This window comes from Canis lupus, chromosome 4, assembly GCF_011100685.1.
Source record: "Canis lupus familiaris isolate Mischka breed German Shepherd chromosome 4, alternate assembly UU_Cfam_GSD_1.0, whole genome shotgun sequence".
Classification (NCBI taxonomy): domain Eukaryota; kingdom Metazoa; phylum Chordata; class Mammalia; order Carnivora; family Canidae; genus Canis; species Canis lupus.
In genome coordinates, this window is record NC_049225.1 from 40,194,165 (window position 1) to 40,482,522 (window position 288,358).

Below are 288,358 nucleotides of genomic sequence, written 5' to 3' on the forward strand. Positions count from 1 at the left end.
TCCACAGTATCAGGCTCCCTGCTCAGTTGGGGAGTCTGCTTCTCCCTCTCCCTTTGCCCCTCCCCCTGCTCATACTTGCTCTCTCACTCTCAAATAAATAAGGCCTTTAAAAAAAAAAGACTCTGGGCACACCTGGGTAGCTCAGCAGTTGGGCATCTGCCTTTGGCTCAGGGCGTGATCCTGGGGTCCTTGATCGAGTCTCACATAGGCTCCCTGCAAGGAGCCTGCTTCTCCCTCTGCCTACATCTCTGCCTCTCTGCGTCTCTCATGAATAAATAAAATCTTTAAAAAATATAAATAATAAATAAATAAATAAATAAATAAATAATAAAATAAATCTCTGTGTATATGCCCAGACTATCTCCTAGCTTACTTTGAATTAATAAATATATACAAGTGTTTAAAGTCAAGAGAGACTCAAAACAGTTTCCCTTGCCTGCCCAAAGAATCAAAGGAAAAAATACTTGTAAACGAAACTGTGCTCCAAACTATGAAGAATGCAAATGTTTTCACCAACAAATAATTCTCCATAACAGCTACATTTCACCAGAGTACTGAAAATCAGCCCCAAATGTCCAAAATTTTAGCTCTTTGTGCCCTACACCAAGAAAGAGGCAGCACAACCCACAGTTCACTGTTGTTTTTAGTCTGGAATTTCTTTGCAGTGGGTTATCTTGCAGAGGAGCAGATGGTTACCCTTGGAAGTGATAGAAAAGCAACAGAGAAAGGAAGGGCGAAAACATGAGACAAACAATTCAAAACCTTTTCATATTTTTTTTTATTTTAAATTACAAAGGATGTTGCATACACTGATGAATCTGTATCTGACTAGAAGTGCTGAGGGGTTGGAAGGTGACAGAAAACAAAGGCAACATTTGAATTGCCTTTTCTTCTGAAAAGAAAAACTGCACAACTATTAACCAACATTTAATAGAATAATTTTTAAACAGCTCATGCGTCAACAAGATAAAATTCTCTCTAGACAAAAGACAAGACTGAATCCAATAAAAAGTTTCATAGCTCCAGTTGGGGGAATGGGGAAACAAAACTACAGAATATTTATGATAGCATTACAAACAGGATCCTACGCCACTATGCAAAAGAGGTTGCCACATTGTATGAACAAATGCTCTGAATTCTTGCCCTTCCACTCTTCTCTTGTGACTTCTTATGTGCGGTCAGCCCTAATATCACTGTTAATCACAAATGCTAATTATTGGACAAATCCTAGGGAAAGAAAGTAAAAAAAAAAAAAGCAGGCAGTGGAATACAGTGTCATAAAAATGTGGTGGAAAGGCAGATACAGTACACACATACACATTTCTGTTATTTGGTTCTGAAAAAAACAAAGGGTGAAGGGCAAGACACAGTAATCAGTCCCGCTCCCATCCACCCAGAATTTAATTAACTACACCATTGTGTTTACATTGTTATGAAAGAGGCAAACCTAGTTCACCCAAACTTGGCACACTGAAATACCCAACTCTGATGTTCTTCACTAGTTACCAAGTCTTCAATTCCAAAGTACTATTTGGAAGTAGTTTTAAGGTTCTACTCCCTACTACACTCTAACCTCTCTTTTCTAAAGAAAATGGCAATTTGGCATAATTCAGTTCCTAGGTGTAATTTCTACAATTTTCGGTCAGTTTACTAAGCATGAGGATTATGCTTCAACACATAATCCCGCTTGCCTATGGAAGTGTAAAACTGTCAGTAGTACATTTTCATCATCTTTCCCCAACATGCTTATTCCTTAAAACGAAACAACCATTCCTACAGTTGACATTCATTGTTACATCCCAATGTGTTTGAAATATTAAAAAAACATGGAGTCATCTTCTCATAATGCCCTTATTAAGATTACAAAGATTACAAAAGAATCCACAAGTATTACGGCACTGTGTGAGACTTATTTATCATGATCCAAGGGAAGAACAAGACTGCAATTCTTTGCAAAGTTGTGGAAATGGCCTCAGTTCCATGGGAAATGGTATTCCACAATAGACTTCACTAGAAGGATAATTGAAACCTTTTACTTTAACACTGAAAGCATAATTCAATGCATTCTCAAAATTCAAGTTTCAAGATTTGGAGAGATGCTAACATTCTCTTACATAATTAATTAGAAAATACTTGAACAGAATTGTAGGAAGACTATATAAAGAAAGGGAACATAAGTTTTTGTTAATTCCTGCTGAAGGCAACTTGAATTTGTTTCTTAGAAAGTTAACTAAATCTTAGCAGCTAAAATATTTTTAAATGTATGGAATAAAGAAAAGCACATCCATTCTTGACATTTTGGTGAATAAACTAACAGCTTTATTAATGAAGGCAAACATCAGATAATTGTATGAATATTATATATAAAAAAAGAAATCCAAACTAACAGCATTGTATTTCAAAAGTACTGTACTTCTGTTTCTTTTAAAGAGACTTGTCATCTGTTTTATAAAACAAACAAAACGGGTATTCTTCTCCTAAAAAATTCTGGAAAGATGAAATAGTCAATTTCAAGCTGATGAACTGAACACACCTTTCTTTAAATGCAGACTATTGCTAAGGAGCAAATCAAGTCAAGCATCAGAAAGAAGATGTAGGACAAATTCATGAAAGTCAGAAACAAGGGATGTAGTGAAATTACTGCTAGTCTTTCCCTCTCATATTTAAAGACCATTCAAAACTGGTCTTTCATACAAATATAAAATAACTATAAAGAGAGGGAATTGGAAACCATACCCATCTGAAATCCTTCATGATGTTTTTATAATTGCTCTGATTCTCTTACCAAAAAGGTCAAAGTGAAAGATTTAGGAAGTGGAAGGGAATGAAGACGTTAAGTTTAAATGTACAAGTAAGGCACAATATAAAGCCACATCATAATCTGTCATGAAGGATATAGGAAAGGACAAGAATCATACATGGTACAGTAGAACAAGCAATCATATTGACTGAAAAAGTGTGGCACCCAATTCAAAACTCAGACAAGATCTTAACAAGAACAACTGGACAGCATGCTTTCATATGGAGACAAACTCTATAAAGAATCCAGTGTATCTGAAATGAGGAAGAACGTTTTTTTGTTTTGTTTTGTTTTGTTTTTAAATCATAGTAGTACTAGAGTCAAAGTTTATAATTGTTTTTGGAACAATGGGTTTATTTGAGGTGAATTCACAATGCCTTTACTTAAAGTAAGATTCTGGACTTCATTATGAGCTATCTGTATACCATGTATGAACACAGAAAACCTTTAGAGAGCTCTTCTCTAATGATCTTCACCCAAAAATACATGCCACAATTTTCAAAAACAGAACATGTACAATTGTTGGGGTTTTTATGTTACCCTTATAAGATCTGTTTGTGTGATACACTAAACGAGTATATTTTAATGACAATAGAGGAAGCAGATTATTACTGGCATTAAAGTACAACCATTTCTAGACGGTTTTAAATGCCACAGAGTCCCCTGGTTAAAATGTAAAGCTGCACAGCTTGCCTATGTCATCTTTATGATAAAGTTAAAACAGCAAGAGGATTTAACTTTCACTCTACATTTTACTGCCAGGTTTTTATTTAGATCAAGTATCGCTGCAGCATTCTGACCAGCCCAGATTTAGCAGCAAATGGCAGGAATCATATAAAATGCAATTTTTTTTTTAACAAAGTGCTTTTCTAAGATATACATACATATATAAATAGGTACAAAATAAAGTGTCAACATTAAAAAGCTCAACTATTTAAAAGCTTTTAACTATTTAACTTAAGTAGTACATATAAAACACTGAAATGCAAGGATATGGAATCTACTAAACAGATTCAAAGTCTTTTTTTTTTTTTTTTTTTTTGAAATGCAAGACCAAAAAATCAAATTCTGGTTTGCAGACAGGAAAAAAGTATCAAAAACCAGAATTCCTAACACAGCAGCTAGAAAGGGGCAATTTTATAAACCTCATCAGCTGAATCTCTATCATGAAGTGATTTTCACCTGATTGCAAAACTGCCACATTTTGGAACATGTTTCATTTTACTAAACACACTCTGTCAAAACTTCATATACTTCCAAGTTATAAGCCTGTGCTTTGACTCCTCCCATCTAAAAAAGAAAAACTTTAAACAATGAGCTTACATTCTTTTAAACCACTAGCTCTGAGCTTATCATCTGTTTAGCATAAATGCACTAACCAGGTACATTTCCATCAAGCACAAGAAAATCTTGTGCATCACAGTTTAGCTAAGGTGTTAAGACAATCCTTGGAGTTTCCTTTTCATGATGTCAAAGAAGCATATAAGCAAACATTGTTCAGTTGTTACTGTGTGTTTTAGAATCAAACTTTATAAGCAATAGCTTCATATGCTATGGCTTACAAATGGGGGTTGGGGGAGAGGGGATAAAGTAGAAGAAAAGGAAACACACTATAAAGACAAAATATAATTAAGGAATAAATTCTCCAGGGGGTAATGGAGAAACAGTTGGAGAAATAGATACTTTCCCAGCAGCTGAAATTTTTGGTATTTTTTTCTGGCTAGATAGGATCTTTTTTAAAGTATAGTTTTTAAGCCACCAGTTTTCAGAGTTCAAAACACAAGATTTGAGAATCTAACAGTAAGAGAGACAGAATGGAAAGACCTGTGGGGAAGGTTTATAATGCTGCCTTGACACAAGAAATTTCTCATCAAGAGGTAAAGCTGTAACACAGTTAAAACACTGACTAATGAAGCTGTTTTATGTGAGCAAAAAAGAGCACCTAAAAACTAAATGTGTTAATATTTCTCAGTTCTAGAAATTATAGAAGAAGAATAAGTCACATGTAAGTTTGAAGAAGCTAATTTGAAAATACCTGTACAAAAATATAAAAATCTATAAATTGTTTTTGTTTTAAGCTTGTGTTCATCTTTGAAAATATTACATGCACAATAATACATCAATTGGAAAAGTGGCAACTAAAGAATTAGATATTTTTAGCTTTTTTCTTTCTTTACATATATATATATACATAATACAATAAAAATAATCTGTATTTTGGTTGTTTGGTGGAAGTATACTACAATAAGCTAAATAAACTTTTTTAATTTTCAAGGTCAAAATCTATTTCACCAATAGCTTACTAAAATGAAATATATTAAAATTTCCTACAATAAGTGCAGAAATAAAAAGACTTACAGACATCTAAATGGCCACCAACTTATCTACTATGGAAGCGAACTAGAGGAACAGCAAAATAATATTTGTGTGTGTGGATGCTCCTTCTGTAGATAATTGGACCCAAACAGAAATAAAATTCACAGTTCAGTAAGATCCCTAACCCTGACCTTTTCATTTTTCTTTTTTTTCTCCTTTTTTTTTTCATACATTCATACAGTATCATGTAAGCTGTGCAAAACTTTACTTAGACTGGCAGTTTGCCATATCAGTTGCATTTGTCTTTGGTACAAAAAATAAAACAATCGCAATAATGTGCAAGTATTTGTCTTCTTCCGGTCAAGTACCGAAATAGGAGTTTTCTAGAGCCATCTTTTTTTTGTTTGTTTTTTGTTTTGTTTTTTATACAATACACAGACTCTGTGGCATATATCTACATTTCAACATAGTCCTATATACATTCAAAAATTTTGAAAAAGAGTTGGAACAAAAAAACATTTAAACCCCATAATTTTTCCATCTATATATCCTGTGTTTCCTCATTAGGGTTTTCATCATACAAAATATTACCAGTTTTATAGTTTCCCCAAAATACAAGGCACAAAGAATATGCTTTTTTTCTTACTTGCACAGACATTATATATATATATATATTTATATATATACTTATATATACCATATTGAGCTCGGAAAATGAACTTCTAATATGGCACATGGGTGTGAATGCTGGGTTGTGCCATGTACAAGTGAGATTAATGGTTGTGGAAAATCAGAACAAAAGTAGTAACTCTAAAAACAATCTAAACTGACTGTTTAAAAAAATGCTTCCTCAATTTTTTTGTGTGGTTCAGAGCATAAACCTGCCACAATTTGGCATTTATTAATATCTTCGCTCCTCCCAAATGTTTTACTTTAACAGATTTTTGCAATCTGTATCTAAACATTTACTTAAATGTGAGTTTCAATTCTGATGCCAGTAGCAGTTTTAACTATGGTTTATGCTCTGAAAATGCAATAATCAAGTATTTTGGATCATGCTTCACTTATGCTACTTAGTTCTTAAAACAATGTAACCTAATTGTAAATGTTTACATAATGCTAAACTGACATGCAAAACAGAATGAAAATTTACAATGAATAACGTGACAAACACAGACATTTCTGACCAGTGGTCCAATGAGGCTGATTACACTTTTGATGTTGGTATCCTTAGTCCTACAAGGCCTCCAGTGGGATTGCCTTCTGCGGTCTTCTCTAACACTTGGTTAACAAATTCTGAGGTTTGCCCAGCAACTGGGAGACCTGAAGAAAAAGAAATAAGGCACACTTAGGCACAGAAATGGAGAGGGCTTAAAGAGAAGGTGAGGAGTAGGCAGATCTGGGAGCGGGGGGTGCGGGGGATGGACGGACAGACCCCAGCTTGATACTGGTCCTAGCCAAGTGCTCAGCTGCTCGCTACTGCAACCCAGAAATTCATTCTAGCCCCACTAGATTAGAAAGATCAAACCAAGAATGAAGAATGGTAAATCAATATTTTAAAAGGAGGTAGACGGTAAGTAGTAAAGTCCAAATAATAGTCCAAACCCAAACTCCACACTGTCACAACAAGCATTGTTCCCCAACTGACCATGTTTGCCCTGTTGTGTCAGTCTCTTCCAACTGCTCCAGCCTCTGTATGTCTCATGAGTGGGCTTTACCCACACAACTGAAAACACTGGCCTGAAGGATGTATTCAGTCATTAAAAAAATTTTTTTTCAGTCATTTTTATAACTACTGGAATAAATTTGTATTTCTTTTTCTTCATTTTAAAGAAAAATGAATGAATAAAGTTGGAAGAGAAGGGGGAAAAAGGTGGGAGACACTTTAAGTATGTTGAGTTTTTCATTTTTATCTTCATCTTCTACAGCTGAGGTCAAAAGATATTTTAAATCAGTATGTCAAACAGAGCTAGTATAAGCATGTTTTAAAAGTAATGACAAAAAAAATGATTAAAATGAGATAGAAATAGAAAAAGATTTAGGCATGGCTCATAGGAAGAAGTCACAAGATAGTGTAAAAAACAGAGAACTGACACTACCTCAACCATGTCATTAAATGTAGCATGACCTATAAAGAACTTATGAAACTCAACACCCAAGAAACAATCCAATCATGAAATGGGCAGAAGGCATGAACAGAAATTTCACAGAGGAAGACATAGACACAGCCAACAAGCACATAAGAAAATGCTCCGCAACACTTGTCACCAGAGAAATACAAATCAAAACCACAGTAAGATACCACCTCACACCAGTGAGAATGGCGAAAATGAACAAGACAGGAAACAACAAATGTTGGAGAGGATGTGCACTGTTGGTGGGAATGTGAACTGGTACAGCCACTCTGGAAAACTGTGTGGAGGTTCCTCAAAGAGTTAAAAATAAAGCTACCCTATGACCCAGCAATTGCACTATTGGGTATTTACCCCAAGATTCAGATGCAGTGAAATGCTGGGGCACCTGCACCCCAATGTTTATAGCAGCAATGTCCACAACAGCCAAACTGTGGAAGGAGCCTCGATGTCCTTCGACAGATAAATGGATAAAGATGTGGTCTATATATTCAATGGAATATTACTCAGCCATCAGAAAGGACGAATACCCACCATTTGCTTCGACATGGATGGAACTGGAGGGTATTATGCTGAGTGAAGTCAGTCAGTCAGAGAAGGACAATCATCATACAGTTTCACTCACATGGGGAATATAAGAAATAGTGAAAAGGATTATAGGGGAAAGGAGGAAAAATGAGTGGGAAAAACTAGAGGGTGATAAAACATGAGAGACTCCTAACTCTGGGAAACTAACAAAGGGTAATGGAAGGGGAGGCAGAAGGGGGGGATGAGGTAACTGGGTGACGGGCACAGAGGAGGGTACTTGATGGGATGAGCACTGGGTGTTATACTATATGTTAGAAAATCGAACATACATACATAAATAAATAAACATAGCATGACCAATAGTGGGACAAACTGATATATGTACCTCTTGATTGATGGAATGAGGAGGATAATCACCCATGATTCTTGGCAAGAAAATTTAACTGTATTTAGTCAGGAGGAAACAAACAACTCCAGATGTTGGGAAATTTTACAAGATCAACTACCTGAATTTTTCATGGAAAAAAATATGCTGGGAGACTGATCTAGATTAAAGGAGACAAAAAGATATAAATAATGCAATGATGCTTAACAAACAAAGGCTATAAAGGACATTACTGAGACAACTGGAGAAGTTTAAATATGGACTCAATATAGATATTATAACAGTATTGAAGTACTTGAGTGTGATACTGGTATTGTGCCTAAGAAAGAAAATGTCCTTGTTCTTGAGAAATACGTGCTGAAGTAGTTGGGGATGAAGGATTTGGTAGAAGTTACCTTCAAATAGGAATAAAAAATTTAGACAGAGACAAAAATAAAGCAAATGTAGCAAAATATTAACAACTGGGAATTTAGTTGAATCATAAACAGATGTTCATGTGCCATTTCTACTTTTCTTATAGGACTGAAATTTTTAAAAAATATTATTCATTCATTCATTCATTCATTTATTCATGAGAGACACAGAGAGAGAAAGAGACGCAGAGACACCAACTCTTCTTGTATTTGTCCAAATATGAGAAGGTAGAGGGAGAAGCAGGCTCCATGCAGGGAGCCTGATGTGGGACTCAACCCCAGGTCTCCAGGATCAAGCCCTGGGCTGAAGGCGGCGCTAAACTGCTGAGCCATCCAGGCGGCCCTAGGACTGAAATCTTAAATGAAAAGTTAAGAGGAAAAAATGAAATATACATGTTATGCTATAGTTAAAATTTCATCTCATAAGACAAAAATACAGAACTTATGAATTATCAGAGAAAACATATAAAACTGAAACTATAATGAATCATACAGTGAATGATATAAAAAGGAAAAAGCCATATGAACAAAGCCTAACAGATCTTTTGATGACAAAACTAAAATTAAATATGAATCAATAAATAAAAATGACCTAAGTTCACCTATTAAAGAAAGATTTCCAGTCTAATAAATAAAATCTAACTCTATGCTATGTACAAAAATCTCAAAGTGAATTTGATGCTATACTTATCAAAATAAATTTTAACTTAAATATTTTTAAAAGATGTATCTAATATAAAGTATTCAGAAAAACTGAAAATTAAAGGGTAGGCAAAGGTATACTAAGCAAATATAAATAATAATAAAGCTTCATTAATGATTGTAATATGAGACAGGATTGAATTCAGAGAAAAAGCTATGCTTCATTATGATAAAGATTATAATCTGTAATGAAGATCTAGCAGTAAGGAATCCTATTCAAGCAAAACCACAGAAAATATGAGAAAAAACTGATACACATTAGCGAGGACCTTTTTCAATCTTAGAGTAAATGTACACCTACAAAAATAAAAAAAGAAAACAAGACCTAATTAAGATTACCTGATGGAGCATATTATGCAGTCTTAACACAAACAGAAAATATGTCTACTTTTCAAATGCCCAGAGAACATTTAATTAGGTTGTAATAAACATAACAAATGTAAATAAATGTAATCATGTTAGATAGCTAAAAAAAACCTCTTAAATACATCACAAAAAAGAGAAATTAATAACAAAACTAGAAAAATAATAATGTCGACCTTCTGGAAAATTTTAAATATTTCTCAAGCAGTTTTTTTTTTTAAGATTTTATTTATTTATTCATAGAGACAGAGAGAGAGAGGCAGAGACACAGGCAGAGGGAGAAGCAGGCACCATACAGAGAGCCTGATGTGGGACTTGATCCCGGGTCTCCAGGATCACGCCCTGGGCTGCAGGCAGCGCTAAACCGCTGCGCCCACCAGGGCTGCCCCTTCTCAAGCAGTTTTTGCAGAGTAAATCAAACCAAAAATTCAGGGGCATCTGGGTGGCTCAGTTGGTTAAGTGTCTGCCTTTGTCTCAGGTCATGATCCCAGGGTCCTGGGATGGAGCCTTCTATTGGGCTCCCTGATCAGTGGGGTGGTCTGCTTCTCCTTTTCCCTCTGCCCCCCTGCTTGTGCTTTCTCATTCTCTCTCAAATAAATAAAATCTTACTAAAAAACACCCCAAATTTCAAAGTATTCAGAAAACAAATATGACATATCAAAATTTATGACATATAGCTCAAGCAGCTCTCAGGAGAAATTTCAAAAGTTTTTAATTATATTAATGAACAAGAAAGAATAGAAAATAAGTGAATTAAGCATCTAACTGAAGAAATAAGAAGAACTGATGAATTCAAGAGCTGGTTCTTTTTTGAGGGGAGAAGTCGAACTACCTATAACTAACCAATTCAAGAAATGAAGGCAAACACAGTACACATAAAGAAATGAAAATGAAGCATTAGCCACCAATACAGAGGCTATTAAAAAACAAGACAATTTTTATAAATTTGAGGGCATGGAGGAAGTGGATAATTTTCTAGGAATATGTAAATTATCAAAACTGACTCCAGAACAGCTTGTAATCTAACATACAGAGAAAGTTTTCAAAGAGTTAATCACAAAAACATACTAGACCAGATAGTTTCAAAGCTTGTTCTACCAAATCTTTAAGAAAAAGAAACCCCAATTTATTTAAACTGCTCCAGGGAGGAACTCTAGAAAGACTGTTGTATGGCAGCACAGATTTTTAATCTCAATTCCCATTATAAAGACAGAGATTAACTAGAAAACCCATAAACCCATGAAAAACATAACAAGTGACAATGTATCTTCAAAACCCCCAAAATTCAAAAGGGTGGAAACAAACTACCAAAAGCTACAAGACCTGTATGGTATTAACTTTACCAATACTTGTGCAGGATGAGTCAAGGGGATTAATGGGCCTGAGAACAAAAGAGTCTAAAATAGCCAACAAGTTACTCACTGGAAGCCACAGGAGACCAATATGAGAACAGATGAAGCTGTGAGAGATTTGTACAAATGAATAGGGAGTACAAAAATTGAGTACAAGGTGAGTGTGAGAAGCCCCCAGGAAAAAAAAAAAAAGGCCCACAGAAAGATGTTGAGGGGCTTGAGCAGTCTAGCTCTGTGAACTAAAAACTGACTAAATAGGACTCCCTTGTAAGACAGGAACCAGGACTGGCAAGAATCAAAATTGGGCAAGACAGGCACAATAGATATGAAAGAAAGAAATGGTCCAGATAAAAAGGAAGAGGAGCACAAAACAAGAAATTTCAGAAAACAAGCTGCCCTGTGCACCTGCCCAGCCACAAGTTGTTCTTCTTGCCCTCGCTGGACTGTGGGCTAGTGACATACAAGTGTACCAGAGAAATTCCCTCTCATCTTTTGCTTTTGAACATCTTTTGCTTTTGAACATCACTGCTACCTCCAATAAAGGCACTTGCCCACAGGTTCTTTTGGTTTTCTACCCACCTCCCCCAACCCCCCTGCCCCGTCTCCTCCCTACCTGCTTTGTTGAGCCCTCTCCCTTATTGCTCCCTCCATGTGGCTCCCCTGTGGCATGTGGTGACTTTGTTTTTCTAGGGTAAACTTTCTTCCTGATCCTCTCCTGTGTCCCCTTCTTAGGATGGACTGAATCACCATCTCATAAATGAAAGCAAAGCATAGCTTTATATTAACTAAAAACAGAGGACTCTGTAAAGTTTGAAGTTAGAAAAGCTATCCTGAAGTAAACTTTTCAAAGTTTAGAAGAAAGAGTTTTATGTGTATCAAGGTAAAAGAAATCCCAAAAAAAGTTATTGTAAGGAAAAAAAAGAAGATTCCTACAAACAATGAAAGTGTGCCTGAAAGATATATGCAAAAATGACCATATCATACGATTATTATCCCAAATAGTCACAATCCACTATTATTTCAAAATGAACTCAATGATTTTCAAAATGAACTAAAAGACATTAAAGAAAATGTTACATGAAAGAACTACAAAAATCAGAAATAGAAAAACTCAGAAAAGAATGGGAAGAAAAATTTAATTCCTGAAGTTAAGACAAAACTAAAAGAACAAGGTAGCCTACAGAACAGGAGAAGGTATTTCCAAATGTCTTATCAGATAAAGGGCTAGTCTCCAAAATCTATAAAAAACTTATCAAACTCAATACCCCCCCCCAGATAATCCAGTCAAGAAATAGGCAGAAGACATGAACAAACATTTTTCCAAGAAGATATACAAATGGCCAACAGACACATGAAAAAATGCTCAACATCAATCAGCATCAGGGAAATACAAATCAAAACCACAATGAGATATCACCTGATACTGGCCAGAATGGCTAAAATGAACAACTCAAGAAACAACAGATGTTGACGAGGATGTGCAGAAAGAGGAACCCTGCTGGTGGAAATGCAAAATGGTGCAGCCATTCTGAAAAAAAAAAAAAGATGGAGGTTCCTCAAAAAGTTAAAAATAGAGTTACACTATGACCCAGCAATTGCGCTACTAGGTATTTACCTAAAGGATATACACATAGTGATTCAAAGGAGCACACACACCCTAATGTTTACAGTATCAATGTCCACAATAGCCAAACTATAGAAAAAGCCCAAGTGTCCACCAACAGATGAATGGATAAAGAAGATGTGGTATATAAAAACAACGAAATATTACTCAGCCATCAAAAAGAAATGAAATCTTGACATTTTGCAACAATGCAGATGGAACTAGAGGGTATTATGCTAAGCGAAGTCAGTCAGTCACAGTAAGACAAATACCATATGATTTCATTCATATGTGGAATTTAAGAAACAAACGAACATAGGGGAAGGGAAGGAAAAAAGATGAAAATAGAGAGGGAGGCAAACCATTAGGGACGAACTCTAGGAAATAAACTGAGGGTTGTTGGAGAGGAAGCAGGTGAAGGGAAGGGATAATTGGACGATAGGCATTAAAGGGGGGGGGCACTTGATCCATCAGCTGCATCACTAAATTCTATCCCTGAAACTAATAATACAGTATATGTTAACTAAATACAATTTAAATAAAGCATTTTATTTATTTTTTAAGAGATTTTATTTGAGAGAAAGAAAGAGAGCATGAGCATGAACAGGAAGGGGGCAGAGAGAGAGGGAGCATCAAGCAGGGAGCCTGATGTGGTGCTTGATCCCAAGACACTGAGATCATGACCTGAGTCAAAGGCAGAGCTTAACCCACTGAACCACTCAAGTACCCAATAAATAATTTAAAAAAAGACAAAACTAAAAATACAAGAGCAGCAAATAAACACAATAATGCTTTTAAGAGAAACAGAAGTGCAAAGGAGAAAGATTTTTAAAATAAAAAAAGACAAAATAATTGATCAAAAGTGAATATACCTCAGAAAATACTAAAGATAGGCAAAAGAAGATGCAACCCACAAATATTAAGTCATCAAAAAACAAAACAAAAACACAAATCACAAAACACAAAAACAAAAACAAAGCAAGGGGGCCCTGAGTGAATCAATCAGTTAAGTGTCCAATTCTTGACTTCAGCTCACTTGACAGGCTCTGCACTGGGTACCACAACCAGCTTAAAAAAAACAACAACAAAAACCAAAGCACAGAAACAGTTCAAATACTAAAAAGGGGGGCGGGGGGATTAAAAAAAATACTAAAAAGATTTTAACTACATATTTAAAGAGCACAGTACACACACGAAAACATCAACCTAAAATGACCAATTCCAAAACAAAGTCTAGTGAAATTACTGAGAATTAAAAGAAAAAGAAAAATCCTATTGACATCTTGGAAAAAGACCAAATAAGTTATCAGGAAAAAAAGTTTCACAACTATTAGCGCCTTTTTTTTTTTTTTTTTTGCAACTATTCACTTTTTTTTTTTTTTAAGATTTTATTTATTTACTCATGAGAGACACACACAGAGAGAGAGAGAGAGGCAGAGAGACACAGGCAGAGAGAGAAGCAGGCTCCATGCAGGGAGCCCGACGTTGGACTGGACTCGATCCCAGGTCTCCAGGATTAGGCCCTGGGCTGAAGACGGTGCTAAACCGCTGAGCCACACCCCGGCTGCCCAACTATTCACTTTTAAATAGCAACATTTTATGCCAAAAGAAAAAAATAAAGAAACATATTTAAAATAAAGAAAATGTGAGTCAAGGATTTTGAGTCTGGTAAAACTGACTTTTTAGATATAAAGAGAATATTTACAAATTTATCAACATACAAAGTCTTTAAATTTAAAACTGAAAAAGTAAAAAGAATCTTTACTTGTAGTGTTAAGTTCCTCCCTCTACCTAACAAAGGAACTGAAAATGATTTCAAAGAATATGAAAGACAGAAATGTGCTGAAATAATACATAAAATATTAAAACAGCAAAAATCCATTTGAAAAAAACATCAAGCAAATTTACCAGGACTTCCTATTTGGGTACTGAATTAATTTATAATTAATTTATAATTTATAATTATATAAAGATATAAATTAACTGACTGCTTAGGAAAATATCAATATTTAGGATTTACTCTCTGCTAAGATTGTTCTTCACATAGATATAATTTTGTTCAAAACAGACTTTTGACCTTTCATAGTGTTAATGTTTTATATAAATATACTGTCCTTAATCCTGTTTCATTTTGTAATGTACTCTATTTTAATGTGTATTTAAAACTACTTTTGAAAAAGTCATTCTGTAAATATTAAAGTTGCACATTCATTTTACCATTCTATAAGCTTACCTAGTCACTGTTTGTCATTTTTCAAAGCTTGCAAAAATAATTACAGACTAGAAATAATCACTGAAATACCATATCATTTGGAATGCTGAAATGGAAAAATTAAACTTATTTTGCTAGCCAATTATATCACAAATAATTATCAGTTAATACTATGTCGTGAACATGCAACTTAAGCATCTGACTAATCTTAATTGGCTTTGTCCTGAACAAAATATTTAATTTTCTAAAATATGAATGATGGATTACAGGAACAAGGTAGAAATAAAACTCTTTTTAAAAAAATTTATTTTATTTTATTTTATTTTTTTAAAGATTTATTTATTTATTTGTTCATGATAGACAGAGAGAGAGAGAGAGAGAGAGAGAGGCAGAGACACAGGCAGAGGGAGAAGCAGGCTCCATACCAGGAGCCTGACACGGGACTCGATCCCGGGACTCCAGGATCACGCCCTGAGCCAAAGGCAGGCGCTAAACCACTGAGCCACCCAGGGATCCCCTAAAACTCTTTTTAAAAATTTTTAAATGGTTAAGATATAATATGGTAACACTGACTACTAATACTGAGTACTGAGAATTTATGTGCTCAGCAGGGTACTAAGTGCTTTATATGCACTCTTCTCATTTAATCCACCCAATTGTCCATATTTTACAGATGAATAAAAGTAGGTTGAGGGAAATGAAGTCATTTCCCTAGGGTCCTCATGCAGTATGTGGCAGGGCCAGGAGTTAAATCTAGAACTGATTTCAAATACTCTGATTTTAACCACTACAATAAACAAGCTTTTGCTTTTCGAAAACATGATTTTAATTTTTAGACCACTGCTATTGCTAAAGCCACAGAGAAATCTAGTCTTTTTTTTTTTTTTTTTGGTAAAAAGATAGGAACAAGACATGCAGATCTAAGGTCCCTTAAAATAAAGAAAATGTTTCAAAGAGGAAGATAAATGCTCAAAACTGTCAAATGTTACAAAGATGTCAAGAAAAAGAAATTCTCAAGTCAGCCTACTGGATGAAGCAAGTAGCACACCACATGTGAACTATTCAGGTCAAATACTACAGGGATGGGTGTCAGATGATAGGGCTAAGTCATGGTGTTTGGGGGTAGTGTGAGCACTGGAACTCAAAGAACTTACTTCAATATCTGGTTTGGCCATTTATTGATTGTATGACTTATGGCAGGTTACTTTAGTACCTTGCCGCGTTTTCAATTCCTCATTTGTAAAGCCAGCATAATACATACCTCCCATACAGAACTGTGAAAGTAGATGACTAACCAACCTTAACAGACAAGTCCTGGATCGTAGTTAAGTACCTGGTAAATACTAGCTGTTGTTCCCTTCCCTAACACCCAAGGAATCCTTTCTGGGCCCTTGATCTCTCGTTTGAATCTTCTCCATTAGCCTTCAAACATGAATGTTGTCAAATTCATGAAACTGTTTTGTCAGGTTCTACATGCATTGCTAATTTAATGATCCCAACTTGTCCTTCAAAAACACTAGAATACTTCACACTTAGTATGAGCACAATGCTGACAAGAGAAACTAATAATTTCAAAGACCGTGAGAAACTTAATTAAGCGCATGGAAGCATTCAATGTGTACTGATTTTTTTTTTTTAAGATTTATTTATTTATTCATTCAGAGAGAGCGAGAGAGAGGCAGAGACACAGGCAGAGGGAAAAGCAGGCCCCATGCAGGAAGCCCGATGTGGGACTCGATCCCGGGTCTCCAGGATCACACCCCAGGCTGCAGGCGGCACTAAACCGCTGCGCCACCGGGGCTGCCCCATGTACTGATTTTTAATTAAAGAAAACACAATCATTTTGGTAGCTGTGAGAGGTATTTCTGTGTAAACAGAAATGAACTATTGCTCACTTCTATCTAAACATCTTGATTTCTTCACAGCAATTGCCACAATGTTATATTTTTTCCTGTTAATTCTTTGTTTCCATTTTTAGACTACAAGCTTATTAGTAAGAGTAGTGACCAAATCTCTATTATTCATCCCTGTGTCCCCAACACTTGGCACATAGCAGGCTTTGAAGAAACTTTGATGATTGAACTTATAGTAAACTAGAAGTTAGAAAAAATATTTTAACAGAAATGTAAAAAAAAATCCAAGATATTTACAATTTTAAAAAATAGGAACAATTTATAGTGTTTGTTACTCTAAAATTCAGGTAAGTAACTAGATAATCATTAAAAAGTAAGCTCTAATTTTTTTTAAGTGACCTGATTGAATACACAGTCAGTATTCTGGGGAAAAATGAACTGGAATAAAATTCTCAAGTAAGCGGGATCCCTGGGTGGCGCAGCAGTTTAGAGCCTGCCTTTGGCCCAGGGCGCGATCCTGGAGACCCGGGATCGAATCCCACATCGGGCTCCCGGTGCATGGAGCCTGCTTCTCCCTCTGCCTATGTCTCTGCCTCTCTCTCTGTGTGTGACTATCATAAATAAATAAAAAATTAAAAAAAAAATTCTCAAGTAACCTAAGTTTGCCACTCTACACAATGACTACATAAGAACCCATTTTTTTGTTTTGTTTGTTTTGTTTTAAATATTTTATTTATTCATGACAGAGAGAGAGAGAGGCAGAGACAAAGGCAGAGAGAGAAGCAGGCTCCATGTAGGGTGCCTGAGGCAGGACTTGATCCCAGGACTCCAGGGTCACACTCTGGGCAGAAGGCAGGCGCGCTCAATCACTGAGCCACCCAGGTATCCCAAGAACCCGTTTTTAAAAGACAGTCCTAGAATAAATATTGCTAAACAAAGAATACATAAAACAGCTGAGCCAATTTTATGATGCTTCAGGGTTTTCATGGATTGCACTATGCTGCAATGTCCTTGGGATGCTACTCATCTGTAAGGTGATTTGCTTCTATGGCAGCTAAGCTCTTGCACCTCTAGAGTTCTCATGTCTATATTAGCTACCTCTCCTTTCTCTGCCAGGTATTGCTCTGCCTGACTTCTGGATGTCTGCCTCTCTGTTCCTCTTCATGGTATATAATCCATTCAGGGAAAAAAACCAGATAATTAAGTTTGCTAAAATCCCACAAAATGTATTACTGAGTAAAACATATAGGTAGGAACCTCTACCAAAGTATAAATTGCAGGCTTGAGAGCTCAGGGATCTTTATTTTTCCCATAAAAGGTTAAAGTTGCTGGAAGTTCACCTTTCCTAAGTGTTAAAATAGTTCAATGATTAAGTCTAAATAACAAATTGTGGTAACCAGCAGCACATATTTATAAATGCAAAACCTGAAAAGACAAAACAACTTGTAAAGAAGAGTAACTACAATAAGAACATTTGAATTTTTCCTTAAAAGAATGTTTAATATCTCCTTAAATCATGTATCTTATGCTACATCTTATTGTTATGAATTTAATATTATTCTTACCAAGAGTATCTTTAATGAGTATTTCAAGCTTCTGCCCCATGTTGGGTCCTCTCTCCTCTCTTGGATTCTGTACTCGGTTTACAATCTCTTGCTTGATGGAGTTGATTACAAACAATAAATTATCTGTAAGACAGAACAAGACACTTGGGACATGTCACTCTAACATGGAAGAATTTGCTTTTTATTGTGTAATTACAGTTATTCAGTTAAAAATGGTGAATTTGTAAGAAAATATTAAGTAGTGATGGTTATGTTTTTTTAATTTAAATTCAGTTAGTCAACATACAGTAGTACATCATTAGTTTCAGATGTAGAGCTCAGTTACAAGCTTTTTTATCCAAAGAAACTAATTTCAAATGATGTGCCACTTTTGATAACATATTGTAGACATGTATCAATGTCTACTATCCTGTAAGCAACTTGACTTATTTGTCTTTATGGCTTTAAGAACTATAATACCTGTATTGAATCATAGGATCTTAATAAATGTTTATTAAATAAATCAAATGAAGTCCTTCAAGTCTTCCAGAGACAAAACTTTAAAAACAAATATCCCTAAGCTTAAGAAGAGAGTTAATCAAAAGTAAACAGGAGGTAAATAATAAAAAGCAGAAAACAATAAAACACCAGAAACATACAACAGAGAAAGTTAACAATGCCAAAAGTGGTTCCTTAAAAAGGCTAACAAAATTGATAATCTACTCCCATCCCCATCCTCAGCTAAAGAGATCAGTCACCTGTATCTGGAATGAGAAAGGGGGTTATCACTTAAGAATCTAGAGCCATTGAAAGGATAATAAGAAAATGCTATGCCAACAGATTCAACCACTTGGTAAAAATGGTCATATTTCTTGAAAATGTAACTTAACAAAATTGACACTAGAAGAAATGAAAAATCTGAATAGCGTATTTGGAGTAAAGGAATTAATTTAATCAAAAATATTCCCAAAGGAAAACCCAAAAGGTTTCAATGAAAATTTTATCAAATATACAATGAAGAAATTAAAATGGATCTTATTAAACTTTTCAAAAAAGAGGAAGATAGATCATGGCCCAATTCACTCAATAAGGCCAAAATAGCCCGAATATCAAAACCTGGCAAAGATATTACAAAAAAAAAAAAAAAAAAATCACAGACCACTTTTGAATATAGACACACAAAACCTTAACAAAATATTAGCAACAGAATCCAACTTAAAGTTTTAAAACACAACCTTACAGAATATTTGTAATAGACTCTAATATAAAAAAGAAAATACATCACAACCAAGTAGAGTTTATTCCAAGAATGCAAGGTTGGCTTAAATTCAAAAGTCAATTAAAAAAAAACAAAAAACCACAAAAGTCAATTAATGTAATTCACCATATTAAGAGATAAATATGTGATATATTACCAGAATAAAGGAGAACATGATTGCTCCAAAAGGTGCAAAAAAAGACCACATGATAATATTCAACACCCATTTATAATAAATGAAACTAGGAAAAAAGAGAACTTTACTTCTATTTTATATATTAGCAGCAAAGAGTTTAAAAATAAAATTTCAAAAATGATTCCATTTTTATAGAGCACCAAAAAATATAAAATACCTAGTAATAGATCTAACAAAAGATATTAAGTATTGTATACTGAAAACTATAAAACAAGGCACAGAGAAATTAAAGGAGACCTACAAATGGAAAGAGATACCAAGTTCATGGATTAAAAGACTCCATTTTATTAAGATGGTAATTCTCTCCAAATTGATCTACAGACTAAAAGCACTGGCAATCAAAATTTCAGTAAGCTTTTAATGTAAAAAGTGATACCAAAATTTACATGGTCATGTAAATAACCTAAAATAGCCAACATAACTTTGAAAAAACAAAGTTGTAGGATTAGCAAGAACTTACACTTACCTGACTTAAGATTTACTATAAAACTACAGTAATCAAAATAATTTGTATTCACATAAAAATAGACAAATGATCAATGGGCCAGAATACAGAGTCCAGAAGCAGACTCCTACATATAGGGTCAACTGATTTGACAAAGGTGAGAAAACAACTGAACAGGAAAAGAAAAGCCTTTTTAATGAATGGTGTTTGGTCAACTGGATATTCTTATGGAAAAAAATGAACATCAACTATCACTCCACACCATAAATAAAAATTAACCTAAAATGGATCATAAACCTACATGCAAAACCTAAAACTATACAAATTCTAGGAGAAAGCATGCAGAAAAATATTTTGAAAGTGGCAAAGTTTTTCAGAACACTAAAAATATGAGATATAAAAGGAAAAACTGGCAAATTGGAGTTCATCAAAATTAAAAATTTTTGCTCTTTGGTAGCTCTTGGAGTTACTCTACTTTTCCATGACTTGGTTCATTTTCCAATTGGGGATGTCTTAGGGATGTCCCTTCTCGGTGTGGTCTATACTTATATTTATTTGGGCACTTGATCTTTAGCAGAGTTGATTATGAATTTATTAACTCCTGTGTTTACATTTTGTTAATCCTTCTCCCTCTGCCAAGTAAATTCCATTTAAACATCTTAAGTGGTATAAATTGTTTAATCCTAAAATAAAGGGGTTAAAAAGGCAGGGTATTGTACTGTGCTTAATTCTACACAGTACAAAACATATAATGCAGAATAACTAAGAACTTCAGAATATAAATAAATAAACACAAAGGATAAGAATAACAAAGTAAATTTTTTGTAAAGTTTATTTCATTCTGAGATTATTCCTGTCTCAATTTTTTAATGCCAAAATATCCTTCCTTGTATGAAATTACTGTAGTTGTAGATGATGGTTCTTTTTAATGTCTTCACCTGGCAAAACATAAAGTTGGTAACCCTATACTTTCCAAATCCCAAATTCTTTTTCAAATGTCACTGACTTGTGAATTATAAATTCCAGAAACTAATGGGTTAATAGATGGGTAGTGGATAATAAGTGTTCCACAAAACAATAACAGATTGACTGACAGATATTTCAGGCATCAAGGGCACCATTCTCTTGAGAGATGTACCAGAAACCCCAGGAAGAATTTTCAAACTACACGTGGCAAACTGCATGAGAGCATTTCCTGGGTTCTAAAATGACTTCTTTTTTTTAATTTTTATTTTTTTTTATTTATTTTTTTTTTTTAATTTTTATTTATTTATGATAGTCACAGAGAGAGAAAGAGAGAGAGGCAGAGACATAGGCAGAGGGAGAAGCAGGCTCCATGCACCGGGAGCCTGATGTGGGATTCGATCCCGGGTCTCCAGGATCGCGCCCTGGGCCAAAGGCAGGCGCCAAACCGCTGCGCCACCCAGGGATCCCATCTAAAATGACTTCTAAACCAATAGTTAAGGCTGGCTATTCCTCCCCAGAAACTGGAGAAGAGAAGCTAGTTAAGACAAAAGTGGAAGAGAAATAAATGAATGAGAAGATCCTAATTGAGAAGAAAATGGTACCTTTTAAAGATGGGCCTTTTCCTACATGAAAATGAAGAGGCTTGAAGTCAGCTTTAGAAACAAAAATTTAAGACAGCTATCAAAACTCAATTTGAGATAGAACAACACATACTCCTAACCTTTACCAAATCCCCAGGTGTTCTCTACCCCAGAATATATTTATATCATGGATCCAAAGCACGTGTGGAGGGTGTGCATTAGCATATATACAAATACCTAGCCACACAGATATACATAGTCATGGATAGATTAACTGAACAACACATAGATAGATGCCTACAAGTGTCCAAGGAAACACAGACCCAAAAGGCTCCCAATGGCCCACCACATGTCCCTGCAGCTCAAGTCATCTGGTTCTAAAATGAAATATGAATGCCTATGATATTGTAATCATTACGTGTGTGTGTGTGTGTGTGTGTGTATACACACACAGAGCTCAAGGTCAGAATGCTTCAACAGCAAGAAAGAATAATATGAAAATGGGTAGATTTTCTTTCCAACAAACCAACTATTGTTTTACCTAATTCATTTACCTGATGAGAGTTCCTGAGTGGCCATTAATATACAAAACCATCAGCTCATTTCACAAGTTGTAAACTTCACAGTAGGAAATCCTCTTTCTGCCCTCACAGATGGAAACAAGATAATCAAGATAAAGAATTAAGAAAACTGCACAAAGTTTACTGAGCACTTACGTGCCAGATGTCCTGCTAGACTTCAGAAAATCTCTGGAAACAAATAATAACTGATCATTTTGCCACTGACCCACTTTCAGATCCGACTTTAGCACGAGAGCTATACAGTGAAGAAGACAATTTTAGAGGCAAAAGAACATATGAACTCTTCCAATACTAGGCTTAAGGAATGGTAACAGAGCAAAGGAAAGGAAAGGAAAGGTGGCTCTTCTTACAGAAGATCAAAACTAGAGCTTTTCAAACCTCTAGTGTGCTGTTAAAGGGTTCCAGGCATTTGAGAGATTAATTCTCTCAGGACACAGGCCTCCTCTCCCATGAGCAGCCTGCTCTGATAAGTTCCGGGATGCCTTAGAGATGATAATTTTTTACATGTGCCATGTTGTGAAAGATTGGGAGGTACTGATCTAAACCAACAGTTCCCAAATAAGTGCTAAGATAGTTGCCTGAGAGTAATATGGGGTAGTGTTAAAAATATGGACTCTTGAGTTCTACTTGCACAGACTGCATATTCCCTCATTGGATCTGGGGAGAAGCCTAGAAATCCATACTTTAGCATATACACAGATGATTCTAACAAGCAATCAAATTTGTAAAACATATCTAAATTATCCACTCAGAGATTACAATAAACACTAGTCAATAAACTGGCTAATGCAGCAACACAACTGTAAAATGAAGTAGGAGATGACTGTGGTCACAAGTAGACAAGCTCTTTAGGGTAGAGAGGAGATTTGGCATGGGGAGCCACAGATACAGACATTCACTAAAAGGAGAACATGAATGAGTAAGAGTGAGTATGTAGCTTATTGAATAAATGAACAAAAAGGAGGCTGGCCTAAAACTTGGCAGAATACAGGGAAAGCAAATAACAGAGCCAAAGAAAAAGAGAGTGATTGGCAAAGTAATAGGAAGTTAATCAAATTCTTAAAAGTTTAGGTTTACCATATTCTGTGTTGAGGCCCCATAATTTCACTTTATTAGCTTCATACTGGGCTTTTTTCTTTAATCGACAAGCCCTGTGAAAGGAAGGAGCAATTAGTTCACTTCTTTTTTTAAGTGAACATTCAGAATATACTTCTTCTTGCTGCTGTCAAACATTTTCTTACAGTAACCAAAAATCACTGCCTATTGATGTTTATAACAAGGAACTCAATTTCCAAAAAAAAAAAAACCCACACAACATAATCATTAATCCAAACTGATTCTTAAAAATTTTATCACACATCCAAAAATAAAGTTATGATGAGTACACTAAAATAAACAAAAACTGATAATACCAAGAGAATGTAAAGTGGAACCATCATATGTTGCTAATTGGGATATAAAATACTATGTACTGCTACTTTGAAAAACAGTAATTTTTAAAAATTTACTTTATTACTTCAGAAACCACTACTTTGACAATTTCTTATAAAGTTAAACATATGCTTCTGGGTATTTACCCAAGAGAAATGCAAACTTATATTCACACAATCACCTGTAAGTGAATGCTTATGGTGGCTTTATTCATAATTGGCAAAAGTGAAAGCAATTCCAATGTCCTTCAGTTGGTGAATGGATAAACTGTAGTATATCCTAACAAAGGAATACTATTTCGCAATAAAAAGGAACAAACTATTACTCTACTCAACAATATGGATCAACATGAATCTCAAATGCATCATGTTAAATCAAAGAAGCCAAACTCAAAGGGCTACATATAATATGACTACATCTATATGACATTCTAGAAAAAGCAAAACTGTTAAACAAATCAGTGGTTGTGAGGGATTAGAGGTTCACTTTACAAGGAAGCATGAGGAAATTTTTTAATGGATGATGGAAAATATTATCCTGATTGTGGTGGTGTATGATTGGATACATTTGTCAAAACCTATAAAAGTGTAGAAGAGCCTGAGTGGCTTAGTCGGTTAAGCAAAGGACTCTTGGTTCTGGCTTACGTCATGATTTCAGGGTTGTGAGATCGGGCCCTGAATCAGGCTCCAATACTCAACCCGGAGTCCGCTTGGGATTGTCTCCCTCCCTCCCTCTTTGCCCCTCCCCTTGCTTCCACATGTGCTCTCTTTCTCTCTCTCTCTAATAAATAAACAAATCTTTTAAAAATGCATAAAGGTATACATTAAAAGGGATATACTTTATCTCAAATAAATTATACTCAAATAAACTGACTTACCACAAAACAGAAAAAATGAAACTATGATAAGATTTTTCATTGTTATAATGCACTTGAGTCCATTCACCTCCCCCTCAACTTTTTTTTTTTTTTTAATTCATGAAAGACACAGAGAGAGGCAGAGACATAAGCAGAGGGAGAAGCAGGCTCCCTGCAGGGAGACTGATACAGGACTTAATCCTAGGACCCCAAGGAACATGACCTGCGCCAAAGGCAGATGCTCAACCACTGAGCCACCCAGGCACCCCTACCTCTCTCCTTTAAAAGCATAATACCATCTTTTGGTATTATGAAGCATAAACAAAGCATAAATACTGTATTTTCAAAGGAAAAACTATAATCCTCTCATTGTAATATTTATAAAAGCATATTTCTGAATAAATGGTTGACGATCATCTATAAAAGCTCACTGAAAGTCTAACCTCACCGCCTAGACTTTATTTACACAGGTGAATGTGATTAGCATTTACCTGGAAGCCAGTTTATTTTTTTCCTTCCTTGACCTTGGCCGGGCTGTTAAGGGAAGCTCACTGACTGGAGTCAGATCGCTAATCACCTTATTCAGTTTCCGTAGTTCATTGCCTATCTGGAGTAGTTTTTTAGGATTTGGAGTCAGGTCTTCTACGTCAGTTCTCCGTGACTTCTTTACCGCATATTTTCCTAGAGATGGTTTAAAGAAGTCTGTAAGTTAGATCATTTTATTTCATGAAAGATATATTCTACAGCCATATTTTAAAACATTTCTTCCTCCCCTCTTTTTTCTTTTTTAGAAGTTTTCACATGTTTCAGAAGTCTCAGCACATTAACGGTCTATGCTAAAAGGACTAGCCTCCTCTCCTTCCCACCTTGTGAATGTAAGAAATAGGGGAAATATGGCACAGCTCTAGTCTTTGCCAAGTTCTTCTCCACCTTAAAGTTTCTAGCCCTCGTAGGACAGAATCTTAATTATATGCATGGTAGTAACAAGCATCTCAAACCTCAGGACTGGAGTGTAAGTTTGCTGCACCCAAAAATCAGGGCTAGGGTAGAATATACACCCAGAAAAGAAATAGGAGATCTTACTGGAACCAAGATGTTTTGAGGCTATGACCGAAAATTTCTCAAACATATACTCTGGTGCTGGACTCAAAAAGGCCAACAGATAAGGATTGCTTTTTTTGAAAGCTCTTCTTTGATTAGTTTGATAAATAACATTACAGAAGACTCAGGGGTCTTGCCCTATCACTGCAGGCAAGAGAGATGGCCCTGTCCTCTGAACTACAATTCACCAAACAACTTTCCTAGTACTCGTTATGTGCTACCTAAAGCTATTTGTTGGACCTGTCTTTTCATTTCTCATAGAAAACTGATCTGAAGGCAAAAACTAGGTCTATTCATTGAGAAACAGTAGAGTACAGAAAGAGTGCCAGTGGAAAGGGAAAATGAGGCATAAACATACTTCTGATATAATTCCTGTGTCAAAACAAAATTGCTTAGCAACTTACAACTGTAGCATGAGAGATTACTAAAACTGTTGAGTGCCAAGCTTACTAGCGCCCTCCCTCTTTTCAGTACAGATTTTGGATCATAAAAAAATAAAAGAAGAAATCCTATTTAATTACATCTTCCTAGGTTCATAATTGGAAACTTGGCCTAACGTTATAGGCTTCTCCTGACTCCTACCATTCAACTCTTCTCTCTCCATTTCTTTTCTCTACAATTATTCCCTTTCCTCTCTCTCCTCTTCCCATCCACCATTTGATTCCAATCTCCCTGTTTACATTTCAGCCTGGAGACAGGACAAGAATGGAAGAGAAAGATGCTGGAGTCCATTCCCTTTCTCCCCAACCCTTCTGGTTTATTGCAACTGTGGCAGGTCCAGGTATCAATCAGCAGGCTCCTGGTCATTTCCTGGGTAGGATAAGTAGAATAGGAAGTGATAGAAATCACTTCTGCACAGACCTTCCTCCCTGTTTAAGTGATGGCTCTCACCACTGGTAAAAGCTATTCGTGAGTGTCTGCAATGATAGCAAATATAGCAGCTCTACTGTTCCCCTCTCTCCATTTTGGTAGTAAAGGCTGAATACGTAACTAAGAATTTACACGGAGTAAATATTATGGTTTATGATTTCTATTTAAAGTGACACTTTAAAATTGACAATTCCCACTTACCATGATGTAAGCCATTTTTCTGATACATATTACTTGGCAAGGTGTCTCGGTTCCATTCAGATGGCCTCAGCATCCTCTCTTGCTGTGATGGGGTGAGCTGTTCACTATACTCCCAGAAGTACCTTCTTTTACCTCTCTTCCGAGAAGATATTGAAGTCATCTCCTTCAAGTCTTCCACAGAATCATTTTCATAGCCTTAAAAAAAAGAGGAGAGCCCCCCGCCCCCAATTTTTTAAGTTCCACAAATTTCAATAAAGCAATCAGGGCAAATAAAAAGGTCTCTTCTATTTGTCACCTGATATATTTCCTTTCATCTGAAAATATCATTGGCATGTCAAAGATAACAGACCAGGTCTATAGTGATTTTAAATATGGAGATCTCGAAGTCATAAAATATTCAGAGATTACTAACAGAGATAACTATATTGTTTATCCTAATATTTCTCTTTGGTTTTTGTAAGTTAGTATATGACATCTTTTTTTTGTATCTTTAGATAGGCTCTCATGAGAGAATAATGAAATATATAGCTCAGGATCCCTGGGTGGCGCAGCAGTTTGGCGTCTGCCTTTGGCCCAGGGCGCGATCCTGGAGATCCAGGATCGAATCCCACATCGGGCTCCCAGTGCATGGAGCCTGCTTCTCCCTCTGCCTATGTCTCTGCCTCTCTCTCTCTCTGTGACTATCATATAAAAAAAAAAAAAGTAAAATATATAGCTCTAGGAATGTCAAATGTACCATTAGATCGTGGTACTAAGATACTACACTATGATTTAAATGCCTTCCTCCTAAAATTTATGCATCTAAAACATTCCCAGACAGGTATGTGCATTTCTAAGATGGTATCCTACCATATAGAATTTTGTGAGGCAGTAGAGGGCTTTGCTGCCTACCTCCTAACCTACCCCTTTTGTAAAAGTATGAGAGTTCTTGCACAGGCTCTCAAATAAAAACATATATGCCTAGTCTAATATTTTACTGGAAGCAATCTGCATTTACTTCACTTTTTAAGAAGTTATTTTCCTTATTAATGGGAGTTTCAGAAAATACTTAATTCTAAGCTGCTAGAACTGCTGGTCAGACCTCACGCAGGATGACCTACAAATCTAAATATCCCCAGAGAATGCCCACCTTAGTATACTCCACACATCATTACTGCTAGGTACATGGGGGAGTGGAGATGAGCCCCATATAGGATGTATATAACCCTAAGGTGACAGGAAAAGTTAGGCAGCATTAGCCAAGCAAAATGACCACTTTTTTCTCCTAAAAACATGATTCCTCGGGAACTGACACTAAGAAAGTGATGACATCTGCACGTTTTGGAAAAAGGAATTTCAGAATTTTACCAGGTTTTCTTCAAGAGATTAAGAATCAGAAACATGGCTCCATTTATATGACATTCTGTAAAAGGCGAAACTATAGGAAAAACTAAAAAGTGATTGCCAGGAGGTGGGGGTGGAGGGAGCCATGGAGTTTAACTCCAAGGAGTTATGGAGTTCCCTGGAACACAAGGGAAATTTGAGGGGTGATCAAACTCTTCTGTTTCTCGATGCTGGTAGTGGTTACCACCACTACATGCACTTGTCAATCTCACAGAAATGTACACTTAAAGAAGGGTGAATTTTCATACTTATACTTATTATACTTCAATTAACATAACCTTTCAATTCGGAAACCAGAATGATTTCAGGGCAACAATCAAGAGAAGCTTCTGTAGCACTGCTGGTATTAACAGAATTAAAGCGCACATGTGGTAGTTTAAAACGATATGGCAAGGAGTGTGACAGTCAACTTTAGTTTCTTAAGAAATGATGCATAGGGCACCTGGGCAGCTCAGTCAGTTAAGTTTCTGCCTTTGGCTCAGGTCATGATCCCAGGGTCCCGGGATAGAGCCCCACATCAGGCTCCCTGCTCAGTGGGGAGTCTGCTTCTCTCTCTATCCCTACCCCCTGCTCATGCTCTCTCACTCTCTTCCTCAAATAAATAAAACATTTTTAAAAATTAAAAAAAAAAAAAGAAATGATGTACAAGTTGAGCCACAATTGTTTCTAGAAGTCTGATTTTTAAAAAAATCGTGTTAGATAAAGCAGTAACTTTGGCCTATTTATTTGTGCCAATGTGATACTTTAAAAGGATTTCATCTTGTTCCAGCAATCAGCCTAGCTTTGGGAAAGGTGCAAGGGCCACATTGTGCCACCAGAAATGGCTTTTTCAAAACGCCTGGCACCCCCAGGCCAAGAAAAACTTACTGGTTCGAAGAAACTATTGGCTCACACAGATTAACCAAGAATGGCTTAACACAGGCAGACAGACCAACAAAACCACTCCCAACTTCCTACCAGTGTCAAGAACTGGCATTCCACAAAAAAAAACCAAAACAAACAAACCAAAATAGACTCACAGATACAAAAAACAAACCACAGATAAGCTACAGAAGGGGAAGTGGCTGGGGGGTGGGGTGGTTGGGCAAAATAGGTAAAGGGGATTAAGACGTATAAATTTCCAGTTACAAAATAAGTAAGTCATGGGATATAAATTACAACTTAGGGAACAGTCAATAATAGTGTAATAATTTTGTATGGTGACAGATGGCAACTAGACTTAATGTAGGGATTATTTTGTAATGTATAAAAATGTTGACTCACTATACTACACACTGAAATTAACATCATATATCACCTATACTTTAATTAAAAGACAAAAATTTTAAAAATAAGTAAACAAAACAAAACAAAGAAAACAAAAAAAACCAACCCTTTGTATGGTGGCAGACCGTAACTAGACTTATCATGGGGATCATGTTGTAATGTATAAAAATATCATCATTATGATGCATACCTGAAACTAACAGGATTTTATATGTCAATTATACTTCAATAAAAAATAAAAAAAAACTAGTATTCCATATTTAAATCTACCCTAGCCCAAAGAATAAGGGAAACTTTTTTCATATACAGCTTCCTCAGGCATCCCATCCCTCTGACAATTTATTTGATGCTCTCCCCTACTTAGCAACTCCCCTCAGGTGGCTTGGATTTTTGGCAAAACTCTGTTCTTCTCATTTAATGTACTTACACATATTTCATTTAAGACTTCCAAGAGTACAGTAAAAAAAAGACGTTATTAACTCCATTTACAAAAAGAAACATGCTCATGGAGGCTTTAAGTGATTTGGCAGAGCTTGAACTGACTCAGTCCCATGCCTCAAGGAGTCTAGCTTCTATTAGGCTTCTCACTCTTCCTGTTCCCATCTAGTGAAATGGTTTAAGTGGATTTTTCTTCACATATATCCCATGTTAAATTCAAAGAATAATGAAGATTTTCATTTCTTCTGTCCCACTAAAATTAGTTATCAGTTTTATCTATGGTCAGTCTTTTCCAAAACAGCATTTAAGGGCCATCAGCTTCCTTTGACTTAACATTTTAATATTTTCTAATAACATACACCATAAATTCACCATAACACAAACGCACACAATGGGTTTCTTAAAGATGGCCACTTTTCTTTTCTTTTTTTTTTTTTTTAAGATGGCCACTTTTCAATACAGAGAGCACCATGAGCAAGTAGAATGCAGAACAATTATATTCCCAGATCATTGGTCTAGCATTTAAGGTAATTAAATATTTCTCAAAGTATGTTTTAAGGAACACTATTATCATAAGATATGCCTTCATCCCCAAGTGAGTTCCACGGTCAAATAAGGTTTAAGAAAACTCTTCATCCTGCATATCTCTCTTGCCAACTCATACTACACACAAGCAGATTAAAAGACTAAGAAATCATAACAGTAAATAAACCCACTCAACTCTAAGTTCCATTAAGACAAGGGTCATGTCTGTTTTGCTCATCTCTGGATAGGCAATACCTAATACAGTGCCTGAAAAAGAAGTAGGCACTCAAAATTTTTTTCTTTTAACCAATTACTTGTTTAATGCAAAATTTCCCATGAAGCCTTTTCTCTTTTCTTTTCATTTGCTTGAACACCATACTGATTTAACTCATTCCTTCTTGACATGATTATTAAATAGAAGTCAAAAAGGCTATATTCATTCTGTAAAATTCTAATCACACATCTCTGTTTAGTTCAGACTACTGATAAAGTCAATTGTAAAAATATTAATACAGACTACAAAATAAACTTTCATTCTGGGGGCCCAATTCCTAGTATTATACAACCATGTAATCCCAATGACCCCAAAGAGTCACAGCCTGCCCACAGAATAGGCTCTATTAAAATTTGGGAGCAAAGCCAGAGTAGGGACTGAAACTCTTTTTTTTACACCTTTCCTGGAGCTTTGTAGGCTCAGGCACTGTTGTAGCCAACTGCCAAGAAACAGCATCAAGGGAGCTAGTCAACACAAAAGGGCTTTTGTAAACTGCTGCAAATTAAACCAATCAACCTACTCTAAAACTAGCACTCTGAAGAAACTATAACTATCCCCACTTTTCTGCTTCAAAGAATTTCTTCCTGCTTCTCACGAATAATTCATTTTTGCATTCCTGAAGTCACTTGTTTAGCTCTTTCTTCCAAGAAAAAGGAAAATTTTCATTAGCCAATGTGAATAAAGCCCAAATAATACCAGAGAACTGTGTTGACATTGTGGTTAAATCATGTCACATTCATTAACATTTGTGAAAACTGGGCAGCCCGGGTGGCTCAGCGGCTTAGCACTGCCTTCAGCCCAGGGCTTGATCCTGGAGACCCAGGATCGAGTACCGCATCGGGCTCCCTGCATGGAGCCTGCTTCTCCCTCTGCCTGTGTCTCTGCCTCTCTCTCTCTCTCTCTCTCTCTCATGAATAAATAAAATATTTTAAAAAAAATTTGTGAAAACTGCCCAAGTAATACTAACCAAAGAGGCTTTACTTCAAGTCAACTGGAAGTGAGTGAATTAAATACCATCCAAACATTTAGCATTGTTAAACAGAGCCAAGAGGAGAGTTTTACCAGCCAATGCATCTGTTTCAAAGTAGTGTTGGTTAACACCAAGAAGCTCACAAATCGGGATTCTTCTACCAGAGACAAGGCAAGAGAATGTGGCATGACAGGACAACACCAACTATAACACTGGTCCCCCTTCCCTATGAGAGTCTAAAGGCTGACAAAACGGAAATGAGAGTCAACTTACTAAGTGATCTCTCTTCACAGACCTACTCATCTCTCAACACAATTTATCCAGGTAAAAACACATTAAAAGATAAAGGGTGAGTTGAAAGCCAAAGAAAAGCAAAACTACAACCAGAAGTGAGGTAGACAGTACAGTCCTTGTAGACAGTGGAATTTACTGACTCCCTCTGATTTACATGTTCCTTTGAGCACCCACAGGGAAAAACTCCTCTTTCTCCACACTTTCTATTTCCCTTAGTTATTACCCATCTCGTCTTTGTCTCACCCTTCCCCTACCTCCTACCATGATCCTAAATATGGAACTCAAAGCAACAGCACTGATTGGTGAGACCTTAAAGACCACTCATAGCACTCTGGTCTTCCCATGAGAGGGAGCTATATAACTCAGCACTAGCTATAAAGACAACCTTCCCTGAAACTTCTCAAAGCAGATTTTTAAAAGATTTTTTTTAAAAATGTATTTATGAGAGCGAGAGAGAGAGAGAGAGAGAGAGGCAGAGACGTAGGCAGAGGGAGAAGCAGGTTCCCTGTGGAGAACATGATGTGGGACTCAATCCCAGGGGCCCGGGATCACGAGCCCGGGATTGAGCTACAGGTAGATGCTCAATTACTGAGCCACCAGGTGTCCCTACAGATTTTATTTTAAGTAATCCCTACACCCAACGTGGGGCTTGAACTCACAACTCTGAGATTAAGAGTCACATGGTCAACAAACTAAGCCACCCAAAGTGCCCCTCGAAGCAGATTTTATTAATTTGTTAAGAGGAAAATTTTTCTAAGTAGAGAAAATAATTGTTCTATCTAGAGTTCTAAAGTAAACCAAAAAAAGGCATAAGCCCTTTTCCACCAGATTAAAGTACCTTTTCTGTACTTGAAACTCTACCCAAGTCAAACAACTTGATTGTGTCCAAGACACAAATCTAAGCATTTGTGTAATAGATTTCACTAAAGGAAAGTCTTTCAGCAGTAGTAGTACTTTACTGGCTACAATATAGCTACTATGCCTTAAAAACCTTTCTGAAAATTAAATACCAATCTTTACACTGCCAAAAATTCCAGTAATTATAACAAAAGGGGTCTCTGACAATTTCTAAGGTTTTAAAAATAACTTATTTTTACGTACAAGTTACAGCATCAACACTATTTTTGAAGAAAATAATTTTGAAGAAAACTTTGAATAACTTTTTTAAAAATTTGAAGATCTTCGCTTCTTTCTGCATTTTAAACTGTGTGCCACTTGGCAATACCATTTTCATAAATACTGCACAAGCCAACAGTGGCAACAGCCCAAGCATGTAAATGCTAAATGAAGTGAACCAGTTCCCACAAGTTTCATTTTCTTTTTCCCTTTTATTTATATGTACTGTATATAAATAAAGCAGAGTATCCTTCATGCTCATTAAATTACAGCATGTATTTTTCTTAAATGGAAAAATACTGTGTGAATGGAAAGATGGCAGACACGAAAAAGCTCTTTTTTTACATTATTCATTAAGTAGGCCTTGTTGGTTATAAGCATGAGTAATATAAACCATCATTACTTGGTTTACCATGTGGGCACTCCTAACCTGCCTCAATTATAATAGAGGGACATGTATATAAATAGAACATTTTTTTAATCGATCAATTCTTGGCATCTTTGCACAGCTTCTCAGAGAGTAACAAATTAAGTCCCTTAACATAAGATAAATTAAGAAGCCCTCGAAGAATCAGCCTATGAATCACTATATGAGCAAAAGTGATTATTTTAGAACTGCCTGAATAGAAAAAAAGCAATTATATATCTGAGCCAAGATATTAATTGAATATCTTGAATTGAATCCCCAAACTAAGATAAAGAAACCATCGATATCTCAATAGGAGAAAGGTCAGTTTGGTAAGCCTCCAAGCATTGCCATACCTGGCTCAGAGAAAGTGTCACTAATATCATCATCTTTGTCATCTTCATAATCCTCTTCCTCTTCTTCTTCCTCCTCATTTTCAGAAAGTTCATGCTCACTACCAAATCCTTCATCATGGTCCTCATCATCAACATCCTCCTCGTCTTCCTCATCTTCTTCAGGACTGCATTTGGTTGGCTGTTCACCCAAGTTGTCGGAGACAAAAAGGGAGTAATTGTGCTCTTCTTTTTTCTGGGATGAATCTGAGACCAATGTGCTGGCAGAAAGGCTGCTACTCTCTCCCGCTGCAATTGACCCAGGACCCTCCTGGGACAGGGGACTGAGTAATAGTTCCTGGGTTTCTTTAAAAGGCAAAGCTGGAGTGGCATGACCCTGAAGAGGCTCCATCCCTTTTTTCTCTGGTCTCTTTGCTACTGCACCACAGTAGCAGGTATTCTCCTTTGCTGCATCTGCGTGAATCTGGCTCAACAAGGGCCGGCTCTGCTGCACTGGGTTGATCTTTACCTTTGCCTTTTTTACATAGTCTTTACATTCAACATGAAAGTTCACCTTTTCGTTATGATACATGTTGGTCTTCACCATGATCTGTGTGCTTGAAGTGGGTTTACTTGCTTTTTGGACACAGTCTGACAAAGGGACCTCAGCCTGAAGAGTCTTAGAAGAACACACAGGGGCAGCTGCTCTGTTTGAGATCTTTTTACTAGGGAATGAAGAGGGCAAGGGATTCTGTTTGACACTGAAAAGTGAATCAGGGTAATAAAGGGAATCGGAAACAGACTGAGAATCCTCACTATTCAGCTGGGCCAGAGTTGGAGTTTTACTTATGACCTCTTCATCTTGGTAAGGGCTAGAAAAGTCATCAAGACCCAAGTAATCCACTTCTTTTGTTCCCCAGATGTCACAGCTAGTTAGTTTGGTGTACTTTGTTAAGTCTTCACAGTATGTATCCCACTGTTCCCAGTTTGAGGTCAAGGCACCCTCATTATCCAGGACATCTGTGAAAGACTCCAGATTTTCAATATCTTTGCAGTCCTCCAAAGAAAGGAAGTTGTCTCTAGGATTCTGTTGATAGTTCATCTCTCTATCCTGAGAAAAGTTTAAAAAAATTACACACCATATTTTAGGAAAGAAATATTCACCTCCATCCTCACACCCATGTACCAAATTGATAAATCATTACTTGACCTCTGTTCTGTTTTATTTTAAGATAAAGGCTATTTACATGTCACTTTACCAGTCCATATAATATCATTTCCTTGGGCAAGGAAAAAAAAAGGGGGGGGGGGAGAGAAATATGTCCCTTGAGAGGCTTAGGTATGGTCTAAATATCAAGGGCTCTTGAACTTTACTATAAACACTCTTCCTGAAAAAGGTTTACATTTCCTGATCTTTGACTTAGAAGGATTTGGGGATCTCCTTTGAAATAAGTTTCAATTACAAAGCAAATAATGAAGACCTTACCTTAATCACAGAAGAATCTGTCTTCTTAAGTGAGAACTGAAATATAGAGGCAAAGTGCAAACCAAAGAAGAGTTGAAACTCCATCACAGAAGGATAAGATCTTTGGTAAGCCCTTGTTAACAACGCCTGGGCATGGGAACTACAATACTCCTCAGGAGTGTGATACGCCTCATGAATAGAGATAGGATTTAAAAAATGTCAGTGAGACTGTGCAGCCATTAAAAAGAATGCAGTAAAGAATGCAGTCTAATGTACTAGCATGAGAGGCTGCTCACCATATGTCTTTACATTAAAAGGATTAAGTTACAGAATACTGTATCTATGAATGTGTCATCCAATTTAAAATACTCATATATTTATATATGAACAGAAAAACTCTGTTAGGAGTACTTATCTTTGGGGAATAGGTTTAGAAGGTGGAGGTTCAGGAAGGAAATGAGGAAATTTTCATTTTTCCAGTTTGTTTTGTCCCGCTTTGATTTTTCCATTTATTTGGGGCTATTCTTGTTTAGTTTTTGCATATGTGTGTGTGTGTGTGTGTGTGTTCTAACAGCTTTAACGAAGTACAGTTTGCAGACCACAAAATTCAATACACAAAATTGTATTAAGTGTACAATTCAATGATTCAGTTTTCATATACTTCCATGTTGCTTAAGCCATAATTAAAGTTATTTTTTAAATGTTCTTAGGAATCGCAGGTGTCTATTTTTCTTAAGAATAAGTGATAAGGGGGCAGCCCCGGTGGCGCAGCGGTTTAGCGCCGCCTGCAGCCCAGGGTGTGATCCTGGAGACCCGGGATTGAGTCCCACATCAGGCTCCCTGCGTGGTGCCTGCTTCTCCCTCTGCCTGTGTCTCTGCCTCTCTCTCTAGCTGTGTCTCTATGAATAAATAAATAAAATCTTAAAAAAAAAAAAAAGAATAAGTGATAAGTATACTACTTGGAATTGCTATTTTTACCTCACATTCTCTGTGTTATATGCTTTGCTCAGTGTTATCATTTCTAAATATCTCCGTTGAAGAGTCCTCTAGGGGTTAGGTATATCAAAAAAGACAGCTTCCCATCCTCATCAGCAAAAACTGGACTTGAAGATATTTAGATATACTTTCCTCTCACATTTTTTCTTACGTGTATGTGCACATACATGTATATAAAAATACCATATTTATTTGTATAATCATATACACATTTTTAAATTGCAGTATAAATAACATACACTGTTATATTAGTTTTAGGTGTACAATATAGTGATTCAACAATTCTATACATTACTCAGTACTCATCATAGTTAAGTATACTCTTAATCTCTTTCACCTGTTTCACCCACCCCCTCACCCACCTCCCCTCCACTCCTCTTACTATTTTCAATGCATTCATAAAGCCATCTAAAATTACTAGGCTGACAGTCACAAGAACCAAGCTTGACATTCTTTTTTCTTTTTAGGCATTCATAAATTAAAAACAAGTATATGACAACATTTTTACCCCAAATCAATTAAAGCAGAATCCAAGAAAATGCTACTTACCAGTTCATACATGAAATCTGGATCTGAACTGTTTGCTAAGAGATCTGTGCTCATTAGTGTCTGTTCTGAAAAGGTGTGGCTTCGAAAGGCATCCCCAAAAGGCGGATCCATTCCGCTTACACTAGGCTGCAACAGAATGATTTTAACTTTAGAAAGTTAAAGCCTACTCCAAGGCCAATTTATTACACATAAGCCCTGCTCCCACACCTACTAATTTATTATTTTCACAACAATTCTGTATATTTTCTACTCTTTAGCACATTTGAGATATTTAACTAGCATTAAGTTGTGAACTTAAATTAGGAAAATAATGAAGATGCATTAAAAACAGAAAAAGAAATAGTGGCAACTGTTACTAACACCTAACTTCTAAAAACTAAAACTTATTTAGCCACTAGAATCAGCGTTCAATACCGAATGAGTACTTTATTCAGCTATAGAACATTTCTTCAAATCCATCTCTAACACCACTCCTTCTTCTAACTCTTCAATGTGGAGAATTCCCTATTTCCTGGGGTCTGCAGAGATAGCAAGCTGGTCTTATTCTGTACTCCTAAGTGAGTCTAAGGTCTTATTTCCCCAAACAAGCTGGAAGACAATTTGGGCACCTCTAGTGCAAACAATGTCTCCAGGAATGTGGTGATGGAGATAGGATCAGCCAAATATCCAAAAATCTTACTGGTAAGACCAGAAACTTGGCATGAGCTCAATAGCCTTAATCTTGATCCCAGAAAAAGGTTATAATTCATTTTGTAATAAATAAGGGAAAAAAGACTTGGCACACAGAGTTGATGCCCCTTTTCTCGCCATCCCCCTTTTCCATTTCAACATCTATATAAATCACTCCAGAGGGAAAGCCAGGCCACACTCCTAAAGCAACCCAAACAAGTGAAAGGCCTCACTCTGAAATCTAACTTGGATGAAGGAAGAGGTTGCAAAGCAATAAAAAATTACCTCTTTGCCCTTTTGTTCTTATTCTGCAAGTTTTTGCTGAAACTTTAAAAAATTCTATTCGTCTATTTGCTTACATTTCCCTATTCATATACTTTCTACTTACCACAGACCGGCCTTCTTACACACTCTCCTATAATGTTTTTCCTCACTGGTACTTCCCAACCCATTCTTTTCTTTCTCTGATTTTCCCCAACCCTATCAAGCCACAAGCTCAAAATAAGAGTGTTATAGCTCTAGCTTCAAGTATTCCATAAATAGGAAATTAAGCGCTGAATGGGAAAGAGCTCTAAATCAGTATGTGTAGTCTACTTGGCCCAGGGACTGGGGTGGAGGCTAGGCCACTGGTCTTCTTAATATCAGCTAGCAAATCCCCTTTCTTTACCTCTGAGCCACTGGAAAATCCTGGCAAGTTGCTTATTTTCTGTGCTCAAGGCATAATTCTGCCTGGCTCTACATGAAGCTACCTAAGAGTTCCTGTCCTCTCCTTATTTCTAGGTTTCTCCTCAGCACTGAACCCAAAGAGGGAAGAGGGTAAGAGCTAACCACTGAAGGAAGACAGGAAGAAATCTGATGTGCAGTGGGGACAAACAGGATTTCATTTATTATTTCAATGATTGCCTCAAACCAGAACTGATCGATTCAAAGTAGTTACCATAATATAAATAGATATAATCATTCTTAGTAATCTTTTGTAGGTGTGTGTGTGTATGAATGTGTGTGTGTGTGTATATATATATATAGTATATGTATGTGTATGAAAGAGAAAGGTTGAAATCTCTATTTCCTCTTAACTACTTTTAAATTCAGTAGGCATAAATGGAAAGGTATGACTGGGAATCAGAAGTAGACAAGGAGATGGAAGTGGGCTTTCTGTGGCAAATTAATTTTCAGGGGAGTTGGGTGAGCCTCCATAAAGCCAGCAGATCCGCCCCCTTTCTAAACAACTTCGCATTCAACATGCTTCCAGCGTCAAGTTCATTAAAATAATTTCAAAGCTGTAGCAAAAGAGGAAATGAGAGCAAAGGAAGGAAGGACACATATTCAGAAATAGCTGAGATCAGAAGTAAAATGTCTTAAAAAGGGAGTTGGTCAAGTTGTGTTAAGATTCAGAGAACTTACAGAACCAGTGGTATTGACTTTCTGCAGTAGGGAAAATATAAAACTTTGCACCTACTCTGTATGATTTACCTGAGGCATTTCCAAGCCCAGATCCTGTGAGTCCGATCCCAAACTTTTTTTTTTCCTCGTTTGTAAATTCCTTTCCAGGTTTACTTTTAATTTCAAGATCAAAGACGATTTTCACAATAAATGGCAGGTTTTCCCGGAATGCCTTCAATTCAAATGCTTGGATCGCTGCTTTTGCTTTTTACTTTTTTAAAAATTTCTGTGTGAATCTGTCAAACAAGAGCACAAAGTAACTTCACTGAACACCATTAAAAAGTTGACCTTTCAAAAATGACATTAACAAAGAACACTTTAAAGGAGTCTTATCTTTGCAATCTCAAGAATTTGGTCATTTCTTAGTATCAACTATTCTGAAATTCATCATTCCTCTCTTTATTTGTTTCTTAAAATGGACAGGTCAATAATCAATTGGCAACATTAAAAAAAGAATGAAAAAAAAAAAAAAAAAAAAAAAAAAAAAAAAAAAAAAAAAAAAACAAAAAAAAAAAAAAAAGAATGAAAACACCCTGACAAAATTAACTGAGGCTTATCTTTTCTTGTGATCTGAAAGATGTATTATACCTAATGTTAGAGTAAAGCTCTTGTTCACTTTATGTTCTATATGAGAAAGTATGTCTGAACCCTTAATTCCATCTATTGTATAATCATTACTACAAAACTAATCTACATTTTGTATCTCTTATAAATCTATAAGAAGAGTAATAAACATCTAAAAGCCAACAATGGAATTTAACACATCCTCTGCATTAAATCACATTCATAATGGCATATGCAACATTATGCTTTAAGTTAGAAGTGAAAGCTGTCCTTGAAGTAAGAATTATTCCAGTAAGTTTTTAACATGTTTATGCTGTGGGGGAAAATAGGAAAATTTCCATCTGCAGAGGGTTTTAAGGGTTAGATTAAGTAATGATGGCAAATCACCTAGCACAAAGTCTTAATTGTGGCAGAAACTTAAATTTAAATGCTAATTCCCTTTTCCCTCCTCTGTGAAGGCCTTAATTAAGAGTAACTAAACAGTTTATATCCACTTCATCATCTATTCCTAGATTAGTGGTCCTCAAAGTGTGATCCCAGGACCAGCAACAACTTGGTTTTTGTTACAATTGCAAAATTTTAGGCTCCAGCCCAGACCAACTAAAGCAGAAACTCTGGGAGTGTTTCTCCCAGTTATATGTTTTAACAAGCCCTCTAGGCAATTCCGATTCTCTCTAAAATTTGAGAATCACTGTCTTACACTCAACACCTTGCTCTCATTCAGGCTAGTTGCAGTATTGTTTCTTAGATTGATGCAAAAAGCCAAGTTAAACCAAACTGCTCCATACGTATCACATCTGGACTAGAGAGGGTTAGAGCAGTACATTGCATCAATTTCAAAGGCCTCTGCAGAACAAGAGATTGTCAACAAGAGAGTCAATAATTGTTCCACTTAATTAGATTAATAAATTGACAGCCATTTCTATTTTCTGGATCTTTGCTAGGCTCACTCCTCTGGTGGGCTGTCATTCCTACCTTGCTGTTCTAGCCTAGGAAACACCATCAAGTGCCTATCCTGGGCCTAGAAACAGATTTAACTATGCATCTCAATCCAATGCCACAGTCTAGGCTCCTGCCAAAGGCCAGTTCTGGTCTGGTTCCGTCTTACGCAGTCTCATGCCTTGGTCCTACTGCTGATATATAATCTCAGTTCTGATTCTTCCCTTGATTCCTGTGAGTAACACAGTCAGTTGCCTTTTCCTTCTTTCTTATTTTTAAGGGGTGGGGGAAGGAAGAAGGAGAGAATCTTAAGTGACGTGGGGCTTGATCTCACAACCCTGAGATCATGACCTGAGCCGAAATTAGGAGTTTGATGCTTAATGGACTGAACAATCCAGGTGCTCCAGTGGGTTGCCTTTTCTAGACCTATTTCTTAGACTCCAAAAAGGTATATGACTCAAGTGATGCAATCAGTGAAGTGGGTCAATATAATCCTGGCCTATAACCTGGATCTGGGAAAAAAGTTTGATATTCTCTAAAACATGAGGTTTACCCTTACTAAGAAACAGGGCTGAAGCCTCAAGAAAAGATTAAATCCTATTCAACAAATACTTACTGCCATCAACTAAAGACACCATCTACCACAGCTTGGTTTATCAAAACACTACAAAAAAATGGCCAAGTTCTAGTTGTAGCTCTCACTTGCAAACTATATCACAGTGGGTAGGTCAATCTTTTTAAGTCTCATTTTCTCATTTCTCGAAAGAAAACACAACTATTACTAGTTTTCTAGGCACCAAATTTTTTTTAAAAGATTTTATTTATATATTCATGGGAGAGACAGAGAGAGAGGCAGAGACACAGGCAGAGGGAGAAGCAGGCTCCATGCAGGGAGCCCAACGCGGGACTTGATCCCGGTCCCCAGAATCATGCCCTGGGCTGAAGGCAGCGCCAAAAGGCTGAGCCACCCGGGCTGCCCTAGGCACCAAATATTTTAAGCCATAAAACTATAAAATAAAAATGCAAAACAGGTAACCCCACTTTTGAAGTTCATGTTACACCACTTTGCTTTAACAAAGATCTACATTGGTACCTGGTTTTGCTAACTGAAAGAAATCCAAAGAGGATTTTTATTTTTATGAAAATAGTGTTACACGTACATTGTGCATTGGACCCTTACAGAGGCAGCACAAGACCCCAAGCAGAGCAGCAGGTGCCCCATTCAACTCCTTCCCTGGGAACCACTCAGCATCTCAGTACAAATCTGCAACAGCTCTGAACTGTGTCTCTGAACATCTGGGCTTTATCTAGATTTGTTTTGTGCATACGTTAGCAAGATGTATCCTAAGGTATCATAAAATCCTATGAGAGGTTATTCTCTGGCCTGGGAATGCTCAAAACTTTTACACATAATTAATGGTAAGTGCTTCTCTGCTTTATGCCATTTCCACTTACGAAAGGTTTCATAGGAGCCCTCTGCTTTTGCATAACAGGAGAAACCTTTAAATTTTTATTTAAACGCTTAACATCAAAACTAATTTGTCAATGCAGTCAGCAAAAAGAGCACTTGTTTGTAGCACTTGACAGGAGACCTGGAATCCAGTTTTGATGCCATAATTAAAACTAAGCAGCCTTATGAATTTGAGCAAGTTATTTAAATTTATGCCTTAGCACTCAATTGAAGAATCATAATTATTCTCCTCTAACTATATTACAGGGATGTTATGAGAATTGAATGAGATATTAAATTAGGATGTACTAATAAAATAAATTTGAAAGGTTATTATCAATAGGTATATTTTGCCAATGCTTTCTTTTGATCCACAGCTAGTCCATCTCAGAAACTCAACATCCGTGACAGCTATTGGCAACAGGGTTAAGTGTTTTAAAGACACCAATTCCCAAAGAGAGGGTATCCACCACGTAAAGAGTTGAGCACATTCTTCTGGGATAGTTTTTTTGTTTTGTTTTGTTTTTGTTTTTTTTTCCTCCTGGGATAGTTAAGGGTCCTTTGTTGCTTCTTCCAGGCTTTCAGGTAGCAGCAAACAGGATGGGGGAAGGGCCAATTCTCCCCCCAACAGAAGGTCTTTTCATTTTCTAAAACTAATGAGCCAAGATCACAACCAATTATCTTTATCTCCAAGGTTTTGCACCCATTTTCCAAAATGCTTGGTATCATTCTATATGCTTATTGTGAAAAAATCAGGGGATCCCTGGGTGGCGCAGCGGTTTGGCGCCTGCCTTTGGCCCAGGGCGCGATCCTGGAGACCCGGGATCGAATCCCACGTCTGGCTCCCGGTGCATGGAGCCTGCTTCTCCCTCTGCCTGTGTCTCTGCCTCTCTCTCTCTCTCTGTGTGTGACTATCATAAATAAATAAAAATTAAAAAAAAAAAAAAGAAAAAAAAGAAAAAATCATGAACAAAATTCCCCACCCAGAAATGGAAGGGAAAGAAAAAATAAAGGTTTCTACAGCAATTACCATTTTACAGAATCTTCCATAATGATATACTGCTCCCAAACCATCTCCTATACCAGGGAAACATATACAAAGAGTACATTAATGTTTAGATGGTCAAATAACAAGTGTAACCACTTGCTTTTTATCAGGATGCCTTCACACTTCTTTGGGCTCAAGAATACCCATATGTTACTCAAAGCTTTGATACTAAAGTTATATACTTTAAAAGCAATGGTCTCATTTCCCAATCTGTAATCTAAGAAATATTTGTTTCAAGAAATGTTAAATGGCTATTCAACAAAAAGGGTTATGAAGTTTGGAAAACACATTAAAACTGATATTCTGCCTTTATGCAGGACTTCTTGCAAACCTTAAGATGCTAGAATGCTAATGTGCATTATAAATCACCAGCAGGTAGCTAGAGGAGATAGAATTTCCCAAACTTACTGGATTCTAAAATCCTCTACCCTGCCCTCAAAAGCAGGCCTCAAGACTAGTGCTATTTAAAACAATGACAACAAAATCACAACACCTTAAAGGAAAGGCTAAATTAATTCCCCTAGTTATGAATTCCTTTATAAAAAAAAAAAAAGGATTTATTTACTTAAGAGAGAGCAAAGAGGGAGAGGGAGGAGCAGATTCCCTGCTGACAGCACGCCCTGGATCACAGCCTGAGCCAAAGGGAGACACTTAATCAACTGAGCCACCTAGGTACCCCATGAATTCCTTTTATTCACAACTCTGGCTCATCAGTTCCCAATAGAGTTTTACAGGTTATTCAAGGGAGAGAAGATTGTTGTCTATCAGAATATTTGTCAACAGATTTTCTGCACGTTGGCTCATTCAAAACTATTCAACAGCAGCTCTCCTAGGCACAGGAAAATATTAACAGAAAACTAGCTCTCTCTGAAACAATGTGATGCAGTTTGGCGTAGGCCACCCCAAAATATGCCACCCTGGCATATTGTTTTTAATTGAAGTTACTGAAGAAAGAGCTAGTCCAAGAAAGACACCGACCCTCCTCTGTCCCCCTGAAAACAAGAAATAAATTTCCCCATGTGCCTTCCTCTACACCTGGGAGACGAAGGCATCCTTACCACCAGAGAGGCAATTCAGGGCCAAGAAGACTGTATAAATAAACCTTGTTATTTCTTCATTAATTTGCTACCCCAAGCCCAAACATCTTTGTCTTGTCAATTCTTTTTTTTTTTTTTTTGTCTTGTCAATCCTTAACTCTTATTGCTTCTTTGTCTAAAAGGTATAAAAGCTGCTGGCTTTGGTCATTTCTTTGAATCTCATATTTTGATGAGCTTCCATATATACGAAATTAATTTTTTTTTCTCTTGTTAATCTGTCTTGTGTTAATTTAACTATATTAGACTAGCCAAAAGAGAAAAGAGGAAGTTTTCCTCCCCTACAAATGAAATGGAGCAAATGACTGATTTATGAGCAGCAATGGTGTCACTTGAAGATGGCCACAGCTCAGTACCTTTCATAACCTTTTTTACTAGGTCCTTTCCTGTTTTTTTTGTTTGTTTGTTTGTTGTTGTTGTTGTTTTTGTTTTTTTGGTTCTCCACTTAAAAATTTGTTGAGGCTTACTATGTACATTAGGCAAGGTAAAAGGTGAAGTAAGAGGATAGATAAGGCCAAAGGACTTTTACAAAACCTCATCCATTGGACTGCTTAAACTACTAATCCAAACTTTGAAAGCCAAACCCAAGAACTAACTAGAGTGCCCCAGACAGCTTAAACACATCCAAGAGCCCCTAAATTTTGCCTCTTCTGAATCTGAGGGATTCGGCTGATTTCTGAGAGTCCACATGTTTCTAAAAGGTTGAACAATGTAAACCAATTTATAAATGAAAATGTCTTATGAAAAAGCAGATACTATATATACGATGGCCAAAATCCCTACAGCTCCACTTTTATATGGCACTGGCTTAGGGCACTGTTCCCTTTTAGTTAGCTTAAGGGAACTGGCTCCTCACAATAGTAAGCAGCACTTTTGAGTCACCCAATGTTCATCAGAATAGATGTTAAAAAAAAATTGACACACCCATTAGGATGGTTATTATCCAAAAACTGGAAAATAACACGTCGAGGATATTGAGGAGGATATGGAAAAACTGGAACCTTTGTGCAATGTTGGTAGGAATGTAAAATAAAATGGTGCAGCTGGGACGCTTTAGCAGTTTCACACAAAGCTAAACATGGAATTATCATATGATCCAGCAATTCCACATCTGGGTATATACCCAAAAGAACTGAAAGCAGGGGGATCCCTGGGTGGCTCAGCGGTTTAGCACCTGTCTTTGGCCCAGGGCGCAATCCTGGAGTCCCAGGATCGAGTCCCATATCGGGCTCCCGGCATGGAGCCTGCTTCTCCCTCTTCCTGTGTTTCTGCCTCTCTCTCTCTCCATGTCTATCATGAATAAATAAAGAAATCTTTAAAAAAAAAAAGAAGAAGAACTGAGAGCAGGGACTCAAACAGATACATGCACACCCATGTTCACAGCTACGCTATTCGCAATAATTGAAAGGTGGAAACACCCCTAGTGGCCATTAACAGATCAATGGCTAAACAAAAAATGGTAATACATACAATGGAACATTATTCAGCCATAAAAATGAATAAAATTCTGATCATGGATGAACCTTAAAAACATTATGCTGAAATAAACCAGACACAAAAGGACAAATACTACATGATTCCCTTTATATGAGGTACTAGAATAGGGAAATTCACTGAACAGAAAGTAGAACAGAGGTTACCAGAGGCTGGGAGAGTTACTGTTTAATGGGCACAGAGTTTCTGTCTAGGATGAGAAAAATGTTCTAGAAATAGTTAAACAAGATTGTCAGTGTCCTATGCCATTGAACTGGACCCTCAAAAATGGTTTCAATGGAAAAACTTTACAATGAAAAACATTAAAAAATTTTTTTGAGGTAAGAAATACCAACACATTTATACCATTATATAGTTCACATACTATGGTTTATTTTGATCTTTCATAATCTTTGTTGCTCATCATTTCTTTCATGTGTGCAGACTCCCTGGGTTCTCTCTCTGTTGTCTTTAAACTGTACCAGATCCACAGTTGTAAGATGTGCTAACTGTCCTGACCCTCAAACTTAAATAATTTTTCCTGAGGCTTAATCCCCAAGTAAAGATGAAAGAGAAGAGAGGGGAGGGAAGGGAGGAAAGACCACTGACTTGGCAATTTAAGTTTGTACGGTATGTATATATACCCCAAGAAGCTCCCCTGTTTGGCAAGAAAGACAGTTTATCAGTTTGCCCAAGTTCCTTAGCTGACCAGGACCCATTAGCCACATTCAACCCATCCTGCCATACTTCTTATATCCCACTCAACAATTCCTTTCCTTTTGAAAAGGACACAGCAAAACAGTAAACAAAATAGTTCTACTAAACAATAGTTTTTCAGATGTTTAGTGAATCAAGCCACTACCTGGTTCATAGCAGAGCAGAAATCAGAGATCCACAAATCCCTATACCACTGAGGAAGTATATGCTGCTCATGCAAGGTACACACTGGGTGAATGGTGGGTGCCACATTCTCCCTTTACTATGTGATATAAATCCTATGAACACAACTCCAAGTGAATCCCTGTTCGCTACCCTTCAACAGCAGTTCTCTGGACTCCAAAATATAGAAAATAGGTAAATACACTTCAAACTAGATGATTATGGTTTCTGTCTGGAATTATTAGCAAAAGACCCCCCATTATTTATTTTCCAAACCCTGCTACTGCAGGTCTTGAAGACAGAGGAAGGTAAAGAGAGAGAAGACATATCTTTTCCCTCAGATTAGATGAGAAAAGATGATTTTCCTAGCCAAGCAGTACTCATCATCACACTATAAGCAGATAATGATCCTTTTACCATACTGCTTTGTGGACTCTCTATCCTTGGGTCAATCCAATAGTCCCCTTTTATCTTCACACTCAAGAAAGTTTTAAAAATATGGGGGTTGAGTTAGGTTTGCCACCTTTAATTAAACAAAATAATTACATTTTACTGAGACTCCTGAAGAGCTAAGAAAAGATACTGAATCTCAAAAATATCTCTCCTTAGAATGCAATCTTGGAGGAAGACATAAGACCTCTCAGAATTTTATTTGATTCCTTTCCAAAGGCTTCTGCCCAACTTTAATCTCTTGCCTACAAAGACAACATATGGGAGCTTAGTTAAAACTCTTTGGGAACCAAAAAGAAAGAGCATTAAAACAGGAGTCCGGATCAATGTGAGTTGAACAGGAAGAGATACTTTTTATTTCTTAAACTATCAATTACACAACAGTAGGGGCTTCCTGCAGCATTGATACTTGTCAATTAAGTTGTTTGGAGCAAAGAGTAAGAGCATGGGACAGTTTAAGACAGAACCAAAGAATGCATTTCTAACCCCAGCCACACTTGGTTACCACTGGCAACAAAATATTCACAGTCTATATTTGTATCACTGTTTATAGACTACAAGGCACACTGCTATGCCCTGTCATTTGATAAAAAAAAAACTTGGGAGTAGTAGTTAGGGTACATATTAGCATCACTGCTATCTCCTACCCTCTGCCCAACCATTTTTACATTAACAAAAAAAGTTCAGCAAGGATAAGAGATTTATCTGAGACCATTCAGTAAATGCCTCTGTGCAAACCTATCATAGAGACCATCTCTACTTGCAGTGCCTCTTCTCCAGAAGACTCCCAAATCTACATCTTCAATCTAAATGCATGAATGCACAGAGCCTTGCCACCTGAGAACCAGGTATTTCCATGGTTATTCAAATAGCATGACCTCAGACACAGCATGCCACCTCTCTCTTCAAACATTTCCATTCTGTCAGTAATCACATCATGTCTCAGACATCCAGGCTTAGAACACTGATCTCAAACCTGACTCTTTTTCTTTCTCCTCCCCCAACACTTTGTTAAATCATGCCAGTTCTCTTTAACAAAGATATGCTGGCAACTTACCTTGTACTCAGCACACGTGCATGTATTTGTCTTTGCCCTTCCCACTTTCTCAACCTTTACTTTGACCTCATCATTTTATATTTACCATTCCAATAATTGCCCTACAGATGTTCCTTTCGCCAGCCCCTCTCTTTCCAGCTCTTATGTTCCATTTTCTCCCTAAACAACCACTTCGTATTAGCACTGTGCTTATAAGTTTTCAGCAACTCCCAAAGATTTCTTGGATAATGTTCAAAATACTCAGATATAATGAAACTATCTTTCCAGTCTATTTTCCACTACTGTCCTATAACTCTAATATTAGCTTGATCTTACAATCCCACCAAAATCCTTGAGGTACTTACTATCCCACTTCACTCCACTCAGAATTTCCAAAAGTGAGGCTCTAGCCTTTCATGCCTTTGCTCACAATGGTTTTTCTTTTCCTCCTCCCTAATCTCGTCTCCACTACTAACTAGACTGTAAAGTTTTTTGAGAACAACCATTACATCCCATCTCTATTTCACTACAGTGCTAAAAGCAATGCCTTGTCCAGCACAGGAATCCACACAATAGTTGACCAGTGGGAAATCCTCTAAGACCACAGGTCCTTCTGGATAAGGAGGAGTCAGAGGTGCAACTTTGTTCACATACAAAGAGGACACTGCAAAGAAGTCATTTAGTATACAGCTGACCCTTGAATAACAGGTTTGAACAGTGTGGGCCACCTGTATGTGGATTTTTTCCAGTAAGTAGAGTATAATACTGTACATGTATGCTCTCTTCCTTATGATTCTTAATATTTTTTCCAGCTTACTTTATTGTAAGAATACAGTATATAATATAAACAAAATATATGTTAGCCAAATGTTTATGGATAACATCTGGTTATCCATATCTGGTCAACAGCAGGCTATTAGTCAAGTTTTTGAAGAGTCAAAAATTATCCATGAGTTTCAACTGCATGGAGGTGGAGGGGGTCAGTGCCCCTAACCCCCATATTGTTCAAAGGTCAACTGTGTATTTATTAAGGACCTTTTATGTGCTCTGGAATTATCTAGTAGTTAGCACGTTAATTTGAGTCTCGAACCACTGTGGTATCACATGATAAAAACACTTAAAATTGTGCTCCTGAATTGTCTTTTAGACTTCCAGGAAAAGCATTATTTGAATTTCAGTCAATTCTGAAGACTCAGAATTCTCAGAGAGAATTCTTGTCTAGTGAGGAGAGAGTAGTAGAAATAGGGTTAAAATTTATTTAAACCAACTGAATCCAGGCATTGGGACTGATACATGTTACACACTGTTCCCTCTCTTCCCACCCCCATTTTTAATCAAAACAAAATATTTTATGCAGATTAAACACTAAAATTTAAAGAATCATTTAGTTTTCTGAGCTGTTCAGCAGAAATCTACAAAATGTAAAAAAAGAACAGCAGGGTTAAAGACAGCAGCATAGAAACAGACAGTGGTGCAAGCAAACACACTTGAGCCATACTGGAATATTCAAGGGGAATAGCTTTCCCAAGACACTTGGGACGTACCCTAACAACTTCAGCACTGCTGTTTAACCACTGAGCCACCCAGGCATCTTCAGCACTGCTGTTATCAGAGATCTAGGCTCTCCCTTTAACTTTATTGTCTCCTCTCTCCTTTCTCAGATTTGACTTTTCAAACCTAGCAAAAATATACACAACAGTTTTGAAATCTTCTTCAAATTCCTTCCCATTGTGTGAAATGGGCTATACCACTGGCATAGGACTACAGAACAGCTAGTACATGGGTTATGGGCATAAGGCTACAAAGTGGTTGTGAACAGTTTTGCAGTCATTTCTTTCAACACTGAGAAAGGATGGCTGCCTCTTTGGCTCTGATAATCCTAAAGGATTGCTCTGTGAGAAGCAAACTCTAGATAAAAGATAAAAGGTTCTGCATTATGAGTATTTGGAATTTTATCCTGGATTCTTACTTGCCTTCTTTTACTTGTAAATACAAGAATTCTCTGTCTTACTTTGCAGGGATTTTGTGATTCACAATAATATGTGCCCTGAAACAAAAGAGATACTGAATAAATTGTGGGCTATTTTTTATTCTAAGGTTCCTTCCTTGTTATAAACATACTCCTGGAGTGTTGCAGCGACCAAAGTGTAAGACTCAGAATCCTAGATTGTCTAAATTCCACACTCAATTATCACAAAAATTCAACTGCTTGGAACTAGGGTGGATAGGAATCTGTAGGCAACACAGGTGATTTAACATCCCAGCCCTGGCTTCACGAGGGTCAATACCAATTATGCTGGTTTAATCAGCAAAAAGAATCTTTGGATTCACAAAATAATTCATAAAGCTGCAAACTAGTCATCTCTGTACACAATAAAGAACTGGCAAGAAGAGGTACCTGGCTGGCTCAGTCTGTGGAGCATGTGACTCTTGATCTCGGGTTTGTGACTGTTCAAGCCCTACACTGGGTGCAGAAATTACTTAAAAATTTAAAAAAATTTTTTTTCTTAAAAAAAAAAAAAGACTTGGCAAATAAATTACAAGGGGGAAGGGCTTCTTCAGAGAGATTACGGCTCTAATTGTTCAAACAACTACATATAGCTTTTTTATAGTTATACTGGTTTCACGAGAGATTCTGGTAGCCTAAGGGAATGAACTTACACAAAATTTATCTTTCATATCCGTAACACGTTCCACAGTTTCTAATAAATACAAACACAAAGTTTATACTGTACTTGTCTCAACAGGATTCACAATAAACCAGAAAAAAGAGATGGACTACTACCCCAATTGTTGGGAAAACAGAACCATGAAAGGAATCAGCAGCTATTAGAGGAAAAGTACAAAAAGTAACAAGAACCTGATCCCATCCTCCCCTCAGACTTCTTATATCCTGCCTATCAGAGGAAAGAATAAAATTCATTTATGGCAATTCTTTAGTTTTTTAACTTGAGTGGCTGGACCACTAGCAACACATTATGCTAAGCCACGAATTGATGCCTACAGAAGGGGTTTGTTCCGCTCACACTGGTATTTTAAATTTTAACTTCCAGCATTTCAGTTGGAAATTTCATATAAAATTTCTGAATCCTGTTAACAAATGCCACTCTCTTGGGGAAAAAAGAAAATCACTGGGTACATATTCCCAGCAAGATCCCTTGAGCTGAAATGAGCTCTCTCTTTAAACTGGCCTGTGCTCTCCAGCTTGCTCCCATCTCCACCAGTCCCATCTTACAGTTGAGGTGCCTGTACTGACACTGTTAAAACCACAGCACCAGCAAAAAGCCTGCTAGTGAACTAGTTTAACCCCAGAACTTTCACTCTTAAGCACTCTGCAACTAGACCTCCAAATAAAAGAGAGTTAATAAGGAGAGAAGTATTTAAAAGACCTGTACGTGAATGTTTATAGTAGCTTTATTCATAACAGCCTAAAACCTGGAAGGAAACCCAAAATGGATGGACAGATTGTGGTACATCCATACAATAACAAGTACTCAACTGATACTTGAAATGGCATGAAATCGAAAAAGCATTATTAACATTAAAAGTAATCATACTCAAAAGACAACACATGTTCTATGACTGCATTTAAATGAAATTCCAGGAAAGACAAAACCATAGCAATAGGAAGTAAATCAGTGATTTGGGCAGGGGTGAAGCAGGGTCACGAGGGAACTTTTGTGGTGATGGAAGTGTTCCATATCATGACTATAGAAATACTTTAGATGACTGCCCAGGTTTGTCAAAACTAAAAATCAGGTGAACTTTATTTTATGTAAATTATTAACTACTCAGTAAAGCTGAGGTGTTTAGAAAACACTAAAACTACCGAGAAGAGTACTACCATCTCTACCTGGGTAAGCTTGGGAAAACTTCAGGTAAAGATTTGAATTGGATCTTCTCACGTAACAATTTTAAGATGCATAAGAAGTAGAAAACACAGCATACAAGTGGTTATATTCTGCACTGTAGCCTATGAGAAATGGCATCTCTGAACACAAAGTAAAATGCTTCATAAAAGGAAATTCATAGAGATGGATAATGAGTACTGGGGAAAGGTATCAAAGATAAGCTGATCTCACAAGATTTCCCAAAAAGGAATCAACTCAGACATACGTTGCTATTCAAATGTAAAGAAGCTGACAGTGTGAAACAACGTTTTTATTTTTTATTTTTTTAAAAGATTTTATTTATTTATTCATGAGAAAGAGAGACACAGAGAGACAGACAGAGGGAGAAGCAGGCTCCATGCGGGGAGCCTGATGTAGGACTCGATCCTGGGACTCCGCTCCAGGATCATGCCCCGGGCCCAAGGCAGGCACCAAACCCCTGAGCCACCCAGGGATCCCACATTTTTGTTTTTAAATAAAACAAAATGGGACGCCTGGGTGGCTCAGTGGTTGAGCATCTGCCTTTGGCCCTGGGCGTGATACCGGGGTCCTGGGATCCAGTCCCATATCAGGCTCCCTGCAGGGAGCCTGCTTCTCCCTCTACCTATGTCTCTGCCTTGCTCTGTCTCTCATGAATAAATAAATACAATCTAAATAAAAAAATAAAGCAAAATGAAGAGGAAAAGTCAGAGTCAAAAAAAGGGGAAAAGAAACCCAAAGGGAATAAAGAAAGGGATGGAAACCAGAAGGTGAGATAAAGGCAAGGGACACATTAGATCAGAATAAAAAGTACCTCCGTACTGATATATTACAGGAGAAAACAGAGGTGTGTCAGGCCTTGATGAAGGACTAAAAGAAAAAGTAAAAATGATGGGAAAAGAGACCATCTAATCAAAGTCAGAGCTACAAAGAGACCAGAGACCTGATAGTGTAGAGCAGGCCTAGGAGAAGTAGGATAAGAACACAAAAGAAAACAACAAAAAAAAGCCCTTTCCTCGGAAATCTCACCAAGGAGTCTCCTCCTCCTCCTTCACCTACCCCCTCTCCATGGCCCCGCCTTACTTACTTACGTAAGCCTTCTCAAATCCAAGCCCACCCTAAACATCAATATGTACCTTTTTATTTTTTTAAGTAGGCTCTATAACCAATGTGGGGTTCAAACTCATGACTTTGAGATCAAGAGTCGCATGCTTCACTGAGCCAGACAGGTGCCCCACATATAGCTTTTACACCTCCTTGACTGGACTAGAACTGGTCTTCAAAACCCAGTTCAAATGGACCTTTTCTGTGAAGCTTCTCCAACCTTCCCAGGCGGAGTTAGTAGTCCATCTTTCGTATTTTCAGAACGTGCTGTTCTAAAAATTATCCTACTATTGGAACTGCAAGGTCTTGTTTCCTCTATTAGTCTGCAGGCAATTCTAGTAGAGGATTCAATAGTAAGGACGAAAACCCTTACTAATAAGCATTTCAAAAAACTGTAAAGTCCTTTTATAAGTAGGAAATTTTACACATCTTATACAACACAAGTAAGCTAGAAGCCTTACTGAATTCTACAGTGAATCTTCTGAATGAGTTACACATGCCCCTACCCCTAGTTCCTCCCCATACCAAAGACTTTTCCTGAAAGTTTTATTTTTGTAATGCTTTAAATTTCTGTTGAATGGCAAAAATGTAATGGAGAAGGCAAACTGCATCAAAAATAGCATACAGCAAAGAAGAAAATTCCCCTCTAAAAACAAAAAAAAGCACCTTAAACTCTCAAAGACAGAATATTACATACTAAAGAAAATAAATGTACAAAAAGAATCTGAAGAAAACTGGAGGACACAAAATCAGCAAGTTCATAATGCTTTCATGGGAAACCGTCCACATCAACAATACGTAAAACACAACTTTGTAACAAAAGATGTAAAAAAGGGCTTGGTGTTAAAAGGACAGAATAGTAGCATGATCTGAGTAGCTGGGAATTAGTGGGGAGATGAGTGATTTAAAAAGTTGTTTGGGGAGGAGAGTTCCATTCCAATGTAGATTTTGGAAGAAAAGTCATGAACTGGTGAAAAACCATACAAGGTTTGGCTAGCAAAGCAATGGGATGGTACTGCAGTCACCATGTATCATAAGAGTCCCCTGCAACAAACTCTTTCCATGTCCTCCCCACTGGGGTAAATTAGACTTATTAACAAGAGTGATTTTACAGTGCCTCCCCCCAAGATGAGAAACACTGCTATATAGATGAAGAATTGTTCCAAACCTCTAAGAAATAAGAGGTTCCACTCACATTTGCCAAACATTCAGAGATCTAAGTGTGCCAAGAGCTAATGACGAATCCAAAGGACAAAACGCAGGTTTGTGTGTGTGTGTGTGTGTGTGTGTGTGTCTGTCTGTATGCACACGCTTAGAAGGAATATTCAACAAGTCTAATGGAATGTATCTGAAAAAAATTGACAAAATAATTCAAGGGAATTTCAGACATCATCAAAATAGCTTTTCCATAAACCTTCTCAAAAGAAAAGGGTCAATTTTTAAATGAAGGCTTTTTGTTTGAGCAGATGGTGATTAATTCCTCCCTTCTAAGCCCAACATCTCTACTAATAGTGGACTGACTTATTACCTTCCAGATAAGCAGTTTTTAACAATACATCCATTTAAGAATTTCTTACGTAAATGAAGCACTAAAAGGTGTCAGGAACATGGGGAGGCACTGGGGATATAGAAATAAAGAGGCAGAATCTGACTTCAAGTGGCTCACCAGGCAGATGACATAAATGGATAAGTATCATACTGTGGTACAAGCGCTAATAAAGATAAACTTAGGGGTGGCCTGGGTGGCTCAGTAGGTTAAGTGTCTGCCTTCGCTAAGGTCATGATGGTCCTGGGATCAAGCCCTATGTTGGGCTCTCTGCCTAGCAGGTAGTCTGCTTTCTACTCCGCTCCCCCCCCCCCACGCCCGCCCCTCCAGCTCATGCTCTTTGTCTCTGAAATAAATAAAATCTTAAAAAAAGATAAACTGAGAGACAATTAAAACAAAAGAAAGAAAACTGAATGGAGATTTGACAAGTGGTTCCAAGCAGCTGGAAGTATTAGCATATTCAAAGTACAAAACCTTGAGAATACAATAACTGACAATTTCCCAATATCCCTAAAAGATAGAAAACATCATTAATCTCTCCCATTACAAATTAATAAACTGAATTACCACAGTAATTCAGACAAATAGTAGGTGAAATAGAATTAGAAACAAGGTTAACAGGCCATATAATGCTTTTCAATCTTAAGAGGTCAATATATTCCTTCTCAACTGTCAGGCTTGGACTTAAAAGCCAGTTCAAGTCAACAAAAGTGGAGGATTAACACCTAGAAACAATGCACAAAGCTATCCATGAAAAAATTAAATATTTGCCTATGTAATATTTTAATGTTTTGGCATCTCTGCTTCAGTTGGCATTAGCACCACTTCACATTTTTCCAAGGAAGTGGACGGGTAACAACCTGTATCTTTTGGGATCTTGTTTGAAAAGGTATCCTACCCTATTTAGGTAATTCTACAAACAACTCAGGCAATGGCACCATCAGTGTGGCTTCTAAATCAACTGTATGCTATATATAAGAACTAATAGTATTAACTATTCATTTGCCTAATATCTCTTCAAACAGCTGTAAACAGTTTTGTTAGGAATGATACACTAATTGTAGTTTTAGACATCAGTAAGACCCTACCCTTGACTATATTAAGGTTCTTAGGTATCATATCTTAAAAAGCAAGATTTTCAATTGGAATGCATTGAATAAAATAAACAGGACTTAATATTCCAACATTTGCTTTAAAAGATTTTCCAGGGGCACCCAGGTAACTCAGTGGGTTAAGCGTCTGACTTTTGATTTCAGCTCAGGTCCTGATGTCAGAGTCATGTATGTGACTGGGTGTGGAGCCTACTTTTAAAAAGTAAAAAAAGTAAGCATTTTTGTAGGAAAACATCTTTTTACAAATGAAAAAAATATATATAATACAATGCTGTCATGTGCTCTTATTCTAAAAATTCTTCAAGGCAAGAGATAATATACATTCTACAAATGCTCAAATTACTACCTGAAGTGCACGTTTACATGTTCTGCAATATCTTTACATCTAAGTAATTAAAACCTAGTGGCTGATGTCTTAGTACAGGGGTTGATAAACTACAACCTTCAACCACAGCCTGTTCCTGTAAACATATTTTATTAGAATACAACCCCAAACATACTATGGTTGTTTTCATGCTATAATTTGCAGAGCTGAGTAGCTGTGACAGACTACATGACCCACAAAGCCTAAATACTTACTTTTGACCATGAATAGAAAAAAAATTTGTCAACTCCTATCTTAAAATCATCAGACTAATGACCTGACAAATTATGTCTAGCCTAAGAGTTTATCTAGCCTGGAAGATTGAACTACTGAATACAATCAAAGAGAATTCTTCCCCCAAATATCCAAGTCAAAACTCACAGGGAAACAAACCTCTGCTGATTAATTCCAAGTCATATAATTGTCAATTCTGACTACACACTACACTTTAAAAGCAAATGGTGGATTTAGTTTAAGTTATATTTAAGAACTAAAGTCTATTAAAAAACAGGGGTTATATTTTTACATATCATTCTTAATAGCACTGAGTCAAGCATGTCAAAAACAATATAGAAATCGACAAATCATTTATTTACCGATTTTTTTTTCTCCAGTTAACCTAACAGGAGAAAGTGCAAATTCTCAAATACAGTCAACTCCTGAATGCCCTCTGCACGATACCCTAAGTGCATCAACAAACAGCCTGGTACCCTTGACAATACCGGTGCAAGTCACAGGTTGCAAAGTGATGTTATCATAAAGCCACATCAAGCATTTAATGAGGCTGACAGGATGTCAAAATAATCAGGAAACAAAGTAAAATAACTGATTTTCTAAATATTCATACCATTTCCCCCTTCATCTTTGGTGTTTTCCCAGCTATTTTGGATGAAAAGAAAATGGTAAAAAAAAAAAAATATATTTAAAAGTACAACCAAGTGACAACCCGTTTACCACGGATCACCAGATTTACATAAAAGTCTTATTTTCTGCTGTTAAAAAAGCAGTCAGTCAGATTTTGATCCTATTCCTCACCTGCAGGGTAGTCACAAGACAAAGTCCTAAAAGAACCTTCAGATCTAAATAATTTTCTCAAGGCTCAGTTTTCTTACGAAGTCGATTCACATGAGCTACAAATTTACGTAGGCAGGAAGGGCAAATTACTACTAGGACCAGGACTAGAAAGTGCGGGGGCGATCTTTAGAAGGTACCCTGATGAAAAAATGGAAACCCCACCCAGCTGTTAACAACTTTCTCGGCTTTTTCTAGTCCTGGTTTTCCGTGCAAAATCCAGAGAAGCAGAACTTCCTCCTCACTGCCTGTCTTTATGTGAGGCCTTGTGCCGAAATTCAGACCGCTAGTTACCCAAGTACCTTCTTAAGGCTCAAGCCCGCTCAGAAACAGCAAAAGGGTTTGCTTTCTTGGGCTAGAGGAGAGCAATTACAGGGTTTGGCGGCCGTGTTTGTCAGGAAGGGTAGGGCCGAGAAAGAGGGAGAATCCAAAGATTGAGCTCCATCTAGTCCCAGGAACCACCCCCAGGGGCGGCTAGACTGCCCTCGGTACTTCCCTGCCTCCTCTGCTCTGGAGGGGAGAGCGGTGGGTCGGGGTCTGGCTCCCCTGAGCTACTTCCTGGTCCGATGGGACTCGCCTTCGGACACCCGAAACGCCCCCGGCCCGGCTCCCTCGCCCTTTGCCCTGTCTCCTCCCCTCCCAGTGACCCACCACCACCGGTCCCCTCCCATCTAACATGGCCGCCTCGCCCGGCCCACCCCCGGCACAGCCTAACCAATTGGGGGCCCCGCGGCACCGCCTCCCCCGCGGCCATTGGCACGGCAGCCTCGGCCCGCCTGCGCCATTGGGCGCCACGGCCTGCCACTCCGCGCTGAGGGCTCCGCCTACGAGCCGCTTCAAGCTGCTTTGAGAAGACATATAAACAAATCCCGGAGGGAGGCCCCTCTAGCCCGTCTCTGGGGCGGAGACGGGAAGGGGGAGCGGCTACCCCAGAGACACCCCTGCCTGGGTCCCCTTCCGCCCCCCGCCGGCGCTTCCTCGCCTCTCCCCTGCGCGGTTCCAACCTTCGTGGCCCCGGCCCTTCCTCACACGCCCCTCTCTCTCCTCCCCCGCCAGCCTCGCCTCCCCTCCCTTCTCCGGCCCCTCCCACCCGCTCGCTTCTCTGACAGGCCGGTTGCCGGCAGCCACGGCCCCGGGCTCCGAGGCAGCAGTGAAGGGCCGGACGGCCTGGCAGGGCAAACGCCTGGCGCTGCCCACCCCTGGCCTAGCTTGCCGCCCACCCGTGGGTCCCCTCTACCGCCGCCCCGCGCTTTTATATAACTGCCCCGGGCCGGGGCCGGAGCCGGGGCCGGGGCCGGGGGTGGGGGAGGGGACCCGGAGACCCCGTGACCGGCAGGCGGCAGCCTGAGGCCCGCGCGCCCCCAGAGTCGGCCCTGGTCCCAGCCGCCCCGCGCCGGCCCGGCTCAGAGCCCCGGCGCTGCCGCCTCGTAGGCCAGCGGCCCTCCTCCGCCCCCCGCCCGGCTCGTCCCCCAGCCCAGGATCCGGCGGGCTCCGGGCGGAGAGCAGCGGAGCTCACCTGTGGGTGCGGGGGCGGCTCAGGGGCTGGGGCGGCTTCCGCTGCAGGGGCCGCGGCCCCTCTCCATGCTGCCTCGGTTTGTTTTGTTTATGTCCTTCCTGACGGGTTCCCGGAAATCGCGTGACTCGCCCCCCTCACGTGGGCCGCGGCGAGGAGGAGGAGGGAGGCGGAGGCCCGCCGGCCTCCGGCCAATCGCGAGGCGCCCTGCGGCCCGGCCAATCAGGAGCTCGGCCCGGCCGGCCACCTCTGTCACGTGACGCCGGAGGGGCGGCTTGCCGGGAAAACCAGGAAGAGGGGGCGGAGCGGGGGCTCGGCGCCTGCCGCGGCCGCGTGGGCGTGGGCCGTCTTCGATACGGAGCCACACGCACGTTTGCAGACCAGGTTCGTTTACGAAAGCGCTCCCACCCGGCGTTTATCTGATCTCGCGGCTACACGGTGAGGCCCGCCGTGGCCGAATACCCATTTATATTTATGTTTATGCCCACTTGCATTAACATTCTAGGTCCAGTGAAACTCGAGGGGGGCTGCGGGACCGGAGGGCACTGATTTGGGAGCGGGACTGTTGCGGCTGCTTTACCGAGGTCCTCCACATCCGAACCTCTTAATTCGCTGAGACTGACCGTGCCTTCCGTCATTGGTTCGTTCAACTAGCATTTATCGCGTTTGTAAGCCCGAGATACTGGGATCAATCAGGTTGCGTGTGCACCTTTAAGAGAAAGAATACCTGTACACAACTGCACAAACAGGGTGCTACTAGAAACGCCTAGACAAACACACCTTCGAGCACATAACACACGTGCCCGAGGTTTCCTTGTGCTCCCTAATCCTACTAAATGACAACAGCGACCCTTTGCTACTACTATGTGCTGGGCTCATCGTCTCATTTAGTTAACCCTACAGGCACACGCAAGGGGTAATATACCGATTTTTGCAGACGGGAAAATTAAGGCTCAGAGGGATTACTTGCTCAAGGTCAGGCTGACCCAGAACCCAGGTCTTCTGCCACAGCCCATGCTCTCAGACTGTTCTTTATACTTTTTAAGGACACAGAATTTATTTTCTGAGCACAAAACAGAAATAGGACTTTAGTATGCATGGAGAAAGGAGGCTTAGAGAACAGAAATGCTTGGCCAGATTCCCTCAGGATGCCAGTTTTCTCTTCCGAGGAATCACCTTAGAAAAATGTGGCTCTTGGGACGCCTGGGTGGCTCAGCGGTTAAGCCTCTGCCTTTCTGCTCAGGGCATGACCCTGGAGTCCCGGGTTCGAGTCCCACATCCGGCTCCCTGCAAGGAGCCTGCTTCTCCCTCTGCCTGTGTCTCTGCCTCTCTCCGTGTCTCTCGTGAGTAAATAAAATCTTAAAATGTGGTTCTTGTTTGCACAGACTTAGGGAAGTAGTATAGTGTCAATATCTCAACCATGGACTTTGGAATCAGAAAGACTTCTAAAGCTCCTAAACTCAGGAGGGCAGAGGTTAGTCCTCCTGTTTCTCCCCTACCTTTCGTGCCTGCCATGTAGGCAGTCATTAAATACTGGTGGAATAAGAGCCTGGATTTGAATCCTTGCTCTTCCACGTGTTAACCAGCACAAATTATTTAACTTCTGTGAGGCTCCTCTGTAAGTGCCTTATGGGGTTGATGTAAGAATTGAGTGGAAAAATTCATATAAAGCACTTACCACAGTACTTCGCATATAGTAAGCATTTAATGAATGGTAGTATTATTAGATTGTTTCAAAGACCTCATTTAGAAGATGTACTGTAAGCTAAATAGAAAGTAAGGATAATTCTAGACTTTAACAGTTTAACTGCCACTAAAAAAAATACTTGTTTAAACAAGTATTAATAGGTGGGTATACACAGATACCTAAGTGGAAAGTAAAAGTAAACCTCATCTTTGTATCCTCCAAAATGCCTCAGGGTCTCAATATCCAGTGAAGGAATAAGTATTTTCCCTACTGCACAGGAGGTAGCAGGATTATCATTATTTCCTTTTTTAGGTTTAACATACCACATTCTAATTTTCCATATCAACTGGGGTTTAAAATTGAAACATCAGGGTCACCTGGGTGGCTTGAGTGTCTGCCCTTGGTTCAGGTCATGATCCTGGCCAGAGTCCTGGGATAGAGTCTCACATCTCCCTCTGCCTATATCTCTGTCTCTCTCTCTGTGTCTCTCATGAATAAATAAATAAAATCTTAAAAAAAAATGAAATGAAATTGAAACACCAATAGAAAAACTGGCTCAGGAAATTTGAGCCAGTTTCCTCTAACTTATTCATATTAGATTCATGCATTAAATCGCCATGGAATACGTTACAGACTATCCTTTCTCATAATACTATGTTTGGAAAAACTCCAGGAGATGGTTAGCTCTTCCATTGTTGTGCTGCCCTTCCAACAGTCATTTTCACATTTCAGCTGGGCAACATTTTGCTGGGGTCAAAGAGCAGCCTGATTCTTCCAGCATTCGGCTCTGCCATTGAAGGGGCTCACTAGTGAGTTACACTGGATTTCCACCTTTGCATCTTCCCTTGTCTTGGAAAGGACAGTTTTGGCTGAGAGCTCTCCATCCTGGTTTGTTAATGACCATATCCTGCACTGAAGTGAATGAAATCACTGACTGCTAATTGATCTGTGTTTCTCTGGGTTTTATCCTGCCAGATTGTGCCACAATCAACATTGGCAGGAAACTGGGACTCTGGAATAGCACTGTCTTGAGGTTCAGGAGACTCTTCTTGTTCTAGCCACAAAGTAGTAACCAACTGCCATCACCACCTCCAAAGTGCTTAATCTTGCTTCTGCAGAATCAAAAGACTGAGTCAAAAAATTATTTTACACAAACATTACACAACGGGGGAAACGAAGCAAGAGTTAGGACTCCATTGAACTCTTAAAATGAATTATTTATTTTTTGATTAGAGAACATATACACAGCACAAAATTTAGAAGGTACAAAAAGACATTCAGTGAATATTAAATTTCCCCCCACCCCGGTCTCTGGCCACTCATTTTCCCTCTTAGAAGCAACCACAAGTACCCATGCTCTGTGCACCTTCCAGTGATATTTTCTGTATATGCTGACCCACTTTAAACCTTGACGTATTGGAAACACTGTTCTTGGACCCAAAGTTCAGTTTGAGCTGTACTTACTGTGAGATCCAGGTGAGGAGTGGGACCTCTCTGGGTTTTACTTTCTTCACCTTGAGGAATGTGGACTAGAACTGGATGTTCTCTACCAACCTTCTAATTTGTAACATTGAATTCTCCTGAAAATAATGAAAAGAGTTGCCACAGGTCCTAATTTTTCCTTAACGACCTCGAGTTTACAGTTCTTCATTAGAGCACAGACTGAGAGCCCTACCTGCTGATTATGGACACATCCAAATGAGTGGTAGCCCTTTGGATCTAAGTGTTTTCTTTCCATGCCCCTCTGGACCTTGTGATACTTTAACATTTCACAGCTTCAGAAGTGAGATTCATTAACTCAAAGCTGGAAGATCTCCAGGAAAAGCTGTGTCCCTCTCACACTTTTGAAAAGTGATTTTCTTCCTGAGGAGACTGGAGCACTGCTGAAGGTGAATAGAAAAGATACTAATTGATGGTTGGCAATTGGCACCCATCCCTCATTCACCTCTCCTGAAAAATAACTCTTTTGGGGAAGAGTTCAGTTATTCCCCTTCCCTTAACCTCTCAATAGGATACAGTATTCTTTATGTGACAGCTCTGAACTTTGGTTTCTTACTTCTTCCAGAAAGCACCAAGTTCAGTTCCAAGGCTCTTCTCTAGTCTCTCCATTACTTATTTACCCTGATTCCTCACTCCCACATGCAGAACTAGGCCTGCCATGGGATAGGAACTTAATAACTGCTTGTGGTCTAAATCCTACTCATCTTCCATGACTCAAGATCCCACGCGTTTTATGAAGCCTATTTCTACCATGTCTATTACTGCCCTCATTACTATTGTTTCCTCTACCACCCAACTGAGTACTTAAAGTGCTTATTGGTTTGTACTATTCATATCATGTATGTTATTGAGTCCTCAAATCAAGTGGCGTTAACACTAAGACATCCTTGAATTATGGAGAACGCAAGGCATGTCATTAGCATAATCAAGCTTATGTTTAATGATGGGCAGGGGACGAGAAGAGAGAGAAATAAACTGACATTTGTTGAGTTTCTAATGTGTACATGGAGATAGAGTCATCGCCCTGGAGGAACTCAGAACCTGGAGGAGGGTGACATGGAAAGCTTATAATACAACAGAGTTTATAAGAGGGGAGGCCCTGTTGCAGGGATTAACAACACCATAACTGCGTGTTTCAGGGCCACTTTCTTTCTAATGTATTTGGGCAAGATACTAAGCTTACTGTTCTGGGTTTCTGTCATAACCTGCCTCACAGGTTGATTTTGAACATCAAATGCAGAACCTGATGCCTAATGGTGCTCAGTAGTGTTGGTTTTCCCTTCCCCCACCTACTAAGGAGGAATGTGACTAGAAGCTTCTTAGAAGAGAAGCCGCAAGCAGCAAAGGGAAAGTGAAATAGCAAGAGAAAGCAGCCAGCAACTCAAGACTGTTTTGAGATTCCATTATCTTCCAAGACAGCATTCCTCTCAAAATTGTTTTGTCTGTTTTGCTAAGACTGAAAACTTCTAGGACAGTTAGTAATTCCTGTGGGGTTTTGTTTTTTGGTTTGGTTTTGTTTTTTGTCAGCACTGAGCTGAACACACAGTGTTAGTATCAGCAACTCTCACTGATAGCAAGCCAGGAAGCCAGGGAATGAGAACAATCTAGCATTTGTTGTAGGAAATACCCCCAGAGGCCAGGTACAATAAGACATTCTTATTGTAGGCCGATAAAAACAGAAAGTGGAGGAACAGATCGATAAGCAGCAGGAACCAAGACCTGTAACTATGATAACAGTCTGTTGAACTACAGATGGAGGCGCGCTCTGAAAAAGTGCAAATCCAGTGTAAAACTATGAAACTGGATTTCCACATCCAGGAAGTGAACAGTCCAGAGGGGCTGCTAAAAGAAAGAAGGGACACCTGGGTGGCTCAGTGGTTGAGTGTCTATCTTTGGCTCAGGTTGTGATCCCGGAGTCCTGGGATCAAGTCCTGCATTGGGCTCCCTGAAGGGATCCTGCTTCTCCCTCTGCCCATCTCTATTTTCACACACCAGTTGCAGTGAGACAGACATGAAGCACATTAACAAACCCAGATGCCAACTGCAGATACTATTCTGTTAGGAAGGGCAGTCCCAGAAGGAAGCTGAATTCTTGGGCCTGCCTTTCCATACAGACCCCCAAGGCACCTTGTTGACCTGCGCGGCACACCTATGATGCAGGCTAAAGCCAGGATTATGGCTGCAGGAGTCCCAGTGAGCTGGCCACAGCTCTTCATGGGTGCCCCTACAACCAGTCAGCTCGACATGAGAGGGCTTCCTCCAAGTATCTCTTCCCAGCCTGGCAAAAGGGGAAGTTGCCTTTGGGAAAACTGGCAGTAGGGGTGGGAACTGAGGTGAAATTAGGACTAAGTAAGGGCAGTTCTTCTCTCCTTCTAACAAAGGAGTTAAGAACAGTTTTAGGGTCCTGTAAACACAGGAAAGAAGAGGACCAGGTTGGTGGTCTTTTCTCCTCCCTGGGGGCTCAAGGACATAGAGAAACTGGGACTATTAGAAAGGAGAGAGATGTGCAAGACTGCTCTTTGCCCTGTCCTGCCCCAATTATAGTCTGGTGAAGGGTAAAGTTCTTAGGGCCTGGCACACAGCAAGCACCAGGTTAAGGATCAGCCATTGTTGATACTATTTTTTAGGTAAACTCTATGCCAGGTGTAGGGCTCAAACCCACGACTCCGAGATCAAGAGTCACATGCTCCACTGACTGTGCCAGCTAGACACCCCTATTGTTGATATCAACAATGGTTCTGAACTTTTCTAGGGGTCTGATGAAAGCCATATACTTGCTTCCCAGGAAAACACAAGTATACATGCACCTAAATTCCCAGATGATTTCAGGGGATATCTTCTGGGTGAAATTGGCTAGGTCACATAATCTCAGCATCTCCAACTATAATATAGGACTATGTCCCACTTATTCATGCAATAATGTATGTTAAGAAGCTGCAGGTAAGGGTGGTGCTAACTGCTGTTCAAGCCGTGGCGCTTACCACGGATCTCTAGATTCCTCTTCTCTGCCCACCACTGAAAAGTGGGTGCTCCAAAGGTCTCCCGCCTAGACTAGGTCTCTTCTCACTCTACACATTCTTCCTGGCCCCTTATCCACACCCACAGGGTCAGTAATCTCCACGCTGGTTGCCCATACCCCCACTCTGCAGCCATGTCTTCCTGCCCAACTTCCAGACCCACATAACAATGGCCCACTGGGTATTTGCACATGCAGACCTCTGGCACCTGCAAATTCATATTGTCCACAACTGAACTCACTGCCCTCATCTCAGTGAAAGGCTCCAATGTCCACCTGGCGGGGAACCTGGCTGCAGTCCTTGACTCCTTCCTGTCCCTTAACAACCTCCCTCCCCCAACATCCAATCAATCATCTGTATGTGCTAGCCCCCAATACACTACTTCTCTAACTCTGTTTCTTTCCTATTACCATAATCCAGGATGCTTCTCCCTCTGGGACTTTTGCAATGGCTTCATCAATTGTTGACCTAGCTCTTAATCATTCTCTGGGTTTACCTTTAAAGATCATTTCCTCCAAGAAGCCTTCCTCCATTAGTGTTTCTAGTGCCCTTACCCAGCAACCAGTACATGCAATGCCACATCACCTGGCTCCGTGCACTCCACTCACCAGGAGCACCTGGGACCCAGTTGTCTCCCTGCTAAACCCTGAACTCCAGGAGTTCAGGACTGGGTCTCTCTTCTGCTTCCCACTGTCTCAAGCAGCTGGCATCATGACAAAGAACAGGAACTGAAAATACCTGTTGAATGTTGTTGAAAAGCTTTTGTGGCTTGCAAAGTCAGTCATACTTAGCCTCTCAACTCATGCTTCCTCAAATACATCGCCTACTTTTACAAAACATCTGCTCTGCTTGTTCTGTTTTGGAGTGGCAACCCACAGCATAGTACCACACTTTGGACAGTGTAAAGAAACTATGGAAACCATGTCAAAATCCTGACATCCACTTAAGTAGAATCCTGACCGGATTCACGTGGGTAGCAGTGCTAGTTGTTGAGCATCCTTAGCCACCAGGATACTCCTGTTTTGGAGTTGGCCTGCAAGGGGCGGGGTGGGTGGGTGGGTGGGTGAGAGTTGGGGAAAACGGCCAATGCATTTCACAAGGAGGAGGTTTTAACTGAAGCAGTGACACAGCCTGAATGAAAGACTGGCTTGGAGCAGTTGGGAGGGAAAGAACAGTGAGGCTTATTCTAACCCATGTGGGACCCCAGAACATTAATACCCCAGGCTTCCACTTTTCTCTGTGGGCAGAATCAAAATCAATGCTCCCTTTTCATTCCACCATGCCGTCACTGTGAGCACCTATACAAAAGGAGGCCAGAGTTTCATAAGCTGAATGCTCTGTACTCTGTCCTGCACAATGGAAACAGTTAATCAGAATTGCTGTGTGAACTTGCTGATTTTCATTGATTCAGAATAGCTTTAGTGTTCTAATAGATCTAGCTGACTTCATTTCCCCTGACCCTGAATTACTCTTTAAAAAAAAAAAAAGTGTGTGTGTTATATAATGTTTGAAGGAAATACTGGCACTATTCTGACAATAGTCCCCTCCAAAACACCTTTTTCGCCGATTATGATGGAATACATGCTCTCTGCGGAAAGTATACAGCGTTGCAAAAGAAATAATCATTATCAACCTTTTGGTCTATTTCTCATCAGACTTTTTGCTATGTACATAAGTTTAAAATCCTTTTTTTCTTAACATTCTTTTTTTGTTAGTAAAATAATTTTTATCGTTTCTTTTTTTGGGCTCAAGTATTACCTTTTTGTTGGAGAAAATACTAAAAACGGAAGAAAGAAAATTTGAGTCATTTGCAGTTCCCATCCAGAGGCAGTATGAGTACTTTTATCTATCTTTTCAACTTCATTTCCAGGCATATGTCACAGAAATAAAGAAACTATTAAATGTACCATGATATTCCTTCAGTTGGATGCAGTATGACTTATTTAAGCATCTCCTTATATTGTGCATTATGGTTGTTTTCCATTAATTGTGCTATGATAAATATCCTTTACGATTGTATTCTATACTGTGCTTTTTCTGTGAAAATTGCAGATTTTCTACAATTAATTCCATCCATTCAACTCTTGAGAAAAAGTTGAAATAAAGGGGCAGGGGAAAAGTAATTCATACCTCTGCCTAAGGTCCCATCTTCATTTTATATATATTTGATCTTCACACAGAAAAGAGCATTTACATAGAAGGATGGAGTGGTGACACCATTCTAACATGCCTAGATATGTATTTTAAGATGCAACTTAAATATAGTTCGTAAAAGAGCAACAGACTTCAAATTTTTGGAAGACGAAATCCAGGGCCAAATCTTCCATGAGTCCAATCAACGATTTAAATTCATTTCTTGGGGTACTTGGGTGGCTCAGTGGGTTGAGCATCCGACTTGGTTTCATCCCAGATCATGTTCTCAAGGTCCTAAAACTGAGCCCTCATGGGGTTTCACACGCACTCAGTGGGGAGTTTGCTTGAGATTCTCTCTCTACCTCCCCTGTTTGTGAACACACACAGCACACATTTCTAAAATAAAGAAAATAAATCTTTTTAAAAAAGTCATTTTTCAATTCTAACACTTACCATTGTTAAAAAATTGGCCAGCAGAAATGAGCAAAAAGACGCTACTTCTGAAGCAATGCCAAAGTAAGATATGATAAAATATTGTCAGCTCAGGGATAAGAAAACAAACAAAAACATTGTTCAAGGAAAACAATGACCCTCAGGCTACATCTTAAATCATGCCAGCAATATTGCCATTCTGGTAGAAGAGTTTGTAGGACTCACACAGAACATGGAAGGGCAGGAAAGATGTGGTCCAAACACTTATGCTAGGATTGTTTCTAAGAGATCCATCTTCCTGCTCAGAGCTCAGGCCTGGAGCCTGGTGTGTGTCTTTGATTTTTCTGTAACCCAAGTACAAGGGACTTATCAAAAGGGAAAACCTATGTAGAAAAAAATCAGTTGACTGCCCCTCTGGGGCCTGTCTTTATAGAAAAGTCATCAAGGGATCATAGCAGTTTTGTCATTTCTTTGGAAAATATTCTTCATGTACTATTAAAAGTTACAAATCAGGGATCCCTGGGTGGCTTAGCGGTTTAGTGCCTGCCTTTGGCCCAGGGCGTGATCCTGGAGACCCGGGATCGAGTCCCACATCGGGCTCCCTGCATGGAGCCTGCTTCTCCCTCTGCCTGTGTCTCTGCCTCTCTCTCTCTCTCTCTCATGAATAAATAAAATCTCAAAAAAAAAAAAAAAAAGGTTACAAATCATCTTCACCACCACCATCTCACCTGGTAACAAGCTTGTATAGCAGAAAAGGCAGGAAATAGTATCCCCATTCTGTAGATGAAAAAACTGAGGCCCAGAAATTAAAGATTTGCTCAAAGTTAATACTGCTTGCAAATGATGGAGTAAGACTGCAAACCTGGGGCCTCTCCTAGTGTAATGATCATGCCAGGAGTCCACACCACATTCATCTGGACAGGCTTTGGAGAAGGACCTTTCCAATATCCTTTTAAAGGGCTGTATGGGGCTCCTTCCAAGCTTGGGTCCTGGCACTCACTGGAGCAAGAGAACTATCAAACAAAATGTGATTTGCAGCCATCCATCCATCTCAGATGATGGGCCATGTTGTAACAAAACAGGTCAATTACTAGGAATGAGGTGAGGAGAAAGCACGTATCTGAGTGTATAAACTGGTTGTATTTAATTTTCTCAAAAATGTCATAAATGAGGAAATAGGTTCAAGGATTAAGTGACTTCCTGGACAAAGGGAACTTAGCAAGTCCCCCTCACAAAAAATGAGTTGATTTCCTCATTCCCTCATTTCAACAATAGCCATAAAGTTAGGTGGTGACAGTCATGGTACCTGGCCTTTAGGGGGTTGTGATCAATCTTTCTGGGAAGTCTTTGATCTCCAACTTGGCTAGGAAATGAGCTTTCTTCTTCATAGGCTTTACTCTGAGGCCATTAGGGCCTCATTAGCAGTAGGTCCCACTAGGTTTGAAGAGAACCCTTTAGGTTCAGGCCTAAGCTGCAATTAGGGCCTTATACTTCCCTAGAAGGCTTACTGAGCAGGACGTTCCCTTCTGAGGGGGACGACTAAAACCTCCCTGGTACAAAATCAGCTCCTTCCATGATTGCATCCTTGTGCTTCTATTATTAATGCAGCCAACACACTAATCTTCCTGTGTCCCACCAAATGGCAAGTTCAAATGCAAAAAGCGATATAATCCAGTGGACTTCCCAAAATGTCTAATTGAGAGCAACTGGGAAATACAAAAATGGATGAGTAGGAAGTGACAGTAAGGCAGAACTCAGGGACTTGGATCAACCAGGGTCAGGACCTCTGCTTTCAACTATGCCATTAAATTGGAACTGTGCCAAACAATGATCATGAACGCTGTCCTCCATCATTGGGGCAAGTATGCACAGCTAAGGGCAGTGATGCTGAAACTATGTAGGCTCCCTATCAGCTAATGCCATATGCTGAACTCCAGACAGGTGAAAGCAACACTCAAAGGAAATGTCACTACTTAGGGACATCACAAGGCTCAGCTTCAAAGCTCTGGGTGCTTTGCAAGAAAGCAGTGCAGAGTGGCAGTTGGGAAGGTTTTCAGCTGACCCCCAGTGATAATGGGATGCAGGACCTGACTTGAGGAAGCTGGGTAGACAGCTGCAATAGTCAGAACTTCCCCCACGGTTAGGGCTTAGACACTGTAGCATCCTCTTATGTACCCACAGGAGCCACCAGTATTGCATTCTGTGAGGACAAATTTTTTTTTTTTTTTTTTTTGTGAGGACAAATATTAAGGTCAAGTGAATTGCTCTGCTGGGGGAATTCTTCCTTTCTACCTGAAACCCAAAACTGGCTCCAACTCTGGGAAAGGCAGGGTAGCAAGTGAGAAGGGCTCTAGGGGGAAAATTACAAAATGTGGATCCTACTCCCTGGTCTGTCTCTGACCAGCTGAATTAAACTAGGCAAGCAATGTCCCCATCTGGGCTCAGATGCCTTATCTATAAAGCCATGGAGGTAGCTAGTGTTTGCCACTATGGTCCCTCCAGCGTCAGATCTTCAGTGTTTTAACGATTCCATGAAATTAGCTATTAAAAAAAAAAAAGAAGCCGTTTGCTAAAAATGTAAAGTATGGAGTTGCCCCTCAAAAAAAATCTGAAGTTCAAAATAAAAGAAAAAAATGGAAGAAATGAAAGCAGGACAGTCATTTCAACTTGAAACTCTTTTGTTGTAAGAACAGCAAAGCAACGAGTTCAGACAGTTTGGGAGGAATACAGAAGCACAAACTGCAAAACAGGAAATCCATTCTTGGCTTGGCTGGCTGTCAAAAAGCCATGCACTGGTGAAAATTTAGATCCATTTAAAATTTTAATTTCTTAAAACTAATAAAGTCCCCAAATTAGTGAATTATTCAGAGGCCTGCTACCAAAACAGAATTACTGTCCCATCCTAAGCTTTTCAATCCATCCTAATTTCTCCAGTCCTATTTCTGAGGGTGTGCTGGTACAAGGAATTGCCAATTGTACCTTGTGCCTGTGGTGGGTACAGAACCTCTAGTGGCTCACCATCATAACCACTTTTTTATGGGCAATGGCCAAACACAGCCTTGTATTACAGTTCTATGTAGATCGACCTTACCTCTCCAAATTGTGTTATCAGCTCTGGAATTTGCAGGGACCTCAATTACCTTTGATTCCTCCAGGCCTTGGCTACAGTAAGTACTCCAATGATTACTAATGATTAAGAAAAGTACTCACCAGTCTCTTTGGGGGGTATGTCAAACTACATGACCAGGTTTGTATTTCCAACCTCAGTTTGAACTACAAAATCATTTTTTTTAAAACGCATTATCTAGAGACAGAAAAACTTACAAAAATGAATAAACACAGAAACCAGATTTCCACAGAAAGCTGAAAAATAATTTATTCCAGTAGATGGCAGAAATAAGAAAGTCATCCTGAAAATATACTTTGGTGTAATTCTGTTGGGACAGATATTCCCTCTGAACATGCTCTCCTACTGACTGCCTTGTCTTGTGACAGTTTTTAAACACTTTGCTGATTCTCATGTTGTGACCAGGCAGGAGTCATCTTCAAATTCACAGGTTCCAAGGAGAGAGCAATGTATTTCTCAGAAGAATAGCACCCTCTATCTCAGAAGAGTGCATAAACATTTTATGGAGTCAGCACAGTTTAAGTAGGCACATAATTCATCAAAATGTAAAAAAAGGCAACAGGAAAAAATACTGCATTGTAGAATAAGATATTCAAATATGGTGTGAATGTTTAAGGCAGCTGATGGCCAAAATAGGCAAGTCAAAGAAGGCGGTCTGGGTTTGGAGTTGATTTTGCATCTAGAGGAATTCTCTTCGTGACCTGCAAAACAAAGCCATTTGGGTAACTGATCCTTACGCTATCCTTAAGAAAGGGCAAAAGGTTCATAACATCAAGAAAAGTCAATCAGGCTAATAATTTAAAATATATAGGTGCTCAATAAATACTTGAAAGAAAAGTGGGCTCAAGTTGGCAGGCTTTACAGGGCTGCGACAAGAGGTCTGATTACCAAGGACATTGCTGAAATGAGGGTCACAAGGAACAGTTTGTGTCATGGAACGCAGGAAGTTGACTCAAGCTGATCCTATTGGAACCTAATGCGTTCACACTTTAAGAATCTGTATTTGCCCCTCCCCTCTTCCAGCTAACAAACACTGAAGATTGGAATTTTCACACATCAAACTAAGAGCAGTGGTCACATAAACTCCTTTATATAAAAGCCTGTTTTAAAGGACTTTATAAACAAAGCCACATATGCAGCTTCCAAAATTAAAAACCAATAAAGAGAATATAAAAATTAAATAAATAGTGGCTTTCCAAGGCAATTTCCACACAAAGCCTGAGTTGGCAGAAAAGAAAAGCTGGTTATGGGGAGCCTGCTTCTCCCTATGTCTCCCTCTGTCTCTCATGAATGAATAAATAAAATCATAGACAGACAGACAGGAAGGAGGGAAGGAGGGGGGCAAGGGAGGGAGGGAGGGAAGAAGGAAGGAAGGAAGGCAGGCAGGCAAGCTGGTTACAACACACATTTTGCCAAAATGTTGACGGTTAGGTGCAGGTGAGCAAGGGGCTAATTAAACTAGGAAAAGACAAGGTTACAGGCAGGCATGTCTGACAAGACTGAAGGTCATATAGCATGTAGGAGATTGAATGGGCCCTTAAGGTTTTCCAAATCAGTGAGCACAACCAGGAGAATCCACAGAAGTTCAAAATAAAAGAAAAAAATGGAAAGGAAGAAATGTGGTAAAATGATAGGCTTCCCAAGGCCTTGGGGTTCATGACACCCAGAAGTAAATACAAGGCTGCTGGTCTTTCTGGGGACAGCTGGGACAGTACAACCATCCTCAATATGGAAAGGACTAGACTGCTGGACCCACTAAAGCAGGACGCTGCAAACAAAATATATTCAATTCAAGATATAATCAGAGGACTGTTTTTACAATGTACTAGGAAAATAACCACATCGGGCCAGGGAGGGGCAATTACCAGAGCTACTGGTTTCTTGTGGCCTCACGGCCTCATAAAACCTTTAATCTAATGATCATTTCCTCTTCTCCTCCTTATGCCAGCAGAACAGTCCCATCTATACAGACCCAAGTTCCAGGCAGATGATAAATTTAACTTGAGAATATTAAAGCAGTTAATACAGATGTTTTTTGTGTTAATTTTTTTTAAATTTATTTATGAAAAACACACAGAGAGAGAGAGAGAGGCAGAGACACAGGCAGAGGGAGAAGCAGGCTCCATGCAGGGAGCCCGATATGGGACTCGATCCCAGGACTCCAGGATCACGCCCTGAGCCAAAGGCAGGCAGGCGCTCAACCACTGAGCCACTTAGGCGTCCCTGTGTTAATTTTTTACAAAGCACACAGGCTAGACCTCCTTGTTGTTTAGACCTTTTTGGACATGTGAATAACAAAAGGGAAAATAAGTCTTCACCTTTGGAAAACCACACAGAAATGAAATAATTTTCACGTAAGCTCAATGATACTAGTTTGAGATAAACGTGAGTGAGAATTATGTTAAATGGCATGGACTTGTGGTTTGATTCGGGAGTGAACTGAAGCAGCACATATTCTAATCATCTCTCTGACATGAAATAGCCATTGGGGGTGGGTGGAGAGGAACTCAACCAAAGGGTCCATGTTCTCATTTTTTGTAAAATAAGGAAATCACTAAGGCTACTTTCATATAAAACTGAGAATAAAGACAACATAAAAATATTAAGGGCAGAACCAGCAAATCTGTTCAGGGGAGGGTAAGTGAATATATTTTTTTAATCAAAGAATACATTTCATTTTTATCTATATTTTTTCATTTTACATAAATTCACAAAACAATTCCTCCTTTACGATTATGTGTAAGATACATGTTTATTGTAGATTAACTACAAGAGATATTTAAGCAAGCAGAAGGTATGTGTATTTAGTAAGTCAAGACAATGCAGAATATGAATGGCAAAAACTGGAGAGCTAACTACATAAAGGGACAGATGAAATCATTTTGATACCAAGTAGCCAGAAAGAAAGTACAAGGATTTGCAAGCCAGACACTCAAAGAGAAAATATCCAAGAGAGTTGAAAGAATGGGAGAATGGAGGCAAGAGAGTAGAGAGAACTCTGCAGAATAGTGTGTTTGCTAACATGCCTCCTAAATTAATGAATGTCATAGGGCAATGAGAGACAGGAAGGGCTAAGCAAAGTCCATTTTGTCCAGAACATGGAAATGGCAGAGCTGGAACCAATAGGTCGTGGAGGAAAGCAGTGGAAGAATGGCCGCAAAAAGTGATCCGAAGGCAACTGGGAAGGCCTTGACTGCCAACTTAGGGAGCTGGACATCACCGGCAGGTTAGTCATTATTATCTTTGGTGGCTCATGGGACTCTGGTGGCCACAAGTTACACGGCATTCCAAGGGGCATGTACCCACTGAACTCAAGGCCTTCAAGTTTAAAAAAAAAAAAAAAAACACAGGGCAGCCCCAGTGGTGCAGCAGTTTAGCACCACTTGCAGCCCGGGGTGTGATCCTGGAGACCCGGGATCGAGTCCCACGTTGGGATCCCTGCATGGAGCCTACTTCTCCCTCTGCCTTTGTCTCTGCCTCTCTCTCTCTCTAATGAATAAGTAAGTAAAATTTAACAAAACAAAACAAAACAGAAAACCCTATGGAGGACTACTAAAAGCTTCTGGGACAAGCAGCACTCTCAGGAAGTGCTGCATCAGGGAGACAAACAGGGTGGTGTTTTGTAGATATAGTGACTGTCAAGCAGGGGGACCTGATGAAGAGCCACTAGTGACTGTCAAGCAGGGGGACCTGATGAAGAGCCACTGTAAAAACTCAGAGCTGCAATGATCTGGGTCAGAAATTAGGGTGCCCAAAGGAGGAAGGGGGAGGAAGGGCACACATAAGAGCCATTAGCAGGATAAACTGGATCTGAGGCAGAGGAGAAAGGTGATAGAATAGGTTCTGACTCTAAGTGACAGCGAAATCTCTAACATCAGGAATTGAAACGGAGACTTGACAGTTTCAAGTGGCAGCAGCATATCCGGTCAGAGAGCAGAGTAAAAGATACACTTTTAAACCACAAAACACCTTGCATTGTTTAACTTTTCACAACTATGACTTAATTTCAATCTCTCAACAATCACAAACCTCTTCAGAGCCCATGGCCTTCCTTGAAATCCCCACTCAGTACCATGTACCTCATGAGCACTCAAATATTTTTGGAATGCGTAGAAAAACAGCTCCCCTGAGGCAGAGGCCTAATTACACTTTATTCCTTTCCTGTCCAGACTCTGTAATAAAAAACAATGTCTGCCCTTTAGGACTGCAGTAAGACATATAAATTTGTCTAAAATATTACAGGGGTGTGGTAAACCGACTAACTTATAGGATGCCGGGGCTGAAGCCAAATCTACTCCAAGGAGATTCCACATTAGCATCACACCCCCAAGGCTGGAGGAAAATGGGCCATGACCAAAGCAGCAATCTTGATGAGACAGTTCCGGAAGCATCTTAGGAATCCAGGAGAGGCAGAAAAGGCTGGCAGGGAGCAGACGTGGAGTGAGCTCTGTTCTTAGAAGTACCAGCAAGATTTCCAGCCAATAAACATAATGTGCTGTAACCCAGTCTATCATCAACATATGAAAGCATTGTGGCAATTAAATGATTAAAGTAGCAAAAGATCAGCTAGGTGTTTAACTGTGCTGTTGAAATCAAGTCAATCCCACCTATATAAAATTATTTTAAAGCTTTCATGACTACTCCTGATTTTCCTCTGCTGAATACCATGTCTGGCTTACACCTCCTACTTTCCAAATCTGGCCTCTAATCATGTATAAAATCAAAAGCTTTTCCTTACCAGATGAAGACAGGCCTAAATCTAGTTTCTATACTCCTTTATCATCGCATGGTTGTGTAAAAGCACAAAGGTCAAAAGGGAATTTAGCTCCATCTTTTGATTTATCACAAAGAAAAGTCTTGTCACAGGGGTTCTGTTTGCTCCCATGTTAGGCAGAGATTAGATCTCTTCATGTGATAACTGAAGTCCTATAGTTATGGTACTACCATAATCACTACCTCAAACACAGGATAAATGTGACAAGACATTTATAATTAGGGTCTTTTGGTTATGCCCTCCTGCTTCTTGGCATTTGTTTGTAAAGGAACCACCTTTACTGTAAGGGTTTCAAGCAGCCCTGGTTTGTGCCGTGGACCAGAGGGCCAACATAAGGAATTTGTCAATTAGGTTTGTGTGTGTGTGTGTGTGTGTGTGTGTGTGTGTGTTGTTTTTTTCTTTTTGTCAATTAGGTTAACATGAGATTGAAAATGGGCAAATGAAACCTTCAGATCCACACACTCTTTATTCTTTGGACCCAAAGGGCCCAATTCTCTTTTATTACAGGAGAAGGAGATGAGGCTCAGAGAAGTTAAGTGAAAGGCAATGCTGGAAGGAGATCCAACTGAGGCCTGAAGGTCTCTGCTTGAAACCCCAGTCAACATCCTGACCTAATACCCACTGTAGTTATATGGAAGGGTAACAGGAGAACTTGATGAAAAAAAAAAGGTAAAAAAAAAAAGTCTTAGAAATCACATAATACACACATATATATATTTTATCCCACTTTGGGCAAAGACAGAATTCTAAGGAAAAAAAAAATCTGACTACTTACCTATCAGACTGGCAAAAAATCGAGGCTGTGAGGAAACAGGCACTCTCATATATTGTTGGTGGAAATGTAAAAATAGTATATATAATCCCTATAGAGGGAATATAGTAACAGCTAGAAAAAGCATATATACCTTTAAACCAAATCCAATTTTCATGGAATCTAACCCAAAGGTCACCAGCAAAAATATAAAATGTCTCATATATAGGATGATATTGTGCCTTTATCAATAATAGCAAAAGACTAGAAACAACCCAAAAGTGCATCAATGGCTATAAAAAGAATGGAGGAAGAAGCAATCTCTAGGATATACTGTTCAGAGAAAAAAAAAATCAAGGTATGGAATAGTATAAATAATATGATATCTCTTCTGTAATAGCTATAGGTGGGGAATATATACACATATGTATATATACATACTTATATAGATTTGTATGTATTTGCTTATCTTGGCAAAATAAACACAGGAAGAATAGACTTCTCTGAATGTATCTTGTTTATCATTTTGACTTTGGAAATATGTTTTACATATTCAAAAAACAGTGGTAAATAAAAATCACTATGACTTGAACACATAATAAAATAATCTAATTATATATCAAACTGATAATGATGAGAGAAAATAATTATTTCAAGTGATCTCAGAAAACGATTTTTTTCTTTTGTTCTAAGGACAAATAAAGCAGCAAAGAAATCCTAAACTACATGCAATAAACTGAGTAGTTATACTGGTGTTATTTTGAAACTCTATGTATTGCAGGATAATGAAAATAAGTTAATTAAATTATTGTCTATAGGAGTCAAGATTTTCAGCATATGTGAATGATATTCAGGTATAAAATGAAAAGTTAAAAACCATGTAATGTTAAATTTGAATTAAAAGTACTAACATGGGGACACTGGGGTGGCTCAGTGGTTGAGTGTCTGCCTTTCGGCTCAGGGCATGATCCCGGATCTGGGGATAGAGTCCCGCACTGGGCTCCTTACCGGGAGCCTGTTTCTCCCTCTGCCTGTGTCTCTGCCTCTCTCTCTGAGTCTCTCATGAATGAATAAATAAAATCTTAAAAAAAAAAAAAAAAAAGTACTAACATGGACTCATGATTTTTCTTCTTAGAAGAACATACTTCCTGGCTCTGTCCACTGTAAAGGCTTAGAAGCAACAACACCCCAGCAGAAATGGATGCACCCAGCAATCAGATCTTGGTTTTTAAATCCATTTCCCACTGAAAGGAACCATGGCCAGTTGGCCTTGAGGACTGACTGGTGAACCAGGGATCCTCTCAGTGGGAAATTTCAAAAGCAATCTGAGGAACAGCAGATTCCAAGTCTGGGACAGAAAAAACACACAGAGAGGTCTGGGACATCTTGATGTTGCCAGTAAGTGAGGAAACTACCAGAGAATAATATCAAAAGGACATAGAAGCCAGTCTAGACAGGCTCCCATAAACCAAAGAAAGAACATCTGATCATAAAAAGGGTAATAACATGTAATTGATTAAAATTCAAGAGAGAAGAAAAGAAAACTTCTCTGGATACCCTGGAAGTAACTCAGGCACTAATATCTTGCCCTGAAGATTAAAAGAAAAAAAATTAAATATGTACAGTGCTTTTCCTATGTGATCTATATTTCAAGGTTACTAAATAACTCTAGAGGGTAAGTTCATCTTTATAAAAACATTTCATCTCATCAAATGTAGATGTAACGATGGAACTGGAAAATCACCGTTTTGTACTTTCTACTGAAATGTTTACTTCAGGCTAAGATCATAATGGATAAAATCCCCAGATAAAAGGCTGGCAGAGAACTCTGCAACTGGAGGGACCAGGCTGCTGTTATCTGAACCCACTGGTCATCATGGCATCACGAAAGACAAAAGAGTCATATACTGTGTGTCTCTTGATATGAGTTCACAGTATCACTTAAGAGATACCCTTGCCAAAAAGGCAGAACCAGAATCTAGGCAAGCTTCGAGTACAGACTTTCATTTTTCAAAATAACGGAGAAAGAGAAATGAAGTCAGGTTTTCTGACTCTCAGCCAGTGAATAAATCTTTCCACTATAACACTCCTTACCTCTCTGATCCCTTGAACCAAACAAAACCTAAAATTTTAACTCCAGTGTTCAAAGAGCACCCGACTTTCTCTCTCTAAAGCATTCAGAAATGCCCTTAATTTAAAAACTGTCGGCAACTTTAAGAATCCTGCAATATCCAGTATAAACAGTGGCGCTCCTGTATCTGAAAGACCGCATGCAAACTTTATTTAAATGACTGGGTAACAGCAGAACTTAAAGGAATCTTATGAATAAATCCTTTGGTAAAGTGAGTGGCCTAAGTTCCAAATTTATTTCTGCTCTTCAGATGTTTACTTTCAGCAGCCTGCCCTTGCCAAGTGTTAAAATGGCTGTAGTTTTCTAAGGAAAGGTCAAGGCAACCTCTAGCTGCCAGACTGACAGACAACACCAATGTGAAAGGTTGAGGGTATAATCACCTCAATGACTGAGCGCTGGAGAGCAGGTCTTCCTCCTCAAGGCCAATGATACTTGAGGTACCAGATGGTTTCATTTTTCAACTGTGGTCCAAAGAGAGGGTTGAGTTGGGCCAGAATTGCAATCAGCCAACTAAGAGAATGAATGGGGGAGGAAAAGCAACAATACAAAGTGTGAACTCATGTTGGAACAGGACCATTTTCAATCAGGGTGAAAATGGGTGCTTTAGTAACATTTAAATCCTTCCATACCCTTAAGTTCATAAAACACACGGTGCTAATGGGAGCGTATCTTATAACCCATGTTTCACAAAGCACACCCTGCTTTCGTTTCAATTCGTAGTGACAAAACAGTGACAAAGCAGTGACACTTCATCAGTTGTCTTTACTCTCATTATCTTAATTCCAAAGTATCCAAGATTTCCTGCATTCATGTGAATCTTTATCTCAGAATATCTTTACCTAATCTCAATTTAGCATCATCACAACTTTCAAGCTCAGGAAGAATGGGTGTTACTTTATCTTCTCCAAATGCTAAGGCCCACAACTGACAGGACACACCCATTTTTAATGGCAGAGCCAAGGTTAAATTTCAGCCCATCATCTTCCAATTAGGCTGTAACAGGTGAGTTCCCCTTCTCTAATCACCATCACTGCTAAAATATGTAACATATCTTTTGGCCTCAGTGGAGCTGAACCAAACAGGTATTTAATTCCCCTAGCTTACTTGAGAATCTAAGCAACAGTGCATTCCTCTGTACTATCCCCATGCTAATTGTGGAGGAAGTACAGTGGTGTTACATACTACCTCAAGGTTAGAAGTTAAAAAGCACACGGTCGAAATTGTCTTTTAAAATTTTCTTCTACAGCTTGCAAAGTTCTGAATAAATGGCTTTGTTTCTGATACAGCGATACATATATCCAGCAAAGTCTGAGAATCACTAAGCTTAAGACCAAAGCAAAGAACAAAAAAGAAGATAATACACAAATGTCTAGGTATTCAAACTATTCCATGTTTTACTTACTAAACAAATATTTAATGAGCACCTACTAGGTTCCAGCCCCAAGGATACAGAGGAGAAAATGAAATGTCACTACCTTCACAAAGCTTACATAACATAATGTCAGGCAAGAAATAAAGTAGGATGAAGGAATAGAGAATGATGGAGGTAGCCAGGGACGGCCTCTCTAAGGAAGTAACATTTGAGAGAGACCAGAATGAAGTAGAATATACACTGCTTTTCACTTTCCTATAATACATACAAAGTGATTAGAAAATCTCTCTCTCATTTTGCAGGGATAGGATATGGTAGACAAGCCCAGCCTCCACTGACTAATCTGGGAGAATGGATTTTAGTAACATAATCTGATGCAGCTAGCCTCTCTGCATGGAATAGAGGTTACTGCTTTCCAAGGAAAAGGAGAGAGATTGCTACAGGAGACTCCTCCTAAAATTTTAGCACTTTAAATTCCCGTGAGAGGGGAACTAGCCCAACTCAACCAGCCTGCTATTTGGGTCTACCCCTTTCCTTTCAGTTGCTGTCATTTTTAAAACTCTTCCAAAGGATCAAAAAGCCAATTCTGGGCAGCCCCGGTGGCGCAGCGGTTTAGCGCTGCCTGCAGCCCAGGGTGTGATCCTGGAGACCCTGGATCGAATCCCGCGTCAGGCTCTCTGCACAAAGCCTGCTTCTCCCTCTGCCTGTGTCTCTGCCTCTCATTCTCTCTCTGTGTCTCTGCCTCTCATTCTCTGTGTCTCTATGAATGGATAAATAAAATCTTTTTTTTTTTTTTGATAAATAAAATCTTAAAAAAAAAAAAAGCCAATTCTGATCACCAACAAGACCAGACTGCTGGAGAATCTGCCAGCACTGCACCCGAAGCTCACACCTACCTACCGAAACAAATGTACCCGCCCTGCCACCCCACCCCACTGAAGGTGGTTTTGTGACAGGAAACATGATACCTGAGGAAATCAGGCCAAAACAGATACCCCAGGCTGACTCACTTTATACAAAAGCTAATTCAGATGAGATGCTCTGATCTGTCCTTAGAATGAGAGAGTATTAAACAACAAACAAAATACCAAGACTTGTAGTTGAGGTCACATCTATCTGTCGCTGCAAAACAAAGAAAGGATAGCACAGGCAGCCACACTGAAAAGCTCTGTGACTGCAGTGAACATTAATGGTGCAGAGCTAAGAGTCATGGAAAATTCCACTCAGACCCAGGACTTCCCCAAACCCAGCAGGCAATAGAGGCTGACTGTAAAAACAGTCGTTCATCCTTTCGTAAAAGACTGAAATCACTGGCCAATGCTTAGAAGGATAGATAAAAAAAATATGCTAGTACCGAAACTGGTCTGGCTCTTTTTTCATTAAAAATGTATGGAGCATAAAATAAAAGCACAATCTCCCAGCACTTTGTATGACGTTGTATCAGTGCTTCTCAATCCTGGCTGCACGTTATCATCATCTAGGGAGCTTTAAAAAATACGGATGCTCTACTTCATATACAATCGTTCTTTTAATTCTCCCACAACACAGTTAAGGAGACCGAGGCAGAGAGGCTAAATGGTTTGCCTGGGGTCCCAATACTAATGAGGTGGTAGTATTTCCTGAACCAGAAATCAGGTTAGACTAACGTCCCCCTTACAAAAGTTATCTTCTGAAATATTTTTTTAATGAACATTTCAGAAGACATCCATCTAACTAAATCTAATCTCTCTGGAAGTTAAGGAAATAAAGAATCCGTCTGGTGACTGTTAATGAAGTCCATCACAAGCCTTTGTTACCTGAGGTAAAGAAAAAATATCCTAAGTCAAGAACGAAGTCCACTTTGCTTGTTCAGATCAGGATTCAGAAACTCCCTAAAATTTAATTTTATATACTACTCTTAATGTTTCAAATCAAGTAAAACATCTCACTTAAAACAAACCAAAAAACCAAACGAAACCAACAGACTACCGTTCAAGAAATTCCTTGGGAAAAAGCCCACATCAGTTCACTTGAGATTTCATGGAGGAATTTCCCCCTCTAACCAGATGAGCTCTGCGCCTGCCCTTCTGACTACTGCCTGACTTAAAATTTCCCTTTAAAGCTGATAAACACAGTGGAAAACTGAAGGAGAAAAAAAATCCACTCAGAATTGATGGAAGTGGGTGGAGGAAGAGATCATATTCCAATGAATCTATTACTTCATGTGTCCAAGAAGAGAACTAAGGGTACCCTTTACACTTGCCCAAACTGTTCCACATGTCTCCATAACCTGAAGGCCAGCCTGATAACCATCTGAAATTATTCAAACTACTGAGGCAGCTATGGTGTGGTAATGTTTCAGAGAACTACAAGGTTGGAATGGACAAGAGATCAAGTCCATGTTCCTCACTTTAATGAAGAAGAAACTAAGTGCTAGGAAGCTTAATACCCTACAGAGAATCAGTGATAAAGTTGGAAGAGGAATCCACTGGACTCATCCAGTGGGCCTGATGAGTCCCATTACATCAGGCTGCTTCCATAGCACCTTAAGGGCAAAACAAATCAAGCAGCCCTGGAGCTCCTAATTAATTCCACAACCATTTACGAATGCCATGCTCCATGTCAGGTTCTGAGGATGCAAAGAGAAACTGGTGAAGGGGCCAACCCTTGAGGGCCTTATGAGCTTGTGAGACACCAAGCGAGGTTAGCAGCAAAGTGTGCTTTAAATAACATACGCATGGGAGCTTTCATTCTACAAACACTCCCTGCCCACTTATCATGAGCTCAGCTCTTGGTTATTTGAATCCTCCAAGCACAAAATACGCCCTCCCCACAAAAAAGGCTGTATCTAGATCTCTCAAATATTGCTTTTTTTTTTTTTTATATGAGAACAGGGAACAAAGGAATGGTTACTTCTTGGTGACGCACAGATCAAGTGGCTGTTTGGCTTCCTGTTGGAAGGGTAAGTACACCTAGGACTTCTTTTTTTATCCACTGTCCCTCCAGTGAGGGCCACAATAGGAGTGATCTCTATCAGTGGGTTCCTGAAGAAAGCAGAGATGTAGGGGAGCAACTTGGCTTATTTATACTGAGATGACCTCTGTCATATTCCCTTATCTCAATCAAATGACACAAATTCTTTCAAAGGCAGCAATGTTATTAGAACTACAAAATATGGCCTTCACCAATGGATGAATGGATGAATAAAGAGATTTTATGTATATATATCTTTATGTATATATATTCCAACAATATTGGAATAATTATTATTAATATTTAATACTAATAATTATTATTAATTCCAATAATATTGGGATATTATTCAGTCATAAAAAAGAATGAGAGCTTGCCAGTTGTGAATGGACCTCGAGTTCATTATGCTAAGTGAAATGAGTCAGGGAAAGATAAATGCTATATGATCTCTCTTATAAGTTTTATACATAAAAAAACAAGCTCATAGACAACAGAGAACAGACTGGTGGTTGCCAGAGGCAGGGTGTAGGTGATGGAAGAGATGGACAAATTGTGTGTTTTTGTTTTAGTTTAAATAATCTGAATTTTAAAAACGAAAGCTTTTATTACTGTAGAGAGGAAGTAAAAAAATATCAGATTCAGTATTAGGCAAGATTGGATTTCATATCCAGCTACACCAAGTATTAGTGGAGTGACTCCAGGAAAGTGACCCCTTACAAACTAAGGGGCAGTTTCCCCTTTTGTAAAATGAAGATAATAACCTCGGTCTTAAGAAGTTATGAATTAAACAGATAATACATGAAAGTGCTCTGTGTAGTAGCTGACAACTAGATGCTCAATAAATACTAGTTATTTCTTCTCTGTGAGACAGCCACAGAATGAAATACAACCTATTTACTTTACAAAGGAGTTTCTCATGTAACACTGGGTCATTCGCCTTTCCACCTCCTCTCCGCCCTCAGCACTCTGTGGTAGGCAGAATTCTAAGAGGTTCCCCCAAGATTCCCATCTCCTGGTGTACACACCCTGTCTAAACCCAGGATGGTGAGTATGATGGGATAGTCACTCCCGAGATTAGATTGTGTTAGGCTCTACTGTTGGCTTTAAGGGAAATTATCCTGAGTGACCTGACCTAATCAGGTGAGCTCTTAAAAGGGATGGGACTCTCCCTAATAAAAGACGTTTGGAGTGTATGTATCACATGTATTTATTGCCAATCAGCTCTGAAGACACTCTTTAATACATGCTCTCTGTAATAAGCAAATGAATTGCTTTCTCTCCTTTACAGTGAACATGACGTTCAGCTTTTTTAGTAGAGGGAGCTGGAGGGACATTGAGGGCATGGGCTGGAAGTTGGTGGAGTTAGTGTGAGAATATTCTGTGGAGCCTGTACATACTCAGGCCTGGAACACAGTCACACTTTGATCTGGTAACCTCAGCCTGGAAAAAACCTTTCTGCAGTCCTCCTGACAAGGAAACCAGAACCCTTGCAAGGCCTACATGCTCTGAAGGCCTCCCACTTGTACTGGCACAGGGAATCCTGCCACAGACTGCCCACTCTCCCACCTGTACTCTAGCGGGTAGCCCATTGCTTGCCCACCAACTCCAGACCAACTCCAGCCTGGCCAAGCCAATGAATTTCTCTCTGCTATCTGATGCGCTGAACCACATTTTCTCCAACAAAGTCTGATTGCCTTCCAACTTTTGTCTTTCCTTGGGTACTCTCCCTCAGCCCTAGGGTACCATAGTTTCCTTATATCTCATAGTCAGTCTTGTGTTGTAGTTAATAGTAATTATGTTAAACTTCCCCTGTTCAACCTACTGTGTGGTTTCTATCTCCTAACTGAACCCAGATTATTACAGGATGAGAAAGATTTGACACAAAGAGGGGATATTCTCTTTTGTTGGCTTTGAAGATGCAAGGGCCACATGGCAAAGAATGTGACCTCCAGGAGCTGAAAGCAGTCACCAACTAACAGCCAGTAAGGAAAAGGGACCTCAGTCTGACAACCAATTCAAAGGAACTGAATTCTGCCACAGTCACAGGAGCTTAGAAAAGGGCACCATGCTCCAGATGAGAAGGCACAAACTCATTTCCATTAATGTCCCAACCCTCTCTCTAGTTGGGCCCTTTCACTACCATAGGAATATGCCCTATTTTTGTCAGCTCTACACTTGAAATAAACTGAAATAAAGTTTCTTTTCTCGGGATCCCTGGGTGGCACAGCGGTTTGGCGCCTGCCTTTGGCCCAGGGCGTGATCCTGGAGACCTGGGATCAAGTCCCACGTCGGGCTCCTGGTGCATGGAGGCTGCTTCTCCCTCTGCCTGTGTCTCTGCCTCTCTCTCTCTCTCTCTCTCTCTCTCTCTCTCTCTGTGTGTGACTATCATAAATAAATTTAAATTTTTTTAAAAAAATAAATAAATAAAGTTTCTTTTCTCCATACTTTCTATACCAGGATTTCCAGTTCAAAGTCTGTAACAACTCCCTATCTCCCAAATCATAAAGGAAAATATTATAAAGTCAAAGTAAGAAAAGTTTACTTTTTCATATAGCAAATGAGAATATCCTGGGCCTACATTTCTCTCCCAATATAAACAGTCAAGATAGCCAACTATTCTAAACATATCCAAGATAGACATGTAAGCAGTTCTCAGACAAAAAACTTTGAAGTGAAGGGGAGTACCTAGAGAGGAAAATGAAGTGATTATAGGTTTGCTTTCTACATCTTGAGAGTACAGGCTAAACCAGATGAACTTTTACTTTCAGACACTCCCAGGGAATGGGAAACAGTAGACAAAGCCCAAGGCCCACTTAAGGTAGAGCATCTAATATAAATTTCATGCTCCATCTCCCGAAAGCTGAGGTGCCAAAGGGCTATGACTCAAAAAAGGATAAATCGGAACTCCTGAGAGAAGAATGATATGAAAATCTAGTTGATTTTCCTATCAATTTATATTTGAGATAGTTTCTCAAAATATAAACATCAAGAAGGAAGGAGAAAAACACTGCCACTGAAAATTAGCCTATATGAAAGTTTATAAGCATACTACATGGTTTTAAAAAAACCACATAACAAAAAATTTTACTTAATTTGACTCCACACTGGTGATGACCCCTGGCACTTGGCAGAAGCAATGTAAATCTTTTCCAGAAAAGACCACTTTCATAGTAGGCCTCAAAAAAGTCACACACATGAAATTATGAGAAAATGAATAGATGGCAATCATGCATTATTAAATGCATATGGCACCATTGAGTAAGGGGACCAAGGAGAGCAAAGAGTTGATACAGAACTGCAAGGACTTCAGATACTGGAATGACCAGATATGGACTAGAAATAAACTATCTACTATGTTTCAAGAAATAAATTTGAAACACGTACAGGGAATAATGGGAAAGGGATGGAAGGAAGGAAATCAAAACTGTAAAAGCAGCAAAAAGAAGACCTACAGAAATGAAAACTATAAACCTGAAAATAAAGTCAAGTGGTTAAGTTCTGCTCTGGTAAAGCAGAGTGGCTTATACTCATTCTATAGACAGTAATTATAAACTGAACAAAATGTGAAAAATAACTATTTGATAGTACTAAAGAATGTTCAAAAATGGTAGAAACTGGAGAGGATTCAATCCTTAAAGAAAAAAGTCACACCAGGATGCCTGGGTGGCTCAATTTGTTAAGCTTCTGACTCTTGATTTCAACTCAGGTCATGATCTCAGGGTCCTGGGATGAAGTCCTGTGTTGGGCTCTGCACTGGGTGTGGAGTCTGCTTGAGATTTTCTCCCCCTCCCCTGCACACCACTTGTGCACGCATGCATGCTCTGTCTCTGGAAGAAAGAAAAGGAAAGAAGCCACCACAATACCTTTATACAGCATTTCTCCTGAAAACACTGTTCAGTCCAGGTGTAGGGCAAGATAATTGAAGCTCCAGCAAAAAGCTGCAGCATTATTGGCTTGGGTATCAAAACATGAAGTTTAGAGCTGCCAGAGCAGCTGGAAATTAAAAGGTGAGATCTAAAAAGGGAGGTGCCACAAAGGGGAGCCCCAAAGTCTGTGTATAAATTTGCCTTCACCTTGGCTGATCCCTAAACAGTGCATGCTCCAGGAAAATGCCAAGGACTGGAAAACACCAGGAAGTCTGAAAGGATAGACGGGAAATTTCAGCTGCTGCCTACTACCAGAAGAAAGAGTATTCAGAGTCTGAAGTTAGAAGGACTTGCTAAACACCTCATATTTTCCATTGAAATACCAGAACCAGAAGGGGAACACTAAAGGAGAATTCATTCTAATCTAAACACAAAACTGACATAGATCTGCCCCAACAAAGTATAAAACCAACCCTCCCCAAGTTTAAGGTGATCAATTAATAATTTAACTGTTACAACAAAATTTGGCCCTTTCTCAGAGGAACAAAGTAGAATCCAGAGTCTGTCATCTACAATATCCAGTATTTAGTAAAAAATAGTCATCCCCCAAAAAACTAAGAAACATAATCAACAGTCAAGAACAAAGAAATCAACAGAATTCCAAACCATCCAAAATAATACAGATGTTGTCATTAAAAGATAATGACTTTACAGCAGCTATTATAAATCTATTTAAAGCCTAAAAGAAAAACTGGCTGTAAAGAATGAACAGATCGGGAATGTCAAAACATAAATTAAAACTACAAAAAAGAACCAAATGGTAATTCTAGAACTAAAAGTATAATATATGAACTAAAACTCTTTGGATGGGCTTACCAGCAGTTTGGAGATAGCAGAAAAAACAGTCAATGAACCTAAAGACAGACCAACAGAAACTATCCAATCTGAAGAAATAAGAGAAAAATATTGAGGAAAAAAATCAGTCAAACATAGGTGCAGCTGGAGTCTCAGGAGAAAAAGAATACAGCAGGAAAAAAAAAAAAAAAAAAAAAAACAAAAACCCCAGAAAACACATAGGTTGAAATTTTCTCTAATTTGATAGAAAGTATAAACTTACAGATTCAAATAGCTCAGCAAACTCCAATCAGAATAAACTCAAAGAAAATTACACCTACACACATGGTCAAACTGCTGAAAACCAAAGATAAGGAGAAAACATCCAGGGGAAAAAGAATGCGTGAGGAGGAACAATTATTCAAATTACAGCTGAGTTCTCTGCAGAAACAATGGAGGCCAGAAGACAATGGAAGTCTGTAAAGTCAGCTAAAAGAAAAAGAAATCCTGTCAACTCAGAATTCTACATCCAGAAAAACTATCCTTCAAAAAATGAGCATGAAATAAAGACATTATCAGGTAAATGAAAGATTAGTGAAAAAAGAAAAAAAAAAAAAAAAAAGATTAGTGAATTTGTTATCAGCATACCTGTCCCACAAGAAATACTACAGGAAGTTCTTCAGACTAAAGGGGTACCAGATAGAAACTCAGACTAAGGGGATTTCAGAAACTCAAATCTTCAAAAATAAGGAATTCTAGAAAGGGTAAATACGTAGGGCAGCCCGGGTGGCTCAACGGTTTAGTGCGGCCTTCAGTCCAGGGCGTGATCCTGGAGACCCAGGATCGAGGTGCCACATCGGGCTCCCTACGTGGAGCCTGCTTCTCCTTCTGCCTGTGTCTCTGCCCCTTTCTCTCTCTCTCTCTCTCTCTCTCTGTCTCTCATGAATAAATAAATAAAATCTTAAAAAAAAAAAAGGGTAAATATGTGGGCAAATATAAAAAACTTTTTTTCTTAATTTCTTTATAAGACATAGGATCCTCTAAAGTAAAAATTGTAACTCTGTGGTGTCTTGCAACATACACAGATGTAAAATATAACTATAGCACAAATGATGCAGAGTAAAAGGAATTCTATTGTTGCAAACTTGTATTTTATTTGAAGTGGTTCAGTATTAACTAGTTACTCTATGAAAAGTTAACAATGCATATTGTAATTTCTAGAGCAACACTAAAAAGAAAAATATTGAAAGTAGAGCAAAAATGCCCTTAGCAAAATTAAAACAGAATATTAAAAATATTCCATTAACATAAAGCATAAAGAGAGCACAGGACGTAATGAGCCCTGAATGTTATGTAAGACTGATGAATCACTGAACTCTACCTCTGAAAAATAATACACTATATTTTAATTAATTGAATTCATTTTTTAAAGATTTTATTTATTTATTTATTTATTTATTTATTTATTTATTTATTTATTTATTTATTCATGAAAGATACATGGAGAGAGGCAGAAACATAAGCAGAAGAAGAAGCAGGCTCCTTCAGGGAGCCCAATGCAGGACTCAATCCCAGGACCCTGGGGTCACAACCCAAGCCAAACGCAGACGCTCAACCACTGAGCCACCCAGGCATCCCTGTTAATTAACTGAATTTAAGTTAAAAAAATAAAGCATAAAAGAACAGAGGAACAACAACAACAAAAAATAAAACAGATGAAAGAAATAGAAAGCAATTAACAAAATAGTGGACCCAAATCTAGCTATGTCAATACTTACATTAATTTTATATGATATATGAAATATCCAAGTAAAAGGCAAAAGCAGGGACGCCTGGGTGGTTCAGTGGTTGAGTGTTTGCCTTTGGTGTGATCCTGGGTCCAGGGATCAAGTCCCACATCAGGCTCCCTGTGAGGAGCCTGCTGCTTCTCTCCCTATATCTCTGCCTCTCTCATGAATAAATAAGATCTTAAAAAAAAAAAAAAAAAAAAAGGCAAAAGCAGAATAGACAAAAAAAGTAAGATTGAACTATATGCTTTCTGCAAAAAGGCACTTTCTAAATATAAAGACAGATATAACAAACATAAGAAAGGTGGTATGATTCTAAATATCAGACAAAGTAAAAATCAAATCAAGGAGTATTACCAAGGATGAACAGGGATACTTTATAATGATAAAATGTCAATTCATTGGAAAGATAAAACAATCATCAACATGTACGCTCCTAGTAACAGAGCTTCAAAACTTATAAAACAAAAATGAAAAGACGTAAAAAGTAGAAAAATCCACAATAGCTGATGACTTTAACACCTTCTTTCAGTAATTACTAAAAGTGACCAAAAAACTCAATAAAGATATAAAAGATTTGAACTAGGGACACCTGGGCTCAGCGATTAAGCATTTGCCTTTGGCTCAGGGTGTGATCCTGGTCTAAGGATCAAGTCCCATATCGGGCTCCCAGTGAGGAGAAGCCTGCTTCTCCCTCTGGCTCTCTCTGTGTGTCTCTCATGAATAAATAAAATCTTAAACAACAACAAAAAAGATTTGAACTACCCTGACCTGACATTTATAAAACACACCACACTCAGGTGTGAGGTTTAAATTCAACCTCAATTTAAAACAATTGCAAAATATATACAATCTTTTGAAGTGTACATAAAACGATCATCATGATAAACCATTATGCTGGGCCATAAGACAGGCCCCAATTGCAAAACACTGAAATCTTACAGAGTATATCTTCTGATAAGATATCTAGAAAAGCACCAAATATTTAAAAATGAAAAATACAGTGTCATCAAAATTTGTAGGCTGTGGCTAAAGCAATGCTTAAAGTGAATTTTATTGCATTAACTGCTTACATCTAAAAGAGAACAAAGTTTTAAAATCATTTAAGTCTCCACTTTAAGTTAGAGAAAGAGCAAATGAAACCCAAATTCAGGAGAAGGAAGGAAATAAATTAAAAAAAAATCTAAATGAATGGAAATATATACTATGTTCAGGATCAGAAGACTCAGTATTGTTAAAATGTCAGTTCTCTCCAAATTGATATAGATTCATCACAATGCCAACTAAAATCAACAGGCTTTTTGGGGGTAGAAACTGACAAGATGATTCTAAAATGTATATGGCTATTTTAAATAGCCAAATAATCTTAAAGGACAAACATGGAAGACTTCGACTTCTTGACTTCAATATATAACTAAATATTTGAGAGAGTATGGTATTGTGATAAGACTAGATAAAGAGATTAAACAGAAGAGATTATCCAGAAACCGACTCATACATATACGGTCAAGTCATTTTGAACAAAGATGCCAAAGCAATTTAATGGAGAAAAGAAAATCTTTCCAACCAATGACGCAGCAACAAATGAATATTCATAGCATGAAAACAAATCAACAACAATAAAAAAACAAAGCTTGAACCCACCATTCTAGTGCATGTGATCTTTGGAAGCAGTCATGTCTAACTGCTAAAACATCTCTAAGTGCCAACCTAACTGTGGAAAACCTTCAGGTCCAAATCCTCACCCAACAGCAGAAACTGTAAGAACTTAGTTCAACAGATGTCATCTTTGTTTGCCTCATCCCCGCCCCCCCCCCAAAACCTCCCAGGACCATCTATTTATGACCCAATTCCATCCCCAGACTGCTCTGCTCATTTCACTACTTGACCCAACTTCTACTCTTCCCTTTCCTTCACCTTCTCACGGTGTTCTCTGTAACTTGCTCAATGATTCCCCCACTCACTTACATACTTCCTTCTATTCACACACTTCCCATTGCCTTCAGCTTCCCTCTGAGACTCTCTCAAGCAGAAGTTACTCTAATTCCAGATAGCCCAGGCTTTGGCAATGGGGTTAACTTCTTTGCTCCCCTGTGCTGCCTCTAGACAATTCTCTCTCACTCTTGTGAAAACCTGACGTCTCCTTTGGGGTGCATGACGGCAGATTTTACCACCTTCTTATCCCCTCATACACCTTGTGGGAGTTGCCTTCATTTTTTTATTTTTTTAAGATTTATTTATTTGAGGGGGAAGGGGCAGAGGAGAGAATCTCAAGCAGACTCCCTGCTAAAAGTGAAGCCTGACCCTGAGGATCATGACCTGAGTTGAAACCAAGAGTTAGGGGCAGCCTGGGTGGCTCAGCGGTTTAGTGCTGCCTTCAGCCCAGGGTGTGATCCTGGACACCCAGGATCAAGTCCCACATCAGGCTCCCTGCATGGAGCCTGCTTCTCCCTCTGCCTGTGTGTCTCTGCCTCTCTGTGTGTGTGTGTGGGTCTCACATAAATAAATACAATCTTAAAAAAAAAAAAAAAAAAAGAAAACTAGAGTTAGCTGCTCAACTGACTGAACCACCCAAATGCCCCCATCATATGGGAGTTCTAAGCTGAAAGGATTAAAAGCAGAAGGACTTTATATTTCAGGAACAAATGTAATTTGAGTTACCCACTGTTTTCCATTATTGACACCACCACTTCCTTTTATTAGCAGACATCACCAAATGAGATAGGAGACACAAAAAAAACCCCACCAATCTGTGGAGAGACAGAGACAGACACTCCATCTATAAAAATACATTTTCTGAAGGAGCTTCAAAGCTAGAGGTGAAGACAGACACTAACAGCTAACTAAGAGAAGGCCAAATAAAACACAGGCTTCCAGGCACCTGAGTGGTTCAGTCCGTTTAACATCTGCCTTCAGCTCAGGTCAGGATCTCCGGGCCCTGGGATCGAGTCTCGTATCAGGCTCCTTGCTCAGCAAGGAGTCTGCTTCTCCCTCTACTTCCCCCACCTCCCACTTGTGCTCTCTCAAATAAATAAAATCTTTAAAAAAACAAGACAAAACATATGCTTCCTCTGACCAAAGATGGAACGATCTGAACATCAACAAGGACAGGGGATCTCTGGGTGGCTCAGCGGTGTAGCGCCTGCCTTTGGCCTGGGGCGTGATCCCAGAGTTCCGGAATCGAGTTCCGCATTGGGCTCCCTGCATGGAGCCTGCTTCTCCCTCTGCCTGTGTCTCTGCCCTTCTCTCTCTCTCTCTCTCTGTCTCTCTCATAAAATCTTTTAAAAATAAATAAACAAGGACATGAATTATACTGGATTGAAATACATAAAATATGTCTAAATATATCAGATCATAATGATATCAACACAAAACAAAAAATCATTGTTTACCCTTAGAAGGTGCTATGAAACCCAATTCATTATTTTGAAAACTGGTAAGAAAAGAGAAAACCACACATAGAACCTAGCTTCCCTTTATGAACAATTTTCAGTTATCTGAAACTGTTGACAAAATAAATATTTATGTATTCTAGCTAATAAATTACAAATACAGAACATTGTCAATTATGCCACAACATAATTGAGATATTATGTACCCCTAATGAAGCATCAATACCATTTATGAAACAGACTTACCAAAAAAATTCAACCTGAATGTGATCTAACCCCTAAATGATGACCAACTTAGAAGAAACATAGAACAAAGAAGAATGTGTTAATCCCATGGGTATGCAATTAACAAGTACCTCTCTCTGAAGAACTATGGGACAAACAACCAGTTTTTTTCTATTAAAATGTGCAAGAAGAAAAAAAGAAAAATGGAAATGAAACTCATAAAGAGGGACTAGAGAGGCACAACCACCAGCTGCAATGTGTGGTCTTGATAAGCATCTTCATTCTAACTGTAAAATAAACAATGAGGCAACTAGGGGAATTTAAATATATTTGATGATATAAAGGAATTAACTTTCTGTGTGATAACAGTATTGTAGTTAGACATTGAGAAAGAAAGATCATCTTTTAGATATATGCACTGAAATACTTAGAGATAAATTCAAAATAATCTGGGGTAGAGTTGGAGTGTGTGGAGATGAAACAGGATTGGCCATGAGTTGGTTAATTCTTGAAGGTGAGTGAAAGGTAGGTGGACAAATGAAGATGTGTTGTACTATGCCCTCAATTTTATAAATAGCATATAGCAGCTTTTAAAAAGTTAAAAAACAGAAGGTTAAAAAAAACAAACAAACAGAAAATATGCTATAGTAAAGGCCATCCAGCTTGTGGCTACTTGGCTGGAAACCAAAGTGGAAAACCTTGGGAGGTGATCACATCATGTACCCAAACTGGCTCTAGAGCCAGGACCAAAGGCTGGGCTTAGCTGTGGATCTCTGCACACCCTTCTTGGACAAGTCGGGCAAAGTTCCTGTAAGCTGTGTAGGTCCTTATACGATGGGCAGTATTAGGAGGCTGGAGGGGTGGGTGATGGGTACTTGTTTAGGGTCACAGAATAGGGGCCCATGGGAACAAGTAGATAAGGGAACCACTTTGGGAAGTGACTGAGGCTTCTCTGGCTGTGTTTACTCTCTGTCTCCCTTCACTAAAGAGGGCAGGGGAATATGTCCATCTTACTTGTTCACTGCTATTTATCCAGTGTTTGGCACAAAGTAGGCTCTAAATAAATATGTTGAGGGCAGCCCCGGGTGGCTCAGTGGTTTAGCACCTGCCTTCAGCCCAGGGCCTGATCCTTGAGACCCAGGATCAAGTCCCTGCATGGAGCCTGCTTCTCCCTCTGCCTGTGTCTCTGCCTCTCTCTCATTCTGTGTCTCTCATGAATGAATAAATAAAATCTTTAATTAAATAAGTAAGTTGAGTGAATGAACTCTAATAAGAGTCAATAAAACACATGCTACAATAGCCTTGTAAGCAAACTGTGCTTGTAAGCAACTCACACTACTCTCAATTAAAATATTTTAACAGATCAACGACAGTATTACTTTACATTTTTTTGTTGTCTGTTACAAGTTCTCACACACAGCATCTCAATTAAAACCTCACAAAACCATACTACCATGTAATCAGGCCACATACTATTTAGACTAGAAGAACAAAGGACTCCTGACTTTTGGTCAATATTTCTTTTTCTGTATCACTCTGCTAGTAAGATTTACAATTAGTCAAGTGCTAAATAAAGATAAAGCATGTTTTCCAAGAAGCAATTGTATCTTCACGATACTACACTAAATTTCTAATTTAGCCTGAAAATATAAGTTTTGTAACTCTGGGTAAGCTACATTATAATTCAACATTAAAAACTAACCTAAGACCAAGAGAACAGTAAAGCTAATAGGACTCTATGCTTAAGGAACAAAAGTGACCTTGTGCTTCAAAGAGGGAACCAGATGTATAACATTCAGACATTCCTCTGCTGAACTATTAACACAAACTGGTTGTACTGGCAGAGATCCTGATTTTTCAGTGTTCAAACAAGTTACACCCCATGAATCTAACCTTAAACCAGAACAAACTGGAAAGAGAAAAAAACTGCTATAAACCAAAGGCAATTTAAAAGTCCATGAACGTATTTCAAAATGTGACTTTGCTTAGGAAATCCAGTTTGGGTGTGATTTATTTCAAGAGGCATTTTCAAAAAAATATACTTACTAATGCTAAACAGTGAAGTTTTTTTTGAACTTCAAAGTTGTCTTTGAATTTCAAATTTATTACAGAATCCCATCCCTTTGTGGAATAAAGTATTTGGAATTTGAATTCAATTCATTCACCCACATTCCAGCAGATATTTCACTAAATAGGATATATGATCAGGTTTCAAAGAAACAAAAGAAAAAAAAAGAACTTCATAAAGTCTATACTACACAGATCATCTCCCTATATGATGACTTCCAGAAACACTTAATGTTGGAACACTGTGTGTTACCTTTATTAATACACTGATGACAGTATTGATCCACTGTCAACAGAGAAGTCACCGGCATGTCTGCTACAAAGGAAAAAATCTAGACAGTGAGAGGTAAAGACTCACAGATGCTTCTCAACTAGAATCACTAAGACTCAAAGAGACAGAGTTTCCCATCATGTCCAGTTATTCATTTTATACCTGATTGGAAAGGTTTCTTGTTTGTTTTCAAGAAAATATTATGAAAATCAAGCAAATTTCAAAGACAGTGGGAGACCAGAAAGTCAAAAAACATTTCTGCCCCATCTTAATCTCAAGTCATTCTTTGGTGTAGTAATTTTCTCATTTTTAAGACCCTACCACCAACCTTGCTGCTCAGGCAGCAGAGATCTTCAAAGCAATAAAAACAAAGGCCTTTTCAATCACAAGATCACTCCTTGGCTCTTGGACTGAAAAAGAGCTCCCTTGGGATTCCTATAGGAGATTCAGTGGAATAGACTGAAGCTCAATCGCTCTTACTAAAATGAGAAATTGGGAACCCTGGGTGGTGCAACGGTTTGGCGCCTGCCTTTGGCCCAGGGCGCGATCCTGGAGACCCAGGATCGAATCCCACGTCGGGCTCCCGGTGCATGGAGCCTGCTTCTCCCTCTGCCTATGTCTCTGCCTCTCTCTCTCTCTCTGTGACTATCATAAATAAATAAAAATTAAAACAAACTAAAATGAGAAATTTTTGAGGATGTATGTACTACTTCTTTACTCTTTAAGGCCAAACACAGCTAGTATTAAGAATTCTCTCCATATGCTATGTCAGACTTCCATTCTGGAAGCCGAACTCTATCACCTGAAAAAGTTACCTTTCTAAGTAGAAAAAAACAGTAAACGAGCCAATTGTAGAACATCTAAGCCCTTGTGTTGAGGCAGTCAAACAACACCATCATCACTTAGCACTACACTGTATTCTGATTCAGTTTTAAATGCTTCAAATTGCACACAAACAAGTGACTGAAGGATTGGCCACCTACCTAAAATTCATAGTAATAACTTTTTGTCAGGGGCAGATTTTGATCTATGCCAACAACTAGAATTGGCTCATCCCCACAAACCTCTTAGAAAAACCTTAGCCAGCACCTGGCTGGCTCAGTGGTTGAGCATCTGCCTTCGGCTCAGGTCATGATCCCAGGGTCCTGGGATCGAGTTCTACATCAGGCTCCCCAGAGGGAGCCTGCTTCTCCCTCTGCCTCTGTCTCTCCGTGTCTCTCATGAATACATAAATAAAATCTTAAAAAAAAAATGGTCTCGGGAAGCTATACAGCTCTCTTTAAGAAAGGAGAACCACTGGTTCTAAACTCTAAAAAGAAATCCATAAAAGGATGAATTTTATGGTATGCAAAATAGATCTCAATAAGAAGAAAGAAAGAAAGAAAGAAAGAAAGAAAGAGAAAGAAAGAAAGAAAGAAAGAAAGAGAGAAAAAGAAAGAAAGAAAAAAAAGAAAGAAAGAAAAAAAAAAAGAAAGAAAGAAGAAGAAAGAGGGAGGGAGGGAGGGGGAGGGAGGGAGGAAGGAAGGAAGGAAGGAAGGAAGGAAAGGAAGGAAGGAAGGAAGGAGCCTTTGTATAGTTCGAAGTGGCTATCCTTTCCACAAACTGATTGACACTCAGTTTTTTTTCTGGGGCTTGACTTGTTCCATTCTTCGGGGAAGGGAAGAATGCAGACAAGAACTGGAAACCTTTACAATAGCTCAACTACAGTTCTGTCATTTCTGATACTCATGAGGATTAAGAACGGTATTCCAAAAATACATGTTGAAGAGTTAATTTACATATCTTAAAATAGTTTTCAACCAACAGTTTGCAAACTATATAACCTATTCTAATGTGTTAATTATCATATATCGATATGGCATATGACTGTTAGAGAAATTGCCTTTTTCATTACAATTCTAGCTCAACTTCTGTTCATCAGATAAATAAAGTCATAATAAAGACTAGCTTTATTAGCTTTACAGTGATATTTAAATGAAATGAGTACACCTAAATTCTTCCCAATAGTAAAATATAAAGTAGTACAAAGGCAATTTCCAGCTAATTATATAAGATTTAAATTTGTGCCAGATAACTTACACTTATATTGCCAGAAAAAGAGAGCATCTGTAGAAGTTTTTATGTAAATGTATTGAACACAAAAAAAGTGTGCTCTTTCCCATCTTAGGATACTATTTCTAGATGTTACATAAGGAATAAGCTCAAATGATACAAAACTGTAAAGTTTCACAATAATCATGTTCCACGAATTTATTCTTTAATCACGCACATTATAAATACCAAGAGTAATTTCCTATTACCTTGGGAAAAAAAAAAACAAAACTACTTTTGACATACTTACAAGAGATAGCAGCAAACTGAACAGGTTACCAACATGGTGATGATAACTCTAAAAACAAACAAACAAGCATCATTAGATAACCAGCAAACTAAGCAGACATTGTCGGATGGCTTAAGCCTCCTTCCCAAATTATCAAACTGGTAAGGTCTGTGCACCAAGAAAAGGGAACTGAATCTGCTCAAACACCAACAGACTGCACTCAGAAGTTTAAGTAATTAATATTTGTATTTAAAGGGATATGTAAAAAAAAGGGGGGGGGGGATATGTATTGAGGCCGCGGCTTAGATAACTAGTCCAAACCCCCTACAAATGAACACAAAAGGCCACACCGACAATTAGTTTTGACACCTAAGAAAACTACCAACTTGGTAGTTTTCTCTGACACTGTACTTGTAAAAATTTAACTTTCTAGGAGCACCTGGATGACTCAGTTGGTAAAGCATGCGACTCTTGATCTTGGGATCGTGAGTTCAAGTCCCACATTGGGGACAGAGATTACTAAAAATAAGCTTTAAAAAAAAGGCAGAACTGCATAGACTTACAATGAAAACGAGATGATTCCTTCAAAAAAATATATGTATATATATAACTTTCCAATGTTGACCTCTCCCCATCTCTATTCCTGTCTGAAAAAAGTTAAACGTGGATCTCTGAGCAGCTGAATCTCAATATTTAAAAAATTGAATTCATGGTATCCTCTCCCCATTTCTCTTTCCAAAGACTCCTCTTCCCAATTTCCTATTCCCCAGAGGAAACTGTCATTTTTCACCTATCTGACCCACTCCTCAAATCTCTCATCATTATGTTCACACCTCCTATGTACCTTTAGTCATCAAACGCTAGCAGATTCAAAACGTTCTTCCTTCCTTTTCATCCTATCACAATCACCTCAGAGTCATCTTTCTAAAATAAACTTTCATCACATCATACTCTGAAGTTGAACACCTTTCAATGCTCTCCATCCTCCATAGGAATAATTTCCAAAGAGGGGGTCTCCACATCCTACAGAGGAAGCAAGACTATCTCCTAGAATGCAAGTAGCAAATATCAGAATTCCTGTCTTTATTTTCAATTCATCCTTTATAAGTTATGTGTGTGCTCATGTACTTTCTGTGGTTAATACTGACACATCCGTTCACTCAGTAGATTTTCAATGAGTATCCAGTATGTACCAGACTCTGGGGAAAAAGTAAACAAAACGGATGAAAACCCCTGCCCTGGTGAAGTTCACAGGATCATAAGGGAAAACAAACGACAACAAACAAGATGAACATTAAACAAAAACTATTTACTTATGTATCATTAGTCTGGCAGGTGGTCAGTAAGTGCTAATGGAGAGGGGAAAAAAGCAAGAAAGGAGGATAAGGGTATACAGGGGTTGGAGGCTATGCTTTCAATTTTAAAGAGGGTAGTCAATTGGGGCACCTGGGTGGCTCAGTCTGTTTATATGACTGCCTTGGGCTCAGGTCATCTTGGGATCCTGGGATGGAGCCCTAAGTCAGGCCCTCTGCTCTGAGGCAAGTCTGCTTCTCCCTCTGCCTCTCCCTCTGTGATCTCTCCCACTCTCACTTTGTCAAAAAACAAAACAAACCAAAACAACCTTCAAAGACAGCAGTCAGGAAAGGACTTGCTGAGGACATGGCAAGTGAGTCCAGACCTCTGGACAGGGGAAAGAGCAAATGCAAAGGCTCTATGGTACCAGCAGTTAAGAGAGGACAGAGGCCAATGTGGCTGAGCAGAGCGAGAGGAGCCTAGTAGTAAGTGAGGTCGGGGAAGGGGAGAATACAGACAAGAATTGGAAACACCTTTAAAACAGTTCAATTGTAGTTCTGCCATTTCTGACGCTCATGAGGATGAAGTGCAATCTCTGAAAGGAAAAGAGAAGCTATTTGGAGGGATATGAGCACAGGACTGACAAAATCTGATTCAGATTCTAAGAGGACCTCTGTAGAGGAGAAACAAACTGGGGGAGGAGAGGCAGAGGGAGAAGCTGTGAAACCAGTCTGGGGGTGGAGTTGGGGGTGTGGACTGCAATACTTCATGGACCAGGCTGGTAGTATTGTAGGTAGTGAGAACTGGACAGACAGACTCTGGATATATTCTGAAGCAACATTCTTCAAAATATCTAACTTATACATTATGCTTATAATACACAAATAAGTATGCACGTGAGTTTGTGCTACAAAACTTTGACAGCTGCATAATAAAAAATGCTTGAAGAGCTACACAATCAAGTCCAGCTCCTTCCTGGTCATCAGTTCCCTCCACTCATCCTCACCACTGTCCACTTTCAAACAGCAAACTTCCACTCCCGAAAGCAGTTGGCCTCACTGTCAACCAAAACACATCAGGTTTACTCTTCTCCATTCTGAGCTTTTGCACATTTTCCTCCATTCCTCTGCCTCGACCTGGAATCCTGTCTTCTGTCTCCCCCAAGGACCACCTCAGACAGCTGAAACTGCTGAGGCTATTTTTTTGTTACCTGCTTCCCAGTTTCATATAAAAAGCCCCCTCATTAAACTATCACCACCAGTCAGGCTGGCTAAGTCGGAAGAGCTTGATCTCTGGGATCATGAGTTTGAGCCCCACACTAGGAATAGAGATTACCTAAATAAATAAATAAACTTAAACCGAAATAAAAAATAAAATATCCCCTCCAAATATGCCACTTACTATTTGGGGTGAAGTGTCATGATGAATGCAATTTACTTTCAAACGGTTTAGCAAGATTATATATGTGTATATATACACATGTACACAAACACATATTCACACATAAAAAAGCAAATATAAATGTGTTGACAATTATTATATCTAAGCAGTGGAATACACACTCTTACTATTCTTTCTGCCTTGCTGTATGTTTGAAAATATTCTGTATGCTTGAAAAAACAGGAGCTGACTCAATTCCCTGTGATCTAGCTCCATCCCATGCCCCACATCTACCCCTAAAGGAGCCACTGTGAAAAAAATCTGAAGCTTTCAGACCATCTGTGGATTCCTAAAGAGAGGGAAATCATGAAAAAAATGGTCAGGAAAGCTGATTCCAAACACAAACTGTTTTTTATCTGGCCCATTTTCAGTTATAAAAAAGAGTAAGAGTAAGGTGTTTTCTTTAGGTTACAGAGAGATTTTTCTGCACTCTGGTGTGTGTGGACCTTGCAGGGTATAGGATTTAACATCAAAATCTCTTCTTCCCTTGCCACACAGTACCTTTACTTAATCTATCTCTCTTTTTTTAAGAGTTTATTTATTTATTCATGAGTAACACAAAGAGAGGCAGAGACATAGGCAGAGGAGGGAGAAGCAGGCTCCCTGTGAGGAGCGCAATGCAGGACTCAATCCCAGGACCCTGGGATCACCACCTTGGCCACAGGCAGACACTCAACCACTGAGCCACCCAGGTGCCCCTACTTATCTCTTTAATCAAAATGTTTTTAATCCTTTAAATCAGAATTGTTCTGATTAAAAATTCACCTAGTCCTTGAAGCAATTAAGTTCCTTCATGTATTAAAAAACACTTTCAAAGCCTTTCAGGAGATAAAGAGGAACTAGTATTAATGCAGTACTAGTATTTCTTTCCACCTTACAATGAGGAAAGGGAACACTGAAAAGTTAATTGTTCAAGGTCACAGGGATCATCCAGCTTGGAGCAGTGTTTCTCAAAGTGTAATACAGTAATTCCTAGGAGACATTTTGTGTTTTAAGAACTGCTCAATCCTGCCAAGAGCAGGAAATAAAAGGATTAGGGTAGAGGCTGTGAATTAGACCCAGATAATTTATCATTGGCCCGTCAAACCTGAATCATGACACTAGAGTTGGAAACTGAGTAGTCCATGTATTACAGGAGACATTTCATTACACTGGAAAACAGCAGTGGCATCAAGTCCCAAGGCTAGGTAGGCATGGTGGGTCCCAAATCAGGGTCTTTAAGAAAGGAGTGGTCAATGTTACAAGCACATCAAAAATGCTTTCCTGAGTATTTAGAGTGGAAAAGCAGACAGTAGGGTAATGAAACAGTTGAAGATAGAAACAACAAAGTATTTTGTTGGTCTCTAACTCCAGTAGGAGAAAGATGTCTAAGAAATTCAATTTGGTTAATACAAATTGATTTAATAACCCTAGAATTGTAACACTCTGCATCATCTGTTATAGTCTAGAGAGATGACCCTCTATAACTGATGTTACTGGGAGGAGAGGAGGGGAAATCGAATGCTACCAAATGATAGAAATTCATCTACCGTTTTTCCTTTTTAAACAAGGTGTGTTTTACTTTCAAGCTAGATAGAAGTACCAAGTCTAATACAAGTGTATTCCAGACAGCAAAAGGAGTTTAGGTCACAAAATATTAAGGAAGTGATAGCATTTTATTTCCCCTAATAAAATAGAATTATCCACTCAATGGGTATTTACTGAATGAATGCCTACTATGCATCTATGCATGCTGCATAGGCCACCAATTTGTTGGTGCTTGGCGAAGCTCCAACTTAGCCTAAGTTTCACTCCACATGATCTCGGGATGAGAAAAAATGACTAAAAGGCAAAAGAGGAACCAGAAGGAGGCTGTTCCAAAGCTCCTTTGAAGACAAGGCTCTATCTCATACTACAATAGAAAAGATTTACTTAACAAAATAGAGCTCTATTTAGCCAAGAAGTCTAGGTTTTAGTCAATCATTCTAAGAACTTGGTACACTCGCATACAAGCGCAGAACCACCCTCAAAAGGTATGACGCAGGGGCTTCTAAACAATACCTCCCGCCCTTCGGTAATTAATCTCGCTTTAGATCAGGCCCCAACTACCTGGCGCCCACTAGATGCAAGGCCTGGGCTCCGCGCTGCTGCACAAGCTTGTGTCCCCTGCAACTGCGACATGTGGGGCACAGAGGGCAAGTTCTGTCTTATTTGATCCTTTCCTTTAAAGTTTAGGCGTCATTTGAGCGGAGGGCAGGGCTAAGGGGGTGAAAGCCATTTAGAAGAGACCACACTTCTCCCTGAGTCGGTATAAACCCGTTTCCCACGCACCCTCCCCAGACAGGCCCGTGGTGAGAAAAAAAAAATCCCCCTGAAACCCCTTCCCAAGGAGGGTCCGTCGGGAGTCAGCGTCCTCCCCCTCGGCCCGGGGAACAAAGAGCTGCCGCCGTAGGAAGCCGGGGGTCTGCAGGCGGTCGGGGACCACCCCGCGAGGTCTCTGACCCGGGCAGGTCGCCCCCGCCCCGGGCCGTCCTCGCCGCGCGTCCTTCCCAAGGCGGGCCCCTAGCGCACTTACCCCCGGTTGGGACCCTTAGGGATAAACCAGGGCACGCAGAAGCCGACGAAGCCCCAGAACACGCTCATCACGATGAGAGGCACCGTGAGGCCGTTGTACGCCATGGCTGCCGCGGAGGCGCGAGCCCCTGCCCAGCCGCCTCGCTTCGGTCCCACCCGGAAGTGTCAACACCGGGCCGCGTGACCAGCGCGCAGACCCGCCTCCACGCCCCACGTGACTCCGCGCCGGACTCCGCCCCCGCCCCCCCCCCCCCCCCCCATCCCGGGCCCCCTGGTCTTGGACTGTGGTTGCCGCGTGCGGTAGCCTGTTTGCTTACTTACCTCGAGTGACCACCAGCTTTCTTCATTAAGCAGAATGGACTCCGGGATGAGATGGGAAGTCGGACCTATACTCGGTAACATCTGCTCCACCTCCAAACATGATCCCAAACTTTCACCTGGCCGGTATGCGGGATATAGAGGGTCATCGTGTCCGTCTAAGCAGAAATTCTGCCGTCCTGAAGTTCCAGTCCAAGCGCTGCCTTCTCCAAAACCGGTTTCATTCTGTTGGTGCGTCCCTTGTGGCCGTGTATCGTAGCCAACCCTCTACTGGAGAGCAAACTCCCCGAGGACAGGCCCTGTTTAACGGATCCTTGCTCCTCGGGAGTACTTATACATACAATGTGTTCGATAAACACATGTACAACTGAACTGAGTGACAAGGGGTGAGGTCGGCCAGAACTAAGAGAAAAAAGTCTCCTTTCTATTTTTTTCTTAATTTATTTTTGATTGTGGTAAAATATACATAAAATTCACCATCTTCGCCACGAAGTGTAAAGTCAGAGAGTATTGACTATATGCATGTTGTTGAGTCCCCAATCTCCACAACTTTTTCATGCCCATAAAACAACTCCTCCTTGTCCCTTCCCCAAGCTCCGGCAACCCCCGTTCTACCTTCTGTTAAGTTTGACTACTCTAGATACCTGATAGAAGTGGAATCATACAATATTTTTCCTTTTGTGACCGCCTTGATTCACTTAGCATAATACTCTCAAGCTTGATTCCCGTTGCAGCCTTTTTAAGGCTGAATAACATTCTACTGTATGTTATATGCCACATTTAGTTTCTTCATTCATCTGGAGATGGACATTTGAGTCGCTTCCACTTTAGCTATTGCAGATTTGTTTCCCCTATTTCTTAAATAAAGGCAAATATTTTAAGCTGATGCCATTAACCTTCGCCTGGCCTTCCTGGCAACTTCTTTAAAAACCAGGTGTTGGGGAGCCCAGGGATGTGGCCGTTTAGACACCAGTTTTGTGTAAATCTGTTTCATCCTCTGTGAAATGAGAAAATCCCCACCTTTGCTATCATAGCTGTGGGCTAGTATTGACCAATAGCTCCCTCTATCAGTCAATCTGTCAAAAACATTTTATCACACATTCCAAGTAAGAACTGGTGTCCAAGGCCAGGGAACTAAAAGATTCAGTAGAATGAAGAAATACTCTCCCCCTTCAAGGCACTTAAAGTCTACTTCAGGAAATGTCAGTATGGCTCAAGGACCCCAGGGGAGTCCCTGGGACTCTCCCAGCAGGTCTGTAAGGGCCTCTCTGTTTTTTATTTTATTTTATTTTATTTTATTTTATTTTATTTATTTATGATAGTCACAGAGAGAGAGAGAGAGAGAGGCAGAGACATAGACAGAGGGAGAAGCAGGCTCCACGCAGGGAGCCCGACATGGGACTCGATCCCGGGTCTCCAGGATCGCGCCCTGGGCCAAAGGCAGGCGCCAAACCGCTGCACCACCCAGGGATCCGGGCCTCTCTGTTCTAACTACCAATCTGTGTGAAGCTGAATTATCCATAGTCCATATTTGCTTTACCCAAATATGTTGCAACAGATTGAATGCATAAGTATTATTTAGGATCCATTTGTCTTCTATATTGAGCCAGACATTAAGGAATTTTGCAGAAATGTAATACTATGTTGTTCTTCCCACTATATTTTTCAATTTGGAAAAAAGTTATTTCCCAATAAATGTTATTTCTGTTAATGTATTACAGGTTGATCATTGTTATTTTAAAATGAATCTAAAATGAATGTTAAATTTTTGGTCTAATTTATAATATGGTAAATTATATTATTGATAGAACCCACATAAAAGTTAGATTTTGGGGGATCCCTGGGTGGCTCAGCGGTTTAGCACCTGCCTTTGGCCCAGGGCGCGATCCTGGAGTCCCGGGATCGAGTCCTGCATCGGGCTCCTGGCGTGGAGCCTGCTTCTCCCTCCTCCTGTGTCTCTGCCTCTCTCTCTCTCTCTCTCTCTATCATAAATAAATAAATCTTTTTTTAAAAAAAGTTAGATTTTGGGTTCACAATAATTTTTAAATGTGTAAACAGGAAAAGTCTGAGATCAACTCCTAGAGGAAAAACCTCCAAGGCAACCCCAAAAGGATAAAACAAGTAAGAACTGACTGAAATGCTACAGTGTAACCCCACTAATCCCCTTTCCTAAGCTCAGGCCTATAAATAAAAACAGGCATGCAGGGATCCCTGGGTGGTGCAGCGGTTTGGCGCCTGCCTTTGGCCCAGGGCCCGATCCGGGAGACCCTGGATCGAATCCCACGTCGGGCTCCCGGTGCATGGAGCCTGTTTCTCCCTCTGCCTGTGTCTCTGCCTCTCTCTCTCTCTCTCTGTGACTATCATAAATAAATAAAAATAAATAAATAAATAAATAAAAATAAAAACAGGCATGCAGAGTCCAAGCTGATCTGGAAACCTGGAAGTTAGTGGAGAAGCTGAAAACTCCAGCATGCTTTATTTTTTATTTTTTTTTTTTTTTTTAAATTTATTTATGATAGTCATACAGAGAGAGAGAGAGAGGCAGAGACATAGGCAGAGGGAGAAGAAGCAGGCTCCATGCACCGGGAGCCTGACGTGGGATTTGATCCCGGGTCTCCAGGATCACGCCCTGGGCCAAAGGCAGGCGCCAAACCGCTGTGCCACCCAGGGATCCCTCCAGCATGCTTTAAAACTCATTTGCTCAGCACGTCTGTATGGAACATGCCCTGCAGGTGACCACCATTCATTTCTTGAGTGACAGCTATATGCCATTGAACCATGTGCTTTGAACTACCTCTCATTCAATATTCACAACACCTATCATGTTAAGATCATCTTACCTACTAGGAGAGGCTCAGATTTGTAACTTGCCCAAAGTCTGTTTTAAGTAACAGAACTGGGATCTAAATGCAGGTCTTCATAACTCGCATTCTTCCCACGAACCCATCCTGCCTATTTCAGACAGTAAGACAACCAAAAAAACCCCTAAGTTATGCACAGCTTAACAAGACAGAGACATCTGATTCATAAGGTGAGACCTGTGAAAGCCTATTCTTGAACTTGCTGCTCTCCTGCTAGGGGTAGGCTAGGATGTGGTTGACAAGTTATTTCTGAAGGCCAAAGATTATTTTATTTAATATTTGTGCATGCTTATAAATATGGTGTTCAAGCAGTAAATCAACTTTATATTATAGAGCTGTTTATACTTGGATGACCTGCCTTTCTCATGAAGACTTCTTCATGGATCAGACTTTTAGTAAGCACCAAGTCATATATGCATAGACTATTTCCGGAAAAAATACAAAAGGAACTGGAAACAGTGACTGCTTCTGGGGATAACCGAGTAACCAAGAATCACAGTGACAAGGAAACTTACTCTTCACTACGTAACTTTTATACCCTTTTATGTTGTACCCTATGTAGGTATTAATTTAAAAAACTAATTTAACAGAACAATGAACAAAGATACAAGCCACCAGATGGGAAGTGCTCAGAGTCCATAGTATCAGCAGAGTATGGTAGATTCTTGGTTAGTAGAGTTCAGCCTGGTTCTCAGTAGATTCATTTACCTGCCTGCCCAACTCACACTAAGAGCTCTGTAGCTGAATATGTCATGCCTGAGTATAATGAAAGCAGACATTCAGAAGCAGTTATCTGAAGTTTAAGTCTGGAGGCTTCCCAAAATAGCACAGGGGACTCACCCAAGTGAGTGGACATCTGCAAATTCAATGAAAAGGTTAGTAGGAAACTGCTTAATTCAAAGTTATCCCAGGAAACATGCTAACATCCTTGGGCCTGAATGTTGACAGGCAGACATACCCATCTGGCATTCTCCAGTCATTTGCTGCCCAAACAGAATACCACTGCCTTTAAATCACCCTCTTCATTCAAGGATGGCTGGCTCAGTTGGTAGAGCCTGTGACTCTTGATCTTGGGGTTGTGAGTTTGAGCCCCACATTGGGTGTGTAGAGATTACTTAAAAATAAAGTCTTAAAACACACACAACACCAAAAACTCCAAGAACCCATGTTTATTTGAACTCTGAGAAAAACTTTTCCCTCTGTTCTTGCAAACTCCCTGCCAATCTCCTCTAAAAGATAATAGCTAAAATTTGCTGAGCTCTGTATTCCACATGCTGTATCTCGAGTATTCAGTCTGACAACCGTAGGATTTCTATCTTCTAAACGACAAACTGAGGGCCAGAGGTTAAGCAATTTACCTTACCCAAGGTCACACAGCTAGCAACTGATAGAGCTGGGATTAGAACTCACATGTGATGCTGAACTGCTCTTGACCATGCACTATGGCTCATATGGCTCAGTTTAAACAGTCTGGTACCATTTGGTTGCCTGTGAGGGGCTGGTGGTGGGGATTACAGTTCTTAAAGCTCTCATCATTTGTATCGAACAAGCTATTGAAAATGAGTCAAATCTGACTCCCAGGAAACATCATAATTTAATCTTATTGATGAACATAATGGCTGGAGTCTAGGGCCCAGACCAGGTATCAGAATATATCATCCTTACTATAAATTTAACATAGTATCAAACCCAACTTTTATGTAACCTTTGGGGTGCTAAATTATGTGTGGAGAATAAAAACAAAACTCAAATTAGAAAAAACAAACTACAGACCTTACTGTTTATCTACTCACTAGACTACTAATGATAACATGCACCTACTTTATGTGCTGCATGTATATATACTCTTTTTTTTTTCTTTTTTAGAGAGAGAGAGAGAGAGAGAGAGTAGAAGCAAGTGAGGAGCAGGGAGGGGCAGAGGGAGAGGGACATACAGAACTCCAAACAGGCTCCATACCCAGTGTGGAGCCCAACACAGTGCTCCATCTCAAGACCCTGAGATCATGACCGGAGCAGAAATTAAGAGTCAGATCTTAACCAAAGAGCCACCCAGCTGCCCTTTTTACATATATCATATATACATATTTCCCAAAGTTAACTGGTTGTAAGCATCACAGAAGAGTCACGCCAGAAATATGTATGAACTCAACACCTGAAAAGGTCTCTCTCCAGACTTACTGCATCAAGGAATCTGCTGTAAGGGGGCGGAGACTAATATTAGTAAGCATCCAAGTGACTCCTAAAGTCAGGAGTCTGGTGGACCACTACTTTAATTTTCACATTTGATAAGCATTTTCAGCTTACCAAGACAGGGAAACAAGCTCATAAAAATGCCCAAAGACCAAAGCAGAATTTGAATCCAGATCCCTGTGGCTTCAGAGCCAAGACAGTATCATTCTGCCTACTTTCACATCAATGCCCCAAAGTCAGAGAATGCATGCTGAATTTTGTAGTTTGTGATTCCATCGATTTCCTTTTTTTTTTTTTTTAAGATTTTATTTATTCATGATAGAGAGAGAGAGAGGCAGAGACACAGGCAGAGGGAGAAGCAGGCTCCATGCAGGGAGCCCAACGTGGGACTAGATCCCTGGTCTCCAGGATCGCGTCCTGGGTCAAAGGCAGGTGCTAAACCGCTGCGCCACCCAGGGATCCCCCATTGATTTCCTTTGTGAAAAATTACCTTCTTCAGTGCAAAATGCATGTAAGAATTGGAAATACAAGTAAACAATAGAAATATCAACATTTGTACACTCACAGAGTCCTCAGAAAAAGCCTATTTGATCCTGCCATTTTCATTGAGACAGGAAGGCAGTGCAGGTACTAACCAAGTGCTTTACTACTGAGAGAATGGAGGCTCAGAGGTAAGTAACTTGCATAAAGGTTTACAACTATCCTATGGCAGAAATGGCAACAATGCTTTTCCCACTTGGCACTACTACTGCAAATATTTAGGTTCTTCTCCCTGTACACAGATGTCCAGTCTCTTGTGAGACTCTTGTGAGACTCTGGTACAGGACTGATGGAATGAAAAAAAGAACACCAGAGATGGATGGCTAAAGTGGGATGTGGATGGTCTTTGATGCAGTCAGGCCTGGGTTCAAATCCTGACTCTATCTCTTGTGTTCTCTAAGATCTGGACAATTAATCTAAGCTCATTTTTCTTCATCAATCAAGTTGGGAAATAACAGATGCAATCAACACTTACCGAGAAACTCCAATGTGTAAGGCCACAGGTCACTAGAGAGCCATTAAAGGCATTTTATAATTTTATGCATTATCATTTATAAGTTGTAATCAATAATTGATCATCAAAGCAAGGATTTTACTTTTTTCCTTTTTAAAGTAGGCTCCAGTGTGGAACCCAACATGGGGCTTGAACTCACAACCTTAACAATGAGACCCTGGGTAGAGATCGAGTCAGATGCTTAACCAACTGAGCCACCCAGGCACCCCAAGGGAGGATTCTGGATGTGAATCTGGAGCTAAATCATGAAGGGTAACTAGAAGTTACATAAGCAGTTAGGGGTCTCCAGAAAAACAAAGATAAGTCATTTTACATCCCAGCTATTTTCCATGATCTACGCCTAACTGGCTTTTCTTGCCCTAGCACACTTCTTGCAGAAGTCCTAAGAGGTATCAGAATTACAAAGAAATACAAAAACCTCAATAGTTAAGGATTTTAGGAAATAGTTTAAGGATTTTAAGAAAAGACATGGGCAAGTTCAGCTCCGTCATAGTGTCTACCACTGATGAGGAAGAAGAGGAAACTGAGGCTAGAGAAGCTGCTGACTCATATGCACAGAATACCAAGGTGATTGAAAAACAGCTGGAGCGCAAAGGCATGAGCAAAAGGCGGCCGCAAGAGGTAGCTGAACTGGAAGCCAAGAAAGCAAAAATCAAGAGGACCTTGACTGACAACTAGTTCAAGTGAATCAAGACCTTTCTCTCAACCCTGACCAGAGGCAAGCATTTAGATGAGGAAAAAGAACTTTGTCTGGACTCCATGGACTAGTGCCCACCTTTTTGCCCCAGCAGAAGGCTTTACATTGCTTCCCATTGATTCCTCCTACCTTTGGTGAGGTCTTCGAGTCCATCTGACCTGCTTTCTAGAGATGGGTTTTCTAAATCTTTCTGTATATGGGTCTTCGGTACTATATACAGTAAATTTCTTCAGCTGTATAGAAACTCTATGAATACATCAGTGCTCGAGTGTCTCTAGTTTTTTTTTGTTTGTTTGTTTTAAGATTTTATTTATTTATTCATGATAGACAGAGAGGCAGAGACACAGGCAGAGGGAGAAGCAGGCTCCGTGCCAGGAGCCCGACACGGGACTCGATCCCCGGACTCCAGGATCACGCCCTGGGCCAAAGGCAGGGACCAAACCGCTGAGCCACCCAGGGATCCCATGTCTCTAGTTTCTAAAGTAGCTGTTCTCCTTCCTTCTTCAAAGTTAATGAAATGTTTAAAGATGTTTGAAAAAAAAAAAAAGGATTTTTAAGGATTTTAAGGAACAAAGGCAGCCCAGTTAGAATGCAAAAACTAACAGATTTTACTAGGCCATCAAATCAGTGGTAAAACTCCTCCCCCGGGGTTGTTTCAAAAGTAAGCAAGGCCCTGTATTCCTTCCCTGAGATAAATCCAAGACCCAATCCAATTTATATTGGCTCTTGGAGCGGGCCCATAACTCCCTCCCCTTGTCCAGTAGTTACCTCTGCTTCATTATAGTGTTAAAATCCCCACCCCAGGAGAACAAATCTCATTAATATAACATACAATGCTTCAATAGGCATGTTTGTTTGTGCCCACCTCTACCCACAATGAAGAAACTTCTCTGAATATTCATCGTAATCCTAAATAAAAGAAGCCTATTCACCCCTACTTGGGGAGTCATGGATTTGGAAGCTAACCCCTATAATCTTATTTGCTGCAATAAGGTTTCCTTTGTATACCACCACCTGGTGTCGTCTCTATCTAAAACTCACTAAGGAGTGAACTTATGTTAGGGTTGATTGCAGTTAGACCTGGAGTCTAAAACTCAAGATGCTGAGGGGGGGGGGCGGGGAAGGGGGCAAGTTGGGTACATGAGTGGAGCAAACTGAATAGGGAGCAGCCAGCCCCTGAGCACCACACAACTGATGCTATGTAGGACCAGGGCCCCATGCAACCAAATGAAGCAAGATCTAGATTTCTGTTAAATCCCTCAACTTTTAAATGTTGGAAATTGACCTATTAAAATTATGAAAACAATAGCAGGACAAATGTAATCTGTGAGCCAAATCTTGCCTACAGGCTGTCATCAGTTTCCTGAGTTAGCTCCAGGTGAAAGGAAGGACATTTCTTTCATTTGGAAATGAATTTGCAAAGTCAGACCTTGGGAAGGGCAACCTGTTCAGGGAGCTGCATGCCATTTGGTTTGGTTGGAGCATGAATGGAAGAGGGCCATCAAGCTTGAGATACAGTTGTGCAAAACAGCACCAGCCACTCAGTGAGGTCTTAGATGTGCCAGTTCATATCATGACTACCACTGAGCGGGACAAATCCTTGAGTTAGGGACCAGCACCCTGTCTACCCCATCAGCATGAGGGTCCAGGCAGGAACAGAGGTAGCCTACCACTGCTATTCCACTGCTTGATACACTAAACACAGGAAAGAATGGCATCGAGGAATTGATAGTAGAATGAATGTTATCAATAAAACAATGCAAATTCCCCTTCAAATTAGGAACATTTCCACTGTTATTTATAAAATAATTAATCAAAACAGCAAAGGCAGATTTACAAAGCTACATTATCAATAACAAAACAGGAAGGAAATGAAGTGTTTGGCAGACATCTTAAGTTTCCAAGGAACACACACCAGGCTAAAAGTCTACAGTTAAACCGGGCTTGCACAACAGGTTACATTCACTCCTGCATTTTCTCAATAAGTTCTTCCTTATATTTGCCTTTCTCTTTTCCGACCTGTCGAGATTTGGCTTTGCGTTCAAGAATTTTTTTCCGATCTTTGTCCAGTTTTAGCCTGATGAGAACTACCTGTTAAGAGTGAGAAAACAGATGAAATAAATGAGAAGGATTTATAATTACAATTATTTTGTACAGAAGAGCTTTTCCCAACAATAGCAGTTTGGGTTCCTTCTGCTACCCACCTCCTACCCTTTAACTCCTGAGGATCTACGAGACCAGTTAGATAGTTTAGTGATATCAAATACAATTTGGGCTGGGAAAAATTATACTACCAACATGCTTCTGGTTTGTCTCTCATCCCCTGGCTGGCAAAATGCATTGTTTAAAAATCTTCTGTATTTTCACCAGCCAAATATGACCACAGATCATAAGGATAAGTAAAACTCACCATTTCTGCCCTTATCTGAAACTCTGGAGGAGAAAGACCCTATACTACAGAGCCAGAAATCAGAGTGCACAGTGAGTGTGAAGGCCACAGGAAGAGATGTTCTCTCTTCTCTCCCTGGACATCATCTAGTAGGAAAGTGATACTCACAATACCTGGAATCCTCTTGCAATCTGCTCAAAGTCAGAGCCTTCACCAAGGATGACAAAACAGACAAGAAAGAATTCTGGACCCTTGATATTATCACTAAGCCAGTGAATCGAGCAAGCCTGCCTGACCTCCCTCTAGAAGTCTTTGCCTGGGGCACCTGAGTAGACAGTACCAACACACGAACTCTAACAACAGCACTACACTACCCAGCTGCTACCACCACTCAGTCCCAGACCATACCTTGCTCAAGTGAATGCCCACATGGACAGTTGTACCATTAGCCTTCTCAAGCTGTACCCGCTCCGTGTAGATGACATATTTTTCTGTACACCTGGACTACCTTGCCAATTTGCTGACCTTTGCAGTGTCCTCGAACCACCTAAGAGAAAATGCAGAAGAGAATCCCCCCCCCCCCACTTTAATACATGAACATTACAGTGAGGAAACTAATTATCAGGAACACACAGACTAACATGCAACTTTTTGCACAGAAGATTAACCCTAGCAGTCAAAAGTTAGCTATTTTTTGGCTATAAATCTGCTGTGTTGTTCTAAGTCAGGTAAAATTCTTCACCTGAATTTTTTTCTTATCTTAAACAAAAAATTCCTTGAACTAGGATGGCCGTCACAGAACTAGTCCTGAGAGTAAAGAAGTATAATCATTACACACCCAAAACTAACACAGTCATATCATCAATTTTATCTCCGTTAAATAAAAGTATGTAAAATTTAAGAAAGAAAAAATATAATCGCTCCCAACTGATTAAATGGAGAAGATGGTTAAAGATATACTGAGGAACGGTTGGGTAGCTCAGTGGTGTGTGACAGTCTTTGGGCTCAGGGTGTGATCCCAGAGCCCTGGGACTGAGTCCCACATCAGCCTCCCTGCATGGTGCCTACTTCTCCTGTCTCTGCCTCTCTCTCACTGTCTCTCTTGTGAATAAGTAAATTTTAAAAATCTTAAAAAAAAAAAAAAAAAGATCTTATACTGAGACTCTCATGCAACCATTTAAAATACGTTTTCAAAAAATAACACATGACCTAGGAAAATGCTCAAGATAGAACCTTAAGAAAAAAAAGAAAACAAAGCTTTATATGAAATATAGTCTGAATCTTGTGTATACATTATATATATATATAAAACACAATGCAATAGAAATCTATCTAAATGTCAGTAATGGTTACCAGGAAACAGGATTACAAATGACTTTTTAAAAAAATGTATATTCTTCCAAATTTCAATATTTTTTTTTTTTAAAGAAAGCTCCATGCCCAGCATGGAACTCAACTGGAGTCTTGAACTCACAACCTTGCATGAGACCAAGAATCAGACACTCAATCTACTGAACCACCCCAGTGCCCCCCAAATTTCAAGATTTCTATAATTAACAAATATTTTATAGTCAGAAAAAAATTAAAATGTTAAATTAAAATCTCTTGGGCTGTTCTCACATACTAAATATCTACTTACGTGCCAATACCATTCATAACCACCTAGATTACGGTTTCCCTGAAGGCACAGCCTTTTTTTTTTTTTTTTTTAAGATTTTATTTATTCATGAGAGACACACAGAGAGAGACAGGCAGAGACTCAGGCAGAGGGAGAAGCAGGCTTGCTGCAGGGAACCTGATGTGGGACTCGATCCCAGGACCCCAGGATCACACCCTGAGACGGCCACCCAGGTGGCCCAGCACAAGCCTACTAAACAGGAGCTACAATATAACTGATGCTGATTATAATAAACTTAAAGAAAATATCACACATATAAAAAACTGGAGAATCTCAATACTCCTAAAATGTCTATTTAGATTGTTCAGCTTATGTACCAAGGTGGTCTTCACTGAAAATCCACCACACTATGTATGACCAGAGACTTTTATGTGGAAAAGTCTGTGAAAAAGCCCCTCTTAACCATCCTCAAGACTGACAAAAGACATTAATAAAATGAGTCCAAAGGACCCTGCTTAAAGAAAATTGGACAAATGCTAGCCCCAGTGAGGAAATGGACAGGACAAAACTAACCTGGCTGGCCTGGAAAGGGGAGGGAGAAAAGGCAAAGATGGCATCCAGAGTCTGGTTGGCAACTAGATGGATATGCCTTTCCCAGAAGCATGGAACATGGGATAAGAAAGATGTTAGGAAAAAACACTGTAGTTGGGAACATGCTGAATTTGAGGCATCTCATGACGTTCTAGTAGAGAATTTCATACACAGCTGGAAGATCAACTGGGTTGGCAACAAGGACCTGGGAGTCCTCCAAGGATGACAATTCGGAGCCTGATTTTGCTCAGGGAGCTGGTGGTATGAGGGAAGAATGTAGAAATCCGAGAAAAGTCAACATTTTAGAAAAGCTTGTAAGAGAGACTGGAGTGGCCATAGAGAATGGGAAATCAGGGGACTGAGGGGTTACAGCAGCCAAGGAAAGAATGTCAAACCATGGAATGGTCAACTACAGGAAGGATCAAGGAACAAATGTGACAACAAACTCGTCACTGGTGATCATGGTAAGTGTGCTTTCAGTGGAGCAGAGGGATGGAAGCCATTTATAGTAAGACAATGAGTATAGAGAAATGAGAAGGTGAAGGTAAAAAACAAAACAAAACAACACAACAGTCCCAAGGAGCCTGGCTGTGAAGAGCATGAGAGAGTACATATACTAGAGGGAGATGTGAAGTTAAGTGATAATTTCTTATTTTTAAAGAAATGAAAATATGAATGTGCTTAAATGCTATGAGAATGAGCAAGTATAAAGGAAAAGTTAAAGGAAACTACAGAGAAAAGGGGTAATGGATGGAAGGATCTCAAGAGAAGAGAATGGAAGACCACTGTATACAATGGCAGATGGATTCACTTTAGACAGAAACAGGAATATTTCTTTCATCACAATAGGAGGGAACAAAGACAACAGGGGTAGAACTGAAGGTAAGTCAGAGGGTCTGGAGCCAGGAGTTCAGAAAGGTGGGTGACAGTTTTAATTTCCTCTGTCACGCAGGATGGAGAGTCCTGACCGACGCAGTAGTGGGTGAGCTTCAGAAGATCCCAAAAGAGAAAAGGCAGTTGTAACAAACCCACTTGGGACTATTTTACTCTCCTGGTGGAGAAGTGTTTGTCCAATATAGCCTTTGGAGTCAGACCTGTATTCCTGGCCTAGATACTCATTTTCTTTATTATTGAACCTGAGTTTCAGGTTCTTCCTATCTACAAAGGAAACAATTCATACCTCAGAGGCACTGAATGCATGCCTCTTAGGCACTGAAAAAATGGCCACATCTTCTCCCTGGTCTTCCTTTTGTTTATGTCACTTAATTCTATCCACTCTATAATTTTTTCATTCATCCAACAAATAACAGCTGTGCCGCTGAGGGTGCCAGGCTCTGCTCTGAGGTCAGGCAACAAAAAAGAAAAATTCTCTGGCCTCATCTTAATGTAATGGGTAATAAGGAGTTAATGAATAAACATGCAAATATGTGATTACTAACTGGAACAGGGCACATAGGAACTTACCTGATTGTATTTCTGGTGATAGCTACATGGCTTTTCATCTGCCAAAACTCACCTGTGCATTTTACTACATATAAATTATGCCTTACTTTTACTTATTTCTCTTCCATTTGTGGAAACATTTAACAATCCATTAAAGGACGGCCGGATGGCTCAGTGTTTGAGCATCTGCCTTTGGCTCAAGGCGTGATCCCAGTTCGGGGATCAAGTCCCACATCAGGCTCCACGTGAGGAGCCTGCTTCTCACTCTGCTGGTGTCTCTGCCCCTCCCTCTCTCTGTGTTTCTCATGAATAAGTAAATAACATTAAAAAAAAAAAAACAACAATTCATTAATAGCATACAGAAGTACAATAACAAGGTTTAAACAGAATGTTGGAGTGACAGAAGTAACAGGTACAAAATCAGGATTACAGAAAGTTTCAGACTTCAGAGGGGGATGGGGCAGAGATTGCAAGAGAGAGAGGTATTCATTCATATGGTTCCCAAATGGGAAGGAGTGGCTCCAAGACAGACATACATTGTACACTGGGGACCATAAGATCTGCAAAACTGCCCTGTTGGGTAGAAATACTAGTTAATTGTCTGGGAGAGTAACCAAAAGGTTTTCATCATTTGGTAGCAACTGGAGGCTACTACAGATTTCTAAAGAGAGTAATATGTAAAAAGTAGAAAAGCTAGAGGCAGGGGACTCGAAATAATCCTGATACAGAATCACTGGAGCTACAAATGAATGTAAAGATGATAGGTCACATTTAAGAAAAAAAAAAAAAAAAGGCAGTAAATCCTGGGCACAGGAGGAGGATGAAGGAGATAGAGTAGAAGAAGTTTAAGCATACCAGCCTTGGAAGCACAAGAATGTAGCAGCTGCCAGGCACAAGGGGAAACCAGGCTAAGCCGAAGCGTTCTTGCAAAGGAGATAATGAGTTCTAAAAAGCCAGTCCAAAAAATAAGAGGCAAGAAGAAGTAGGCATGCAAACTGAATTGAACATGTGCAGATCTGGAGATGCAGGGGTCAAAACGAATGTGACTATTTTGGGTGCAGGGGCAGGGGGCAGTGTGCTACAGAGAAAGAAGAACTAGGCATGGGTAAAGGTTCACATGAGAAAGGTGAAGGAGCTTCATAGGCCGGAGAGAACTGGTAAACTCTCACTGAGGAGAACCTTGATGTGGCCTTAACACGGGCCAGAAAGCACAGTATTCTGATGTGTGTCTCCCTGGATGTCAGTCATGGTTCCTCTGAGCTTATCCTGAACTCGCCTAGAATCCTTAAGAGTTACCAAAGGCAGAAAAGAAGTGTTCCTCCCACGAGTCCAACTTTGAATCAGTGTCTTCAGAGAGAGAACAGGTTTTAAAATTCTGACCTTGGGAGTTAGGGCCAGAGATTCCCTCTCCAACCCTGCTGGGATGTGACGGGCAGTTCACATTATCTCAAGAGGCAGCTGGGACTTCAATCACTTCACTTCAGTTCCATAAGCAGAGTGGTGGAGTGAAAGCTCCGGCCTGGCTGAAGGTTGAAACGATTTCCAGCTGTGATGCCGTAACTTGGCACACCTATTCTGGAACCACCTGGATCCTGGACTCAGGGAGCAGGGTGAGTGCAGACAGGCACTGGCAGGGGTGGATATCGGGATACTCAGTGTGGAGGAAGACAAGCTCCAGCAGCTGCAGGTGGGCCCAGTATGCCTCAGTTTAAAAAGAAATAAATTCAAATTGTGTTCATCGCTATGAAACAAGTATAAATGGAGGGTGCTATGATACCATGCTGATTACTTTGTCTAGGAAGGCTTTTCTAGGGAACTGACATTTAAGAAAACACTTGAGAAATGAGGAGTCAGTCAGGCAAAGAGGAGAAGGAAGAGAACTCCAGGCAGAGGGAGGCTTCTGGGCAAAGACCTGAGGGAGCAAAGATCAAGACATACTTAAGGACCTGAAAAGGCCGGTGTGTCTGAAGTACAGAGCACATAGGGGTATAACAGGATGAGGGGAGGACTGGACAAGGAAACCAGGACAGGGGCACACAGGGCTTTGTTGTCAATGATTTTACATTCATAGTAAACAATTTAGCACCAAAGATAGGTTCTAAGCAGAACCTGATTTGCAAAAAAATGCCCCTCTGTGGAGAATGCCTGACCAGGGTAAGACTGGAAGCTGGAGATGTCTTGAACCAAACTGGAAATGTAAAGGTGTGGTCAGATTCAAGACTTATTTTAGAGATAGGATCAATAAGATTAAGTAACATGTTAGAAATGGGTAGGGATAAGAGAGATGTTAGGGAGAATTTAAAGGTTTATGGCACAGGCAGGTGAAAAGGTGTTGCTTATCAAAGTGTGAAAGATGGGAGGAAAAGCAGATTATAGGTAGTAGCAGTGTTCCGATCAAGAGTACTCCCAGATTGGAAGCTTGAGACGACTACAAGATTTTTAGGTAAAGATGTTCAGCATATAGATAGATCCACAGGTCTGTGCTCTGGAAAGTGGATTGGACTGGGATACAAAAGAGGGGGTTGTTAGCATTGGGCGGACACTGAAAGCTCTCAGAATAGATATTGTCCCCCAAGTAGGCAATGTAGGCAAGATGAGAGGTCAGATCAGGTGCAAGCCCTGACAAACCAGCATTTAGAGATCAGAGGAGAAACAGCCAGCAAAGGAGTCTGAGAAGTCAGAAGTAAAGTGAGCCGGAAGGGTCACAGAAGCCAAAAAACCAGACTATTTTAAGAAGGAAGGCAGTGCTACCTACACCAAATGCTGCTGAAAAAGTCAAGCATGATGAGACCAAGATGTGTCCACTGGATTTAGTCACAAACAGGTTATCGGTGATCTCAGCCAAAAGCAATTTCTATAAAGTAGTGAGATACAGATCAGACTGGAGAGGGTCTACATATATATGGGGAAGTGAGGAAGCGTAGACAACTCTTTGGTGGATGCTGGCTATACATGTGGAACAGAGAGTAGTAGCTGGAAGGAAAGGGGAGCCAGGAAGAAAATCTAAACCTTCCAGTTTTCTTGCAAAATCAAGAATCTGACAAGGATCCTACATTTCCCTATGGTAGCGATGGGCTGAAGGTACACCACAATCTCCTTTAAATGAGGTGTGGGCTTTCCAGTTGCTATTTTCTTGCCATCAGCCAACTTCTCTTTTTAAATTTGCCTACCTAGTCCTTATATGTATTTGTAATTCCCCCATTCTAGAACATGTCTAATGAGGAGGACCTAGAAGAGAAGTTGCAACTGTTGATCATACCTCTGAACTATTCTTTCCACTCTATTCCTGTCATTGCCTCAGGCTAAGTAATCCCCTGGTTTCAAGCTTCTCCTCAAAATGTTCCTCAAAGTTTCAAAGTATCCCAATGCCTTAGAAGACACACCAAATCCCTTTAGCCTTATCCCATTTCATTCTCCAAAACAGCGGTTCTCAATTAGGGGAAGAGGGGATGGATTTTGCCTCTCCCTCCACAGGATCATTTGACAATATCTGGAAATATTTTTGCTTGTCACAAACGTGAGGAGGTACTACTGCACCTAGTAGGGAGAGGCCAGGGATATTGCTAAACATCCCACCATGCACAGGAGAGCTCCTCACAGCAAAAAGTATCCAGTGCAAGATGTCAACAGTGCTGAGCTTGGGAATCCCTGCTCTAAAATGAGCTCCCTGCTGACAGGTGCCTTGTCAGTCCTGCTTACTGCTCATGTCTAGAACAGGGCCTGCTCCATAAATACTCCTTCAAGGAGGTAATCTAGCACCTTGTCTATTGCAATCATCCCCCACTCTCCCTTTCTTAACACGCATCCCAAGCTCTAGGAAGAACAGACAGCTTATACTTTCTAAGAAGGCTCATTCTCCCTCATAATTTCATGCTTCTGACTTGCTGCCTCTCTATTCTCTCTGCCAAATCCAGTACCACCAAATGCCCAGCCTCCAGTATACTCAGTGATACTGAAACATTACTCTTATCATAGTGCTTTCTCTGGGAGAATCTGGGTCAAAGAGCCACCCTGAACAGCGCTGGGGGAAACTTGCAGCCAACGCACTAAATCGAAAAGCCAAGTTTTGCTTGGATGCTATATTATTTTTCTTAAACAATCGTATTATTAAAGAATTGCATCTGAATGCTCTCAGTTAAGCTGGGGAGGCACACTCTCGTGGCTGTGGCCCCATCTCTGATCCAACACATCTGCAGGGTAACATTATTTGCCAGGGTCCTGAGGGCCTGGGAGTCTAAGACTCCCTCCCCCACGTCCAAGCACACGTGACATTCTGAGGTGGCAGCACAGTGACACGCAGCTGGGTAACTAGAGCCCGAGGGAGACCAACCTGGACCCCGTCGTCCTTGCGGATGGGCATGGAGAGGACGTTGCACTTCTGCCGCAGCTCCTTGGAGTGGGGGAAGACATGATGTTCCTGCGCACGTGCGAGGGGGCGTTGACGTGGCGCTTGCGGTGTGTGCTGCAGCCCCACGTCAGGAAGGGGTTGAAGTTCATGCTGAACATCTGCAGTGACAGGCGTGGGAAGGAGAGAAGGGTGCTCAGTCGGGATGACCGGGGAGAAGGGTGCCTACGAGGATGACCCGGGGAGGAGAATGGGGGAAGTGAAGGGCCTGGGTGTTACACAGTGTAAGGCCAGCCTGGGGGAACCGGCCTGACCACAGGGGGCGTGGGAAGGCGGCGGCCCTGCGGCCTCGAGGCTCCCTGCGGGAGGAAGGTTCGCGCTGGAGAAGAATGCACAGTTGGGGGTCACGCTAAGAGATCTCTGGGGAGGTGGGCGCCACCGCGGCACACGGGGCACACGGGGGAACGATCCAGTGCGGCGGAGTCCTTCGCACTCGGACAAAACACCAGCGTCTGTTCACTCACCTCGCGCCCGTTAGCCTCGGACCCCAGGCGCGCAAGGCCGGAAGTGAGGCCTTCCTTGCCGCGCGAGCGTACAAAGGAAGCCGAGCCCCATTCGCGTCGGAACGAGATTGGGTGGCGCCCCCTGCGACTTGGGGTGGGAGCGCAGCGGCTCACGCCAGCCAGCGGGGCGATGCGTCCCAGGGCTGTGCGGCCAGGAACCACCGAGAGTCGGCACCGCCGGGGAGAAAGGGCATACTTCTGTACGGCCTGCAACAAAGGCCCGCTGGTGTTTTAAAAATAGGTACACCCGGGGGAGCTCGGGGGGCTCAGCCGTTTAGCGCCGCCTTCAGCTCAGGCCTGATCCTGGAGAGCCGGGATCGAGTCCCAACGTCGGGCTCCCTGCGTGGAGCCTGCTTCTCCCTCTGCCCCCCCCCGCCCCCCCGTCTCTCTCTGTCTCTCATGAATAAATAAATAAAATCTTTAAAAAAAATAGGTACACCAGTAGCCTTTCTTATTCTAAACTCTTTCTTTGCCACTGTTACCCCTCGCAGGGGTGACCTAGACATATTGTCGGGTGCTTAAGCATTTATGATCCAAATGCAATGCGCTGACTTGCTCCTTCAAAATCACTGAGAAGCCTGTCGAAAATGCAAATCTTTGTGCTCCATCACAGTCCTATGAAACCAGGCAGTGGTAGGTCGGGGTTTTACTTTATTTTATCATTTTTTTAAAGATTTTATTTATTTATTCATAAGAGACACAGAGAAAGAGAGAGGCAGAGACACAGGCAGAGGGAGAAGCAGGCGCCATGCAGGGAGCCCGACGTGGGACTCGATCCCGGGTCTCCAGGATCACGCCCCGGGGTGAAGGCAGCTCTAAACCGCTGAGCTACCCGGGCTGCCCTATTTTATTACTTTTAATAAAGATTTTATTTATTCATGAGAGACAGAGAGGCGGAGAGGTAGGCAGAGGGAGAAGCAGGCTCCCTGCGGGGAGCCCCATGCAGGCCTTGTTCTCAGGACTGAGGGAATCACACCTGAGCCAAAAGCAGACTCAACCACTGAGCCACCCAGTCACCTCTAGATTGTCCCTAGGTCTGGGTTTTAAAGCAAGTACTCCCCACCTCCTGCCCAGCCAAAGATTTTGAGGTGCAGCAATGTTTGGAGATTGTGAGAACCAACTGCCTCGCCTGGTCTTTCAAAGCTTCCCCCTAGTTTAAAAAAAAAAAAAAAAGTTATTTCTTTTAGCCCTGCGGGGGGAGAGCTAGGGTTGTAGAGTCGGACCTGGACCCCTCATGGTGCTTGACCTTGGGGAGACGCCTCCATGTTTCTGAGCCTCAGTTTTCTTATCTGTGAAAGGGGGATGAGCTTAGTAGGTGACTCAGAGTTGTTATGAGGATTAGATGAGCCGATCCATTGGGAGTGTTTAGAACTCAATTACAGTAAGCCACTATTCCTAATGAAGCAGAAGGACTTGCTCCAGGAGAGCCCTAAAGTCGGGCCTCACATCCACGAGCCCTCAACTTTCACACTTTCGCCAGTAACTCCCAACCACGCAAACAGCGTTCTCTGCTGTAAACATGCTCAGCACACCTGGGGGGAGGGGCCCCCTGGGCCTCCGCAGCCCGAGCTCGCGGCCACCGCCCCTCCCGGCCCCGCCCACCCTGGGCCCCCCGCGCCCCCCGCGCCCCCACCTCGCTGCACCCCGCCCAGTCGCGTCCTAGCTCCGCCTCCCCTCCCGGGAAGACCGCCCGCAGGCGCGAGCGCCCCCCGACGGCGAGTCCGGCAGAGACACCCCGCGCAACCCGAGGAAAGGAAAGGCCTCGCTGTGCCGGGGACTCCCGGGGATTGATCTGCTCATTCTTTGAAAGAAGTGATTTGGGCCGCCTGGTGGCTCAGTGGTTGAGCGTCTGCCTTCCGCTCAGGTCATGATCCCGGGGTCCTGGGATCGACCTGCATCAGCCTCCCCTCGTGGAGCCTGCTTCTCCCTCTGCCTGTGTCCCTGCCTCTCTGTGTCCCTCATGAATTAAAAAAAAAAAAAAAAAATTCATTCAGTTCATATGTATTAAGCACCTACTTGGTGCCACATGTCAGAGAGAAGTCAGACTTTGTGGAGCTCAGTCTCAGTTAACAGATGGAATTCAGAGAGGGGGTTGTCTTGCTCGACTCAGGCAGGCCCCCTGCTCTCCGTTTATTAGTGTCCTCAGGCATATGCTGATGCAATGTTAAACACCAGCATTTACCCATAGTCATTTTCAACCAGGGCATCTGCCTTGATCCCTGAATCTGATGGGTTCTATTTCAGGTTTCAGCCGGTGTTGGAGACTTCTGGCCCTCAGACGCAGGGAGGATGGCCAACACCGGGGCTGTTTGTACAAGCCATGGCAGCAGGGAAAGTGGTGTGAAACATGTTGAGGCAACAGCAAAGGCCACCAGGTTCCAAGAGAAAGGCAGTTTGGAGGAGAAGCATGAGAAAGGAGGATCTTAAATGTCTTCACCACAAAAAAGAAATGGCAATTATGTGAGGTGATGGAAGTGTAAACTAAGCTACTATGGTAATCATTTTGCAATACCTGAGTGTATCAACTCAACCTGCTGTATGCCCTAAACTCAGTGTTAAAGCTCCATTATATCTCAAAGTTGGGACGGGGGAAAGAAGGAAGTCACTTTCCATGGGCAAGGCAGTAGTAGAAGCTCTTAGGACTGCTCATAGAAAGTCAGAGGGTTCTTCTCCAGCAGTCCTTACAGGGTTCATCAGACCTAAGGTCCCCTACCCCCCCCCAAGTTCATTCATTCATACATTCATTCATTCACTCACTGGCTCCTCCTCTGTGCATGCATCTCTTATCTAGCATGCTCATTCTTAACTCATTTGCCTACTCATTTACTTCAACATCTATCCATTTGCTCATCAATTTATTCACAGGTACTAGTAATTTAGCCACAGTACAGGCTTAGATCAAGGAGATCTGCGGAAGACAGAGATGTAGTCCTTGATCACAAGGAGCACACATCCTCACTGGTGGAGGGCAACCATGAAGACAGATCATTTACAACCCAGGTTAATCAAGGTATATTCATGATCAACCAGGGTGGGGAGGCATTTCTTTACACCCCTTGCCCCACAGCTCAGTAAAATTAAGACAGGTGCAATGACATCACCAGATAAGATCTTGAGAGCCTGAGGCTCGGTCACTCTAATGAGGACTTAGTGGGATCGACTACTATCTTGCCTCATGTCCACCCTTGGAAACATGCACAGGAACTAGTATAGAAGCCCAGGACCTAGGACAGTGCTAGCACAGAGGAAATACCCAGGGAATATTTTTATGTCTCTGAGGCAGAGAGTGGTATGGTGGGGAAATATGTGAGTCCTGATTCTGATTGCCTGGGTTTGGATCTCCATCACTTCTTGGCTGTGCAACTTTGGGGAAGATATTTAGCCTTTTGGTTACTCACTTTCCTCATCTGAGAAATGGGAGTAATAACAGTACTTACCTCATTGGTTTCATGCTGGGGTTAAATGAACCCTTAGCACAGTACCTGGCACAGAGTAAGCACTTAATAAACGGTAGAAATTATTATTAAATGAATAGTAATGGCTAATTTTACTTGCCTGAGCATTTAATGTCAGGTATTGTGCTAAATTTTACAAACACTGTTATTTAATCTGGTAAACAATCCTCTGAACTGTTCCTTTCACAGGTGAAAAAACAGGTTCTTTGGGGCACCTGGGTGGCTCAGTTGGTTAAGTGTGCAATTCTTGATTTTGGCTCAAGTTGTGATCTCAGGGTCATGAGTTTGTGAGATTGAGCCCTGTCTGGCTCCCTGCTCAATGGGGAGTATGCTCCTTGATTCTCTCTCTCTCCCCCTCTGCCCCTACCCCCACTCACACCTGCACTCTTGAGAGCTCTTTAAAAAAAATAAAAGGTCCTGAATGATTTTTTAAAATAGGCTCCACACCCAACATGGGGCTTGAGCTCATGACCCTGAAATCAAGAGTCACATGATCTACCGACTGAGCAAGTCAGGCACCCCAAATAGGTTCTGAATGAGATGGGAGCAGAGGATGAACATGAACCACAATTAGATACTCAATATGCATATTATTACCTTGCAGCCAATAAAGATAATGATGAGATCCATAGTCCTTAACATAGGAGGAGGTCTATTGTTGGAGGTCTATTTACTCTGAAAAGAGTAAACTACAAAATAGTATTAACAGCACGATCCCATTCTGTTTACGGAAGAATATCACTAAAATGTTAACAATGATTATCTCTGGTTAGTGGAATCAGGGCTCACTTTAATTTTTCCTTTTTTGCTCTTTTCTGATTTTTCTCCAGTGGGGTCATGAGCATGTATTATTTGCGTAATTAAAATGTTTTAAGGGCCCTAAATTTTTAAGAGGATCCCCAAGTGTTCAATTTAGCTTCCCCTGCAGATTGTTTAAAAGGAAGAAAACCAAAAGTACCCTCACTACTTTCAATTTCCTCCTTTTTGGGGGGTGGGGGCCAGTTCCCCCTTTGGACATGGATAAGATGCTCTTGGGGATTGAGGCCGAACCATACAATTCTTCATAACCCTGGAGTCAGGCGGACAGGAGTTTGAATTCTAACTTTACCACCTGCTGACTGTGTGACGGAGAAAAGTTACTGTTTTGTCCTTTGTAAAAAGGAGGTTAACACCCACTGGGTAGGATTGCTGTGAGGACTGAGAAAGACAAGGCCCAAACAATCATTCCTTGCCTGGCACGTGGAGAATGCCCAACTAGGGTAGCTGTTTCTACAAGAGGGAAGAAGTAATAACTTTATTTTGGTCAGAATAAAGTGCATGACCTCATCACTACATGACTGACCAAAGACAACAGCTGGGAACGGAAAAAAGTCTTGGGGGAATGTTCTTCGCACAGTCTCCCTCTCACATTCCTGAACACGGCAGCTATCTGCTGGAGCAGCTACTGAGCCAATTTCTTAAGAAGGGATTAGGACCACCAGTGGCCTGCCCCATTGAGAAATTGTGTATCTTTGTTTCTAGCAAGAATCAAAAAAGAATCTGTGACATAGAGTAATAAAAACGAACTACAGCTGCCACTTATAAGCTCCACTGCTACATCCCACTTCTTCCCAAGCCTCACACCCACTCTGCAATATCTGACCCCCTCAGGCAGCATGGGCTGCAGGACTTGAGCGACTCTCTTCCCTGATATACCTCTGTAACTTCACCTCTTGTGCACCTGCAACCCCTCCCCGCACCCAGGGGAAGTCATTTCTGTCTGACCTGCCACAGCCCCAGACCTATGACCACCCCTTCTGTGAGTGTGTGCCACAATCCCTGAACGAGAATTCCTCTTACACAAAAATGCTGTGATCTGTTCTGGGTTGAGATAATCGAAAGAATTGGTTTAAGAGAGAAATCATAAAAATGACACCTACCTTAAATGGTTTATGTCCACTTAAAATACATTCACCAATCTTTTGACCCTGAAGCACAGCTTTTTCATTGAGAAACTGCTGAGTTCTTCATTTTCCTTGCATGAACTGTGTACTTACATAAACCAACCCAAGAGTTCCAGTTTTGGGTTACTTTAACGCGGGGAACTTATTAGACCATTTCCACGTGATATAGAATCCTCAAGGACATCCCCCTGCACCCCTGCCCCAAGTCTTTTAGGTAAGGAGTCTTGCTCACTCTAATTCAGGAGCATTTTGAGGAAGGGGTGGCGGCTCACCTTTATCAGGTATCTGTGAAGTAGACAACTTAGTTGTACTAGATTCTTCCATTTTTCAATCTATTCTCACATCATTACAGCACAGAGCACAGCTGGCATAGACAGGTTTGGGAAACACACACTTACTACCTGTAAGCATATTACTATTGACCTTGAGCTTTGAGGGTCACAGTGACTCTAGTATCAGGAGTTAAAGAGAGAATGGAGGGAATCAGGGAAGAGTTTCTTGCAGGCTGGTTCATGCCCACATTTCATCCGTGGTGAATGATCCATGTTTGTGCTGTTCTAGGTGAAAGCCCTGAAGGACTGGATGGTAAACAGCCATGTAAATCTCAGCTGATGATGGTGCCCCCCTTTCCTGAGCTGAAGGTTGAACAAGGAATGCCAGATCCTTGGAAGTCAAGAAGAGTTTATGAAACTTTTCATTTATGCAGAGCAGCCCTTGGTTCAAAGCTGTGGGAAAATATGTTAGCCTGTTCTCAAAGAGATTATATTCTATTTTGGAATACCTATATGGAACAACTCCTATCTTTGAAATTTTACCATGTACCCCTTTTCTGCATACATGAACTCGCTCTGATCCAGGATGACTGACTTGCACATTTTATAGATTTAATTTTGATGACAGTTCCATGAGACTGTTGTATTTTACTTTCCTCATTTTCACCTGAGGAAAAAAGAGGCACAGAGTGGTAAGGACCTTGTCTGAGGCTACGCAGCTTGAAACTGGCAGATCCAGGCATATTCTGTAGGGATTCAACAAAGGAAGGGCTGGCTTCATGGGGTCCGGATTTTCTGATCATCCTGATGGATCCTCTCCCCATTTCTCAATTTTTCTCCTCTAGAATTAAATTCCATTCTGACTGTGATCCCAGCCCCCAGGCTAGCCAGCCACAGTCAAGTAGAAAGAAACACACAGCAATACTTCTGAAAATCAGCCTTTTAATCTATTTGAGCCCAATGAGTGGGGAAAGAATTAAACCATTTTTCCCCCTTGAGATTTTAAGAGTAACGGGTCAGAGGTGTCTCTTCCATAGGAAACCGACAGCCCTCATGTCCTCAAGAGTTTGTTTGTTTTTTAAAAAGCATAAAAGTGGAATTTCAACTCATGTGCATGCCACACATTTCCCCGCCCCACCCTGCCCACCCTCTCCAGGTGCAGGTATTCACATACCAAAGAGACTCCTTTCAGTAACTGTGGAACAGAAAATGGAAAAAAAAAAAAAAAAAATCCATCCAAGTGGCCACAGATAGCAGAGATAACCAAATGCAGTTTACACTCACAACATCAGTCAACTCATATGCAGAAGGGGACACTTTTCTAATTGGAATCCAAAGCCAAAAATTACAAATGGCAAAGACTTGAGCTATCCATATAGATCATTTAAAAACTTCCACTGGACACACCCCTTAATTACAAAAGTATGCAAACAATCTTGATATAAATGGAAAACAGGCAGGCAGCTCTCTCCCTGGGATACAAGGGCGTACCTAAAATTCCCTGGGTGGAATTCATGCCTGGACCATTGCCGCTCCCTTTCAGGACTAAAGGGGAAGGATGAGCATGAGTAGCAGGGTAGGGATCTACCTCAGGAGAAGTGGGAAGACAGTGGAGCTGCCCTAGGGACCAGAAACACATGTGTGGCCCGTGATGGGGGAACTCAGTGGCAAGTGGGCCACAACTGGGCTGCAGAGAAGTCCGAGTGCTGTGCACCCCTCGGGAGCCTGGAAGATAGATGTTCAAAGACAGGAGAAGGACTGGTCTGCTTTGCTTCCCCCACCTAAGGCCTTGGCCTGACAGCAACTCTGGAAGATGGTGAGACATGATTATTTTAGGGATGCAGAGAAGGATGCTTTCTGTCTGGGACAGAAGGACACAAACCATGTCTGGTGTTCAAAGGATGTCTCCCAGGTTAAAACCAGCCCTTCCACCAAGAGATGCTGTTGCCACACAGCACAGGGGCTGAGGCACATTGGCGGGGCGGGGGGGGGGGGGTGTCAGAGAAACAAGGTGAAGAGAGGAAGGGGAACTCGCCATCCACCGTTTCCAATGGGCAGACCCAAGTCACCACCACTGCTACCCAAACACTGGGCATCTGCCTCACAGAGAAAAAGAAATGGGTGGGGGTGAGGGACTCAAGGCCAGATTCCAGGATGGGCAAGAAGGGACAGAGCAAAAGAGAGGGTTCCATCTATGGCGCCACATCTCAGGGGCTTGCCTGGGACGTTCCATTCTTTGTTGAAGGCGCCGAGCGGAGGCACCTTTGGGCAGAGTGGTCCAGAGCCGAGAGCCTGGTCTGCAGGCTGGTTGCCCAGGAAAGAAACCCAGTAGATTGGTGCATCCAAATGGTGGGAGCTTCAAGATTGTCAAAGCCTGGCTGAGACCTGGTCGACGTGGATTCTGGGCTGTTCCCCTAAGAAGGAAGGAACTGTAGCCCTCCAGGGAATGGTCCCTGATATCCTCGAACCCACTATGCCTGACTCTGGTCTTGGGGCTCCCCAGGAAAAGGGGCACCACAACCACAGGCAGTGGAATTCATCTAAAATTAAAGATGGGGAAAAGAGGTAGCTGCAAAACCGTGAGCCACCCCCGACCTCCCCCAACCAGATCCTGGGCCAGATAAGAGGGCAGGAGGAGACAGGGCGCTGGAAGCAGGGCTGGCGGTCTCCCTGGGTCCTTGGCCATTGGGCCCAGTGGGTCATCAATGCATCTTGCCCAGCTGGATCTTCTTCCAAGCCTCCGAGGCTGTGAAGATACAGGAGTCTAGGATGCCAGCGACAGTGAAGGTCCCACCGATGATGGCACAGATCTGAGAGGAGGGGCAGGTCAGAGGTCAGTGCTGGATGGAGCGCCAGGCCAGACCCCTCCCAAATCATGATACCATGGAGCTATGCAAGTACAGATACTCTGCCCCATAACCAGCAGGGTCTGGAACATCGCCAGAGCTCAACAACTGCCCTCTCCATACTGGATGGCAAATTTAATAATAATAAAAGCAGTCATTATCAGCTCCTTTAAATCTCTTATTAACTTTCTGAATGCAGAAGGAGATTATTAGACCCATTTCATAGGTGAGGAAACTGAGGTTTAGTTAGGTAAGTAAGTTCACACAGTAAGTAGCAGAGCTGTGACTTGATCTCAGGTATGTCTTCACCCTGGAGCCTGTCGTCTTAACTTCCACTCTAACTTTATCAGATTTTTATGATCCCATTTACAGGTGGAGGAGTGGAGGTTCAGAAAGGCAGTGCCATTGGCCCAATGTCACACAGCCAGGAAGTGGCAATCCGAAGTGAACTCGGATCTGACAGGTCCAGGCCTAGTGCTGCCTGTTACTGTGATCTGGGAGGGGCTACACAGGCAGCAGTGGATGGACTGGAGCGAGAAATCAATCTCTCACTCTCAGAACCTTGCACTGTATTGGGGGGATGACTAGCAATCAAATAATCACACCAACAATGCAAAATCATAACCAAGCCAAGTGCTACAGAGGACAGGGGACCCCGTAGTGCTACCAGAAGGCTTACATTAGTGCAGAGCTTCTTATAGCACTATATACTTTGGGGACCAGAAAGTTCTTTGTTCTGGGAGGGCTGTCCTGTGCACTGCAGCATGTTGATTAGCAGCCTCTTGGGCCTCCACCCAGGAGATGCCCATAGTACGCTTTCCCTCCTGTTGTGACAACCAGAATGTCTCCAAACATTGTCAAATGTCCCCTGGAGGTGAAACTGCCCCTAGTCAGGAACTGCAGTAGTTGGGTGTATGACGATGATGAATGTCACCTGTATGTCTGTACTTCCTACCTTCCTGCCACATAATTAAATAGAAGTATGACAAAACAGAGCTTACACAGCACTTTCTCTGCACCAGCCAGGGCTTGAGTGCTTTGTGCCTCCCTCCTTCCTGAATCCTCAGGCCAACCCTAGGGAGTCCTACTCTTCTACCTATATTCCAGCCAAGGAAACTGAGGCACAGAGACATTGAATCACTTGTCCAATGCCACTGTGTAATTAGTGGTTGAACTAAGGTTCAAAGCTTTGGAGTCTGCACTCTTGACATGACACTCTGTTGCTTCTCAGGCATGAGACTTCTCTGCCTAAGTGAATTACTAACTTTGCTTTGAATTTGTCAGGATTCTACTTGTGATGATATCAAAACAATGCTACGTTTTACTCAAAATTTTCTGGCTTATCGGTTGCTTTCTGGTTCCATAAAAGAATCAAAGTATAGATGACAGGAGTTAAAGGAAGTTCAAAGAAGTCTTGCGAGGCAACTTTAAATGTATTTTTCCTCTTGAGCACATACTTCCTGCCATTCATAAGAACCAATACCACCCATGACCAGTATGCCACTCCTCAGTCATGCACCCATGGGGCCCACACAAGGAAATCACTTTTCTGAGGTCACACAGCAGGCGTGTGTGGCAGAGTGAAGTCTGTCTGTCTGCCTCTAGAGCTCTCACTTTTTTGCCTCTGCCACATTTAAGGAGCACTTAGATGACCACAGGACTCAGAAGAAGCCCAGTTGAGCAGTCCTCAAGGGCTCCTGAGACCACCCTGGACGTACCACTGGGTGGCTGGCCAGCTGCTGACACTCAACCAAGGGAAGGCTCTGAGAGACAGTGGAGCCTTCCTTAATGGACCCTCTGGTGCCAAGCAGAGGAGGCCAGGAGACACAGTGGAGGTGAGAGGGAAGTGAGAATCGAACCAGTGTTTATTTTTAAAATGATATTTCCATGAGATGAGCTAAGCAGAGGCCTGTGAGGCCCAAGACAGAACAGGTCTGTACAGATGGGCTGTAAGTGGAGCAGCTGGCATTCCAGTAATAACAGCCCAAGAAACCGGAGCAGCCCCCCAGGGAGTGAAGAGGGCGGGGGGCGCTGGGGGGATTATTGTGAAGTGTTTTCAGCAGGCAAGGCCTCTCCCTGCCAGCCTCAGAGCATGACGCAGGGGCACTTTTCAAGGAACATGACGGCAGGGGAGCTGGTTTATTTCGGTAGAATGGATCAGATGATAGGAGATTTTACACCGCAAAATGCTTTTAGAGCTTGGATCAGAGAAGAGGAAATTGTGACTTAAGTGCAATGGAGCTAAAAAAAAAAAAAAAAACCACCACACACACACACACACACACACACACACACGCTCTCTGGAACCCGAGCCTGCCTGTGATTCATAAACACCTGAAACCCAGCCTGAAGCCTCCTTTTCCTGGGCCAGCCAGGAGCAGGAGAAGACAACACATGCATGAGAAAATACACAACTGCAGGGGAGCCGAGGCCCTGGGGCACACAAGCCACTAAGCACCATCAGAGTGAGCGGCTGTCAGCCTAAGGTGAAGGAGGCCCTGCAGTGAGCTCCCATGTACATCTTCTGATACCACCCAGCTCTGCAGTACATCTCCCATAATCCTCCATGTCTGTGGAAGGTGCTGGTCACTGGGCAAATGAGGAGGGGGGATTTCTGGCACATTTCAGAGTGGGATAAGGCACCTAAAAAGCTGGGAGAAATCTAGCAGCCTCTCTAAGGAGGTGGTTGGTCATGGCCACCCTGTGTCCTGAGAAGGCCACAGCTCCTACGTCTCAAACACAGGGAAATCAATGAAGCCACAAGGCTGCACCCAATGGTATATCTGTCTTTGGACGTAGGCCGTACATTGGTGGTGACAAGATCACAGGCTTCACCACATTTGTAGAGCACATCTCAAAAACAGACTAAGGAAAGAGCTGCTGAGAGGGATGGTGGCCCGGCATCTCTCTCATCCACGGGGATGCGCCAAGGTGAATGAATACAAGTGAATACAAATGAAGATAAAGCCAATCAGATACCACCTTGTTGGATGTGGTACAGGGGGCTCCTGAGCAAAGTGGGGATGAGGTGAGTGCCAGGGGGCCTGCTAGGACACCCCCCTGCCACAGCAGCAGTAAGGTCTCAGCCTTGGAAAGCTGATTCGTGGTTGTCACTCACTCACTCTAGTCATGGACAGCCTTTCTGGGCCTCAGCTTTTTTTCATCCACGGCTCTGGGAAACCACCCCAAACCCTGCCAACTGTCATACTTCAGGAAGTTCCTCTGGAGCTCCCAGCACTTAGTAAGTGCTCAGTAAATGATACCTCCTCTAAGCTTGTGGTTGACCGGAGGGCTCCAACCTTGTTGCTAAAATCTGAGATTTTCCAAACCTTTCTGAGACCCACTCTAAGAAGAACAATGGGTAAAATACCACTTATTTCCCAGAGCAAGCCTCTGGGTCTCAATTTTTCTTTTTTCTACCTGGCTCTTTTAGCTGAGAACAAGCCAATTAATAGAAAAACAGGACAGCAAAGGTGTCCCAGGCACCACATGCGGATTCTTTGCAGCTGCCCAGGTCCCAAGCACTCCAAGAGCCCATTGGACAGATGGGGTAGGTGAGACCTCAACAGGATATTTCCTCAGACAAGTGCCAAGAAGTGGTTGTGATGAAGCATATCCCTCTGGGGAAGAGTGCCTAGGCCAGAGGTGGTTTCTACTCTTTGACCAGTCAGGGAGCTCTACAATCTCCGTAAGACTCTACCTCAACCCCAAACACTGAGAAGTTATGAGAAATACCTGATACAAAGAGACTTCTGGTTGGGACCCCTCTTGTCATGTGCCCTTGTGTCATCCTTACTTCTCATACCTCTGTTTCCTTACTTTACAAACTGGGAAGGCTAGGGGCTCAGTGGTTGAGCATCTGCCTTTGGCTCGGATCGTGATTCCAGGTCCTGGGATCAAGTCCTGCATCAGGTTCTCTCAGGGAGCCTGATTCTCACTCTGCCTATGTCTCTGTCTCTCTCTGTGTCTCTCACAGATAAATAAATAAAATCTTAAAAACAAAACAAAACAAAACTGGGAAGGCTAATCCTCAACCCTCAGGACTGCTGTCAGACTGAACGAGTGTTAGTGTCTCACACACACACACGCACGCACACACATGTTGCTATGAATGCCTGTCCCTTGCCCCCTCACCGCTGCCATGTTCTTGTGCCTCCTGACCAGGCCCTAAAGCAGGAGGATAACCTCAGGAGAGGGTGGTGAAGCAGGGCCACTGATCAGAAGGGGCCACCACAGCCAGCACATGCAACCCTACTCTGGTCCACAGCCCTGGCTCCAGAAATGGAAACAAGGACAATTCGATATCCAGGCCCCAGTGAGTCTGAGAGGAATGCATTTTTTTTGCTTTCATCAGAAGTCATCAATAATGCCCCTTTGTTCTTTAGCAGAGACTTCCTGCGGTTCTACCAGCTTCCCAACCTCCTACTAGGCTAGAATGAAGTCAGCTTGTCTACCATGAAAAGAAGGGGTGTGTGTGTGTTTCCCTTACATTTTAATTATGGCTCTTAATTCCTTATAATATGGAAAAGACGCGTTCAGTCGCACTGGCGGGAGAGCTGAATCCCTCTGTTGTTCCACCAACACTAATGTTTTCCCAATCCATAGCCCCTCCCCCACCATTTACTTTTCCACAGTGGGCAGTGGAGAAGCAACACACACACACACACACACACACACACACACACACACACACCAACATGGGGGCGGGGGTGGAGACTGTGGGCTCTGGAGTAAACTTTCCTGTGGTCAGATCCCAGCTCTGTCACTCTGGCCAGGAAAGCCAGGTCACCCCTCTGGGCCTCAGTTTCTCCCGTCTGTAAAATGGAGCTCCCCCCCTCCCCATGAGGACCCAGATGACCTCTGTCTGGCTGCCTGCTGTACCACAAGTGCCCGGGGAACTGTTCATTCACTGTCCCCATTCAGGCAGCATTGCTTGAAAAGCTTATGGAAAAGGCACAGTATGAGGAAATAAATAATGAATCGGTGTCGCATCAGATGCCGGTGGCGGCAGACAGACTGGAGCCGCGGATGAGAACACCGAAGCTGTGGCTTCGCAGGGGTGGGGGCTGTTGTGGAAGGAAATTGATGACTGAGCCCTGGAAAAGTGGGGGAGGACAGGGTGTGATGGTCTCCAACCAGTGGCATCACGCCTGCCAGACCCTCCACTCCCTCCTCTAGGACAGGAGCCTGGTGGGAGAACCGAGTCTTCTCCCCACCATTCTTACAATGGGGGCAAATACCCGTTTCCCTCCCCCAAAACCCACCTCGGCTGAGCACCTACTGTGTGTCAGGCCTGAGATGGCACTGTCTTCTGCCTTTTTTTTTTTAAGATTTTATTAATTTATTCATGAGACACACACACACACACACACACACACACACACACACAGAGGCAGAGACACAAGCAGAGGGAGAAGCAGAGGAGAAGCAGGCTCCATGCAGGGAGCCTGACCTGGGACTCAATCCTGCGACTCAAGGATCACACCCTGGGCCGAAGGCAGGTGCTAAACCACTGAGCCACCCAGGCGTCCCTGTCCTTTGCCTTCTTCTTCAGTCTTTCCAGGTACTACAGAAGTGGGCCGACCCCCATTTCATGGATGGGGAAGCAGAGGCTCAGAGAGGGACTGTCTTGTTCAAGGTCTCACACAGCTACCCAACAGAGGAGGGTGATGAGAATCCAGGTCTGGAAGGCTGCAAAGGGCCTGCTTATTTTCTGTTCGACCAGTCTGTTTCACCCCCAACTGGAAGGCTCCCCGTAGTCCCTGTCTTCATGAACAGATGGCTTCTTTGTATTTCCTTTCTCAGTTCTGTGAAGTTTTACATATCAAATGTCCTGAAGTAAGGGGACCCCATCAACAAAGTTTATGAAGTAAGAAGCTGTGTAGCTGTAAAAATAAGTGTAGTTTGTAAGAGAGCTCGCTCTGTTCCAATATTCCTTATGTGTCTCAGAGTCTGTCTTCAAAAAGCAAGCACCAGGAGCTTCCATTACGCTGAGAGATCTGTGCAGACCCAGTTGGAGCAATCTGTCCCTGGTACACAATTCTCTGGGAGATCTAGCTCTGCTCAAAAGTTTGGAAAGATTGGAATGAAAGTTTTTTACCCATTTCCAGCCCTGAATCACTGAGCTGCTAAGGTGGGCTCTGCGCTACAACCCCCATAATAGAAGCTGTTGTGGTGTGGGGGTGGACCAAAGTGTATACCCCTCCATTGGTCTGCTCAGTGTTTGACGCCTGCTTATCACCTGCCTGCAACGCCCCAGGTCTGGAGACCAGCGATGATGAAGACCCTGCCCTGCCTTCCTGGAGCTCCTGGTCCAGGTACAAGAGACACACCAAGGGAAGTCTGAGTAGGCGACATTTGGGTCCAGCTACAAAGCTGGTCTCCCCCCTACTAATATAGCCTTAGTGGGTAAAACCTCCCTAGTTTTAAGCCTGTCTTTTCAATTGTTTTATTTATTTATTTATTTATTTATTTATTTATTTATTTATTTATTTATTTATTTATTTATATTTATTTTAAAGATTTTATTTATTTATTCATAGAGACACAGCTAGAGAGAGAGAGGCAGAGACACAGGCAGAGGGAGAAGCAGGCACCATGCAGGGAGCCTGATGTGGGACTCGATCCCGGATCTCCAGAATCACACCCTGGGCTGCAGGCGGCACCAAACCGCTGCGCCACCGGGGCTGCCCTATTTATTTATTTTAAAGATTTTATTTATCCATTTGACACAAAAAGAGAGCACAAGCAGGGGGATGGCAGAGGAAGAAGGAGAAGCAGGCTCCCTACTGAGTGGGGAGCATGACATGGGGCTCGATCCCAGGACTCTGGGATCACAACCCGAGCTGTAGGCAGACCCTTAACTGACTGAGCCATCCAAGCACTCGTTCTCAATTGTTTTTACTGTCTCCCCTGCATCCCATCTTCCACCCGAGTACCTAATGCCTTTTGCCTATGGCAAATCCTTGCAGATGGCTAAACAGCTGAGTGAAAGGTAATCAGATTTGGGCAGGAACATTTGTGAACCACCAGCCAACCAGTCTTAGATGGATAGTTGTAGTTGATGTAGGTTGGTTTTGTTGCTGTTGTTGTTGTTTTTGTGGTGTGTGTGTGTGACAGTGATTTTATCACTCATGCTCACAATATCACTTTGTTTTCCTGCTGTAACATTTCCTCTTCATTTCCAGTAGGGAGTCACCATATCAAATCATCCTGGTATCGGGGACTCTGTTGCTGGAACATCTTTGAGGGCCTTTGTTTTGGAGGATGGAGGCTCCCAAGTTAAGTGGTGGTGGTGGTGGTGGGGTAGGGGACGTAACAGAATGAGCTCTGGGGTCAAGCCCCAGCCTTGCCATTTACTGACTATGTGACCTTGGATAAGTTTCTTTACCTCTCTGGGCCTCAGTGAATTCATACATAAAACAGGAATAATATCATCTACCTTGGAGGGTTCCTGGGAAGGTTAAAGAAGATAATTATAAGGTCACCCAGTATGTAGTAGATGCTTAATGAGTGTAGCTATACGATCACTTCTTCAAGCAGCTGTCTCTTGTACATTTCTGAGTACCTACACCCAGGCTAGGCTCTGTGCATGCTAGATGCTGCGGACACACAGGGGCATCAGGCCTGGAGCTCATCATTATCAGGCCTGGCAATTCTAAAGTGCACGCTAAAGTTTGGGGGGATTATTTTCCTGGCCAGGAGCACCTTGAGGGCAGGGATTATGTCTAATACAGCTACACCTGCTGCCCAATGAGGCACGCCACTGCCAACTGGTACTTTCTGGTAGGCAAAAACTGTCATGGCCCAACTGTCCCAATTTGGTACTTTTTCACTTCTGGCTGTTCCTGCCTAATAGAATAAAACACACAAGGAAAGTGATGTGACACTCCTGAAGTCATCCAATCTGTCACCACAACCCACTTGAAGGCAATCCCAGAAAAGGGGCTTCAGCAAGTGGCAGGGGCAGGGGACACATGTGCGTGTGTGGGAGGAGGCACCTTGAAGGGGATCACTTGCCTGTTGTTAAATACCATGTGTGTATTCCTTTAGTGGTGGAATTTTCTGGAATAGCACAAAGTGGAAGTCTGAGCAACACGCCCTGGGTGCCCAGATGGAGAAGCTCTGTACAGCCTGGTGGAGACTTCCGGGAGGAGGGATCCTCCTCTGTTCAGGCTCAGAATGGCCAGGTCCTTGGTCAACCATGAGCCCTAGAGGGGTAACCTCGAAGAAGCCAGGTACTTGATAGGCACAGATGCATCAGGGAGGCCCCACTGGCCTCTCCCCTCCACACCCCCTCAAACTATACTCCATCTCATTCCAGCCCACCCACAGCTGCTTCTGCAGCCCTGCAGCCGCCACATGACGACATCCTGGCCTCTGGCCTAAGCCCTTTCTTAAGCAGCCCCTGTGAGGAGCTATTTGCAGAGGCCCCCATTTGGGGCTTGGGGGTTTTGCACACAAGTGTTTGATTTTAAAAAGGAGAAAGAGAAGTCACAGCAGGTGCCTCCACTTCCATCCTGGCCCCACCCCAGCCTGCTACGGCTCCTGGGGGGTCTTTGTGCTGTGTGTGTCTGCATGTGAGCGTCATCCCTACATCTGCCGCCTCGTGACAAGGGCCTTTGAAGCTCCACAATGATGCCATCTGCCAGGGACAGCCGGTTGGCTCACTTGGGGCTGACCCCATGGTTGCCAAGGCAACCGTGATGGTGGCATGGGGCCTTCAGGAAAACCACCAGGCTAATGATGTCAGGAGGTTCACTCAGCATGGTCCATGCTCAAGTGAAGGTGGAGGGGGCAGAAATGGAGGTGAGGCTGATGGCCAAAGACAGGAGGAGAAGGACATGGAGGCAGGGAGGTATCTGGTCCTCTGGGTTATAAAGGATAAGCTCTTCCCTGTGACTTCTTGGGATCTCCAGCTCTTAGAAGCCCATCCCCATTAAAAGAGGCCACATGGCCTTCACAAAACATGTTATCGTTGGGCACCTCTGCACATACTATTCCCTGTGCGAAGACCCTCTCTCCTCCACTCATCAATCTAGAAAAATGTCTCCCCATCCTTCAAGACCCATCTCTGGGTTTTCTTCTCCAAATTTTCCAAACAAAAGGGAGTCTTTGCACTGTGCACAGTGCCTGGTGCACAGCTCCAATGGAACCCTTGCTGGATGGGACTTCATTTCTCTGCATGTTCACACATCTTCCCTACCAGCTGGGAGAAGTATAAGGATGGGGATAAAGTCAAATTCAGCTATCTTTGTTGCCCAGCACAGGGCCTGGCATGTAGTGAATTCTAGCAAAAGTTTAGAGAATAAATGAAGTTGCTGTCATTTCTCAGTCACTTGCTACAGGATTTTCACACTCAGAACCTCAGCTATGTGGCATATAGGAGCAAATAAGAAGGGGACATGAAGATCCTTCTCAACTCTACAATGAGACAGGGGCAAAGGGGTTTCTCTGCCATTGCCAGTGCCACAGACTCCAGGGCCTCTGAGCAGCAGACCACACCTGCACAAACATACCTACTCATATCTTAGTTTCTGTCTTACTCTGGGTATGCACTGGGGTAAAAAAACAAACAAGCAGACTTGGGGTGCTACCCTGTAGGGCCTTGGGTAAAATCACTTGCTCACAAGTTCCCTGGCTTTTGGGTTAAAGGGTTTGTACACCAGCTTTTGTGCACCAGCTGCCCCGCCACAGTGGCTGACCCAATCCACCTGGTACCAGAGAGCGTATGCAGGTCCCCTTTGCTGTGTATCCTCTCAATCTCTATTGTGGTGGATCTTTAATTTCTGCCAGTCTGATAGGACTGAATTGGGTCTTATATTTTGAATCAAATTCTTCCAATTTCTAGGGAACTCAGGTATCTTTTTTCTTTTCTTTGTTTTAAAGATTTTATTTAATTATTCATGATAGACACACACATAGAGAAATAGAGAGAGAGAGAGAGAGAGAGAGGGAGAGAGAGAGAGGCAGAGACACAGGCAGAGGGAGAAGCAGGCTCCCTGGTGTGGGACTTGATCCTAGGACCCGGGGTCATGCCCTGGGCTGAAGGCAGACGCTCAACCACTGAGCCACCCAGGCGTCCCTCGGGTATCTTTTCTTTCTTTTTTTTTTTTAATTTTTTAAAAAATTTATTTATGATAGTCAGAGAGAGAGAGAGAGAGAGAGAGGCAGAGACATAGGCAGAGGGAGAAGCAGGCTCCATGCACCGGGAGCCTGACGTGGGATTCAATCCCGGGTCTCCAGGATCGCGCCCTGGGCCAAAGGCAGGCGCTAAACCGCTGCGCCACCCAGGGATCCCCCTCAGGTATCTTTTCATGGCCAGTATGGTCTCTTCCATGAATGGTCAAGTCCTCACCCATTTTTCTTTCTGGTCACTTAACTTTTTCCTACTGGTTTGTAGGAATTCTCTCTCTGTAAATTCTGAAGATTATTCCTTTCTTGTGTGTGTGACAAATACCTTTTTCTAATCTGTGTTGGGTGTCTTAGCTTTATGTTAGGTGCCCTCTGTTGCCTAGAAGTTTCAAATTTGTATGGAGTCAGAAAGCAGCAAAAGTCTGTCATGAGGCTCATAGAAGCACGAGCGTTCTGACACCCTTTGTATCCACATGGCTTTCTATCAGGCAGAGAGCTTCCCTTTGATGGTGTCCTTTGAGTCCCATGAGGCCTGGGAGGCAGGGAGGGTAGGGACTGTTCTTGCTATGTAGTGGATCATAAGATGGAGACGTTTTGTTGCAGACATCTGACCTTTTGCCTCTTAAAATCCACCCCTCTGTTTTCTAGTAACTGACCCCTCTTTTTTCTATTGGGGAACCCCACTGCTCACAATCTTTGTCCTCATGATCTGACTGGGGCTGGCCAACTGGGTTGCTCCTTTCATTCTCTAGGTCACAAGATTGGAATGGGAGCTGAGTGAGGCCAGTGACCGTACTATCTTATCCACGACTCAGGTCAAATTACCGAGAAAGAAGCACTTTCTACTAGTAAATTCTATTTGAAAATGAAGCCAGTATAGAGAAAAACAGGAGAAAAAAAAGTCCTATTCTTGACAACATTTGTGCCTAGATCCAGCCATGCTTGAGGCTTAGATACCCCTCAAGCCAGCTGGATGTTAGGTTGTATCTTTTCTGTAACAGAGTCCTGACTAATGCAAATCTAGTGAGAGCTAGGAATGAAAGATCCAGGATTAGACCCCTGAGCTTGAATCACTATTAAAAATATGAAGAGGTACAAAAGCATAAGGGCCTGTAGGTCTCAATTTCCAAATCTGTGAGGTAGGGATAATCATCCTATCTCCTGCATCTCAGCTGACTCTGGCTTACCAAACATCTCTGGGCCTCCTGGCTGAAGCAGGGTGCCGTGAGCCTACTGTTCTGCCTCCAAGAACACTTTGAACGAAAGGCCAGGAAATAGCATCCTTGATAGAAATACTCAGCATCAAAGAAAAATGACAACAGCTCAAAGCTGCCCCACAAAAAAATCAGACTTGATGGAGACAATGGCAAAGAGAGGAAAAAAAGAGAATAAATTTAAAAATCAAAGAAAAAAAATCAGAGAACAAGCAGGCAGGAAAGAAAGTAGAAACCTGACAGCAGCAGCTATAGCTAGAAAATAGACACAGAAAAAAAAATGAGTTAAATCTTCACTGTAAAATTTCCACAGAAAAGGATAAACCCTGCTAAACCCATAAGAATAAAACCTGGAGAGAATCATGAACATCTCATCGAGCCATATAAAAATCTGCTTAACAAATTAAATTGATTCAGTGACATTTCCCTTTGGAAAATATTTTCTTGATGAAATGCCATCAATATTGACACAATTCTGATAATATTTCTAAACATCCTAGGGATCACAACCTCCTGTGTACAGCCTGAGATCCTAGCCCTGCAGGCTGCCTCCTGTACCTTTGAGAACCAGTAGGGGTGCCAGGAGAAGGAGCTCATGGCAGGTGCCTCACCTACTTACCGTGGTGATGAACCTGTACAGAGGTTGCCGTCTCTCTGTGTACTTGACCGTGATGGGGCTAAGGTCATAGCGGAACCAGATGGCAGGGATGATGCGTCCTGTATGGCTGTAGGCTACGTACTCCTAGGGTAGGGGAAGAGAGATGGGGGATGTGAGAACCAGACATACAAACCATGGCTCATGGGGGGGCGGGAGTTGGATTGCAGAGGGTCCCCTGGTGACCCACAAGAAGGGGCTTTCTTCTCTCTCTGGCCTGGAGCCAGACTCCACCGGTTCCTCTCACCCCTTCCCCTGGAGGCTCTGCTGTCAAGCATCTAGAAAGGGAAGCATTGCTGAGGATATTTTCAACCCCTTTGGCTGCTTGAAAACTGATTGTATGACCTGAAAGCAACACCAGAATTAGGTGTAAAAGGACTGGTGTGATTTGGGCTTCCCCAGAGTAAAAGCCTATTTCCCCCTCTAACTCCTGGCCGTGAATCCATTCATTCACTCATTGATTGTTTACTGTTTACACCCCTCTCCTGGGTGCTGGCCCAGTGCTGGCTGCTGGGGACCTTGAGGGCAGGAAGCTCTGCCCCATCCCCAGAGATGGGTCACAATCTGGAGAAGGGAATGGATGTAGAAGAGTATTTGCAACACTGCCACATTGTCCATGCTGTGCCATAGAGGCCTGGGGTGCTGGGGGCACCAGCAACAAATGACTGACTTTCCCCTAGGCCGGCTGGAAGGCTTAGTGGGGAGGGGGTCATTCCAGGCTACATCCTGAGGTGTATGTATGTGCGTGTGTGTGGGTGTGTGCAAGACAGATGAGTATAAAGGCCATATGGGGAGTGGGCATCTTAAAAGAAGGAGCACACAGAACTGGAAAGACAGAGGGACCCTACCACAGACTTCCTGAGATGGCACTTGGCTGGTGGGATTAAAAGGATGCTAATGAGCTGAATTAATATGGGTCCTCTCTGGTTTGGGCATTTGCTGGAAACCTCTGGGCTATTCTCATTTGTCCACAACAACTGTAGACCCGACTAAGCCACAGGTCACCCCCAATCTCAAATGCTAAGGCCCAAGCTCTGACCTACCTGGCCTGATGGCCCACCGCTGGCTCTGATGGGCACAACCCACTTTTTCCCGGGGCAGGCTGGGGCCAAGGCCACAGAGAGAGCTGAGCCGGCTATTCTGGCTGCTGGGTCTTTGCCAGAGCCTCAGGGGAAGAAGCCTTGGGCAAAACAAGATCAGCTTTCTCCAGGGAGAGCTGATGGGGCAAGGTGACTGTCTGGGTCACAGCCCAAGCTGAGGGATAGAGGAGCAGAACTAGGTACCATTTATCCCAAAGCCTCCTTTATGGAAAAAGTGTTTTTTTAAAACATTGCCTCATTTGATAGCCATCTTATGAGATGGGCACCATCCCCATTTTACAAACGTGTAAATGGAGGCACAGGACTGTTGTGCGACATGTCCCAGGCCACACAGCTAGCAAGTGACTGAGCCAGGTCTGAATAGGCATTCTGTGCCAGCCTCATCTTTTCTGCTCAAACTGCTTCCATATCCCAGCCATTAGATGCTGTGAGCACCTGACAGTTGCAATGAGATGCCCTTCAACAGACAGTGAGGAAGAGAAACAGAACTCCCTTTGGAAAGTGACACCAGAATATTAATCAGCACAGGTAGATCCAGGCAGTGGGACCTCAAGTCACTTGAGACAGACTCACCAGCCCCTGTTCAGGCTGAGTGGGTGATGTGAGCAAGAGGCCAGGCTTTGGAGCCAGAGGAGAACCCAGTTCTAACCCCCCACTTGGCTGCTCTGTAGCTCTACGACCACCTCTCAGTGCCAATGATTGTGTCATTGTCCCCAAGTCTGTAACATGGGAACAATCACAGCCCCAGTCAGAGCTGTCATGACTGAAAAAAATGGTAGAAGTAGAGAGCTTAGCATAATATCCAACCCATAGTGCTCAATAAATGGGAGCTACTATTCTATTATTATCATCACCTGTAAGTGGTTTGGGCAGCCCTAGAAGAAAAAGGATAGCCCTGGAAATAAAGGGATCCACTGGAGGAGCCTCAACTAACGTGTTCCAAGCATTCACGTCCATTGGCAGGGTCATCTCCGGGGAAGCTAGAGGCTGTCCCAGCTTGAAATGATGGTTACTCATCCCTTTCTGCTGGCTCTGACTGTGCTCTGCTTCCCATCAAGGCCTACCTACTTCTCTGTGACTTTGAGTACTGGGGTCCTAAGACATTCCTGTTAACCAATGGTCATCTGGTGATTTTGGATAAAGTGCTTGCACCCCGAGTGTGAGAGCATCTGCTGTGTGTTGACCAATCAGGGTCCTGAGTCTGCAGGACTGGGGCCAGACGCAAGGCTCTTTCTCAACCCCATCTCCTGGTTAGATTTCCTCCCCTTGACTCGGAGAATGTCCTCTCATCTTTACCCAGGGACAGAGCCTGGCCAGAGCAGCCCCACAGGAAAGGCCCCCTCAAGGTACCCAGCGGGGAATCGTGCTGAGATACTGTCCTTTCTGCTTATGGCCAGCAGGGGGCGCAATTGCACACAGCTGTGCCAACAGATTACGTACCTTGTTGGCCACCGTGTACTGGTAGGAGTACCGCTGCTTGCCACTCTTGTCCTCGTACACCGTGGGCACGATCTTCAAGATGTAGTCGTGGGAGGCGAGAGCTGCAGGAAGGACACAGCAGGATGAAGCAGGGGGAGAAGCACTGCCCAGCTGGCAAGTCTTTCTATGTCACTTCAACGCTAAACCTACTCGGTGTTGTAGGGGGGCTGTTCCAAATTTTCATCACCAAACAACCTCTCTTCATTTTCTCCCTTGGATATTAGGAATTGAGAGACTCCATCTTATCAGGATCTTTATTCCTGTACCATATGGGATAATTAAAATTCTGGAAATTACCCAAATGGCCATCAACAGGGCAAACATTGAAGAAGGGGTCCTGGGAGAAGCCATTGTCCAAGAGGTATTGTAAAGTGAAAAGAACCAAGTTACAGAACGGAGTGAATACCATGTTTCCATGTCTGGGGGCAGGGAAGACTCACTCTCTATATGCAAGAATATATAGAATTTGCTGGAAAGATACCCAAGAAACCATTAGCCGTTTTAGCCTCTGGGAAAGGAAGAGGGCAGGTTTTCATAAAGATCACATTTCACTTATACCCCAGGTCCTGTATGAAAATTGTTGCTTTTGAAGCAAGTTGGGTTTAAGTTTTCTCTAAAAGAAAGAGCCCATGATGGGGTGCCTAACTAGTTCAGTTGGTGGAGCATGTGATTCTTGATCTCAGGGTTTTAAGTTCAAGCCCTGTGTTGGGTGTAGAGATTACTTAAAAAAAACAAAAAAACAAAAAAACAAAAACTGTATATATTAAAAGAGCCCACAAACCAGAAAAGTTGCATTTATGAAGAACTGATTGATTTCTTTCCCCATTTTCAATTAACGGGAGATCCATTTTCCCTCCACTTGGCCCTATCCTATTCCACTGTAACTCTTACCCACCACTGCTGGATGGCGGGAGGCTGTGGAGGGCAGGGACAGAGCCTTACTCATCTCTTGTCCCAGAACCCTGGATAGGCCTGGCACAGAGTGGACAGTAGCAAGTGCTTCCTGAATGAATGAACGGATGGGGGGATGGCTGGTCAGAGGCATGAATGGAAGAACAGATGAATCAGCTTCTGATAAGCATGAGGTAAGTGGAATCAAACACTAGTTTGACAGGATGCTGGCCCAAAGCTGCTGCCAAATATCACCCAGGAAAGGTCTGAATTCCCTTGGATCATGCTTCTGGGATGCTAAGAGAAGCTCAAGGACCCCTCAGCTATTGTCTTCTAGAATGTCAGGTCAGGGGTCATGGAGCTGAAACCACACAGAAATTTAGTCTTTTGTGTTCCAATCCTGGTCTACTGGCTCAATCAGTTCTGAGTCCTTGGACTCACTTGCTGTAAGAGGTTAGAGGATACAGAATTCCTGCTAATGCTGCATCGTGGTAAGGAAAGGGTGGTGCTTCCTGAACTGTCTTGAGATCTGCCTCCCTCTGAAAACCTCAAAAAGGCTCAGGGATAAGCCCATGAAGACCCCAACATCCCTCTGCTCAAGCCCACAGTGGTCCTCAGGTGTCAGGAGCAGGAGAATCACTCAGGATTTAAAAGACAGACACTTGGGCCTCAGTCCTGCTCAATGGCTCTGGAGTGGCTCACAATCTGCATTGTAAACCAGGGGCCCAAAGATCATACTTGAGATACAGTGCTCCAAATGCCCATTGCCCCAGGTTAAAAACTTGAGGGAATGAAAGAGTGAAAGCCTTATGAAAATCAGACCTGTAATAGTTCTGTTAAAATCTGTACAAAATACGGATGATCATAAAGAGAAAAAATAAACAAAAAACACCCACAAATCCACCATCCACAAAAACCCATGGATTTACATTCTTGTGTATAAACTGCTAGGCTTATATTTATGTTTTCCTAAAATTAAATCATGCTGTACCCCCCCCCCCACCTTTTTTTAAAAGATTTTATTTATTCATTCATGAGAGACGGAGAGAGGCAGAGACACAGGCAGAGGGAGAAGCAGGTTCCATGCGGGAGCCCGGCGGGGACCTGACCCTGGGTCTCCAGGATCAGGCCCCGGCTGAAGGCGACCTGACCCTGGGTCTCCAGGATCAGGCCCCGGCTGAAGGCGGCGCTAAACTGCTGAGTCACCCGGGCTGCTACCCTTTTCTAAGAACTACACACCACAGATACCAGCACAAGACACAGAAAATAATAAGCTCCACTCTGTTTTATTTGCTGCAATATACCCTAGCACTGTGCCTGGCACACAGTAGGTGCTCAGTTAATGTTGCTGCCTGACTGCCAGCGAAGTTTGACACATCTGCAGGTATCTCACAGCGCAGCCACGTAAATGCACCCAACCAACCCCCATGGCTAGGCACTGACGCTGCTCCTCATTTTCACTGTCATAAACAATGACCTAATGAACATTATTTTCCGCAATTTTTGCATACTCTCTTAATTATTTCCTTAGCTTACTCTCCTATGAGTAGAAATGATGACTCGAAGGCAATGACCACTTTTAAGGCCTTTGATACAATTTGCCAAATGCCCACTAGAGACACTGCACATTCTAATTCCACCCACGTGGATTCCTTGCCGGTGGACCCCTCCTAGGGGCTGCTGCCCTGACCTGATCCAGGCAGGCCCAGGTACTTTTTTGTGCTCACAGCCCCCTTCTCTGCTAGCATCTCATTGTGGAAAAATTCAAACACACACAAAAATGAGGAATCATATAAAGAACCCCTCTGGCATCCTATTCCCCAGTTTCAACAATTAACAACACACAGTCAATTTTGCTTCTTTTGCTTCATCCATACCCCATCATTCGCCCTACCCATTTTATCTTCAAGCAAATCCCAGACGTCACATTGATTCATCCACAAATATTTTAGTTATGTCTCTATAAGAGATAAAGACTCTTAAAGAACAAAACACAACAAGTACAATGCCATCATCACCACAGCTAAAACATTCAGTATCACTCCTCAGTATGTTCAGAGACTGGTCTGGGCTAAGGAAAAATAGTTGACTAGAAGTGGGCGTTACTTTAATAAGGGCCAGCTCGGGCCTCTCCAAGGTGGTGGCATTTGAGCTGAGACCAACATGACAAGAAGCAGCCCTCAGTGGGAAGGTCTGGGAGCAGAAAAGGCCCATTGGGGAGACCAAGCTTGGAGAGCTGAGGGAATGCTAGCCGGCCCTACCCCTGGCTGCCTGTGTCTGATCTAATGCATTTTTCTTTCTGCAGAAGCCAGCCTGAGTAGGCAGGATTTTCTGCCCATACTCTCTACTGGTGGACACACTCTGGGTCCTTCCTAGCTCGGTTCTATGTCAGTATCAGGTAGCTGAAGAGTCCCTGCTACCTGCTGGCTCAGGTGGATGGCCACCTTGGGGTGACATGCTGCCCTTCCACAGAACCACACCAACTACACCAACATCGGAAGGATCTGCCTCTGTTAAATCAGACGCTTGCTGGGATGCCTGGGTGGCTCAGTCAGTCAAGTGTCTGCCTTCGGCTCGGGTTGTGATCTCAGGGTCCTGGGATCAAGACTGATCAGGACCCATGTCGGGCTCTCTGCTCAGCAGGGAGTCTGCTTCTCTCTCTCACTATCCCTCTGTGCTCTCTCCCTCTCTCAAATAAATAAATGAAATCTTAAAAAAAAAGAAAAAAGAAAAAAGAATCAGACATTTGCACGAAAATGAAGAGGCACTGCTACATGCTCCTCCACTGCTGGAGGCAGCACCAATGGGCATGCACACAGGGGTAAAGCCAGGGGATAATGTAAAGCAAATACCATAAATATCACAAGCATTGCTGTGATAGTAAAAAACTAGAAACAGACATTTTCCATGAGAAGACAATGCCTTAATAAAGCATGGCAGAGCTGTTAGATGGGCGGCTGTGCCTCTGGCACCACTGGAAACAAGGTACAAAAACTGGTCATGTAAAGATGTCCAGGACAAAAATCAGGAGGTAAACTGCTGTCTACTGGCTTTGAGACAATGACTTCTGCTGATAGACAAGGGTTCATGGGGATGCGGAGAAATGACAAATGTGACTTGTTGAGGGTCGGGGATCGGTCATGGAGAGAGACGTTCTCTTTTGCTTGAATTTCTGACCAGCGGAGAGCAGAATGCATTTTAAGAAACAACGAGAAAAGCCTTGTGGTTAAAAAGGTGAGCTCAGGTGAGGATATAAGGAAAGACGGGATCTCTGGGTGGCGCAGCGGTTTGGCGCCTGCCTTTGGCCCAGGGCGCGATCCTGGAGACCCGGGATCGAATCCCACATCAGGCTCCCGGTGCATGGAGCCTGCTTCTCCCTCTGCCTATGTCTCTACCTCTCTCTCTCTCTCTGTGACTATCATAAATAAGTAAAAATTAAAAAAAAAAAAATTTGTTAAAAAAAAAAAAAGGAAAGTCAAGGTCACCTGTCCTGCAGGATCCAGCGGTGAATCCATTTAAGCAGATGGGCCTCCTGGACCTGTTCTGTGCACATGTCCAAGGCCCCATGTGTGTGCACACATGTGTGTGTGTGCAAAAATTCATTAGATCAGGTACCAGGTGTGTGCAAAGGTGTGTCAGTGTGTGACACTTTAGTGGGGCCAAGGTGTCACAGAGCCCAGCAGGTAGAGGACTCAGGGAGGAGGCGTTCACGGGTGGAAGGGGCTCCAGCAGGAGAGTGTGGGGTTGGGTGGGTGGCCCAGGTGGGCAGACCTGACAGGGCCACCCCCAGCCCAGTTCTCACAGTGCCACTGGAGCCACGATGAATTCTGGTCCCGCCTGGGCTCCCTGTGGTATCTTAGGTGATTATCTCAACTAAAAACAATTATGAGGCAGTAATGATAGCAATAATGATGATAGTAGCTGATATTCCCTGAGCTCTTACGAGGTGCTTGGAGCAGTCACGTACTTTCCCTGGGGCGGGGGGGGGGTGCAACACGAGCCACTTCTCTCTCTCTGTAAGACAGGGCTGATTCCACCTTCCTCACAGGCCAGCTGTGGGAATGGAGTATTCACACCTGGGCTTATAATAGTGAGTGTTCGATAGACATTCCCATCTTCCCTTTTCCTTGTTCCCAGTTGGGATATGGGATACATACGGTTGGAGGTGAGTCTATCTGCTCCTCCGAGAGCGTTGAAAGCTCCATGGACATTCTGGACCTGTGGAGAAGCACAGTGAGGGGACTGATCCCAGGCTGCCGCCTCCTCCAGTCCTGGCCCTGGCTGCTAGGGGATGGCCAAGTGCAGCCTGGGGCAGGGACCTGACCCAGCATGGCCTACCTCGTAGAGAAGTTGCAGGGAGCAAGATACACACATAGCTGGGGCCTGGCACACGGTTGGCACTAGCAGGTTTCCCATCTTGGGGCCCTGTAATATGCCACACTAGCCTGCATACTTCTAGTCATCTCATTTAATGCCCCCGATGATGTACTGTTGAGCCCATTTTAAAGAAGAGTAGACCAAGGCTTGGAGAAGCACTGAAGCTTGTCCAGAGTCACACAGCTGATAAATGGCTGAGCTGAACTCCAAATTCAGGTATCTGATCTCAAGGCTGAGCTCCTTTCAATTAAGCCACTTTGGAAATACAAGTAAGGGTGGGTGTGGGTCCCAGCATACGCCTCCTGAGATCCCCTACAGCCTTCGAAGGACTCAGGGCTGCTGGTCTCCCATTGTATCTGCTGCAGAGAACATACAGGAGCTGTGAAGAGCCCTCTCCTCATGGCAACTGGCCCCACTGTGTGCCCCTGGCAGGGCCTGCTGTGGAATAGGCTGAAGGCCGCATCCTACCGCTTCTCTGAGGATGCAGGGAAACCATGTCAGTTACAGGAAATCTAAAGCAGGGCAAGGCATGCCTGCCCACCATGGGCATGGTTAACAGGGGCTACCAAGCTGTCACCCTGGAGGGCTTCCTGGAAGAAGCGACACACCGAGATCTGTAGGAAAGTGGGAAGTTAATCAGGCAAGCAGCACCTGTGAAGCATGAGCCCAGAGACTGAGGAATAACCAGAGGCCTATGTGGCCCCAGAGGAAGGTGGGGGAGGTAGGACAGACTTCTGGAGGTAGGAGGAGGGGGACAGACTTCTGGAGAAAGGGCCACTTCAGGAGTAGTGGGAAGCAGTGGGCGACCTGATCCTTGATCCCGGTCACAGGTGGCTGATGTTTATTGCACACTTAACAGAGCTGCACACTCTTTTAACAAGCCCAAAGAAAAGGAAAGTTTGTCCATTGCTGCCTTAGGGAATGACAATCTGAACCCAACAGGATGGTGCTATGGTGACGAGAGCTAGAATGCTCCCTCCCATAGTCATGTGTAATGGTTTTCTCTCACATTCACTTGTGTCATCATCTGATTAACTTCTGTTTTCCCCTCTAGACTGTATGTTCCACATGGGCAAGGACCACGCTTGTCCTCAGCAATGTGCACAAGGCACATAATGTGCGTAACAGGTGCTCAATAAATATTTGCTGCATGGATGATGGATACATCAGCTGTTTTTTTTTTTTTTCATTTAAAGAAAATCTCATTTCCCCCATAACCATGACCAAGTGAAGGCTGTCTCTGTCTTGTTCTGCCAGCGGCACATAGCAACATAAGACTGTCCCCTTTGCTACCGTGGTCTGTCCCTTTCCCTTCTCCCTGCTACCCTGCCTCAGTCGGAGCTCTGCCTCCCCTGGCCCTGGCTGCAGCTCTCCTCTCACCTCCATGCTGGCCTCATGGCCCACCTTCCACACCAACCTGCCCCAGTCAGCCCCACCTGCCTGAATCTAACACGGGTCTCCAGCCCCACATAAAACTCAGCTCCCTGCTCCCCTTTCAGGACACTTCTGCAACCTCTCCAACTCTGAGGAGCAGTCACTTCCCATGCCTTGTTATAGAACATCGTTCTGATGACATGGACATCTGCTACCCATTTTTTCTAAAAGTAACCTTGAGGGTCTTTTACATGAAAATGACCAGCTGGGTGTGTCATAGAATAGAAGATGTGTGAGATGCCCATTGCCCAAGAGCCTTCCCTGTGAGCATGGTCAAATCCTTCTCACCCTTCAGGAGCTGGCTTACATGTCACCTGAGAGGTAACCTCCTCTGGGAAGCCCTCCCTGACTTCCCAGGCTGGGAGGAACCCTATCCCTGCTTCCATATCACTGCCCAGAACCCTATGCCTCTCTTGTCCTTAACCCTCCTTGTCCTATATTATTATGTGTAGTTATCCGATCTCTTCTTTTGAAAGCAAGAACTTGGGGCAGCCTGGGTGGCTCAGTGGTTTAGCGCCGCCTTTAGCCAGGGCCTGATCCTGGAGTCCCGGGATCGAGTCCCACGTTGGGCTCCCTGCATGAAGCCTGCTTCTCCCTCTGCTTGTGTCTCTGCTTTCTCTCTCTCTTTCTCTCTCTGTTTCTCTCATGAATAAATAAATAAAATCTTAAGAAAGAAAGGAAGGAAGGAAGGAGGGAGGGAGGGAAAGAAGGAAGGAAGGAAGGAAGGAAGGAAGGAAGGAAGGAGGAAGGAAGGAAGGAAGGAAGGAAGGAAGGAAGGAAGGAGGAACTCTTTATTGTTTACCCATCATTTAGCCCCAGGACGTGGCACGGAGCAGAAATTTCAAGAGGGTCTGATGAATCCATGGCTGTATAAGGCACAGTAATAGAAGACCTGGGGCCAGACATACCTGGTTTCTTATAAGCTGTGTGACCTTGGGCAAGTTACTGAATCCCACTGACCCGGTTTCCTTAGCAAGAAGAACAAATGCCATCCAGCAACCATATGGGAGTCTTTGTGAGGATTACACAAGAGGTCACCTGTAACACAGCTCTCTAGGTAAGAAGGAGCAGACTTCCAGCATCCAGAGTTCCCACAAGGAAGGAGTGTGGCATGCCAAAGACTGGGTTTGAATTCTGGCTGTGCAGAGCTGAGCAACCCGGAACTCAGGACTCTATGTGTCAATTTTGCCGTGTGCACACTGGAGTTCACAGTGACTTTTTTCCCAGGGCTGTGGTGAGGATTTGCTGAGTTGGTGGGTCTACAGACAGCTAGGGCACTGCCCAACGCTTAGTATACGGAGGGCTTGCCGCCCACCACCTGTGGGCGAACCCCCTGTGGTTTGTTAACTCCTGTCCTACTGGGGGTGGTCACCACCCCACATTCTGTCTTCTCCATGGGTGCATAAGCCCGTCAAAGGCTGGCAGCATGCTTTGTCTTATAGAGCTTGGTGCAGAGTTAGGGTGCAGATGGCAACAACAGTGGTACTAGCTCATTTCATTGACCACTGACTCTGTGCCTGGCACTGTTGTAAGGGCTTTATGTGCATTAATTCATTTTACCTTCACCACAATCCTGTGGGGCAGATACTATTACTGTCCCCCCATTTGACAAATGAGATAACTGAGGCTCAGAGGGAATAAATAATTTTTTCAAGGTCACACAACTAGTAAGTGGTAGAGCCAGGACTGGAATCCAGAAAGGCAGGCTGGGGAACCTCCACAAGACAATCCCCTGAATGGAGAGACGGCACCATGTGGATGTGAACCCTGTGTGAAGGGAGTCTATAGCAGGGCGGGCTGTGCTTCACTGAGCGTGTAGGCAGGGAGTCTGGCTCATGGCCCCCAGGGAGCCTGGGCCTTCTCTATTCCCAAGCGCTGTCTCCGAGAGGAAAATCTCTGTGGCCTCCAAAGGGACTGGAAAGGTGGTGACTGGCCCCTGAGGCTGGGCACAAGGTGCCAACAGGGAAAGAAGCACAAGCGATGTGGAGTGGAGAGTGGGGGTGTGAGTGTACACGTGCCTGACAGGCAGCATACCCTCAGGAGGGTGCACAAGGGAGGCAGTACCAGCAGTGCGGCTCGAAGCCAGACTCTGGGTTCTAACTCATGCTCTGCAACAGACTGTATACCCTCTCTGGGCCTCAACTTCCTCTCCTGTAAAATGGAGACAATAAAGAAAGTATCTGCCTCTTGGGGTGCTAAGAGAGTGAGAGGAGGTGATGAGTATAAAGGACGGTGCTTGGCAGGTCCATTGCGTGGGGCAGTGTGGGCATGCGTGTGTATATGAGATGTTCTAACATGAGTGAATCTGTGCATGTCTCTGGGCGGTGCTCTGTGCAAGAGTCCGTGCGTGTGTATGTTTGGTGTGTGCGTTTAGGGATGGATTTTAGGGTATACATATGAGCACATGTATGTCAGGGCATACTTTTGAGTGTGTGTGTGAGTCTGAGTAGATGTGTGTGCACATAAGTGGCGTAATGGTGTGTGTGCTCCTGGTGCACACGACAATCCCTGGAGGGAATCCACCCTTCAATACCTTTAACCAGGAAACAGGATTCTCATCAAGGATGGCTTGGGTGCAGGACCTAGGGTCCCGATCCCAGTGCTGTAGCTGGAGCAGACACCTCCCCACTCTGAGCCTCAATTCCAGAATCTACCTTCTGGACCAGAGTCAGCGAGCAGTGGGGAAGAGGGAACATCCAAGCCCCCCACCTGCCTGCAGCTGGTGGAGATCAGGTGGTCTGTGTTCAGTTTCCCTTCACTGCTGCCACACAGGAAGCTGCTGGGCTGGACCCGCTGGAGATGGCTCTCTTCATCCTAACCAAGGATTGTCAGAGGCTTCCATCACCATGGGACCTCTACTGAGTGGACATGGCACTAGGCTGGAAGGCCAAAAGGGCTGTAGAAGGGCACAGGCTGCACACTGGCATCAGACAGATCTGCTAGGGGACCCGAGACAAGTGGCTCCTGTGGGCCCAGCTCCATGACCGGGAAACACACAGCACCCCCTCAGACCTCATAAGGCCACGTCGGCATGGAGAAAACACTAGCACTTAGTGCTGGTTCATGGGAAGTGCATCCCTTTCCCCAGGCTTCAAGTCTCAGCCCAAGGTTCCTAGGGCACTGGTCCTGTCAATAAAACTGTAGGCCCACGCTCAGGAAGGATAATATGGAGGAGCTGGTTGACACAGCAGAGACTCAGAGATTCAGGTCCAGATAAAGACCACCTGACCTTTATCTAGTTCTATTCTTTTTCCTCACCCCTTGAGACGTCATCTTTGTGCCCAGAGAGGACAGAAGGCTCCAGGAGACACAGTCCCTGTACACCCACCCCCAGCCATGCCCACCTGTGTGTACCCTGCTCACCTGCAGTGTGTCCCCAAAGGAGAGCTTGTGGATGACATGGGTCATGTCCGGGTTCTGTGGCTGGGCTGTAGCACTGTGTGTAGACACGTGGAAATTGCCTGGGACCTGGGGGAGAGATGTAAGTTTCAGGAGTAGTCTCGTTGGCTGCCCCAGAGGGTGGGGTGCAGGTCTTCACCCTGGAGTCGAACATATCTGATCTGGCTCCCAGTGTGGTCCAAGCCATGGGACTTTGGAGGAACTACTGCCCTTCTCTGAGCCTCAGGTTCCTCGTCTATAGAATGGGGGCAGTAACAGAAGCTATCTGAGGGGGCCATTGGGATGATGAGGTGAGAGAATACATGCAAAGCAGCCAGCTGGGCACCTGGCACAGGCCAGGGCTTGAAATGGCAGCTGCCCACCAGCAACTTCCTGGCTATTGGCCCCATGGTGGGTTGAACCATTAGGCCCACAGACCAACTGAACCTTCTCTAAATCCGAATCAACTCTGCTACTCACCCAAATTTGCCCCACCGCCCCAGACCAGGGGACCCTTGAAGGCAGGACTATGGTGGCCTTCTTTCCTCCCTGGGCCTTGGGGCCCTGGCAGAGTGCAGCCCAGGAGAGGTACTGATACCCTGCGACAAGGACCTCCCTGAATTCTGCTGGGACATCTCCGTTGTACCAAAAGGCCCCTCCTCTACCAGCTGCTCAGGCCAAACCCTAGGTATCATCTTGATGCCCTGTCTTTCTCTCACACCTGACCTCCTGCCTACCAGGAAAGGCTGTCAGCTCCACCCTCACAATGCCTTGCACCCGGCCTTCGCAGGCCCCCACTGCTGCCCTGACCTGGACAGTGGGGGCAGCCTCCCCACTGGGCTCCCAGCTCCTGCCCTTGGCACTCCCAGGCCTTCCCTCAACAGCAGCCGGGGGTCCTTCTGAACCCTACATCTGATAGTGTCACTCCTCCGCTCACTTCCTCTGGCCATACCAGCCTCCCTGTGGCACCAGGAATGGCGCTACAGGGTTCCCACCTCGGTCCTGCGTGCCTGTGACCCCTTCTTGGAACCCTTCTTGATGCGGCTCTCTCTCCCTGGTTTCCCACAGGCCTCTGCTCAGGGAGCCTCCCAACCTCCCTTCCCCAAGCCCCTTGGTCTGCTACAGCACTTGGCAGCACCTGCCACCTGATCTTCATCTTGCTTTCTTCTGTTTCCTCACTGGAGAACGTTGGCTCCATGCTGGTGGAGAGTTGGGTCTGATTTGATCTGCACTCCCCAGACCCTGGCAGAGGCCCACAAAGTATGTCCTGGATGAATGAACACGCGATGAATGGCCCTAATTCTTAAAATAGCAATTTTGATTTTGACATCTGGTAATTTCCACTTTATGGAAAAGAAAACTGAAGCTCAGAGCAGTGAAGACACTTGCTAAGGAACACGTCAAGGGCTGTGGTTTGAACTCATGGCTGTTTGGACTTCAGACTCGGCATACTGAAGCAGGACGTGATACTCCCTCCCACCCTTTACCACAGCAGCCCTGGGTTGACAGCCACATGCAGCCATCCCTTGGGATGTGCTGGGTTTGGGAAGATGGCCCAAACCAGAGCCTGGCCCTGGATGGGCCTCTAGCCTGTTGTGACACAGACTTGCAACAGAATATGAGACTGCATGACCCCACTGGGCCAGAGGAATGTATAGACCGTGGGGGCCACAGGGAGGGCCCCAGCTCAGTTGGGAGTGTCCAGAGGGGGCTTCTCAGCAGAAAGAACCCTCTTGTACTAAGGCTCTGAAGATAAGAGAACAGGGGGAACAGGGGGAAAGGTATCTAGCCAGATGGAAGAGCATGAATAAGCACAGAGGTCAGAAACTGCCCAGCCCAGTTTGTGGGCATGTGTAAAGAACCAGAAGGGTCTGTATTATCAAACCCCAAATAAAAGAACAGCTCACAGAGGGTGATAGCAGCAGGAAACAAACAGACATCAGAGAGTGGGGATGTTCAGCAAAGGCCCTGAATGCCATGCTGAAAAACACCGAGTTTATTTTATTCCAGTTCAATGAAGGTTTAGTAAACTATATTAGAGGAAGGAATACAGCTTATAGCTTCTGGCTTAGCAGCAGGCCATCAAAGTTGGCTTATTTTGTAAGCATGCCTGTTTCAAATACAAAGTTGTGGGCTTCTTATAGAAATCCTTCTGTCTTCACTAGGACCTGAGCTTTGTGGACCGACCTGGGAGGGTATCAGGCTGAAAGGGCATGGCCTGACCTCAGATCGTAGGTGAGGCTGGAATAGAGTCTGGGATGTGGGCTTCAGGGGCCTAATACTTCAGCCCAGCCCCACCTCCCAGCTGGGGTGCCTTGGGCAAGGTCAGTAACCTCTCTATACCCATTTTCCCACTGGCAAAATGGAGATGCTAACCACAAAGGGTTACTGGGAGGATTAAAGGAGGCAAGGAGTGCAAAGCCAATGGAAGCTGTTATTAGGTTGGGTTTCTAGGATGAGTATGTTTGTCATCAGAACAATGACCCTCCTGGAACAGAGAACAGCATGTACACGGACAGGACATGGGGTAAAGCCCACTGCATCTTTTTTTCTTTTTTAAAATATTTTTATTTATTTATTCATGACAGACAGAGAGAGGCAGAGACACAGGCAGAGGGAGAAGCAGGCTCCTCGTGAGGAATCTGATGTGGGACTCGATCCCAGGACTCCAGGATCACACCCTGAACCAAAAGTAGACATTCAACCACTGAGTCCCCCCAGGCACCCAAGCCCACTGTATCTTAAAAATATTTTTTAACTTCATTTTTCCTTAAATAACTAAACACATTTATATTATAAAAAAATTCACATAATAAGGGGATGCCTAAGTGGCTCAGTGATTTGAGCATCTGCCTTTGGCTTGGGTTGTGATCCTGGGGTCCTGGGATCGAGTCTCGCTTCAGGCTCCCCGCAGAAAGAGTCTGCTTCTCCCTCTGCCTCTCTCTGTGTCTCTCATGAATAGATAAATAAAATCTTAAAAAAATAAATCACATCATAAAGTGAGGACTACAGGCCCCGTTGTCTATCACCTCCGGAAGTAAGAAACCAATAGCGTCAGGCATGTGTCCTTTGGAATTTTTCCATGCAGTGACATAGGGCCTCCAGTGGGCAGAGTTCAGAATGGGGTTTGGAGCCTGGTCCTCACACTCCCAGAGTCAAGTGAGTCAAGGAGGCTGGCTCCCGCACATCTGCCACCCGCTGCCTCCCTGCGAGGCTGTGACTCAGTGACCCACTCCCTCTCCACAAGGAATCCATCACAGGTGGCTGACTCATGCCAGCACACGCTGGGCTGAAGAAAGAAAAAGACGATGCTTTTAGAGCCTGTGACTTAGGAACCTACGTCAGTGTCTCTGTAGATTTTAGAAACATATAGATGGAGCCAGTCCCCAAACTCGAGCCCATCCTGCCCTCCTCCTGGAGGCTGGGTGATTCAGCGGGGAGTTTGGGCTGCTGGGGGCAGCCAGTGCAGCTTGGAACATGCGACCTTGAATGTCTGACTGCTGGCTGACTTCCTGATGGACAGATAAGGAAGCTGTAGGGCAAGTGTGAGCCTGATACTGGGAGATAAAGGGGCAGGGGCCAGCTACTAACCTCACCCATCTCGAGGGCACACTGTCACTGCTGGTTCTCTTGCTGAGCACCCCATGACTGAGAGCTCCCAGGAGGCATAAGCCAAGGACAGGGGAGGGTGGCGGCTCCACACCATGCAAAGGGACAAGGGCAGGGGGTGGCCTGACCTGGAGGGAATAGACACAAGCGGTCATAGCTCATGTGACCAAGATGCTGGCAGGGAGAAGCAACAAGGGGACGGGAGACACAGACAGAAAGCAGGGACCTGGTGCCAGGCTGCCTGGGTTCAAATCCTACTTAATTCCTTGTGCCTTGGTCTCCTCAGAGCTGTTACAAGGACTAAATGGGTATATCTGGAAAAGGGCCAGGTAAGAACCTAATAGGTGGCAGCCATAAGGTGAGGGCTGGCATGACATTTTCCTAGAATCCCCAGCCCTCCCCAAGCAGAGAAGACTCATCTCTTGAACGTCCTCCATGTACATTTATGAGCACACTTGCACCCAGGTGACAGTGGGTGCCAGCTGGTGAAATCCTGGATGTTCCCATGGGTGGAAGATAAGGAAGGCCAGGGAAGGGGCATCGATGCTTATCCCTGTTCCCAGGGTGCTAAGTGCTCTGTAGTTTAATTTGCTCATATCTTTTTTTTTTTATTTTTTAAAATTTATTTATGATAGTCACACAGAGAGAGAGAGAGAGAGAGAGAGAGGCAGAGACACAGGCAGAGGGAGAAACAGGCTCCATGCACCAGGAGCCCGACGTGGGACTCGATCCCGGGTCTCCAGGATGGCGTCCTGGGCCAAAGGCAGGCGCCAAACCGCTGCGCCACCCAGGGATCCCTAATTTGCTCATATCTTATAACCTGGGAGGGCAGTACTAGTATCCCCATTTTACAGATGAGGAAACTGAGGCTCTGAGAGGCTCCACTGCCCAGAGTCATCCAATCAATGAGCACCATAGCCAGGGTTCTCGCCAGGGTCTGTCTGCTCCAAAAACCAGTCCCACTTCACCCCGAGCCAGCTGGGGACCCCACCACAGCCTGTCTGAGGGGAGCTGACTGCAGCCTTGGGCATATTTGCCAAGGGGAGGAGAGTGTGGTGCTGGGCTATCTCCAGGGTAGTGGTCCTGCTTTTCTTGTGTCCACCCCAGGCTGGGTCCTGACAGGTTCTTTGCTCATTGTCTAGGGCATAAATATTTGTTTAAGCCGGGCAATCACACTCCCGAGGGGAGGCCCCCACAGTTGGGATTTGTTTGTGTGTCTGCTCATCTTCAGCCATCACCCCTCAGACAGGCCTTCCCTTATGCCCCTATCTCAATGGGGTTCCTCCCTTATGCTCCACCCTCACACCCTCTCCATTCTCTTCATGGCTGCTTCATCGAGATTACACATTGGGTTGAGGGTTTAGCTGTGGGCTGCCCATCACTCCGTAATTGACCACAGTGCCACCCAGGGCAGAGGCCACAGCTGTTTCTTTCAGGACTGCATCCCAGTGCCAAGTGTGGAGCCAGGCACACAGCAGACACTCAATAGCGAGAGGCATGAATTCATCAGCAAGGGATGGGGAACAATGGTCAAAGGAGTCAAGCAGTGAGATGGATGGTAACAACACAGAGGGCATAATGGACAACGTGTTCAGAGGAAGGGGAAGGAGGGACTCCAGAGGGACCCCATCAATAAAATCTGTGCGTAAGCAGCAGTTCTCCAGGCACACAGGTTGGGGCAGAGCAAGAGCCTGGTCCTACCACCAATTCATCCATCACCCTGTGAGCCCACCCTCCCTCCTCTCCAAGGCCACCACCCCTCCACTGTGGCCTGGACCCCATGCCCTCTGTACTTTCCAAGGCCTTGGTTGTACAGCAGCCCTGTTCTCTTCCATGTCATTGGCTTTCCCTGTAGCTCCTGGGTCAGTGGTCCACCCTGCCCATGCAACACCAGCCTTCCTCTTTGATCCATGGTCTCTTCTATATTCTAGGGCCCAACTAGGCCTGGTCCCATCCTACTTGCCTGGATGCCCCTTCTATCTGTCGTCATCCCCTCATCTTCCTGCTCCTGAACACTGGAATATATTAGAAATCAGTCCTTAAACCACATTTGCATCAAGACCTTGGGTTCTGGGGCACCTCTGGGTGGCTCAGTCAGTTAAGTGTCTGCCTTCAGCTCAGGTCATGATCTCAGGGTCCTGGGATAGAGCCTTGTGTTGGGCTCTCTGCTCAGTGGGGAGCCTGCTTCTCCCTTTGCCCCCAACCCTCCCCTTAGCTCATACTGTCTCTCTCTGCCTCTCTTTCTCACAAATAAATCAATAAAATCTTAAAAAAAAAAAAAAAAGGTATTGGGTTCTTACCTTTTGATGCCATGGACACTTTTCCAACATCATCTATTCACTGATGACTCCCACATTCACATTCCACCTCAGAACACTATCCTGAACCCCAGAAACATCTCCAATTTAACATCTTTTGGGGAAATCCCAAATGAAACACATACAGAATTGAACGACTGTTTCCCAGGACCATCGCCCATAGAATCCATGCTTGCCCAAGCTTCTGTATCTAGAAAGGGACCTCCTGGTTGTCCGGAAAAAAACCTAAGAAGTTGCTTTGATTTCACACCTGTCCTCACCACCCACATCCAACTGATCTGTAAGTCTTGTTGACTCCACATCCCTAGTCTGCCCGCTTGTCTCCAACTCCACTGTACAACCGTGGATCATGACCTCTGCTCTTGGCCCTCTCCTCTGCGCTCCCCTCACAGTTGTCATGGTGAGCTTTCTAAAGTTTGGCTGTCCAACAGAACTTTCTCTGATGATGAAAATGTTATATAGCACTACTATGGTAGCCACTAGTCTCTCTGAATAACGTACTTGAAATGTGACCAATGAGATGGAAAGACTGAATTTTTCATTGTATTTAATTTTAAGGAATCTAAATGTAAAGAGCCCCCCATGGCTAATGGCTACCATATTGGATAATCTAGTTCTAAACTGTAAGTCTTACTGCGTTGCTTCCCTGCTTAAAACTCTCAAATGGCTTCCCATCACAACCACCATAAAATCTGAATCACAGAGCACAGCACTGACCTTGTGATTTATTTTTAACCCCTAAAATGTGGCAGATGTGACATTCTCTGCTTTAGCACTTGAGGGAGCCTGGGGCTCTCATGGAAGAAGTCCACTGCCAGGAAGAACACACACAGAGGCCATGTGGGGAGGAGAGGCCCTGAGACTACGTGGGGAGAGACACGTCCAGTCACACCATTGGCCCAGCCTAGCCTTGCAGCCACCCAACAGGAACCATGGGAGTGGAGGGCACATGCCCTATCTAAAGGGGCAACTGCCCCCCTTGGATCCAGATGGCAGTTGCCAAAGGGATGTGGGCCCAGTGTGGTTAGAGCCTCTGACTTTGAAAAGCCAGAATCTGGACTCCCAATCTTTAGATATTGGCTCTGACGTGTTTGAACGCTGTACAGGATGCATGTAACTTGTCTTTGGGCTGGGTGTGGCCAATGAGTTCGCAATGTCTGAGTCAGATGTCAGGGATCAGAGGAAAGGTGTTCTGACAGAGGCTATAAGTGGGCAAGCCGAAGCCAGGGGTGGCCAATGGCTCAGTCTGGCTGGGATTGGGAAGGGAGTTATGTATGGAACATGGAGTGTGATCTTGGCAAGACACTCCATCTCTCTGGGTCTTAGTGTCCTTATCTGCAACATGGGGCCACCTCACGGGGTTCCTGGGAGGCTCCCCGCAGTAATACGTAATATGTAAGAGGAGCTGGAAAGGGTGCAGCAGCACGTGTGGAGCAACCTGCTGGTTCCCGCCAGGGATCCCTGGCACTCTCAGATGCACGTGCTCACATCTCGGGAGCTGAAGTTCCTGGTTCTAGCAACAAAACAATAGCAATGCCTCAGTTGTCCTTTGGGGCCTACCAGGTACTTTCAAACTGCCCCACTCTCCCTCCTTGTCTCCTAGCCATCAAAATGCTTTTCAGTTTGTATATTGTCAGTCTCCCCCTACAGCACAGAAGCTCCGCCAATGAGGGAAATCTGCCCACTTATTCCAACTCTTCCATTCCTTTCCCCCTGTTCTGGGCGGCTCCAAGCCAAGAACCTCCCTGCCTTGGAACACAGGAGGCATCCCATAAAAGTGTCCCAAATCAATGGGACAATGAGCTCGTAATAGCTCGTTTGGTCCTCATTTAAACTTTGTGAGCTGGGTGGTGTCATTATCACATCCTCCCCCTAAAAATGGCTAAGATGGGTACAGTGACTTGGAGGGGGCTGCTTGGCCAAGAGGGGTAGGAGCTGGGATGAACACTCAGCGCTGGAAATCCCATGGTTTTCTCACCACCCTTGGCCTTCCCTGTTGGGAAGAAGAGTAGCCCCTTCCTAAACCAGCCAGTAGGGGCTCCATGCCTCGGGGAACCTGGAACCCTCCACCGGATTCTCAGTAGGAAACGTCAGGGCACCCTGATACAAGTTAGGCTCTCGCTGGGGGGAGGCCAAGTGAGCACACAGCTCTACCATCCAGTTCCTGGTAGGAAGGGGACCAACGGGATGAGGATTGGGTAACAGGGGCCCATGCAGGGTCTCCATACCTTGTTGATGCTGAAATGCCCCTCAAAGCGGCAGCCGGCCCCATTGTTCACTGGGATCCTCATTGAATTGTCGATGTGCCCCACCTCATGCCTGCCCATCTCATCCTGTATGTCGAGCCCGACCACTGCAGGGGTCAAGGAGAGGAAAGAGTCACAAACACCTGAAACAATGAGGGGGGGGGGCTCTCCTTCCAGGGCCACCATGCCCCATCCACTCCATGGACAGGTGGGCCTCAGGCCATGTAGGCGCTCACAGTCTGGGGCCCAGAGCCACAGAGAGGAAAGCAGCCAACAGAGGGGGAGAAGGAGATGGCTGGGCCAAAGGGGAGCAAGCCCACAATGTCCCATCCCTGCCACTGCCTGAGGCTGCAAAGGAAGAGGGGGAAGAGCTGGGGGAGGTAGCAGCTAATGGGGTGAGGTATGGAAGACTGCGGGGTGCAGGGGTGACTCTGCTAAATGCAAGGCTATAGGGAGAAGCAGAGGGTCAGGGTTAAAATGTTGTCTGAATCCTGGCCCTGCCTTTCACCAGCTGTGAAACCCCGGCCAAGGCACATAACCCCTCGATGCCTGTTTCTTTCTCTGGAAAATGAGAGTGATAATAATTAGACCTTCCTTGGAGAACTATGTGGATCAAATAATGACTATGTGTAGAAAATGCTTAGAACAGGGCAGCCCAGGTGGCTCAGCAGTTTAGCGCCGCCTTCAGCCCAGGGCATGATCCTGGAGACCGGGATCGAGTCCTACATCGGGCTCCCTGCATGGAGCCTGCTTCTCCCTCTGCCTGTGTCTGCCTCTCTGTGTCTCTCATGAATAAATAAATAAATAAAATCTTAAAAAAAAAAAAAAAGAAAAAATTCTTAGACCAGAGTCTGGTACATAGTACAGGACAAGTGCCTAACAAATGGCAGCACATGATGTGTCTCAGTCTCTGGATTCATTGGGCAAACAGGTCCAGGCAGTCATTCATTCATTTCACTCATCATTCATCCATTCACATCTTCTTTTACCCAAAGCCTAAACCTTCAAGCCCTGTCCTCCTGGAGCTTGGGCACTTTTCTGGCTTCTCAGTATACTGAATGGGACTGGAGTCCTGGTCCTTGATTCCAATGTGACTCTCAACTTGTGACTCAGCTTCCCAATCTGTAAAATGGGCAGGCCTATGCCAGCTGCATTCCCTGAGATGGCCTAGTGGCATGGGTTTATAAACCATGAAAACGCAGAAATTTCTCTGAAAGAAGCACTGGAAAGGAGATTGCAACACAGAGAAAGAACAGCTGGAAGCAATTACATGTGCGCCAACCCTAAAAGGGAAAAATGGTAACAATCGTATTCCTCAGTAGGGATAGGGAAGTGAGTGAGGGCCCATCCATAGAAGGAAACGTGATGTAGTCATTAAAAATGACGCTCACGGATCTGTAGTATGTGGGAAATGCTGATGCCGTGATGTTTGATTTAAAAGAAATGCAAACAGGTCCCTGTTTGATTCAGCAGCCCCACCTCTAGGAACCCATTCTCCAGACACACACATGTCCAGACGTGTGTGCAAGGCTGCTCTGAGCAACTTTATTTGAAATGGTGACAACTGGAGGCAACCCAGCTGCCTGTCAATGGGGACTGGTCGATGGAACAGCCCTCTCTGGAATGCTGTGCAGCAGGTACAAAGGCAGAGCTAAATCTACGTGTGGGGAGAGGCTGCTCAGAGCAGGCCAGTGACTCAGAGCTTGGCTCTGCCCCCTACCAGTTCTGGGACCTCGAGCAACTTACCTAACCTTCCTGTGCCTCACTTTCCTCCTTGTGAGGAGGAAGCTATCCGAAGCTTGTGAGGATCTTAAAAAAATTACCAGATACTCTTCTAAGTGCTTTTTATGTAAGAATACACCATCTGAGCATCCCTGTGGGGAAGATGTTATCAGACCCTAGTGGGGGACACTAAGGCACAGAGAGGTTAAGTAACTTGCCTGAGATCTCACAGCTAAGAAACAGTGGAGCTTGGATTGGAACCCACAGAGTTTCAATCCAGAGGCCACACCCTTTGGCCACTCTGCTAGAGCACCTCTCATCTTAATGCACTGACACAGCCAAAGAATTCAGGCCAGAACCTGGCTGGGAGTAGGAGTGGAATAAATGGCCACTGTGGTTATCATCTTACTAATATCATGAGTAATATAAGAATAGCTCCAAGATATTAGTAGAAAAAAAACAAGAAATCCCAGAAAGGTTCCACGTAGTTGTGCCCAATTATGTTAAAATAAAAGCAAAACACCAAAAAATACTCCCACCTAAACATGCTATATGTTTGTAGACAGACGGACAGATGGACACACACACACACACGCGCATACATACAGAGGGGTGGGCAGGGAGTCCCAACTCTCAGCAGAGGCTTCCTCTGGGGAGGATGACACCCCAGGAAACTTTTCCTTCTGCTTCTTTTTCCTTTATATATTTTTGTATTTTGAACATGATTTTTTTTTGAAGCAAAAAAAGATATTCTTGTATTAGTTAACAATCAAATATTACTTTTTAAAGCAGGATATGAGATTGCACACACAGCGTGATCTCAGCTGTGGTTAGAAACGCACAGAAAGAATGGCCAACAGGATGGAATGGCGTCAGATGTCAACTGATGCTGTCGTTGGGGGTGGAATTATGGATTTTCTGAAGGTACAATGATGAGCATGCATTTTTTTTTTTCTATAATAAAAATGTAAAGTTCTTTTAAAGAAAAGCCAGGGTGTGGGGCTCCAGTGAGAGGCACCTGGGTTCAAGTTAGGGGCTCACATAGCAGCAGGGCCTGGAAGGCTGATGCAGCCTGAAGTTTGAGGTGGCCTGGTCCTTCCTGGGCCACTGCCCATCGCTGGGACAGAGCCTGGAACCACATCCCTTCCCTCCCCTGTCCCACTCATCCCAGCCCTCTGGCCTGACTAAGAATTTCCTTGTTCCAGAGACACAACCAACTCCTGAATGAGAAGCTGCCAGATGAATTATTTTTCTAAGAGAAAGAGAAAAAATAAAAATAAAACTGACCTATTTCAACAGGTTCCCTGGCCTGGGGCCCACTATGGATTCAAAATTGTGATGTAATTCTCACCAAAAGCAATAACAGAATTGAATTGCTCCCTATCTCTGCCCGCAGACACACCCGAAGTTCTGTCCTTCAGGAAGAAGAGAGTGGGTGGGAGGAGAAGGAGCGGTATCGGCTTGCATGCCCGGCTGCGGCAAAGGGACACCAGAACCCCAGTCCAGGAGGGGACACCCTGTCCACTTGATAAGAAGTGTAGGAATCAGCTCATCAGACCCTCCCAGACACCTCAGGTGATAGATAGCACTAAACCCATTTTGACAGATGAGGAAACAGGCTCAGAGAAGTCACATGTTAGCCAGGGTCACCCAGTATTAGTGAGCAAAAGAGCCAGATTGTGACTCCAAACCAGACTTCCAGTGGGTTTTGTTTTATACTAGAAATTCATTCTCTTGGTTGAAACACATGAAACAAACAAACAAAATAGGGTATGAAGTAAAAAACCAAGTTTCCCAATAGCTGCTAACAGGTCAGAGCTGCATCCCCTCCAGGTGACTGCTCATGGCTAGTTGGAGGTCTCCTTGCCTAGAGATCCTTGAGAGGTGATGTGACCTCCCCCACCCCCACCCCATCCCCACACATCACCCTACAGCCTCTAGCCAGGGATAAGGATCATAACAGCCAGGCCCCCTTGCTACCAGGTAGGACCAACTGTGGCACCAGTCACATGCCACAGCTCCCCATGAAATCAGGCTGTGATTAGACCTCTGCTGAACACGTATCTCTGCTTGTTCTCTTGCATCCCCTATACCCTTCTGGTTCCTCCCAGGAGCCCTTTCTCAATAACCCACTTGCAGAAAATCTCAGACTCTGCTTCTTGGGAACCTGACCTAGGAGACAGTCCCTGACACACCAACATGGCTACTGTCCAGAGGTCACCCCTGCTAGCAATTTCATGGGCTTTGTAGTCTAGAAAACCTCCAAATGAGTGCACATGGGATGACATTCTCCCCCCAAAAGGATTAAAGAGAATCTTATGCTACCTGTTATCTGTAGCGTGTCCTGTTTGCTGGCTTATCCTGGTCATCAGAGCTGCACACCCAGCTCTGCCTCAGGGAGGGGGTCCTGCTACAGCAGAGGGCTGTCGGGAATACTCACATTCGCAGTGCAAATTGGGTAAACTGATGTTCAGGCTGACGTCAATTTTGCCCCCACTGTCCTTGTCCGGGTCATCGACGTAGAGCTCATTCACGCTAAGGGAGACAAGTACAGAAGCCTCTGTTGAGATGGGGCACCTATCCCAGCTGCAGGGGCCAGTCGGGGGCCATTTCCCTTGGTGACCACTGCTCAGATAAGCAGGACTCCCATCTCGGGGAAGCGTGTGGCTGCTAGGCACAGGGGATGGAGGCTTCCATCTTGAGGGCCCTCTCCAAACGCTGGCCTTACCACTTACAGGGAGGGGGACGGGATGGTGGTAGAGGCATGGTTTTCAGAGTCAGACACATTCAAGTTCTAATCTCGGCTTTGCCACTTTCTACGTGAACTCAGCAGATACCATCACCTCTGTGAACCTGTTAAATGGGATACCACCACCTGCTGTTAATGGGGTGGTCTGAACACCTGAGAAATGTGAATCTCACTAGGTAGGCATCAGGGCCTGGCACCACCAGGCACATGGGACCTTACTCCCTACTCTCTTGAACCTCCTCCCATTCCACTGGGTGGTCCTCCTCAATGTCCAGCTCTCACAAAGCCCTGGGGTGAACACCAGGTCCGAGACATGATTAGACTAATATGTTAGTGTTCCTTGGCCACCGCACCAAATTATCACAAAGCAGGTGGCTTAAAATAACACACGTTTATTATCTTGCGCTTCTGGAGGTCAGAAGTGTTTTTGAAATGAGGGTGTGGGGCTTCTGGAGGCTGCAGAACAGAATCCTTGGTCTTGCCTTTCTCAGCTTCTAGAGGCTGCCCAGGGTCACAGCCCGTCCTCCACCTTCAAACCCAGTGGAGCCACAGGGTATCTTCACTCCTCTCTGACCTCCTAACTCCCGCTTCGAGCAATTCTGTCATTTCATCTTGCCCACTGGACAACCCAGGGTCACCTCCCTGGCTCAAGATGCTGGACGCCAGCACATTTATAAAATTCCTTCAGCCACATAAGGTAACACACTCACAGGTTTCAGGGACACTGACGTGGAGGTCTTTGTGAAGAGAAGCACAGTTTGGGGGCAGGGGTCTCCATGGACGGCCATGCCACCTTGCTATCCAGAACAAGGGCACCACATTAGGATCCATCAGCAATACGAATTTATGCAACAAATACTTTCTGAGTGCCTGCTACCTGTCAGGCATTAGAGACAGCAGGTAACCAGTCAGACATGGTCTCTGCCTTCATCAACCTTACAGACATTGCTCCCCTTCTATATAAATACCTTCTACAACTATGATTCTTGCTCTGTCGCAAAGCTGTGGGGTGCCATGGGAGGGACAAACAGGGCAACTGACCTCTGGGGGGAGTGGGCCAGAAGGACTTCTCTGAGGAGGTGGGGGTTGAGGCCTAAAGGATGAGGAGGCTGTCCCAGGAAAGAGGGAGAGGGAATCCCTGAGACAAAGTGTGCAGAGGCTTGGAAGTGGTGGATTTAGGGAACTGAGCGAAGGTCACCATGGTTGCAGCACAGAGCAAAGGGAAGGGGGCCTTGTGATGTAGCTGGTTTATGGACAGGGAATGTGTCAGATGGGCTTGGGAGCCCTAATGAGGCCTTCACAACCTGAGTGCAATAGCATGGTCAGGCTTATACTTCCACAGGTTCCCTCGGGCTGCTGCAAGAAGACTGACCAGAGGGGCCACCGTCCCTGGGGAGCCCACACGGGAGGTTGATGCAGTAGTGCAGGTGAGAGCAGATGAGACATGGTGCCTGGACTGGGTATGGAGGAGGGGGAACAGGTGGGAGGGACATAAGATTTGGTACGCTACAGCAGGCAGGATTCCCTGCTGGACAGGCCGTGGGGCTGGCTGGAGGGATGCATGCAGGCAGACTGATGAGTTCTATCTGGAACCATTTGCTGGACTGGGAGCCCCTGGAAGAGAAGTTCCATGTAGCTGTGCTGAACTCAAAGTGTCTTAGAGACATCCCCTAGTGAACAGCTATGGGGGCAGCTTGAAGTGGCTGGGCTGTGGCTATTGTAAACATTAGCCAGGGTCTTGTCCACAGGATGTAGAATAAAGGCTTGAAGATCTAAGCAATTAGACTCTCAGAAAATCTTCTAAATAGCCACATCTTGGGGGAAGAATGAGTTAGACCATGGCCAGGGCATTTTGTTTTTACTCAGACCCTGTCTTTATGCTCCTCGCACCTAATGTGATGTAGCTGGTGCTCAATTAACAGCAGGCTGAAAAAGTCGCCTGGGGTTTGTTTCCTTGTGGAAGTCACAAGGATGTTCCTGGAGACAAAAGAGTGACAGATTGTTGGTCCTCCAGCCCATTAAACCAGGAAAGTTCCAAATGAGCTTATGTTATCACATCTCTTCCTGTGAAATGTCCTGATCCCCATTTTAGAACAAGGAAGCTGAGGCCCAGAGAGGGTGAGTCCCATCTCCAGGGTCACACAGCAGGAAATTGCAGAGCTAAAATTCCAACCCAGGTCTGCTTTCTGCCTGAGCCCCAGGATTTCCAGGACTCAAGCTATCTCCCCCCTCCTTGCTCTCAACTTCTGGGGTCAAGTAGGAAAATGGAGAAGGGCGGCCTGGCCTGGCTTGTCTAGGGGCCTGTGCTTGGCAGGTTCATAGTGTTGGCCCCTATCAGGGAACAAAGAGAACAAATGAGCCAGCGGGAGAGGAGCAAGCAGGAGCACAGGAGGTATGCCAGGGATGTGTATCTTCATAGCCAAATCCTCCTCCTCAGCCTTCAGAGCCCAATTTCTACTCCAGCCTTGATTTGCAACTCCAAAGGGCTGTTTAGTGATGAGATTGCTGGATGATTAGCAAAACATCACAGAGGAGGAGGAACCCGATTCCTTTCCCAAACGAGCCACTCTTTCCTTAAAGCTGCTCACCTTTCCCACCTGGGAGGCGGGGCCTCAGCACTTCACTGAGGGATTTTGGGATGATGTCATCCCCTGGCAATCCTAGGGAGGTGACCTCAGTGCAGAGAGGCGAAATCCGAGTGCGGCACCCAGGTGAACTCACCTCGAGGCCCCAGGGGCCTCTCCCAGCCCGCAGAGCCCAGGCTCCCTAGTGCCACCTACAATAAAGGGGCTGAGGTCCTCAGGAGAGATGGGAAGCCTACTGCCTGCAGAGCTTGGGCCAGTTTGGTTATGTAAGGCTAGAACTGGCTGCTCTCAGGTGCCTTCCTGAAGGGCCCTGGGCTGCAAGATGAACGCAGTTCAATCACCTGTGCCGCTGACCCAGTGAGGCCAAGACAGCTACTTTCCGAATCCAAGGCAGATGTTCCATGGCTGTTGGCTTCCTCCTCCCTCCAGCCAGCGCTGCAAGCCTGCCCATAGCCTGCCACCTGCAGATGCCCACTAAGGCTAGCTAACATTAATGGCTGGGGCTGAATTGAAAATTTTTTTAAAAGATCTATTGATTGATTGATTGACTGATTGATTGATATGAGAGGGAAGGACAGAGGGAGAGAGAGACTCCACTAAGCTCAGGGCTGAACTGATTTTAAAAGGTGAAAGGACAGCCAGAAACCAGCCCACCTGGAGGGGCAATAAAAGTTTTTTGTGAATTTACTGCTGTCTGGGGACCCATGGGCCTGATTCCTCCTGTCACTAGCAAGGATGATGAGAAGCCCCACAGGGCAGTGGCAGACGGATGTGGGCTAACCTCCTGGCTCTGCTGCTAAGAAGCTGGGGCACCTGGGACAAGTTGTGTCACCCCTCTGTGCCTTGGTTCCTTAACTGTAAAATTGGAAAAGCCTTCTATGAAGTTTGAAGATAGGCAAAATTAATGTATGGTAATATAAGTCACAATAGTGGGGGTGGGAGTGGGAGATACTGACTGGGAGGGGGCACAAAGGAATCTTCAGGTGGTGGAAAGATGTTGTCTTGATGGGGTGATGGTGACATGGGTATAAGCATAGGAAAACATTTAAGTCTCAACTTTAAGATTTGTGCACTTTGCTGTCTATAAGTTATATAAGCCTCTCAAAGAGAAGGAGGGAAAACCAGGAAGGAGAGGAGGAGAAGAGGAAAAAAGAAGAGAGAAAAAACAAAAAAGCAGTCAGGATTTGGGCTACTTCCCAGGGCTGTGAGCAATAAAGCTGCAGACTGCCCCAGGATGGGGGTGTGTATGTTACTCACTTACCTGAGGGCCTCGCAGGGGGGACCTTCTTGGTAAAGAGCAAAAGGCATTGTGGCGGAAGTCCAGACTCTCAGGGTTCAAATCCTATCTCTGCCACCTCCTAGATGATTAACCTTATGCAAGGGGCTTTGCCTCTACCAACCTCAGTTTTCCCAGATATAAAGCAGGGACACTCATGGACATGGCACAATCTTAGTCAACAGTAAGCGCTCGATAAGAAAGGGTCTCCTACTTTCATTGTCATCATAAATATCAGTGTTTACTGAGTTGGTAATAACAGGTATCCACCCCACGGCATTGTGGGAAGGACTGTGCTGAGGGGCCCACAGCTGGTGTATTATATCGAGATGCCAATTATGACCTGCTGAACGAGGGGGCACAAGCCACCCACACAGTGTTGCCAGGTAGATCCCTCAGCATCCAAGCTCCCACTATGGCGAAGTGCAACCCACAGGGTCGTTTTGGTTGAAGGCACAGTTTCAATACACCCACACAAAGGGAGAAAGAGTCCCAAGATTGATTACTTACAGCTCCTAAGAGTGGGGGTGTGTATGCCAAGAGCCAGGGGAAGGGCAGGAGCCAGCGGGAGATAGAGAGCAGAGTAGCAAGCACTTATTACTTAGGAGATGACTGGGGCAGAGGTCACTAACTCTCCTCCAACTTAACTCTAAGTAGTTATTTTAAAAAGTGCCTGGGGCAAAATAAAAGCGGGAACTCGTGGCATCCTAAACTCAAAAGTCCTTATCTAAATGTCCAGACTCTGAGCGTCGGAAGGGTTATCATACCATAAGATGCTTAGGCGGCAACCCAGAAAAACAGTTTGTTCTTCTCAAAAGTTGCTTTCCTCATCACAGGGATTAATGGGTTCATGGATATAAGGTGCTTCACAGTCCCTGGTATATTCTAAGGCTCGTTTATAAAAGGTGGCTTTGCTTATAACTGATCAAAGAAGACATTCCAGTTCTGAGCACCCAGCTAGTGCCAAGCACTATGCTTGGGGCTTTCACATGTAGTATCTCATTTAAGATACTGCAAGGCAATGTTTAGTAGGGTTACTGTTCTCTTCCCACAAGGATGAAACCGGGCTCCGAGGAAGACAGATAAAAGACTGGCCAAGATCACATGGCCAGGAAGAGGCAAAGGTAGGATCTGAACCTGGAGCCCTAGGAACCCAGAGCCATGCTCTTTCCATTGCATTAAACTGGCTGGGGCAAGGAATCAGTGAAAACTGAGGCAAGTGTCCCCAGGTAGACCTGTGATGCAAGTGTTATCATCTGATAATCTTCAGATGCCCACCCCATCCCCACCCACGGCCCAAGTAAACCAAGTACCCACAGGGCATGGAGACGTAAAGGGTCCACTCCCTTTGTGCCTTCCATCTGCTGAGTTGGTACCATCAGCCCTGGAGGGCTGCCACCTCTGACCCCCCCCAACCTACCTGGACACTGGGTCGAGGGCTCCCTGAGCCAGGAGCACAGAGCACGAGATCACAACCCCTTGAATAAATGGGGGAAGTAACCAGTGTGTGCCGGTGGAGGAGAGGGGGGCACATTCCAGTTGGGGCACACGACACAGCGTCAGGAAGTTGGCTGGCTTGCGTGGGGGTCAGTAAGCAGTGGCCATGTAGGGAGAGAGAGAGAGAGGGACTAGGGAGGTATGGGTGGGGGGAGCATAGGAGGAATGTAACCAAGGGCCCTGAAATTCTAGGCTGAGGCGTGAGTCCGATGACATCCATGGAAAACAATTTTATTTGCTTTTAGAAGAGCACTTGAATAGTTCAGATTCCTGCCCAAAGTCGCTGACCTCCATGCTTAATAATTTGATTTAATGGAAACTTACACAGCAGTGAGGCCCACGGAAGGGCGTGGGGTGGAAGGGGAGGGATGCACGTTATGTAAGCAAGCTCTCCAGGACCTTCTTTTGAATTCTGACCGTTCCAGGTATAAGTAAGTATTCTTACCTATTCCCTCCCAGGTGGAGGGCCAAAAGTCCCTTCTCAGCCACTGAGTCCTGCCCCTACGCCCTTCTCTACCACCATCACCCAGTCTCCTCACCTGGGCCTTGGTCTCCAGGGTCACCTGGCCCTCAATCCATCTTCACAAGAGGTGATCTTGCTGCAACATGAACCTGGTCCAGTCACTCCGGGCTCAGAAGCCTTCAGGCTTGCCAGCACTCCTTCACACAACTACCCTGGGTCTCTCTACCCGCCTCTAGCTCCCAACCTGGGCCTCAGAGAGGGTGACTTGGGCTCTCAGGGAGATGGCCAGGTCCTCCTCCGGGTTAAGCTACTGGCCTCCCCATTTCGGGGCCTGCTTTGGAGCACGTGAAGACACAGTTCAGGCTCCTGCTAGGTGGGCAATGGCTACCTGGAGTTCTGACCGCCTGCTCGGCCACCTCACCCTGTAAGGGTGTAATTGAGTCTTCCAGTCAAACATTCTGACCAAAAAGCATCTGTTCCCATGCACCTGGGCATGCTCTGAGAAGAAAAAGGTGGTATGACAGGGCAGGGGTGCCGAGGCTGGGCTCCGGCATCAGATGGACCTGGGTTTGACTCTGGCTCCACCACTTACCTCATTGTGGCTGAGCCTCCTGGTGTCTCAGTTTCTCCAGATGTAAAGTAAGGCTAAGGCTAACAGGAGAACCTACCATAAGGGGTTCTGTATTGGTTAAACAAGATGATCACTGTAAAGTGCTAACCTAGAAGGCTGGCTGGTACGTGTGTCCCCATTATAAATTGTAAATAGAAAGTATAATACATTGTATTGTACTATAAATTATCAATGGAGAGTTCCAGTCACTACATTTTCTTATTATAAATCCTCACTGGGTTAATCATTAAGAGTGGCCAAGCCTGGGCAGTCAAAAGGTGGAAAGTTTTGTAGCCACATTCTCTGAGGAGGGAGGCCTGCTCCCCTGGAACCCTGAGGCTGCAGAGCACCCTATGGGGCCACTTTCCCAAGGGTAATTAGTGGCCTGTCTAAAGCCCAGGTTAGAGTCCAACTGCCCAAACCAACAGGCCTCCTTTCCCACTGAGCTGGGCCAGAATAGTGTCTTATGTCAGTGATAACCACAGGTCGGGGTTGGAGCAATGTTGATCCTACCAGCAGTGACCTCATTTCCTTGGGATACAATCTCATGGTGGGGGGTGAGGGGCGGGGAGCTGAACCACTGTGGTCACAAACTGCCAGGGAGGGTCAGCCTTCCATTAAAGAATTGTGACCTTCATTTCTTTCTAAACGGACAGGCCTTCCCAAGGTCAGAGAAGCTTCTCATAGAGGGAAGACCAGGAACAATCCTTTCTCCTCTGGATTTTTCTGTGGAGTCCTCAGTCCTCACCCCTACAGACTCCTCTGGGCACTCCTGCACCGTGGTCACATGGCAACAGGGAGAGAAGGGCCATTAGGGTCACTGCATGTCACGGATGGAGCTTCTTGCCCTTGGGCTCCCGACAGGTCTCTCTTCTCATTCCTGCCTCCCTTCCTATCCTCCAGCCACTCACATGGCAAATGAAGAGCTTAGCAGAAGACAAAAGGTAAACACACGGTGAACGGCCCTATGGTCTGATACTCACCACGGTCTCTACTCACGCCTCATCTTTCTTCCTCTCCAGGGAGGTCCTGGGACCAGAGTGTCCAGGATGCCCCCAGGAGTCAGGAAGGGGAAATCCTGGAGCAGGGCATTGGGCACAGCAACAGGAATACACTGTGCTCTTGGGAAAGGAGGGAGCCCTGTCCTTTAAGCAGAACAAGCTGTCCAGGCTTGCTTGAGGGGCCCTTAACACAGCACACGGGACCCCACCTGCTCCAGTCCCAAGCTCTGATGTCACAACTTACCTGTCTGGGGCCCGCTGTCTCAGCACCCTATCTCACTGTGGGCTGAGCTGACAAAGAGCTAAATCAGGTGCCCCTCACAATATCAGCAGGAGGTGAGGGAGGCTGATCTCAGCTCAGGGGAGGGGACAAGAAAATTAACAATCATGGAATGTTCCTTATACACCAGGCACTGGGCAGTCTTACAACCTTTTTCGCATTGGATGGAAAATAAATATGAGATAAATGCATGAAGAGCTATGGATCCATGGATATTAAAGCATTACTGGGTGCTACATTAAGCACTTTCCTGGCAAATAATCTTGTTTAAACCTCACCAAATATCACATACCTTCTCTGTCTCCTGCCCTGCTTTTTTTTCATCAGAGCCTTTTTTTACTGATTCATATATTCTAGTTCTGTTCACTTGTTCATGGCCTGTGTCCACTGTTGGCATTTTCAGCTTCTCTGAGCAAGGAACCAGACAGCAAATGAATGAGGCAGACCTGGTTTCTGACTTCTGGGAGCACAGGACCAAGAATGAGACCTGTTAATACACAACAGCGTGCAGGACCTACCCCAACTTGGTCTTTCCTACTCCATACTCTACTCTCTCTACTTGCTCATTCTGCTCCAGCCACACCAGCTCTTTATCTGCTCTGCACATATGCCAGTTCATTCCTGCCACAGGGCCTTTGCACTTCCTAGTGGCACTGTCTAGAATACATAAAGCCTCCCTGGTGCCCCAGCTGGGGCTTCCTGCTTGTTGTCACACATGTGCCCCATTCACCCTGCTCAGAATATCAGAATATCACCTCCCCAGAGAATGGGGTGCAGCCTAGAAAGACCAGCAGGTGTATGGTACACAGTAGGTCTCAATATCTTCCTGCTGTCCCTGTTTCCAACTCCAAATCATGATGGCGTGACCTCTGAGACATCCAGTGGCCCAAATGTACACAGAGCCACCCCCCCATTAGGAGCCGAATGGGACAAAGAACCTTCTCTGACCCCTGCATGGTCAGGGAGTCATATCTTGGAAAGCACACGAGCCTCCTCAGACCTAGAAGCTTTGACTCTGGTATACCCTCCCTTGTTTGGCCAGCAATCCAAAGAGCCAGAGAAGTTTGGCAACCTGTCCAGGTCACACAGCAAAGTGGTCACTGAGCAGAGACCTACCCCTAGGTCTCCCAATGCTTTGTCCAAAGTTCTTTCTTACCACTCCATGAGACCCCCTGGGCTTTGGTGTCATCAGGGTTAAAAATAGGATCAGAGTGACAGGGAAGGCAAACTGTCTCATAGTAGTGGAAGGCAGGAGGCTACATCCAGAAATGAGCTGGCAGGCATGTGGTGGTGGGGGAAGATAAGATCTGTCCAGATCCCTCCACCTCTCTGAGCCTCAGTTCTCCCCATCTGTAAAGTGGAGATAACTACCTCCTGGGGCTGCTGGAGGATTAAAGGTGGTAACACTTACACAGCTACCAGGCCCGTCTTGGACTAAGCAGCTATGTTTTTTGTTCCCTATTGTCTGTGGCTGAGAGGGAAACAAAGGAAACCAAGAAATTCCATGAGTGAGAAAGAAACTTCCAGTGTTGGACAGAGGAGTGGGTGGCCAGGGCCCAGCCCCGCGATGACTTTCTGAGTTGTAAACACAGGAATGAAGAGGCTTGGAAGCCTTGAGCCAGTGACCAAGGCAGGAAGCTCTGGGGTCTAATTCCACCTCAGGGCGGCCAATGAGGTCGTGACTGAATAATCCCAATGGCATTCTGTGTTACACATACCCCAGAGCATTTACTAGGTTATCTGGGCAACAGATTATTCTAGAAATCAGAGATCAATTCACAATGCGTCAGGCACTGCCAGGAAGCCCACGCTGATTCCTCACTGAGTATGGGCCTCCTGAGCAGGGAAGGGGGCTTAGGTGAGGGAACCAGGCTCTGATGTCAGCAACCCCACCCCTCTCTGGTAGGAAGCTGCATCGTTTCTCTGAACTCCTCCAGCTTTCACATCAAATGACCCTGCGCTGATTCAGAAGGAAAAAAGCCCACTGGCCAAACAAAGGGAAGGCAGAGCCGGGTTCATGATTTCTGTTCATCTGAGGACCCAGGAGCCCCGCCTCCTCCCAAAACAGAACCCAAATGTTCTCTTCAGCTTCAATGAGTGTTTGCTTTTACTCTAACTTCAATACCCTTTTAAGAAGTAGAGGAGTGACGGATGCCACGGGCTTGGAAATGAGAGTTGGAAGGTTTAGAGGTCTCTCACCTTTTTAAAGCCCCTCCCTCCTCTCGCTTGGGGTCTCAGAACACTAGAATGCCCCCTGAGGGGGAATGAAACTTACACTTCTGTTGTTATGAATCCGGTGAGCTCCGAGAGGAAGAGGAAGAGGATGAAGAGGCAGCAGCAGATAGAAACTGGAAGGAACAACACAGAGATGCACTGTTAAGGGTGGAGGGCACTGGTGGAAGGGGGTTGGGTCCTCTCCACCCCTCCCCTCTCCTCCCCCTCCCCTGCCTCTAGGAAAGCTGCTTAGAGGGAGGGGGAGAGAGGCCACACCAATCACCCCAAAGCCCCTTCTTAGTAGAAGCAGCCCTGCTCCCAGAAACTGAAGACCACCTTAGGTACTGAGTTGACCTTCCTATGGGGACTACCCCCCACCCCCCGCCCCAGGCAGGTCCTCAGTGGGGGGCCAGCCTGGCTTCCTTCCACAAAAGTATATTAATGCACAGGTCAGTCAAAAACAGGTTGGAAACTGGTAGCCCACAAATGTGTCCTGTTCGGCAAAAGTGGTAGGAATTTTAAAATCTGCAGTTGACACTGAACAATCTGATTTCACATCAAAGGCCAGATTGCTGGCTGCTCCACGACACTCAAGCCCTTGCTCCCACACAGGGTCTGAGCTCGCCAGTCTGTCAAAGGCCCCACCACTCCCTCTTACCTCCCTGATTCCCAGGCTGAGGCTGAGTGTCTCTCGCCATCTACTGCCACCCCCAGTGGTACTATCACCCTGTGCCCATGTCTTCAACAGAGGTCAGAAAATGAGGATAACCGAGCACTTGGGCTTCAAGAGAAGGGACAGTTCTTTATGGAATGAATTCTTTATACAAGTCTGAAATGCAGGGAGTTTTGGAAAAGGGCTCCAGAGTTGGCCCACATCACTCATATTTATCTTGTCCGCTGGGCCCCTGACAAGGGCGAAATCTGTGACCCCTGGAGCCACTCCTGGGGGCAAGACAACAAGTGCCCCAGGATCTGCCTCAACTCCAGCCCCATCTCCTTATACATTCTCCATATCTAACCACCCAGCCACACTGAGCCGCATGCAATATGTGTTTTATTGCTGTTCCTGCGGTTCCTGCCCCTCCCATCTTACCTCCCCCTTTCCTCCCTGTTCCCCTCCTCTCTGGGAGGGGGAACCTCTCTCTGTCCTCCCAGGCCAAGGCCCAGCTCAAACATCTTTTCTGGTGGGAAGTTCCCCTCACCCTGAGAGATGGAGCTGGTCACTCTTTCCTCTGTGTTTCCAGGATCTATTCTCACACTTTCCACATTTTATTGGCTATTTGTGGCTGCTTCTCTCATTAACCTGCTATTCCTGAAGGCAGAAACTCCACAGCTCCAATGCCTAGCCCGGAGCTCGGCACACAGGAGGGAGTCACCACCAAGAGTATGGAATGAGAGCTGAACACACCTCCTCTGGGCTTATCACAGAGGCGTGCAGCAGACAAGGGCTTACAAAGTATGGTCCACAGCTCAGCTGCTGTGCGTCTGGGTAAGCTGCTCACCAATTCCAGCATCCGTTTCCTCATCTGTTAAATGGCCACATGCCTTATGGGGCTGCTCTGAATTTCCACAACACAGACACTAGGGTTGAAATAGTGCCTGGCAGGTAATAAAGGCTTGAGCATTCACTTATTATTAGAACTTTCATCAGGGAGACCTTGGAGGGCTTGGGAACTGACAAATGGGGTGACCTCTACTTTCCTATGAAGAAAAAAAGTTCCTGGTCCCACTTGCTGATTCTGCTACCTTCTTGACAGCCTGCTCCTGGACTAGCTGAGCACTGTGGTAAACTCTGAAACCAGTTATCATCCATCCACCTACCTACCTACCTACCTACCTACCTACCTACCTACCTTAAAATGAACAAAGATTAATTCTGAGTGAAGAAGGAAGAGGACAAATGTCCTCTACTGGGCCCCTACTACATCATGCCCTGCGGTAGTAGCATGAATAGCCACCCTGTCATCTCACATTCCTGCCTGATGGGGCACATGTCCTTGTGAACTATGTAGAAATGGAGGCTCAGAGAGTAAGACACTGGGTCCAGGAACACACTGGAAGGCAGATGGGGGCACAGGCCTGGGATGAGTGAATTCTAGAGGCAATGCCCTAAGAAAAGAAACCCCAAGATCTAGGACTCCAAGTGAAAAGCAAGACAGGGACATCCCCAGAGTCCCCACCACACCTCTAAAACCAGACCAACCCATGGGATCCTAGAATGACTCTTCAATTCTTCAAACATTGAAAAAGCTATATGGGGCAGTATTAAATGGTTTCGTTCTTTTTTTTTTTCTTCTCAGAAGAAGTAATACATGCACATGATAAGAAAAATAGTCAAGTTACATAAAAAAGCAGTGTGGTGAGTCTCTCTTCATCTGCAGACCCCTGCCCAGAGGTATCAGCATTATGGTCTCACATCCTTCTACAGTCGTTTAAGCATAGATGTACAAATCCCTTTTTTCTCTACGAAAACAACAGTATAATGTATACATCCTTTTCAACCATGCTTTGCTCCTCAGCAACCTATCTCTAAATACATGCCACATCAGTTTATACGGAGGGGGGATGTTTCCTTGCTTTTAGAAACTAATTTCAAATGTCTTCCCAGCTGCTAGATAAATCCCCTGCACTCCTGCAGCCACTGATCCCGATTTCCTGGCTCATGTCCTTTCCTTTCTCACCTGCAAACTGCAGCTATGATGCCTGATAAAGAGTCCCACTGCCAGGGAAAACACCCTTCCCCTGTAATCTTCCAGTATTATGTAGGACCCACATTCCAGGATCACTTTCACCCCTCCCAAACTACTCTCAAGCCCCAGCAACCCACTGAATGATGTAATGAATAGTCACAAAATAGGGAGGTATTTCTTTTTTTTTAATTTTTTTTTTTTAATTTTTATTTATTTATGATAGTCACACACAGAGAGAGAGAGAGGCAGAGACACAGGCAGAGGGAGGAGCAGGCTCCATGCACCGGGAGCCCGACATGGGATTCGATCCCGGGTCTCCAGGATCGCGCCCTGGGCCAAAGGCAGGCGCCAAACCGCTGCGCCACCCAGGGATCCCTAGGGAGGTATTTCTGAAGGTTAATGCTGACTTAGGCCAATCCAGCTCTTCTAACTGCTTTCCTTGCCCCACCCAACCCTGCAAAGAGGCCCCAAAGTTCTAACTCCATCCAGATTGGAAGTGGTGGGACAGGGATGGAAGGCTCCTTTTGGGAATCTGTGCTCTGTTCAAGGCCAGTCAACCCAGCAGGTAGACACTTGTTAAGTCCAGAGTCTGCTCAGCTGAAACCCAAGTGTCCAATAGCCCTGATCATACATACTCTGTGACTACTCACCCTACCACTTACCCATACCAGGAGGACAGAGACGTTGACTCAGTATCACTGTGGCCTCAGGTTCTTACACAGTGCCTCGCTCAGAGGAGGCATGAAATAAGCATTTGTTGAATGAATGGATGAATGAATGAAAAACATACTTGAAGGCAAGTAGGAAGTATTTCAACCAGAAAGGCCTTTGTGATACTGAAGGCTTGATGAAGGTTTTCCATCCATGTTTGGGCAAGAAGCTAACACCAGACTTCTGTTTGGGCTCTCTGACACCAGACTTCTTCTGAAACTGACTCAGGCAGTAGACGTTAGGAATGTGTCCCCTAGAGAGCATGTGTGAGTGGAAACCGTGCTGTGAGCAAAGGGGAACATAAGACCTAGGACCCAAGACCCAAGACTCTGGGAAGTCAAGTAATCTGTCCTAGGCCAAATGGCCACGTAAGTGAAGGAGGCAGAATTCAAACCTTGAGGCTGTGTGCTCCTCAAGGACAAAGACCAAAGCCCCTTCATCCACACGATTCTGGCACTTGGCACGGGATCTGGACCCAGGACCCAGTTAATAATCTGTTCACTAAATAGTAGCTAGGGGCTAGCTTCCCAGGCCTCACGCCTTTTCCCCTCTTGTGTAAAGGAATTTGCTGTCTTGCATATTGTGGCTGGGGCTGCAAATCAGATCACATCCCTGGAGGGCCATCTGGCAGTACCTTCTAAATTTTACAACGCACATACCCTTTGACCCAGTAATTCCTCTTCTAGGAAAGCTACCTTACAGAAATAACCATACAAGGATATAAAAATATATGGACAAGGATGTCTGCAATAGCAATAAATGGGAATCAAGAATGTCCACCCCTCAGGAGACTGGTTACATAAACCATGGGTTGCACAGATGATGGCAACGGTGGGTTGCCAGACACATCGGGAGGGAAGAATGTAGTGGGCCATTTATGTGTCGGTATGAAAGGTGTCCAGGATGTGTCAGCTGAAAAAAGGGCAGGGAAGAGTGGTATGGACGGTATGCTCCCATCTCTGCTTATAACAAGGATATTGGTATACCAAAGCCTGCATTTATTCTTTAAAAATACTAGGAGGATACAGATCTGATTGTTACACACACTTGACAAGGGTGAGACTTTATTTTTATTTTTATTTTTTTTAAATTTTTTTTTTAAAGATTTATTTATTTATTCATTCAGAGAGAGCGAGAGAGAGGCAGAGACACGGGCAGAGGGAGAAGCAGGCTCCATGCAGGAAGCCCGATGTGGGACTCGATCCCGGGTTTCCAGGATCACACCCCGGGCTGCAGGCAGCGCTAAACCACTACGCCACCAGGGCTGCCCCAAGGGTGAGACTTTAGAGGCCTGTGAAGCAGAGGTCTGAACTCCTGGTTGGTGGGAGGAAGGGGACAGGACACCAGGGTCATAAACTAGTTGAACAGATAAATGAACAAGACCCTTGCCTCTGACGTGCCTTGAATATCCTCTCTGGGGACCCAGGCACCAAGCGTCACAGCATTTGCTGTCACAGACCTTCACAGGCTGGTGGCTCCTGGTGGTCAATGACAAGAAGAGTGTAGTCCAAGCACTGAGGTCTCAGAACATATCTCACACTTGACAGGTATGAACTCATTTATTCCCCAGATCAGGAAACTGAGGATCAGGCCACCTAGCTACTAGATGGGAGAATGAACCCGGCTCTGCCAGACCTGAAGCCTGCAGGACATGCATCCTGTTACCTGGCTGCTCTATTCCCTTCCCCAGGGATGTGGAGACCCAGGAATGGAGAAGGTACCCACAACATCAATAAGGGAGGGCTGGGCAGGACCAGGACCATCCAAGTAGCAATGGATTCCAACCTGACTGCCCAGCCCCAGGGCCCTGCTCACGGGACAGTCCATGGGGAGGGTCTCTCTCCCACACCAAGCACTGGTGAAGGAGTCAGGCAACCTTTTGAGCGCTATGAACCCCCAGACAAGTCACTTCACCTCTCTGGACCCACTTTCTCATCTAGAATATGAGGCTATAAAGTATTCCTGCTTGCATGGCACTTTTAGCTTGTTTTTACTCAACTTCTCATGGTTGAGTAATAATAGATGCACAGATAGTACAGAGAGTTCCTATCCACCCTTCAACCAGCTTCTCCTCCTGTGCACATCTTCTACAACCATGGCACACTTGTCAAAATGAAGAAATTAACCCTGAACACACCATTAACTAAGCTATAGATGTTACTCAAATCTCACCAGTTTCCCTGCTAATGCTTCTTTTCAGTTCCTGGACCTGACCTGGGACTCCACTTTGCCTTTAGTCTTCCTGTGTTCTTAGTCTTGAATCCATCGACACAGTCCCTCATTCTTTCCTTGGTTTCCAAGACCTTGTCATTTTTGAAGAGTACTGGTAGGTGTATTGTAGAACGTCCCCCAACTGGGGACTGTCTGGTGTTTTCTCGTGATTAAATAGGCTTGTCCTTTTTTGGGGGGTGATGATCCCTTGGAGGTGAGGTGCCCTTCCCATCACATCCCACTGGGGGGTACATGACACCCACAAGACTTCTCACTGGTTGATGTCGACTTTCATCACTTGGTTGAGGTGCTATCTCTGCATAGCTCCACAGGAAAGTTACTCAGACTGCCCATGCTGGTCTCGGACCTCTTTCCTATTGCTTTTGTGTCAATGTACCTCCAGCCTTTTCTTTCCTTTGGTGCTTCTTTGCTTTCTTTGGCCTCAAGCTGATCCACGCTTATTCTGTACTCTGCCTGCCGCAGCCCTGGAATGAGCTATTTCTTCAAGGACACTTAGATCCTTTTACTGAAGACGGGCATTTAGAAACCAAAATCTGGTACAATTACTCTTTTTTTTTTTTTTTTTTTAAATGAGTAAAAACACACTTGTGTCAAAAACTCCAGTAGCCTAAAGGGTATGAAAGGGAAAAGTCAGTCTCCCCATGATCCCTGAGCCCCCATATCTCCTCCCAGAGGCAGTTACTACTGATGATTCCAGGTGTATCCTTCCAGAAACAGACGATGCCTATACCTTACAGCATTATGGTGAGGACAGATGAGATGAGGAACTATGAAGGGCTGGCAAGATGCCCATCCTTTCTCCTCTTCTTCGTCTCTCCTTTCCTCTCTGGCTCAGCAGCTGGGCATAGGGAGAGCAGGCCCAGGTATGGAATGGGGGGGAAGGAGGGGAGCAATGGCAAGGACGCTACTCACTAATGGCCCCGGTATATGTCGGCTGCGTGAGGTCCTTGGGCACCTTCCTGTAGATGTCAAACCTGCGGAGAGCAAAAGGGGACAGGGGTGAGGTGGGTGCAAGGGGCATGTCTCAGGCAGCAGGGGAGATGGTGTCAGCCACCTGGTCAGTGAGCCACAGTTCTTCCCAGAACCAGCTTCTCCCACTCTTTCAGGCCATCTCCTCCAAGAGGCCTGCCAGACACCCCCCTGATGGGACTCTGCCCCACCCCCTGGCAGTACTCCCTCACAACACTTAGAACTACCTGAGATGACCCTCATTTGGTTATGTTTCTAGGTTGGTCTCCCCCCTCCCATCACAATGGAACCTCCACAAGGGCAGGGACCTTGTTAGGTTTTGTCCTGGCGCATAGCAGAACTCAGTAAGCACTTGTGGAATGAACGGAACCCAAGTCTTGGGCTTCTCTGATGAAGGAAATAGGGAAACGCACAGTCCTTCCTGAGTTCCATGACGGCACTGCATTCCTGCCCAGCGTCACCTCTCCTCCCCCTCTTCCCTTTCCTGCCTCCCTCTCCCCCTTCTGTTTCCACTCCCCCCTGCCCCAGCTCCTGCAGCCTGCTGGCAAAGATTCTTCTTCACTCCAAGGCATGAAATTAACATAAAATCCTGCCTGGTCTCAGAATTAGCTTGTGATGACTATAGCTCTGGCTCCCATCTAACACAACTTTCCGCCCCACATACAGAGCAGATTCCTTTCTTTCATATGGGTCCCATCAGAGCAAACGAGGATCCTGGGGGCAGCAGAAGAATTTGGGGTTTGGGAGGCAGACAAACATGGTGTAATGCTGGCCAGCTATTCAATTAAGAGTTAAGGGGCACTGGGTGGCTCAGTGGTTGAGCGTCTGCCTTTGGCTCAGGTCGTGATCCTAGGGTTCTGGGATCGAGTGTTGCTTTGGGCTCCCCGCAGGGAGCCTGCTTCTCCCTCTGACTATGTTTCTGCCTTTGTCTGTGCCTCTCATGAATAAATAAATAAAATCTTAAAAAAAAAAAAAAAGAGTTAAGGCCTTGGAATCAGACCACCTTGGGTTCAAATCTTGAGCTTGTCTTCCTTGCTATGTGACTTTAGGTTTCGCTGCTCCTGCCAGGCCACTGAGAGGAGTAATGGAAATAAATGTCTGTGGTGGATTTACAAAGCATTCACAGAGGAGGCGCCTCACACACTTGGCTTCCTTCCTGTCACTTGAACTTGAGCAGACAGTTCTCACAAAGCGGAGTTCTATCAACAGAGCTCTAAGTCCACACGGTGTTCCTCAGCTCTCAGGCAGGACTTGGAATGGTGAAGAGGCCGGCTGCTTCAGCCCTTAGGTGTGACCAGTAGTTGGCATGTGGTTCCCCTTCAGTGACTAGGAAAAGCTGTCAGCACCCTGCTAACCTCAACGCAATGACTTGGAATCTTGCGTAAGATCTGATATTTGACTACCATGCGTTCACCCTAATTGCATGTGAAACGTGCTGGGTTTCCTAACACCTCAGGGGAGAAGATAATTCCTGGGGTTGCCAAGTTAAAAGGTAACACTTTCCCTTATGCCTGCTCAGCTACCAGTTATCTGTTCTTGGGCCCTGAAGGGGCACTAGAAACTGGGGCTGGGAGTGTGGTCGAGAGGGAGGGGTCCATATGACTCAATTATCTAGACCTACTCACCTCCCCGCTTCTGAGAATGCTGACCCCTTTAGGCACAGGAGAGGTAAGAACATGTGTGAACTGTAGAATTAGCCAACGTGGGCTCGAATGTGATGCCACACTGTGCAGCCTTGGGCACATTACTGACATAACCTCTCTGTGCCTCAGTTCCTCTGGCTGTAAAGTGTGGGCAATGATACTACCTCGCAGCATAGCAGTGAGGACCAAGTGGCTCCATACATATAAAGCACTTAGGACTATGTTCAGCTCCCAGGAAGTATTAGAAGAATATTTGCAGTTACTATTATTAATATTCATCTAACATTTACAAGCACCTACTAAGTCCTCTTTTAGGCACCAGGAATACAGGTATAAAATTCGGCGCTTGGCCCCATGTGCCTATAGTTCATCAATAAACAAGGAAATGGAAGGGCACCTGGGGTGATGCACGAAGCTTCTGGCAGCAGGTGATATCTGAACAGAACAAGAGGAACAGAGGAAGAGTGAGTGGAGGCAGAGAGTAGTCCGGGAAGGGAGAACAGCAAAAGTAGAGGTCAGGAAAGAGGACCTGAACTTGGCGTGCTGGAGCAGAGATGACCCGAGAGAGAGAGACAGAGAGAGAGAGAGAGAAAACGCAGTGCTGGGACCAGCCTGGAGGACCTGGAGAGGTGGGAGGGGCTTTCAATCCAGCTTCCCCCTCCGGGTTAAGAAGGGCCTCACAATTTATAAACTATATAAGCCATCATTCCCAAACTGGGAGTTTCAGAGGCCACTCAAGGTGAGGAGGTGGGGTGGGGGTGGCTAGGGGCAGTGTCAGAACCCAGTAAGGGTGAAGAGGGGAGAATTGGCAGTGATCCCGGGGTGGGGATGGGGGAGATGCACTAATGTGAATATGTAAATACAGTGAGGATGGGAGCCAGGTGTCTCACTGTTGGGAACTGGAGGTACATAGAATAAACTCTGTGGTCCTAGAGTGGAAATGGAGGTTTCACTGTGAATTCATGATTTTCAACGTACACAAATACAGAAATACACATCATATTCACATGTATTTCCTAGCTCATTCCATAGAGAAGGCCCAGGAACAGTGACAGCCAGATAGCAGACTGCATCTGGTTCTTAAATGTTGGCTTCTAAATATTCTTCCCTCAGAGAAATGGCTGATTCCAGGGCTAGGCAAAGAAAACACAAGATGAGCTTGAAGTATCTTATGTCAGAAAGCAAGAAAGTGTTCAAAGAATGATGGGGACACAAGCCAAAGAAAGGGCAAGGTGAACGTTACAGTCAATAATCACAGGAATAGATAATAACCCATTGGATAAAACAGGAAGCCACAAATCTATATAAAGAAATGAATAAATCAAAAGTTTGATAAGGAAAAGGATATTTATATGCCTTCAAAGTACCTCCCCACAAAATCCATATTAATTACAAAGGGAAAAAGAGTAGCTTTACAGTTGAGAAACTTGACATCATCTTAACCAAGTGACCAAAGTGAGTGTCACTGGTAAGGAGACATATCATGTGCCTCCTGATCTGACAGACTGGGGAGGGCACATTGTAAACCGCTGTGAGGATCTTGCTAAGAATGTGCAACCTCAAATGAATCATGAGAAAGCAACACACAAACCCAAAATGAGGATTCATGACTAGCCAGCACTTGTTAAAAGCATCAAGGTCATGAAGGCAAGTAAAGGCTAAAGAACTTTCCAAAATTGGAGGAGACTAAAGAGACATGACAACTAAATCCTGGACAAGAAAAAGGACATCAGTGGGACAATGGCTAGGATTCAAATAGGATCCATGGTATCAGTTACTACTACTGTATACTGTTTTCTTCCTGGTTTTGATAATGGTATTTTGGTTACGTAAGATGGGGTAATAACATTTGGGGAAGCTTTGGTAAAGGGCATATGGGAAGACTCTGCATTAATTTTGTAAATTTTTTTGTAAGCTAGAAATTATGGCAAGATAAAAAGGTAAAAAAGTTTTTTAGGGCAGCCCCGGTGGCCCGGCGGTTTGGTGCCGCCTTCGTACCAGGGTGTGATCCTGGAGACCCCCGGATTAAGTCCCAAGTTGGGCTCCCTGCATGGAGCCTACTTCTCTCTCTCTCTGTGTCAGTCATTAATAAATAAATAAAATCTTTTTTAAAAAAAGTTTTTTAGTTTAATGGAATTTAAGAAAAACAGTTTAAGGGGGGAGATTTCACATAAAAACCTCACACAGCCTGCTTTCTTCACACATACCTGGTCCCTGTAGGCATCTGATTTTGAGGTGCTGGCTTAACAAATGTTTGCTGACTATGCTGGGTGTCAAGAGTATGTTTTTGTTGGGAGCAGGAAGGGTGGGGGGGGGGGTGAAGGCTGAGTGAGCAAAGGTCTAAGAGAGGAGGGTAGACTTGGACCAAACTACAGGAGGCAATGGTGACCAAAGGAAAGAGGTGTTCTGGAAAGAGTCACTGATGTGAAACCAAGATCACCGCCAGCTTGTGCTGGGCACTTTTACATTTACATATTCACCTTGAATTCTTACGATAACCCTGGCAGACACTGATACCTCAGTTTTCCATGGAGAAGACTAAGGCTAAGCTATAAGCAACTTGCTCAAGGTCACCAAGCCCATGACTAGTAGAGCTGGGATTCAAACCGAAGTCTGAGTCATAGGTCATGGTCCTTCTACTGCTCTGTACTTGTGGGAATCAGTATAGAGCTCACTTAGTAAGTTAAAATCTTAAGGTTTTGCTACTTCTACAGATGCTGCCCTAGAGCAGATAGGAATCTCCTGGAAGATAGGGAGCAGCTCCAAATACATTAATTCATTTAACAGATATTTACTAAGTACTTCCTGGCCATATTCTAGATGTTGGAAAATGGAAGTAGTCAAGGTAGACATGGGCCTTGCCTTCATGAAGTTGCCAGTCTAGTAATGCTTTTGACTCCTTGAGAAGGGCCACCTAAACAAAATGTTCTCTAATAATTATCCCATTCTGTGCCATAAATCTAAGCTGGGGAGCGGTGATGGGGTAAACTGAAAAAGACCCTGGGTTCAGAGCTGACCATAAGCCAAGTGAGTCAGCAGTTAATGTCACTAAGAAAATGGGCCACAGGAAGGCTGGTGAGAACCCAGGCATGTGACAGGCTGGGAAGTGAGCCGTCCTCTCTGGCTTACATTAGTCAATCCCTCATTGCGGTGATGTGGTGATGCGATTAGCTGTGGCCACCCACTGTCAAGAGAATGGAGGAAAGGGTAAAGGGAGTAGAGGAGGGGGAAGGGATGCTTACTATGTATCTAGTGTGTGCTCAGCCCATGCTGTGCCTGTGGCTGGCATGTTCTCACTCAATTCTCTTGGCCAGCCTTCAAGTTAGGGGCTTTTATTCCATTTTATAGATGACGCTTAGAAAGGCTGGTGGTTTGGCTAAGCTCACACACCTATGAAGTGCCACAGCAGGCATCTGAATCCAGGCCTGATTTACATTCTTGCTGCTTTTCCCAACAATGTGGGGACAAACCAAGACCACTTCAGTGGAAAATACATCTTAGGCAAAAAGGTTAAAGAACTGGAATTGGTTAGCCTCAAACAGAAAAAGCTAAAAGGTGGATTCTTTATTGTTGTCAAACAAAAAACTGCTCTTTTCCTGCCCTCCCACTAGACTGATTGTCTCAAAGGCAGGACCTGGACCCTCTTGCTGACCAGCCCTGTCCCATCCAGGCCCTTGGGGAACTGACTTCGATGAATCAATCTGCAAAGATAAGATCTACTGGCTGGTCTTAACAAGATTAAGATGAAATGGATAGTGGAGAAGCTGGGTCCTCAGGGGTTCCTTGTACTGGAAATTGAGAAATTTTCCTTTGAAAAGGGGGACAAAGTAAGAGAACCATCAGCTAGAGTTAAGGAAGGCTGACTATCTGGATGCCAAGTGCCAGGAGAACGGGAGCCAGTGACTGGAGCTAGGTGGGCAAGAGGTTTATTACCTGCTAGGACAGGATGCATACACAGAGACCGCACAGGCCTTGCCTTCAACACTGTCCACTGTCAGGTCTAGAAGAAACTCTGAGATCACTATATCCAACCCATTCATTTTATGGATGGGAAAATCAAAGCCTCAAGAAGAAGAGTGACTTGTCCGGTTCAAGGTATAATTAAACTCAGAATAGTTAAAACAAAAACAAGCCAATAAAAAACTTATGAAATCCTTGTTATTTCTCATGCTCTTGAAAAGTCATATGCTAGTGGTTCTCAACCAGGGGCAATTTTGCACCCCTGCCCCCTTCCCCCAGAGACATTTGGTTGTCACCCGGGGGAGTGAGGATGTTACTGGTATCTAGCAGGTTAAGGCCAGCGAAGCTAATGCGTCTGACAATCCTACAATGCATGGGACAGTCCCCCACAACAAAGGATTACTGGCCCCAAATGTTCAGAGAACTTAAGTTGAGAAACTGTGTTGTATGCAGAGCAAAACTTCACATGTGGGAAGCTCATTTTCCCACTGAGTCCGTGTTCTGTCTGAAAGGTGGCCAGTTGCTTCTGCTCCTGCTGGGTGAAGTCATGGTCATGGCCTCAATTGCTCCCACAGAGACCAGGAATCTGGATTAAGCAGTCTTTCCCTCTCTCTTCTGCTCTATGCCTGAGAAGGAAGAGCTCACTTGGAGAGATCTGGACAAAGGGATCCACAGAGAAGAGAAGTCTACTTGGACTTGTGGCTTACTGTGATGGTCAGGTAAGTACAAGTATCACTATTTTAATCAAATGTGCTGAATCTATGCCCCTAGCTCACTTTACCTTAAGATAAAACATACATCGACGTTAGTACTAGAAGTCGATGAGAATACAGGATTTCCTTAACAGAAATTCATTTTTCATGCCACATCCAGCCTACTGAGTGAGAAATGGCTGCATAACCTCACCCAAAATAAACATGCATAAGTCTTCTCCTGCTCCCAAGCAAGGAAATTGCCTCTGGAAATCTCTGACTAATGGATTTCTTCTGTAATTTCTTTTCATAGCAGAATGCCTCAGCTTTGCTATTTTAACTTTTGCTGCTCGGGACCTCACTTCTCCCCTGCTCTTGCAGATGAATCTCAGATCACTCTGTGGTTCGCCATATGTGGGCGGCTACCAGGCAGGCGCTTGTGATGTCACTGTTTCCAAGGCTTAATGAAATTAGACGCCATTTAGGAACAAGTCATTGGAAGTGGTGGGTCATTCGTCCCAAAAATAGCCAGTGAGGCTTTTAGTTGGTGCTTTGGCCTGTGCACCCCTGCCCACCAGCCTGTCAGATCCTTCAGTGCCAAGTACCAGGGAGTTAGGTGAAAAGTGTGCTTGTTCACCTACTCATTTCTTCCACCTTACTGAAAACTATTTGGGCGTGTGTGTGTGCACGTGCGCACGTGTGCATGGATGCCAGAGGGCACACAGAGGTAAATCAGAACACATCAGAGCCAAGCATGGGCAGAGCGAGAATCCTACAAGCACCGGTTCTATGGAGCCCTGGAATCACTTTCACAGCTCCCCGAATCCTGTCCTTGATGTTCGAACCACTAATATGAGCCAACACCAATCCTCCCTCTGCCAAAAGAAAGGAAAAAAAGTCTGTCTCCCTCTCCAGCCCAGACAGAGGAGCTTAGAGGGTGAATAATGACCAGCACAGCTACACTGCAGGTGTCCCCATTGTGAGGGACCCCTGTGCACCCAGCCATACACTCAGAACATAGCGCACATCTTGTTTACAACCTGTGCAGTAGATCCCAACCTTCCTCCTATTTCACTTGCCCCAAGATGCAGGACCAGGACTCAAACACCTGCAGTCTAGCTTCAGGACATATGTTCTAACCAGTGTGCCACATACCTACCTGAAACAGGGAGACAGACGGGGAGCTGGAGGAGTGGAGGTCTGGGTGATGACTCTCCGTGCACGCAGCACTACCACATGCATGATTTTCCCTCTCTATCCCATCCCTGTGGCTCGCTCCCTAAATCTCTATCTATAGGGTGTTCTCTCAGCTTCAGTTGCCTCCACAGTGACCTTCCCCATCCCAGAATGCCTTTTCTGACCACAGAGTCCTGGTCTTTACCCCTCTCCTCCTTCCCACAGAAGCCAAGTCTGGCCAAAGAAGAAGAAGAGCTTCCAGAAAGCCCCTCCTGAAGCAGCCTCCCCGACCTCCCCAGGCAATGTGGGCATATACACTCCTGGCCCAGCACCCCAAGATGATTGCAGGGTCCTCCATCCCTACTAGACTGAGATGAGTCAGATCTGTTCTTCAACCTCCTGTGGATCATGCAGGGTTTGGCCCATTAATGGCATTTGGCAAATTCCAGATGAAAATACAAAATGACGTATGTGCGGGCTATTCGTCACAGCACCGGCTATAATAGCAAACAACTGGGTGCCATCTAAATGTCCATCCAAGGGGACCAGTTAATAAACTACAGACCATCCATGAAGTAGAGGATGATATAGCTATAAAGGGGAATGAGGAAGGTCTCTATACAGTAACAGAAAAAAGCAAACTGCAGGACACTGGCTTCTATTAAATTTATTAATATGTTTGTGGAGAGGGTAGTGTTAAAAACAAATTTACACCCTTGCTTACATCTTCAAATCTGTGAGGTAATAGCCAAAGATTTTGTAACAGCCACAGTCACCCATCAATGGGCACACAGATAGACAAATTACAGCATAACCATACAATCACTCAGCAATAAAAAGCAACAAAGTATTGACATGAGTAACAACCTGGATGATTCTCAAAATAATTATGCTGAATGAAAGACAAACTAGGGTGCATATGGTATGAGTCCATCTATATAAAATTCTCAGCAGTGCTTTATGATTTTCAATATATTGGTCTTGAACTTCTTTTGTCAAATTTATCCCTAAATATTTAAATTTTTTATGCATCTCCTAAAAATAAAAGTAACCATTTGCGTTAGCTTTTTTTTAAAGGTTTATTTTATTTATTTTTAAGATTTTATTTATTTATTCATAGAGATACAGCTAGAGAGAGAGGCAGAGACACAGGCAGAGGGAGAAGCAGGCTCCATGCAGGGAGCCCGACGTGGGACTCGATCCCGGGTCTCCAGGACCACGCCTCGGGCTGCAGGCGGCGCTAAACCGCTGTGCCACCGGGGCTGCCCTAGCTTTTGGTTATACCTTCTATTGCTTCTTTTTGAAGACAGAAAACTTTAGACAAGTATAAACTAGTCTAGGGTGATAGCAGATTGTCAGCTGCCTGGGGAGAAAGGAAGAGAGGAATGCATGGAAGCCTTAAGGGTTGATGGAGACATTCACTCTATTGATAGTGATGATGGTTTCATGGGTGTATACATGTTAAATTCCTCAAACTCTACGCTTTAGCTACGCGAAGTTTAGTGTATGTCAATTAATACCTAAGTAAAACTGTTAAAAAAAATTTAATGAGGGCCATGGCTAAAACACATCAAACACATAAAGCAATCTGTAAGTTCATAATGACATTTCAGCAAACAAAAACAGCCTCTTTGGACACCTTTGGATATACTAGGCCACCAATTTATTATTCTGAAAACTAGCAAATAAAGGGAAAGCACTTACTCTCACTTTTTTGTGTACAAATGCATTTATAGGTAACCAAGTAGTTGATGAAGGCAATGTTCTATTTTATAGAATATTTCAAACAATAATGTAGAAAGGCTAATAGAATTAGAAAAATCATCTAATACACATCATGGTGTATCTTTTGATAAAACATTAGAATTTAGCAATGATCAGAAACTTAATAAATGGACCTAGCTACAGTCACCTGAACCCAATGATCAACCTTAGTATCGTAAAGAGAAGACAACCAGTTATTTGGTACCTTTTAATGCAATGCAATTGGAAGTACACAGCATACTCCTTAATAACTGGCCTAGATCAACCTCACATTTCACCTTCCATTTAATCGTCATCCCACAGCAGTCTGGCCTCTGATATCAGCCTCCCCTCCAGTCTCTCTTCCTGCTCTAGCTAAGATCATTTGAGAGTCACTAAGGGCCAGATGCCATTGGCTCTCCTCAGCAGGCCTCTGCACTGAACCTGATAACTGTCCCTTCCTTCCTGGATCTGTCTTGGCTGCCTAAAGTTCCATGGCATTCCCACTCTCTGGCATCCTCTCCATCTGCACCTTTTCCTTCCACTATCCCTGACATCTGGGAGAGCCCTCAGGGGTCTGTGTTCAGGCCTCTTCTCTTCTAGCTCCCACAGCCAACTCATCAATGCCTTAATTTACTGTGCCAAGTTCCAGAGAGACAGGAGAAAGTCAACAAGATAGATGTGGCTCCTGTCCTCACAGAGCTCACATGGTAATGCCCAAAGAGCTTCCTCATTTCCAGGGGCATCCTGCTTGCCCCACACACTTGATATGTCCAGAACAAAATTCAACAGCTTCTCACACAAAACCTGTTCTTAAGGTCCCAGAAGAAACCTGGGGGATTGTGGAATCCAAACTTGTGCAGCTTCAGATAGTTACAGTGAAACAGAAAGGACTGCAGGATTTGTGTTAAGAGGTAAGGCCCCCGACTCTTTTCAAGTCACTGTCTGTGTTCTCTTGGGGTTTTTAAATGTCTGAGAAGTGGTGAGGTGTGCTGTGCCGTGCTGGCTGCAGGGGCCACACTGATGAACAGCATAGTAAAACTGGCTAATCAGTAAGATGACCAAGATATTCTTAAAGAATGTTTTAGATGGTCTATCAGGAAAAAAGGGAGAGGTATCACTGGGCTGGACAATGCCCTTTGCCTATTGCCTGGATCTGGTCTAGTTGGAGAACAAAGCTCACACCCGGCAGGGAGGGGGAATCAGTCTAATAGGTCTAGATCCTAATGCAATCTGTCCTTTGAAAAGTGAAGCAAGCTTGCTCCCACCTCAGGCCCTTTGCCCTTGCCATTCTCTGAATCTGGAATGTTCTTCCCTCGGGTATCTGCATGCTTGATGCCTAATCTCATTTATGTCTATATTCAAATGTCACCTCCTTAGAGAGGCCTGTCCTGGCCACCAACTAGAATACCTCTCTCCATCTTCTTGCTCCACTGTCTTTTCCTTCATAGCTCTTAAGATCATTGCCTGATTTTATGGTGTGTTATCTGCCTTTGTTCATTGCCCAATTCTGCCATTAGAATAGAAGTTACAGGAGAGCAGGAACCATGTCTGCCTTTGAGTCCCACTATATTCCTAGAGTCTAGAAAACTGCCACACAGTAGGTCCATAGAAATGCTTTTGGAATAGATGAAGGAGGCAGCTTTTCTCTGAGTGTGGTCCTTGCACCACTGCCTCAGAATCTGCCAGGCAGCTGATTAAATTTGCAGATTCCAGGGCCCCACTGTGGAGTGGGCGAAACCAGGATAGGGGCGGGATGGGGGGCAACATTGTGGGAAAAAGTGCACTGCAGGAGATGCTTGCGCATGCTACAATTGCTAAGGTATCAGTGTGTGTTTATTTCTAACCTCAAATTTATTTCCTAAGACTTTCAGCATGTACCCACCTGAGTTACCAGGGGCTCAACAGAGGGATAGGAAAGGGACTGGCATTTCCTAGACCCTATGGGCTGAGCGCCATTTAAAACACTTGACCTATTCTATCCCATTGAATCCTCCCTACCACCCATGAGATGCCATTGACAAATGTGTAAACCGAAGCCCAGAGAGGCTGAGCTACTTGCCACAGTTCACACAACCAGTGAGAGGCAGTTAGGCTAGAACCCTGGTCAGCCTCACTCACACGCTGACCCTTACCCTGACTCTCCCTGGCCTCCCTGAAGCCCTGCACTAGGCCCTGGGGACCTTGGCTGTCCACACTCAGCCCTGCCATCCGGTGCCTATGTGGAGCCTGGTGCTCACTGCAGCCTGTGGGCTCCTGGTGAGCGAGTAAAGGAGGAAGGGTCCCTCGGAGCTTTGGAACTGCACTGTGGTGCCACCCTGAGGACCCGGGCAGAGCACAAGCCGGACAGGGGTCCCATCTCCCCCATCTGCCTCCCGACACTGCAACCGATGAGCTCATGCTCTCACAGAAAGAGGAAAGGCCTGGTGTCCGAGCCTCAGGACGTCAGGCAGCCAGGGCTTGGCCAGGAGTCAGGCTTCCCACTGTCAAGGCCACAGGGAGCGTAGGCCAGGGGACAAGGGCTCCTCGAAGTGTTTCCAAATCACTGGAAACAGGATGAAGCTGCCAGCCCCACACCAGGACACAACATCATCCCAAGCGTGGAAGCTATAAATGGAAATGTATTCTTAGAGGGGCAGAACATGAGTGGGGGTTTTTCAGAAATGACCCATCATCGGATAAAAATACAGATGGCATTTAAATGCTGAGCGGCAGGAGCTATTCCGGGGACTGGGTTCTCATCCCTGCAGCTCCCAGCCAGGGTACGGCCCTCAACAGAGATTTAAAAGGAAGAATCCACTGGGGCCAGTGTTTTTAAGTTTTGGGGCAGAGTATTTGGGAGAAAGAGATTTGTGGAAGGTGCCCCCTTTGGGGAGAGCCTAAATGTCACCTGACCTCCATCTGCACCTGCCCGTTTGATTCAATTTTACTCTGTGCTATGAGACCACCTTTTGGACAACATTCTCAGCTACCTTAAGAAGTGAGGGCTGAGTTCTGGAGAGGTCTGGGGATAAAAGCCCTTAGATGGGATCAAGATTTTAAGAGGTTTTCAGGTCAAAAAAGTATAATAAAGAAAAACCTGGAGGCGGATCTGATGTCATGGGAAGGGGAAAGAGTATTTATTAAGCCAGCCTCTTCACTCATGACAGCTCCCTGAATCCCCCAAACCACCCAAGATACAAAAACAAGATTCAGCCTTTTTTTTTTTTTTTTTTTACAGAAAAAGAAACTAAAGCTCAGAAAAGATTGTGTAGTGAGTGAAGCTCCGGCTGAGAGACCCCCTGCCCAGAAAGACAAGCAGAAAGGAGGCTGAGAGGAAGGGTAGAAGGGTGTTTCTGGTAGAGCAACAGGTCCTGTGGAGGTTCATGGCTCAAGAAGCCCAACATCACTCAATTAGCATGTGACAAGGACTGGGACTTGCACCCTCATGGGTCTGAAGGCGAAATTACTGTGTCAGGCTGGGGAGCAGTGGTGTGCTTTAGAAAGTGAGGTCTGGCTCACAAATTAAAAGGTGACATTTTTCAGACTATCTCATGGAAAAATGCATAAGGAAAGGGATCAAAGTGCGCTCCTTGGTGATCATTGTCATTTGGGCACATCTCAGTACTCTTCAGCTGTTCCATTTAAACAGGTTATAAATGAAAAAATATTGACAGGTGAGGTCTTTAGGAGAGCTGTCTTGAGCTGGCCAGTCCCTGTCTGTGTTTTACCAGCCCTCCCTCCCTCCCACCCACCTCATGACCCCACCAGCACTCTTCGTTGCGGGAAGGCCCATTCTGTCTCAGTTCCATTCATGTACATGCACTGTGCCCTCTGTTTGCAACACCCCTTCTCTCTCCTCCTCTACCAGTTCATTCTTTCTGTCGTGATTGAGTACCTACTATGTACCAAACACTGTTCTAGGTGCTAGGAATGCAACAGTGGTCAGACCCAAAACTCCCTGGCTTTACCTAGCCCTTACCTAGCTTATATCCTACTAGGAGAGACTAACAATAAAAAAAAACTAATATGGCAATGCCTATAAATATTATCAAGAAAAATAAACCAAGCTAGGAGATAAAATATAATATAGGTGCTATTTTAGATGGGGGGTGGCTATTAGGGAAGCCCCATCTGACAAGGTGACATGCAAATGGAGATTTGGATGAAGTGAGATAGCAGCCACATGGATATCCAGGGAAGAATAATCCAGGCAGAAACAATAGCAAGTGCAAAGGCCCTGAGGCAGGAAGCATATTTGGCAGATTTCTGCAAGAGTAAGGCGGCTGATACAGTTGGAGTGGAAGAAGAGGTTAGAGGACTCAGTAATTCTTTAAAATTGAATTACTTACACATCTGAGCTGAGAATCCATCTCTAATTAGCCCCAGGCTGGCTGAGGCACCACCTTCTGGGTTGCCCACAGCCCCTGAGATTCACTCTGTCATTATATGGCACATGGTATGTTATTACTAAACATGTGTGGACCATAATCGTGAATGAACAGCACAACTCACTCTGTCTCATTAATACCACTTGTGTTTTCCTCTAGAAATTGTGAACTCCCACAGGGCAGGAACTGGCCTTACACATCTTGGGCTCCCTAGTCCCCAGAACTGCAATGTTAGGTAGGGAGGATACATCATCTTTAAGTAATAAGAGGCCCATCTCCTGGGCCACAGAAGACTAGGTCTTTTGCAGGCAAAGAGCTCACCTGAGATGTCCCCTTAGAAAGTCATTGGCTTCCTAACCACCCGCCAGCAATGACACTTCATGGAGGAGGCCTATGGGAGGCAGGGAGTGAGTGAGAGAGGGAGCGAGGGAAGGAGACCTTCTCCCCACCCCACGTGGTCAACATCTGCCTCACCCCTGCTTTCCTCAACAGTCCACAGCTTATCTAGTAAGCCTTTGCTTTAAGGAAAGCCCACATGGGAACATAAAAATATAAAACCAGTAGGGAGAGACTATTCATAGATAGAAAATAACTTTTCCCTCTATGAAAAAGATTCCAGGAAACATCAGGTTTCCCAAATGACTTAGTGGGCCCAGGCACTGATCACCTACATACAGCTCACATCACCAAACGAGAGACAACCAACATTATGCGTCTCTGATGGAAGTACACTCCCAAGTAGAAAAATGCCCACTCAGACTAGGTAGGTACTAAAAATGAGACAAGTGGGCTGGCTGGGGCCTGCGGCACATCAACGGGTCCACAGACCCGCTAAAGGGAGCAGACACCTGAAACTAATATTACACTGTAGGTTAAGTAAACACTGTAGGTTAAGGAACTTAAATAAAAACTTGGAACTAAAATAAGTAAGTAAGTAAGTAAGTAAATAAATAAATAAATAAATAAATAAATAAATAAATAAATGCAGCAGAAAGCCCCCAACTTGGCTCTTAGCTGGAACAAGGAGTCCTAGGGTGGCCAAAAATCAGGAAAAAAACAGAAATCTTGGGTCCTTTGTGAAATCATCAATTTAAAAATGATGGCAACGAGCTTTCTGGTTGGTTTGTTTTGTTTTTTAAAGTAAAACAATATGCGGGATCCCTGGATGGCTCAGTGGTTTAGTGCCTGCCTTCGGCCCCGGGTGTGGTCCTGGAGTCTCAGGATTGAGTTCCACATCAGGCTCCCTGCATGGAGCCTGCTTCTCTCTCTGCCTATGTCTCTGCCTCTCTATCTCTCTCTGTGTCTCTCATGAATAAATAATTAAAATCTTAAAAAAAAAAAAAGTAAAACAATATGCAAATCAAAGGAAATACTTCTGTGGCTCAGATCTGGCCTGGGGACTATCAAATTTGTAAGCATGGCCTTAAATTTTGAGTTTTTGTATAAAAAGAGGCAGTACAACTATAAAGACAGGAGAGGGCAAAGAGATCTAAACGTTCTAGAGCTAGAAGGCAATTCTAAGATCATAGAGTGGCCATGTGGCCAAGAAGCTTTGTCTCTGGGATCAATTCCAGGCTGCCCAGCTGTGAAGGCAGGGATGGATTAGCAATGTCTGCAGGCAATGGGGACGCTAGTGACATGCTTCCTGGGTATCTGGCAGGGCTAAATTAGTCCAGATCCATTTTAAAGGCAGGAAAACTGATGTCCAGGAAGCTACAATGAGTTGCTTAATGTCACATGTGGGAACATCTATGAATCCCAGCAGAGATCTTTCTCAAAAAACACCCAGATGCCCCCAGATCTTTAGGCTTTTGGAACTGTTACCTACCAAAGACTCATCACAGAGAGAAATCATCTTTAACCAGACAACGCAAGTTAATCAGAAAATTAGATTTTCATAGTGATTCATTTTACCCATGGTTTCTTAGGGACAGAACCTTTTCTTTTTTTTTTTCTTTTCTTTTTTTTTTTTTTTTTTATTCATTTATGATAGTCACACACAGAGAGAGAGAGAGGCAGAGACATAGGCAGAGGGAGAAGCAGGCTCCATGCACTGGGAGCCTGATGTGGGATTCGATCCCGGGTCTCCAGGATCGTGCCCTGGGCCAAAGGCAGGCACCAAACCGCTGCGCCACCCAGGGATCCCCAGAACCTTTTCTAAACTACCAAGGGGGTCTGAGCCCTGACAAAGCCATTTGGGGAGATGCTGCCCAGGGCACACACACTGTGCTGGTCTAGGGCTTCGAGATGGCTGAGGGGCCTGGCACCCACTAGAGGGCTACAGCCTGCCTTCAGCTCTCCTCCCTCCCACTCGGTGTGAGTCAGGGCTCTCGACCTCAGTGTGCTGGCGGCACAGTCTTCAGTTTTATTTGGCTCCTGAGCAAAATGTACTTTTCCAAAGGCCATTGATTCAACGAAGCCTGAATTTTGCAATGCCCTGGCAGCAGCAGGCCAGCCTCCTCTGAGCACATGCTGTCCCAGGGAACGGGACCAAAGAATGTGGTTATCACCTCCCCTTACCTTCTCCTTCCTTCTCCCCAAATGGGAGCATCAGTCCATCCACTAGCAGAGACCACTGGCATGCCTGACATCCCTCTGGCCTCCCCTGGTCACCAACCACACAGTGCTCCCCATGCAGCACATTCTCCTGGATCAGATGTCAAACTGCGCCTGACAGCAGGAACAGCTGGAAAAGACTAGCCCACAGATAATCCAGCCAGGGAAGCCCCCACATCCTGCAGAGCCATACGCCTCCCCACTTTATATCATTGCTGGGGGATGTGGGAAGAACACAGGTCAGAGGGGCAGACAGGCTGGTGGCAGCCCAAGCAGTAACGAGTGCCTTGTGTATCTGTCTGCTTTTTAAAAATAGACTGTTATTTAGAGCAGCTTTAGATTTCACAGCAAAACTGAGCAGAAGGTAGAGATTTCCCATACAACCCCTGCTCCCCACACATGCAGGCTCCCCCTTTACCTGCATCCCCCACCAGAGCGGGACATTTGTTACGCTGGATGAACCTGCACTGACACATCGTTACTGTCCAGAGTCCACAGTCTACATCTGGAGTCATTCCCGGTGTCGCTCATGTCATGGATTTGGTCAAATGTATAATGACATTTTTATAGTTTCATACAGAGTGATTTCACTGCCCTGAAAATCTTGTTTTCTACCCCTCTCCTTGACAATGATCTTTTTACTCTCTCCTGAATATTTTTACCTTTTCCAGAATGTTATAGAGTTTGAATTAGACAGTATGTAGCCTTTTCAGATTGGCTTCTTTCACTTAATAATATGCATTTAAGGTTCCTCTGTACCTTTTCATGGTTTGGTAGCTCATCTCTTTCCAGCACTGAGTAATCTCTGTGTCTGGATGTCACGGTGTCCCTAGTTTTCCAATCCTCAAGGTGTGGATCAGCAGAGGCAGGCGTACTACTGTCTCATGTATTAGCTGAATGCCTTTGGACAAACTCTTCTCTGAACTTCCAGTGTTTGTCATTTGTTAAGTGGGGTTAAAAATACTAACTACCTCATGAGAGTGAGGATTGCATGTGGAAGCACATACAGGCCATTGATTACAGTTCGCAGCACAGAGAAAGCATGTGACAGATGTTAGCTGCAACTGTCATCATCACTGGCACCATGGCTGTCACTAGCATTCATGGGCTTACTCCTGCCTTCTCTGCAGAGTAGCATGAAAGGAAGTAGACACAACCCAGGCTTTGGACTCGCATAGGTCGGGGTTCAAATCCTAACTGTGCTTAGGCAACTAGCTAGACTTCTCTGAGCCTCAGTTTACTCATCTGTAAAGTGGGCGTGGGGTCGGGATTACACCCCACCCCACCCCCAATGCTAAGAGATCAATAAGTGGAATGCAGAAAGAGCCTTTGGCACCACAGAGGCACCCACAAAAGGGTAGTTCCTAGCTGTGATGGAGAGGTTCTCAGCATTTCCTTCGAACAGCCAAGCTGAGTGTACAATGCAAGGAAGGTAAACAGTGGGTGTATCTGAGGATGGGGATAAAGACCTGCTGGTTAGTAGCAGGGCCAGAAAAGGTGTTTACAAAGCCTAGTGAGGGACGCCTGGGTGGCTCAGTGTTTGAGAGTCTGCCTTCGGCTCAGGGCATGATCTCGGGATCCAGGATCAAGTCCCACACCAGGCTCCTTACATGGAGCTTGCTTCTCCCTCTGCCTGACTCTGTGTGTCTGCCAATCTCCCCCACCCCCCGGTGTGTGTGTGTGTGTGTGTGTGTGTGTGTGTGTGTGTGTGTATCTCATGAATAAATACATTAAAAAAAAAAAAAAAAAGCAGAGTGAGTGTGAGGAAAAATGAGCGCTATCTTGCCCCGCCAGAACCCAGGGGATGTCAGCCAGGAACGGGGCAGTAACACCTCTGCAGCTGGCCAGTCCTGAGAGTCAGAGGACAGCAGAGGGCTGAAACACAGAGAAGAAGCTGAGGTCAGTTGGCAGTGTTCCTGTGGCCTCTAAGGGGTGGAACCAGGGACACAGAGAAAAGTGATGGGACAGCACCAAGCAAACAGCTCAAATGTGCCCACCAGCAAGTTCCACAGAATGGCTGGACCTAAACAAGAACTCTGGCATTCTCCCACGAAACCATCTGGGCCTTTCGCCCAAACAGGACCTGCCCACCTGGGGGCCCCCCTGCCCCACTTGTACCCAGAATGCATGGTGATGTGTCACAATCTGCCATGCGGTGCCAGTGACCCCAGGAGGGAAGGACGGTCAGGATCCCCACTTTCAGATGGGGAAGGTTAAGGCCGCCTAAGGTGGCACTTCTAGGGAACCTGGGAGCTGGGACTCAAACCTCTGACTTTCCAAGGCTGGGCGCTAAGCCTGGAGTTGACAGAGACTCCACTCAAAGGCCTCCCTATAGATGGTTTTCCATCACTCTGCATATGCCTTGTTGCCCACTCATTCATTCAGCATCTATTCCACCGGTGTCACTAACATCAATTCTGTTCTAGATGCTAGGCTAGGTCCCTACGATACAAAGTGACCTAAACAAAGGCAGTCCCTGCCTGCCTGGACCTAAAAATCAAGAAAACAAGTCCCTCTGAAACTGCCTTGGCAGGGGTGGCACCAGTAGGCCCAGAAAACCAGGTCAGAAACAGGGGCACGCGAACCTCTCATAGGTCCAAGATGAGACAGACATGGGTGCCTCAGGGACCTCCGGGTGACAGCTGCTTCATACAGGTGGGAGTGTCTTCCCTGCACATCCACCTCCCACTCCCCAGACCTCTCACGCCTCTGCTTTCTTCCTGCTTCTCCCCAGCTGGCCTTCCCTTCTGGACTCTGCTCCAACTTTCTGCACCTCAGTAGCACAGAGCTGAGATTTTCAGTTCCAAAAAGACTAGGAATGTTAAAAAAAATTTAGTTTGGGATCAGTATATGTAAAAAAAAAGCACACACACACAAACACACATACACACAAATGAGGGATCCATTAAGAATTTATCACACAGGCCATAAATATCTCCTGACATACTCGGGAAGGATCAATAGCACACTCAGGAGAGCATTTATATTGGGGATGCATCAAAGATGGAAATGTGAAAGCAGGAGAAAAGGAATATGGGGCCTAAGTTAGTTTCTTAGAGTGGGTGAAGCAGTGGATTAATCTCTATGCTATTTGTCTAAAGTATTCTACGGAAAAATTTTAACAAAAGTACCAAAAAGTATCAGATACTACAAAACAAAAGAATGAATTGTGGACACATGCAACACAGGTAAGTCCCACAGATGTCACACTGAAAGAAGATTCCCGCACATCACATGTAATTCCATCTACATGCCATGACAGAGAGGCAAAACTAACCAGTGATGAGGGAAGTCAGGAGACAGGCTCCCTCTCGGTGGGGGTACAGGCTGGGAAGGGGCACCAGGCAGCCTTCTGAGGTACTGGGAAGACTCGGTGTCCTGATCTAGGCCTGGCCCTGTGGGTGTATGTATGCAGAGAGCCATCAAGCTGTATGCTTAAGATAAGAGCATTTTACAGTGAGCTATGCTAATACCTCAACTTAAAAATTAATTAAAATTTTAAAAAGAAAAAAAAACCTCTAATCATTGGCCAGGTTTGGACACCCTTTGCACTGGCTCAGGATACTAGTAAAGAGACTGTTTTTGAATGTCTTTCCCTACCAACTTGACATGTGATTCCCTCAATCGTATATCTATTGACATCCCCTCTGGGAACAATCTTGAGCTAGGCATAAGGGCAGATACATAGGAAGTGTTCCATGGTCCTCAGGACGTACACGTATGTCAGGCTGACCAAGGAATCCTGGTTCTGCCCTTACTTGCCGTGTGACCCAGGCTAGGTGATGCCCTCTCTGAGATCTGGGGACCTGATATATAAAATGTGGTCAAGATTAAAGACAAAAGTGTTCACCACTGGCACATATCAGGTGACCCATCAAAAATGGGATGTTAGAATGGTTCACGCTTTAATCCTCTAGAGCAATGTTTTACCAACTGTTATGTTATGACTGATTAGTGGGTTGAAAAATCAATTTAGTGGATTGTAGCCAACATTAAAAAAATTAGATTACAACAGAACAGAAAATACCTGTTTGCACTGCCTATAATAAAAGGAAGCATTGTTCTATGGAGTTTTTACACATTATACGTTGGGTTGCAATACAAAATGTATTTCTTACAGAGGGTAAACATCAAAAGCTTTTAAACTCCCACTGAACCCTACGCAGCCCTGTGACATAGCAGGTACCAGCTCAATGTGGCAAAGCCCAGTTCTTAGGATTGTGCAGGAACAATAGTGCATGATGAGAATAACTCCAATGCCTCCAGGAAGTCACACTTCTTTTTTTAAGGCTCCAAATGCCCGGAAGTTGAGAGATCATGGAGAGCTGCCCAGAGGAAGCAGCTCTAGGGCAGCTTCACGGTGGTCTTGAATCAGACAGTTCTAGGGGGAATCCAGACTGGGCAGCAAACAGCACGAACCCCCTGGCAACAGGGTTCTTCCTCCTGTTCCACTTCTCTTTCAAGACTCTCAGATGAGTTTAGAAGTCTCATTTAGCTAGGTCTTTTAACACCTAATAATCTCACTCTTTAATAAGGAAAAGAGCAGGCCTTGGAACCTTCTACCAGCAATAGCCCTAATGCAGAAACTTTCTTGACACTGCTTTGAATTTTATGGATACCTTGGATGCATGGTGGGTGACACTGGTTTTCCATTTCACAGGGATGAGGTAACACGTTTTTTTTTTTTAAAAAAACTCTCTATTCGAGTTTTTTTTTTTTTTTTTTTTTACAGTGGGTCCATTTAAATATAATATAAAGTTTATAATAGTAAAGGCAAAGGTAGATAAGGCAAGAAGCGTAAAAGTGGCCCAGGGGTGGCTGAAATTTGGCAAACACTGCTAACGACTCCCCGAATCTGAGGCCAGGGAGTCCTTACCTCAGCTCTGCACAGCCTGACATCAATGAGTGTCATAAAAGGACATGCTCCCTGCTAAGAGGGGACAGCACTCAGGAGGGGAGAAATAGACCCATTTTAGGAAGGGCAGAGTCAAGGCCACCAGCCAAGCAGCTGTGGAGAATTCTTCATGGAAACAGGATTTTACAATTGCAGGGTGTCTACTATCTTGATGCTTTCGAACTCCCGTCACCATCGACGAACCTTTCTCCAGATACATACTCCCCTGCGTGGTCTGGATGTCACAGTGAAGCTTCTGCTTACATTTTTCTCTACCATAGTTTTCTACCACAGCTCTACCTTTTTCTCTACCTTCAGCTCATGCCATCCTGCAGGAGTACAGAGTACAGGAAGTGCCTGCCTCCACCCTTCACCCAGCTTCCCCCAATGGTAACACCTCACGGAACCCTAGAAAACCGCAGAAGAATTCTCAGAAGAGGAAATGAACTTTGGAACAATACTATCAAGTAGATCACAAACAATTAGGATTTCATCCATTTTTCTGGTCTTGGATCCAATCCAGGGGCCCCATGCTGCATTTAGCTGCTGGGTCCTCTCTTGCCTCCTACAATCTGTGACAAGTGCAAGTCCTCCCTCATCTGCCACGACTTGGGACACTTCTGAAGAGTGTTTGTCAGTTATTTTGTAGAACGTCTCTCAAACTAGGTCTGTCTGATATTTTCTGGTGCCTCTTAGCCAGACAGTGCATCTCTGGGAAGACTCCTATCGGGATGTGCCCTTGTCAGTGGACATGGGGTCACGTGATGTCCAATGTCTCACTACCAGCGATGTCAGTCTTGAGCACTTGGCTAAGCTGGATCTGCTAGGCTTTGCTGCTGTAAGTAATTACGTTCCCCTTTGTGATTACTAAATAATTGGGGGAGATACTCTGAGCCTATCCAAATATCTTGTTTCTGCTTAAACTTTTACCCACTAATATTAGCACTCAGATTTTAACTGTACCAATTATTACCATGTTGTTCTTTTTTTTTTTTTAAGATTTTATTTTGAGAGAGAAAAAGTATGAGCAGAAGGAGGGGGAGAGGGAAAAAGAGAATCTCAAGCAGACTCTACACTGAATATGGAGCCGGATGTAGAACTCGATCCCACAACTGTGAGATTATGACCTGAGGTGAAATCAAGGGTCGTAACCAACTGAGCCACCCAGGCACCCCATATCACCATGGTGTTCTAATGATGATTTTCAAATTCTGTCATTCTTTCTGCATTCACTAATTCATTAATACCTATGCCTTTTTTTTTAAGATTTTATTTATTCATGAGAGACATAGAGAGAGAAGCAGAGACACAGGCAGAGGGAGACACAGGTTCCCTATGGGGAACCCAATGCAGGACTCGATCCCAGGACCCTGGGATCATGACCTGAGCGGAAGGCAGATGCTCAACCACTGAGCCACCCAGGTGTCCTTTTATTTTTTTTTTGTTGTTGTTGTTTTTTTTTTAAGATTTTTATTTATTTATTCATGAGAGAGACACACACATACAGAGAGAGAGAGAGAGAGAGAGGGAGAAAGGGAAGCAGAGACACAGGCAGAGGGAGAAGCAGGCTCCATGCAGGAAGCCCAATGTGGGACTTGATCCCAGGACTCCAGGATCACGCCCTTGGGTCAAAGGCAGGCACCCAATCACTGAGCCACCTGGGCAGGCCTTTTTTGGTTTTAAAAATAAAAGTCCTCAGTAGAAATTTACAAACTTGCTAGTGGCCAAGCTGGCATTGAGATAAACAATCTCTTCCTACATTTCCTTTAAAAAAAAAAAAAAGATTTTATTTATTTATTCACACAACACACACACAAAGAGAGGCACAGACATAGACTGAGGGAGAAGTAGGCTCCATGCAGGGAGCCCGATGTGGGACTCAATCTCGGCACTCTGGGATCACGCCCTGAGCTGAAGGCAGACGCTCAACTGCTGAGCCACCCAGGCATCCCCTCTTCCTACATTTCTATGGATAAACAGTCCACTGCACCCTAAGACCTTTCCTGTTTCTTTCTCTTTTCTTCTTTCTTCCGTGCCTCCTCCTGCCTTACCCATCATCTTGGTTTTAAGAGTTGGTGAGCACCAGGCTAGCCCAGCAGTGCCCACAGAGCTCTGCAGTGTACACTGAGTTCAAACAAGGCTGGTAATTCATATCTGGGGCTCACACATGCTCTGTTTACCAGCCCTAAGAAAGTACTATGTGGCACTGTAACCTAAATACTTTCTCATCTTTACACTAACTTTAGTATGTCAGCAAGATGCTTCCCATTTAACAGATCAGTAGGCTGAGGCTACTTCATTTAGCCTACAGATATTTAGTGTTTGCAGTGCCAGCCACTACTACTGGTGTTGGGGAAATGAGGGGTGGGTAAACGAGATAGGCAAGACCTGTGAATTAAGGAACTCCCATTCTCATGGAAGGGACAGATAAATGTTTTGATCAGCAAAAAGGAGATGTGATTTTCCTGAAGCATGCCAAGAACAATGAAGAAGTACACGCAATGATCCAACAGAAGGTGACAGGGAACACTTTCAGCTGGGTGTTTAGGGCAGGCCCCTCTGAGCAGAGACCTGAAGGGGAAGGAAGGAGAGGCCATGCTGACAGCCTGCGAAGGGCATTCCAAGCAAAGGCTCTGAGGTGGAAGGTGAAGTCAACCTGGTTAAGGGGCTACCATGGCCACCAGGGCTAAAAGCACAGGGAGGGTAAGGTGGCCTAGGGTGAGGTCAGTGAGGAGGGGGGAGAATGGATCACACAGGGCCCTGCAGCCTGGGGAAAGGACTCTGGACTGTTATCCACGGTGGATCTGAAGCACAGTACTGAGTGCCCAAGAAGGCGGATGAGGTTTCACCCAGAGTGACCCCAGTGGTCAACAACAGAGCCAGGCTCCAGCCAAGGCTGGCCCAGTCTACATCTGCGCCAGCCAGGCCCTTCCTCCTCCACACAGCCCTGGCCCAGGCCCTTGGGCACAGCTCCAAACACCGTGGAACTCAGGGTCTGGCTTTGGAACATGTTTTCATGCTCACAAAGAAACACGGGTGTGGCTAATGCTCTGGACTTCTTCCTTACACGAGATCACTCTGCATCTCCTGCTCCAGAAAGACCCGAGCCTAGGACCCATGCTTGGCACCAGCCCAAGGCCTGCTCCCACTGTGGTGCCCACGGCCTCGATTCTGCGACACACACACCTCATAGCAATCCTTCACGGTACTGAGATCTGCAGGCACTGTTTCCATTTATCTAGCAAGCTCACATTCACAAGGTATGGTGCCCTGGTTAAGGGCACAGACTTGGGAGCCCAGGTGCCTGGGTTCCAATCCTGGCTCTGCCACTAGCCAGGTGACCCTGGGCAAGTTAGCTCCTGATAACCTCACAAGGGTGGTCGTGGAGATGAAATGAGTTCATAGGTATGAGAAGACAGAGTGATGTGGTGCCCTGCGAATGCTACTTCAATGTTACCTATTACCATTATCAAGCTCCCCCATCAAATCCCGCCCTCCTCTGCTCCCCCCATGGGAGGAGCTTTATATACCTGTGAGCTCACAGGCTCATCTGTCCCTCCTCTCCCTGGCATGGGGCCTGGCACTGAATAAATGCTGTTTGATGAAAGAATGAATAAATAATGAACAAACATGTATGAGTATGGGATGGGTAAGTATATGTCAAAGGTAAAATTAAAAACTCATAATTACTCAGGCCAAATATTCTTAACAAAAGTGCCTCTGGTAGAGTTGTGTGATTAAGGCAAGCCCTGAAGGCACAGGAGGAAAAAAAAGCACAGGGGGAGATAAACCAGCCAACATAAAATCAAGAACCCCAAAGAACAGACTTTGGAATCTGGTGGTAGAGAAACCTGGCTTCCAAATCCTGGAGTTACCACCTACTGGCTGTGCTGTGGCCTTGGCAAGGGCACCATGTACAGATGGGCAGGCTGTTCCCTGCACAGGGTCACCTGACCAGGGCAGACAGCAAGAGTGGAAACTAGGACCCACTAGTTCAGCTGAGGGAGGTGTGGGCACTGCATAAGGCTCCAGGAACCCCCCAAAAAGGGAGTTTTGTTTTTAAAGATTTTATTTATTTGAGAGAGACAGCACGAGGAGAGGGGTAGAGGGAGAAGCAGACTCCCTGCTGAGCAGGGAGCCTGATGCAGGACTCGATCCCAGGACCCTGGGATCATGCATGACCTGAGCTGAAGGCAGACACTTGACTGAGTCACCCAGGCACCCGAAGGGAAGTTCTCTGAGGAATTCCCACAGAGGTGGGCCGTAGCTCTGAGCCACCTGTGTCAGCTCTCTGAGGCTTAATTCTAGCCTGCAAAGTGGAGTGAATGACAGCAGTGACACCTCTCTCACCTGGTGAGGGGGTGGTGCTACTACCTCAATGATACTTGGTAACTTCCACCCCTTTCATGCTCAGTGCTTACAGCAATGCCTGTAACACACAGTAGGCGCTCAGTGTATCTGTGGCATGAATTAATGAGCTACCAGCGTTAACAGGCACCACCCATGGCCTTCCCCGACGGCAGCCTGTAAGTCAGGTCCCCACACAGTGGGCTCGGAGGCAGGCGGGACTGTGAACTGTAGTAAACTCTCACACCCTTCGGTCTAGGAGAAAACAGTAAACAGAAAGGGCATGGGGTGGGGGTGGTAATTTGGGGCCAGAAGGCAGCCTTTTGCAGTCAGCTGGAAAAAGTGATAAGGAGGTGGCCGTGGGAACCATGGGAATTGGGGGGTGGGGGACGAACAGGCCCCATTCACACAGAGCACTGGGCCATGGCCCCTGCGGAATGCGGCCTGGGTGTGGGGCTGGGCCTGGGAGCAAAGTTCCTGAATGACCGGCTGGCCGGGCAGGGGCCTTGGTCCCCTCTTGGGAACCTGAACAGCCAAGAGCAGTGTTTCATCAAAACAGGAAAAATCATAGAGGAAAAATGCACATGTAAGGGGACTGGTATTTACAGGGAACGGCCTTGCCTCCTCCACCCAAGGTCTGAAAGGATGGACTGGGGGAGGGGACACAGGGGACATGCAGCAGAGTAGAGCCCTCCCCGAGGAAGGCTACCCACTGTGCACCCAGGCCTGGGGGAATCCTGGTAATCTGAAGGTAAGGCTGGACCAGGTGGTGTATGAAGGCAACAGGAACCTCAGAAGTCATGCCCTCAGAACTTCCTACTGGGCGTCACCCATCCAAAGTGTTTCAGGATCACAGGCGTGCTCTCCCTGCTGTTACCTCCAGGGCAGGGGAGCTTGGACTTTGGCTCAAAACACCTGGCAGGTAGGAGCCTCAGGATGTGGGGCAAGTCCCTCACAGTTGCCTAATCCTGTTTTCTTTCTTTGGACAACAGGGCGCTCCCATCCCCATCCATGTGCTATGAAGGTGAGTTGAGATTATGAACTTGGATCTGCTGACCACCCAGTAGGCTCTAAATAAATAGCCTTTTCCTGGGCTCATTGGGAGCGGCCTATGTTACGATCCTCATGGACATGTGGTAGCCAGCCGATTTATCAAAGGCTCCTCCAGGGGATCCCTGGGTGGCGCAGCGGTTTGGCGCCTGCCTTTGGCTCAGGACGCGATCCTGGAGACCCGGGATCGAATCCCACGTCGGGCTCCTGGTGCATGGAGCCTGCTTCTCCCTCTGCCTGTGTCTCTGCCTCTCTCTCTCTGTGACGATCATAAATAAATAAATAAAATCTTTAAAAAAAAAAAAAAAAAGGCTCCTCCATCCTACCCCAGGCTTCTGGAACACACAACCCTAGTGTCTGTGACTTTCCTGTGTATCAACACAAGGATTCTGGCCTTGAGGCCACCAGCTGAGTTGCTCCTCTAGTGTGTGATATAAGAAAGACCTGGGGTGTGTGACAGTACACACCACCACCACTCTCACCTGAACCTTGCAGAAGGACCTTAACTGTTCTGCTCCTCCCCTTTGGTCCAGGGTGAGCTTTTTGCAAGATCTTACGATCCTTCACAGGCTGGAGGCTTCTTAGGATAAAGGACACATTCCTAAACATGTCCTATGAGGCCTGCATGGCCTGGCTCAGGGGACACCTGGAGCCCAGCACTCCTCTGCCCTACTGTTCTACAGCTACTTCCATCTGCCGCAGTGTCCTCCCCACCCACAGCCTGTGTCCATGCTGTTCCCTTCACCTGGGCCTCCCATCCATCCAACCCTAAGCACCTTTCAGAGAACCAACCACTCAGCCCCTGCAGTGAGGTTTCCTTGATCCCCAGAAGACTAGGGTCCTAGAGCCCTCTGTGTTTCCCTATGCATCACTCCTATCAACTGAGAACTACAAATTTAATTGGGTGTTTAATTGTTGAAACCAAAAACTCCATGGTGGCAGGGGCTATATCCCTCTTGTTCACCACTGGACCCCTAGGGCCTCATGCAATGACCAGCATGAACATTTGCAAATAAATGAGTGAATGAGTGAATAAATGAATGGTCAAACAAACAGCCTTGGGGGATGAAAACTGAATAGGGAAGTAAAGCTGGAAACAGATGGGAACACCTAGATTTGATTATTTCTACTCCCGGAATTCTAATGGAAGGTGGGAGACAAGAACATGGAGAGGAAGCTGAGTCATATATAAGAGAGCTGGGTTGCCTTGGGTTCTGGGAGTACACAGGACCCCAGGAGGGGGTCAGTGACCCGTGACCATGGAGGAACATTTGCTGACAATTCATGTACATGATCTCGTTCTGTCTCACACAATGCTGGCCTGAGGCACTATTGTTAGCCCATTATTACAGATGAGGAAACTGAGTCCTGGGAGGATGAAGGACCTGCCTGAAGCTCCCACAGCTGTGTGGGGGTAGGGTCAGGGAAGTGACTGTTCACACAAGGCCACGAGTTCTTGTTAAGGGGGAAGAGAGTTAAGGGGGAAGTCTCTTAGGCAGGGCATCCCTGCAACAAAGTCAAACAAATTTATTAGCATCTCCCTGAAACTTCTGGAACAGAAATGCTTACAATGTAGCAAGTCAGCATGGTAAGTAAGAATGAATTGCATTGTTCCAGGCATATCAACGGAAAACCTACTCTAGCCAAGTCCAATGCCAAGCATCTCACCTGCATCAGCTCATGTGATCCTCAGAATGGCCCCATGAAGCTGGCACTATCATTGGGCCCATTTTGCAGATGAGGGTGAAAGAAGTTCCTGTTACTCCTAGTTTAAAATGCCTAAGAGTATTCTCTTTCCTGTATTGTGTTAATGAATCTCAAATACATCAACATGTTCCTAATCTACTAGTGGCTTTGGGGTCCCAATACTATTTTCCAAAATGCTTTTCAGTTCCCCAACTGTGAATTTCCTGTGGTGGGGTTTTCAAGGGTTCCAATCCTTGGCCACAATTCCAATGCTGCCCAAATGTCTGCAGTGGGCTTGTAGGCGTTTCATATGCGTGAATTCAGTCCCAGGTTGGCCTCTATGAGAGGTGTGAATAACAAGCAGTTATCCCATCAGGGAGAACACTCACTCGACGTCCCGGGGAAACATATTAACCCAGGCCAACAGGCTTTCAGTTCCCCTTTATCCATGCCCTAGAGAGTTTTTATATTCACTTGATCCCTTTCTTTTTCCTAAGCACTGACTTTGCTCAAGAACCTGCTATGACTCCCCACTGCCTGACATGACATAAAAATGTGCAGACTCCAAGCCAGGCTCACAAACTCGGCCCACCTCACTTGCCTGCTGTTATTACCCACCCTCTTTACTGACACCACTATCCCTGCCTCCCAATCTGTCATCAGGCTGCAGAGCCCCTCAGCTACAATGCCATCTCTTCCCCTCCACTGATCAACCCTGGCTCATCTCCCAAGTAAGTGTCCCTCCTCCAGAAAGTCCCCTAATTCACTCCCCACTTGTGCATGTGTGACCATCTCCTTCCTCTCTGATCAAGCAGTATCACCAACGTGGCCTCCACTCCTCTCCCACCTGTGTGAACAGATCCCACCTTCCCAACAAGACTCTGCTTCTTGTGAGCAGGGCTCAATTCCACCCGCCTGGGCTGGCACTCCAGTCTTGTCTGAGCTTCTCTAGCCTGGCTGCTAACCCAGCCTCACTGTCAGTCTGGCCACCCTTTCATAGAAACGGCTCACTGCTCACCCCCAGGGACATGATAAGGCACCTGTCTTTTCTCTGGTCTCAAGTGCCATCAAGTTGCCTCCTGCCAACAGGCCACGAACTAAGTCACGGATCCATTGTCCCCTTCTTAATTGAATAGGATGTGACTTACAATTTAAAAAGTGACATTTGATTAGCTGAAGGTCAACATTTTCCAAACACCAAGTCCGAGTGGAAAATATGAATCAAAGAAGCCTCTTGGCAGAGAGACTAAACACAAGAGCCAGCAGCTGCTCGCCTGCCCCCTGCCGGGCTGCACCCTGGCCCACCTCTACAGCCCAGCCTTGCAGGCAGCCACACCACAAATCGAACTTGGCTCCTCACCTCAAACCCATCCTTGCCGTGCTGAGGGGTCAAGGGCATGCTCTCATCATGCCCCAGATGCATTCTCCAGTTCACTGTGTGCTGACACATCACTCCTGCCCCTGCCTCTGGGCAGGACTGGCCCCCTTGACCTGGGATCCACCCAGCTCTGCTCATCACTAAGCTCTCGAGGGTGACACGGTGGGGAGGCCCTCCTCCAGCCCTGTGAAAAGTTTGATCAGAATCCCCAGAGTTCCCTGGATGTTCTTACTCAAAAAACTCTTGCTCATTTAATTGTCCATCTTCCCTGTTAGAATAGAAGCTCCATGACAGCACGTACCACAGTCTGTGGGGTTTAGCTTGATTCCCCAGCTCCAGCACAGTGTGTGGCACACAGCAGGTGCTCACAGATAACAGTTCATGAATGACTGAATAAAGGAGCAAACAAGGTGTGAGCAGGGATGGAGACCATCTCAGCAGAAGTGCTGGGGGGATCTTTTGACCCAGCTGAGCTGCCAGCAGAGAAGTGTGGGGGCATGCCAAAGGACATGTTCCCTGGATACAGACCAGGTATGGAGGCAGGTGACTGTGCTCCCTCTCCTGTCCCCACTGCCCTCCTGGAAACCAGCATCCCCATCCCTGCCCAGCAGTGTTTCCGGGTGTTCTGAGAAATACCACTCGGGGAGGGGGTGAGGGAAGAGGGTGACCTATAACTTTCCAGGTATTATACACACAGACAACATTTTTCTTTTTTTTTTTTTAAAGATTCATTTATTTATTTTAGAGAAAGAGAGAATATTCAAGCAGACTCCTGCTGAGCGTGGAGTTGGACATGGGGCCTCATGACCCCGTGAGATCAGGACCTGAGCAGAAACCAAAAGTCATTTAAGTGACTGAGCCACCCAGGCACCCTTTTGTTTCTTAAATTGCTTTTGTAACAAATCACATATGGAATAACAACCACAAATGTGTATTCACTGGACTCTCTGAAGGGCTACATGACTGCTTCTAGAACTTTCACATTACTAGAAGTTCTCCAGTGCTCTCCCCACCTCACAACTGAGGAAACTGAATCAATCCCAGAAAGGTGCCGTGATTGGCTGTACTAAGCAGGGCCAGGGCACAAACCTGGACGTAGTGCTTGGGGTTCCACTCTTCTGACCACTCCAATGCCCCAGAGAGGGTGCATAAAATACAGAGTCCAGGGCCCTAATGCCTCATATCACAAAGTCCAGGTGGGGCCATGGAAATCTGCATTCGAACAGTAAACTGCCCTTAGCCAGCTGGGTAGACTGTGACCCCCTGGGCCTCAATTTTCCCATCCGTGAAATAGGCAACTCCTTCCCCCACAGGGCTGCTATAAGGGACCAAGTGAGGGAAATGCTTGGAATGTGTTCAAAAGACAGCACAGAGTTACCTGGCAGGAAGTTCCACTGAGGAAGCAGCAGACCCAGGAGCCACTCACAAGTCACTGACCTTGCTGGGTCCGGCTCACTCACTGGACATTCCTACATATCACAGCTTCTGTGCAATATCTTTCCAGGCAACAAGTGCACATGGCAGACCAATTAAGCCCAGTGAGAGGGTAGATGCCAAGTCCATGTCCCCACACTTGGGAGCCCCAGACTGTGAGACCAGCTGGGACACTGATGGCCATCCCATAGGCCCGCAGCAAAGACATAAGCACATTTTCACACACACATGCTACACTTGCATACACACAGGCACTTCTCTGACCAACAGGGGTGGCCCTCCCCAGAGCTCCTCTCCCTTGGCCAAATCCACATACTCTCTCTTCTCCGGGCTGTTACTGCCAAGATGCTCTAGATTCCAAGGTTGCAGTTGTAACGTTGCCACCCACAGGGCCACAGATGGATGTGGTAGCCTGTACCAATGTTCAAATACCTATGCAAACTAAAAAATAATCCCAGCCACATGTACTGGGCACTTCCAATGGCAGGGTGTCATGGTGGGCAACCTACCATAATTATGTCATTGAAGTGTTCCTGTCCCCCAGGAAGAAGGTACTGCCACTATCTCCCTTGATGATGTGGGTAAGGTGCTAGGAAATCAGAGAGCCTGCAAGTAGCAGAGCTGTCATTCAAATGCAGCTGGGATTCAAACTCTGATCATTTATTATTCGACATATTTTTTTAGTGTGTGTGCCCAGTACTGTCCTAGGCCTGGGGGACCCAGCAGTTACCAAGGCAGAACAAGGCACTGGCAATCTGGTGGGAGACTCAGAGCCAAGTCTCCTTGGCTCCTTCCAAGGGAGAGCTCCCTGCCTGAATCTGTGGTGTCCACGGATGGCATGCAGCCCACAGGAAGACCCTGTGAGGTGGTAGGATGACTTTGGCCAGCAGAAACCAGGTCCTGCAAGCTAATCTGCCGACACAGGGTACCTGGGCAGGATGCACCAGCGTTTTGAAACATTAAAAGCTACCTCTGGGCCTCGCTCTCTTCCTCTCTACTCCTTTCCCATGGAGTGTTCTTAATGGGAACTTTCAGCATTGAGCTCAAAGTGGAGGCAGGAGAAATGCAAAACTGGCCCCCTCCAGCAAAGAGGACAATGCACCTGATTCTTTGGCAATTTTCTTTTAGCAGGAATAGACTCAATTATAATAGTCTCTCCTTGGGATTTCCAGACACAGGTGGATCTCTCTAAGAACCTTTCCAGACCATCTCTTAAAGAAGATCTTAGACAAATCTCCTATTTAGGGATGGGATCATTAGCCACTGACATGTAGAATGCTTAGCATGTTTCAGGGCACACATATGAACAACCTATTATTCTCATTTTGCAAATGAGGAAAGGGGGAAACAGAGAGGTTTGGGAACTTGCCCAAAGTCACAGTGGAACATTTGAGCCCGGGTGGTCCTTCTCAGGAACCTGGACTCCTAACCTCTGTTAGGTCAAATCAATTTGGCTTCTTTGCAAGAGTGTCCTCCCATTTCAGAGAGGTTGGCAGGATGCCTGAAGCCCCTTATCTGACTCACCTCCCTGCCCAGGCTCTGGGCTCTGACCCCAGCCCGTGTACCTCCCCACGCATTTATGTCCCAGGGCCCTGCCCAATCCAGCTTCTGCTTGCAGTCTGTTTCCTTAGATTGCCCTGCACCCAGAAGCTGGCCTATTAAGAACTAGGATGCAGGACTCATCAATGAAGGGGAGGCAGCTGGGGACCAGGCAACAGGACGTGGAGAGCATGTGGCCACTCCTTAGTGATAGCTACGTCTGCCACCTGGCCAGGGAGTCCATTTTTCTAGAGGCAATGGTAAGTGATTTTCATGTGAAATCTCCTAACTTGAAAGTGCTGGCATTTAACTCAATTTAAAAGAATGTGAGGATGAAATAATATCTGTGATGGGACAGGATTCAACCCCCCCGTGCTGCCAGATAAGCCTGTCAGGAAGTTTCATAAATAAGGGAAGGAAAGTACAAGGGGCCATGATGCTGAAAGGGGACCTATGCACCAGGAGCTGTGGGAGGTTTCCTCCTTGACTTTACCCAGCAGCCCTGGGGATGGGGTGGGGGGATGGTCAGGATTCATGTCCCCATCTGTAGACCAGAAAGCAGACTCAGAGAGATGAAGTAAGCTGCCCAAGGACACACTCAGTGCAGGTGCATGCACCAGGATCAAAAGCCCAGAAGTCCCAGGTGCAGCATGCAACAGCAGCTCTAGAACAGGCTGCATCCTGGGTGGCTGGCTCGTCGTGCTTCAGTGAGTGCGGGGCAGGTGGCGGTCCAAGTGGGGTGACGTGCCTGTGTGGCCCCACTGCAAGAGCCCTGACCCAGGGCGGGGCGGAGGTGGGTGGGAGAACCTTCTCAAAGCTCCTTTGACTCAGGCTTAACTCAGCTCTGATGAACCACCTGGCTTTGAGTGTGACCCAGTTTTACAACTTGGGCAACCAGAGCTGAGTTGGGGAAAGTCAGGCAGGTCTGAGAGCGAAACCAGCCCCCTGTCACCCGGCTTGCGGGGTGAACTTGGACGGAGCCCCTCAGATTTCAGAACCTCAGGTGCCCCCAACTCCAAAAACGGGGGCTGGCTCCATCCTCTTGAGGCATATTGGTTTTTAATCAGCCCAGAACCTTAACACACACCAATATTGGGGCAAATCACTTCCCTTCAGTTGCCTCCACCTGCAAAATGGGGAAGTAAAAGCCCCCCACTGCATGGGTCTATTGTGAGAAATGAATAGGATGACTTATTTACAGTGTGTAGCACTGGGCCCAATGCCCAGGAGACACTCAGGACACATTTACTTCTATAATCACCCCCACCCCCAACTGTCTAACATCTGAAACATCTCACTTCCCTCCTTCCAGAAATATCTGACTGCAGAGAACAAGTCAGGTCTAGTTCTCTGTACCAGGGACACAGAGGGGTTGAAACCCCCAGCTGCACCGTTGGTAAGGATCTGAGTACCTAACTAGCACTCACCAAGATGCAAACGCCTCCCCCAGCAAACTAGACGGGGATGGGAGTCAAGTCCAGGAAAGCTGTGCTCCAAGTCCCTTTCCAACTGTGTGAATCCTCTGAACCTCAGCGTCCTCATCTACAGAGAAAACAATCATCTCCAGATCACACTTCATCTCCTAAGGGCTTTCTAAACTCTTGAATCCCTCAGGACACTCCTGATCATGGACTATTAAGTTATTTCAGATGTGTGATGCTCAACTTCAGGATTACATTTGAATTACAACCGTGAAGCCTTCCTCAGGGCTTTTCCCAGCCTACCTAATCCTAAGAATCACTGAGGGAAAAAAAAAAAAAAAAAAAAAAGAATCACTGAGGATACTCTGAAAATGTAGAATCTGGGACCTGACAAGGCCTTGGGGCTGTGGAGTGGGGGGTGGTATGCAGGGCCCTGGTGATTAGGGAAACCCACCCATTCTAGATTGAACAGAAAGGCTCAACTGAAACTGAAAATTGAGCAAGCTGAGCTTCCAGGGTCAGGTATCTAACAGAAAGCATTACTTTCTGGGGTCATAAAGCCTTGAGTTTAGGGGCTGGTTCTGTTATGTTGCTAGCTATGTGACTTTGGGCCAAGCCCTCAATCGCTCTGAGCCTATCTGTTCAAAATGGGAACAATTAGGGCTAACCCCTAGGCTGCGGTTGAGTGTGGAATGTCAAATGTCCTCTCCTTCCCAACTTCCCAACCTCTGTGGCAGCTACCGTGCCATTCCAAGCAAGGGAAGCCAGTGAGGATAGGAGAGGGGGGGTTACCCGGTGGCACACCGTTTGGACAGGCAGCCAGCCACCCATTCCCACTTTGGGCAGGCCCAAGTAATGTCTGATTTCCCAATTCCTCAAGACAAAGTCAGTAGGAAACATTTTCCATTCTCACTGCTAGAGAAATAAATCCTTTCAGACGTACCCTTAGGAGAAAACTAGACACATTTCCAAACACAGAGATCTGGTAACAAAGCATCCAATCTCGGTGAAGTTTGAGCTCTCTGCCAGGTGCCAGGCGGGTGGGGAATCTCACCTTTTTGGGGTTGGCCCCTTCCAACCTGCCCCTCTCCTTCCTTCATTTGATAAATATTCTCTGAGCACCATCCTGTGTGCAGGCTTGTGGCGTCAGCACCAAGGACCAGGCAATGAGCAAATAGATTTGGTCCCTGCTCTCAAGAGTTTAGACTCCATCGACAAGGAACGTTAAATGACAAAATACACTAAATGATCCGAAGGACGTGTCCAGGGGTGATATAAAGGTTTGGCCAAGCAAGGGGTAGGGAACGACCCAAATCAGACTAAAGAGGCAGTCTGAGAGGATCTTTTTGGAGGAAGGGTTCCAGATGGCCATGCTAATCCAGTTAGTTCCTCCTCTACAAACTCTTTGCCACCCCCATCTACTTTTCCTGCCTTCGCAGTACTCACCTCAATAAAAAATAACTTTTTATGCCACTGCTTGTTCACCATTGCCCATATTTGTTCCCCACTAGCCTGGAAGCATCACGAAGGTAAAGACAAGGTTTAGCGCTGCCTTCAGCCCAGGGCCTGATCCTGGAGACCCGGGATCGAATCCCACGTCAGGCTTCCGGTGCATGAAGCCTGCTTCTCCCTCTGCCTGTGTCTCTGCCTCTCTCTCTCTCTCTCTGTGTGACTATCATAAAAAAAAAAAAAAAAAAAAAAAAAACAGCATGTAGCAAAGCAGTTTCCCAGGTTCCAGAAGCAACTGATGCTGTCCCCAAACAAATTAATTTCACCCACTGGGCCAGTGAGTGGGTGACAAGTTCCCAAACAGGCCCAGGGCTGCCTTCTGATTTCCAGGCTCCTCAAAGCAGCCCAGGGAGGCCAGCATTCCTGTGCAAACATAGCCACATGCACCGGGCAGGTGATGGGTGCCAGGGACAGGACGGAGGGCAGCATGAATACACTATCTTGGTCCAGACCAGCTGCATCTACAGAAGGAAGCCTTCCCCAACCAAAGACAGCAGCCAGGGATGGTGGAAGGGGCACTGGAATCTGCCGTATGGCCCCCAGAGTGGGAGTGAAGGGGTTGGGGTGGGTGGGTAGAGAGGGTCAGGTCCTGCCCTGGGCCTCAGTTTCCCTATTGGCTAAGTGACACATTAATCCCTCCCTCATAGGTCAAGATGCAAACATGCTATGAGGTAAAACGGTGAATCTCATCCACCTCTCCCTGCACCAAGTTTTGGATTTGTACATATTGTGTGCTAGTTGTCTCTGAAGCCAGCATTTCCCAAAGTGTGGCACCTGGGCCACCAGTATGACCTGGGGTGATTTCAGGTAAGATGGGGACCTGGTAGCTAAATGGCATTAGGCTTCACACATTCCTGCTGAGTCCTCACTTGGACATTCTGAGAACATCAAAGAAGTCTCAGGCAGTGCTATTCCTTTTTTTTTTAAGATTTTATTTATTATTTATTTATTTGTTCATGAGAGACACACATAGAGAGAGAGGCACAGGCAGAGGGAGAAGCAGGCTCTATGCAGGGAGCCCGACGTGGGACTCGATCCCGGGACCCCAGGATCATGCCCTGGGCTGAAGGCGGTGCTAAACTGCTGAGCCACCCGGGCTGCCCTCAGGCAGTGCTATTCCGTGGTCAACCTCTCATCTTTCTGGCTGTGGCCAATGTCTTTTTTTTTTTTTTTTTAAACAGACTCAACAACTTTGGCAGGCACCAGCTAGCTGGAATGGAACAGCCCTGCAATTATTGGTAGCTATTTATGGCAGGGGACACTGCTTCGCCATTTTCAAAGATGTTCTCAAGCTAGCTTTTCTAAATAAAAATATGGTTTAAAAATTGAATACTTTAGAGAAAAATTATTAATATTATATGTTGTTTAGGAGTATGCCCCCAACTTATGGAGCTGATACCAGAATGGTGGAAGGCTGAGAAGTAATGAGAGGAGTTACCACCTCTGATAGTGACAGGCACATCTTACCCCATCCTTTTCTCTTCTTCCTGGCACATGGCCTGCCTGGGTCTCCTGGCCACTCCTGCAGCTGGGTGGGAGCATGTCCCTTGGTCAAGACGGAAGTGATGGTGCTGTATCCACATCTTCCACTTAGCCTTCCACATCTCCCCTTGTCTCCCCACTGCCAGGCCTGAGAGAAGATCCAACACAGCCTCAGGGAGGACAGAGCCACAAGATGGAAGGAACCTGGGTTTCTGGGTACTTGTGAAGGGCAGAGCATCCCCAGCCATTTTGGGACTTTATGTGAATGAGAAATGAACTTCCATTGCATTAAATCACTGCAGTTTTCAGGTTTATAGAAATTAGCTGACTTAGGCTAATATAAAGGAGGCATCTCTAGTCCAATTTTCTGCCAACCTGGAAATCTTCTATGATAGTCTGGATTTCCTGGTGCTTTTTTTCTGTAACAAATAATTACTGAGTACCTAACAGATGCCAGGCAGTCTTAAGGGCTTCATAGAGACAAACTCAATTAACCCTCATGACAATCTTGGGAGCCAGGCACTACTGATTCTTTGGCTTGTCTTGCGATGAGGCAAATGAGGCTCAGAGGTGTGAAGCATCCTGCCCAAAGTCAAATATTTAGGAAGTAGTGCAGCTGAATCTTGAACTGGACTGTTGGAGATGGACAAAGCCCTTCCTCTGCCACAATGCCATGTGCCTCTGCTAAGCACATCACCCAGGGATTGCCATGCCCTCTGTGCCAGTCCCTGGGCTGGGTCCTGCAGAAGAGAGCACAAGTGTGACACTGCCATAGCCTGGAGTCCTTTGAGCTGAATAGGAAGGGAGGAAGGCAGCAAGGGAGCAAGGGAGCAAGGGAGGCATGTAGCACAGAGACAGATGGAGAGAGGAGGAGCTGGCACAGTCAGGGAGGGCATTGCCACTCAGGAAGAACAGGAAAGACTTCATGGTGGTGCCTATGGGTGGCTGAGCAGGGCGGGTGAGATTTCAGCTGGTGGAGACCAACAGGGAGATGTTCTCACCCAAGCCAATAGCCACCTCCTGGGTCCACAGGAATTGGCTCAGGACAGGCCCACCATCCTGTCTCCTGTCGGGGGCGTAAAATACTGTGGGACAAATCTTTAAACCACCCCCCTGCACTGGATGAAATACTCCTAGTCCTTTCAAGGTTTCTCTTACAGGCCTCACTCTCCAACAGGCCTTGTTCTCAGCTCATCTTTCAAAGAGCCCAGGGAGTAAGGGAAAGAGTGGGGATGATGGTGTCAGACCACCCAAGCCATGACGATACCTCCTACCCCCTCCCATGAGATAGGTGGTTCCTACTGCAATGCCCCTCCCTACAGGACAACTTCGCCATGAAGAAGGTAGGGAGAAAGACAGCTGATGGGGGGGGGGGCAGTACAGGGGCAGCCTGGCAATGCTGCCTGAGCCAGCAGAAGGTGAAGGCCACCAGTGATGTCATGCAGTACCCCCGAAAATAGGCACCAAGAAAGCATTCCACCCACAGCCCCGTCTAGTCATGAGAAAACATCAGACAAATCCAAACTGGAGGACATTCCTGAAGACACTGGACAGTGTTCCCCAGGTCTGCCATGGTCATGAAAAGCAAGGACTGTGGAACTGTCCTCAACCACAGGAGACAGGGGAGGTATGAGCACTGGATGTGGTGCAGGAGCTTGGATTGAATCCTGGAGCAGTAAAAGGACCGGAGTGGAAAACAGGTGAAATCCACATAAAGTCCAGATTCAGTTAATAATAATGTACCAATATCAGTTTTTTAGCTGTGACAGGGGCAGTAATGTTTTGTGTGAACCGTGGGGAAAGCCGGATGAGGGTATCTATATTATCTTTACCACTTTTCTGTAAATCTAAATTATTCCCTCCCCCCAAAAAGTGTATTTAATTAAAAAGAGTGAGAGAGAGAGAAAGAGAAGCAAATGCCAGAAATAAAACAAGTCTCATGAGTTTGGGGGTTAGGGAGGGGAGGATTTATATTTGGCCCAGTGCATACATCCCCCAGCTTCTAAAACTGAGCCTGGCACACTATAGGGTCCCAATAGATATATTCAATGACCAACTGGCTCCACCACTACAGCCCATTCCTGCCTGCTGCCAGGGGCTCCAAAGACCAGCTCCAGCTGCTCCCTGGTGGAATGGCTGCACCCCTCTGCTTGGCTCCACAGCAGGGGCTCACTAGCCATAATCTCCTGCCCCACAGATGTGTATGGTGACAGGAAACTATCATCCAGGCCCGGCCTCCTCTACAGTGACCCAGAATCCCTCCAAGGCTTTCAGAAAGACAAACTGTAAACACAACTAACTAGATGGCAGGTAACATTGGCCGTAGCAACTCCTGGCTAGACATGTCTCCAAAGGCAAGGGAAACAAAGGCAAAAAATGAACAAGTGAGACCTCATCAAGATAAAAAGCTTTTGCACAGCAAAGGAGACAGTCAACAAAACTAAAAAGACAATCTACAGAATGGGAGAAGATATCTGCAAATGAAACATCAGATAAAGGGCTAGTATCCAAATCTAGAAAGAGCTTATCAAACTCAACACCCAAAGAACAAATAATCCAATCAAGAAACAGGCAGAAGACCTGAACAGACATTTCTCCAAAGAAGACATACAAATGGCCAGCAAACACATGAAAAAATGTTCAACATCACTCAGCATCAGAGAAATATAAATCAAAACTACAATGAGATACCACCTCACAGCAGTCAGAATGGCTAAAATTAACTCAGGAAACAACAGGTGTTGGTGAGGATGCAGAGAAAGGGGAACCCTCTTACACTGTTGGTAGAAATGCAAGCTGGTACAGCCACTCTGGAAAATAGTATGGAGGTTCCTCAAAACTTAAAAATAGAGTTAACCTACCACCCAGCAATTGCACTACTAGGTATCTACCCCAAAGATACAAACGTTGGGATCCAAAAGGAGATTTGCACCCCAATGTTTATAGCAGCAATGTCCACAATAGCCAAACAATGGAAAGAGCCCAAGTGTCCACCAACAGATGAATGGATAAAGAAGAGGTGGTATATATATCTACATACACACACACACACACACAACAGAATACTACTCAGCCATCAAAAAAAATGAAATCTTGCCATTTGCAACAATGTGGATGGCACTGGAGGGTATTATGCTAAGTGAAATAAGTCAATCAGAGAAAGTCAATTATCATATGATTTCACTCATGTGGAATTTAAGAAACAAAACAGAAGAGCACTGGGGAAGGAAGGGGGGAAAAAGCAGGACAAAATCAGAGAGGGAGATAAACCATAAGAGACTCAATCAGAAAAAACCAACTGAGGGTCGCTGGAGGGGAAGAGGGTAGGGGATGAGGTCACTGGGTGATGGGCATCGAGGACAGCACATGATGTAATGAGCACTGGGTGTTATAGAAGACTGATGAATCATTGAACTCTACCTCTGAAACTAATAATATATATGTTAATTAATTTTTTAAAAAAGAAAAGATGGCAGATAACATCAGGCATGTCCGTGGAGTGGCCCACCAAAATTCAAGGTGACAACACGTACCTCCAGGGCACAAGAGTGTGGTTAAGAAAGTCAGCTCTGGGGGACGCCTGGGTGGCTCAGCGGTTTAGCACCTGCCTTTGGCCCAGGGCGTGATCCTGGAGTCCCGGGATCGAGTCCTGTGTCGGGCTCCCAGTCCTGTGTGCAGGCTCCTGGCATGGAGCCTCCTTCTCCCTCTGCCTGTGTCTCTGCCTCTCTCTCTCTCTATGTCTATCATGAATAATAAATAAAATCTTAAAAAAAAAAAAAAAAGAAAGAAAGAAAGTCAGCCCTGGCATCACAGATGAGCCCTCAAGTCTCGGCTGTGTTACCCGCAGTTTGTGTGACTTTAGTCATGTCCTGTCCCTTCTTTCTGCCCAGCAGCCTCACCAGACAAAAGGGAATAAAAAATGGCTCCTACCCAACGTGGTGATCAACTGAGGGAATCCAAGAAAGCCCATTAGCCTAAATGGGGACTATCATGGGCACTCTTGTTATCACAACACAGTCCTGCGAAGGTCACCTGCAAGATATGCCCTGGAGGCTAAAGATATTAAAGGATCTGGAGCAAGGGAGTATTACTTAGCCCCGGGACTGCTGGAGAGGAAGGCAAGGTCCAGTGGCAGAACTGGCCGGGTCGTCCCATCACCACCCAGAGGAAGGAAGCCCCAGGCCCCAAGGCTACCTCTGCCCACACCCATGGATCCCTCACTTCTCTGCCTCAGGCTCCAAGTCCGCCAGTCCACCTCCAAGAGTCCAGGGGCTCTGCCCCAAGTCCTGTCCATCCAGCCAGCATGTGGTCACACTGGTATGTGTGACACACAGATGGCATGCTGCCAGCCACAGGCCCTTGTCGGCTCTAGGAAGGCGTTGGTTTGACCCAGTATCATATTCAACAAAAATAAAATTAGAAATGATTACTAACTGTTTTCACACAATTTATAAGATTTTCATCATTTCCTGAAAAACTGGGGAATCTGAGGAGCAACCAACCACAGAGCCTCATTGGAGCTGCCCCTTCCCAGGGGAGTGTTGCTTTCCCATGGGCTACAGCACAGCCTGCACCAAATCACCCACCAAAATGGCTTCAGGGTATGTGACCAACCAATCATTTCCTCTCACCATAGATCTATATATAAACATTTCTCCCAAGAAGACGTACGAATGGCCGACAGGTGCGTGAAAAGCTGTTCACCATCACTGATGGTCAGGGAAATGCAAATCAAAACCACAATGAGATAGCACCTCACACCTGCTAGGATGGCCACCATCAGACAGAAGTATTGTCCAGGATGTGGAGAAAGAGGAACGCTTGTATACTGTTGGTGGGAATGCAAAGTGATGCAGCTGCTCTGGACAAAAGTGTGGAGGCTCCTCAGAAAGTTAAAAATAGAAACTTCCTAGGATCCAGCAATCTCACAACTGGGTATTTACCCAAAAGAGCTGAAATCAGGGTCCTGAAGAGATGATCTGCACCCCCAAGCTCAAGGCAGCATTCATCACAATAGCCAAGATGGGGAGACAACCTAAATGCCCATGGACAAATGAACGGATCAAGAAAATGTGGTACAGACACACAGTGGAGTATTTTTTAGCCTTAAAAAAAGAAAACCCTGCCATGTGCAATGATATGGATTAACCTTGAGGGTGTTCTGCTAAGTGAAACAAGCCAGTCACAGGAGGACAGATATGACCTGATATGCCCTTACATGCGGTATCTGACACAAAAAATGAAACCTGTAAAATTAGGGAGTAGATAGTGGGTGCCGGGGCTGGGGAGAGGGGGAAATGGGGAGTTGCTCTTCCAGGAGTCTAAAGTTCCAGTCATACGAGATGAGTAAGTCCTAGAGATCTGCTGTACAACCTATAGTTAACAATACTGCACGCTTAAAAATTTGTTAAGAGGGCAGATCTCATCTTAAGTGTTCCACCATAATTTTTAAAAAACTGAAGTAGTGTGACCACAGAGTCATGGCGTGCGAGTTTCTCACAGTGAAAGAACTGTTCTGTATCTACACAGGGACAGGGGGTGGTTAAATGAGATGATGCCTTGAATTTCATAGAAGAGTACACCAAAAGTCAATTTTTTGTATGTTAATTTAAAAAAGAAAATAAATTACTAATAACTGTGTCTATTTTGTGGAGCCAGAGTGACTTTTATTTTTTTTATTTATTTATTTTTTTTATTTATGATAGTCACAGAGAGAGAGAGAGAGAGAGAGAGAGAGGCAGAGACACAGGCAGAGGGAGAAGCAGGCTCCATGCACCGGGAGCCCGATGTGGGATTCGATCCCGGGTCTCCAGGATCGTGCCCTGGGCCAAAGGCAGGCGCCAAACCGCTGCGCCACCCAGGGATCCCAGAGTGACTTTTAAATCCAATGACATGACCGGCACAGCACTCCACCCACAAGCTGAGGAACCATCAGGCATTACTAGCTAAGATTATCATTGCCTTCTTTCCTCCTCCAAAGAGATTCTAGTCCTGGACTGGAATGCAAGACAGAAAATCTAATGCCATGAAGGGGTTCCTGCCACCAACACCAGGACCCAGTGTTTCAAGGACCTGTGACTGTACTTTGGTTTCATAACAGCCAGGCCTCTCATCTCCAGCAGGGTTTCCACCTTTTTGGAGAAACAGAACATTGATTCCACTTCAGAGGGATCATGCTTCCTGTCCAGCTGTGCTGTCCCGTGGGTTACAGGAGCAAGGGGCTCCAGGGGAAGGATTACACTGGCAGGGGTACCAGTCCCCAGGGGCCCCTTGATGCACCAGCTGTGTGATTCATCATCTCTGAGGTCCATTTCCCTGAATGTAGAATAGGAACAATAAAGCCCACTCAGGGTGAGTAGATTTGTAAAGCACCTCCATATCCCCTCGCTCTCGGCAGTACAGGGAACCCTGAGTTTCTCCTGCCTCTCCCAGGGGCCAAGACTCTTAAAAACACATACTAGTGATAGAGGTGTTGTTTTTTTTCCTGTCCTATACTTTTCCTGCATATAATGTTAAAGCTGACAACAGACAAGCTAATTCCTACTTCCTTAAAGGATCAATTAGGGCTGTTTCCCATGCTTTATTCTGAGAAATGGTACAGAGCGCCCTGTGAACAACAGGGTGGCTTTGACGATAGTTTGGCAAAAGCTGGGCTGAACCAAGTGACTCCACTCCCTCTCATGCAGGACTTCTCAGAGCCTTTAGAAAGGTCATGAATCTCTAAGCAAGGGACACAGTATGCAGCACAGACTGGGAGATCCTGTGTCAAGTCAGTCAAATAGGGCAGGGCTTTGGGAACTGTACACCACATCCAAACCACCTGGGGAGCTTATTAATTTGGGGTGGATACTGAGATTCTGCAATCCCCAGAGGTTCACAGGTGATGCTGAAGCTGCTGGTCTGGGACCACACTCCAAAGAGCAAGGGCATTGATGTAAAGGTAGACCACTTATCGACCACTTGACTGGTGAGGGAGGAACAGTCCCAGAGTAGGGAGGTGGCTTGCTGAAGGTCACATGGGAGTGACAGGTGGGACCAGATTCCACTCCCAGCCTTCCCTCCAAGCTGCCCTAGAGCTCTCAGCTCTGCTTCCTATTGCTTCTCCCAATTTTGAAACATCTCCTATTACCACTGTGCACTGGAGTCGTGTGAGGGCCTTTAAAAGAACACTGATACCTGATCCCCCGCCCTCAGAGCCCCATCATTGGGTCTGGAGTGTAGCCTGACTTGCGGGACTTTTTAAAAACTCCTCCAGTGATCCCAACTCACAGCCAGTGTCAAGGGCCACTGATGTAGAGGTGGTGAGTAAGTCTCACCCCCAAATGCCCTCCTCAGACCCTGCCTGCCCCTCTAAAGCATGAAGAAAACCACCTAGCAACAACTCCAGAATAAAACATGAAAGGATCACCAGTTGGGAAATGGCACTTAACAAGGCCACAGCTGGCCACAGCACTGTCTCAAGATATTAGGTATCACAGTCAGGAACCCAAACTGCCTTGAGAGGAGAGATTTCCATCTCATCACATGTCCAGAGGTGCAGGTAAACATATGCTCTATGCCTGAAAGCCTCAGGGGCCAATGTGGGAAAACCTGGACCCTCCAGAGTACGATGCTCCAAGTTAGTGTGAGACTGTTAGTGGGCATCTTTTTCTTTTTAAGATTTTATTTATTTATTCATGAGAGACAGAGAGAGAGAGAGAGAGAGAGAGAGGCAGAGACACGGGCAGAGGGAGAAGCAGGCTCCCCCTGGGGAGCCTGATGAAGGACTCGATCTCAAGACCCAGGGATCACGCCTGAGCCAAAGGCAGATGCTCAACCACTGAGCCACCCAGGCGTTCTATTACTGGGTGTCTTTAAAGACAATTTCTGAATCAGATGTCAGGCCAAATGAGGCTGGTTAAAAAAAAAAAAAAAAAAAAAAAAGTAAGAAAGAAAGAGCAAGCTGATGACTTTAAGCTTCTTAATGATCCCTGTAAGGAAAGAATTAGAGATGAGAAAGCCACTGAATCCAATTAGAGAAGATTTCCATTCTCTCTGAACTTGGTGAATGAAAGGGGAAAAGCTTTAGAGATAAGCCTACAGCTGACAAGTGGGGCTCTGAAGCCAGCTTCAACCCTAGCACCTTCTGCGGACCCACACTGCTCCTGAACTCTGCTGCACCTCAGTGGCTCACCTATAAAGGGGGACGACACCACTGTCTGCCTTGTAGGGGTGCTGTGGGGTTAAATGAGTTGGTATATGTGACATCATTGGAACATCATTGGAACAGGTGCTAGTAAGTCCTCAATAAACAAAATACAGACTTCATTTTCACATCATGTTTCCTCTGGTCTAATCTTCATTTCCCTTTTGCCCTCATTTTTAAGCCCATTTATGTTTTTAAAAAATTGTAAAATAGAGGCACCTTGGTGGCTCAGTCAGTTAAGCATCCAACTCTTGATTTCGGCTCAGCTCGTGATCTCAGGGTCGTGGGATGAGGCCTCACATCAGGCTCCATGCTCAGGATGGAGTCTGCTTAAGTTTCTCTCTTTGTCTAGAACCCTCCGCCCATGTACTCTTGCTTGCTCTCTCCCTCTCTCTCAGATAAATAAATAAATCTTTTAAAAAATTGTTGGAAAGTATGTGTTTCTGTCAGCTTCCCCAAGTTCCTTCTGGAATAAGGCAGGGTAGAACTACAGATACTCATGTTAACTAACTGCTGAGTGTTAACTTTGTGCTCAGAGCCCCCTGAGCTGGGGCTTAGCTTGGTGCAGCGAGTGAGGGGGGCCTCCCTCAGACAAAGCCACATGAGGAGCTGAGGAATTCATACTTGATCCTCAGAGCAAGGACCCTGTTTGAAGGTTGAAACCAGGACATGAGAAAATCAGGTTAACTGTGGAAAGCTCACTACGGAAAAAAGAAAAAAACAGGTCAACTTTGGAAAGCTCACTCAGGGTTCTCTCAAGAAGGCCTGGGGTCTCCTGGAGGAAGGCTGAGAAGCAATGGAGGCCGAACCAAGGCACTGCTGGAGGGCGGGGGGAGGGCTGGCATCATGGGCTTGTGACCTATGCAGTTATGTAGGATCCAAGCTCTGAGGGATCCATGCTTATTTTAATGCTCTGGTGTCACTGTCCTGAAATCCAACAAGGGGTTCTGCATTTCATTTTGCACTCAGCCCTACAGATTACATGGCGGGCCCTACCTTACAGAGATACCTCTCGCCTCTACATCTACCCTACCAGGTGAAGCAGTAAAGGTTATCACTTATCTTTAAAAAGAAGCTGAAGCTCTGAGAAGGTAAACTAATTGTCCCATGGCTTGGCTGGTCAGCAATAGGGCGGCAGCATACCCAGGGCTTAGGGCTTCAGCTCCGGGGCCTCCACTGTGGGAAAGCTGGTCATCTCTGCCCCCTCTGAAAGCAGTACCCAGGCTCCTGTGGAAACCACCCCCCACCCCCACCTCGAGCTGAATGGGAGGTAGGTGCTACTGACCCCTGCCAGCCGGAACTGGGTATGGTCAGAGCCAACACCCACGGATCTGGGTCACATGGCCAGTTCCACAACAGCAGCCGGCCAGTGATTAATGAAACAATTCAACAGGAGCAAAGCAAACACAAGTTATCTTTGCAGCCCCAGGATCCTGCCTCCTCCAACCCCCAGAAACAGTTTAGAGAGAGCAAATTCAAGGAAGGAAGGGAAAATTCTCCACCAATAGCTCAAAATCTGCCCAGTAAAGGAAGAGTTGGCGTACCAAAATCACACCATGCCTTTGACTTCCTTTGAACAGACCTGGAGAGACATTTCCAAGGGCGTGTCTGGCCCAGATGCTGTTCCAGGCACTGGAATTAGGATAGGGAAGAAAAGAGATAACAATCTTTGGCCTGGGGGCTCATGTTTTAAGGGGAGGGGGAAAGAGAAAAAGCATGATAATTAAAGTGAATTACACAGTGTTAGGAAATACAGGTGCTTACATGAAATAACACAAATAATGAAAATAGTGGCCAAAATATATTGGGTGCTTACTGTGTCTAAAATGCTTTACACACATGGACTCGTTAAATCCTCTCAACAATGGGTACTGTTCTCGTGCCCATTTCACAGACAGGGGAACACACAGGAGGTAAGCTGCACAAGGTCCCATATGCACTGAGAAAAAAAGGAGTATCGATAAGAAAGGGCAAGAGGGCAAGAGATTGCTATCCCCTCCTCTCCCCGCCTCCTCCTGATTCTGGCTAGTTGTATGGCGAGCAAAACAGGCAGGAAACCTGGTTTATCTTCCAGGCCTCACACTGGAGAGAGTGTCCAATCGCAGTAGGCCCCTCTCCATTCCCCAACAGTTCTTAAGAGATCGGACCGGTGGTAGGACCCTCCAAGAGTTCCCTTTTCTCCCAGAGTTAGCTAACAGCCGCTGAGTTCAAATCTCAACTCCATCAGTTCACCCATATATGGCTCTGGGCAAAAAGCTTCTACTGGGCAGCCTTTCATTCCTTTGATTTAAAATGAAGATTAAAACTCCCTCTCACAGGTGACAAGGGAACAGACATCAAGTCTTCAGAGCCTGTACAGGGGTAGACACCCCACTCCTGGGACCTACGATGCCCTCCTTCCCTTCTCTGCAATGCTGAGAGGGCAGGGCCACACGTACCCAGCTCTGTACTGTGGGCCACGTGGCAGAGGGCCGAGCAGGGTAAACATCTGATGAATGAACACTGAAGAGGAAGAAGGTAGGTGGAATGGTGGAACCTTCCTTAGAAACTGAGCCCCGGGGTTAGCATCTTAAAAAGTCTGGGTTCTCAGTACAAATGGCTTGTCCTCCAAAGCACAAATACAAAGGTGTGATATCTATTCCCTCTATTCTGTGGTAAGCCCAAGCCCTCAAGAAAATGTATTAAAACAATACCTCATTAAGCAGGGGACCCCAGGCACCCGGGCACCCCAAACCTCCAACTCAACGGGCATCAGGTTGGAAGCTGTGCATGATCTGGGACTCTGGCCCACCCCTCAGTCTAGTTCCCATGAGGTCCAAGGCAAGACCCTCAGCCTGAAGCTTCAACTTCCTCCTAAGGGGTTAGGTGCAGAGTGAAAGGATGAAATGACCAAAAGCGGTAGTTTCCCCAACAAGGTCAAAAATCACTGAAACCTACTAAATCATAGGAGGGGGGTGGAGTCCAGGAATCTTAATTATCAGACTGGTAAGGGGAGGCATTGTGGAACCAGGAAACCATGTGCCAACCATAGCTCTTGTGGCCCGCTGTTAATTGTCAGTATAAGGACTGTCCCTTGTTCCATCGGAGGAACTTTCCTTCTCTGAAACCGCCCTGGATCTGCAAGCATTTGTCTGAGATCCTGGTGCCAGCCTCTGGGCTTCATGGAAGGGGCAGGAGGAAGTCGGTAGATGTCTGTCTGCCACATGGCATAGGTGCCCGGGAAAGGCTGGAGTACCACATCAACCAGCGCATGGAGGTCACTGCCAGGCTTTCTTCCTGGGAAGGCTGTCACTTTACCCTGACTTCACTCTTACCTGTAGAGAGGGAAGGGGCAGGTAAGGAGGAAGAGTTCCCCCTGGGGAGGTAGGCATCAGAATCCCTATTTATGGGTGAAGAAATGGCCTTACGAAACTCCTCATTCTCCTGACATCCTACGTCTGAACTCTAAACCCTACAAGACTCTGAATTAAATGCTTCTCATGCAACCAATCCTCATGGGTGAGGACCTTATTTTAGCTCCAACCTGCAGGTAGTGAATTTTAGAGATACTGGGAGGGTTCAGACGCTTGCCCAAATCACTCTGCAGCACAGCTACGGGGAAGTCTGAACCTAGAGGCTTCATCCCTAACTTCTAGAATATACGGAGCTGCTCAGTGGAGGGAGCAGAGCCAGGATTCTAATCCAGCTCTTCCCCACACTGAAGCCCTGCTATTTTCCTGGCCAGACCCCCACAGTGTCACTGCCTCAGGCAAGGGCATCCCCTGGGACCCCATTCCTCAGAGGAAAGTCTGGCGGGGACCCTTCCCAGGCAGGATCTCAGAAGGCCTAGCCTAGCACAACGTGCGTGGACCATGAGGCAGCTGGACCCCACAAAGGACCCATTGTAGAGACTGCAGGAAGCCAAGGCCAGGCCAGGCCAGGCCCTCTGGGGAGCCCTGCCCGTGGCTCCTGACCTCCTCCCCCTCCCATGGTGCCCCCATACTCAGAACAGGACCGGAGCTGGCAGAGGCCTCCTGTTCTGCCTAGGCTGGGGCGGCCTCAGTCTGTGGAAACCTAAAACCCTGCAGCTGCTGCCAGGCGGTATGGGGCAGCGGACCCCTGCGGATCCCGGGCGCTCCTCGGAGGTGCCCGGGGCGCACCTGTCAGTGGGGGGGGTCCGCGACAGGAGGCTCCGTAAGGGCAGGAGCGGGCGGCTCGTTCGCTCCCCGCTGGGCTGCGGGGGTAGTTAATCAGTTTCTCGGAATCGGGGCAGCCGCGGCGGGTTTGCGCGGCGTCCAGGCCGGCTGCGGAGGGGGCTCGGCGGAGGGAAGGGGCGCGGCGGCCGGGAGGCGGGTGGCTTCGCCTCCCGCTGCACGAGGGGGCCCCCCGAGGCTCCGGCCGGCTTTGTGTGCAGCGGGGGGCCCGCCCCGGTCGCCGAGCGCCTGCCGAGGCGTGCGCCGGGCCGGGGGCCGCTCCCGCGAGGTGCCCGGGCCCCCTGCGGCCGCGCCCGCCACACTCACCTCCTGAAGTCAAAGGGCATCGTGCCGCCGCCGCCGGGGTGGGCGCGCTGCAGACGGGGGGCCGCGGCGCCGCGTGCGTCCCAGCCCGCTGCCAACGCCTCCGCCCGCCGCCCCGCCCCCGCCGGCCGCCCCCGCCCCGCCCCCGCCCCGACTCCCGCCGCTCGCCTCCCGCCGCCGGGAAGTGACGCTCCGCGCAGCCCATTGGGCGCCGCCCCGCCCCGGCCGCCCCTTCCGCCGCCCGGTTAAAGGGGCCCGCGGGCCGGAGCGGGAGGGGCCGGCCTGCGGGGCCGGGGCGCGCGGGGGCTCCTTGGAAGCCGCCCACGGTGTTTTCCTCCTCTTCTCCCCAAGCCTCGGCCTTGCAGAGCTCTTTTGCATCCGTGAAACAGTTACCTTGAGTTGTGAGGATTGAATGAATGAATAATCCAGATTTGGGTCGCGCACAGCGTCGAGCTCTAAACCTGCAGGAGGTCGGGCAGTCCTAGACTCATGAAGTGGATCTACCATTTATCTCCCTGCTGTGCCTCTCTGGGAAAGACACTTGGCAACTCTGAGCTTTCCACGTCTGCCCAAAGAGACTGATGACATTTGAAGGGCTTTTTTCTGGGGGTCGGATGAGAAAGCTGGGAGACTGGCTTAGTGCAGTGCCTGGCACCCGGTAAGGGCTCCGTCAGCCCAGGTGATTGCGATGGACCACCTGGCTGCCTCTGCTAACATTCTTCCACTTAGGGCTCATCTGAACGGTTTTCACTGAGAACTGGCTGTGAGCCAGGCCCCTACAGGGCATGCGGTTGTCTCACGCAGATTGCAACCTGCTGCTCTGTGACTTGGCCCCCCACACAGACCTCGCTGAGCCTCAGCTTCAACCTGCAAAATTCACAGATAATCAGCATCTCCCTCCAGGATGGGTGGATTAGAGGAGATGGTAGTTGAGGTAACACAGGACTGGTATAAAGGAAACTACTTCTGAACTTCCCCTGGGGTAGTCTGGCCCCGCCTCCGAGGTTTCTGTCACAGGGCTTGAAAAATCCCAGGGGAGGCAGGTGAGCGCTCAGGATCTAAAAGCAGGACCAGAGGGCAGTTTCCTCATCTATAAATAGAGGTAAATCACAGCACCTGTTCCTCTGGGAGGATTCAGAATGCACAGTGCCAGCTCTGGGTCTGGCGGGTGGGAGCAATGAACCAAAATCTTCCCCTGGAGCATACACAATGGCCTGACCAGCTGCCTCTCCCTCTCTCTGACCTCCAGCATTTCTTTCATTCATTCATTCATTCATTCATTCATTCATTCATTCATTCATTCATTCAACAAGTGGCCTGGCAGTTTGGAGAGAAGGAAATTATCCTGAACTGGAAGTCTAGAAAGGCAAGAAGGTGTGAGGTCCTTGTGTGGCCCGCCACCAGGCTCAAACCACTCTTTGCTGGCCCTGTACAGGAAGGGAGTCACACAGAGGTAGCTTTTGATCACATGTCCCCCCTCCTCAAAATGTGGTCCACAGTCTCTCCGGTGGTAGTCCACAGGCCAGCTGCTTGGGCATCATGGAGCAAATTCTGGGTATGCATTTAGCATGATCTCCGGGAGATTTGTTGGCACATCTAAGTTTGAGAGAGGTGCTGCTGCAAAGGACCTTGTTCCTGGAAGCCGAGAGGGGTAGGGTTTGCTTGGGCTATTCTTTTTGCCTGGAGCACTTCCTTCTTTGTTCTCTCACCCTGCTACATGGGCAGTCCCCCAGTACCTATTCTCCCTTTCTTCATAACTGTAAACCATGTGAACAGCACCCAGACTTTGGAGCCATACCACATGGGTTCAGGGTTCATGTTCCAGCTTCTCCACTTACTGACCCGTTCCCCCATTTGTAAGTGTATCTCAGTTTCCCCGCTTGTAAAATGGGGGCAATAGTAGTACCTTCCTCACAGGTCTATTGTGAAGACGAAATGAGTTGATATGTGTCAAGGACTTAGGACTGTGCCTGGCATAGAGTAATGCAAAATAGGGTTGACTGTCAGTATTATTTTTCCATGGTGATGGAGCTCCAATTTTTGGCTGGTCATATAGGTGCTCAGAATAAAAGTTGCATTTTTCAACTCCCTTGCGACTGACTAGGTGTGGCCATGTGACTAAGTTCTGGCCATTGAGATGTATGGGGGAAGCATCTTGTGGCAGCCAGAGGGATAGATGGTAAATATTACCCTCTCCTTTCTCCATATGGCTGCCCAGAATATGGATGCCACCATCCTGGACCACCTGGTGAAGGTCATACAGAGCAGAGCAACAAGATAGAAGGAACCTGGATCCCTGTCATTGAGGGGCACAGTATATGTCCTCAAACATCTTCCCAGACATCTAAGCGAGAGAGAAATAAGCATCCCTATTGTTTAAGCTACCTTTATTTTGGATTTTCAGGCATTTGCATCTGAACCTAATGCTTATACACCTGTTCAGACTGATGAAGTACTCAACAGCTCAAATATTATATGCAGAATTGGCCAGGCTCGCCGTTATATGTTCACATGGCACCTTGGGAGAGTATGTCACAATTTGTGAGTATTGTTAATTGGCTAATATCTACCTTCCCATCCTGACTGGAAGCTCTCCAGGGAGGATAGATGGCTGTTTGCTCACTCTTATATTCCAGCATCCAACCAGAGCCTGCACATGGCAGAGGTACAATGACTATATGTCAAAGGCTGGATAGAGGCTTCCCAGGGAAGTAGGCCTTCCCACTGAATAGAGAGGATGGGGAGGGAGCACATCCACAAGGATCTCTGGGGGCTGTTGGGGGTCTTTAAGTAGACCAGGCTGCCAGTCCCAGGTAATTCATCTCCCCAAAAGACTAAGATGGGACTAAGGAAATCAGATTATGTGGGAAAGCTCTGGATCTCTTTGACCTAAGGAGTGACTTAATTAAAATTGGGTTTTAGGATTACTAATCTTGTAGGACCCTATGGTAGTCAGCCACCAATGTTCTTCCTCTGAAGTTCCCATGCCCTTGTGCAATCCTCCCACAACAAACAGGACTGACTTGGGTAACCAACAGGACATTGCAGAAATGACAGTGTATAACTCCTGAGCCAAAGTCACAAAGGGCATTAAGGCTTCCATTTAGGCTCTCTTGAATCACTTATTCTGGAGGAAGCCAGCTTCTTTGTCACAAAGATACTCAAGCCCCACATAGAGGGGTCCGTGTGGCCAGGAGCTGAGGCTTTCCATTATTGGCCACGTGAGTGAGCCATGCTGGAAGGGAATCCTTAGTCCCAGTCAAATCTTCAAAGCTACATTTCTGACCTATAGCCTAACTACAGCTTCACAAAACACCCTGAGCCAGAACCACCCAGCCAAGCTGCCTCTGAATTCCTGGCCCTTAGAAACTATGTGAGATAATAAATGCTCATTTTAAGCTACGAAGTTGTGGGTCATTGGTTACTCCGTGGTAAAATTAATACAGGCTCTATCCCCACTTGGTTTTCTATAAGTACCTTCTTTTTTTTTTAAGATTTTATTTTATTTATTCATGAGAGACACACAGAGAGAGGCAGAGACATAGACAGAAGGAGAAGCAGGCTCCCCGCTCCCCAGAGCCCGATACAGGATTCGATCCCTGGATCCCAAGGATCATGACCTGAACCAAAGTCAGACACTCAATCACTGAACCACCCAGGTGCCACCTGTTTTTCTATCAATACCTTCTCCTTGCCTTCCTCCACCTCACCCCCAGCTGGCCAGTCAGACAGTAGTCTAGCTGAGTGACCTGGACACATTGCTTAACTAGTTGGGTGTCTGAGTATGAAATGAAGGATAATAATACCTTATGCTACCTTTAAGGGCAGGAAGCCTTTAAAATTTCCACACTAATCAATCCACCTTCTGGTATTCATACCCTAGTGTAATCTCTTTCCTTAGTACATAAATTGGACTTATTGACTCACTTCTAAGGAACAGAATATAGCAGGAGAAATGGCATGTTATTCCTAAGACTGTTTAGAAAGAGATGGTGACATCTGTCTTCTCCCTCTTGCTGTTGCTTGCATGGGTTGCCCTGGGCAAGCCAGCCATGCTGTGAGGCAGTCTTTAGAGAGGCCCGTGGGAGTTAGCCGGCTTGTGAGACGCCCGTGTGAATCTCCTGAGACCTGACAACGGCCTGTAAATGAGCTTGGAAATGGATCCTGCAGCCTCAGCTGAGCCTTGAGGTTATTGTGGCCCTGGTGGGCAGCTGGATCGGCCCAGCGGCATCTGTCTGACCTGTGTTTGGATCCTGGGAGATTAACAGGTGTTTGTTGCTTTAAGCTATGAAGTTTGAGGTGATTTGTTATACAGCGTAACAAATACGTGGTCCTAAAAGTATACTGTGAAAATGAAGTAACATGTGTCTAGCATGCAGCAGGTGCTAATTAAATGATTGCTAAATGAATCAATCAATAAACAAATGAGGACACCTGGGTGGCTCAGTGATTGAGCATCTGCCTTTGGCTCAGGTGTTGATCCTGGGATTCTGGGATTGAGTCCCATATCAGACTCCCTGTGGGGAGCCTGCTTTTCATTCTGCCTATGTCTCTGCCTCTGTACGTCTCTCATGAATAAATAAACAAAATCTTTTTTTTTAAATCCATAAACAAATGAATGTTTGATAACATAGAATGTTCCCTGAATCCAAATGCTCATTTGCCTCCACCCCCCTCCTGCCCAACACATTACCAAAAGGTGTTTTAAGCAGGGGAATGGCCAGTTCAGATTTCCTTTTCTGTAATGGGAGACTGGTTTGTGTTCCATGGGTGGGGCTGGTTTGCTGTGGTCTGGATGGAGAGAGATTAAGAAATAATAATCTTTGTCAGCTCAGAGAGGTCTTAAGGGTAACTTAGTCCTCTGAACAAACAACTCTTCTTTCTTGCTCTATTCAAATCTCCTCACCAACCAGAAGACATTCATTCATTATGACTTATTCACTGAACACCTCTTGATGATAGGACCTCTGGATGAACATGGCACATGCCTGCTTTCAAGAAGTCAGGGAGGAGGTGAACAACAGTGTGGTATCAATACAAAAAGCCAGGGTCAGGGTACTAACTCCTTGTGCAGATACAGCTTCATGTGGTAAGCACCATGGTATAGGCAGTACCAGAGGTCCCGGGAGGCCAGGGAGGGGTCCGTGATTGCTCCCATAGGGATGAAATGGTCTGAACTCTTTCAGCTGAAGGTGAAATAAATCATCTCAAATCAATGCACACTGTCTCAGGGGGAAGAAATCCAGGGGTAGATTTGGGTTTCAGGCACAGTTGGATCTAGGCACATTGCATCAGGAATCTGTCTCCATCCTAGTCTCATCTTTCTTCTTTTGACTTCATTTCAAGGTAGCCTTGCCCTTTGTGGTGGCAAAATGTCTGCCTGAAGCCCCAGGTTGACATTTTCCTGCTCAGCAACTTCAGCAGATGATGATGACCAGTTTCCTGATACCTCCAGCAAAGTCTCCTGGGTTGATCCACAAGCACCTGGCTTAGGTCTCAGCCCTGACCTGTGGCTCCTGGAGAATGGAGTGTGCTGAACACCAGCCTCTAGTGCCTGGAGTGGAATTAGACTCATCCTTCACACACCTATTCAGATGGGAGAAGGGTGGCTTCCTAAAGAAACCCTAGATGGGAAGGTTTCTGGGATAGATGGGAAGGATGCTAGGAGGCAAAATCACCAGGTATCTTATCTAGGGATCAGGGAATGTTAGCTGGACAGGTAACCATGTGTGCAGAGGGGGGATGTGTCTCCTGCCTCAGCACCAACCTCTGTATCCTACACAGGTGCACATTTGGTGGGAGGATACACGGGTGCAGTGTGTTCAGTGTTCCCATTTTGTATTAAGTGCCCAGGTGTTCCCCCACAGCTATGCAGGAAACTACTTGGTCACCAGCCCCTGGCAGATAACGTTATAGCATTTTCTTTCTTTTTTTTTCTTTAATTTTTTTAAAGATTTATTTATTTATTTATTCATAGAGACACAGAGAGAGAGAGAGAGGCAGAGACACAGGCAGAGGGAGAAGCAGGCTCCATGCAGGGAGCCCTGATGTGGGACTCTATCAGGGGTCCCCAGGATCACGCTCTGGGCTGAAGGCTGCACTAAACCCTGAGCCACCCAGGGCTGCCCCATTATAGCATTTTCAATGCACATGAGGAAATCTCAATTCTTTGGATTCTCTTTTTCTGAGCCTCACCTTCTTCCTTTTTCATGAGTCGTCACTCTACCTCTGAATCCAGATAAATCTAGGCGGGTCTGATTTCTCATGCGAGGTGCAGTTCAGTCTTATGTCTTCCTTGAGATCCATTTGCCTGACCTCATTCTCCTTGGCACATTAACTGTTCACTGAGCTCCTGCTCCATGAGTCTCAAAACCCGATGTGCTTTGTAGTGTGCTAGCCTGTGTTTCAGGCTCCTCCATTCTCCTGTCTGTGTGACCCTGGGAAAGTTTCTGAACCACTCTGTGCCTCAATTTGCTCATTGGTAAACTGGGTTAGTAGTGCTCATATCATATTAAATGCCTTGATAGAGGGTCAGCACATAGTATAGGTCAGTAAAATTGCAATTTGCCCACACCCCTCCACTCTGAGAACCCTAGGGAGGGTGAATGCAAAGATAGTGGCATTTGGTCCAGCAGAAAGGAGGGCTTTGTGTTATACACATAGAGTGGACCTCTGGTCAGCCGAGGGTGTAACCTTTCATCCACACTTTTCAAGAGCTGTGAAGGTCACCTATCTGAGGTCTGAGGTCTCCCCCAGACAGTGCTAGCTTCTGCCTCCAGGAGTCACCTCCACAAGCCACGTGACTCAATGCCACCTGCTCACTTTCTTTATCTCTTTCTGACCCAGAGCTCACCTGGACCCTTTCCTTCATTGTCTATGGTGTGGCTTGAGGTGGGGTGGTGGGGTGGGGCCTGTACAGCCGACACTCAGCTGTGCCCCCACCCCTGAGGGCTTCTCCCTCCATTCCCGTTCCTCGGCTAGACCTGGAAAGGCCTTCATATGGCCTAAAGCATGGCATTTGTGTCACAGCATATGGGTATCTCCATGTGTTGGCAGTGCTGACGTCTAACCCGGAGCAGGTAGGTCTGTTCTCCTAGCTGATGACTGTGCCATGCTTCCTCAAGGTGAGCTGGGGATTGGCAGAGTGTCAAACCAACTTTGAGGAGGAAATAGAATAGGGAGGTCTGGGTGTGGCTCCATGTCACTGAAGCAAGTCCCTTCAGCTCCCTGAACCTCAACCTCTTTCTGTGTAAATTGGGGATCTTTGAGGAGTAGAGGTCATTTGTTCATTCATTTGCAAGTCAATGATGCACCTGTGAACAAGACAAGCATGCATGTGTTTAGCACCCCCTAAATAGTGATAAATATACCAAAGTCCAATAATAATATGTTCTTGGTGTCCCCAGCCAGGTCCACACATTTTCCAAGGAGCCTGCAAAGAGAGAAAGTCCAAATGAAAACCTGGTTCACCGTGACCCCCAGAGTTGCCTGACAAGAGATGAGGTCAAAGGTGGAAGAGAAAGCTCTGAGCTCAGAGAGCAGGATCCTACGCCTAGCTCAGCTGGTTCCTTTCTGCATCACCATGGGGTCCTCTCAGTCCCTACTGTAGCCTTAATTTCCTCCTCTGCAAAATGAACGTGGCACCCAGGTCACAGGATAGTTGACAAGGTCAAGTGTTTATCTTGTGGTTGTATCAGAGCCCCCAGTACTTTCAATCTGGTTCTAGCTGGATCTCAAGTCTCATCCCCTCTCTGGTCTCAAGGCCATATCGGTGAAGTGAGGAGATCTGTGGGAACAACCAGGGCGTCTCCTTGCTGTATGAGTTTATTCTTTTTTTCTTTTTTTTTTCATTTTCTTCTCCTTTCCAAAACAAGTACATTCTTAGCAGACCCTAGATGTGGCTTCCTACTGAGGTAAATTCAAGAAATCCTGACTGAGCCCCAGGAGGTGTCTGGGTATTAGGAGTATAGATGTCAGCTGGGCCCTCCTCTCCAGAAGAGTCAGCCCATCAAATGACCTCCTTATGCCCTGCCCACCCTCTCACGAGTCATATAGTCCTCAAGAACTCTAATCTGGCCTAAATCAGAGTTATTAAAGTAGAATTAGCTTTCGTGATTTATTTTGTTTTCATAAACAAATTAAAAGAATAGTAATTACTTAATTTAAAAACTAACCTATGAAAAGACATTCAAACAGGATAAAGAGTCCACAGTGAAGAGTAAAGCCTCTTGTCCCCCCCACTCCCCAGCAGAGGTGACCACTGCTGAAAATTTTCTTTACTGGACTGGGTGGCTGGTGATGATCTCAGACTTTCCCTGGAAAGAAAATGGACGCAGACATCTCTCTGCTTTCCCAGCCAAATGCTCTGAGGCCAGGAAGGAGGAACAAGAGTGGGAACTTCCCGAGAAGTTGAGGGTCCACCAAAAGGCCAGAGGGACGGCAGTGTCCTCAGGGGGCCTGCTGGGAACCAAGGTCAGTCCTCTGGGTGGGCTCAGGGGGGATTTTGGGGTCAGAGTTTGGCTAAAAGAGACCTTCAACCCACTTCCAAGAGACCCACTAACCTTGTCAGAGAAGGTCTTCTACAAATATTTGTTGAGTGACTATGATAGGCCTCCAACTAGGATTAGAATTAGGGTGAATTAGGAAATAGAACTGGAAAGACCCCAAATCTTACTATGGAAGCAGGCAACAGGGAGAGAACATTGGCTGCAAATCTACTCTCTGACAAGGGCTTTTGTCAGGCTATTTTCAAATTAAGTTTTAAATACACAAATAGTGTAGAACTGCCTTTTCCATGTAAAAATGAAAACTTGATGGATGAAGTGAAGCCCCCCCTTTGCTCTCTAGCTCCAGTCTTGGTTTCCTTCTGCCTCTCCAGGGGTAACCTCTCTTTCAATTTGGTATGAATCCTTCCAACTTTCTTCTCTGCATTTTTCATACATATACGTTTTCTTTTCCTTTGAAGAATAATGGGATCATATGTATTATTCTGCCATTTAATCTTTGGATCAATAATATATCTGAGAGATTTTTTTTTTTCAGGTGAATACAGATCAACCCAGAGCTCAGAGTATTTCACATTAGCCCTACTACAGATGATCACATAGTGGCTCAGAGGATGTAAGTGACTCACCACAGCTGGTGAGTAGTGCAGCAGGATTCAGACGTGGACAGGTCTTTCCAAATTTGGACTCTACCTGCCCTTTACCTAATCTGCCTGTGGTTTATACCCTAAGTTTCCTTTGGTTTATGATGTCATCCATTTAAAGGAGACTGATCATAAGGCATGGGACAAATTGGCCACCTCTTTCCTGTTAAAATACCTCCATGGTTGCCCAGTACCCAGGGCCTGGGTATAAGTCCCCCGACCTGGTGAGAAAAGATCTTCTATATAGGGCTCCTTATAAATTCTCCAGCCTCGGGCAGCCTGGATGGCTCAGAGGTTTAGCACCGCCTTCAGCCCAGGGCGTGATCCTGGAGACCTGGGATTGAGTCCCACATCTGGCTCCCTGCATAGAGCCTGCTTCTCCCTCTTCCTGTGTCTCTGCCTCTCTCTGTGAGTCTCTCATGAATAAATAAATAAAATCTTAAAAAAAAAATTCTGCAGCCTCCCCTGCTCAATGCTCCATTCAGAATGCACCAGCATCTCCAAGCAATTAAGTTAATTCTGGCACTATCCACGTAGAGATAGCATCAGATCTCACAGCTTAAGGACTCGATTCTGCAAGACTGCCCCACTGCAGATGTCATTCCCAAGTCTGGGATTGTCATCTGTGCTTCTGAGTGACTGGCTGTAAGTGAGAGTTTCCTGAGACCTCCTTCTTGGGTTGAATTAATTTGCTAGATTGGCTCCCAGAACTCAGACATTTACTTATTTTTACCAGTTTATTATAAAGGATACTGATGAACAGCCAGATGAAATACATAGGGTGAGGTATGTAGGAAAGGGTGAGGAGCTGCCATTCTCCTGTGAGCACCGCCACATGTTAACCAACATGGAAGCTGTCCAAATGCTGTCCTTTTGGTTTTTTATGGAGGGTTCATTACATAAGTATGATTGGTCAAATCATTACCATTAGTGATTGAACCGAATTTCCAGCTCCTCTCCCCTTCCTGAAGGTGGTGGAGGGGGCTAAATTACAACCCTCTCATCAATCTTGTGTTGGTTGCCCTGGAACCAGCCCCATCCATCCTTAGGGGCTTTCCAAGTCATCTCAGTAACATAAACTCAGGAGTGATTGAAAGGGACTCGTTGTGAATAACAAAAGACAACTTTATCATGCTTATCGTTTAGGAAATCCTAAGGGTTTTATTTTATTACTTTTTTAAAAGACTATTTATTTTAGAAGCAGAGTATATGTGATCGGGGTAAAGGGGAGAGGCAGAGAGAGAGACAGAATCTTAAGCAGGTTGCATGCTGAGCACAGAACCAATGTAGGTCTCAATCCTATGACCCAAGCTGAAATCAAGAGTCAGGTGCTTAACCTGCTGAGCCGCCCAGGTGCCACAGACTCCTAAGGGTTTTAGGAGTTCTGTGTCAGAAACAGGATGAAGACCAAATACCTATTTCTTATACCACAATATACTCCAGAAAAAAAATAACTAGCAAGTCCCCTCATGCCACACAGTTATTTCTTCTCCAAATCCTTGGCCATATAGTCCTCCCTGCCTGATAGACCAGCTCCTCACCCTAACCCTTCTTTGCCTAGTTTACTCATCCTTTACACATTTCTATGTATCCTTTGTGACATGATAAAGGGCCATCCACTCTTGGTCACCCTCCCAGTCACGCCCACCCCCACCCCAGGCTAGGTTAGCTGTCCCACCTCTGTGTTATGGCCCACAATGTCTTTTACTTATGGATGTCAAAACATTTTCCATCCTATTCTAACTGCCATTATATATCTGCCTCCCACTTTTGAAGGTGAGCTCCTTGAAGTGAGGGTCTCTGTCTCATTCCTCCATACCTCCAGGCTCCAGACAAGTCCTGTGCTCATGGTGGGCATGGCCAACATGTTTGTGGAGTACAGATATACCTCAAAATAGTGAACAATGGTGTCTATTGTCTTGTGTTGAGCTTTCAGTGATGATATGAGAGAGAGGAGGTTCATAGGATGATAGTATAAAAAGAAAAACTCAAGCTCTCTTGAATTAAATTTACCCAAATGGCAGTCTTGCTATCCAAATGCATGGTGACTGTGTTGGATCATATTTTCTCAAACCATCTTCTAGCTCAACTCTTCTCTTAGCTCTGTAATGTTCCTCTTTTCTTCTCTTTCATCTGGTTTTTGAGGCTCCTGAAAGGGGATGCATGCCAAAGTTTTCATCTGAAATCAATGCTGACAAGAGCTTGTTGAGCCTTGTGGCTTCATCTCCATGGTTACATCCCTTGTTTCAAAAGGCATTAAAACCCTTTGCCCACTCTTGAGACTGGCAGGGTTTTCCTAAGAAGGACTGGGGAGTTTGCTTTTAGAGGAACCATTCCCCTCCTCGAGATTGCAGCAAAAACTCATTATCTCTTAATTAGCATTTGCCTCTTGCCTCAAAATTTTAATGTCATCTTCTGTTGCTACTAGAATTAAGGGAAGCCCAAAGCTTTCACCCATTTCCCCTCACTTCCTTTTTCTCTGAACAAATCTGAGGGAAAATCTCTTTTCGTTTCTTTTTTTCTTAATGTAATTTAATGCTTCTTTCGGGCAGCCTGGGTGGCTCAGCGGTTTAGTGCCGCCTTCAGCCCAGGGCGTGATCCTGGAGACCTGGGATTGAGTCCCACATCAGGCTCCCTGCATGGAGCCTGCTTCTCCCTCTGCCTGTGTCTCTGCCTCTCTCTCTCTCTCTCTCTCTCTCTCTCTCTCCCTGTCTCTCATGAATAAATAAACAAAATATTTTAAAATACATATATAAATGGGCAGCCTGGGTGGCTCAGCGGTTTAGCGCCGCCTTTGGCCCAGGGCATGATCCTGGAGACCTGGGATCAAGTCCCATGTAGGGCTCCCTGCATGGAGCCTGCTTCTCCCTCTGCCTGTGTCTCTGCCTCTCTCTCTCTCTCTCTCTCTCTCTCTGTCTCTCATGAATAAATAAATAAAGTATTAAAAATAAAAATACATATATATATAATTAAGAATGGAATTTCTGGGTCATAAGATTTGTGTGTTATTTTTCAGTATGGCAGTCCCAATGTCCACTGTTGTTCTGTGAAAGGGAGGTATATGCAAAATGATCTCCAAAGGAGCTGTAAGACCCAAGAAAAAACCTGACAAGTCCAGCTTGATGAGAAGTGGTTTATTAAGGGGACTTATAGACAAAAGCATGCCTTGGGCATTTCTTGGGCAGCCACAGGACCCCACCTTTGTAAGACCTGCTTTTATAGCCTAGAGGCTGGAGAGTACAGTGCTGGCAGTCATATCTCCAGAACCAATCAAGGATGTATTTAAGGGTGTTGTTAGACAAAAAGAAAGAATGTGGGAGGGGGGGAGCTGTGCTAAAGAAAGCTTCAGGTCACAGAGCAGTCATTATGGCAGATTTGTCCAAGATGACTTCAGCACAGTTTACATACCTGTCATCAACAGTAGATGATCCTTCAAGCTGCTCTATAGCCTAACACTATTGTCACAGCTACAGTGTGCACTGGTTTGGTGGGTGTAAAACAACAATGAGGTTTTATTTTGCATCTTTATGACTAATAACAGGATTAAACATCTTGTCATAGGTTTCTTGGTCATATTCGTTTCCTTTTATCTGTAGAGTATCTATTTAAGTCTTTTGCTCATTTTCCTATTAGATTCCCTCAGTTTTATGAATCTGTAGGACTTTATTTTGAATACTAATCATTTATTGATTATACATTACAAATATCTTCTCCAAATTTATCATTTGTCAGTTTATCTCTTTTGGTGTCTTTTGATGAACAGAAATTACTTTAATGCAGTCGAATGTATTCAATTTTTTCTTTGTGGTTTCACTTTCTGTATTTTGCTTAAGAATCTGTCTCTCCCTGAAATCATAAAGATATTCTTTATTTTATTCTAAGAGCTTTTTTTCTCCCAAATTTATTGAGATATAGTTGATAATGTTGGGTAAATTTAAGGTGTATGATGTAATGATTTGACACACATACATATTGCAAAATGATTATCACAATAAGATTAGCTAATGCATCCATCACCTCACATAGTTACCATTTGTATGTGTGTGTATGAGTGTGTGGCAAGGACATTTGAGATCTACTCTCTCTGTTAGCAAATTTCAAGTGTACCATACAGCAAGTAAATATAGATAGTCACCATTATGCACATTAGATCTTCAGAACTAAAATTAGTTCTCATAACTGAAATTTGTACTTAAAAAAAAGATTTATTTATTTCTTTTAGAGAGAGAGCATGCAGACATGTGAGTGGGAGGGAGGGGCAGGGGAAGAAGGCAAAAGAGAATCTCCAGCAGACTCCCCACTGAGCATGGAGCACAACTTGGGGATCAGTCTCATTACCCTGAGATCATGACCTGAGCTGAAATCAAGAGTCAGACCTTGACCAACTGAGCCACCCAGGTGCCCCTAAAGTTTGTACCTTTTGAGCAACATCTCCCTGTTTCCTCCACCCTCAGCCATTGGTAACCACAATCTAAACTATGTTTCTAGGAGTTCAATTTTTTCTAGATTACATGTACAAATGAGATCATACAGTGTTCCTTCTCTGACTTATTTTACTTAGTATAATTCCCCCAAGTCCATCCACATTGTCACAAATGGCAAGATTTCCTTCTTTTTTACAGCCATAATTCTTATAAGATTTTCAAGGTTTTAAACTTTCATATTTAAGCCCCTGACTCCCCTGGGATTGATTTTTTGTGTGCTAAGAGGTATGTTTTTTCCATTTGGAGAGCGAATTTTCCCAGCCTTATTTACAGAATAATTGGTTCCTTAGCATTGGTTTTCAGGTCATCCTCAATCAGAAATCAGATTTTCTATTACATGTGAATCCCTCTATCATGACTTTTTATTCTATTTCATTAATATATTTGTCAATCACTCTACCAATTTCGTATGTTGAATGTGTTTGCTTCATCATAAGTTTTGATATATGGTACACTAATTCCCTGCCCAGAATTCTGCTTTGGGAGTGTCCTAACCTTTCTTGGCCCTTTGCTCTTCCATATAAACTGAAGATTCAGCTTGCCAGGTTATAAGAAAAACTAAGTTGGGCTTTTGATTGAAGTAGTATTAGGGTCCTTTAAGGAGAATTGCCATCCTATCCATGAACATGGTATGCATCTTCATGTATTTAGGTTTTCTTCAATGTCATTTAATAAATGTTGTAAGTTTCCTGAAAGGATCTTGACAACTTATCTTAGGAAACTTAAATTTGTGGTTGCTTTGGAAATAATATCTTGAGTCCATGTACTTCTAAGACATACTTGTAGTCATACTATATATAATGTGCTTTTGCCATTTATATCACATTATATCACTTTTTCATAGGCTTACTGGATATCAGTAGGGAGGAGTAACTATCTTGCTATTACTGGATCCCTCAGAATTCTGGTTTTCATTTTGCTCAAGACTCATAAGAGTCTTAATTTTTTCTAAGAACTTGGAGTTTGGAGTCTGACTACCTTGAATCACAATCCTTGCTCTCCCTCATCCTAGACAACATCCTTCACCTCACTGCTCCAATTTTCTTCATCTCTAAAATGAAAATGATGATGATACCTCCTTCACGGGCTGATTGTAATGATTTCATGAGATAATAGAGTCAATTGCCTAGCACAGAGCCTGGCACATAGTAAGAGCACAGTGAAAATTAGCTATTATTATTTCTTGACATAAACTTTTTACATCACTTCTAATCTGCTGGGTATCGATTTTTCTAGCTGAAATCAGGGTTTGAAAAATTGGACAACAAAAATTAAGATTTCTGTTTTCTGTTTCACCTTCTCTTTCTCTCACATTATTCCTCCTCCTGCCACTCTGCTTCCCACCCCCTACCACCATCCCCTGGCTAAATTCAGATGATTGATGTTGGATGAGGGCTCCTAGACTCTAGATGACAACAGAGTGGTGAATGAGAACATCTTCTGCTTTGAAGATGCCATCTCCAGGCCAGCTCTTGAATCTGTCCCCATTTCCCCAGCCACTGCCTGAGTACAGGTCTCATGGCCATTCCCTGATCTTCTTGCCTCTTGCCTCTCTCAATCTTGCCACATGAGAAAGACTTCTCCATCTCAGTTCCACCATCTGGTAGTGCCATCTCTATTTAGAGCCTTCTATGGCTCCCCACCACCCTCAGCATGAAGCCCACACTCATTAGTCTGCTTTTCAAGGCCCTGCATGATCTGGCCTCCATCCAATTGCTATCACTGACCAAATTCCTATTCAGTGTCTTACACATGTTGGTGATCCATGATACAAAATTAGTGGGTAAGAATCATTCTTCCATTCTAAAAGTGAGGACACTGATGCTCATTTAAGTGAAATCACTCCTCAGAGACTCACATGTAGAAAGTACAGACACAGGATTTTAATCCCAGCCACTAGCTCTCCAGCCAGCTTTATGTCCACTTACCTTGGCTCTCTGATCAACAAATGAAATCTTAGCTTAATCCAGTTTAACATGGAAATGACCCTGGGAACACACTAGTTTGAAGTCATTCATACTGCTTCTGTAGAGGTGACTAAGAGGATCTGAAATGGGCCAGGGAGAGGGTAAATGTCAAAAGAGTAGCTTGAGATAAAAGAGAAAGTGTGCCCACTGGCCCTTTTCATCTCAGGCTGAGTTCTGGGTGGGGAGTGAACTAAGCATGGGGCAGGGAGTAATGATGTGGTTAATGAGAGGAACAGAGTAGGGAGGGTGGATGAGGTAAAGGCTGAGAATGACGTAAGAGGTGATAAAGGAAGTGATTATGACCAGGAAATAAGTGTGCTGAAACCACCCTAGGAGGATCATCGAAATATTCCTGGCATCGATTGATACTTAAAAAATAGTAACAATTACATTTAAAAATCTTTGTGCCACTCATTTACCTGACCACTCAATCATTCCAATAACCCTGAAAATGGTTATGACTATTCCCTTTTTACACAGAAGGAAACTGAAGCTGAAAGAAAGCTTAAGTGAGTTTGCTTAAGGCCCTCAGCTAAGAAATGATAAAATCCAAAATGTGCTACAGATCTGCCTGGTACCCCAGCCATCTCCACTCCCCACCCCCCCCGCCCCCACTGCCCACAATGCGCTCTACCCATGTGCCATTCTGTGGTCATCTTTGTTCCTCCAAATGTGGCTGAGTAGTTTGGGGGCCATGTAAAGATCATAAATGTTCTGCTAGATGTAAAGTGTTCCAACAAGAAGGAAGAATTGAAGAGAAAGGCACTGGTGGTCCTGCTGTTAGGTGAACGCAGTATCAACACAACCTCACATTTTCTGGGCACCCAGGACCCATGCATTTCTTGCTTAAAAACTCCCTCGTCCATTTCCAGAGTCTACATAGGCCTCTTTCCAGACCCTACCTAACAAGGGTAGACCAAATATCTACTTTTAGCTATGACGGAGCCGGCAGAGTGATTGCAGGCTGGGATGTCCCCATATGGCTGTCCAGAGACTGGATCTAGGACAGGAAGGGAAGGAGGAAGAGAGTAGGCAGTGGTCACAGGCCTCCTTTTGCTCTGTCTCTGGGCCCCTGCAATGTTAGAGACAGGCCTGGTGGGGATATCATTATTTTTTAAAATATAAAATTAATGTAATGTACATGCCAAGAAGAAATTAATTGTTCAAAAGGTATAACATGGCATGTCAAAGCCTTGAGGCCCCCTCCAGAAATAAGGACTGGAAGAAGTTTCTTGTGAGTACAGGCAAGACCCAGAACACTGAAGGACAACAGTGCCCCAGCTGCTTATGTTAACACGTGCTCAGTTCCCTTAGCTTTGGTCTTGCCAAGTGAGAAATGGCAGGAAGAGCCCAGAGAAAGGAGAGGAAGCCTGGGTGTCTGAAGAGCAGAGAAGAGCATTTACAGGTAGAACTGGCAGTGGAGAGCTGGGAAGAGGTGGCGAGAAGGTTTTGGGAAGAGAGCAAGGGCTATTTAAGTGGGGTCTTCAGAAGCCTCCAGAGCTCTGTACAGTGTACCACCCTCCTACATCTCTATAGGAAGCCAGCAGTAAAACCTGTTCTTGAGACTTCCTTTCTTGGCAATTTGGTGGACCAGACCATTGTATACTCTTTATGCATATATTTCATAATAAGGAAAATTAAAAACAAAATCCAAACACTTGACAATACTTCAGGATTGTCTTTGTAGTTTGGGGGGGGGGTTGGTCAGGCTATGCTAAGACTAGCCTCAGTTCAGGAGCAAGGCCACTGGAGGGCTAGTTTCCACTGGGTAACATGTCTATACAGTTTTCTTTCTTTCTTTCGTCCCCCTTCCCTCTCTCCTATGCTCCCTTCTTTCCTTCTTTCCTTTTATCTATCTATCTATCTATCTATCTATCTATCTATCTATCTATCTATCTATCTATCTATCTATCTATCTATCATCTATCATTTATTCATTTTTTCCTGCAACCTAACTCTTAAAATTCAATGCTACCTCTGAAAGAGCTATGTCAGCCCATGATCATCTATTTCATTTCATCCAAAGGCTGCAGGTGTTAGGAGAGGCATATTTCTGGAGATTAAAGACATCTTATGTCCATGGATGACTTCTGCTGCTGGAAGGGCCTGCCCTCCATTCATTCAATTTTTTTTAATGCATTTATTGGGTTCTTGCAGTAATCCCTCACTTGGTTCCCCAATTAGAGTGTTTTCAGCACAGCAGCCAGCATGGTTATGTCTCTCCCCTGCTCACAACCCTCCGGCAGCCCCCTGCCAGCGCCCTTTCCCTCTCTTCTCTCTCAATCATGCTTCTCCAGCCACATCGACACTTTGCTGTTCTTTAGATAAGCCTACAAGCTCCCATCTCACAGTCTATGCACTTGCTGTTCACTATGCTTGGAACACCCAGCCACCCCCCATAGCAGTAGTGTTGCCCCTCATCTTCTTATCATATACTCATTGAGGTTCCTCCTGGCTGTCCTATTTAGAATTGCAACCCCTCCCCACCCCAAGCACCCTCCATTCTCTTGCCCTGCTTTATGTTCCTACCACACCTAGCACCACCAGACACCTCATGCATTTTACTTATTTATTGGTTTGCTGGCTGTCTCTCCCTCTTCCTGCTACCCAATGCCAGCTCCGCAAAGGCAGGCATTTTTGTGTGCTGCTTTTTCATTTCTATTTATTCCCAGAACAAGGCTGGCAGATAGGGGAAGTTCACTAAGTATTTCTCAAACAGAATCAAACATAGAAGTTGATGTCTGGGCAGCCCCAGTGGCTCAGCAGTTTAGTGCTGCCTTCGGCCCAGGGTGGAATCCTGGAGACCCAGGATTGAGTCCCATATCGGGCTCCCTGCATGGATCCTGCTTCTCCCTCTGCCTGTGTCTCTGCCTCTCTCTCTCTCTATGTCTCGAATGAATGAATGAATGAATGAATAAATAAGTAAGTAAATAAATAGTTGACGAATGTGGCTATGTTTCACCTTGGCTTGTTGAAGAGGGAGAAGCACTTTGACCCAACTCTGGAGGCCGTCCATGAGTTTGTCTTTTGCCCACTCTAGTCTCTTTGCTAGCCTTTTTGCCGCCTGCCCCCTGGATCCCTGCACACCCTGTGCTGCCCCCCTGGTTACATCCAGATTCCTTTGAAGGCTACACTTCTTCTCATGGGCTTCTGTCCAGACAGCCCTAACTCTGGATGACTTCTGGCCTTCCAGACCCAGGTGCTATTCCATCACCTTGCCAGGTGACATGACCTATGGGTTCCCCAACCCCCCTGGGCTCTCTTCCCTCTGTCACCCCTCACCAAAGAGGCCTGCTTCTTCCTCTGCCTCCCTGGGGGCTCCTGACCCGAGCACCTGGCACACAGCAGTGCTCACATGTGGGTGCAGAGTGATAGAGTGAATGGCTGAACGAAGATTCCCTGGGGGTGAGGCAGGATAGGGGGCACACACCTACAGCACGATATGGTCGAAGGTGGCTCTTGCCCTGATGCAATCATGAAAGAAATTCTCTATTCATAAAGGAATGGAGAAACAGATGAGCAATTAAATGCCTGAGTCCAGAGTAATGATGATTAAGGAATGTTGGGAAAGGACATTATTACAAGGCTCTGAAAGCATTTGAAAGCTCTCAGAGTTCAGGAGAGTGGTTTGGGCGGGTGGACCCAAGTGTTATTAGCAGATGCCAGGCCCCTCATTCCTACCCTGTTATGTCACTGTGAGCCACGAACAAGGCCAGGTGTCATCATTTGCACCCCACTGTAGCTCACGGCCTTTTGAAAGGCAACGACAGACAGATCTGGGGAAGGGGGTCCCTACAGGTGGCTCCTAAAGAAGGAGAATGTGATTTGTAAAATGGGATAACAATTATGAGATATTAAATTTGCCTCATGAATCAAGTAAGGCGATTAAATGAAATCCTGTTGGCGTCGTATGTGGTACGGGGCTCAACACAGAGTAAACCCTCACTAAATGGAGTAGGACATTGTTGGTGTGTATCTTCCTTCCAGAATGTCAACTCCCTGAAGTAGGAATGCTGTGTCTGTCCCCACGGTGCTCCCAGACCATGAGACAGTGCCTGGCACACACTTGACACTCAATACACAATTGTTGGGGGAATGAGCAAGCCGATTACGTAACTGTCTTCTGGTAAGAGATTCAAGAAGACAGGCTCCAGGGCCTGAGCACTGGGTTCCCAATGCACAGTGCCGCAATCTGCCCATTTCCCCGTTGGCCCTGCGCAGCCCTGACAGGCAGTGACTGCACAGGGCAGATGACTCGCAGAGTACTTCTCTAAATGCTCCCTGGGGCCAGCGGAATCTCCAGGGCCTGGCTCATTGGGACAGGCAGATGACTTGAGGCTCAGTGTGATCCACCTTCCCTTTAGCCCAGTGCTGGTCATTAGGCCTGCCAGTTCTTGAGGTTCTGCTTGGGGAAGGGAACGTAATGTGCAGTCCCAGGGAGGAGGGACTGGCCCCCTGCAGCAGAAATTGAACCTTGGCCTGTCCCACATGACAGCCTCTTTCTGAAGCTCACTCCCTCCCTCTCCTCCCCCTGAGCCCGCCTTCATCCTGGGAGGTGCTGGGGTTCTTTGCAGTGAGTCTTAGCAATACTGACTAACCCCAGGGCATAAGTTCATGGACTATCTGATGGTAATAATGACCAACTTTTAGTGAGCACTTACTCTGTGCCAGGTCCTTTGCTAAATGAAAAGACTTTATTTCACTTCCTCTAAAGAGACACTCAACTGTTCCCCAAACACTCTGTTTTTGTGATGTGGCTAGGCCTTCACATAGGCTATTCTTCAGCTTAAATGCTTTTTCTGGTTTTCTCCATCTGGTGAATGCTCACCTTTTAGCACCCAGCTCCTCTGTCACCGCCTCTTGGAAGTCTTCCTGAGTTTGTAACACAGCCTCCAGTGTGCCCCCTCAGCCATCATTTGGATCCATGTGTCTGTCTCCCCTTGAACTGTGGCCCCTCCAAAGCCCCAGACTGTGCCATTTTCACCTCCATATCCTGCTGTCCACCTCCATGCCCAGCATGTGGTAGGGGCATGTAAATGTCAGTTTTCCCCTTCTCAATTCCTTGGTACTTTATTTCCATTTCTTGTGTGCTCCTCATCCCTTTGCCTTCATGTAATATTTTTGTCTTTATTCCAAGAACAATGCTAGTTACGTTATAGGTAATTATAATATAAATCAAATGACACAAACGAATCAATGATCTTACCTGCAGGGTACCAGATAGGAGGCACTGAATTATTTGCCTGTAGAATCCATGGTTACCTCCGGCAAGACATCATCAAAACAGGCAGAGAAGGATAAAGTCAGAAGAAGGAAGAAAATGAGAGAAGGTGCTGGAACTAATATTTTTTAACACTTGAGTGTGCCAGGTGTGTGTTTGTTTCACTAACTCCCCATGACAATCCAGTGAAGTGAATGCTATGATTCTCTTTTAATAGACAAAAAGGTAAAGGCACAAAAAGGTGAAGTGACTTGCCTAAGATCACATAGTAAGCAAGTGGAAGAGCTGGGATCTGAGCCCTAGCTGGCCAGTTGCAACAGCTGGATGGAGAAGGAGAGGGTATCCCTATGCTATGAGAGTATGGGGCAAGTGGGGAGGGATACAGGACCATGGGGGAGAAGCAATGGGATAGCTGCTCCGTGGATCAGACCCAGGTACTTCCCCTGCTTTCCAGATGTGCCATGCCATATCTCCTCAATACAGATGTTTGCTGGCCTACAGACTCACCCCAGACTCTTCAACACATTTAATCACTTTTAAGCTCCACTTGTAAGTAGTGTCTTTCTTTTTTCTAATATCAGTCCCATCCTGAACACTTCCCTCTCTGTCCTAGACCAGGGTTTGGGTAACCATGACCCCACAAGATTGTGCAACACCCACTGAAGGCTCCAGAAACCCGCAACTTCTCAATAATGCTGAACTGGGTGAAATTTCCCAGTAACCACCTCCTCTGCCTGACTAACGCTTTCTTAGCTTGGCAATGCAATGTCCTATTTTTAAGGAGCCCAGTCATTTGGTTTAGATTCTTTATTTGTTTTATTTTAATGACCTTCTGAATCATTCATTTTTCTACTTCTGAACAGATTCACTTTTGGCCACTTCCTTGTATAGAAATCCAAACCTCCCTTTAAAATTCAGCACCAACAACCCCCTTCTCCCAAAAATTCTCATCTATACCATTCCCTCTTCAGGAAGAAGTATTCCCCTCCCCACTCTTTGTACCATTCATCTGGTATTTATTATATTGTGAGCATCATTATCATAACGATGACAATGATATGCCAGCCATTTGAGTTGCTTCTTTGTAATTCTCATGATGACCCTAGGAAGAAAGTAATCATGATTTCCATTTTACATGTAATGAGACTGAGCCTCAAGGAGTTTAAGCCTCTTGTTTAAGAGTCACAGGAAGTAAGTAAGCAGCTGAGATTCTAAATCAGCCCAGCCGGACCCCAGAGTGAGTGTATTGGAAGATACCCCTCTTTGTGGGAAGGGGTACCTGGCTCTTAGTGTGACGATGGTTTTGATGTCTAGTACTCCACACTCCCCAAACTGTAAGCTCTGTGAAGTGTTTGTTCCCTATTGCACTGAATGTATTAAATATCTGCAATAAATAACAGATGACTTCCTGTCCCTTCTATAGTGTTAATTGCTTGAAGTTTTGTACAATTCCACATTCTTACAACACCAAGAGCTTGGTAGCAAAACAATCAATGCACGTTGGATGAAGGAAGTAAGACATGGGCATGAGCTTGGAAGATTCCAGTGGACATATTTTCCAGCTGAAAATCTTTGCTAGGAAATTAAAAACAAACAAACAAACAAACAAACCTCTCCATAGCTCAGGACCAGTGCTGCTGCCAGACAAGACCTTCATATCAACCCTTTTTTGGGGGGGTTGAACTAACAATATCTTACAGACTAAGGGTTAAGTTCACTCAACATGCCTTTAATGGGTATCTACTGTGGGCCAGGCCTATGCTCCAGGTTAGTGCTGGAAATGGCTATGTGAGCAACTGGCCAAGCAGAAGTCCTTTGGGTGCCCTCACCCTCCCTCCATTCCTGCTGGGAGACAAGCTCACTACTGCTCTGGGACCAGGCAAGGGTGGGGCCTTGGTTATAGGGAAGGGAAGGTTATAGTCCTGTCTGGTCAAAGAGGACCAGGCAGGAGAGATCTCAAGAGGTCAGCAGCCTCCAAAAAGTGAATGCAAGCAGCAGAGTGGAAGCCTGGAGGAGGCTGGCTCATCCTCAAGGGATAAATGTGAAGACTAGCCTTTAGACCATGAAGTGACAATGCAAGAACTGGAGGAGTAGAAAAGATCTGGGAAGGATAATAAAAACAAGATGCCAATTGGAGATGACACATGGAGGCAAAGAGAGTTAGGAGTCCCCTTGTTCGGGGCAGCCCTGGTGGCTCAGCAGTTTAATGCCACCTTCAGCCCAGGGTGTGATCCTGGAGACCAGGGATCAGGTCCCACATCGGGCTCCCTGTGGGGAGCCTGCTTCTCCCTTCTGCCTATGTCCCTGCCTCTGCCTCTCTCTGTGTCTCTCATGAATAAATAAATAAAATCCTTAAAAAAAAAAAAAAAAAAAGGAGTCCCCTTGTCATTTAGTGGAGTGCTTTTTACCTCAAATCATGTTTTGTCCATTATCAGTATTACTAGTCTTGCTTTCTGTTAATCTGCTAGTCTTGCTTTCTGATAATCCTGTACCTAATCTTCCCACTTACAACTTCCCTGGGACACTGTCACAAGTGGCTCTTCTGTTACCAGCATCTCACTGGCTTTTGTGTTTGGGGGTTTGGGACCCAAATTGCAAACTTGGTCTTTTTTTTTTTTTTTTTTTTGGCATATGGAGCCCAGTGTGGGACTTGAGCTCACTATGCTGAGATCAAATCTGAACTGAGATCAGGAGTCAGACACTTAACTGACTGAGCCACCCAAGCACTTCTGCAAGCTTTATCTTTGGATAAAAGCATCCTACCTGGGAAGCATTAGGGACCAGTGGTTAAAACAGGCATCTGATGCCAGGCTGCCCGGGCTGGAGGGTCTGCTGATACCCTGACAATATTTAACAGGACACTCAGTGCACACTTATCATTTCCTCTCCTGTTCCCAACCCAACAATAGATAGAGCAGAGCATCCTCCTCCCTGACAGATGGGGAAACTGAGGCCCAGAGATATGAAGTCAGTTGCTCAAGGCCACATGGCAGGAACATTTAACTGGCATGTCAAACTACCCACACATTTGGGTGGGCCAATTGACCACCTTTAATCCAAAAGCTTCTTCACTCTTAGATTTGGCTAAAATGGATCCCTAATCCACTTCTAATGGTCAAGGATAAGACTCCGACAGGTTGATGGCAAAGCAATAATAAGAGTAATGATAATACTACCAGTGAACATTTATTCAGAATCCACTATGTGTCTATTATCATGCCACATGCTTTATGTGTTTCATTTTGTTGACTTTTCTCAACATAATGATTAAGTACATGGACTCTGAAGGTGTGACAACCTGTGTATGAATCTCAGCTCAGCTCCCTACCGGCTGTATGACATTAAGTTACTTTACCTCTCTGGGCCTCGGTTTCCTCATCTCTGAAATGGTGCTGGTGAGAGTACCTTATGATAGATCACTGGCATTTAGTAAAAAGGATATAAATATCACTGTTTCATTTTTTAAACTGCAACATAATTGACACACAATATTACTTTAGTTTCAGGTACACAACATTGCTGTTCCATCTTAAGAAATCTAGTATCAGGGATCCCTGGGTGGCGCAGCGGTTTGGCGCCTGCCCTTGGCCCAGGGCGCGATCCTGGAGACCCGGGATCGAATCCCACATCGGGCTCCCGGTGCATGGAGCCTGCTTCTCCCTCTGCCTGTGTCTCTGCCTCTCTCTCTCTCTCTCTCTGTATGACTATCATAAATAAATAAAAAATATAAAAAAAAAGAAAAAAAAAAAAGAAATCTAGTATCAGCTTCCTCTTTTCTTGGCTTATGGATGGTGTGTATATAAAAAAGAAAGCTGATAGGATGGAATAGTTCATTTTTCAGAGCTGCAAGCAAATAGGAAGAAACTTTTTCAATGAAGAAGAGTTGATAGCCATAATCTCCATTTGCAAATGAGGAAACAGGCCCAGAGAGGGTAAGCTAGTTGCCTGCAATTACACAGCTAAAAAGCAGCAGATGGAGGATTTAAACTCAGACCTGTCTGACGTCACAACTCATGTCCTTAACCCCAATGCCATATGGCTGGTCCTGCCACTCATGGAAAGATCTGGTGCCTGGCCGTGCATTGAAAATGGAAATATGAGTCACTAGCCATCCTCAGGGATGGCTGGGGAGTGAGAGGATCTCAGCTATGGGGCAGAATGTTCCGCCAGATGCTGAGGAGCAGCTGCCAACAGTGCTCAGTCTCTTTCATGCTGAGAAGAGGGAGGAGCAGGGCATGGAGGAACAAGGCTCACAAGCCAGCAGAGTGCAGCCTGAAACTTGGTGGGTGACGTCAGGCTCACACATCTGGCCTCTGGAATGCTGAGGCCTCAGAGGACTGCCAAGCTTCTGCTTCTCCTTGCAGCAGCAAGCTCTTCCTCTGAAATAACTTAAGCAGCTTTGCTGAGAAAAGTCTCAGGCTTTCTAGACTCTCTTGAACCCATCCAGGTGGTGACATGTGAAATGGACATCTTCGCCTGCTGATGAAGACCAAGTTTCTGTAGACACAAGGTTTAAAGAAGCAAGGCTGCAGAATCAGACAGCTCTGAGAAGGATTCCTGGCTGGGTAATCCTGGCCTGTGCCTCGGTTTCCTCTTCCTTGCATGAGGATCATGTCCCTTCTGTGCAGGGTCTGGAGAAGGGATAGCATACCAAATGCCCAGCACCTGGTAGACACCCAATCAATGCTCCTGACCACCTGCCTGGGTCCTATGGCATCCTACACAGCGCCAGCATGCAGCAGGTGGTCAGCGCCTTGCTGACCCATGTGGTTCAAGGTGTTGTGCCTGACCTTCCTTTTCTGGTTTCAGTTCCCACTTTGCTCCAAGAAGAATGAAGGCCCATCTGGCCTCTTCCAAGCACCAGGCTGAAGGTGAAGAGTAAGGAGGAGCTCAGCCGCTTTGTCCTGCATAGTGCCCAATGATAGGGGCCCCACCTGACTCATTTTCAGTGCTTGTGCTGGTTTAACCTGGGAAAGTTTGGGACTGGCCAGTGTGACTGCTGAGATTGGTGATTCATTTTAGTCCCAAAGGGAACAAAAGCCCAGGTCTTCCCAAAGCCCCCTCTGCTTGGGCTGCCCTTATTCTTTAGTCAGGGAATGAGTCAGCCTATTCTTACAGGGTGCTCCCATTTTCATTCTGCCTGGGCCTTCCACAATCAAACAGCAGCTTCCTCTTTCCTTTGCTCCCAGAGTGGGGGGGATGGATGGGGGAGAAGGGGGGAAAGGTGAGTATATAAAGGGAAGATTGGAAAGAGGAACTAAGCTACCATTCATTCCATGGTGGCCACTGAAAGGGAAGAGACTTCTCAGGGAAGGATCATTTGAAGCCACAGCGCGCCCCTTATCATTGTCTTTCTCTGCCTGGCTGGAGGTCACCTGCACCTCCAAATTTCTTCTTCACAAGTGGGAAAACAGCCCATCCTCACAAATTTGCTGGCATTTAAAAAGATGTCCTTGATGATAGAATTCTCCTGGGGCCCGGGTCACTGATTCCCTACCTAGATAAAGCATATGTGACCTCAATTTCCTGCAAAATGAGGATCGTCATATGGAGCTACCAACTCTGTCATGGCCGCAGAGATGACTGTGAGCCTGCAGCACAAGCCAGTACCCTGCGGGAGAAATCCCCTCCCTTGGGGATTTCAATGAGGGCCAGGCAGTGGATAGGGTGAGAGCTTCTGTGATTCAGGGCACTGCTTATCTGCGAGTCCAATCTCCTGCCACAGGCTAGACCCTCAGATATCCACAGCTCAGCTTTAAGCCCGGAGTGACTGGACAGGAACTGAGTAGGGACTGAGCATCACAGAGCCCAAGTGCATGTCTTTGATGTCTTTGAGATGATCGGGATAAAAGGAGGTTGAAGCAGGATATCCTCAGAGGCCATCATCTCAAACAGTGTGACATGGGCTGAGTCACTTCCCCCTTTCTGGGCTGCAGGGTGTGTGTGTGTGTGTGTGTGTGTGTGTGTGTGTGTGTGTGGTTTTTCTGAATCAGTAAAATGGAGATAATAATTCTTGCCGCACAGGAATGGAGGGACTTGGGCATGACCTAGTGATTGCAAGCCTGGCTATTGAGTTTACTCCCCAGCAGAATGAGGCCATCTCATAGTGCAGGACCTCGCTTGGCCATCCTTCCGGCGGTAAGGATGCTGGCGGTACCTTTGCAGAGGGTGGCCGTGAGGACTGAATGAGATCATGGGTGAAGCCTTTATGGCCCGTGGATCATAGTATTCAATAGCTGCCAGCTGCTATTATATCAACCCCTGAGTTTAGTTTCTGGCATATAGCAGGTGTTCAATCAATGTTAGCTATTGTGGGATGATGATGCTATTAACAGAGGACACAAAAATAGAATCATGGAGCATTAGCCATCAAAGGGACAGTGGAAAAAAAAAAAAGGGACAGTGGACCAAGGTGACAATCTTATTTTAGACCACCCCTTTATTTTACTACAGGGGACATGAAGGTTCACAGAGGAGAGATGTCCCTCCTGAAGTCACCTTAAACTCATTCTTCTCTGTCTAGGGCTCTTCTTCACCTACCTGACTTCACTCAGAAGACCGGGGCCATTTAGAGTGAGGATACTCATGGGCCTCAGTTTCTCCTTAGGAATTGCTGTGTGACTGCCCAGAGCAGGAATGAAGGGGCGTCAGGCTGGTTGGAGTCATCCAGATAGAACTGGAGGGTATTAGTGGTAGGCACAGAGAAACACTGATGCCTTTCAGAAAGTTCTGCCCCGGTGTGTTAAGGTGACAGCCCTGCTTTTGGAAGCCACTCAGCTATTGGGGAAGGTATGTGTGTGTGTGTGTGTGTGTGTGTGTGTGTGTGTGTGTATGTCAGTGTGTGGCTCAGAGACAGCTATTCTAGACAATCACAATGGCCACTATTTGGTGAGCGCTGACTGTGGTCCAGGCCCTGTGCCAAGTGTGTGCAGCTCACAGATCTTCATGGCAACTCTGTGGGGTAAATGCTCTACTGCCCCAGCAGCAGAGCAGAAATTTGGAGGTGCAGGTGACAGGCCCTGCCTCCAGCCAGGCAGCAGTTTGCTGGGGCAGTAGAGCATTCACCCCACAGAGTTGCCGTGAAGGCACAGAGAGGCTAAGGAAGTGTTTTGAGCCCCCCGACCCCTCTCCCAGCTAGTCCATGGTGGAGCTGGAACTTGGACGTAGGTTGTGTGGCTTAGAACTTGTGACCCCCCCACCAGCCAGCTGTCGCAATGGGCCATGTCTCACACCTGTGTCAGCCTTCTCACTGCCTCACATGGTTCTTACCTCTGATCTCACAGTCAACTTGTGTGCAGCCTTATGAGGCTCAGAGTGGTAGACTGGGCCTAGCACAGAGTAGGGTCTCATTTGTTCAGCAAGTATTTCTGAGCCCTATGCACACTGAGGCCTGAGCCAGAGGCAGGAACGGGTGGGAGTAAGATGCTGGCCATTATGGGGCATGTGGCCTGGATTGGACAGAATTTTTACCAGTTCACAGTCTGCGACCTTCTGGGCACTGGAGCTGTGCATGGTGGCTTCTGTGGGAATGCTCAGCTAAGCAAGAGACATGAGTGGCCAGGGTCAAGGGTCAGGGAGTCTGGTCTCTGTTCTGTGCTTGGCCACCTTGGCCAGCCCCTACCTCTCCTTGGGCCTTTGTTTTTCCCATTGGAACATTGAGGCAAAGGTGAGTGGAGTAGCCCATTCAGGTGACAGAGACAGTGGGGCTATGACCTGGCTGAGACCCTCAGCTTGGCTGGTGTCAGTCTTGGGCTCTGATCCGAGGGCCCAGGGGGTAGCCAGTTCCCAGTCTGGCCCATCCTTGGTCAGCCCCTTGGTCAGCCCCATCACATGCCAGTTCATAGGGTGATAACGAAAGTCCCCCATAAGTCCCTCCTTAAAGCTGACCATCCTGTGCCTCCATCCTGACCTGGGAAGGTCACCTTTTATCTGTGTCTTCAGGCAGATCGACAGCATCAAAATACAGAAGAAGACAGTGTGCTGTGTTTTTCAAAGTCCCTTTGCAGACATTTTCTCATTTCAGATGAACAAAATGCAAAATTTTGAATAATTCAAAACAATCATAAGGGTACCGTTTCCAGCGTTGCAGGCAAAGGGGCTTTCCTGCACATCTCTCATCCTCACAGGGACCCTCTCATGGGGTTACCATAATTAGGATCACATTTTACATCCAGGAGGCTGAGGCTGTGACAGGCAGAGGCAATTCCGTAAGGTTGCAGAGCTAAGAAGTGACAGAGCTGGCAAGCAGGCCTGTGGCTCATTCTGGAGCCCAGGTTATTTCCTCTCTCATATCTGCAGTACTGGTCCTTCTTTCATCCAGAGCACCTACTAGAGGCCAGGCACCCACTAGGTGCTGGGGCACACAGTGAACGGGCCTGGCCTGCCCCCTGGGTGGGCCACAGTCCATGAGAAGCCCATGTGGAAGCAACACTACTCAGTGGAGGCAGAATGGAAGGTCTCTGCCTTGGCTTGGCTCCCCCCACTTACCACCTGCGTGACCTCGGGCAACACTACCATTGCTCTCTAAGCCTCTGTAAAATCAGGAAAATAATGAATTTCTGCCTCATCGGGTTGTTGTGAAGACTTCATTAGGAAACATGCATCCAACTGTTATTTCAGTGCCTGGCCCAGAGAAGGTGCTCGGTACCCTGACAAAGTCTGTCATTACTCTATCTGCAAGTGTGCTCTGTGAAGCTGTTGTCATTGTCAACCCCGTTTGACAGCTGGAGAAACTGAGGTGCTTGAGGGGGCCAAGTCTCTAAGACCACAGAGTAATAGGGAAGCTGACATGGAGCCCCTGAGGACACCAGATGCATGTTCTCTCCCCTTCGAGCCCCATGGCACCTGTATGCCTGTGAGCCTTCCCCCTGGGTTCTGAGGCAGCTCCCCAGGTACCAAAGCCCTGATTCAGGGTGGGAGAGGAAGCCAGGAGACAATGGATTAACCAAGTTGTTGCACTGTAGCAGAAACTTCAGGAAGTACAGGGCTGAGAGGACTTCTAAGAAAGAGGGAGGCTTGAGGGCTAGAGGTCAGCTTGGCTCCTGGCCCAGAGGCTGGCTCTCAAGAAGCCCAGCCTTCACACCAACTCAGCTCAGCCCATACATGAGGTCTTCAAAGCCTGCTGTGATCCACCTCCATCCAGATCCTTCTCCAGGCTTGGCTCTTGCCCTTCCCAGATAGGTCTGAGGCCAAGACCTGGAGTGAGGTGGCCCCGGGCTGGGGAGAAAGCCTACTGCCCTATTCCTCTGAGGGCACTGTAGGCCTGTGCTTCGAGGTCAGGGGTCATGAGTTCTGGCTTTGCCCCTTTGGTGGGGATGCTGGTCATGTGCCCTAATGGCTCTGAGCCCCAGTTTTCTTGTCTGTAAATGGAAGAAGGAATAGTACTGCCACCCTGGGGGCAGGTGAAGCCAATCTCTCTAAGCACCCCACATGGAGCAGGTGCCCCAGTAGTGCCTGTTCCTGCTTTTGTATGTGGGGAGGCTGGTGCTGGGACTGTGGCATTCTAAGGGCTGGCTGTGAGGATTTCTCAGTATTCCTGTGCTTTAGGTTTCTCGGGGTCATAGACATGACCAGGGCTCTTGCCATGTGTCTAGTGGGGAGGCCACCACGTGGAGTCCCTTGGACATGAGTAGGGGGCTGACCACAGCCAGCCACAAGGTGCTGTGGGGCCCTGACATCCAGGGACCCGTGTGGCTTAGGACCAGCACCCAGGAATCCCAGGCCGGGCCTCAGTGTCCTGAGCAACAGCAGGAGAAGGACCCCGATAGGGCACTCACAGAGCACTGTGTGGCAGTCATGTTAGATAACATGACCCGTTTGTGGCCTCTCCATGCCCCACCGTGTGGAGTTTTATCCAAAACACCCAGAGGCAGGGCTGGGTGGTTGTGTCAGAGTGAGGTCACCAGGATGACTCCACCCCAGGATTATGGCCCAGTGGAGCTTTGAGGCTGGACTCCTGAGGGGCAGCTGGCTTGGGAACCCAGAACCCTAGTGACCCCCAGCCACAAGGCTGCTGCAGTCACAACACTAGTAACACTCTGCTTCTCAGTTACCCTGACATCCTTCAGGGTCCCAGCTGCTGGCCTGGAAAGAGCACTTGGGACTTTTGAAGGGATTTTGAAGGGCTGAGCCAGACGGTTCAGTCCCTGCCAGCTTTGGTTCACTGACTCAGCCCCCCCTTGACCTTTCCTTCCCACTGGCTATTTATGGGCATTTCCTGTCCCTTGAATAGGTAAAGAAAAGGGAAGCGAGAGAAGCTCAGCGTGGGGCTTCTTGAACCACCAGCAAATCATTTTCTTTATTATTAGCTTAAAATATGACATGGGCTTAGAGTGAAAATGGCTCTGCCAGAGAAGCACATACGCTGATACGTATAAGTGCCTCCTCCACTCCATCCATCTTCCAGAAGTACCCCTATGTGTATGGCTGGGGGCCTCCCAAGTGTCTTGGTGTGATTGATTACAGGCCCACAAACACATATGTAGTCTTTATTTTAAAAAAACGCAGGGAAACTACCCTATATACTTCAATTATTCCATGAACGTATATTGAACACCTACTATGTGCCAAGCGCCATATGGATTCCTCAACTTGCTTTCTCTGTCAATGACATGCTGGATATTAAAGATAATCCCTTAGGTCAGTACTTTTTGGTCTTGGCTGAACATTCGAACTCTTGGGATGATTTTAAAAGTCATCATGCAGGGCACCTGGGGGCTCAGTGGTTGAGTGTCTTTGGCTCAGGTCATGATCCCAGGGTCCTGGGATCGAGTTCTGCATTGGGGTCCCTGCAGGGAGCCTGCTTCTCCCTCTGCCTGTGTCTCTGCCTCTCTCTGTGTCATAAATAGATAGAGAGATAAATATCCCAATGCCCAGGTCCCCAGCTAAGGCTGGTTACTCAGAAGTTCTGGGGATGGGACCCAGGTGTCAGGAGTTTGAAGATCCCAAGTGTTTCCAGTGAGGAGCTAGGACTGAGAACCACTGTTCTGGGCTGGTCCTCGCAGCTGGCGTAGAGTTGGGCCTGCCCTGTGATATACATGCATTAGAGGAGTTAACATGGCCAGGGGGCTCTGCTTGTAAATCTGAGAGTGCTGTCTTCTGTCTGGGAAAATGAAAAAGATTTTCTTTTAAGTCAGAGGTGTATCACTGTATTTTATCATAATGTCTTACTGTCTTTCTTCTTGGGAAGGTGGCTTTGTCAGGGCCAGGACTTGGGTGTGCTGGAGGTTTTCCTGCTTGTTAGTCAAAGAAAGCTGTCAGAAAGAGCCTGGGAGATGCCACTTCTGAGGACCTGGTGATGTGTTCTGTGAAGAGCCTCCCAGCTTAAACTAGAGCAAGTAAGTCCAGTGTCACCTGTTGTGTTCATTTCTACAGAAACAGTTCTATAAACACCCACGTGTGGAATTTGGTGTTTTGACAATTAGGTAGCTTATCAATGGTATGTGTGTATGTGTGTGTGGTCCAGAAAAGTGTCTCTTGTTTGCCTTGTGTCCCTAGTGTCCCAGGCGGTGTGGTCTATGGCTAATGTCAATAAATATCTGCCAAATAAAGGAGGCTGAATAGGCGACCCAGTCTGTGAGACACTGCCTCCAGGCCCTGGGCTGAGGGTTCCCTGGCTCTGCCTTATTCTTCAGTGAGCCCCGTGGGAGGTGTCACTGCTCTCTCCCATCCCCAGGTGAGGAATGGAGGTTCAGAGGCCAAGGCAGTTGATGCAGGGGGTGGTGCAGTCACCCTGTACTCCACCTGTCCTTCACTGGCTGTTACTCCTGCACCCAAGGAGCTGACCACCTGCCCCTGGGGTTTCCCCTGAAGGGCAGATGCTGGCTTAGCCTGGTTCCCCATGGGCCCCCATGATGGACATCTATAATCCCGGGAGCATGTGCTTCACCTCTCTGGGCCTGCAGTGTTGGGGTATGAAACAGTGATCATGACACTAACTATTAGGTTTGGTGCCAGCTATGTTACTGTGCTGAGATTTTGCACTGTGAATTCATCTGTCCTATGTGTGTCATTTATCCTGTTGACACACATCCTCCCTGTCATTGTTCTGCCCGCAGCAAGTCTTTGTTGAGTCCCATATGAGGTGGATTTTGTTCTAGGATTCTGAGAATAAACACTAAATAATTGTCATCAAGAAGCCTATACTGAAGTGGAGAGCCCAAAGCCTAACTCAATCCCAATACTGCACAGGGGCTATGCTATGACCCACAGTCCTCTGTGGCATCTATCCCAGCCTGACACAACCTACAAAGGGCTCCTGGACCATGTGGAAATTGAATCTCAACTGAACTTTGAAATAAATTTTTCTTTAATAGCTTTATTGAGGTATGTTTTAAATATTGTAATTTTACCCTACTTAAGTATACAATTCAATGCTTTTGTTGGTAACTTTATCAAGTGGTACAACCACCACCATAAATCAATTTTAGAACGTTCTCATGGTCAACGTTCTCCCCCAGTATGGTCCCTCCCTCATGCCCACTCACAGGTAATCCCTGTTCCCACTCCAGCCCTAGGCAAACACAAATCTATTTACCGTCTCTATCAATTTGCCATTTCTGGATGTCTCATGTAAGTGGAATCATATACTATGTGGTCTCCTGTGCCTGGCTTCTTTCACTTATTATTTTTTAAAGATTTTATTTATTTATTCATGAGAGACAGAGAGAGAGAGAGAGGCAGAGACGCAGGCAGAGGGAGAAACAGGCTTCATGCAGGGAGCCTGACGTGGGACTGGATCCCAGGACTCCAGGATCACGCCCTGGGCTGAAGGCGGAGCTAAACCGCTGAGCCACCCAGGCTGCTCTTCTTTCACTTATTTTAACATCTTTGAGGTTATCTATATGGTGGCTCCTGTCATTCATTCATTTGTTTTTTTTATTGAATAGTATTCTGGTATATGGATTTACCACATTTTGCCTATCCACTAATCAATCAGTTGATGGGCATTTAGGTTGTTTCCAATCTGGGGCTATTATGAATAATGCCATTATGAACACTGACTCATAGATCTTTCTGTGCATATACGTTTTCATTTCTCATAGTGGACACCCAGAAGCAACCTTGTCAGGTCCTATGATAAGTTTGTTTTTGAGGAACTGCCAAAGTATTTTCCAAAGATGCTGTCCCAGTTTACATTCCTTCCTTCAATGTATGAGGGTTGTCTCCAAAATCCTAGTCATATTTGTTTTTACCTGTTTTTTTTTTTAATTATAGTCATTCTAGTTGGTGTGATACAGATGTCATTTCACAGTCTCATTTTGTGACTAACAGTGTTGAACATCTGTTTGTGTGCATATCGGCTATTGGTCTCTCTTCTTTGGATGAATATCGGTCTATACCTTTTGCTCATTTTTTGGATTGGGTTGTTTTCTTCTTACTGAGAACTTAGTTGTGTTCTTTGTAAATACTAGATACGAGTCCTTCCTTTATGGGATTTGATTTTGCAAATGTTTTGTCCTAGTTTATTATTATCTTTTCACTTCCTTAATGGTGGCTCTTCAGCACAAAAGTTTTGAATCATGAAGTTGAATTTACTAATATTTTATTATGTAAATCATGCTAAGAAATGTTTGCCTAACTCAAGGCTTTGAAGATTTTTTTACCCTGTGTATTCTTCTGGAAGGTTTATTGTTTTGGCTCTTATTTTTAGTCAATGATCCATTTGGGGTTAATTTTTTTGTGCATCGTGTGAGATAGGGGTCTAAGTTCTTTCTTTCACAGTAGATGAGGAGCCAGTTGTCCTGGTGCTGTTGTTAAACACTGTCCTTTCCTCCAATGAACTACTTTGGCACTTTTGTCAAAAATCAATTGACCGTAACATAAAGGTTTCTTTCTGGGCTCTCAGTTCTGTTTCATTGACCTAGTATGCGGTCCTTATACCATCCCACACTGTCCTAGCAAGCGTACCTTTGAACTCAGAAAGGGGAGGCCCTACAACTTTGCTCTTTTTCAAGAATGTTCTGGCTGTTCTTGGGAGTTTTTCATTTCCATATAAATTTCAGGGTCAGCTTGCCAATTTCTGGGGAAAAAATGCTGCTAGAGTTTTGATATGGATCATGTCAAATCTACAGATCAGTTTGAGGAGTATTGCCATCTGAAGTCTTAAAATCCAAGAATATGGTAATGTCTTTACATTTATTCAGATCTTCTTTGATTTGCTTCAGTAAAGTTTTATAATATTTAGTGTAGGAGTCTTACACTTCCTTGGTTAAACTTATTCTGAAGCATTTTATTCCTTTTGATATTAGGAGTGGATTTATATTCTTAATTTTCAGCTTTTTCATTGTTTGCATGTAAAAAAAAATTGATTTCCATACACAGATCTTGTATCCTGTCACCTTGTAGTTATTTATTAGTTCTCATAGTATATTCTTTTAGATTCCTTGGGATTTTATATATGTAAATATCATGTTGTCTGAGAATATAGATAGTTTTACTTCTTCCTTCTTTCAATGGGGATGCTTCTTTCTTGTTTCTTGCTCCTATGAAACTTATTACTGTTTAGGGATATCTGCCTGGATTATTATCCCCACCCCATCCCCCAGACTTCACAGCTCACTTCCTCACTTCTTTAGGTCTTTACTGCTTGTTGAGGCCTTCCTGGAACACCCTGCTTACACTGAACTCCATCTGCCCACTCCCAGCCCCTGCCCCTGCCCCACACAGCGTCACCCTTTTCCCGTTTCCATTTTCCCACAGCACTGACCACTTCATACTTTATACCTCTCCCCTCTCGGGATGGTCTCAAAAGTTCCAAGAATGAACCAAGCTGATGCTTGGCCAGTGTTGGATGAAGACGGGTCCAGAAGGAGTTTTTCTGGGGCACTCTGTCCCCTGCCCCATCCTTCTTGACTGGGAGGGGAAAGGTCTCTCTAGGCAGATGGGAAGACCTTCAGGAGGAATCAGGTGGGGATACCTATAGGCTGAGCAGCCACTGATGACACTAAGTTGAAGTGTATATATACAGGTACCTGCCCTGGCCACCCCAGGCACACCAAGACAAGGTCCTCAGTGGTCCACCTGAAGCTTGTTCGTACTTGATTTCTCCTGGATAGGAAATGCAGGTGCAGGGAGGTGGGGAGGATGGAGGAGGGTTCCCAGGACTCCTCCAGCCCCCGACCCTTCTAGAGGTGATTAGGCTTTTGGAGACTCTACTTTATCCCTTGTAATCAGTAAACTACCTTCTCTATTTGCATGGAATTGAGAAACAGTTGCTCTTTGCATCCCCTCCCTTGTCTGGAGTTTGCTGTAGAACTAGGATTGGGGTTGGCCTGGGGTGTTCCCAGACTAGGCTTAGGTAGGTGGGGCCTGTGGTAGAAGAAGTCCCCCAACTGGGTGTCAGGTAATCCTGGATCCCAGTTCTGCTCTGTTCTTGCCTCAGAGTGAACTTGAGCAGGGCAAGTCAAGGCTTCAAAAAGTAGGTTTCCACCCCTGTCAAATGGGTCTAAGGAAGCTGCCCTGGGGGTAGGGGGCTATGCTCTCCCACTCTCCATCTTTATTTCTTCACCTATATACTCAGTGTAAGAATACTCCTCACGAGCTGGAGGTTCCAAGAAGATATTATCTGTCAAAAAAAGATTTTTATTATAGTAAAATACACATAAATTTTAACCTCTTAACCATTTTGAAGTGTACAGTTCAGTGGCATTAAGTACATTGACCTTGCTGTTGCACCCCCAAGAAGATATAACCCTTTAAAAAGTCCTGTTCAGGGACGCCTCAGTGGCTCAGCGGTTGGGCGCCTGCCTTCAGCTTAGGTCCCACGTCGGGCTCCCTGCATGGAGCCTGCTTCTCCCTCTCCCTATGTCTCAGACTGTGTCTCTCATAAATAAATAAATTTAATTAAAATAAATAAATAAATAAATAAATAAATAAATAAATAAATAAATAAATAAATAAAAAGTCCTGTTTATTGCCTGCCCTCCCCTTTTGTGTTCCACACCTGTGCTGGATGGGTGTCACCCTCTGCCCTCGTTCTTGCTTCCCTGAGTGGTGAGATGATTTCAGCATTCCTCTCTCTCCCAGACTGGGATGATGTCCCTCACAGGCCTGGCACAGAGTGGGCGCTCTATAAAAAGGAGTGAGTTGCAGAGTCACACGGCAGGGCCAGCCACCATGGGCTAAGCTGTTGGTATAGGCTCTCTGGGCAGCTGTGGTCGAGCACTGATGGGCATGCATGCTCCAAACCACACACTGTCCTTCCAGCTCGTTCATTCAAATCACTTATCCTTCCTGAGAGCTTTGGAGGAGGGTGCCACTGTCATCTCCATTTTGGAGATGAGAAACTGAGGCAGAGGGAGGCTATGGGAGTTGCTCCCAACATTGCCTCTTCGCATTAGTGGCAGAGGTGGAATTTGAACCCCAGCACTTGGGCAGGGCTGCACTGCTTTTCTCTAAATCATAAACCATTTGAATTTTAACTGTTTCATTGACGCAAGCCCTCTACGCTATTAAAGTCACTATGGAATGTGATTCAATTTCGCTTCAATTGTGAGTTCTCTTTTATTTGGACACCTTGATTTAGAGACTCCCATAAATTTCTCCATCGATGGGTTGCTAAGTGAATTATTAGACTGAATGCACTATTGCTTTACTACAACCTCCTTGTTCTCTATCTTTAAGTAGTGTCTGAAATTTCTGAGTTTAAATTAGAGAACAGAATATTAGCTCTGAAAAATAGCTAGTGCTTGTAAGATACATCAGGAAGATCCTCGTTAACTCTTTGGATGACTCATTAGGTAAAATAACTCGGTCCAATTTAATAACTTAGTCCGATTTAAGGCTGTTTCTCCACGCCCTATTAATGATTCTCAGGGTCTGGCATATGTATCAGTTGAAAAGCCATCAGGAGAGCTGGGGGAGTACAAAGCTCCATGGATTTGACAGTTACCAGATCGCTGAGGGCTTGGTTTCCTCATCTGTAAATGGGAACCTCCTCATGAGGACAATATGAAGATTAATGAGTTGGCTGTTGAAATACTGCCTGGCCCCCACAGTAAGCATTAGATCATGTTAACAATTATTACCGCCTCAGCTGAGCTGGCTGCTTTCACTGAAGCTTCCACTTCACCCGGAGTTCACCTAGAGGCCATGCAACTGGACCCCAACTTTCATGATGAAAAACTGCAGGCATACAGAAAGGTAGGACGCCTACCATTCATGAACACCCTTCTACCTGCCGCACAGACTCAATAGCTGTTAATGGTTTGCCATTGTCTTGCTGATTTGTGTTTTCTGCTGAACATTTAGAGCAAGTTACTAACATCATGATCTTTCACTGCTAAATTCTTCAGCGTGCATCTTTTAAGAATAAGATATGTTCCTAAGCCACCACCAAAATTAATAATTCCATAATATCATCTAACAACCAGCCCATGGTCAAATTTCCCTTGTCTCAGCAGAGGGTGCTATCAAATTTTGGATTTTTGCCAATCTGATAGATGAGAATCTCTCAGTGTAATTATAATTTTCTGGCCTCTTGTTATGATGATGAGTGAGCATTTTTTAACATGTTCAGGGGCCTTCTGCAATTCTTTTCCTGTGATCTATCTGCTCATGGCTTTTGTCCATTTTAAAATCATATTTTTGGTTTTTTCATTGCTACTTCTAATCACTCCTTATATATTGGGGAAATTACTCTTTGTCTTTAAGTTACAGATTTGTCTTCCATTTGCATTTGGTAACTTTGCTTATGGTGGTTTTTTGTTTGTTTTCACCATGAAAAGCTTTTTTTTTTTTTTTTATGAAAAGCTTTTTTGAAAAATTTTACTTTGATTTTATGTAGTTGAATTCATCAAACTTTTCTTTTTTTTTTTGCCCCCCCCCCCCATCAAACTTTTCTTTTATTATTTCTGAATTTTGATTCCTAAATTGAAAGGCTTTCCTCACTCCTGGGTTGTAAAGGAATCTCTTCATGTTTTCACCCACAAGTTGTAAGGTTTCATTTTAAAAATCTGAATCTCAGGGCACCTGGGTGGCTCAGTAGGTTAAGTGGTTAACCAACTGCCTTTGGCTAGAGCTGTCATCCCAGGGTCCTGGGATTGGCCCAGATTCAGGTTCTTTGTTAGATGGGAAGTCTGCTTCTTTCTCTTCCTCTGACCGTCCCCCCTACTTGTGCTCCTGTACTCTCTCTCTCTCTCTCTTTTGAATAAATGACAACTATTTTAAAAATAAAAATAAAAATTCTAAATCTCTGGTTCATTTGGTATTTAGTGTTTGGTGAGGTATGGGTCCACTTTTACCTTTTTTTCGAAATGGCTATGCAATTGTCCTAGGATCACTTATTTAATAGTTCATCACATCTCAGTGATTTGGGATGCCACTTTGGTCATACATCAAACTTCCATATGTAGTTGGGCAAATTTCTGGATTTTCTATTCTGTTTCATTTTCTATTCTGTTTCCACTCTATCTGGCTATTCATGTTCCTAGCTATACTATTTTAATTATAGGACTTTATGGCATTTAAAAATATCTGGTAGGGCTTACCTCCACCCCACTGCCCTTTTTAGTTTTCTTAGCTATTCTTGATTATTTATCATTTCACATCAACTCCAGGATCACCTCTTTTAACTCCAAGAAAAAAAAATTTAAAAACCATCCTCAGGAAAAAAAACAAACAAACAAACAAAAAAAAACATCCTCAATATTTTCATGAAGATCATGTGAAATGGATATATTTACCTGGGCCAAATGGACATCTTTATTGAGACATCTGATCCAAGAACATGTTATCAGGAGGCTTTTGTGGGGGGCACATGTTAATAGATTGAGTTGTGTCCCTCCCAAAAGATATACTGACACCCTAACCACTAGTACCTCAGAATGTGACCTTATTTGGAAAGAAAGTCTTTACATAGGTAATTAAGTTAAAATGAGGTCATTAGGTTAGGCTCTAATCCAATATGATTGGTGCCACTATATGAAGGGGAACTTTGGACATAGACATGAGCCCAGAGAGAACACCACGTGAAGATGAAGGTAGAGGTCAGGATGGTGCTCCTGCAAGCCAAGGAACACCAAAAGACTGTGAACAAGCCACCAGCCACTAGGACAAAAGCATGGGACAGATTCTCCTTCCTGGCCCTCAAAGGCACCAACCTTTCCTGTACCTTGGTCTCAGACTTCTGGCCTCCAAAACTGTGAAACAATTTTTTTTTTTTTTTTTTAAATCCAGTGGGCTATGGGACGCCTGGGTGGCTCAGGGTTGAGCTTCTGCCTTTGGCTCAGGTCATGATTCCAGGGTCCAGGATCAAGTCCCACATCCAGCTCCCTGTGAAGAGCCTGCTTCTCTTTCTGCCTATATCTCTGCCTCTCTCTGTGTGTCTCTCATGAATAAATAAAGTCTTTAAAAAAATAAAACTAAAATTTAAAATAAATCCAGTGGGCTAGTTGTGTTTTGTTACAGCAGTCCTAGCAGCCTACTACAGGCCCCTTGGAGGATCTCTTAGGCCAGAAGTGAGCAGTCTAGTCACAACTTCAGGACATGGTGAAGAATTTGTATGCTTTCCTACCCCTGACCCTAAGCAAGCCCAGCAAGTCCTGTTTCTTGCCTGCCTGAAGTTGGATGACTGAGCCAATGAATGCATTGGAAAGCTGGAGGTGTGACTTCATTCTCAATGGGTGGCCAAACCCATTGAGGTAAAAGCCAATGAATGAGTCATTTGTGCAATGTGGCTCAGTGAGTCAGGGAGGGCTAGGCAGAAAGCCCAAGTCTGGGGCATATTTTCTCTTCCCTTTCCTTTGGAACCTAGAACTGGCCCCCTAAAAGTCACCAACCCAAGAAATAAACAGTGAAATAGTGTAACACACCACCCTCATGACACACCCCCTGTGTGCTGGGGAAAGATAAGGACAAAGGACTAAAGAGAATGAGTATGAGGCATCCAGCTGAGCCACTTGCTTGCTGTGTGCCTTCGGATATGTTAGTTAACTTCTCTGGGCCTGTGTTCCTCTATTTCTTCACATGAGGGTGGTAGTAGGACCTGTCTGACAGGTTAGTGTCATGGCCATACAGGGAAATGAATATAAAGCACTTGGCAAAGGACCAGGCCCAGCTCAAGTGCTCAACAGAGATTGGCAATGATTATCAATAATTGCCCCTAAATAATTTACCCACAAAGACAAACGTGTGATCTACCAATCTTGAGTCGTCACCTATGACTCTGAACATACTCCAGACAACTTTCCCTTCCTTCTTTTAGGGAGGTTTGGAGTAGACCAACCATGATCTCATTTGCTCCCTCCAACGTTAATTAGTGTTTTCTAATTATGAAAAGGAAATTATGTCTCAATTCATACTCTGTCTAAAAGAAATTAACTAACAACAGAAAGGTGTCATTTCTCACTATGGCGTCAGTTCCCCTGGCAGCCCCGGGCGTGGCTTGGGGCTATGTTGGCAGACTGTGTCCTTGGTTCAGGGACAGGCCTGCCTGAGTCATAGAGGCCCTGCTACTTCCTGGTCCCTCTCCTGAGCTCCTGGGCTCATCTTCATATGTTTGTTCAATAAACCTGCTTTGAGGTATATGCTGAGGGCCAAGAGAGGCAAGAAGCCACGTCCCTGCTCCCAAGCTAGTGGGAAAGACAAAAATGATCAGCCATGGACACTGTTCACACAGGCTGCTGGGGCTTCATCTGGTCTCACAGCAAATCTGAGAGCTGGTATCTTGAGGTTACTGCTGTCCCATTTTTCAGGGGGAGGAAACTGAGGCTCCCAGAGGGAAGTGGTCAATAATCAAAGCCCACCTCTCAGAGGCATTTCATCCAGACATTTCTATTCTACATCAGTCCTTCTGTCTCCAGTTAGACATGCCTCCTTTGGGCATCTTTCCCTCATAACCTTCTCCTAGCTGAGTAGGAGTCCTGTTTTTGGCCTCCTCCATCTGTACCCCTAGCCCTTAGCACCTGGGTTGTACGTGTTTATTAACAAGTATGTCCCTGTCAGAATGTTTGTTAATTGAATGCATGCAGTAATTCCTGTCCATCTTAAACCTGTTACTGTACTGTATTCTACTGGATATAAGAGGTCAGCAGTTTTAAGGCCCTTTCATTAATCTATGCACCATTAAAAAAGAAAAATGCTACCAATTAACTATGTCGACTAACTGTGATATGCCTCTGATTGTAAGTCACATTCCACTTTGAGGAATGCTAAAATATAAAAAAACGTGCCTTACACTCAATGAAACATATAAACAATTACTGCTTTTACTTATATTTATTTTTTTAAAGAGGGGGAGAGAGAGAGAGAGTAGAAGAGGTAAGACAGAGGGCAGAGAGCACGGGAAAATCTTAAGCAGGCTCCACGCCCAGTGTAGAGCCCAATCTCATGACCTTGAGATCATGACCTGAGCTGAAATCAAGATGTGGATGCTTAACTGACTGAGCCACCCATGCACCTCAACAATTACTGCTTTTAAACACATCCTAGGGTAAGAAGAGTTTATAAATATCCACATATTAATAATAAAGTTTACTAAACACTCTGTGTCAGGCATTATTCTAAAGTGCTTTTCATTCATGATCTCATATCAGAGGTTGGCAAACTTTTCCTATAAAAGGACAGAAGTAAACACCTTAAGCTTTGTGAAGCATAAAGTGTCACAACTACTCACCTCCCATCGCAGTGTGAAAGCAGACACAGGGGATATGTAAACCATATGTGTGGGTATGTCCCAATAAAACTTTATTGATGAACAAGAGGAATTTGAATCTCATGCAACTTTCAAGTGTCACACAGGGTATTATTCTTCTTTTGATTTTTCCCACAACCATTTAACATGTAAATACCATTCCCAGCTTGTGGGTAGTACCAAAAGAGGGAAGTGGGCTTGATTTGGGTCAGAGACTGTAGTTTACTGATCCCTGTCCCATATGCTCTTCATATTGGCCCCACAAGATGCTTTTTTTTTTTTTTTAACACCTGATGCTTAATTTTATTTTTTTAATGATGAACATTTAAAAAAATTTTTTTACTTAAATTCAATTAATTAAAATAGGATGTACTATTAATTTCAGAGATAGAGTTCAGTGATTCATCAGTCTTATATAACAGCCAGTGCTCACGACACCATGTGCCCTCCTTAATGCCCATTCCCCAGTAACCCCATCTCCCCATCCCCTCCCCTCCAGCGACCCTCAGTTTGTTTCCTATGATTAAGAGTCTTATATGGTTTGTCTCTGATTTCGTCTTGTTTTATTTTTCCTCTCTTCACCTATGATCCTCTGTTTTCTTACATTCCACATGAGTGAGAGCCTATAGATAATTGTCTTTCTCTGATGGACATAGCATAATGTCCTCTAGTTCCATCTACGTCCTTGCAAATAACAAGATTTCATTTTCTGATGGCTAAGTAATATTCCATTCTATGTGTATATACCACATCTTCTTTATCCATTCATCCATCTATCAATGGACATCTGGGCTCTTTCCATAATTTGGCTATTGTGGATATTAATGCTATAAACATTGGGGTGCAGGTGCCCCGTCGCATCACTACATTTGTATCTTTGGGGTAAATACTCAGTGACGTAATTGCTGGATTGTAGGGTAGCTCTATTTTCACCTTTTTGAGGAACCTCTATACTGTCTTCCAGAGTGGCTGCACCAGCTTGCATTCTCACCAACAGTATAAGAGGGTTCCCCTTTCTCCACATCCTCGCCAGCATCTGTCATTTCCTGACTTGTTCATTTTAGCCATTCTGAATGTGTGAGGTGGTACAAGATGCTATTATCCTCATTTTACACATGAGGAAACAGTCTTTGAGAGGTAAAGTAACTTGCCCAAGGATACACAGCTGATGAGTGGTCAAGCTGGGATTCTAACCCAGGCAGTCTAACTCCGTAACTTGTCTTTAACAAGTTACCCTAAATAAGGTGAATATGGTTGACCCTAAATATGGTTGCCTTCTAATGTTTTTAACTTTTTGCTCTCATTACAACAGTTCCACATTTATGTTGAAAAATGCAAACCACACAGAGTTATAAGGAAGAAAATGAAAGTAACCCCACCCTCCAAAGATAAATGCTTATGGGTTTTGAACACACAGCTCTCACAATGCTGACTAAAGTTAGAATGTTCTGAACACTGTGTGACTTTGGGTAGATTGCCTAATCTTTCTGGGCCCTTGTCTCTCAAAGGAGGGGGCTGATGCAGAGCATGCAGCTCTGCAGGCCCTCTCAGGCCTGACCCTGGTATTTGTTTGTCAGGATTGTGCAAGAGGAGCTGGCTCTGTCCTAACTTTCTGGGCATGGAGGGTGAAGTCACCCCTTGCCAGCCCCTCAAGATGGGTTAAGTGGTCCCCACCTGTGACTCACCCAACTCCCAAGTTGACTTGGGGCCACTTGGGAGTGACTTTGGGCAGTAGGGACACCAGGGCCTGACTCAGGGGTCCTAAGAGGTTCAGGGTCCCTCCGGGACAGTTGCCAGGGACCCTTCTGCCCAGTGAGCAGAGCTCCAGGCAAGCAGGGAGTCAGAGACTTCAGCCAGCACTGCCTGGAATGGGACCTGCACAGGCAGAGGCCTTAATAGAGTGGTTCCTATGGCAGGAGGCCTGGGCCCCGCTCTGTCTCTCAGTGAGACAGAGCCAGGCTTTGGATCTGTGTCTGATGATTACTAGCATTACTAGCTGTATAATCATGTGCTTGGGCGCATTCCCTCTCTGAGCCTGTTTCCTTGCCTATAAAATGGGGAGAACCACCACCTCACAGGGTCAGTGATTAGTTCTTTGGGTGATACTGTAATGCAGCTGGCACAGGAGAGATGCTTAATAAATGACCATTCCTGACCCTTTTTCTTTGTATACTTTTCGACAGTATGCTTTTTTTTTTTTTAAGATTTTAAAAATTTTATTTATTCATGAGAGACAGAGAGACAGAGAGAGAGAGAGATTGGCAGAGACACAGGCAGAGGGAGAAGCAGGTTCCATGCAGGGAGCCCCACATCGGACTCGATCCCAGGTCTCCAGGATCACGCCCTGGACTGAAGGCGGCGCTAAACCGCTGAGCCACCCGGGCTGCCCCTGGTATGCTTTTAAAGCGTTCTGCCACAATGCCACAGATTACAAACCTACCATATGCCATGGCTTCATCCCAGGTAGTAGGGTGTGGAGGTCCAAAGATGAGAAAAACAATCCCTGCCCTCCAGTAACTCAGGGAGGGTGAGATAAGGATCAAAGACACTTTTACATAATCGGAATGTTTGGCCAAAGTCCTCCAGGACCGAAGGGCAGGAGAAGTTGGAGAAACCAGGGAAGGCTCCATGGAGATGCCACTTTGGCTGGGTCTTGGAGGATCAGAAAGATATGGCTGAGCCCAGAGGGGACAGCATCCTGGTGGGGGCGGGGGGAGCAGTGTGAGCAAAGGTATGGGGGTGAGCACGCAGGCTCATGGAGTTTGCTGAGAGAGTAAGAGAGTTCAATGACGGTACTGTGGGGCTGGGCCGGAGGGATGGGGGAGGCCGGGGTGGTATACTTTGGGTCTGGTGGGAAAGGAGTCACGGAGGGTACTGAGTGAAGGCAGGAGCTGCCATACTGCACTGTTAAAGGCCTGTGGATTCTGAAAGACAACATGACCTGCAGGAGCCAGCTCCCCCTCCTGAGAGCACCCATTCTGGGTGTGACCCACCCAGGCCCTCTCTCACACATATTCTTGCTTAGTTCTAGATGGACAGGATTCCAAATTAACAAATGGGGAAACCAAAGCTCACATATGTTAAGCTGCTTGCCCTAAGCTCGCAGAGTAGACAGTGAGCTGGGGCCACTTTCTGACTGTAATCTGTGAGAGTGCCACCCTTTCTCCTGTGACCCCAGGACAGATCCAAAAATCCAGTCTGAGGGAAGGATTTGGACAGGGCTTGTAGGGTAATGCCATCCCTGGCTACATGGAGTCCCTCACGGTCCCAGGGTACTTGTCATTCCTGCCATCACAGGAAGAAGAGTGGAGGCTCAGCAAGGGGAAGTGACTTTACTCGAGGCCACACATTGAGGGTGGGGAGTCCAGGCCAGGCCTTCTGAGTTCAAACCCTCCCTACTACCTCCCATTGCCTCTGGGTTTAATTTTAAGCACATCTTAAATTGGAAAGAACCCAGGTCAGAAAGGCACAGTTCTCTCCCAACTTGTATCCGCTGATTGATTCATGCTCTTCATACCTCTGCCCGCCAGGCCCACATTTTCAGTCCTATTCCCATCACCATAGACCAGATTACGTTAGGCCTCTCTGTGACTCAAACTTTAGCCAGCAGCAGCATCTCCACTACCTAGACTGGGGTCTTCAGTGGCTACACCCTGACCACCAAACCCCTTACCCAAGCCATTGTGTTAGTTGGTGTCAAGGAGAGACCTCTTCCTGAACTGTGCCTCTGTCCCATCCCAACCACACCTACCAGTGCCTTGATGCCAGACCCTTAAACACCCAGTGGCATGAGGATATAAGAACTGCTTGCTGCGAAGGGGAAAACCAAGAGATTTAGTGAATCACAATGGGAAGGGGTAGGGTAAGGTAAGGTCTGGGTTCCTTCCACTTACCATCTCTCACTTGGGCCTCAAACCCTCCATAAAGTAGGCAGTTGCAAACCCTTTCTACAGATGTTGATTTTAGAGGCTCAATAGGGAAAGAGATTAGCCTGCCATTACCCAGAAACAAAATAACAGCATGGGGGGGGGGGGGGGGGAGAAACAATGCCCTTTCCAGAAAAGAATAAAGAGGAAAACCCCACAGAGCTCAGCAGACACCTGACTCCAGGACCAGACTGTGCCACCACCACTATACTAGATGTGTAAAAAAAAAAAAATTTTTTTAATGTGGGTAGGGAAGATATGATGAATGCACTTGGTTTAAAAAAAAGGGGGGGGGCAGATAAAGTTGGTATGCTGTGAAAAGTCAGCAGCTGTAACTAACATTTTATGATTCAATGCAAAAAATATGTTGAGTTCCTCAGCTGAGTAAGTAGTATAAACAAAGATTTTTTTTTTTTCTTTTTAAAGATACAGGGAGAGTGTTTCCATTATCTGGAGGACCTTTTTGCAGTCCTTAATGTTCACCTAAAGGTAGAAAACGCCCTTAAGAAAAAGCACTCAGTCCTGAACTTTATTCTAGAATGTAGGCAGAAAGTTTGAGCGTGTCTGAACAGAAGCTAAACAAGGCAAATGCAGAAGTTGCGCTGGTGATACAGTCCCCAACTCAACGACATAGGGTCCTTGAAATCCCCATCCCATCCCCCCTGCCCGCGGAGAGGGGAAGAAACCGCAGAATGTTCCTGACTCTGCACCCTGGCCGGATGGCGCAATATTTATGTTTGTGTACCTAGCACGTCGGCGCCGCCCTCCCCCGCCCTCCCCCGCCCCGGAGGCCCGCCCTCGGACTCGGCGCGCGAGGGGCCGCTCGGGGTCTTCCCAAACGTCAGCCATGGACTCCTAAAGCCACGTAGGACTGGATTTCGAATCCAACCCACATAGATGGCGAGAGTCAGGGCGTGGGGATCGAAGCCCCTGAGGCCAGCGCATAGTAGACATCCACACAGTATTTATGGACTAGAGAGATGGAGCAGCTCAACCGGTCTTTAAGCGAACGTGGCCAGAAACATGCCCGGTGACCCCTGGAGGGCGCTGTCGAGCCACGCCGGGGGAGGGGTGTCGCCTCCTCTAACGCGGAACCCCGCAATCCACGACGGCACCTTCAGCCCCGACATTTGCGACTTCATTCCCCTTACAGACCCGCCTTTCTCGGCTCAAAGTCCTATAGGAACGACATGATTAGGGATCACTTACCCCAGCGGGGTTCGACTGGAAGGCACTTTACTTGTTAAATGTTTCCCTTAAGTAACAGGAGAGCAAGTCTGGGAAACGAGAGAACACTCCCCGGAACCTCACCCCGGCTCACCTCGGTTGTCCTTAATAGGCACATTCCATGGGCAAACTTATTACAGTTTCTCCCACCCTCATCTCAGGTTCCTCTCTGTCCCCCCACCCCCAGCATTGTGACACCGGGTGAAGTAAATCGCTTCTGGGGAACCTGATTTTCCGCGCCTACGCGTGACGAGGAAATGAGCGAAAGGGGGCACACGTGTATGCAAAAGCGCAGGAAGCCCCTTCCCACTCGGGGCGGCGGCGGCGGCGGCGGCGGCGCGGGCGGGGCGGGGGCGGGGGGGGGAGGCCGCGGCCTGCCGCCCCCTCCCCCAGCCAGCCGCTCGGATCCCGGAGGCCAGCTCTTGGCTGGCAGCGCGCCCGCCACCTCTGCTCCCCTTGGGCCCGGAGAGCGGCGCAGGCCGGATCCTCGGAGACCCGGCAGGCGCAGGCCGGACGGCCGGACCGGGGCCCGAGCCAGCCGGCGGCCAGCGGATCCCGCTCCGAGGCCGATGACGTCTTCGCCTCTGGCTCCGCCGGCGCCAAGCCGGGCAGGGCGGGTGACGTCACCGCGGGCCACGTGACCACCATTCAAACAAACAACTCCCCTCCCCCTGCGCGCCCGCCCCGCCCCGCCCCGCCCCCAGAGAGGCCACATATAAACGCGTCCCCCCGGGCCGAGCTCGCTGCGAAGGACGCTGGGCTGTGCGGAGTGTGGCCGGGGCCGGAGGGGCAGTCGGGGGAGCAGCAGAGACGCCGAGGCGGCCGAGGGCCCCGCACGACGCCCCCTCGCGCAGTCTTAGGGCAGTTTGGGGTCCCGCACAGAGAGAAGCAGGGTCGGGCTTTTCCTCGAAAGCCTCTGCCCTGCCCTTGGCTTCCGAGGACAGAGCCCCGCGGACAGTGCGGCACGCTGGGGGCGCTAGGGCCGGCCATGGTCATGGACGTGGGCGCCCTGGACGCCGGAGGCCTGCGGACGCTGCTCCGGGAGCGCGCGGCGCAGTGCCTGCTGCTGGACTGCCGCTCCTTCTTCGCTTTCAACGCGGGCCACATCGCCGGCTCCGTCAACGTGCGCTTCAGCACCATCGTGCGGCGCCGGGCCAAGGGCGCCATGGGCCTGGAGCACATCGTGCCCAACGCCGAGCTGCGCGGCCGCCTGCTGGCCGGCGCCTACCACGCCGTGGTGCTGCTGGACGAGCGCAGCGCCGCCCTGGACGGCGCCAAGCGCGACGGCACCCTGGCCCTGGCCGCGGGCGCGCTCTGCCGCGAGGCGCGCGCCGCGCGAGTCTTCTTCCTCAAAGGTACGCCCCCCGGAGGCGCCCGCGCCCCGCGCCCCGCGCCCCGCGCCGGCCGTCCCCCAGCCCCTGCGGGCCGCTCCGCCTGGAGCGCGCGGGCGCCCGAGCCCTGTTCCGGGGACTTGTCCTGGGCTTTGTTCCGCTTTAAGAACAAAGACTTGCCTGGGCCTCTCCGGGGTAAAACTTGAGCCCGGGTGGGCGGGCGGGGGTGTTGGATGAAGGTGCCCTGTCCCCGAGGATGCTAATGGAAACAACTGTGTCTCTTTGTCTTCCCAGGAGGCTATGAAGCTTTCTCAGCTTCCTGCCCGGAGCTGTGCAGCAAACAGTCGACCCCCATGGGGCTCAGCCTTCCTCTGAGTACTAGCGTCCCTGACAGCACCGAATCCGGGTGCAGTTCTTGCAGCACCCCACTCTATGACCAGGTTAGTAGGGGACCGTGCCAGAGGGGGTAAAGAACAGCTGGAAGAGCGGTGCTAGGGACAATATACAAAGTAACTTGCTGGTTTGTAAGGGACAGGACGCGGGGCTAGTAGTTTATCCCGCGGTTAAGCGGTCTGATGGAGCGGAGTCTAACTGCTGGCACTACAGAAATGAACTTGAGGCAAATGGATTTAGCCCCCTACTTGTTTATGCTCCAACAACAGGGCTGAATTCACCCGGTATCTGAAACTGACTTTTCCAGCAGGGAGTTTTTGTGGGTGTGGGCATTGACTTTGAGCAAAACCTGACCAGTGTTGGATATTTCTGGATTTCAGGGTGGCCCGGTGGAGATCCTCCCCTTTCTGTACCTGGGCAGTGCCTATCATGCTTCCCGCAAAGACATGCTGGACGCCTTGGGCATCACTGCCTTGATCAACGTCTCAGCCAATTGTCCCAATCATTTTGAGGGTCACTACCAGTACAAGAGCATCCCCGTGGAAGACAACCATAAGGCGGACATCAGCTCCTGGTTCAACGAGGCTATTGACTTCATAGGTAAATGGACAGATGCCTGGGACTTCTGCCTTGCTTCCACATTTTAGTCACTGAGCCCAACTCTGTGGCAAGGACTAAAATGACCTCCGCCTGAGCTTTCTCCATACATTCAATAAGTTGGTGCAGGCAGCCGTCCCTGCAAAGTCCCATTTAACAAATTAGCAAACAGGCTCAGAAAGTTTTTTTTTTTTTTTTTTTTTGAGGCTCAGAAAGTTTGAACCGACTTCCCGTCCAGGATCACTTCTGCTTTGTGGAGATGCCTGGTCTTGGTTTAAATCCCATGCTATTTTTTGCACATGCCTTCGTTGCCTCCACAGAGCACTGTGTGCTGGCTTGTGGTTCTCTGGACAGGACACACATAATTCTTAGGCACCCTATGCCTGGGGTTGGGGTTGTACCCCTAAGCTCTTGAGTAACCAGCCACGCTTTGTTTTCCAGACTCCATCAAGAATGCTGGAGGAAGGGTGTTTGTCCACTGCCAGGCAGGCATTTCCCGATCAGCCACCATCTGCCTCGCTTACCTCATGAGGACTAACCGAGTCAAGCTGGATGAGGCCTTTGAGTTTGTGAAGCAGAGAAGAAGCATCATTTCCCCCAACTTCAGCTTCATGGGCCAACTGCTGCAGTTTGAGTCCCAAGTCCTGGCTCCACACTGCTCAGCAGAGGCCGGGAGCCCTGCCATGGCTGTGCTGGACCGCAGCACCTCCACCACTACCGTCTTCAACTTCCCTGTCTCCATCCCCGTCCACTCCACGAACAGTGCGTTGAGCTACCTGCAGAGCCCCATTACGACCTCTCCCAGCTGCTGAAAGGCCACGGGAGGTGATCTCCAACCCCGCTGGGACTCTAGGCTCCTTGAGGAGAAATGCAGTAACTCTGGGGAGGGGCTTCTGAGGGCTGGTCCTTATTTATTTAATTTCACCCCGAGTTCCACTGGGTTCCTAAGCAGTCATAGTGATGATGTAGCATCAAGATGTTTGCTGAACTCAGCACATTTGGGACCAATATATAGTGGGTACATCAAGTCCCTCTGAGAAAAAGGGGCAGAAAAGAAAGGACTCATTGTATGAGCCAGTTTCTTTTTGCTTGCTCCTGTTTTTTGTAGGAACTCTTCATGCTTGACATACCTACCAGTATTATCATTCCTGACGACACATACCTATGAGAATATACCTTATTTATTTTTGTGTAGGTGCTCTGCCTTCACAAATGTCCATGTCTACTTCTAGAAGAACCAAATACCTCAATTTTTTTGTGTTTGAGTACTGTAATATCCTGTAAATACATCCTAAGCAGGTTTGTGTTCAGCACTGATGGAAAGCACCAGTGTTGTTTTTTTTTTTTTTAGTTGTCAGCAGTTGTATGTTTATTTATGAACTGAAATAATATATTTCTTCTTTTAAGAAGACATTTTGTTACATAAGGACGACTTTTTTATACAACAGAATAAATTATGGCATTTCTATTAATCTCAATGCTTTATTTCTTGGGAAGCCCCAGCTAATCCCTCTCCCGTGAGTGAAACCATCTGGACAGGGGTCTCACAGATGTGTGTCTCAGGATCTGGTCTATGACTTGGTGGCCCTTCCAAGATGGCTGGGTAGCGCAGAGAGGTAGAAAAGTGATCTGTCATGGAAAACCAGGTACTGCAGCTGAACTCTTCATATCAGATCTGGGGTGTCCACCCATGTTTTCCTACCATATTACACAGGGAGCCCAAGTGTTCCAGAGCCAAAAAGGAATGACCACTTGCTTGGGTTGCCTTTTTTTCTTTAACACTTTACCCAGGATAATATAAAAAGCCATCTTCTCTTTGCTGAACTATACTAGAATTAGGAGGCTGATGGATTTCCAAAACACCTGACATAAATGTGTTCCTGCTATGTGTATGGTAGTATGTGCTACCTGGTCCCAAACAACTCCGCAAGACCCAAAAGCAGACATGCTGAGACCCAGCGTAGCTAAGTGACAGTGGGGGGAATTGGGCCCAACATCCTGTTTTGTTCCCTAATTCTATGTGGCTTGCACTTTATCACTTCTCTCTCACGTGCTTTTTTTTTTTTTTTTGCCTTTGAAAAGACCTTTATTTTTATGAAAAGAATACAAAGCACTGTGAGCAAATACAACATAAATCACCTGAAATTCCCACCTCCAACCTGACCATTAAAACTTTGGAGTACATCCATGTTAGCATTTTTATGTATATACACCTAGAATTTTTGGCTTCCTTCAGGTCACTTGCTGGTCTGATTTCATAATTTTGATGAAGATAAGCAATCAAATTTGATTTGCTCTAGGGCAAGATTCTGGATTATTACTCTTGACGTACAGGACAAATCTTTTGTAATTGACTACCAACCCATAATCCATTCTATAATGTTGAATTAAATAACAGTGTAGCTCTCGCATTACTGGTCCCTTAGCTCCTGTCTCCTCTACCCCTCTAGTTGTTTCTGGACAAAGCGATGTAGGAAGCAGAAAAGGAAACATCTTACTTGACTTCTCCAGTAGTGCCCTGAACAGTGGTCCTGGTCCAGCCAGGTCATTTAAGGCCTTGACACCCAATCAGTGTCCTTGACCTTTCCCCACTGGTTCGCCATCTGCCACTTGAGTCTCAGAGCCTGAAAGATCCATGTGTTCTAAATTCTAAGAACTTATCCTGAGCTGGCAAGCTCATTTCCTTGGCAAGTGTGTTCACGCCTTTCAAAACAAACTGTACCCAGTGTTTTTATCAAACCCTAGAAATTTACTATTACAAATATCTCCTTTCGTGGAAACGTACCAGCAACTTCAAGTCCGTGGCAGATGCCGTGGCTGACTTCCCCGTGGGCTCAGGCCATCACTTTCTGCTTGGCAGGCACCGGCTGAACCAAAATTAATCTCCAGCGTGATCCACGCAGTGGAAAAATACAGCGGCTGCCTGAGGGAGCCGCCAGTGAAAACAATGCACTCTCTTCTCCCAGTGCAAGCTGCTTCACCCCCGCCACCTCAGGAGAGCAGAGGTGATAACCTTCTTTCTCCATCTATCTGATTCCTGGTCTTTGGGCCCTCTGGAGAATGTCACTTTTGGCTGTTTTTCTTAGGGAAAAAGAAAAAAACAAAAACAAAACCTCATGATAAGGAGAAAGATGTTCAAACTATTCAAATGTTTGTTTCTCAATAGATTGAAATAGAGACAACTCCATCATTTAATACGTGTAATGTGGTAATAATAGCTCTCAATTTTAGGGCTAGCACTGTGTGCCAGCTACTGTGCTAATTGTCTTATACACCTTCAAATTAAAACTTTAGCAGCAATACCCATTTTTATTAAAGATTTTATTTATTATTAGAGACAGAGAGAGAGAGAATGGCAGAGACAGGCAGAGGGAGAAGCAGGCTCCATGCAGAGAGCCTGATGTGGGACTCGATCCCAGGTCTCCAGGATCACGCCCTGGGCTGAAATCAGAGCTAAACCACTGAGCCACCGCGGCTGCCCAGCAAAACCCATTTTACAGAAGAGGAAACTGAGGCTCAGAGAGAGGAAGTGACATGTCCAAGTTCAGACAGCAAGTAACCAACATTTCAGAGACTGGAACCTGGGTCCAGAAGAAGACTGGGAACTGAAGTCTTAGTTCAGTCCAAAAGACAGCTTGAAGGAGTGGGGAGAGGGTGAATGTTATAGCCAACCAGACATCAGCATGGTTTTACCACATAATTTTGGGGTGGAAAAGCTATTTATTTATCCTTTGGGGCCTTAGCTTCCTTACTTGTAAATTGGTATAATAAAACCTGCTTCACGTGTCAGCAGGAAATAGGCTGGTGGATGTCAAGTGCGTGGCAGGTAGCAGGCCGTATAGGAACATTTAGACCCCATTCCTCATTACTGATAACGTCTAGTAGTTCTGGTGTCAGTTTTCCCACCCCTCAAATGACCAACATGCCCTGGATCTAATGGGTATGATTCCTCCCAGCCTTAGAGGATGCATCAATGCATACTTTATGCTTTTCTGTGGTTTCCATCAGGATCATTTCAACCCCAAACGCTTCCACCGCATCCTCTCCTTTCCTTGGAATTTTGCAAATCATAGCTAATTTGCCTCAGACTTGCAGCCTCTGGAGTCCATTTCCGCCCCCCTTCCCCTGCCTCTCCGGGATGACGTCATGGTGTGTACACCTTTAAGATTATATAAATCTGTGATCATACAGTGGCCTCCATCCCCATGGTAACGCGGAGGAGTTTCCCCTTTGTGAGGAAAGCTGTCATGTCACTTCCTGCTGCTGACAAATCAGTTTAGGAGATTAAAATAAAGGGGGGGCGGGGTGCGGGAGCCGGTCTCCGAGAACTGCTGGCTGCGTGGTTTCTGGTTGCCATACACAGAGGCAAACAAAGCCGGGCCGCGCGGGGTAGCCCCGCCCAGCGCCAGGCCCGGCTCGGGTTTCCCGCACCTCGCGGGGGCCAGCCAGGTGGAGCCGGGTCACCCCGGGATGTTTTCCTCCGCAGGTCGCCTTCTGGGGAGCAGGTGGGAGGGCTGCCAACCTCTAGGGGACTTCCTGGGGCTCTGTAGGGCCAGCCTCTCCTCCCCTGTATCAGCTCTGAAGGCTGCCTCCTTCTCTGGAGAACAAAGGTGACAGCACCAAGCAGAAAAACTCGCTCTGCTAAGGGAAATACCTTAGACGCATCTTTTTCTTGGCTGAGGCTTTTTTTTTTTTTTTTTTTAAGATTTTATTTATTTATTCATGAAGGACAGAGAGAGAGAGAGAGAGAGAGAGAGAGGCAGAGACACAGGCAGAGGGAGAAGCTGGGAGCTCCATGTGGGACTCTATCCCAGGACCCCAGGATCATGACCTGAGCCAAGGGCAGATGCTCAACCACTGAGCCACCCAGGTGCCCCTTGGCTGTGACTTTTTCAGCTAAGCAGCAAGTCCACTCGCTCACTCATTCATTCAACAAATATTTACTAACATCCTAGGCACAGGGACACTTTGGAGCAAGGCAAGGTTCCTACTCTCCATAGCTAATAATGAGGAGAGAGGGGAGAGGAAGAGGGCAATATATAAATAGGATAATTAAATAAGAAGAAGCTGAAGGCTATGAAGGTGGAGTAATAAAAGGGGAGCCTCCCTTAGGTTTTGGTGGTCAGGGAGGGGTGGCCGAGAGGTGAGAGATACAACCCATTTGTGCATTTGAGATGTAAGCTGGGAAGACAGTTCCCTGCCAGAAGGGCAGCAAAGACTTGAGGTTTGAGGGGGATCCTCGCGGACCAGCAGTTAGAACCAGGACCTCGGAGTCAGCTAGACCTGAGTTCAGGTACTGATTCTGCCAGTTATTAGCTGTGTGACTAACTGCGGGTGAGTTACCGACCTCTTAAACTTGAGCTGGGAAGCTCATCGAGTAATATGGTCCAATAACCACTGACCTTCAAAGGCTCTGTAAGGATTAATTGAAAGGCGGTCACCTCTGGGCACATCCGAAAGGCTTGAGAAGGGTTCGTTGTCCTCTTGTGACTCAGCTGGTCCCCATTCTGTCACTCAAGCAGTAGTGCCACTCCCCAGAGTGTCCTGGTGAAGGGGAGCAGGGAGCAATGGGCTGTCCTGCCCCATCCTGACAGATACCCTGAGCCTGTGCCCCTATCATGCTGCCCTCTGGGCCACCAGGGCTTTGTTTGGGGACGGTCTTTGCTTAGAGGCCACCAACCCTAACCCAGTGACTGTGGCAAGGTAGGCCCTTCCTGGCTCTCGGTTTCCTCATCTGTAAGAAGCCCCTGAAGTGACTTTCATGTATTCTCAGCCAGCTCTATGCCCCCTCCTCATCTAAGCCTGGAATGCTCTGGAACCACTGGGGTTCATTTGGGCTGGCCCAGGGAGACAGAAGGAAGAAAAAAAATAGAGATTTTCTGGGAAGGGGCAGCAAGGACTCCTGGGCTCTGGAAGACAGAGGTATGATGGAGATGTAACTGGTACCTGTGGGAATGGTCCCATTACAGTCTCCTGCAAAGTATCGCATACTCCCAGCTCCCTCTTCTCCAACTTTGGGTAATCCTTTGCCATGAACCACACTGCAAAGTTTGGGTTTAAAGCCTTCGTCAAGGTTGACCCCAGCAGACCCTGGAGGTTGGCTGCCTCCTTCTTCATTCTTCTTGTATACGTTCACTTATTCATTCGTTCGATAGATATGTGTTACTTAACCTTTGGTTTGCAAAACACTCAATATTCACCT

General features: G+C 44.7%; 5 protein-coding genes and 5 long non-coding RNA genes across 14 annotated transcripts in view; 4 read left to right on the forward strand and 6 right to left on the reverse strand.

Moving 5' to 3' along the window:
- Positions 1-760: 760 nt before the first annotated feature.
- CREBRF (CREB3 regulatory factor) lies at positions 761-58,467 on the reverse strand. Of its 2 annotated transcripts, none has more exons than XM_038534738.1 (9): positions 58,331-58,467; positions 38,846-39,051; positions 36,704-36,829; positions 33,718-34,804; positions 26,690-26,884; positions 25,009-25,198; positions 23,308-23,381; positions 18,225-18,347; positions 761-6,439 (listed from the first exon to the last, which is right to left on the reverse strand). In XM_038534738.1, the coding sequence occupies exons 2-9, from the start codon at positions 38,852-38,854 to the stop codon at positions 6,324-6,326; spliced, it is 1,920 nt and encodes a 639-aa protein (XP_038390666.1). In that variant the 5' UTR covers positions 38,855-39,051; positions 58,331-58,467; the 3' UTR covers positions 761-6,323. The 2 variants fall into 2 exon arrangements, with proteins under 2 accessions (XP_038390666.1, XP_038390667.1); XM_038534739.1 differs by lacking the exon at positions 58,331-58,467 and adding an exon at positions 56,779-57,435.
- Positions 58,468-70,452: 11,985 nt separating this feature from the next.
- Positions 70,453-102,389, reverse strand: ATP6V0E1 (ATPase H+ transporting V0 subunit e1). The gene is given in 4 exon segments (NM_001003128.1): positions 70,453-70,924; positions 78,260-78,389; positions 96,987-97,034; positions 102,253-102,389. Coding segments are annotated over 3 exon segments (246 nt in total). The 5' UTR covers positions 102,357-102,389; the 3' UTR covers positions 70,453-70,924; positions 78,260-78,295.
- Positions 102,390-111,141: 8,752 nt separating this feature from the next.
- Positions 111,142-119,909, reverse strand: RPL26L1 (ribosomal protein L26 like 1). The gene is given in 5 exon segments (XM_038534744.1): positions 111,142-111,462; positions 112,169-112,250; positions 112,252-112,307; positions 119,743-119,810; positions 119,813-119,909. Coding segments are annotated over 5 exon segments (432 nt in total). The 3' UTR covers positions 111,142-111,333.
- A 266-nt stretch (positions 119,910-120,175) lies between these two features.
- Positions 120,176-126,928, forward strand: LOC111095538. The gene is made up of 3 exons (XR_005358170.1): positions 120,176-120,561; positions 122,565-122,785; positions 126,280-126,928. It is a non-coding gene; the product is annotated as an uncharacterized LOC111095538 (long non-coding RNA).
- ERGIC1 (endoplasmic reticulum-golgi intermediate compartment 1) lies at positions 126,913-232,347 on the reverse strand. Of its 4 annotated transcripts, none has more exons than XM_038534743.1 (13): positions 232,235-232,347; positions 229,552-231,049; positions 182,614-182,675; positions 176,130-176,202; positions 166,853-166,939; positions 165,834-165,928; positions 161,654-161,778; positions 153,484-153,588; positions 152,830-152,934; positions 148,467-148,527; positions 143,380-143,480; positions 140,804-140,926; positions 126,913-128,800 (listed from the first exon to the last, which is right to left on the reverse strand). In XM_038534743.1, the coding sequence occupies exons 7-13, from the start codon at positions 161,750-161,752 to the stop codon at positions 128,693-128,695; spliced, it is 702 nt and encodes a 233-aa protein (XP_038390671.1). In that variant the 5' UTR covers positions 161,753-161,778; positions 165,834-165,928; positions 166,853-166,939; positions 176,130-176,202; positions 182,614-182,675; positions 229,552-231,049; positions 232,235-232,347; the 3' UTR covers positions 126,913-128,692. The 4 variants fall into 4 exon arrangements, with proteins under 4 accessions (XP_038390671.1, XP_038390668.1, XP_038390669.1 ...); XM_038534740.1 differs by lacking the exon at positions 166,853-166,939 and adding an exon at positions 219,536-219,698; XM_038534741.1 differs by lacking the exons at positions 152,830-152,934; positions 166,853-166,939; positions 232,235-232,347 and adding an exon at positions 219,536-219,698 and having other exon boundaries at positions 229,552-229,591.
- LOC119871507 lies at positions 212,599-216,907 on the forward strand. Its single transcript, XR_005358171.1, has 3 exons — positions 212,599-212,696; positions 215,218-215,398; positions 216,451-216,907. It is a non-coding gene; the product is annotated as an uncharacterized LOC119871507 (long non-coding RNA).
- Positions 232,348-238,235: 5,888 nt separating the features above from the next.
- LOC111095539 lies at positions 238,236-242,003 on the reverse strand. Its single transcript, XR_005357613.1, has 4 exons — positions 241,365-242,003; positions 240,793-240,848; positions 240,406-240,546; positions 238,236-239,663 (listed from the first exon to the last, which is right to left on the reverse strand). It is a non-coding gene; the product is annotated as an uncharacterized LOC111095539 (long non-coding RNA).
- A 38,573-nt stretch (positions 242,004-280,576) lies between these two features.
- On the forward strand, positions 280,577-283,628 carry DUSP1 (dual specificity phosphatase 1). Its single transcript, XM_038534745.1, has 4 exons — positions 280,577-281,190; positions 281,461-281,606; positions 281,940-282,159; positions 282,598-283,628. The coding sequence occupies exons 1-4, from the start codon at positions 280,824-280,826 to the stop codon at positions 282,966-282,968; spliced, it is 1,104 nt and encodes a 367-aa protein (XP_038390673.1). The 5' UTR covers positions 280,577-280,823; the 3' UTR covers positions 282,969-283,628.
- On the reverse strand, positions 283,474-286,293 carry LOC111095540. The gene is made up of 3 exons (XR_005358173.1): positions 286,138-286,293; positions 284,655-285,237; positions 283,474-283,785 (listed from the first exon to the last, which is right to left on the reverse strand). It is a non-coding gene; the product is annotated as an uncharacterized LOC111095540 (long non-coding RNA).
- Positions 286,294-286,464: 171 nt separating this feature from the next.
- LOC102156464 overlaps positions 286,465-288,358 on the forward strand; it is an 8,023-nt gene continuing 6,129 nt past the window's right edge. The window contains exon 1 of the long non-coding RNA XR_005358172.1: positions 286,465-286,766. This is a non-coding gene — a long non-coding RNA (uncharacterized LOC102156464). The remainder of the gene's footprint in view (positions 286,767-288,358) is intronic.

Excerpts from the sequence above, each read along its gene's own strand:
- CREBRF (XM_038534738.1), bottom strand. Across the intron at positions 23,382-25,008 it reads AAAAATAAACTGGCTTCCAG|GGCTTGTCGATTAAAGAAAA; the intron begins GTAAATGCTAAT and ends TTCCTTTCACAG. Across the intron at positions 18,348-23,307 it reads GGGCCTCAACACAGAATATG|ATAATTTATTGTTTGTAATC; the intron begins GTAAACCTAAAC and ends TCTGTCTTACAG.
- ERGIC1 (XM_038534740.1), bottom strand. The coding sequence starts at position 229,669 with ATGGGACCTTGTGCAGCTTACCTCCTGTGTGTTCCCCTGTCTGTGAAA. Across the intron at positions 219,699-229,551 it reads TGTAAAGCATTTTAGACACA|GCCTGGCAGTGGGGAGACAA; the intron begins GTAAGCACCCAA and ends ATCTTCTCTCAG. Across the intron at positions 143,481-148,466 it reads AGATAGACTCACCTCCAACC|CTCTCGCCTCCCACGACTAC; the intron begins GTATGTATCCCA and ends TCCTTCCTGCAG.
- DUSP1 (XM_038534745.1), top strand. The coding sequence starts at position 280,824 with ATGGTCATGGACGTGGGCGCCCTGGACGCCGGAGGCCTGCGGACGCTG. Across the intron at positions 281,607-281,939 it reads GCACCCCACTCTATGACCAG|GGTGGCCCGGTGGAGATCCT; the intron begins GTTAGTAGGGGA and ends TCTGGATTTCAG. Across the intron at positions 282,160-282,597 it reads CGAGGCTATTGACTTCATAG|ACTCCATCAAGAATGCTGGA; the intron begins GTAAATGGACAG and ends TTTGTTTTCCAG.